The sequence below is a fragment of the Sceloporus occidentalis genome, unplaced genomic scaffold (assembly GCF_023333645.1).
Source record: "Sceloporus occidentalis isolate IW3139 unplaced genomic scaffold, rSceOcc1.0.p SCAF_1, whole genome shotgun sequence".
Taxonomy (NCBI): domain Eukaryota; kingdom Metazoa; phylum Chordata; class Lepidosauria; order Squamata; family Phrynosomatidae; genus Sceloporus; species Sceloporus occidentalis.
In genome coordinates, this window is record NW_028316981.1 from 168,306,233 (window position 1) to 168,591,193 (window position 284,961).

The window sequence follows — 284,961 nt, forward strand, 5'->3', positions numbered from 1 at the left end:
TGGTTTTCTGTTCAGGGTGGGATGATAGTGATCTGGAAGTGGAGGAACTCTCTGTAGTTCCATTGTCATGAACTGACCACTACCTAGTAGAGTTTAGACTCACTGGGACTCAGAGCCTCTGCAGGGATGGCGGGCCGATAAAGATGGTCCACCCCGGCGTCTTATGGATCTGGATGGATTCCTGATGACTCTTGGAGAGTTTCCTTCTGCCTTGGCAGCTGATCCTGTCGAAGCTCTGGCTGATCTCTGGAATATGGAAATGGCCAGGGCAGTGGAAACGATTGCTCCTAAGCATCCCCTCCCACGAAGTGGAGCCAGACGTGCCCCCTGGATTACCAGGGAGCTGGTGGTGATAAAACGAGTGGGACGGAGACTAGAATGATGATGGCAGAAGACTCAGAGTGAATCCGACCAAACACAGGCTAGAGCTCACTGGAAAGCCTATGCCGTGGCAGTGGTGGCAGCAAAGAAACTACACTTCTCTGCCACCATTGTGTCTGCACAGTGTCGTCCAGCAGAGCTGTTTCAAGTTGATAGGGGCCTTTTTGTCTGCAAAGTGTCTTGTGAATTCTTCACAGTGAGCGGTCGAGTGGTCTTTGTTTCCTTCTTGTGGGCCACTGAATTTCACCCCACTCCCAGCATCTCTTAAAGCATGTTAAAGGGAAGTAGATGAATGTTACAGCCCGTTTCTGCCAAAAGGCAGGCGTTTGAGGAGCAGCAGTGTCACCCTCTGTTAGGGTGTCACCTGACATGGTTCGCACCCCCTCTAGTGATGCCACTGGTGATAGGACTTCTATGCCCTGAACCTCAGTAAGAAAAATACTACTGTTTATAAAAATCTATTATATTAGACAACATATCTCTTGCTAAGTATTGCATAAATGTGCCCCCCACCCCAAGGGCTAAAACAAAAATTGGGAGCACTTTCCAGGTACTGTTAGATGCTACAAAATTCTGTGTGTAAATTTTGTCAGCACTTGTCCCTGACTTCTCAGAAGTAATTCCCATTGAATTCAGTTGATGTCAATGGGATTTATTTCCACCTAATTGTACAAGTAATAAAGGTGGGACTCATGCTGGTGGTGTATAGGACTGAAGCTTAACTACTTCTTTTCTTTAAGGTCCCCTTGATTTATTGGCCTTCCAATGTATTGACGCCACTTTACTTAATACTGTATCAGTATTACAGCCTCTGGCTGAGCAGGGAAGAAGAGGGAAGGAAGGGGGAAAACAGCCAGGGAAAGAAGAGATAATGGGACGGACAGATTTATAGGGAAATGAGAAAGGTAAAATAATATACTGTAAAATAATACATTTTAAAATCAAGATACAGTTGAAACCGGGAACTTGGAATGATAACTGATCAAATTAAGAAAAAATATGGAAAAGTTTACAATATATGATCACAGAAGGAAGAATAATATTTGCTTAGATATGGAAGGACATGGATGCCCCAACACTTGGAGATTGGCTGACAAAGACAATTGTATTTGCTGAAATGGACAAACTGACAATACTGATTAAAGAGAAATCTTTGAATAATTTTAAGAAAGACTGAGAACTGTTTATCACATACTTGCAGTCTCATTGGGGATATGAATCAGCCTTCGGTTTTGTAAAATAAACAGTGTTCGTATGTCAGAGAGGCATAAATATAGTTTCATATATAAGGAAGTAAAATAATAGTGGTATATATTAGTTGCGGGGAGGGGGATAAACCTAGAACAATAACAAAACAAACCTAGCTAAACTACTAAACAAAAGCAAGCATACATTACTGTCCCCCCCCCCCCCCCAGCTTTATACTTCTTTTAGATATATGCATAAAATTTGTTTCTGGTTGTGATTAGACTTAATAAAAGTTATTTTTAAAAAAATAATAAAGTGGACCTTTGCTATCCTCTGGGATTTGGTTCCAAAATCCATGGATGCTCAAGTACCATTATATACTGTATAATGACATAGTAAAATGGAGTCCCTTATATAAAATGACAAAATCATGGTTTACTTTTTGAATGCTCTTTTTAGAAATATTTTCAAGCCGTGGATGGGTGAATCAGTGGATGAAAAATCTGTGGGTATAGAGGGCTAACTGTACTTAATCTGTGAAATCTATGAAAGATCATGCCATAGAATCACAGAGTTGGAAGAGACCACAGGGGCCATCCAGTCCAACCCTCTGCCATGCAGGAAATCCAAATCAAAGCATCCCCAATAGATGGCCATCTAGCCTCTGTTTGAAGACCTCGAAGGAAGGAGACTCCACTACACTCCAAGGGAGTGTGTTCCACTATCGAACAGCTCTTACTGTCAGGAAGTTCCTCCTAATGTTGAGGTGGAATCTCTTTTCCTGTAGCTTGCATCCATTGCTCTGGGTCCTGTTCTCTGGAGCAGCAGAAAACAAGTTAGCTCCCTCCTCAATATGACATCCCTTCAAATATTTAAACAGGGCCATCATATCACCTCTCAACCTTCTTTTCTCCAAGCTAAACATCCCCAGCTCCCTAAGTCATTCATCATAGGGCATGATTTCAAGACCCTTCACCATTTTAGTCGCTCTCCTTATGGTGCCCAGAACTGGATACAATATTCCAGGTGGGGACTGACCAGAGCAGAATAGAGTGGCACTATTACTTCCCTTGATCTAGACACTATACTTCTATTGATGCTGCCATCCAAGTCATTGATAAAGATGTTGAATAACACTGGCCCCAGGATAGAGCCCTGTGGGACCCCACTGGTCATCACTTCTCTTCAGGATGAAAAGGAGCCATTGTTGAGCACCCTTTGGGTTCAGCCAGTCAACCATTACAAATCTATGTAACAGTTACCTTGTCTAACCCACATTTTACAAGCTTGTTTGCAAGAATGTCATGGGAAACCTTGTCAAAGGCCTTACTAAAATCAAAACATACTGCCACAAAATATACCTTCCTCCTATCTTTTATAAGTGGCAAGGTTTGAGGATTGGTCTAGGAGTCTGAAAACCAGATTTCAAATCCCCACTTGGCCATGGAAGACCACTGGGTGACCTTCAGCAAGTCGCACTCTCTCAGCCTCAGAAGAAGGCAGTGGCAAACCCACTATGAACAAACCTCACCAAGGAACCCCCCCCCCCCCCCGTGATAGGGTTGCCTTAGGGTTACCAAATGTCAGAAATGACTTGAAGGCACACAACAACAACCGGAAGAGGGCCCTGGCTGGTTTGCAAACCAGCTAAAGGGATCTCCCTCAACTGCCATTGCCAGGAATCCATAGGAATACAGCCATGGCATTTAAAGTGGCATCATAGCACTATAAATTTGTAGTGTGAAAGGGCAGAGAGAGAAGAGAAGAGATTGGTGTACAACAAGACAGCAAAGGTCCAAGAGATAGGGAAACTGCAAAACATTTTTTAAAAAACAACAACAGACAAACCATACCCTGGTTCTAAAGTCCCTGTGTGGGTGTTTTAATCAAAAAGTCCTATAAACACTTTCTCTAAAAAGGTTATGGGGGAGATACATCCCCTGCAAATCTGAAATAATCCAGTTTTACTTTAACTTCAATGCTACGGAATTTGTGAGACATTTAATTTTCTCTGTCAGAAAGCTCTGGTGCCAGAAAAGACTACAGTTCCCAGAATTCCATAGCATTGAGCCATGGCAGTTAAAGTGATGTGAAACTGGATTATTTCCGCAGTGCGGATGCAGCCCAGATCGCTTTCTCTCACTCTCATTTCTCTCTCTCTTTAGCTGTACAGCCAAAGGAGGGGGGGGGAGATCTGGGCTGTATCCACATTGCAGAAATAATCTGGTTTGACACCACATTAACTGCCATGGTTCAGTGCTGTGGGATTGTGGGATTTGCAGTTGTGGCACCAGAGTGCTCTGACAAAGAAGGTTAAATAGCTCACAAAACTACAACCCCCAGAATTCCATAGCACTGAGCCATGGCAGTTAAAGTAGTGTCAAACCTGATTATTTCTGCAGTGTGGATGCAGCCCAAATCTCTCTCTCTCTCAAGTAGAGTGAAGCCTCCAGAGGTACATCTATTCCAGCAGCCACCGCCTTCAAAGCTCTCACACAGAGCACTCGGCCTCTCTCTTCAGTGGACCACACACCGACAATGTACAGTAGCCCCGCACAGCTGGAAGCACATCTGTTCTCCCTTTGCCTTATGCAAACACACATGGCCACGTGCAGCCGCCGCCTTTGCAGCAGCCTTGAGCTGCAAAGAAATCAGTGCCTTCTGTCCTTTAAGGGCCTACTCTAACAACCACCCTTCATTCCCTTAAGGCAGGATATCCTACTATAGCTAAAGCATCCGTGGCACATGCCTTTCCCAAGTCTTCTCTGCCACAGGCCATCTCTCAAGGAAATTTCAAGTCATTTCTGACTTATGGTGAACCTATCATAGGATTTTCTTGGCATGGATTGTTCAGAGGTGGTTTGACATTGCCTTCCTCTAAGGCTGAGAGAATGTGACTTGCCCAAGGTTACCCAGCAGGTATCCCCACTGCAAAAATGATGCAGTGTTTGACACCAATTTAAGTGCTGTAGCTTAGTGGTTCTTAAATGCGGGGGGGGGGGGGGGGGTCTGATCCCAAACTTTTTAATGTGTAAAATTTACACATGGGTTGAGTTAAATATTTATTACTTAAATATTCATCTTTAGATGTTCACATTTTATGAATGTACCTAATACAGCTCTTCTAATTTGAACGATGTTATTTCCTTTAAAAATTTTGAACTATGAATATGTGAATGAAAAAATGCACACTAAATAAACAAAATATTTTTATTCATATGCTATATCAAGTGGGGGAGCATGACATCTGCATGTAAATGTAAAGGCATCCCAAGGGTTAAAATCTGAGCATGGCTGCTGTAGCTCCATCCTATCAAACCTTGGGACAGCCTCAGTTTGGTTATCTTGGCTTCTAGGGAGAGCATACACTTGGTCAGTTCAAGGACCCATTTGCTTGACTTTTTGGCTGTCTACAATATTCTGATCACTCTTATCTAGCATCACATCTAAAATGAGTAGATTTGCTTCTTATTTGAATTTCTTCACTGTCCGAGTCTCACATCCACACATGATGATGGGAAACACAGTGGCTTGGATGATCCTAACTTTAGTGCTCAGTTGTATATCTTTGCATTTTAGGATCTTGTCTAATTCTTTCATAGCAGCCCTTTCCACTTCTAGTCTTCTTATTTTACTTTTGTGTATTTTATATATTTTATTTTTATATTTGGCCGATGACCATCAATGAATGAATGAATGAATGAATGAAACTGTTTATCAATGTCTGATGTTTCTCTAAAATCACCCCTCACACACTTTACCTCTTCTCATCTAAGCTTTGTTACAGAATGCCAGCCATCCCAGCATCTTTATAAAATAAGATAAAGGCTGCTATACCATACTCCACTTTTTGGCCAAGGCTGCAATACCATACTCCCTCTTCTGGCCATACTGAATGATGGAAAGTGGTTCCCCACCAAGCAGTCCTTTAACCCTCTTCACTCATTTGCTATTAGATCAATGGGGCTTTAAATAGTAAGGGTTTCCCTCCATGCCTCTACCCTTTGCATGGTCTCTAGAACTTTTGCCATTCACTCAGGGTGCATCTACACTGTAGAAATAATGTAGTTTGGCACCACTTTAAGTGCTGTAGTCCTATCCTTCGGAATCCTGGGATTTGTTGTCTTACTAGGTCTTTAGCCTTCTCTGCCAAAAGAATGCTCTTGCTTCACAAAACTATACATCCCAGAGTTCTGTAGCATGGATCCATGGCAGTTAAAGTGGCCCCAAACCGCATTATTTGTACAGTTTGGATGTAGCCATGTGACCAGAAAAGCTTCCAGGTGTGTTCACAAGCACATTTGAGACTCCTCTTTCAAGATGGTGAGTGCAAGTTCTACTGAGTTGACAATATATTTAATGTTTGAAATTGCTCTGTGTAAACTTTTTTAAAATTGTTTTTAGGATTGTTTTTAGACTGTTTTTAAAGATTATTCTAACGTGTTTTAACACATTTCATCTTTGCACTCCTTTAATTGCTTTTATTTGTTCATCACCTCAGGAAACCTTATGAACTGGGAGGAGATATAGAAATATTTTAAATAAATATAAATAAAAAGTGTGGCATATAATTTCTCCTAATAAATAAACCAACCAAGGGTCAACTGACATTAAGAGGAAATTTTCTCTTAACGTTATCCTCAGTGTAGCTCCTGGATTTTACCATTGTTTCCCCTCTATGTGCCGGCCTCTTTAAATAAAAAACCCAAAATCTATTGACCTCTTTTTAGTCCCATCAGTCATCTGCCTTCTGTGACCATTTTAATGGAGTTTAAAAAAAACAATAGTGCCTCGGTAGTAGAAGTATTTCTTATATTTATTCTTCCTTGTTTAAAAAGCCTTTGCAACAGTATGCAAATTTTTCACCTGTTGCTACTGATGCTTTTCTACCTAAAAAAAATTAAATAAATAAAGGCTATTTTCAGGCTTTACACTGCCTGCTATAAATATGGTAAATAATAAACAAACATTTTATTCGGGACACACATAATCCAGTTTGGCTGGCCTTTTCTCATAAAATGTGGTTTTCAGGCCACAGCCCGGAGATCCTATCCATACTTTTGTTCCAATACATCAGAAAGGCACAGGGAAAAAAATAATAAAAAATGTACATCAGAAAGGCACAAGGTTACATTTCTGGAAGAAATGCATTCAGAATCCAGCTCCATAAAAGGTTCAGTCAAGATTAGTACAATGTCTACAGAGAAGTATTGTGTGTATTTGCTTAGGAAGACAGTGGTTTCATCCCTTTTAGAAACACATCCGTTAAATCTGCTCCTGCCTACATGCACCACTGGAATGGACTCTCACCTTTCCATTTCTCACTAATGTATAATTAGAATCTGGGACTCATTGTCACCACAGGATGTGGTGATGGCCATTTCGATCGGAAACAAGAGTACTACACAAGACTGACCTTTGGTTGATCTTGCAGGGTAGTTGTTACTGTCTCTTTTATGGTGATTCCAAACAACCGTTCCCTATGTTCTAGGTTAGCTTTCTCCAACCTGATGACTTTCCCAAATGTTTCAAACAACACCTCCCCATAATCTCCAACCATTGGCCATGTTTTTCTAGGGGGTCATTACCACTGGGGGAATAACCCGCTTTCTGATCCAGCTCCACTCTGCTATGTGAAGTGATTCCAAAAGGTCCCTCGTTCTCACTACAAAAAGGGACTTTTTGCGGAATCTTTTTTCCCCCAGAACGCTTCTTGTCCCTATTAGTTGGAGCTAGGGAAGGTGGAGCAGCCCTACAACCGATCGCCCCCCCCCCGAACCCCTTCAGAAGGCTGGAGCTGGGTCCTTTACCTCCAGCGACCACAGAGGATCGGAAGCGGTTTCAAGTGACAACAAAGGTCATATACCCTGCATCATAATTTGGTGCAAATTGTAGTGGGAACAACCCCTAGGACTGATGGGAGTTTAGGTCAAAAACATCTGAGGAAGGCCTCAATATTTGTGGCAAGCGCCAGAGAGACCAAGTTTGGAACACCTCCAAGTGACGAACATCAATTTCCTATTCTTGGAATGCACTGGGTGACACCACAGAGTGGTGGGGCAATACACCCAGTGAGCCTGGCACGGCTGCTGGGTAAACAAGAAAGGGTATTGCCTCCCTTTCTGGCTTGCCCAGCAGCCACACCAGACCCTCTGGAGGCCACCACACCAGCTGCTGGGGGGCAGTGCCTTCTGTTCAGAGTCTAGCATGGCAAGAGTCCTCTTGTGCCACACACACCCTCCACCTTAACACTGCACTCTTGAGCTCTCTAGAAACTGTCTCATGATCACTAAGGAGTATGCCTCTGCTGTACTAAGGACAAAATTTATGGAGAACCTGAGAAGGAAATACATAAAAAAGAGGAAAGCTAATTTTTGCTATTTGTGAGATAGGGTAATGGGGGAAGATGCTTAGCCCTTCTTTTTCACACTTGCTGTATTATTTTTGCAGGATGAATTCTCTTGCGCCCTTGGGGAACTATCATACACAACCCAGGGGTCCTGCTCCACCATTTGAGAACCACTGCAATAACCTGTATGGTAATCTGGCAGTATGGGAGAAAGAGTGTCTTGAAATAGCAGTTTTGATTTTTCTTGTAAGCTTTGAGTGGAAATCCTGCTGCCAAGCTTGCCTGATGTTTGGGCTACCACTGCTACCTAAGACAGTATTAACAAGATGGACCCATAAGTGGCTATTTGGGGAGGCGGAAAGGGGGAACAAAACTGCAGGTGTGTGTGTGTAAGTGTTGTCCCTCTGTTACCCTTCAAAACCACTGTATAGAAGAATACAGAGGAACTCAGCACATGAGTTTGTTCTACGTTCTGTCCCTCCATGAACCTTGGAAACATGAAAATAAGATTGAAAAGTAACCTCTAACATTCCCTGTTGCAGTCTTGAAAAACCAATTTGGTATGTTGCTGGTTGAGCTATGCATTGCTTTTCTGTTACTTTTCTGGAGAGGAAAAATAAACCTTTTCAGACTAATATGAGAATAGCATAAGACTTTGAAAATTTCTGATAAATGCCTCTAAGAATGCCTTTTAAAAATAACATTTTGAAGTATGGTAACTAGAAACTGTTATTCATTGTTATTCATTGTGCCAATGAAGTAACACCATTCTTCCTCACTGTGTTATTTTTTCAAATGTGGCTCCATCCCAACCCTTTAAAAAGTACAGGTAAGTCCAGTTACAGGTAAGAACACTCAGTGTATCACTGTTTTAGTGGCCAACATGAAAAGACAAGAAAAACCTGAAGCACAGTGGACGAGACAAAGGATAATAAAGCAGACTAGACTGGAGGAAGAAGAGCAAACCTCTTGTAACAGTTACCCAGAGGTCACATTCAAAATTGCTCACACAAACCCTACTGGCCTTAAGTGTTACTCCTAATTAGACTCACAGAATCAATAAAAGTGTTGTGGATTATTTTCATTGACTCAATAGGTCTACTCTAGGTGGGATTAAAAACAGGGGTTAGGCTATTATGCTTAATAGAGACATTGTAAACCAGTGATCCATAGATCTTCCAAACCAAAGGGCTATGGGTGGTCTTTAGTGTATATATGGCCCCATACAGACTGGCCAAAATAAAGCTGCTTCGGGTCACTTTGGAGGTATGCTGTTTAAATGATGCATGCATCCTAAAAGTCCAGAAGCTGTGCCAAAACTGCCCTCCAGTCCTTAGGACTGAATCGTGGCTTTGGCATGGCTTCCGGACTCTTAGGATGCACGCATCATTTAAACAGCATATTTCCAAAGTGACCCGAAGCAGCTTTATTTTGGCCAGTCTGCATGGGGCCTATGTGTTGTGAACTAGACTTATTTTTCCCTTAGATTCACTACCTTTTAGATTGAAAACTGTATTTTCTTATAGCTTTCATCAGATTCTCAAAGAGATTTGTGGACCACCCTCCACACACAAACAAAAGAAGAAGCAGAATAAAAACTACACCATACACTTTTCCTTTCTGAACCATGTCCAAATACATTTGCTCAACTTGTACTGTTCATTTTTTTTATGCACACAATTGTGCTTTATGGTCAATGGAAAAAAACAAACCAAAGTAGGCATTAATTTCGATGTAAGAATAAAAATGAAATCTCGGCCTAATATGAAACAAGAAGCAGGGGAAAATGGGGAGGGGTAATAAAAGCAAGATCCAGGAAAATGCCAAATTGTTGAGACGGAGAAATTTTTACATCCCTGCTGCAATGACAGAAACAGTGACTAGCTTCCAAAAATACCCTGTTGTCACCCAGCCTCAGTGCACCACTCTTCTGTATCTTGTCTGCCAAAATCCTCCCTTTCTACCACATCTGCCCACACAGTCACTAGCTGGCCATGGCCTAGTCTCTGCATGCCAGGCCTCCAAAAACATTTGCCAGGTCACACATTTCCTGCTTCCGGTGCATCTGCCAGCTTATCAGAAATTGGAAATTTCCTTTTAAAAAATAGTTTGTCCCCAGTTCTCCTTATGTGTTTGAACAGTAAGTCACTGTTGTACATTTCGGTGTTGAAAAAGTAGATTGTTGTGTTCCTTTTTGCACTACTCATTATTTTTCCATGGTATAAAAACAGTAACTTCCTGTTAAGGATCTGTAAGAATGGGCTTTAAATATAACATTTGCAAATAACTAGGAAATGTTATTCATTGCACCAATTAAGTAGCTCTATTCTTATTCATTACATTGATTTTCAAATGTGCCCTTGCTACACACACACACAAAAAAAAGAAAAACAAAAAGAAAAGAGAAAAAAGGTAGAACAAAACTAGTGACAAGTGGTTACATTACTTGTATCTCATCACTTTCCTGTTCTGCAATTCATAATCCTTGTTATTTTATGCTCTTTTCAATGCCTATCACCCAGAGTTTGGAAAAAAAAATTTTTTTTCCAGGTTTTCTTCACAATTTCCTGGTCCCCCAGGGCAAGGAGGAGGAATCTCAGCGTGAGAGCATGGTCTTGAAATGTTTTATCTCACTCACTGTTTTTGGCTGAGCTACAATCCCCATATGTTAACAACAAAGCAGGGGAAAGTGAGGGTTCTTCCATGTTCAACACAGAACTTGCAAATTTTAATTTTCAAACAGATGAATGTTTTCTCTTGGTTATTGTTTGAATGACATGCCGTGAGGCTCTGTGGTTGATGCTTAATGTATCCTGCTTGAGGATATCACCATGGACCACTCCCATGACACCACCAGATGACATTAGCAGGCCTAAAGTTTTGGCCCCTAAATCCATTCCCTCCAGCATTTTATGGATGAAATCCATTAAACGTGTGACCAAGGAGCATCAGTATGTTTACAATGTCAAAATTTATGAATGACGAACAGCACTCAAGTTAGGAGAGGCTGCAACAGTTTGCTTTTGCCTGAGCCTGTTGGGAAGAACAAGATTCAACCCCCTTCTTTCCCCTCCCTCCTATTGAGTCTATTGAGTCAAACTACTTTTGAACATTAAACTCAATTTGCCACAACTGAAGTGAGATGATGACAAAGGGGGAAAGTGGGAGGAGGAGAGAGACAGAGGGACATTTTAAAAGCAGCTGAAGGGGGGGGGGGGGGGCAGAGGATCATTTAGGACTGTCTCTTCCAAATCAGAACAGTTGGAGGCTATGGAAATCTCAGGTCTGCACCTAAGACAGTAACTTATTTCAGGAGCTTCAAGCAGATTGTGTGGCACACACAGCTCTGTACTCCAAAACAGAGGAAGAGATGGGGAGTTCAGGAGGAATATCCAGGAGGCTGCCAATGCTGGTTCCCCCAACAATCCGCTGCCAGATGCAGTTGCCTCACTCTGCTTAACAGCAGGGTCAACCCTCAGGAGATTGGTCCAAAGTACTTGTGACCCATTAGATGAGAATATAAATTATGGACGTAAGAAGTTGATGAGGCGTGGCAGGCGCTGCTGCCACCAGGCATTTAGTAAGTGGGGTGCTGTGTGTCCAGAGATGCCACTGTGATTTGCCCTTCCCCTCCCCATCCTTGGCTGGGGTTTCAAAGGCCTCCTCCAAAGTCAAGCTTGTGGTGGTGGGTGGCTCCATAGGGGCTGAGCCATGCCAAACGTAGCTTGCCGCAGGCCAGCTCTTCACAGCGCCTTGGGTTCCAGCCAGCCCTTTGATCTCTGGGAGTTTCAGTTTGGGGCTTTTTTGGTTTCTGGAAGATTAAAAAAAAAGAGAGAGAGAGGCCTTCAGTTCATCAGCATCTCTTTCTGCCAGTACAAACACAGAAGGGGGAGAGGAAGGGGGATGGAGTGGGGTGGAAGCAAAGGCAACACTGGCTAGGCAGCAGGGAGACACATGCAAATGGTTACACGGTCCTTGTGAGGAGATTCCTAGTAACAGGATTCTCCAAGGAAATGCATGGCTGCCAAGGATGATATCCTTGTGTCCAGTTCTTTTCTTCTTTCTCCACTAGGTCATCATGGCATCCTGATGTTATATATTGACATAACCTTCTCTGTAGAAGCAAGTGATGTCAGCCAACAAAATGTCGGGGATGATGATGATGATGATGATGATGATGATGATGATGATGATGATGCAGTGAGCCCTTGGTATCTGCTGGGGTTTGTTTTCAGGACCCCCTGTGGATATCAAAATACATAGATGCTCAAGTCCTATTAAATGTCAACTGAATAGTAAAACGGTGTCCCTTATATAAAATAACAAAAATAAATTTTGCTTTTTGGAATTTATATTTTTCGGAACATTTTCAATCTGTGGATGCTTGTATCTGTGGATAAAAAATCCATAGATATGGAGGGCTGACTGTAATAATATTGTTTATTTATGACACCCTTTCCACCAAAAGGTGGAACATCAGACATATATAATCAAAGATGGATGATAAAATACGACACTATAAAATGCTGATAAATTAAAATAATATACTAATATACTAAGATCAAACTCCTTATCAGTCACTACCCATTCTGGCCACTTTAGGCAACTCAATCTAGTGAATCAAAGAGGAAGGTGATAGCATTTATGAAAGCAGGTAAGCTCCTCCTCCAGCCAGAGATGCAAAGGAAGACTGTTGCACAAATGAGGAGCCAGATTCTGAAAGGTTCACAGCCTAGATAGAGCCGTATGCACCAATAACCTTTGCCTGTAGATCTCAAATTTCTAGATGGTACTTACCATGCTAGCTGAGGTGCCATCATAATGACAATCGGTGATCCTACATGTTTTAAGGAGAGTGAAGAGCATGTGTTTGTGCGTACACATGTGTGCACATATGTGTTTGGTCCCCAGTGAGCTCTTTTGAGCATATCTGTTAGAGGAAAGTGATACATAAATAAGAAACCACAGAGTCATGTGAAGCCCTTGAGTTTTACAGATTTATTGTACTGAAGTTTCATGGATCTTCTGGACAGGAAAAAAATGTTATCCAGAATTACAGGCATATATAAAGTGCAAAGGTTGGGGCTGAGCTTATAGACAGTGAGGTCAAAGAAATTACATGTAAAAGGGGCTGACAGTAAGGATGGAAAAAATATTCAAGATTATCCATTCCATTTCCAAGTTGAAAAACAGGAAGAATAGAATAGGAAAGAACGCTGCACAGTTTTCTCCTAGTATTCAATGCCCCCAAGTGGTGCACAGGAATTAGTCTGCTGAGAAAAACATGTGGGGGTTTTTTGTACAAAAACATGCACAGAAAAGGGGTTTGCTACACAGAAAAACACTGTTTCCTGTGTAAGAAACCCACTTTTCTGCATAGAACATGGGGACTTTTTTTGTACATATCCCCCTCATGGAATAATAATTCCTGTGCAACACTTTGGATAGTCAAATATGAGGAGAATATTGTGGTGGAATATTCATTTTTACTGACCCCAGAGTGAAAATTATTCATCCTTACACATCAGGATTAAATAATTGAGAATCTACACCCCTGGCAGTGACAATAATATTATTAACATTGGGCATCCACCAAATTGTTGTTGATTATGAAAAAAAATGTGACCTAAATTCAACTGCAAGCCTCTAACTAGATTAGACTCACCAAATCAACATACTCTAGACCAGTGTAAACATAGTAAATTCCCATTGATTCCATAGGTTTATTTCAGCTGGGACTAGCAATTGGGTTTTGGCTTCTAGACTCCAAACCAATTAACATGTGTAATGTGAGAAGAATTTATTATCCCAGTCAATCTTTTGTTGACAGAAAGGATTTTTCTAATTAATTATAATTTAGTAGCCTAAATACCATTGGGGCACCAAATCCCATCTGATCTTGGAAGCTAAGTAGAATCACCCCTATTAGTACTTGGATGGGACACCACCAATGAATACCAGGTGCTGTGGGCTATATTTCAGAGGAAGGAACTGGCAAAGCCACCTCTGAGTACTCCTTGCCTAAGAAAAATTAATGTAAAATTAATGGGATTGCCATAAATCAACAGGCGAAAAGAAGGCACACATGTATGCACACACACATATGCGTGTGCATGCGCAAACACACATAGTACTGTTCTGACTTTTTGTTAAATAGTCAAGATCTCAATGCTATTTATCACTTCCAGAGTGCAGTTTTAACAAGAGCATGGCAGTGTTCCCTATATGTACTCCAACTCCCAGAATCCCCCACCAGCAATACTCTATTACAGTGATTCCCAAAGTATGGTCCTCCAGCTGTTTTGGATTTCAGCTCCCAGAATCCCAGACCATTGGCTAAAATGGCTGAGGATTAGTTTGGGAATTACTGCTGTATTATTAGCTGTAGACCAAAAAACCAACCAAACAAGCAAACAAAAACCCAACTGTTTCCATGGTCTAGTTTTAAACCTGTTTCTGGGATGTGAATTAACCAAGGTCGCCTGGTGGGTTTTATGGCTAAACTGGGAATCAAACCCTGGTTTCCAGGGTCGTAGTGCAATATTCAAACCACTATGCCATGCTGGTTCTCTTAAGATATTTATGGTAGGTCCCCTAAAAATAAGGATAGTATAGTGGTTTGAATGTTGGACTTAAGGACACTCAGCCATTGAAACCTATTGGGTAACCTTGGGCAAGTCACACTCTCTCAGCCTCAAAGGCAAGGGAAATCTCCCTCTGTACAAATTCTGCCAAGAAAACTCTATGATAGGGCCACCTTAGGGTCAGTCAGAAATGGCTTGAAGGCACACAACAACAAACAACCAAAGAATTTAGAGCATGCCTTCGGCATTGCTCATTTCAGAATAACAGTGCATGATATAGCATGTAGAGAGATCTTGTAGCACCTTTGAGACTCACTGAAAGAAAGAAATTGACAGCATGAGCTTCCATAGCTGCCAACTTCTTTCTTTCAGTGAGTCTCAAAGGTGCTACAAGATCTCTCTACATACTGATTCTACCAACTAACACAACTATATCTTTGGAGTTTATCACACTGGGGCTAATTTCAGCATTAAAGAGAGATTAAAGCATCCCACAAATAAAGCAAAAATGGCGAGTAATTGCACGAATGATTATAAAGTCATATCAGAAATGCACTGTCACTGAAATCCCGAAAGTAAAAAGATGTGCGTTAGTGGTTCTTTGTGACCACTTTAATGGCGGGTTTTGTGGGATGACATGTGTTATCTGGGCTATTCATAGGATAAACTCCTGATCTCCTTTGTGTGCAAAGTAATGAAAAGCAGTAAATAGCAAAAACTGCAATGTTTTAAGAATCTATGTGTAATTTGTCTGCCAGTCCTTTCTCACTTGTGTGCCCCTTATGTTTTGGATGGCAAGTCTATTCTTTAGAACTTTTCACACACATCCCTTAGTCAAAGGTGCCAGCCCATAAATTATTCTTTTGGGTCTGCTAATAATTAATGAATTTGCAGCTGGTCAGCATAGGTTAAGTTAAAAGGCCAAGTGTGCAAATGTCTTGGATCTACAACCATGAGCTTTTGTTTTTCTCACACCCCTCTTCCTCTATAGTTCACCCTTCAGTTTTCATTTAACAAAAGAGACAGACAGTAGAATGGAGGAGGAGGAGGAAGAGGGAAGCTCAAGGCTGCTTGCCCAATTTGTGTGGATGATGGTTTCGTGATGACTTTCTGGGAGGTCTTCCCTTAATCGGACCATTTGGTGTGTTTGATGAGGTAGGCTCTGCCACTAACCACACTTGCCTGAATGGCTGTTGTGGGTGGCAGTACACTTGCAGGAGGGGGGAGTTTCCCCCCCAAAGTCCAAGGCAGCTGCCTGTGAAGTGGTTCACCTTGTTGAATGCTTTTTGGTTCATTCCTCGGCTTTTTGTGGTAGCTAGCTGGGGAAAGGGGAGGAGGTTGTCTTGCCATCCATCTCAGAAGGATGTATGTGTGTGTTCAGGCTACAGCATCACATGGCTTAATTCATATCTATTTATTAGGAAAGCAAGCTTTAATCAGTCGTTTGAATCAAAGGCAGCTTTCTTTGATTACCCATTGGGGGCCAATTTTCATCAAAGGGGCTGAGAGTTAGGGACCGAGTCATACTGGTTTTTCTGAGGCTATTTTTAAAATGATTATTCTGGGGCATGGCCAACATGATAACGAAATGATCAAAATTGATTCTGCTATTAGGCAGAATGTAGTGGTTGCCTCGGGCAGCAGATTTGGGGCACCATAAAAGAATGGTAAAGCATTAGTTATTTTCATTATTGTACTTTCTAATTATTGTATTTTTGCTGGCAGGAATAGGGAGAAGTGCTTGTGGAATTTTCTACCTTTTCTAGCCTATGTACCAAAATAACATGGATGGTTTGCTGCTCTGCTTCAGGTAGCAAAATACTTTGGTCTCAGAAACTAGTCATAAACATGGCCTTTAAAAAACCCTCTAGTAGCATGGCCCCAAGCTGGCAGCAAGCTGTTGTGAAGCCTCCTGGCCATTTACACGATGGCAGCTTTTCAGTGCTCCAACGGTGTGGCATTTAGATGCCCCACGCTGCAGGAGTGTTGAAAAGCTTTGGCGGCAGCAGAAAGGGTACTTTTTCTGGCGCAAAAAGGAGGGTCATTTTGCTGCTTCTTTTTGTGCCAGAAAAAAGCTGGATCAGGGCCATAGCATGTGGTTGTCATGTCCCCAATCCTGGGCAAAGTCCATCATTTTCCACTTTGAACCTTGCAGAAATAATCTTGTACTGCAGAAATAATCCAGTTTGACACTGCTTTCTGTCATGGGCCCCATTCCCACTGGCCCAGATAATGTGGGTGGAACTGGGTAGATCCGGATGCCCCTCCCCCGAATCTCTCCGTGAGCGAGTGCCCACTACCTTATGAGGGGCATTTTAACCCGAATGCCTTATTGGGTTTAACTTGAAGGCGCCTGCTGTCAATCAAGTGATCATCATAGGTGACGTTTGCAGGGGCATCCGAAGTGTGTTCCCCCCTCCTTTTTTTTAAAGAGCCATGCACAAAATGCCCCAAATTGCTCACATTTTGTCAAATAAACCTCTTTTGTGTGTGTGTGTGTGTTGTGGGCATTTGGGTCAGTGCAGGTTATGATCTGCCCTTGGCCCCATTTTCAACCCCAAAATGCAAGTTAATGCATCCTGTATCCCCTACTTCTTGCCACCCCAGAATGCCTCTTACACATGTAATAATAATAATAATAATAATAAATTCCTCACCTCGGAAATGCCAGAAAAGGATGCGATTGCCTTGCATGCTATCTCTGAATTCCTTGCAAAAGCATGTATCGTTTTGCCAATTGCCGAATTGACAAGAGCAACAAATGTAACATTCGAATTATAGCATTGATTAGCAAAGAAAAAAAAGTCTATTTGCAACATTTCCCCTTTGCTGGAAGCCAGCAAACAGAAGGGAAAGTGAACACGCAGCCAGCCATGTTCTATGCATCTATATATCTGCCTCAAGAAAAAAAAACATGCACATATTTTGTCAAAAATAATTTTAAAAAATAAAAAAGGGGGGAGGTGCCTGATGGGAGCTCCGTTCGTGGCCTGCCTTTGACCTGACCTGAACTGACCCCTGTCCTCCTGCTAGAGGAGCTTTGCCATTGCCTTCCACTGAGGCTGAGAGAGAGTGACCTGTCAGTTCCAACTGACCCATGGAATCAATTGGGAATGAAAGGGAAATGCAGCGAAGGCATTCTGACTGTAGCATCCAATAATAATAATAATAATAATAATAATAATAATAATAATAATAATAATGGCTCTTAAGTTCCAGGAGCAAGAGGAAAGCAAGCACCCAAAAAATCATGCGCATAAATTGTCAAAAGAGGCTGCTGCTGCTGCATCCATTTCCCTACATCCCCCAGATTTGCCCCCACAGCCCTATTTCCCTGGGCAATCCTCCTCCTCCTCCTCCTTCTTCTTCCTTCCAACCCGCACCACCCTCTGCCCTGGCTCCTTCATCCTTCTCCTCCTGCTCCATTATAGGATGCCCTCCATGGCTCCCTTGTTCCCAGGGCTCCCTCCTCCTCCTCCTCCTCCTCGGATGAGGGAAGGAAATGCTCTGACCTCTGCCCGTCCTCCGACCCTAATCCCTCCCTGAATTTGCCCCAATCATGATTGAGGGCAAGTTCATATTTCGCAGAACCTGGGTCTTTTGAGAAAAGACGGATTTTAGCCCTTTTCTGGATACCCCGGGGTAAGGGGCATTTCCTTGTGCAAGCCCCGACATGGATTGTGACAGAATCTGGCCCAATATGAACTTCACGTGCAAATTTCGAATCCAGAACCGGGTTAAAATGTAGTCTGAATGGCCCCATGGTTTCATCGTATGGAATCCTGGCTTTTATAGTATATTGTAGCATCAGAGCTCTCTGACAGAGAAGACTAAATGCATCACAAAACTACAAATCTCAGAATTCCATAGCAATGAGTCATGATAGTTAAAGGTGTGTCAAATTGGATTATTTCTGTTTTGCGGATGCGGCCCTAGTTGGATGTTATAGATCTTAGTGATGTTCTAAGGGAGAATGCTAGAAATTAACCATGACATTACTGTAATACAGTGCGCCCACTCCATACGGGGGTGCACCATACATGGCTAACTGTTTACGCGGAAGCTGCGCAGCAATGCAATGAATGGTGTGCGCCCATGGAGCATGCACCCCACCCTGCTGCAAGCACGAGCCCCATTATATTGAATGGGGCTCAAGCATAGGCAGAATTTGCCTTAAGCAGCAGGGTCCGGAACAAATCCCCCACGTAAGGCAAGGCTCCACTGTACATCTATCTCCTCCTCTCCTTTCCATAATATGTCACAGAAATTACGTGAGACACTCCACATGACTGGCTGCTGCTGGTAGAGGAAAAGGAAATGTTGAGTGTTATGACAGCCGGAAACAAGGACAGTTGGCCCAAAGACATTTTGCTACTTAGGGCAAAAGACAGGATCGTTCCCCTTCCTCTCCATGCATAAGAACAAAAGGCACTGGTTGAGCAAGCAAAATCCCACACAAGCAAAATCATGCTCAAAATTCTGCAGCATAGATCCAACCATACATGGAGGGAGAAATCCCAGAAGAAAAAGAGGCACTAGGGACCACATTGCAAACATACAATGGCTAATGAAACACACCAAGGAATTCCAAAAGAAAATCAGCATGTGTTTTATAGACTGTAGCAAAGCCTTTGATTGCAAAGATCACGAAAGACTATGGAACGCCCTTAAAGGCAGGGGAGTGCCAACACATCTGATAGTCCTAATGAGGAATCTTTACTCAGGACAGGAGGCCACTGTCAGGACAGACATGGAGAAACAGAATGGTTTGGCAAAGGGATCAAACAATGCTGCATCTTCTTACCCTATCTTTTCAACTTGTATGCAGAACATTTTATACGAGGAGTAGGCTTAGACACAAAAGGAGGAGTGAAAATAGGAGAAAGGAACATCAAGAATCTAAGGCGTGGTACAGACCGCCCAAAAAGGGCGGCCTGCTGGTGCCTGTTTTTCTGCCAGAGGGAAGCCGCAGCAGGTTCTTTTTATGCCATGGTAGTGGCGTAACCAGTGTGCCACTGGCACACTTGTTATGTAGGTGCGGCATGGAGCCATGCAGATGCCATGCGGTGCTTATGTAACAATGGCAGTGTCCATGTATATAGGGCACTGGCATTGTTATGCCCTTGTCACATGCTAGGGTTGAGGGGCATGTGGGTACGCTGCCCCGAGGCAACCTTAGCAAGTAACGAGGGCGTCACGAAAGGCCCATCTGTTCCGGGCCTTAGATATGCAGATGACACCATACTATTAGTAGAAAACATGGGAGACCTAGAGCAACAACTGACAAAGTTCAAGGAAGAAAGTGCAATGGCAGGATTACTGCTGAACATAAAGAAAACAAAAATAATGACCAAAGAGGATCTTCACAAGTTCAGTCTAGACAATGAGGAAATAGAAATAATAAAAGACTTCCTATACCTGGGATCAAACATAGATCAGAATGTGGACTGCAGTCAAGAAATCAGAAGAAGACTAAGAATGGAGAGGGCAGCTATGAAAGACCTAGAAAAGGTCCTAAAGAGCATAGATATACAACTAAGCATGAAAGTCAGAATCGTACAAGTAATTGCATTTCTCATTATCATGTATTGATAGGAGCACTGGACAATTAAGAAAATGGACAAAAGAAAATAAATTCATTTGAGATATGGTGCTGAGAAGAGTGCTAAGGACACCATGGATAGCAAAAAGAACAAATAGGTGGGTCCTAGAGCAAAGAAAGCCTGAAACTTCCCTGGAGACAAAGTTGACTAAACTGAGACTGTCATACTTTGGCCACATCATGACAAGACACGACTTATTAGAAAAGACACTAATGTTGGGAAAAGTGGAAGGAATTAGGAAGAGAGGAAGGCCACATGTTAGATGGATGGACTCAATTAAGGAGGTCATGGGTATGATTCTGCAGAAACTGGGAAGAGTAGTGGAAGACAGGGGGTCTTGGAGATGTCTCATCCACAGGGTTGCCATGAGTTGAGATCGGTTCAAGGATGGCTAACACAATAAACAGACTGAGTATCCCTTATCCAGAATGCCAAAATCTGAAATATTAAAAAAAAACACAACCCAACATTTTTATGGATGGCTGAGATAGTGACACCTTTGCTTTCTGATGGTTCTGCGTACACAAACTTTGTTTCATGCACAAAATTAGTAGAACTATTTTATAAAATTACTTTCAGGCTTTCTTTATAAGATGTATATAAAACATACATGACATAGATAAATTTTCTATTCCCATCTCCATCATATCTCATTATTCAAATATGTTGTTATTGTTGTTGTTGTTATGTTTCTTCAATCATTTCTAACTTGTGGCGACCCTAAAGCAAACCTGTCATGGCCGTGTCAACCTGGACAAGTTTCTTCAGTTTTTCCATTGCCATCCTTGGAAGCTGAGAGAGTATGGCTTGCTAAGTTCACCTCAGTTGGTTTATATGCCTTAGCTGGGATTTGAACTCTAGTCTCCAGAGTCATCGTCCAACTCTCAAACTACTTTATCACTGTGCTCTCTTTATGCAAATATGGGTGTTCCAAAATAAATTTTAAAAAATCCAAAATCTCAAACATTTCTGGTCCCAACCATTTCAGATAAGGGAGATTCAACCTGTAGTTGGATATTACCTTAATACTGGCAATGGGACATTATCTCCCACTGCCGGAGAGATGTCAAACTAGCTCTGGGGTCCAAGTAAGTTCAGATGGCACCCACACATTTGTCCTGCAAAGGAAGAAGATGCCCAGGGGACTCAGGAGAAGGAAGTGGCTGCCACAACCACCTGAGGGAATTGCCTCACTCTGTTGAATAACAGGGCCTTTCTTGGATATATCTATCTATGTCTTTACTACTGTACTGGGTGATACAATTTGCAAGGAACTAGATAAGCAGCTCATAGTTTAGGCAAAAGTCATGTGTTTCCTTTGGGTATAAACTGGTGTTATATCTGTCCAGTGGAGGGACTGGAAACAGTATTTTCCCCCCAAGTGCTGGTGTTGGGGGAGAACAACCTCCAGAGTGCCCTAGCCAGCACCACTGTGAACTTCTGGGGTTACAATAACCAAAACACACCTTTGTGGGTAACAGTCTCTGGACTGTATCATCTAACTTGTTGTACATTCAAGTCATTTCCAATTTACGGTGAACCTAAGGCACACTATCATGGGGTTTTCTTGGCAACTTTCCTCCGAGGGGGCTTGCCATTGCCACCCTCTGAGGCTGAGAGAGTGTGACTTGCCCAAGGTCACCTAGAAAAGCATAAAACCTCAAATATTGTTTTTGAAAATCCTTTTTCCTATCCATGATCAACAAGGCACATGCTGTGTGTTCTCTTTTACCCCTTCCCTACTCCACCCTGTGTGCCTGCTCAGTTTTTGCCTATGTTTGTATCCATACACCAGAGAACTCGGTGCCAGGCCTGTGGTGCTTCTGATGTCTTGGAGGCAAAGGCACCGTCCAAATCACCAGTTCCTATCGGGTCCTTCTCTCTCTCTCTCTCTCTCTCTGTATGGGTCAGGAATGCAGGCTTTGCGGGCTCCTCCCCTCGGCCACAGCGTTTATTTAATATCCTGAAAAAATTTAAAATAACTTCTGCGGCGACTAGGAAAAACAAAGATAAATATAATAAAAGTGAGACAAAAATATAACCTCAGAGCAGAACTGGAAGCTTTCCTAACCAACAACTGGGAGCTAGGAAGGGCATAAATATAAAAGGAACACACACACATACATGGATGGACATGTGGAGGGCCAAATGTGGTCTTCCGTGACTACACACCAAACCTGTGGATCCTGACACAAACATCAACGCACAAGAATTCTTCTTTGTAGACTCCCCTGGCCTGATACACCTTGGTGACCACTACAGCGTGGCCAAGATAGTGTAAATGGATTGTTGCAATCCTGGCTTGGTCATGGAAACCCACTGGGAGACCTTGGGCAAGTCACACTCTCTCAGACTCAGAGGATGGCAAGGGCAAACCCCCCTCTGAATGAACTTGCTAAGAAAATCTCATTATAGGTTGGCCTTAGGGTCACCATAGTTGGAAACAACTTGAAAGCACACGACAACAGCTTTTGATATTTCTTGATTGTCTAGAATGGTGTTTCACAAACTGTGTGAATTTTGATCCACCCGACGTTTTGGACTTTGACTTCATGAAGACCCTGCCAATCTAGCCAATGCTCAGGAATTCTGGGAACTGAAGTCCAAAACGTTGGGTGGATCAAAATTTGAAAACCACTGGTTTATAGTTTTGTCGGCAGTCAAACTCCATCTGTGCCTATTTGCTAGAGGAGCCAACAGAGGATATTAATTTGGGCTGCATCTGCACTGTAGAAATAATCCAGTTTGTAAAGTGGTGTCAAACTGGATTATTTCTGCAATGTGGACGCAGCTACAGAAGGGGCAAGCTCTAGTCATGAGTGGCAAGGGCTGGGGGCAATCTGCATCATATCCTGCTTTTCAGCTTCTGAAGGTCAAAGATTAGCCAGAGAAATTTTTGTTTGGAGCCAGCGAAAAAACCACTTAATTAATTTTTAAAAAATATATTCCTTTATTCTTCATTTGTAATATTTGTATTTATGTATATGTTGTGAATGGAAATGTATGGATGGATGGATTTGTATTGATTTATTTTAACAATAAAGTTTAAATTTTTTTTAAAAAGACCATTTAATTAATTTTAATACATAAATTGAAACTGCAAGTTGAAGAGGCAGTGGCTTCACACATGGTTAGGTTTGTTTTAAATTGATTTAAATTTTAAAAGTCCTCTATTGGAATATGCATATGCATGTGTATGCATAATATTATAATAATAATAATAATAATAATAATAATAGGTAATTTATTTATAGCCCACCCAATCACAAGGAACCCAGGCGGGTTGCAACAATAAAAATACATAGAAAATACAATAAAGTTAAAAAATTTATTTATTTATTTATTTAGGTATTTATACCCTGCCCTTCAGCCCTAATGGCTCTCAGGGCAGCTTACAATTATTATTTTTAATCAGACAGTTCCCTGCCCTCAGGCTTACAATCTAAAAGACACGAAACAAAAGGAGAAGGGAATGATGGAGGGAAAGGGGATGAGGGCCAGTGGTTCTTCTCTCCCTCTGAGGCCTGGACCAAGGCAGATGGATTGGAGGGAGGGCTCTTCCTTCCCAACCCCCTCCCACCCCAATACTAAAATTACAGTTAAATAATCAGAATTTAAAAGCAATACAATACAATAGTGTTAAAATTAAGGGCTTTCATTGGTGGACGGAGCAATGTAATGTGGGAGATCTCCTCTGGCAGGTCATTCATGGCTTCAGAGCAGAGGATATATGCATATATATTAAGATAAATATATATGTATATAGATAGATACAGATTATACATAAGATAATATTAATGCTATCTGTCTATCTTTGTGTGTGTGTGTGTGTGTGTGTGTGTATATATATATATATATATATGTAATAGGTTGGCCTCAAGGATCTATCTATCTTTCTAGATAGATAGATAGATTATAGGTTGGCCTCAAGGATGCCATAGATTGGAAATGATTTTGAGGCACATGTATACATAATATAAAGTATTATTATTATTATTACAGTATTATTATTATTATTATTATGCATATACATGTTATGTATATCATGTATGCATCGGTATATACACACACATATACATACATATACTTAATATTATGTATATACACCCCTACACATACATAATATACATATGCATAATATAATAATAATACAATCTATGTATATATATATATATATATATATTAAGATAAATATTAAGATATTAAATATATTAAGATACATATTATGTATAAATGATATATGTACACATGATACTATACATATGATATATATTAAGATAAATAGTAATACACAATATATACATGCATATATATATATATATATATATACACATAATATCTACACATACATGATAGGTATATGCATGATATAATAACACCGTACACAGACACAACATGGCCCTGTTTATCCAGAGGAGGGTTGACCCCATGGCCCTTCTCTGAGGCTGAGAGAGAGAGAGTGTGTGTGTGACTTTTGCCCGAGGCTCATGGCGGAGCCGGGAATCGAACCCATGCCTCCAGAGCCGCAGTCCCGCGCTGAGACCACTAGGCCACTCGCTCATGGCCCAGGAAACGCCTCAAAGGACGAGTGACATGGAACTCACTGAGCAGACATTCTGACCGTGACGTCTCAGCTGCTGCTCTCTTAAGCGGAACCCTCCGCATTATTCCCGTCAGACACCAGGAGGCGCTCGCTCGCTCTCCGTAGAGCGCCTTCGCGTTCCTGCCGATGGGGAACTGAGTCTGCGCGCTTATAGGGTGGTTCAATTAGGGCCTTCGCTTTTCGTGCTGTTATGAGCCTTCTCGGCGCCCGTGGTCTCAATGTGCGAACGGTGCCCGGGAAAAGCCAAACTTGGCAGAAGACGAATTGCGAGTCCCTGAACAAACAAGGGCCGGGGTTCCTGACTGGGGTGAGTGAGGCTGGCTTCCCTTCCTCTTCCAGCTTTGAGAGCCATTTAGCCTCTTATGTCAGAGAGAGCGCTCTGGTGACCCACAATAAAACTACAACTAAATGTCTCACAAAACTACATTTCCCAGGATTCCCTAGCACTGAGCCAGGGCAGCTAAAGCAGTCGCAAAATGGATCATTTCTGTAATGTGTGTTTAGGACCTAAGTAGGATTAAGGGAGGAAGAGGAGGAGGAGGAGGAGGAGGAGGGAAGCAGGAGAAGAGACTGGGAATGAAAGGAGGGTCAGGAAATAGAAGGGAAGAGCAACAGGAGGGAAGCAATGAATTCTTGTCTCAATGAAACACAGTCCACCAATATACATATTATGTGTGTGTGTGTGTGTATATATACCTATATGAGTGTGTAATATATATATATATATATAATACCTATATACATATATGTGTGTGTGTATGATATATATATATATATATATATATATATATATATATTACCTATATGTGCATACATAGTATTGAAGGTATAGCTGATCAATTAAGACGAAGACTCATTATTATTATTATTATTATTATTTATATAGCGCTGTAGATTTACATAGCGCTGTACAAACAATCAGTAAAATAGATAAAAAATAAACCTTTGTAAAATGTAAAATGTAGTGGATTTTTTATATGACCATAATTATTTTTTAAAAAATATGTCAACCAATATGTCATCAAGGCAGGGTACAAAGTTGTTAATAATAATAATAATAATAATAATGGGATTTTAGAGTTGGGAGACCCTCAAGGGGTCAGTCAGACTAATGTCTTCCAGTGCAAAAAATCTACAGTGAAAACATATTGGACAGATAATTTTTTTAAAACCCTCCAGTAAAGGCACCCCTTTTTCTGAAGTGGGCCATGAGAAAAGACCACTCAGGCCAAGGGTTCATCTAGTGAAGGAACTGTTAACTGTGATTTCCAGATGTCTTTTGACTGCAAATCCCATGATGTTTCAATATTTGCTGCATTGACTGGGGCTGATGGGAGATGTGTGAAAAAAAGAATGTCTGAAGGACTATAGGTTCCCCATCTGTGATCTAGTCCGTCTTTCTTTTTTCCTGCTGTCGTCAGGTGCCTCTGGGAAAGCCACAAAGTGGGGTGAGATTGGAGTAGCCCTTTCCTGCTGTCATCCACCCATAACAACTACCGTAATAGTAGCACACTGCCTCTGAATGCGAAGCCAGCCCAAAGATAAATAGTACTCTGGGTAAGGAATATCTCTTCCCCAGCCCCCAGCAATCCCCAATTGGTTTATACTATAGAATCTAAGTAACATCAGCAAAGGAAATAAATATTTTCTAAATGCTTCAAATTAATGACATACAGGTGAGACTTGAACAAATAATATACAGTACTTGAAAGCTAATTGAGAGCATTTCAGCTTTAAAGTGTGTTTTGTTGAATTCAAGCTCTTTCTTTGTTTCTCTTCTGCCTCTCTCTGGATGGCCAGGAGGATGTGTTCCCTAGCACTCTTTCCACCCCCACCACCTCCGGGAGACATCACCCTTTATGAATTTAATAATGCCTTGGTTTCCAGACGCAGCTGTGAGAAGCTTCCACTTACTTTCCAGGGACAGGTAAGCTATAGTTTTGGGCCATAGGAGAAAGGTAGCAATACTCTGTTCTTGTTGGCTTTGGGCAACCTTGAAAGAGTCCTTCCAGCTTTTACTTGGTGACAGACATACTTGAGGAGGGGGTTTGGTGCTGGATGAATGGTATGCCTGTCCCCACCCTACCCCAACACACCTGGTGTAACAGGAGAAGCAGCCACTGGTTTATCTCTGCTGGATCACCATGTTTTCTTTCTGTTGGGCTGAATTAAATATTTCCAGTAGGGCTTAAAGAGATCAGAAAGCTCCAAAAATCAGCTCTAAAATTCTATGTATGGTCTGGGAGCTTTTTTCTTCTTTGACTTTCTTTAGTAAATGTTCAAAGTATTTGTTGCTTTCTGCTAGTAGTATGATGCTAGTTCCCTAGTTTAGACTATTGATGTTTCTTCCTCCAGTCTTCACTCCTTCTTTCCTTGAGTCTAAGCCTACTATGCGTTTGATATTTTCTGCATATAGGTTGAACAAATAGGGTGATAAGATGCAAGCTTGTCTGACCCCTTTTGCCAATTGGGAACCATTCTGTTTCTCTATTTTTCATTCTAAGGATAGTCTTTTGCCTTGTGTACAGGTTATGCATCAGGACAATCGAATGCAATATACACCCATTACTTTAAGAATAGGGTCTGGTTATTGTTTCTCTAATTCTGTTCTAGAGTTTGTTCTTACTAATGAGTAATCTTCCTGAGCTGGGCAGCTGTGAACAAGTGTGGGCCTACTCAAGATGTGTGAGAGGGAAGTGTTACTGTGTATTATGGATTCCTGTGTTACAGTGATTTTAGCCGAGAACAGTTCTACATTGTTTCTCTTCTGGGTGTTTCCATTCATAAATGATTCCTTGCTGCAACACTGTTTGTGTTGATATACTTTAAAAAACTCTTTTGGGTGGGTACTGTAGTTTAAGGGGAAAATGCTGGCCTTCTACATCAAGTAGCTTGAGAACCCCGGGGTGTACACAGTGAGTGTTGCTTTGGTTCTCTATCTCACAGTTCTTTTGGTGTATTAAATTATGGCTATGCACTGATTCTTGATTGTCTGGTTGACTTTACAGATAGAGGACCTACCAACCCTGACCATTCCCAAAGAAACACTAAAGGCTCACAGCCGAATGGAACATAGCACCAAGCCTGCCTTTATTCATCATCGTGAGTCACTCTGGAAGAGGTGCATTAATGCCTGGTAAGTATCGGCCAGTCTAGATGAGACAGTCTAGAAAAAGGGGTGCACGGAGAGTCTGTTGTAAATAACATACGGTACAAACAGGTGGAGGGTGCAAAATCTTCCTTGTACTCTTACTCGCATCCCAACAGAAGACAATCCCCTATTCCCAAGTCCTTGTCTCTCAGCCAAGTATATAGTACTGGAGCTTGGGCAATATTTGCATTGCAGAATTAATGCAGTTTGACACTGTTTTAACTGCCATGGCAGAATGCAATGGAGTTCTAGGGTTTTAATTTTGTGAGATATTTAGCCTTTTTGTCAGAGAGCTCTGGTGCCACAACAAACTACAAATCCCAGGATTCCATAGCAATGAGCTATGGCAGTTAAAGCTGTGTCAAACTGCATGATTTCTGCAGTGCAGATAGAACCTTGGTTGATGAGAAAATCTCTCTGGGACAAAAAAAAGTGACAGACAATAGAGGGAGGTAAATTGCATTTAGTTTACCTTTGAAAAGGTAAAAGTAGTCCCTTAACATGAATGTCTAGTTGTAACCAAGTGTAGGGGGCAGTGCTCATCTCTGTTACTAAGCCAAGAGCCAGCATTGTTTGAGGACTACTCTGGTGGTCATGTGGCCAGCATGGCTGCACCGAACACTCTTACCTTCGCACCAAAATTGTACCTATCTATCTACTTTCATTTGCATGTTTTTTAACTGCTAAGTTGGCAGAAGCTGGGATTAGTGATAGGAGCTCACCCCATCATGCAGCATTCAGTCCTTGAACTGCCAACCTTCTGAGCTTCTGATCATCAGAATTAGTGTCTTAACCACTACGTCCCTAAGTCCACCTTTACATAATGTTAAACAAAGTCAATCGTGTAGCTAGGCAAATAGATAGGTTGTATCTGCCCCAACCGCTTGACTTATATCAACTATGTGACTTCAGCCACACTATGGTTTCTGAGCCTGTTGCTTACATGTTCTCAGTTCTGTCTTCATAGTGGCTAAAGAGCTTACTGATTTATAAAAGAAAGTAAAGAGAAAAACTAGTGTATGACCACATTCTAGAATCTGCATGAATATCCCAGGATTTGTGCTTGCATGACAAAAATAATGAATTCTTGCTCTTACTGAACTGTTTCTGGTCCTCCCTTTGTCTGTGAGGGATTTCACAAAGTGTTCTGTCTCTAGGCGTGACATCGGAGTGGCTGGAGTACTTGAAGAGCTTGCCAGTGCAGAGGAAGAAAGTGACTTGGACCAAGGGACAAATGGGCGGTCGTGGGTGGACTCTGCAAAGGAGCTAGGTAGCTTTCCAAATAGTAATGAATCCATCTTTCTTTTACTTGTGACTGCATAGATGCCTCCTGTTTCTGTATAGGCCCTTCTTCACGCTTAATCCAGAGCACTAGACTGAAATACATTGCAGCAGCTTTATTGTACCCAGTCCCAAGACCTTGCACTCATCAGACCAGGAGTAAAAAGGCATTTCCTTCCAGATGTTTATGACCTGTGGGTCTCTTCAGCCCTAGCCAGCACAGTCAATTGTGAAAAATTATAGGAGCTTCAGTCTATAAAAATTTGAACAGCCACATGGCTGCCAACATCTGCCTTACACCCATGGTCAAATTTCCTCCATTGCCTGGCCCTGGCAGATAGAGGTTGAAAGCAGAATATATAAATCTTTTTTGCCCTTAGACTTGGAATGCCCTACTGGAAGAGATATGATTTAAATCATGTCTTTTTAAGAATGTACTCATATGAGTGTAATTTAATGGGTTTGTCTTATACCTGTTGGTTTTATGTGTTTTCTTTTTAATTTTTTTTTTTTTTTTTTGTATTTTAACATGTTGTACTCCTCCTTGAGTACAACATGTTCCAAGTGCTTGAATATTCCATGAAGTGACAAACCACATTGCTACTTTTTTGTGTGACGAGAAGTTTATAAAATGAGCTTGAACAAAGAATGGGATAAGCTTGCATTCTATTAAAGCTGACTTTATGACCGTTTTTAGATGAAAGATGTTGTTAAGTTCATACAAATGAAACTACTCTCAGATAATTAACCTAGAGTTGTGGCCTTCATTTATAGATCTTTTTTCTCTCTTTTCTTCCCTGAAGAACACTCAATTTTGAAACGCTACTTTTTTGGACTACAAATCCTAGAATCTTCCCCATGTGCTCATTGCTAAGAGTTATGGTTGAGTAGTGTTTCCAAGCTCAGAGAAAAACTTCACATTCTGAATTTAGTAGTCAGTGGGAATAAGAATGATTATTCTAGTACAGAGCTGGATGCTTTATTGAAAGTGATCTGCAATTTCACATTTGCTGTTGATTGAACTAGTTGGAGAGAAATATAATTATAACAAAACAGGTCAATGGATCTTAGAACATAACCTTTTTCATTAAGTGGCAAATTTGTGCAGAGTTACAGAAAGTAAACAATTCAAAATATAAGACCTGGAGAAATAGTTGGGAATAGAAAGGAAGCCATAAAGAGGACAGCTGTGTTCCTGCAGTACATGGGATTTGGGAGTCAGTTTCAGAGGGTGAAACTGGATATTGATGGGGCTGTGGCTAAAAACTGCATCTTTGTAAGATAGGTGTGGGAATCCTGTGGCCCTCCAGTTGTTATATTGTAGCTCATCACAGCTAGGCAGCATTGCCAATGTTGGAACTTTAATTCCAGCAACACTTTGAGGCCTACATGATTCCCAATCCCTGTTGTAGTGAGTTTTTCATTTTCCTCTCTAGAGTGTACACTTGTTTCCTAGCGTCATGTTTTTGTGAGTTTTCCTGTCAGATAATGATGTTAATCAGAGCTGGGGCAATATGCATTGTAATTACACTAGGTCACAAGGTAAGTGTGTGACAGAGGCGGAGGAGGCAGAGATGACACTTGAATGCCTTTTTCAGTCACAGGCCTGTGTCCTTGCATAATGTTTAGTCCTGTTTCAGAATAAAAGTGTTCTTTAGCTATTTCTTTTGTAGTTGCTGGTGCTTTCACATTTGTATCTCCTCTGTTACCTTGCAGTTCTTCGCTGGATGAAAGCTGGATCCCATTGTACACTAACATTCTGTTGCTGGGTTTCCTCCCTCCATGGCTCATTCTTTCCTCATTTATCGGTGAGACCCGTGCAACCCAGGCTTGAGCTGAATGGGTGGTAAGAGGGTAATATTCTAAACTACAAGTGGGACTAGGGTGCCAGATACTGCAACTAAGAAGCAATGCCCTCTCCCTCTTTTAAAGGAAGGAATCTTTTCTTCTCTATTCTGTATACTGAACCGATCATCAGTTCCCTCAGCTTGTGTTATAGGACTTTTTTAAGCTGTAGTTTTAGAAAGTGGACTAGATCATGAATGGTTGCCATTGGACTACTGAATCATTCTTTATCTGCTCTTTCCTCCAAAGCTGCAGAAGGAAGACATGATAGCAAAATTCTCACAGGCTGTGGATTGGTAAGTCCTATGTGTTGTGTATATTTGTGTCTTGGACAATGCGTAATCTTTTGTTCAGTTGCCTATTGTTGTAGGATCCAGAGAAGAGTTTCATCAGCAAATTTTGAAAGCTGTTAGTGGTCAGCCCCAAATTAATTGTTTCTGGGAGAAGCAACTTGAGGAGCCTTCTCTTTCCCAACTCTGAGAATGAAACTGGGCAGTAGAATCAGACTGCTGCTACACTGCAGAATTAATGCAATTTGACCCCACTTTCACTGTCATGGCTCTATCTTATAGAATCCTGAGATTTGTAGTTTGTAGTGATACTAGAACTCTCTGACTTAGAAGGCTAAATAGCTCACAGAACTGCAAATACCAGAATTCCGTAGTATTGAGCCATGACAGTTAAAACGATGTCAGACTGCATTAATTCATCATTGTAGGTGCAGCCAAACAACAAACCTCTGTCTCCAGTAGCTGAGAGCTAAGATGTGGATGGTGATGGTCAAAGGGGTCTTTGAGGGGCCATTCACATTACCTTTTACACCGGTTTTGAAATCGACTCTTGCACGTGAAGTTCATATTGGGTCTGATTCTGTCACAATCCATGTCGAGGCTTGCACAAGGAAATGCCCCTTACCCTGGGGTATCCAGAATCGGGCTAAAATCCGTCTTTTCTCAAAAGACCCGGGTTCCGCGAAATATGAACTTGCCCTCGATCGTGATTGGGGCAAATTCAGGGAGGGATTAGGGTCGGAGGACGGGCAGAGGTCAGAGCATTTCCTCCCCTCATCTGAGGGGAGGGGGAGGAAGGGAAGGAGGAGGAAAGAGCCGAAGGACTGGAGGCTGAGGAGGCAAAAGGGGAAATCAGGGTGTCTTTTGGGCTGCAAAGGGCTGTAAGAGGGAGGAGGGAGTGGAGAAAGTGATGGAGGAGGAGGAGGAGAAGGAGGAGGAAGGCGCCGTGGGAAGAAGGGAGCCATGGAGGGCATCCTATAATGGAGCAGGAGGAGGAGGATGAAGGAGCCAGGGCAGCTCAGAGAGAGGTGAGGGTTGGAAAGAAGGAGGAGGAGGAGGAGGATTGCCCAGGGAAATAGGGCTGTGGGGGCAAATCTGGGGGATGTAGGGAAATGGATGCAGCAGCAGCAGCCTCTTTTGACAATGTATGCGCATGATTTTTTGGGTGCTTGCTTTCCTCTTGCTCCTGGAACTTAAGAGCCATTATTATTATTATTATTATTATTATTATTATTATTATTATTTGTGTTATATGCGGATGCTACAGTCAGAATGCCTGCACTGCATTTCCCTTTCATTCCCAATTGATTCCATGGGTCAGTTGGAACTGACAGGTCACTCTCTCTCAGCCTCAGTGGAAGGCAATGGCAAAGCTCCTCTAGCAGGAGGAAAAGGGTCAGGTCAGGTCAAAGGCAGGGCACGAACGGAGCTTCCATCAGGCACTTCCCCCCCTTGTTTACTTTCCCTTCTATTTCCTGGCTTCCAGCAAAAGGGAAATGTTGCAATTGGGCTAGACTTTTTTTCCTTTGCGAATCAATCCTACAATTCAAATGTTACATTTGTTGCTCTTGTCAATTAGGCAATTGGCAAAACGATACATGCTTTTGCTACTCTTCAGGGGTAGCCCTGAATTGCTTTTAAAAGCCAAAAAGAATGCATGACAATCGCATCCTTTTCTGGCATTTCCGAGGTGAGAAAATTATTATTATTATTATTATTATTATTATTACATGTGTAAGAGGCATTCTGGGGTGGCAAGGAGTGGGGGATACAGGATGCATTATCTTGCATTTTGGGGTTGAAAATGGGGCCAAGGGCAGATCATAACCTGCACTGACCCAAATGCCCCCACACACACACACACACGAGATTTTAAATTTTGACAAAATGTGTGTACTTTGGGGCATTTTGTGCATGGCTCTTTTAAAAAAAGGAGGGGGGAACACACTTCGGATGCCCCTGCAAACGTCACCTATGATGATCACTTGATTGACAGCAGGCGCCTTCAAGTTAAACCCAATAAGGCATTCGGGTTAAAATGCCCCTCAATTGTAGTGGGCACTTGCTAACGGAGAGATTTGGGGGAGGGGCATCCGGATCTACCCAGTTCCACCCACGTTAACTGGGCCAGTGGGAATGGGGCCTGAGTTGTTCATACTGCCCCTGACATACAAATGCAAGTTTCTGTCTCCCCTTTGGTCTTAGCACTAAGGTGTAGTCATTGACACCTTGTTCCAGAGTAAGCCTGTCCTGAGCTAAGGAACCTCAATCATTGGGAACAAAATTGGCCCTCCTGGGGGCTCAGTTTGGCTCTTTGGTTGTTTTCCAAATGGCCACATTCTCTTCCCTTTGGCCCCATTGTTGGAGGAGGTTCCAGCTTTTGTGCAGGTTTTATCTCAATCTGATAGGTTGAATGATTCTTCTAAGGTTTTGTTAGTGGCAGGAAGAACTTTAAGATGGCATATTCTAGTGTTTCTCATCCCCCCATGCCAGAATGCTGTTCCTGAGACCTTGTCTGAAATTGAATTTGACTTTCCAACTGAAAGAGCTTCCTCACCCTTGTTCTGTAGGAATCTCTATCAATACACATTAGTCTCTTGCCACCCAGAGGGAGAAGGGAGTTACTCAGGATTAGTTGATCCTTTTATTCAGTATTAATTGATCTTGGCACCTGTTAGTTTGTATTTCTAATAACTGATGGTAGCTAGAATTTTCATTTGGTCAAAGGATTTATTACAATATTAGTGAGGGAAGAATCTCCTTTTTATCCATGGTTAGCCACTACTGGTGAATATAAGATTATCATTATGTTTTGAAGATTCACCAGCTTGCATTTAGATTTGTCTCAGATGAGCTCCTACATTATCCAGATAAGCGTCTACTTTTTAACTCTCGTTTGGTTCTTCTGTAATGGAACATGCCAATGATCCTTTGTCTTGGCTATCTAGGGGAGGCTGCTCAATCCGAGCCTTTGCCTGGCATCCTCACACTAGCAAGTTTGCAGTGGCCCTGCTGGATGACTCCATCCGTGTTTACAATACAAACAGGTATGGTTTACCAGTGCAGAACTAAGATGAAGTACCTTTGTTCAAATAGGCTGAGCTCATTGTTTCAACAAGCAACTTTTAATAAGGCACACTGGTTGTGGGATGGGCAAGCAAGTTGATATCCTCCAGATGTTTTGAGCTACACCTTTCTTGAGCCATCATGGGCAATGAGTCACAGATTATGAATGTTGTAGTCTAAAATATTTGGAGGGCATTGGGTTGTCTACCCTTACGCTAGACCTTTTGGAAACTCTCTAGCAGTGTGCCATAGCTGCATAACCATAGCCTAGGGGGTTGCAAAGTTTTTATCACCATAAGCCAAGAAAAATAATTGGCTTGCCTCTGAAAAGATAAATTAGAATGCGGAGCACAACTCAGACATAGAATCAAGTAAAGCAATGTGGAAATTGTTTAGAAAGACAAATAGATGTGCTTGTGGGAGAGGCAGGCATGATATAAAGCTTTCAGAAAGATGTACTGTCTTCTGTAACAGAGATGGGCTGGTGCAATCTACCTATCCCCTTTTTATTTTATTTATTTATTACCTTTCTTTCAGCTTGACATTCTGCTTTATACTGAGAGTTCCTATGGCCCATTGATATATTTTAAAATGTACAATATGAGATTGGTTGCTTCAGTTCTCCAGCCAGTTGTGCACATCCTGGCTTTGTTCAGTGGTTCCAACTACTCCCTCTTTATTAAGAACATGAGAAGGTGACTAGAGTGAAACCAGGACCTGCACAGACTCAAGTTATTTGCAAGCAACCTGCAACTGCTAAAGATTCTACCAGAAATAAAGCCACTGTATAGAATCCTGCATAAGCAAAAGGAATTGTTGTATTTTCCTTGGCACCATTACTTAGCTTTTAAGTAGTTATCGTTGTTTTATTAAATGGAATAGAGAAAGAGTGGAGATCAGGTCCCTACACTGAACCAGTGTGATGCTGTGGCTATGGTATTAGGCTTGGCTGGAGGAAATCCAGCTTCAGAAGCACTGATAATAAAGGTGGCTGTGAGCCAGTCAAAGGCCTGGTACATAAGTGGCCAGTTCTTGCTCTGATACACCTTTCTGTGCTCTGTGGGGAGCTTTCTGTGCTGTTTTTTCCTGTGGTGACTTCTGTCCCTGCTCCTTTTCTCCAGCGCCACAGTGCCAATCCTGAAACATCGCTTGCAAAGGAATGTGGCATCGATGGCGTGGAAGCCATTGTGTGCATCCATCCTTGCTGTGGCATGCCACAGTTGTGTGCTGGTTTGGCATCTTGATCCCACTTCCCTTTCTACCAGGTAACTAGCCATTGGATGTGAACCTGCTTGCTCATTGGCCAACAGGGACAGTTGCTATTCAGTATCAGAGGTTGTGTTTTATGAAAAATTTTAGCAGATTTCAGATGTATGATATGGGGAAGAATTGTTCCCCCTTCCCATCCCCTGAAGTTCTCCCTCACCCTATTACTGCATGATCACATGCTGGCTCTTCTGCTTAGTAACAAAGATGAGCACCACTCCCTATAGTCAGACTCATCAAAAGGGAAACCTTTACCTTTGGAAACAAAATGTTTTTACCTGCTTGTAGAAAGATAGTAAAGATGTGGCCAGTCTAGCCTCTCTAGGAAGGGAGTTCTAGAGCCTGAGGACAACCACCAAGAAGGCCCTCTTTTGTGTTCCCACCAAGTGTATTTGTGAGGATGGTGGGACAGAGAGAAGGGCCTCCCCAGAAGATTTCAAAACACAGGTAGCTGCATTTGTTGAAAGATGGCATTCTCAAGGTGCCTTGGGCATCATGTGGCATCTAGAATGTACAGAATATACCCAGCCCTGTCATCAATTCATGTGCACTTAACATTTCTCCTGTTTCTGGAGCAATGATGCTGTCTCTTGTCCCTTCAGGCCTTCTTCTGGCTGTGCTCAGGTGCTTAGCCACCCTGGTCATAGCCCCATCACTAGTTTGGCTTGGGCACCCAGTGGAGGATTGCTCCTTTCAGCTTCACCTGTTGATACTGCCATGCTTGTGAGTATATAATGTGTGGATGGGAATTGCTTGGCCCTTCTGGGGTCTGCAATTCCCATTTGCCTTTAACTAGTGATGTGGGATGATGGGAATTGCAGTCCAGTGATCTTTAGAGGGCAACATGTCCCCTATCATAGAATAGGAACAGACCTCAAGGGCAGCCAGTCTAACCCCCTGCCATACAGAAACACACAGTCAAAGCATTCCTGACAGATGGCTTTCCAACTTTTTAAAACCTCCAGAGAAGGAAACTCCTCCACACTATCCCTGGTATAATTGCTGCTTTTGTGATGCAGGCGGCTGGAGGGATAGCATAAAAACAGCGATAGGCAGAGCTCCTAGGAATGTTGCCCTCAAAAGCAGAGATGAGAACGTGGGGCTGCCTCCTGAGAAAATGAGAACACATTTTCCAAACATCCCTTACATGTGTTTCTTCCCAGTTGGATGTATAACATTGTTCAGCTATGCTAAAAATGGCGGCCATGTGGCTCTTTACTCATTCTTAGCAAAGCTTGAAAAAGTTACCCTTTGAGAAATGACAGGAGCGAAACAGATGGACCGGAGAAAGTGGCTTGAAGCTGTCTTTTCTGAAGCCACATTGAAACCCTACCATCTGCACCAACAGCTCCGAAGGCGGCATGTTATGACCACTCGGCATGGTTTCAAGCTGTGCCTCTGTGTACTTTTTTCTTTTTAATGTCCCCACCACCATCCTTGTGCACCTTCCCAGGAGTGCAGCACCAGTGACTACCATTCGATTGCATGTCTCTCCCTGTGCATCAAAGCAGAGGTATGCCCATGCAGATGCCAGCAAGATACAATCATACCTCCCTTCATCCCCACCTTCACCTATGCCTCTTCTTTGACTGTCTGTTTTGTGTATGCTGTATTCATCTCCATGAGAGGTTCCATGGTTTCTCTTTTCAGCATTGCCACCCCCACTTGTGTTTGGCAACTCTTTTCTTTTTGAATGCACTCCTGCAATGGGGCAGCTACATGCACAATTAGGGTTAGGGTTTGGAAAGAGCGCCCCTTTAGAGCCACACTGATGTTGGTGCATTTATACACACGTGCAAAGCTGTGTACGTTCCAGGAAGAAGCAGAAAAAAGCAGCTTCTTTTTAAAGTGGCTTTTCTCCCCATAAGACAGCTAGAGCAGTGATGGCGAACCTATGGCATGTGTGCCAGAGGTGGCACTCAGAGCCCTGATTGTGGGCACACATGCTGTCGCCCTAGCACAGAGTTTGCCAGAGTTTCTTACTAGAAAGCCAGAGGGATGTGGCACTTTGCAATAAATAAGTGGGGTCTGGGTTGCAGTATGGGCACTCAGTCTGTAAAAGGTTCACCATCACTGAGCTAGAGGGTGCTTTCTGTCCAGCTTCAAAGTGAAAGTCATCTAAACGCCCTGCCTTGAAGCTGGCCTGAAACCGGATTATTTTGCCTGTCTGTTTCGCCCCACAGTTCCCAGAATACTTCACCCACCATGGTCACAGCCATACTGGTTGAGGAATTTGGGGAATTGTAATGCAAAGAAATAACTTTCTGAAGCTCTGATTATGTGCTGCCTGTTGGGGAAGGATTCTGGAAAGGCACAGTGCTTGCCTTCCTAAACAACCCTCTCCTTTCACTTTATTTATGGTAGGTTTGGGATGTATCCACAGAAAACTGTATCCAGTTGCAGTGGTTTGGAGGAGGTGGGGTCACTTACCTGGCTTGGTCCCCTGATGGCAGCAAAGTTCTAGCAGCAACACCGTCAGCTGTCTTCAGGTGAGCAAGTGGGCCTCAAAGCCAGTTTGGATTCAGTCCTTTCAGACATCTGTTGTGCTGTTTTATGATGGCAGGTTCACAATTCATGGCTGCAAGTCTCCCTCTTTGCATTTCCTTAAGGCAAATTGCTCCCCAAGGTTTTTTTCTTCCTTTTCCCAGCTTATGCATTTCTTTCCAGGGTGTGGGAGGTTCAAATGTGGACTTTCGAGAAGTGGCCAACCATCAAAGGCCCCTGTCAGGTATGTGTGGGAACAGCATGGGGAAAGGTTTTGGGAAGTGGGCAGGGTGACGGTGTTGAAAATGGCAAGTACAGCTGGAGTGCCTGTCCTCCTCGTTATATTTTTAGTGTTTTCTTTTTAAAACTTTAGTCCTTTTATAGCTCACCATATTAGAAGCACACAGGGTGGGTTACATTAAGGAAATCATTTTCATGCTTGGAAGAATCTCTAAAATTGGTCAGTGTTTGCACTAGAAAAATGGAGCCACTGAGGCTAGGATAGTGTGTGGTTTCCTGAAGCCTTTCCAGTGAGATTGTGGCTTTGCTTTTCTCTTTTTCCAAACATAGAGACCTATGAGGATGGCTCCATCTTTGATTCTGTGGACTTTTTTCCAAGCCCCACATTGAGTAACCTGACACATAAACCTTGCTTTATATGAATTCTCTGACCCTTCAGTTTGTTCTAGTTTGTCAGCCTGTGATTGTTTCTCTCTTGGCCAAACTTGTACTAGTTAGGTCCTATTTGCCAAATTATGTGCAGCTTGCTTTGAAAGTCATGTTCCATGTTGATCACAGGATTCTAGACTCTTGACTTTGCCTAAGTTAAAACTATGTTTGTGTGTATGTCTCCTTCTCTAGACTGGCTGCTGGAGTCCAGATGGCAGCCGCTTGCTCTTCACAGTACAAGGAGAATCAGTGATATATTCCTTGTCTTTTTTGGAATACAGTGGTGAGTATATGAGGCACAACTAGTAAGACTATGGCAAGGCTGGTAATGCAGAATATGGGTTTGGACACATAACTCTTTGCCTGATTTTTTATTTTTAGTAAAATAGCATTCTGCCTGTTCATTCTCTAGGGGATACTCTTGAAAGTCTGAGGGTAATATTTGATAAGCTCAGCATTTATATAGGTGGGTGGTATAGTGCTCAACAATTTTTCTGCTCGTCTGCGGATTGGCTTTAGAGTCCTAATCCATAACACCATTGCATATACAGTATTTAAATCTTTTAAATCGCTTACTCCACCTCTAGAAGCTGAAGACATTACAGAAAACAAATGTATGGAAATGGCACAGACTTTTGAATCTCATGGCATCCATATTGAATTGTCAAGCACAATTTCACACCCTTAGTTGTTAGTGATAGGGAATAAGGAGGAAAACAGGATAAAGCAAAAATCATTTAGGAAAATACTCAGAAACCATACGCTATGTCTGAAAGCAGTTGGAACTGTAAGAATTTCCCTGTCAATGTATAAGGTTGGAGAGAAGCTTCTTGTCACATCTGTTTGGATAGTGGCAAGTGAATGTGTTTTGACACATTCATCATGTCTCATCAAAAGGGCTCTTGTATCCCTGGACCTGACGGTATTCTCACAGACTGAGATCTGCTTAGGGGACTGAACTTGGGTACATTCTGCTCCCTTGCAGTCTTTAGCTCTGTGACATTTCTTGTTCGCCATATTTGTACCTATTCCTTTTGATAGGGAACTCACATCAGCGCATATGGTCTTCGTTTTCTTTGTGAATTTCTTTCTGAATTAATTGGGTGCCCTATAAAAATTTCACTTTTTCCAGGATGGCAAAGTGGTGGCAAGGGAAGACACACAAAACCCACCAACTCCAAGCAGCCTATTTCTCCAAAGCCTCACTACTTTTGCAGCTGCTACACCTGTAGCCTTTTTCCTCCTGCTGCTACCACCTATGCCAGCATAGTTATAGCAGCATAGTGCACTAGTGGGACTCTGGCCCCAGTGAGATGATGTATGAGGCTAAGAACAATGGGTTTTTTAAGGGCTGCTAAGTAAATGTTGTTGCTGATGAGGACTGGACACAAGCACTCTGCTTTCCACCAAGTTTGCTGGCTGCTGTAATACTCTAGTTGGCTAGTATTTACCACAGTTATGTCTCACTTTAATTCGTGTGTGTTTTTTTTACCCTTAATCTGCTGTACAGAATGGATTCTCATCCTGTTTGGATCAATACTTTTCTTTAGTTAAAAGCTCCCTAGCCTTACTCTCTGCTGCTGAGGGGCCAGAGTGTAGCTATGTCCTAAAACACATACTTTCCATGTGGAAGTTCAATCCCTGGTCTGTCCCAATTACTTTTTTAAAAAATATTTTTTTATTTCTTATAAAAATGTATAAACTCTTTTTTTGGGGGGGAGGGGGGGCTTACCCACTAGAGAAAAAGTGGATATCAGGTGATGGATTCCCCTCAAGAGCCACTACCAGTCAGAGGAGACGAGGTTGGGCTATAAGAAGAGTCTGTCATATATGATGCAACATCTTGCATATCCCCGCCCCCATCTATTACTTTATTTCCCTGGTGGCAGAATTCAGAGACATGGCCATGTTAGCCTAAATCTGTATGGAAAGGGGTATTGAAGCACCTTTGAGACTAACTGAAAGAAAGAAAGATATTGGTTGTATAAGTTTTCATAGACTTCATCTATTTCCTCTGATGTTTCCTCTTTCCAACATTGTATATTTCAGGTGAACAGCAAGGACAGGTTGGTGGGTCAAAAACAGCATCCATTGTGGCAGACCTGTCAGAGACCACCTTTGAGACTCTCTATGGGGAAGAGAGGTGAGAGAAAGGGGTCCACAGGGAAAGCTGTGGCATGTACTGTGAGTGCTGCACTGCAGCAGAACTGAATGTTAATGGGGCAAGATTTCAGCCTGAAAACCTAGATAGAATGATTGGTGGAATCACATGAAAAGAATTTCGGAATGCAAGGGAGTATTCATGGGCAGTATTTTGAATTGGCTTCAAACTCCTTTCCCTTCGCCATTGCATGTAGAAGTAACAATCCTGATGGTTTCTTGATTTTACTCCTCAAATGTTATTAGAAGTCCTTACCATCAAATTATTACTTTCAAATGTTCCTATGTTTGCTTACTTTGCCAAACTCTAATTCTGCGAGTCACATGAAGAGACAAAAATGTACAGTATATACTGTGGTACTGACTCCTTGCTCCTACTTTTACCTGGAAATCCATGTTCAGTTGCCACCTTTCTTGTTAAGTTTTGCCAGGCATTGTCCATTGTGCTTGTAGACAAACTCTTGGATCACAGCCACCTTTGCTGCTACAGCCATTGAGCTCAGATCTGGTTAATGAAATAGCAAAGAAAAATACTAGCAAATGACAGGCAAGACACACATTTCTATCACAGCCAAAGAGATAAAGTTACACCAATGTAATACACTTAAAACTATTGGGAAAGAGCAGACACTTCTCAAAATGTACTGTTATATAAAAATGATAAAGAGTGCCAAAAGCAGTTAGGTATTTTAGCCTTGCATTCTCCAACCTGGATCCTTCTGAATATTTTGGACTGCAGCTCATCATTCTTGACCATTGGCCATGCTGTTGGGGCTTAGGGAAGTTGTAGTTGAGTACATCCAGAGAACATCTCATTGAGGTCTGTCTGTGTAGCCTTATGGATCAGAAACTTACTTCCAAAAAACATGCCTCATTCTCGAAACACAGGATTCATGAGATATTACATTTTGGCCCATATCCAAAAATATGTTCATGTTGTATACCTGCAGGTTGTTTCAGATTTATGTAGAAATAAGGCAAACCTATTTTCTTGGCAAGATTTGTTCAGAGGGGATTGCCTTTGCCTTTCTCTGAGTCTGAGAGAGTGTGATGTCCAATTGACCCAGTAGTTTTCCAAGGCCAAGCTGGGATTTGAACCTTGGTCTCCAGAGTCCTAGTCCAACACTCAAACTGCTACACCATGCTGCCTCTCAGGCCAAAAATATGTAGAGCTCTGGAAATATAAATGAGCCTTTCCCCACCTTTGTTTATCAGTATTTTTGTAATGCTGCCATGCAACTGTGATTCCCTAGCAGGTGATAGTTCACCACACTGTTCAAATCCACCACCCTTCTCTTCCCATAATGCCTAAAGTCTGAACATGGATCTCTTACCTTGAATATTTCTTTCTTTTTTCCTTCTCTATATTCCTCACATTTTAGGATTGGAGGGGAAGTACACTCGATGGTTTGGGACCCAAGTGGTGAGAGGCTAGCAGTTATCATTAGAGGTAAAGTCCTGCTTCTTCAAAACTTGGAAAGGCAGGATGGGAGCATGGTTATGATTTTTTATCTTCCTGATTATAGGCCACTGCAACATATGGAGAAAACCCCATTCTTGTTAGTTTTTTTGTCCACATAGAAGGTGTGTATCTGTTTTCCTGAGTATATTTGTTGCTATCCTAACCTATTCAAAGAAGTGAGAAAAAACGCAAAATCTTAATATTGGTACCAAACATATAGGGATATTATAAATTAATAAAATACCCAGTGTGTTTTGGTGAAAGCCACTTTGAGGAGCACAGCTATCAAGTTTGTTTGTTTTTCTGAGAAAACATTTTTTGTTCTTAATAAGAAGGTTCATTCATGTTTTCTTGATGCTGACTGTGAATTTGCACTGCTGCAGAGCAGTGTGATTTTGAACAGTTATATAGCAAAGAGGTCAGAGGTCAAGCAAATAATTTTCCTTCTGTTCCCTCTCTGTTTTCCCACTCCCACCATTTTTAAGGAGATCTTATTCTTTTAGAACCCACACATTGAATATATATATCTCGAATACTTAACATGTGCCACAGAAGTGCAAGTATGTGTATTTTTTAAAATGCACGTAAGCAGCAGCTAGGAAAAGTTCAAACCTAACACTTATGTATGTGGGAGATATGACAGAATATCTTTGGAAAGGTTGCATTTTAGACTGCAAGTTCCAAAGTCCCCCAGTGACATGCGCTCCAAATACTAAGTTTTCCAGGCATTGCAAAATCCCACATTGTTCTTGTGTGTAAGTGTACCTTGCTCCAGAAAAGTGAGATGAGACTGAACCCTCTGTTTTACCCTGTTCTGTTCAAGAGATGGCAAGCGCACCATCTGTAAGCTTAAGAGCATGAAAGGGCTTGCACTTAGGGGGCTTAAAATAACTCTTCTCTAATCTGCATTTTAAAGCATCTTATGATTCTCTCTAAAGCTGATGCTTCAGAGGGAGGGCAGGGGTTCCAAGCTATATCTTCACTGAGTATATTTAAAAGGCAGTTCCAAATCAGACAGGCCTTTTCTAAACCTTTAGCAGATCATGGGAACAGTGGCTGATGAGGAGGGGTTCTGTTACAGTTTTCAGGTTGAAATGCATTCAGTTCCTGGTTCATGACTTTATTTCTGATTATACTACTATTATGGTTCCATCTCATTCCTCCAAACATACAGTACATGCTCCAACTCAGAGATTCACAGTATAATTCTGTGCATGTTTACTTGGAAGCTATTCCCCCTGTGTTCATTGCAGATTTCACCCAAATAAGTATGCATACCACTGTGCCATAAAAGGCCATCTAGTTCATGCTGATAGCATATAAGGCAAGGCAGGTGATACAGCTTTATGCTTTCTTCCAGGTCTTGTCTGTGATGTGCCATAACCAAAGAGCAAAGTTTTTGCATATTGCCTTGTCATATCCTAAAAGCTTAGAATAAACTATACAGTGCACCCGTGCAATGCACGGACACATTTTACGCGGCTTCCAGCTTACATGGAAGCCACACAGGGAGAACAACAATGACGCGCATGCCCATGGTGCGTGTACACCGCACCGCCACATGCACACGCCCCATTATTTCCTATGGGCTTGAGTATAGGCAGATTTTCCTTTACATGGGAGGATCCGGAACAGATCCATCGTGTAAGGAGAGGGCCCACTGCACTATAAAAATGAGAATTTGCCACCACAATAAACATATCAGTAATCTCCTCAGAACTGAGAGCAACAATAATCATATGAGCCATTGATGGATCTACTAAATCTTCAGTCTCAAAATAAAATTGTTTCTTTCACTTCCCCCAATTGGAGTATCTGTGCAGACAATAGAGCAAAAGCTCTGATATCCTTAAAAAGTCCACTGTTTGGAACTACATTGGTACTTCCCTCCCGAATTTACTGAAAACATGCTGTTTCTTTCAAGGCTGTTTGGTTTTTGGTTTTGTTTTTTTGATGAAAGAATTTATTCTTTCTAATAAGATGTAAATAAAATGCTGTCTGTTTCTATCACAAATTGAACAAGTTTGATTCTGGCCACTTGAGGGCCAGGAGATCATCCAGAAGCCCCATGGACTGCACAGGCATAAAACTATTGAAGTACGGGAGCCCTGCGTTCCACAAGAGAATTTGTGGATTGCCCCAGGCTTTCAAGGCACATTTTAAAGCCTGTCATTATGGCTTTAAAAGCTACAAGTTTAGAATAGCAGGATTTGCCAGACTTTATTGTTGATGGTTTCATTCATTTCTTTAATGTCCTGTGTTTCTCCCACAAATAGGATTAATGTGATTTTCTCCATTTCCTAACCTTCAGTTTACTTTTTTTGGCAGGGAATTGTGATTCTCCCAGCAACAGGACCATCATTGCAGTATTTCGCACCCGCAACAGTCCTGTGTTTGAACTCTTACCCTGGTTTGTATTGTTTTATTTTTGTTGAATGGTTGCTCTTAGATTGGAAATAGACCCTACAAGTTTCACATTCTCCTGGCTCTTGCCCTGTGAGTGTCAATGTTTTGGGAATGTAATTTATGGCAGGTCAGACCATTTTGTCTGCTCAGTATTGGCTGACATCCTATTATTATTATTATTATTATTATTATTATTTGTTTGTTTGTTTCTATAGCGCTGTAAATGAAATAATCCTGTTGGGGGCATACACATACATAAGTTTCATTTATACATTCATCTGTCATTATGGGAGCCTTGTGGGAGTTGGTATTCCCTTCCTCCACCCACAGCATTAGAAGACCCCCCCCCTCACCCATATTTACTGAGCAGCCCCTGAAGTGCCCCCCCCAGACCATTCCCTGCTTCCTAGGAGAGCTTGCAGGATCACAGGATGCAAAATAATGACATATGCACTGAGATTTGCCAGGCTCCTCTGGAGATCTCAGCATTTATGTCATCATTTCACATCTGGGCTATGGGAACATAGTCAGGCATCTCTGTGAACCTGCCTGCTCCCCACAAACCAAGCCATGTCATGGGAAAAAGAGATTTCAAAGGCTGTTCAGTAAGTTGGGGGGAGGTGGCTCAGCCTAGAGTAAGTCTGTGAGAGCCAGCATGGTGGAGTGGTCTGAGTGTTCTGACTAGGAAATTGGGACACCATGGGTCAGATCCCTGCTTGGCCATGGAAGCCCATTGGGTGACCTTGGGCAAACCACACACTCTCCGCCTCAGAGGAGGGCAAAAGTAAAACCCTTCTGAACAAATCTTGCCATGAAAACCCCATTATAGGATCGGCTTAGGGTCGCTGTAAGTCAGAAACAACTTGGCACACAACAATAACTACACTGTAGAAATAATGTAGTTTGACATCACTTTAAGTGTTGCAGCTCCATCCTATGATAGTTTTAAAAGGTATTTAGCCATTGTAGATTGATCTTAGGGTCACCATAAGCCAGAAATGACTTGAAGAAGGTACACAACAATAAACAACAAAAAGTAGGTTCATATACAGACCAATTATACTACGCTGAGTCATAGAGGATTGCAACCATAGCCTACTTGGGACTGGTAGTAGCTGTTTGGGTTCTTGGGAACCTGAAGCGCATTTTCCATCATTCAATACCTGGTCCATTTTTTCACATTGGGGATATCAAGGACCAAGCCTAAGGCTTTCTGTTCACAGAGTAGATGCATAGTTGTAATCTACTCTGTGTAGACAGTGTTGTGTTTGCCTGAGAGAAACTCATGATTAAATTCAGAGCTTGGAAATTTTACTTTTGGGGACTTCAGCATAGCCTAGCCATTCTGCTGGCAGGTTCTGAACGTTGTAGTTCACTAATTTTTCTAAGTTTGTACCTAGCCTTGAAATGAACAGGGACTTGCAGATTCCTGTTTTGGATACAACAGATGCATCTCACAGAAATAACACTAGTTGTTTGCAGGAATAGAATGCACATCCACATTTTGTACCTTTGCATCATGGCAGGTTCCAGTTGGTTTTGTGCACAATGGTACATCTTGGTCAGTTGTGATGTGTGTGTTGCCTCTGTGGAGGAATATGTGAGAGTGTAATAAAACTCTTGGTATGGGGGTTGACAGTAGAGATCTGTTCCCAGTGTTGCATAGCCTACAGCTGGAGGGTTTTGTGAGGATAAGTAACATAAGAATTTCAGAAAATTTTCTGCTCTGAAAATGTGGTGGATGTAGTTAAGGTGTACTGCATTGAAAAAGAAAAACAGCAAAACTTAAAAAAAATTGCAATTAGCTACATTTGTGCATGTCAAGCAAACTTGGAGAATGTTTGCTGCTTTGCATTATTTGGAAGAGGACACTGCAAGGCACTAAAGCTTTGAACACTGATAATCTGGTTGATCATCCCACTCATCTTTGAGTGTGGAGATATGGGGCAGGCACTGCCCATTTGCTATTAAGCTTATCTGAAGCCATGAAGCTTAGAAGCATGCTTTCAAAAAAATTGAAAGCAGATTTTCCTCTCACGAGGCTTCTGAATTTTCCATCTAGTACTGTATAGTTCCATAGAGGAGTGTATGCCTTGCATAAAGATGGTCCAGATCAATTTGAAGCCTTTCCAGTTTAAGGTATCTTGGATATTAGGAATGGGAAGAGAGACCTTGGAGATCTCCTAGACAGAGGAGGCAATAGATGGGATTCCCCTGCCCTGCTGGAAACTTTTTGCCTTTATAAGTGCTGGTTGAAAGTACAGTTGGCTGTCCTCATCTGTGGGGGTTAGGGGCACAGGATCCCCGTGAAAGTGGAAGAACCACAAATATCCATAGCAGCCCCCTTCCTCAGTGGGATTCTCTTGAGGGTGGCGAGAAGACATGAGGGGTGCTGCTGCAGTCCTGGATAGTTTGCTTACTGTTCTTGCCTCTTTCTTTGCTGCCTCTTTCTCTGTGCCCACTAACCTTCACTGCCTCTTCCTATGTCCCCTTCCATTCTTACCTCTCTGCTTGTCTCTTTCTCTGCCTGCCTTGCCTGTCCATCCTCCCTCCCTCTTTCTTCCACAGGCCAGGGTCCATGTGGGGAAATGGACCACTTTCTTTTTCTCTCTTTCTAGTTCACTTTCATCCCTTCTGCCTCCTGGACAAACGTGGAAATAATTCACGAATGTTAAAGCCATGAATGAAGAAGGCAAACTGTACTTTCCTTCTCCCTTCCATCCCTGCAAGGAAGGCAGAGGAGGAGCAAAATTGATTCCTGGCAGGAGCATCATATGGAAATATTCCTGATGGCACTTTGGCCAAGAACTCAATGGTGTCAGGAAGTCTGTGATCTCTTGTTGTCATCTGGCCCATGGAGGGCTGCAGGGCATAGGGAAATGAGTCCTCATCCACCTGAAACTGGTTCCCCACTCTTGAATTAGGACCAATGGTCTGATTCAACGTAAAGACACTTTACATGAACCAGATTCCACGGTTATAAACACAACCCTGCTTATCAAGTGGTTCAATATTAGTTTACAAAATACTTTAAAAATATTTCCCTATTGCCTTGAGCAGAAGAGAAAGTGATTATACCAGCTCCACCTCAGGTATTGTTTCCTCCATGTTTTGAGCATGTGTCTGGGGCACATGTGACATTTGAGATGTGTGTCTAATGGAACTAAAACATCTCTCCCAAAACTGTCCTCCCTTTTTCTTTTTTTGCCATTTCTCCCTTGAAAGAACCAGCAACAGGACAATTCTGGCAGCAGAGGGCACCACTGTTATCTAAGGAGGACCATCAAGGGAAGGTCGTCCCATCTGTATACACATAGGGTGCATGACACTGTCACGTAGACCTGGAACCATAGGATGGCATCATAAAATGATTTGATTTAAAATCTTTCCCTAGTTGATTAGCCATTATTTATGTGTGTGTGCGCGCGCATGCACAGTGATGTATCTTAGAAGTTAGATCGCTCTTTCCCAGCCATTTGACATCCAGGCTGTGCTAAGATACTGTGATATGAGCATGCACCATACAAGAAAAAGGAAAATGAACTACTTTTTTTTTACTGTTCTGTTTATTTGATTAAACATGTACAGTTTCTTTACTTTAATCGGGTAACAAACTTAGTTTATGTTCTTCATATATTTATAGCCGGCCTTTTGAGGTAGCAGTGTCTAAAAATGTTCTACAGAAAGCATATGCTGTAAAAGAATACCAGAATCAATACTTGTCATCATGAAAACAGTAGGAATAAATTAATCTTGTTAGGCCTTGGGACATTAGCCAGTTGTGTTCTGCAGCCACTTGTGAAAGCCAAGATGGAAGTTCTAAAGACACAGCAGAAGTGATGATCCTCATCTCTCACCCCAAAACAAAATTAGAGACAATCGAAAGAAATGTGATAATTCTGTCATTGTGGTTAGAGATGAAGAGGGCAATTAGGGTGCATAAGCTTCTGAATTTTTAGCAGTCTTTGGCTAGAATTCTTCCCAAGAATCATAATTTGGAATTTTATTTATTTATTTATTTATTTAGGCTGTAACTCAGGTGGGTGATTGATTAAGCTAGAAGCATGTTTTTATTTTAAGACTAGTTATCTGAAATTGCTGTATATGGGTGTTGCTGTTTAGATTCTAAGCTTGCCCCATTCCAAATGTAACCATAAATGTAGACCTTTTATTGTAATCTTAAAATGGAGAAATCAAGAGCAAAAAAGAGACAGAAAAGGCCACATCTTACAATATTTTGAAAGTCAAATAGGAGTGTGTGTGTGTGTGTGTGTGTGTGTGTGTAAATCGATCTATTTCCACAGAGAAAGATACTCTGTAAAATATGAGGGTTCTGTTTGGTGCTGTCTGTTACTGAGTCAGGAAGTACCATAACTAAGGCCTCCCTTGCTAAGGAATAAAGAGAGAGATTGACAGTCACTGCCATTGTGCTAGTTCATATGCCAGAGAGGGAGGGCTGGACTATTTCTCCCTGCAATTGTCTGTATGTTCTACTGCTTGCTCACTGGGATCCATTATCTGCCAGCTTTCTGATGGCTTTGAGACTAGGGTTGAAATTGTGCAGCCTTCCCAGGGTTGATGATCTACAATCCCCATGATATTTCAGCATTGATTGTGGTGGGTAGGGCTGTGGGATGTTGAAGTTCAACAGTGTCTGGAGAGCCACACTGTTTCTATCCTGGCTTTGACATCTTCATGCAGCAATAGCATTGGTATGGTACAGTTAGGGTACACTGTGTTTTACAAAGTAACCTACCAGTAAAATATTTCTTAAGTTTCTCCCCAGCACCTTAGAGTTGACAAAGGATAATCTGACAATGTGGAGTCGAAGGCCTTCATGGCTGGCATCCATAGTTTTTTGTGGGGTTTTCAGGCTATGTGGCCATGTTCTAGAAGAGCTTCTTCCTGACGTTGTTCAGAGAATGAAGATGCCAGCCACAGATGCTGGCGAAACATCAGGAAAAAACTCTTCTAGAACATCGCCACATAGCCCGAAAACCTCACAAAAAATGATAATCTGACAATTTAAAAAGGCTAAGATGACCAGGCAGAGGAAGGGAAATGGTGGGTGGCAATAGGGAAGAACATGACAGAATGCAGGTGCATGTATTTAAGCTTTGTTGGATGAGGGGTTTACACTCAGGGGGTGGGAAATCCAAAGGCTTTGTGCCTTTTGAAAGAAGATGGCATCCCCTGGCTATTCTGGAAGATAACTTGAGGCATATAGACATATGGGTGGAATGGGTTTAAAACAGCTTCTTCTGTGTCTGTTACAATGGGACCATTAGCACCATTATGGAAATCTGACTTGTAATAACAGCATGTCTCTTTCTGTCTACCTTTCTCCAGTGGCTTCTTGCAGGGTGAAGATGGGGCACAGCCTCAGCTAGTTGCTTTCCACCCTTGTTTTAAGAAAGGAGCTCTACTGACTGTGGTGAGTTCAGACTCCCAGCTGGTGTAGCTTGTAGTAATGTTGGTTACTGCTTATTGCTATCTTAACTTATTGCTCCCTTGGCTAAACATTGCTTAAATATAATGTACTAGATGGAGTTGTTTGTATTCTTGGGAGTAGGAACAAAATTCAGCAACTCAACAATCTGAATTTGATTTCTTAAAATCAAGTTCTTAGTCCTTAAACCACTGTTTCCCAGACTTGTTGGTAGCTGAGACATATATTTTTCTCTTAAACTGAAAGAGAAAGCTTATTTCACTGTCATGGCTGGAAAGTTTTTTATTTTAAAAGCATAAATCCACTGCCCCTTCAATGAAAGGCAATTGCTGTGTTTCTACATGAATCACTGAATGGAGTTTACAGCATTATTAGAAGTAGAAGGAACCTATAAAGAGATGCAACAAGTTGTGACTACTTTGGGAATGTGTGATTCTGTTGTGTCCCCTCACTGAGAGTGCTAGAATGAGCCAACTGCTCTGAGTGCAAGGACAGATTAGAATGCACTTCTTGAGATAGTTGGTGAAAAGGTGGCTGTCCCAGAGCAGAACACCCCAAAAGGACAGCTTCCTCTGTGGATGATGGGAGTCTCTTTGCACTTCATTTTATGTGACACACCAAGTGTGCTCTCTCATGGCATGCTGGCTTGTCTGGCATACAATCTGAGAATTAACGCTGTAGGGCACATTTTGAGAGACAGGTGTCACTTGATACTTGAGAAGCCAGACTAGGAGGACTGAGTTCCTTGTAACAATCAAAAGCAGATTAAATGACACAAAGTAGCAATTGTGTACCAAATTTTGGTAGAATCCATCTCTATTAGCAGAAATTTCCCAGAACAGAATGTCTTGGTGCAGGGTTTACACCATTACTATATTAGATGTTGAGCATTTAGTGCAGAATATCCTTTGTGGTGTTCAGTCCTATTGTAGGATCCCTTCCTGTGACTGTCTGAGAGCATGACAGAATCAGTCTGCAGATGAAGGCTTGAACTGGCCAGGGCAGGATGTGCTAGTTGTAACTCATGGTACCTTCAATCTCTCTCTCCTCTATCCACAGTGTTGGTCAACTGGAAAGATCAGCCATATTCCCTTCTTCTTTGTGACTGCCCAGTTTCCATCTTTTACATCTGGACAAAGCCCCATCGTGCCCTTGGGCAGTAGAAACAGCACCCGGGAGCAGCCGTTGTTTTCAGAGCTCTGAAGGTCCAGCTTGCTGTTAAAATATCTCTGTCTTATTGTCCTACTTGTCAGCCCTTGTTGCTCAAGAACACAGAAGATATTTGAAGACTGGTGATTTAAAGGGATGAAGCTTCCTTCAGCCGGGTGTAACTACAAGTTGATTACCTGGTGTTGCCTACTGCTACCTATCCATAGTTAGTCTCTGGCACCTCTGGCATCGGCTTGTCTGAGAGGAACAACTATTTGAAGAAGAAAATAACACCCAAATAACTACTCCTGCTTGTTGCTTCTCTCTGTGGCATGTTTCCTACAGGGTGGCTTTATCATTTAGGACAGAACCACTTTCATTGCTCTTACATAATTACGGTTTGGATATACAATTTGTTTAGACGTTATTCTCAAGTAAATTTCTATTGCCGACTCCTGTGGTTCTTTCATATGTTGCTTTGCTTCTCTGTAGACACACAAATTTCACTCCTGAGAAGGATGGACCCTCTCCACCCACAGTGTTGGTCCACTAGTATATTTGTGCTGATGTGAAAGAGAGGGAAGGGGGGGGGGGCTGAGAGGCTGAAAGGGCAGAACCCATGCAGAAGGTACCAGGTTCGCCACCATCTCCAAGACTAGGAGAAATTCCTCTCCAAAATATGAACAGTCAGTCACTGTAAGTAAAATGCATTGAAGTAAAATGCAAACATTGTTAAAATACAGATGCCTGTAGGAGCACAGTGACTGGAAGAGGAAGAGATGGAGACATTGAAATCTCAACTCTTTCCTTTTCTGTTGGGTTGTGGGAGAAAACTGTCAGGAAAATTCCAGAAGTAAGGGACAAGGCAATTTTAGATTTGTGGATGTGTCCAGGATCCACAACCTGAGTCGTCTCTCTTTCTGGATCCATATTGTAGCGTCATAATTGGTATGTCCTATATGTTTAATGGTGGGGGTGGCAAAGCAGGTTTTTACTTTCTAGAATAAAGGGAACCTGTGGATTGTGTTTATTTACAGACATCGATAAACTGGAATTTATAAGCATTACAAGATATTTATAAATATTTTAAAGTGGTAACAAAAGTTACAATACTAAATAATATATAAAAGCAATAAACACTATCTACATCACTGGTCCCCAAACTGTGCTCTTTAAAGAATCTTGGACTCCAGCTCCCAGAATCCCAGACTATTGGCCAACATGGCTGAGGCTTCTGAGAGCTGAAGTCCAAAATCTCTCAAAGGACGGAGTTTGGGGACCACTGATCTACATGATAAGACTTAAAATACGTAGTAGGCTGAATCAGACTGAGGGCACTTGCACAAACAGGCATGCCTTCAATGTGTGGCCCAGAACAAGAATTGTTGGAGTATATATAATGGCAGAGAGTATTCTGCTTAGTGGTGCCACCACACAAAATGCTGTGCTTTGAACAACTGCAGAGTAGACTTCACAAGTGTGCGGCATCACCAGCAGGACTTATCTCTGGATGACTTCAGGGACCAAATGTTTTAGAAAGAAGCAGACAAACTCTCAGGTAAGTCTCTCAAGCTCTTTAAGGATTCATAAACATTTGGCCAAGCGGCAAAAATAATCAGTCTGTGAAGTACTTTGCAAAGTTCTTAGGTGTTCCTGGCAGTCCGACAAGCATCTGCACCAAAGGGCAGCCATACACCTGAGTACATTATAATAAACCAAATCCAAGGTGAACAATGTCTTGGGCTGTTGTGGCCAGGCTAACTCAAAGAACTGCTGCAGCTATTGTTTTATTTACTTTATATCTGTCTTTTCACCAATATGGGATCCAAGGGGGCTCAAAATAGTTGATGCTGGTAAAAGGCACTTGAGAGCCCTGGGCCTCCAGTGACAATGATGAATCCAGGACTAATATATTAGTCTAAACGATTACTATTAACCATAATGCCTGCTGTTGTGCCATGTCAGCGCTCAAGAACCTTCTCCCCATAGAGCAGGAGTTATTTGCAACTGGGCAGAAGAATCCATTCTTATCAGACTGAGTTTCTTTAAGAGTGACTTTTTGACTGGCTTGGGATACTTTGCACCCAAGGCTGGGTGGGTAAGTTAGTAAGCCCCATTCCACTGCCTCACCTCAGGCAGCAAAATAACTTGGGCCTGCCCTGCACTACCTGCTAAATTCCAAATGTAGTCCCAGCCCCAACACCCACATATGATAGTTTATTCTTATATTTGTATAGAAATGATCTGTAAATGAATCTGATCATAGACAACAAGAAGAGCCGGTGTAGTTTAATGGTTTGAACATTGGACTATGACTAGGGAAGAGGGTTCATATCGCGGTTTGGCCATGAAACCCATTTGGTGACTTTGGGCAAGTGACACTCTCTCAGTCTCAGAGGATGGCATTGCCAAACATCCCCTGAACAAATCTTGCCAAGAAACCCCCATGATAAGTTTGCTTTATGGTTGGCATAAGTCAGAAATGACACAACAATAAACGACAATATATTGCAATGGAAGATTTTCTGTCAGGGATAAGGATCACACCATGGTGCTCCATGGCCCTGGGCAGCACAACCAATGGTGAAGAATGCTGGGAGCAGAAGTCCTACCTGGACCTCTGGAGAGCCACATTGCTCCCGTCCCTGTCCCATGTAGTCAATGTCATTCCTTTCCCATTGGGCTACAGTGCATTTAGCTGTCTTCTGCCGGATTTTGGTGCCAAACTGTGATGTCATTTTTAAAAAATGTATTTGGAGGGGCAGGAGGGGTGAAAAATGGTTTGGAGGGTCCTCTTTCCTATCCCTGTGCTACAGTCTTAATAAGAGACTTTGCTAAAGGCTTGTGTAGCACTCCTTATACCTCCTGTTGCCCTATACATTTTTAGACTATAATTATAAAAGATGTCCTCTCTGGTGCAGCCATGATGCTTACAGAGTGAGAGAGGTTTAAGTTTAAAGGCAGCAGATAGCCTCTGCCTTGCTGACGAGACACAAAGCCCTTGAGTTCTAATATTACCAAGATCCTGTCAAATGACTTGAAAGGCTTGGCCCATACAAGTGGCTTGAAAAGCAGCGCTTGGGAATAAGCAGAAATGATGAAATCTGAGGCTCTAAATTGAACAGTCTTTGGTCAAAAACTGATAAAAGCATATTTGGAAGGAAAGGGCAAATTCCATTATTGGGTTTAATATATTTTATTTTAAGATATTTGCTTTCTGTCTCTCCAAAGACACATGAAGGACCTAATTACATTTTAGAGCCAATTTCTATAAAAAAGCAGCATCTAAAATATCCAGTGCTGAAAATAATTTCTCCTTTCAACATAGCATCTTGCATTGCTTTCAGAGCAAGAGCTGGTTCACATCTTTAAGGTTGCCAGTGTTTTGTTTTACCTGACCCTGCTGCAGTCCCTTCAGCAGGGATATGAACTGTAGACATTTACAAGAGATAATGTGATGCCCAGCAAACAGGTCACCTTGTTTTTATTGGCAATTGTGTCTGCACCTGCTAACAAATTTGTTCCATTATAAGTTTTCATGGACTACTAGAGAGTAAGCTCTATGAAATGCATCTATAACATAATGAAATAGCTTAAATGAGCCAACCTATGAGTGCAGCAGAGACTACCAATAAAGTGCATATATAGATAAATGTACGCTTTGTCACATTCAAATTCATTTACTTTACAGACTGGCCTCCTCATGGTTTCTGTGTTACTGTTCTCGGTACAGGTTGGATCTCCCTTGTCTGAAATGCTTGGCATGAGAATAGTTTGGGATTTTGGATTGTTTCCAGTTTTGGAATATTAATATTAAATACATAATTGAATTACTGTATATAGTAAAAAATGACTCAAAAAAGCTGAGTGGATTTATCTATGGGTCAATGTAAGTACTGTACTTTAACCCTTATAGAACCATCCCCTGGTGAAAAGCAGGAGTATAATCTGTTCTGGAAGCAATGACTCTGCTCTATTCTCTCATCCAGCCATCCTTTAGGGTGAGCACAAACAGTTACAACTGCTAAACTTTTGTAAGCTTTTTGGCATCATTTTCTTTTCCTTCATCCTTTACATCCTTAGGCTCTAAGTTTTATGCTTGACCTATCCATGGTTCATTTCAAAATCCATAATTTTTGCCCCCAAACTTGCCTTCAACTTATACATGAGGTCCACTTATAGTCAAGTATATATGGTTTATTTCATATACAGTCGGCCCTTATACATGGATTTTTTATACACGGATTCAAGCATACACAGTTTGAAAATGTTCCCAAAAAGTATAAATTTACCTTGATTTTCCATTTTTTATAAGGGACACCATTTTGCTATGTCATTATATTTAATGGGACTTGAGCATACACGGATTTTGTTATACACGGGGGATCTTGGAACCAAACCCCAGCGTATAACAAGGGTCCACTGTATATCTTACACACATAGAAAATAATTTTGTGTATGAAACAAAGTTTGTGTACATTGAACCATCAGAAAGCAAAGCTATCACTCTCTCAGCCACCCATGTGGACCATTTTGGATTTTGGAGTATTTTGGAATTCCAAATGAGGGATACTCAACTTGTATTAGTTTGTATGCCAACCCCAGAAAGGCCCTGGGACATTAGACTGCAAATTAATTTGGTTTAGCTATTTTGAAGGATGGGCAACTTAGGCGGGTTACACACCGCCATTTAGTACGTAATGAATACGTACTAGGGTTAGGAAGGGGCGGTGCTTCCGCACCCCCCTAACCCTAGTACGTATTCTGTACGTACAATATGGCGGCGGCTGTTCCACACGGCTACCGCAATATTTACGTATCGGATGCTGTGCGTCCGCACGTATCGCGGCGTCTATGACATCGCGAGTCCGCCCCTGGTGCCTCACAACGTCATAGAGGCGCCGCTTAAAGAAGCTCCATTTTGGAGCTTCTTTTTTGGTCTGTGCGGGAGCCGCGCGGTGTGGCTGCTGTGGCTCCCGCACGGAGCAAACGGCGGCGGCGGTCTGTAACCCACCTCAATGCCTCTGAAAAGTTCAAAAGGAAGATGTAGTCATCCCCCCAGCTACTTCTTCCAAATAGCATGGATATTGTGACTGACAGCAGTTGATACAGATCTCATCCGTGCAATACATTTCCAAGCACAATTACCTTTTGCATGTGTTTTAGGTCCAAGCTCAGCCATATTTTGGATTACTTGTTCTGATCAAAGAGATCAGACTGGGCATCTATGCCTTTCTCAACAAGGTGCCCTCCAGCAATGTTGGACTGCACCTTCCCTCACCTCAGACAAGGGTCACAATGGGAGTTGTAGTCCAACAAAATGTGAAGGGGTATAGATTGCCCAATTTTGGTCTAGTATACAATTGAAACAACATGTAAATGAGAGAAACCTGTTTGGAAATACATTTTGTATACAGATAACAGGAATCAAAAGAAGCAGTATTAGTTAGGTCTTGAAATTTTGGCCTTTTCATGCTAGACAGTTTTAATGCTATGATTTCCTATGTAATCCTGAGATCTGCAGTTTGACAAGGCACTAGATCTCTCCGGCTGAGAATCCTAAAGGTCCCACCCTTATCTGTGGATGCCAGGATTCCATAGGAATGTACCCATGGTAATTGAAGTGGCTTTGTAGCACTTTAACTGTATGAAAAGGCATTAGGTTTTTCTACTATAATACAAAGGGAGCCAGTGTGGTGTAGTGGTTTGAGTGTTGGATCTATGACTCTGGATACCAGGGTTCAATTCCCGGTTTGGTTGTAAAACCCACTGGTTTTAGGCAAGTCACACACTCTCAGCCTCAGGAGAAGGCAATGACAAACCTCCTCTGAACAAATTGTGCCAAGAAAACTCCATGATAGGTTGCCATAAGTCGGGAACAACTTGAAGGTGCACAATAACACCAACCACAATGCAGGGATGAGGTCCTATCCAGTGGTGGGCAGCACAAGAGCCAAAGTGGTTGGTGACACCCTATTTTTTCTCTGTCATCCTCTTTTCTTTTTTCTCTTTCTGCTGTCTCCACTTCATTCTCCATTTCTCTTTTACCTCCTCTCTGCCTAGTAGACTGCTGGTCTTGCCAAAGGTCTGAACTGAGGGTTTGCTGGCTTGCAGAGGGCATTGCTCAGCCCTGATGTAATATGCAGCTGCAAGGGAGAGGAAGGAGGCAGTCAAAGGAAAGTGGCTGTAGCTGTGCAGATGGGGCAGGAGCATCCCTATAGAAAAAGAAAGGATTAGGAGAGAGGGATTTATGATTGTTTTCACTGTTAATCCCCTAGCATTAAGCTGTAATATCTCTGCCTAAATCCCTGGCAAATGGGAAGAGATAAACCGGACAACTCCTAGTAAAAGGGGGTCCAATTCAGTGGAGAAAACCTATGCAGCCTGTAATTATGAGAAAAACATGATGATGATGATGATGATGATGATGATGATGATGATGATGATGATGATGATGATTGGGATATGTGTATGTATGCGTGTACCTACAAGAAAGGAAAATTAGTTTTTAAACAATTAAGTGTTTCGAGCTTCATGAGGGTTGGCTTGTGTAGACTCATTATTTTTTCAGTTGCTTGGTGGGCAGGTATGCAGGAGCTGGTGTGACTTTTTAAAGAGGGCCCATTCATACTACACAATTATAGCACTACGATTCCAGTTTAACTCCCATAGTTCCATCCTATGGACTCCTGGGATTGCCACTGGAAGGGGGGTATTGTGGATCATCAGCCAAAGAGCTCCTCTGCAACCCATCCCCTTGGGTTCCACGGGACTCAGTCACAGGAGCTAAAGTGCAATCATTGCAGTATAATTCTGTAGTGTGAAGGGGCCCAGAGAGTGGTTAGAATCCTATTGGTTGGTCCCAATTAGAGTAAACCCAAAGATACACAGATTAATGCAAAGATTGGTGCTTTGTATTTTTAGTGTACTTGATTACCCATAGTGACTATTTTATTTTATTCTGCATTGTGTGTGCATGTGTGTGTTTATTGTATTTTAGTACAGTATTTTAATCTTTTATATTATTGGAATAGTTTTATATGGAATAGTTTTATTCCAATATAGTTAATATGCTTTATACTGTAACTGTTTGTAAAGCACCATGTACATGGATGGCACTATAAAATGATGATGATAATGATGACAGCAATAATCCCATGAAACCAATTGTTGAATAGTGAACCAATCTCATTAATTCAATGGGTCTTCTCTAGTCAGGAGTAACAATAGGGCTGAGGCCAAAGTCACCTCACCAAAGGATATAGAGCGAACTACAACAGGTAGTGTTTTTTGGGGGCGGGGTTGGCCTCTCATGCCACAACTAAAGGAGCATGGCACACTTTCCATGGGGAAAGAAGAAAGGATGGTTACCCTAAATGTCACCCCTGTCTCTTTATTTGAAGTGTGAAAGAGTGGCTGTGGAAGGGCTGTAGCCCTTGTGGGTTGAGTGGGAGGCAAAAGAAAGACCCCAACTGCACTGCAGAAATAATGCAGTTTGACTCCTCTTTAACTGCCATGGCTCAATGCTATGGAATTCTGGGATTTGTAGTTTTGTGAGATATTTTAGTCTTCCATGCTTGAGACCTCTGGTGCCACAAGAAACTACAGGTCCCAGCTTTCCATAGCAATGCGTTATGGCAGTTGAAGTTGTGTTAACTGCATTAATTCTGCAGCGTGGATGCAGCCAAAGCCTCTACCAAGTGGGAAATTTTGAGAGCAACAAGGAGGATATGTGGCTTATAGGTTTAAAATGGGTGGATTTATCCCCACAGCAAGTCCAAGCAATAGCAGGGGTGATGGTTGTCATCTCCAAGGTCACCGCCACATTTTAGAAAATGGAGCCTGGAGTGGGCATCATAGATTAAGTTGTTGGACTGCAACTACTAGAGTGTGTTTGCCAACTTGTAATTTTAAGATGCCTTCTTTCTGGTTCCCACACTACATTCCAATACTCATTCACCTAGTTATCTACTCACCTTGGTTTTAGGCAACATCCTTCCTCCTGCTTTTGTTCCCCAAAGGTCATTGTTATAACTGAACTTGTAACCTCATCTCCATGCCCACAAAGTTTGGCATTCTTACACACAGCCTGCTTATATAGGTCTGTCCCTGGATCCTTCATTCCACCTCATGCATCTGAGGAAATCTATGAGAGCTCATGCTATTAACTGCTTTCTTTTCGTTAGTCTCAAAGGTGCTACCATCCCTTTGCACTCTGATTCCCCAGACTAACACAGATATGTCTTTGATTTCCACTGTAATATGAGTTTTATATCTAAACCGAGCCTCTCAATAAAGGTACAGAAAAAAATAAAATAATAAAATAAAATAAATAAAATAATTTTTTAAAAAACTGATCTGAAGAGGAGATATGGTGCCTACAGCTGAGTATTCATTAATCTGGCGCCCTGCAAATGTGTTGGATTTTGATTCCCAGCATCTACAGCCAGCAATGTTGCTAGCTACCTTCGAGTTAACTTTAACCTATGGTGACCCTATGGATGAGAGACCTCCAAGTCCCCCTATCCTCAACAGCCCTGCTCAGGCCTGGCAGACTCAGGCCATAGTTTTCCTGATTGAATCTATCCATCCCTTATGTTATTTTCTTCTTTTCCTACTGCCTTCTATCTTCCCAAGCATTATCATATTTTTTAGAGAGTCATGTCTTCTCATGATATGGCCAAAGTACTCAGTTTAGTCATCTTGGCTTCTAGGAAAAATTCAGGCAGGATTTGCTCAAATACCTATTTATTGATCTTTTTAGCAGTCCACTGTATCCGTAAGAACTCTCCTCCAGCACCTTTGAAATGAGTTGATTTTCTTCCTATCAGTTTTTTTTTTACTGTCCAGCTTTCACAGCCGTATATAGAGATGGGCAATACAATGGCATGGACCATGCTAGCACAGCCAATAGTTTTTCTACCTAGAGGGTTGTTCTGCCACAGGGAGGTGGTGCCGGGTTAAACCATGTTTTTTGCTGTGATGGCTGGTGGATTCAATTAATCTGTCCTGAAGATTAGTCTAAACTTTAAAGCAGTGGTCTAAGACCTATGCCAAGAATAGATTCAACACAGGATAGTTCCTTTAAAGTTCAATCTGAAACCCTAAGTAGGTTCATCATTGGAATTGGAGTGAATACAGCGGTAGGTGGTTCTGGGATGGGCTCTGGGAACTGTTCTGCTTTGGGAGTCGAGCAGCTCCTCACAGAATTTCTTCTAAATCTCTAGTTTCCATAGGGCAAAACTGTAACAGTTAAAGACATTTTAAAAAATAAAAGCTTCCAAAACAATTTATATTGGGCACATAACTCCCACCTGAAAAGTGTGCATTTGTTGTGCAGCTCCATCTTGTACAAGTCCAGCCCTCAGAGAATGGTGCTGAGCGTGTCATCTTCTTCCGCTTCCTCTTCCTCTGGGCTCGGCTGCTTGCTGGGCAGCGGCAGGGATTTCAGATACTCCAAGTGGCGCCGAGACTCAGCTTGGTTGCGCCGGACATAGTAGACAACGTAAGAGATGACCACAGTGAACCAACAAAACATGGTGAGCAGCATGGCTAGGTCAGTGTTCCTCTGTTGACTGAGGCAGAAGTTGATGCCTGAGCTGAGCAGGTGGGCCAGGGTCTTGCCTGCGTACTCCTGCCAGGTGGCTGTGACACACACAATGTCCTCCACTGTTTCGGGGTCCAAGGGGAGGGCCCCCATCAGTTCCTGCATGGAGCAGTCACAGTGCCATGGGTTGTCATAGAGCTCCAGCCGAACCCATGCCAACATGATGAAAGGAGTCACCTCCATTCTTTGTAGTTGATTGCCCGACAGGTCTAACAGCCTTAGTCCCCCACCCAGGCCCCGGAAGGCCCCTGGAGCAATGCTCTGAATGAGGTTGTCTGCAAGGTGGAGTTCACGGAGCTGTTTCAGGCCATGGAAGGCCCCATTTGGTACATGAGTGATCCAGTTGGAGTCAAGGTAAAGGACACGGGTGTCGCGAGGAATGTCAAATGGGATGATCACCAGATCCCGCCTGTTGCACCACACCACACCGCTCTCAGTTGGGCAGTCACAGCTCTGGGGGCACAGAAGGCTGCCCTGAAAGCCGAGCATCAGGAACAAGAGTGTGGGCAAAGCTGGCATCTCTGCATAGCTCTTCTCTTCCTGTTGGGAAGGCCAGAAGAGAGGTTGAGAGCCTGGTTCACTGACCCTGAACTAGGAGCAAAAAGCAAGTATAAGATGTGTAGGTAGATGAATGACAGAAAAGTTATTTGACAGGGATGGGAGACTCTTTGCCCTCCAAGTGTTTTGCACTCCAGCTTCCATTATGCTTAACTAGTGGCCTATGTTGGATTAGGGTTCTGAAGTCTAATCAAGTCCATAATATTGGGAGAGTCAAAGGTTTCCCATTCCAATTCTACCACCCAGGGTGGATCTTTATGGGGTTTGTTTCAGTAATGGGTTTGTTTCAGTACTACAGTCAGTCTTCCTTATGTACAGATCTTTATCCATGGATTCAGCCATCCACAACTTGAAAATATATTTTTTTAAAATCCGAAAAGCAAAACTTGATTTTGCTATTTTGTATAAGGGACACCATTTTACTATGCTATTGTATTTAATGAGACTTGAGCATACATAGAATCAAACTCCAGCAGATACCAAAACTCCACTCTATTTCCAGACTGGATTTTTAAAATAAAATTATATATCTGTGTCTAACATATGTCACAATACTGTATCTCATCCTGACGTACATACTATTTTTAGCTTGTGAAACTGAGAAATGGTACATCACAAAATAATACTCGAGTCATTACTGTAACTGTCACTTCTGCAACTGTCTTATGCCACCTTCTCCCCTAATCCTTTCCCTTATCTTACCTACTTTGCTGAAAATCAAGATGTAGCTTTTATAAACATTTTTCTACTCCCCCCTCTCTATAAACGTGTGTTTCCTGCTTTATGTCATGATCAGAGACTGCAAAACCACTGCATATACTCATGTGTTTACAATGGTAGTATAAATCATGTGGCCCTCCAGATGTTGCAGAACTGCAACTCCAAGGGTGACCAGCATGGGAACTGCAGTGTTTCAGAATCTGAAAGGCCATATTCCACCCCACCCTGCCCTGCTCAAGTTTACATATTTTAATTGACAGTGTTGTCCTATACATTTCTATTCAGAAGTGCCACTTACTTCAATTGACGTTTTTTCTGGGGTAAGGGAAAGATAATTGCAAAAGGAGTATCTTACAATTTTTTCTTTATCTTATTTATATCTACCATTCTATATTTTTAAAACATATTATCTCCTGCTATCTTAACCTTGTCCACATTGCAAGGTTTGTGTGGTTTGTTCATACTCTTCAGATTTAGCAGTGTCTGAAAAGAATGGGCATGTATTTTGGCTTTGGAAGCATTTGTATTGTTTTAAATAATCACCACAATACCAGGGCCACCATCTCAAACCACACCCCATTAAATGGGGGCTGGGGAGAAAGCCTTATAAGAAGTATCATACATAAAGCTTACAAAGCAGATGAATGATAATGAAGAAGATTATGTGCCTCAGAAGTCTGCAGTGTACAATAATTATATTGCAATTTGAGGTCCTTGCCCACATGCTTATAGTCACATTACGAAACAAGATGTTTATGCATGCAAGGTCTAAGATTACCTGTTTATTGTATTTAAAATGTTGTCTCCTCCTTCTCACAAAAAGAAACCCACAAGTGTACTCTAAGACATTCCCTGGGGCACTGAAAAATGTAGTTACAAACCTTTAGGAGGAGAACAAGTGCTGGTATCCATCTTATTCCCTTAACTCTGTCTACTAACCTTCATGGCCCATGGCCCTGCTCTGACGACTTTAACAGCAGCTTAATCTTCATGGAAACTTCTCTTCATTGCCATTAAAGTGTCACTTGCTGCTTTTTTATAGATCAAGTTGCTATTAAAGACCCCACAAAATGTCTAGGCCATTCGCCACACCCAGCTATCCATCACCCTGGTCAGTTAGCACAGCAATGTTCCCAAACCTTTACCAGCTGAGACATGATTTTAGTTTCAGAATTAAAACTGGAGGCACACATCAATCTCATGCCCTGAAACTTTACTCCGAGTGTGTAGGTGTAACTAGAAATAAGTGTCCACCACCCGTGTTTCTCCATGAGTCACTGGCTGCATCTACACTGTAGACATAATGCATTTTGACACCACTTTAAGTACAAATCTTGAGATTTACACTTTTACAAGGTCTTTAGCCTTTTCTGCCATAGAGCACTGGTGCCTCACAAAACTACAAATCCCAGGATTCTGTAGAATGGAGTTGTGGCATTTAAAGTAGTGTCAAACTGCATTATTTCTACAGTGTAGATATCCCCACTGTTTTAAGTGCAGAGAGCAGGCAATTCTGCTGCATCTCTGCATGGCTGCAATTGCAAATTTAACAGGTGGTATAGAATATAGTCATACAGAATATATGACTCATGAGAAAAAAAATAATGCTTGGTAACGTGGGAATGCAAAGAAAAGAGGAAAACTGCTTCATGGGGGATAGATGGGACATTGCTAACAGAGTGTGTTGAAGGCCTCTCATTCATATGGTCACCATAAGTCAAAGTGACAATTAACAACAACAAAAGGGAAAGGGAAAGGATAACAGGGCTGGGGTCCATGTTACCATCATCTGCTGGAATAGCTCTTCTACACAACTTGTTAGAGGTACAGATAGCCCTGTTCTCATTTACATATGGCTATTCTAAATTGTGGTTAGGCTGACAGTCACTGATAGATTTCTAGGTAATCTGACTCCCAGTCATATAACAGAAGCAGCAACACAGTGCATAGCCTAAAATAATCCGGTTTGACGGTTGTGGCACCAGAAGCTCCCAGAATTCCATACCATTGAGCCAGGACAGTTAAAGTTGTGTCAAACCGGATTGTTCCCACACTGTGGATGCAGCCAGGGTGACTAGAAGTGGATTGCTGTGTGAAAGAACTGTAAGTCACTCTGGTTGGTTCTGGTATTCAAAACAAAGTATTTGGCTCAGAACCCTTTACTTGTAAGGCATCTGGATCTAGTTGGTGGATTCTGGGACAGTTAAAAACAGAAGGTAGATTTTACAAACCTAGTCAAGCTGAATTTATGCTCAGTAAAAACTCTCTGCAGTTTTGTACCCAGTTTTACTTGATTATGTCCTTCAAGAAAGGGGTTCCCCAGGAATACTGCCAAAATTTCAGAGCATAATATTAGTTTGCACTTAGTTTGAAAATGCTTATCCAGAAAATTTCTTTGAAATTCCAGTTAAAGTTACTGAGTTTTCAGATGGCCTCTGTACTTCTTCCTGTAAGAGGTGCAACAATCAGAAGAAGATCAGATTCTCCACCCCAAATGGTGTTAAAATGGGAAAGATGCCCATCACTCTAGCGTGAAAGGCATGAGAACCCATCTAAGTCTCTGTCTGTCCCATCCTATCCATCACATCCCTCCCCTTTCCCCCGATATTTTGAGAACCACAAGCTTGTGTACTCCAAATGGGATTTTCCGCTGGATGAGGGGATGAGGACTGTGTGACCCTCCAGATATTGCTGGATGGCACCTTCCATCATCCCTCTCCATAGATGATGCCTGCTAGGACCAATGAGAATTGAAATGAAACAACACCTGAAAGACCACACACCTCAACCATCCACTCAATTGCTGTGCTATCTAATATCTTTCTGAGAACAGGCTGAGGAAAGTTTTGTCTGCTCAATGTCTCCATCAGGCAGCAGTTCAAGGGAGCAGAATTCATCAAACAAACAAAAATGAAAGCTATCCACCCTTAGCAGTCAATTGTCACCAACCCAAGACTCCCTTGTCCTCCAAACACACCTGTGTGAACAGCGCTCTCCTGGGTCTGTTTTCTGGGCTGAAGGGGGCCAGGCAGCTCAAGGGACCATCTCAGTAGCAGGTGATGCCTCTGTCCAGCTTTCTTTGGAGGATGCCAGACCCACTTTGTATCTTGTCATCAAGTCTCTTGGTTTGCTACTCATCAGGAAAAGAGCAGGAGGCATACACAAAGCTGGTTGGCAGGCTGGCAGGCTGGCAGGTTATTAGGAGGGTGGAAGAGACTGCCCCACTTGGCAGCCTGAGGAGTGGCAGAGGAAAGGGGAATGAGAGAGAAAGACACAGAGGCTGCTGCAGAATGAATGCAGTTTGACATCACTTTAACTGCCATGGCTCCATCATATGGAATCCTGAGATCTGTACGTATTTTGCTGTGACACCAGAGCTATCTTAACAGCGAAGGCTAAATAACTCGCAAGACTCAAATCTCAGATTCCCATCACATTGATCATGGCAGTTAAAGCAGTGTCGAACTATATTCCCTCTGCAATGTAGATGAGGCCAGAGACAGAGTCAGACAGGACATCAGTGTGTATTTATTTGTGTGCACCATGGATTGTGAGCCTTTGAAAGGGATGTTAAGCAAAAACAATGCCACAAACGCCCTTAGAAAGCTGCAATCCAGAGATATTCCAGATTGCTGAGAGTTGACTGAGAGATGTTTTCTCTTCTGAATCAGGCCACCCAGTCTAGTGCTGCCAGCTTAGTTAAGAGCTTGTTGTTAATGTATGTGACAGTCAGCATGATTTTCTTTTCTGCAATATGGTGGCAGCCTGGATTAGCCTGGATTCCGTCCACTGCACTGTTTCTCACTGGTCAAATACTTTTATTCCTTCTCTGTTGTATAATTCTCTTTCCATATTTATTGTTGTTTACAGTGCTATAGTGGTAGTTGGAATGATTTGGGGCACCCTGCTCTGGAATTACCCCCCCCCCCCATAAATGAGCACTCAGAGCAAAAGAACCTCTATGTATTCCATTATTCAGATGAAAAGGATAATCAGGACTATTCTACATTAAACAAAAGGAGCTACATTAATTTATCCAGCCTTTCATTCATCTTCCCCTTTCCTCCTCCTGAAATTCAGAGGGCTTACAATTAAAGCAACTTATGATGAAATTAAATTTATTTAAAACATGTACAGATCTTTTTAAAAAGATTGTTGTTCAAAGGTACAAAGATCTACTTTCAGAATATAATTTATCTATTGCATTAAAAATGATTTAACAGGCAGAAGTGGAATTATGCATACAACAAAATTGTGTGTTGCAGATGCATGTTCCACAACGAGATTCAGTCACTGATGTGTTGTGCAATGTTGCTATTGTGCCTAGGAGTTGTGCAGTGCTGCCATAGCTTCTCTCTCCATGTTGGTACTTGCGGTCTGCTAGGAGGATGTTGGATTGCATCCAAAATCTACCAGCAGTGGAGGTTGCTACCTCCATTTGCGTAAAGCCCTCCTGTTTTGGAAAACACATTGGCTCAAGAACACAGCATTTGCCTCAAGCAGAGCTTGGCTGGGATCCTCTTGGTGATGTGCTTGCGTACAACATGGGGTTATAGACACACCTTTTAAAGTTCGTTGTGCAAAGAGATACCGAATACACATGCACAGGCCTGCTTCAATGGGCTATACATGAGGGAGAATAAAGAGAAGCTATTTACTGTAGGGCATGGGACATCCATGCAGCACAGGGGTAGGCAACCGTTTTGAGCCGGGGGCCGGGTTGCTGTCCCTCAGACAACTGGGGGGCCGACACCAAAAAATAAATAATTAAATACTTTTTAAAAATTTAAATAAATAAATAAACTGGGACAAATGTAGGACAACATTTTCAAATGGTGGACATTTTTTTTAAAAAAGTGGAGGACACGCAAAAAAATTGCTGTTTTTTTAAAAAAATGTTAATATAAATGCATGTTTCTGAGGCGTCTATAGACAATTGCTCCCCTTGCCCCTGCGCACAAGAGGCCAAAGGCCTCGGCGGCAGGGCCGGGCTGGGGCCGGTCCCAAGGCCTCACCGGGCCGCATCCGGCCCGCGGGCCGCAGGTTGCCTACCCCTGATGCAGCATCTAGCTGTATCTAGGAGAAAAACAGTTACTGCTCTCCTGACACTCTGTTGGAAATGCAGAAAGAGCTACATTGTAGTTTTCTTATTCTTTCCTTCCCTTTGCAGTGATGTGTATACACACACAGTGGTATGCCTTTGGCAAGATTCAGTTTTCGTTTGTTGTACCTGTAAAGCACCATGTAAATTGATGGCACTGTATAGATGGATGATGATGTCCCCCATACTTTCCCTTAGCATCTAAATGGCCATGGGACTGTGATCTGCCACTAGGAAGTTGCTTTCTCCATGAGAGAGAAGCAGCAGCCTCTGCCATGCCACCCACGACACCAGAGCAAGCAAAATGTGATGCTTTACCTGCATGATGTAGGATCTCAGCCTATACCTGTCTTACCTGCTTCCTAGAAATTTTAACCTGGCTCTGTAACACATGTGTTTGGGTAACTCTAATATGTATCACATGGGGGCTGCTCTCAAAATGGTCCTTTGCAGAGAACTGTACAATTTGTGCTGTAGAAAGCACATGGCAGTTTTAAAAAGTATTACACTGGTTGCCAGTATGCTCCCAAGGTGAAGTCAGATGCTGGTGACAAACCCTAAATGGCTGGGACCTTGACATTGGTAACAGTGGCCCTCCCTATATATGCCTTCCTAAAGACTGGGGTCTTCTGTGTCCCACCAACGGGAGCAACACAGTAGCACAACAGACATGGGAGAGGGCCTTTTCTGCTGTGGCACGCTGCTTTTGGAGTGCCTTTCCTTTGGAGGCCTGGTTCATGCCTATAGCTTCTTTCTGTCCCCAAGTTAGAGCATAGCATTTTATTAGCCTTTGGGGGTCTAATGATGTTGCCCCAATTTGTACAGCTATATAGTTTAAAATTGCTTTGTCAAATTGTTTAATACACATTTAGGCTGTTACGAATCTTTGGCCAAATGGACAGCGAGACAGACAGACAGTATTTGGTGGGTTGGTGTGTATGTGCCTTCAAGTCAGCTGTCAATTTATGGCAACCCTATTAATTTCATAGGGTTTTCTTAGGCAAGGAATACTCAGAGGTGGTTTTACCAGTTCCTTCCTATGAAACATAGCCTACAGCACCTGGAATTCTTTGGCAATCTCCCATCCAAGTACTAACCATGCATGACTCTGCTTAGCTTCCAAGATCAGAATCAAAATGAATTAATAATTCTTTAAAGTTTATGTCTTTTGCACTAGGCTTCAGGTGGTGGATCTCTAAGAAAACAAAATAGATCTTATATGTCTGATAACTGCCTGTCCCTGGTTTAAAGCATGGAAAGTGGCAGTTGCCCCTTCCAAAGCTCGTAAATCCAGTACACGATGGCAGTCAGTAACACCAGTAAATTTTAGGATGGATTTAGTCCCAGTGCTAAAGATAAAAAAACTATTGATGTGTCTAATATCTCACCAGGAGATGGAGGTAAGAACTCTCTAAATGGTTCAAGAATTAGTAGCATTAGGTGTAAAAGCCAGCCTTCTTTTCTTTTTTAAAGCACATTTCTACATCATAAGGCTATAAACATATGGTAGGTTTAAAATAACAAAGGCTGTGTTTGCTGAAATTTGAAGCCAGAGGGGAGGAAAAAATATTGACAGTGCTTCTGTGCCCTGCATAGACCCTTCTCCTCCCGGCTAGCAAAAACATAAAACAGAGAATGATAAAAATGACAGAACTATGCAAAACAAAAGGAATGGTGCCATCTTTGTGTAGTTTCACTTCATCTATGCTTACTTAGACATCCACCACTTTGTTTCTGAGCCACATGCCATCCGATACACCCTGTTCGTAAGCCCTTTAATCTGGGATTTGTTGCTCTTGCCAAGCTTGTTCCCAAAGAATTCCTCGGAGTTCAGAAAAGTTACCTCTTTGGACTATAGTTCCAGAGCCTCCTCACCAGCATGGCCAGTGGTCTTGTTGGTTGGTGATTCTGGGAGATGTATTTACAATGAACTTTTTCATACTTTGGAACTATTTCACTCTGTAATGGTTATGGCATGGCTTTCGAGGATTTGCCACTAACCCTTTGAGTGCAGTTATACTTGTTGCTCTGTTAGACAAATCACACGCAAACATTGCTTTGCTTTTTTTAAAAGAAAAACAACCTCAAATTTATAGCAATCTGACAAAACAAACGACTGCTAGAAGTCCGAATGGGTGATGCCCAGCTCCTCAGTTAGTGTCAGTCTTCTGAGCCAGGGTCTTTCGTGCCATTTCCAATGCACCTTCCTTCGTGTGGTTCCCTCCAATGAAGCCACTGGAGTGCACAAAGACACAGCCGGGGATCCCGCTGACCTCAGAGAGCTCCTCATCTCGCAAACCCTGCCACTCCTCCAAAAGTGACAATCTGTGGAGAAGTTAAAGAAGTCAGTCTGGAGAAACCAGGGGAGCTTATCTTAGTCTCACATCTGACTTATGATGTTGTGTGCCTTCAAGTCATTTCTGACTTACGGTGACCCTAAGGTGGACCTATCACGGGGTTTTCTTGGCAGGATTTGTTCAGAAGGAGTTTGCCATTGCCTTCCCCTGAGGCTGAGAGAGTGTGACTTGCCCATGGCCACCTAGTGGATTTCCACTGTATTCTCCAAAAATAGAGCCAATGCTCAAACTTCTATACCACACTGGCTCTACATCTGATTGGCCTCCTCTGTTTTATAAATCTGATGCAGCTTATCCTTGTTCACAAGGTTGTCTTCCCCATCACCTGCCGTGATGTGTTTTTATCCTGTTTCTTTTTAATTATGTTTTAAATGTATTTTAAATACTTTCTGTTGTGTGCCTTCAAGTTGTTTCCAACTTATGGCAACCTTAAGGTGAACTATCACAGAGTTTTCATGGCAAAATTTGTTCAGAGGGAGTTTGCCTTTGCTTTCTTCTAAGGATGAGAATGTGACTCACCCAAGATCATCCAGTGGATTTCCATACCTGAGTGGGGATTTGAACACTGGTCTCCAGAGTCATAGTCCAACATTACACCACACTGGCCCTCCAAACTGTTTTTAACTATCTAATTTTAATAGTACAATGGACACTTGGTATCCACTGGGGTTTGGTTCCAGGCCCCTTCATGAATACCAAAATCCGTGGATGCATAGTAATACAAAGGCATAGTAAAACGGTGTCCCTTATATAAAATGGCAAAATCAAGGTTTGCTTTTTGGAATTTACACATTTTAAAAATATTTTCAAGCCGTGGACGCATGACTCCATGGACAGAATATCTGTGGATAAGGAGGGCTGACTGTATTGGTGTTTAATTGTCTTTTAACTTTTGTAATGTACATTTTAGCAAATTTCTATTTTCAGTTTTGTAAGTTGCCTTGGGTCACTTGGTGGGATATAAAATGAATAAATGAATGAGGCTACAGCCTGTTCCCAATGACTGAATCAGTAAGCCTCCCTTGTATTTGCTGAGAAAAACGGAGTTGTTGTATGGCAGCAAATTGTTTTTGCCCATCTGTGACTGTACAGCTTCTGGTGTTTGCATTTTTAATCATTGTTCACAGTATGAATTCTTTCATTTTTTGTTCGTTTGTTTTAAAATTAAGGGTTTATATTCTGCCCTTCAGCCCTTAAAGAGCAATCGGGGCAGTTTACAAGGACTTCAGACATCAGAATAGAGTAGAGCAGCTGTATTCCAAGTAGAGCTGCTGGACTGCCTGGCCAAGTGGTGTCTATGCTGAATATCAGTGGGTTTCAGAGAAGGGTGTTTTCTATTCTTACCCAGAGATGGCAGGGACTGAATCTGCAGATTTCTGCACAAAAAACTATTGCTTGCCCACTGAGCTGTAGCCCTTGCCCAATATACCTCATTGTTGTAGTTGTTCTATGCCTTCAACTCCTTTTTGATTTATGGTGATCCTAAGGTGAATCTATCACAGAGTTTTCTGGGGCTGAGTGTGTGTGACTCACCCAAGGTCACCCAGGGGTTTCCATGGCTGAACAGGGATTGAAACACTAATCTCCAGAGTCCTAGTCCAGCACTCAAAGCGATACACCACACTAGCTCACTATACCCCATAAAGATATAAAATAATAAACAGGGTTCAAATATATTGAAACCCAGCTTGATTTCTCAGAAGCTATTGCAAGTCTGTAGCAGCAAAAGCTAATATAGGTCAGAATTCTGTTAGGGACATGCACATGTATAACTGTTCCTTATGCATGGACATATCTTTTTTCAAGTGCTATGGGTTATTCCCTCCCTCTAGCCCCCCACAGTGCCTAAACGTGCACTAGCAACTTATTGCAAAGCCATTCACACCACCTTTCTGTGCTTCATGGAGAGAAGGATGGATCGGAAAAGTAGCTGGCTAAATCTCCATAGCCTGGAACACAATGATGGCATCAGTGTTGAGATCAATTGGGGGGGGGGGGGGCGCTCTAGAGGTCTCAGTGCTGCTGTGATCATTTTGTATCTGCCTATGGGGATGTAGCCAGACACTCCCCAATTCTGCTCACTGTGAGGCATGGAATGGTCATGTGGGGCAACTTCAGGAGCTTTATAGTAAGTCAGGGCTCATAATAGCATAGGTCCACAGGTGGATATTTATACTATGTTGAGGGGATGTTGGATTGAGACCAAAACATTCTTTGACACTGCAAAGGATAACATTTACTGTGGCATAGGCTTTTGTAGGCCATGGTGCCCCCCGTGTAAGGCAGCTCCTTCTTCCCTGGATGCTCAAGGGCAGCCAGAAGCAGTAACACCAACAGGATCCCAACTGCTGTGGGTGTGCTTAGTAACATCTTCCATCCCTCTTCCCTTGCCCAGCTCCCTTCAACATCTCTGCATCTCAGATAGTAATTCAACAAAATAGAAAGAAGACTTATACCCATGGTATATACACCTTTAAGATGTCATCACAATCACTTCTGATCTTAAAGAAGTACAAGCTGAAGATATGGAGCATTGCGAGAGCCCTGGTGTTTCAAAACTGTTCTCACCACCACCCTGAGATATAGTGCAAGGGCACTTGGAAGCCCCTACTTACCGGTTCTGGAAGGTACGCAAGCCAGCAGGAACACACTGTACTCGCCACTGTCCACCCAGATCAGTGTACAAGATAAATTTGAGAGGCTTCTTCACATCCATCTCTTGCTCTAGGGTGAAAAGATGCTCCTTCCATGGGCAACCACCCTGGGCCAGCACCAGAATCTCACCGCTGGGGTCAATCTGCCAATGGAAAAGACAGACTTCATTCAAGGTCACACTATATTAATGGCTCACTTTCCAGGGTTTTTTTTTTATGAGCAGAATATAGATCTTGATTCACATATGACTTCAGGGCAAACTATGTCATCTATCCATCTATGTTCTATTAAGTTCAGTGGCACTATCAGCTGCTAGAGGTGTTTGCCTCTTTCTCTTTGCTTCCAGTGTTCAAAATTATATTGGAAGGAGACATGGAAATGTTTACCTCTCTGCTAATGGTTCTAGAACTGGAGAGAATGAAAAGTGGACCTCTACTAGAGTGGCCAGAGAATGCATATACACTGGTGCCTCGGGATACGAAATGATCGGGTTACGAAATTTCTGGGATACGAAAAAGTTGGATTGGCAAAAACTGTTTCGGGTTACGAAATATTTTTCGGGTTACGAAATTCATTTCGGCGTGAAATTCAAATGCTGCAAAGTGCAGCTATAGGCTTTCCAGTGCTAACGGATTATTTTTCGGGTTACGAAATTTTCGGGTTACGAAAGGAATGGCGGAACGAATTAATTTCGTAACCCGAGGCACCAGTGTAACTTCCGTGCTGCTCTGTGTGCCATTTTGTGTGACACAATAGACCACCACAACATCCTCTTGGAATGCCTGAGAAAGCTAGGAATTGGAGGCACTGCTTTGCAGTGGTTCCATTCCTTCCTCTCAGGTAGATTCCAGAGGGTGATGCTTAGGGACAGCTGCCCTTCAAAAACAGAGCTTAACTGCGGCATCCCTCAGGGTGTCATCCTGTCCCCAATGTTATTCAACATCTATATGAAGCCGCTGGGAGAAATCATCCGTAGACATGGAGCGGGGTGTTATCAGTATGCTGATGACACCCAAATATACTTCTCCATGTCTCGGTCATCAGCAATGACGACAGATGGCATTTCTCCCCTCAATCAATGTCTTGCAGCAGTAATGGACTGGATGAGGGAAACAAGCTCAAGCTGAATCCAGACAAAACAGAAGTACTTACGGTAGGGCCCCCCCAAACCAGGTATCGGGCTGCAACCTCCAGTCCTAGAGGGGTTCATGTTCCCCTCAAAGGACTGTGTTCGCAGCTTAGGAGTGCTTCGTGACTCATCGCTTCAGATGAGAAATCAGGTGAATGCAACGGTCAAGAGTGCCTGTTATCAGCTCCGGCTGATACGTCAGCTGCGCCCTTTCCTGGAAAGGGGTGACCTTGAAACGGTAGTACATGCACTGGTAACCTCAAGACTTGATTTTTGCAATGTGCTCTACATGGGGCTACCCTTGTGCCTAGTCTGGAAAACGGCAGCCAGATTGATTACAGGAACAACTAGGAGTGACTATATTACACCTATATTGAAATCACTCCACTGGTTGCCTATTCGTTTCCGGGCACAGCACAAGGTGTTGGTCATTACCTTTAAAGCCCTCCATGGCTTGGGCCCAACCTACTTAAGGGATCACCTCCTTCCGTATAATCCGCCCCGCACCCTCAGATCCTCTGGGAGGAATTTGTTGCAATCCACAAAGACCAGATTGACGGCGACCTCCTAAATGATGTTTTCCGCAATTGCTCCCACTTTATGAAATGGCCTGCCAGACGAGATCCGTCAAATTACCAACCTTGAGAGCTTCAAGAAAGCTGTCAAGACGGATCTCTTCCGGCAGGCCTTCCCGGAATAGATCCCAGCCATGGAACGCTCCCCCCACAGTCATATACAAGCGAAGAATATGCCCACTGTTATTTTATTATTGTAGTATTGTTTTTAGATTTTTATCGTCTGTAATTTTAATGGATGAAATTGTTTAATCTTTTTTTAAGGGGGGGGGAATTGTATATATTGTATTTTTTAAAAAGGTTGTACGCCGCTTTCATTGTGGAAACAAAAAGCAGGATATAAATTAAAGTTTTATTTTATTATTATTATTATTATTATTTTATTTTGCTCCTTAGCATCTTTGCTATGGATACACAGCAAAACAGCATACACATCATAAATTACAATAGAAATTTATACCATTATGTATGTGAGAGATGCTTCTGCATAAAAAGACAGTGCTGACTGACAACAGGGTTTCTGAAGTGTATTAAAAGATGTGTTGGTGAACCTGATGGCATCTGTACCAGACAATTATTGTACTTTGATACCACTTGGCTCCATCCTATGGAATCTTCAGATTTGTAATTTTATGAGGGATTTCGAATTTTCTGCCACGCTAATATTCTCTGTACTGTTTCAATCCTAGCATATGTGCTGTCGAAGCAAACAATTTATCAAAGCCTATTATTTAATAATAATAGGGGTGCAAACTGTCTGGAAAACCTGACGATCTCAAAATGCCACATAATCAAAGCCTGGATTGTCATTATCTCTTTAACTGCACTGGATGGTTGCTTCCAAGGAATTCCTTACAAAACTCTTCTTTGTTCATGTGGGGATGGATCAATAGAGTCCTTATCTTGTGCTTTTCTTTTGTAGTTTTTATAGAGACAAGAAAATAAGACATATAAGTTCTCTTGTATAAATTCCCTGGAAGGTCTTCTAATTGGCACTAGATTTATTTATGAGCAGATGCTAATACATGTGTGAAAGAAATGGCTGCAATGTTTCTTCTCTCTGCTGCCCAGTTTTATAAAAATATGATTCAGATCCAAAATAAAATTTTGTGTTTTTTCTCCTCTTTTTAATTACACATTTCTTATGTTTTAAGATTTTAAGTGACTGCTTTTAAGTAAAAGCTTAAGTAAATATTTTAAGTAACAGCAACTTTCTCTGTCTGTTTTCTATTGTATAGTTTTTGTATTCTGTATTATATAATCGACATCTCATGTTTTGATGGTCCGTGATTGTATAATAAATACAATATTGTACAAAAATGCCTGCCAGAGAGCTCTTGTGCCTCACCAAACTACAAAGTAGAATCAAAGCACTATAACTGTGCAATGTGGATACATGCCAGTGCTTTCATGGCCTCCAGATTTGTTGGACTAGAATTCCCCCTCCCCGCCAAAGCTAGAACTAATGCAAGTTGCAGTCCAACAACATCAACCACTCATACCTTTGACCTTGCCTAGTCTTATGGAGTCATGTGGGAAAAGTGCTAGAGGAAGTCATGTGTACCTCAAAGCGTTGCTGGATGGCCTCCTCTACGAGGGTGCGAGCAGGAAGCCATGCACGGTAATAGTAATCCAGACGGTCCAAGAACTCTTTGCCCACCAGCTCCATGGCCTTCTGGAAACCTACCTGGGGAAGACAGTACAGAACTGGAGAATGGCCCATACAATGTGCATGAATTATAGTAAGAGGTGTCTTGAAGTTTCAAGTTCAAGATGCTCTTGTTGGCAATGAATGGATGTAAAAAAGCCATGGGAAGGTCAGGGCTGAAGATCCAGTATGAGCTGCTTGCTGCTTTCAGACATCATAGCACTTGACCAATGCCAGATTCATTCTGACAGAACACTTGAGGCCCAATGCTCACAACTGTTTCATAGAGTTTAACAGAGGCCATTATAAACTGCTCCACAGAATCAACCCTCAAGGTCCAACCCAGCAGATAGTCTGTGGATCTTAAGGATACAACACTGTTGCCACACAGCCAGCCTACATCAGATCTTTGCTTAGTAAATTCAATTAAAACAGGCTTACTATTTTCATGCCAGAGTCAAGAGTTGGAATCCTGTTGGTGGCTTATGCTGATGGAACCAGTATAGCCTCACATTATGGCAAAAACACTCTGTTCTAACTAGACAATGACTACCTGTTAGCTGATGAAACAGCCTGACTTCATCAGCTAACAGGGAATTTTTGAGAGTAGCATTAGCAAACAGCACCCTCAGATGTCAGTAGGAACCTCAGAAAGATAATAGCTAAGCCCTGAGGCTCCCTTCAGAAATGATAGTAGTGTGCTTCTGAGCAACACTGCATCCAGGGCATTATGGGAAACTAGAAAATGGTACCTTATTGATGCTAACTGGAGAACTATTGTTTGCTGTTGATGCAGCCTCCAACCAGATGAGCTCACTTTAGACCACAGAGGGTCTTCTTGAACCTAGAGCTGGCCCTAACTAGGGAGGAAAAATGGTTTTGTTACTGGCTGGATTCTCCTCCTTAAAAACAAGCATATGATAACATGAAGAAAGATAGATACCAACACGCCTCACTTGCTTTGAGGCCTAGATCCTTGAAGCAAGTTTGCTCTCACATGATGCTACCCATCCACTGAAGTCACTTTCAAAGGTTCTGCTCTAGATCCCCCCACCATCTGAGGTGAGTACTGACTGGAGAGAAGACCTTCTCTATCAAGATCCCAGATGTGAGACACTCTCCTGAAGGAGAATTCTTGGCGTCTTTATTGCTATGTCTCTTGGCACCAAGCAAGACTGGTTTTTCTCCCAGGCCTTAAAAGTTTAATTGTTTTAAATGCCACTTCTATTACTTTCATTTTAAAAATTGCCACTTGACTTATTTTTTTATGTCATCTTCTCCTTCTTGTTATGTAAGGAGCTGTGGAAACAAGGACGAGGGGCGTCACAGACATTTTAAAACACAGAAATAAAAGCTGCTTCCAACCTTTTGGATTCCTACCTCTGTGTCCTGATCCTTGTCATTCCAACGGGGGTTCAGGTACCCGACTCTGGCACTCACATTAGTGGTCATGGCATAGCGGGGCTCTCCTTCCCACTGGGAGATGCCATTGTCTATTGCATCAATCTCCTCCACAAAGTTCTCATATAGCTAAGAGGAAAGAGAAAGTGTCACTTCAGTGAGAGGTCCCAGAGAATTTGCTTTTGGGACACAAGGTCAGGTGGAGCCTGCCCTTTCATCTTTGCTTCTATTCTGCAGAGTGGGGCAAAGAAGCCCCATTCATATAAAATTTGAAAATGCTCACCAAAGATCAGCTCAAAATATTTGCTTGCTTGATGTGAAACATTCCCAAGTCAAGGTGCAGATGAGTCAAAGCTAGTCAAAGTTATTTTTGCACCTGAGGCAGAAAATTCTATGCCCTGCCCTGACAATAAATACATTAAAGTAGTAACAAATGAAACCACTAATAATTTTCTGCCCTGTGACACGCCAAGTTACCTGCTTCACTTTATTTAATTATAAATTTGGCCCTGAGTCAAAGGTTAGAGACTGAAAGCAATGGGGTGCCATAGATGAGTCCATTCCTTTCTCACATGAGTGGCCTTTCTGATCCTCCCTCCCTGCCCTCCTCTCCAATGCTAATACACAAAGGCACTATGAAAGAACCACAGCAAGCCTCTAACTCCCTATACTATACAAACCAACACAGGTGAATGACTCTATTTATACACTAAATATACCAAATCAGAAATAAACTAGGGTCCAAAACACACTGCAGAAACAATCTAGTTTGAGATTGCTTTAACTGCCCTGGTTCAGTGCTATGGAATCCTGGAATTTGTAGTTTTGTGAGACATTTAGCCTTTTCTGTCAGAGAACTCTGGTGCCACAATAAACTACAATTCCCAGGACCCCCTAGCACTGAGCCAGGGCAGTTAAAGAGGTTTCAAACTGGATTATTTCTGCAATGTGTTTTGGATCTAGATGAACTATTCCCACAATAGGTGATCCTATATATAACAAACTGTTTCTACAATTACAGTGGGCCCTTCTTATCTGTGGACTTGCCATCCGCAGATCCCAGCATCCGCGGGTCCCAGCTGCCGCCACAGCCTTCCTTCTCTTCCTCCTTACAGTTCTTCTTGCAATCGCTGCAGCTGCTGCCTTCCTCCTCCTCTTCCTCCTCCTCCTAGCAGTTCTCCTGGTCGTCATCGTCCTCCTCCTCGCAATTCGTGCTACTGCCCGAGAAGCTTCTGTAGATTGGGGCAGCTGCCCACAGGGCTGTGAACAGCCATGTTGCTGTTGGCAGAAGCTGTTTTTCATGGTCGGCAACAGCAATTACAAGGAGGAGGAGGAGGAGGAGGAGGAGGAGGAGGAGGAGGAGGAGGACGATGACTAGGAGGACTGCTAGGAGGAGGAGGAAGGAAGCAGCAGCAGCAGTGATTGCAAGGAGGGGAAGGACGAAGAAGACTGCTAGGAGGAGGAGGAGGGAGGTGGTGGCATCAGCGGCAACCTCCTGGGTCACCCTCCTGGCAGAGGACTCCCTGGAAGGGAGGGAGGGAGGAAGAAGGATGGATGGATGGCAGCCCTGCCCACTGCCCTCAATGTTGCTGCCACCGCCTCCCTTGGCAACCCCCTCTTCTGCCTGCTGCCAGTCTCTTCTGCTGAGGCTGGCCTCCTTGGAGGAGGTCACCAAGGTGGTGGCAGCGGCCAGGAGAGGGACCCAGCAGGTTGCCACTGCTGCCACCGCCACCACCAGAGAGCGAGGAGGAGTAGGGAAGTGGCTTCCAGGGAGCACTGTCGCCTGGAGGGAAGCAGAGAGGTCGGAGCTCCCCCTCTCCACACTTGCCACTGCCCTCCTGTCAGTGCACTGGGAGGCCTGCATTGACCTCTCCACAGCCCACCACCCCCTCTTTGTCCCTAATGGCAGCACAGCCTCATGCACATGCCACCATTGGGCACAACAGACTTAAGCATCTGTGGATTTTGGTATCTGCGCGCAGGGGGCGGGCAGACCAATTCCCGCAGATATTGTGGGTCAACTGTATATGCATCACATTAAAAATATTAAATAAACATGACATGAATAAATTCATGACAAAAACTCAAAACCGGCATAAAAAGGACAATTTAATTGCTAATAACAAACTGCAGCTTTAATTCATAAACAATTAATTCATAAAATCAAATTACCCTACATTAATTAATCCACAGACAAATTCATGGATGGTCTCAAAACTCTGTAAAGAGAACAGTAAAAATACCAACAATAATTTCAGTCATCAAAAATAGTTTGTATAAATGAAACCTTGTTCACAGGCACTTCTCTCTGAGGCCCATACCTTGTCATAGAGCACATGCACGACAGGATCTTCATCCTTGAGGCCCAACTGGTTGGCCAGAATCTGGGAGCCAAAATGGCAGTACACCAGCCCTGCACTGCTCAGCTTGGTCTGCCATGGTTTATCAGGTTTCAGGCTGTGCATTGACTCTCCAAATGACCTGTGAGGAGCAAGGGGAGATCAGGGGAGACCAGTCAAATACATGTAAGCCAGGCTTGTCCCACCAGGGGTGTTTCTAGGGAAGAATGGGGGATATAGACCACACCAGACGACACCCTAACGGGCGGATGACACTGCTGCTCCCTAAACATCTGCTTTTTGGCAGAAACGGCTATGGCATTCACCTGCATCCTTTAAAATGCTGGAGCTCAGATGAAGAGATGATATGAATGGGGTGAGGCTTAGTGGGAGGAGAAAGGAGAGGCCCCAGGTTTTTAAATTTCTTTAAAAAATTATTTTTTTTAAAAAAAATGACTTTTTTATTCTTTAAATTTTTATTTAAAAACATCACATTCTACCAAATTTTCATTTTAACCACATTAAACTATGTACATGCAAATATATTTGGGTTGTGCATATGACATAATAATTTAAAGATATAATTTTAATTTTGCTAGTTGTCTACATCCCAAATGTTGCCATTATATTCAACTGTACGCCCCAATAAGAAGCACACAAACAGAATATGTGGATACCAGGACCTTCCAACATTACCTCTGGTGATGGTCATAGCGATGCCTCTGAGGGTCATACTCTCCTCCAACATCCACCACCACATCACATCCTGACAACAGTTGTGGGTCCCGTGTCCTGATAATCTCTGCATCCTGGGGAAACAGCAGGGTGACAACACATACAAACTATGAAACAAAACAAGCCTTGGTGCCGTGTTGGCCATCTATCTTGTGGTCTCTGATCATATTGCTCTTTCTCCCACTAATCAGATATCAGCTTTGCACTAATGCTCTTTCATGCAAGTTTTGGAGTTACAAAGTATGCTTCTTTAGGCAGCTTGAGTCTGTATGACAAACCCTTCTGTGTAATCTGAAAGTTTACACCTGTTGTTCCATGGATGGTAGACATGAAGGCTTCTGGATCACAGATTATCAATGATTGCAAAATTGTTTTTTTCCATAATAGGTATGGGACAACCTAATAAGGACATTATGTTTGAGATCTTGGATCCCACTAAAAGGTAAAGGTAGTCCCTTGACAATATTGTCTACCCATAACCAACTGTAGGGGGTGGTGCTCATCTCCATTACTAAGCCAAAGAGCCAGCGTGCATGACTGCACCGAATGCTGTTAGATCACACTGGTGCAGCATATAGTTCCACCAGTCGTAAGTCTACTCCACCCCAAGTTCTACAATTTCTGCAGCCAGGTTGCCAGCTCTATCTCCTATACATGTTTAGTGGGCAGGAAAGGATTGGGGATTTGGGGTGTGTGTGTCCTGTCAGTGTGCAGCTATGTTCTAAAGACCCCAAGAGGTCCAAGGAAATTGCCTGCTCCATCGTTTAACTGGCTACAGGAATACATCTAGATGCTGCCTGAATGCATTCCCCCCTCCCCCCTCCAGCCATTAAACAGCCATGGGAGGAACCCAGACATTCCAGCAAGGTTGAGGGGGTTACCGTGGTCAGCAGAAGTCGATTCCAAAGTTTGCATGGACCATAAAAATGCATACACCTACACATGTCAGTAACAGAATATCAGCTATGTAAGTCCATGAGAGTAGTGTAGTGGTTTCAGTATTGGACTATGATTGTGGAGAACAGGATTCTAATCCCTGCTCAGCCATAAAAACCCACTGGGAGACCTTGGGCAAGTCACACTCTCTCAGCCTCAGAGGATGGCTATGGCAAACCTCCTCTGAAGAAACTTACCAAGAAAATCCCATGAAAGATTTGGCTTGGGGTCACCATAGCTCAGAAATGACTTGAAGGCACATAAGAATGAACAACTATATGTCTACGTGTTTGTGTGCATACAGACAAGCACAGATAGTACTGGCCACAGAAATCAGAAATGTATAAGAAACTGGACTTTTAAAAGATCATCTCTGCACAAGCATCTAGTTCTTAGGAAGGTGACAGTAGTTTAATGGATAGGGGACACGCATGGTGAAATCACTGAAACCAGAGGGTTGAAGTAGGGGAGAGGATAAGATTTATTATGAGCACGAGTTTTGCATAGCCTTCCCCTCATTTCCCACCCTCTTGCAAGAAAGGACACAACAACTGTATTTGTAGGTTTTCATATAACATACACGTATTAGCTTTTCTTACTGCAGAATCCTGATTTCTTTTTCAACAGAAAAACACACAGGATGTTGGAAACGGAAAGACATAAACCATGAGCAACAGGAATGAAGGCCGTGCTTGTTTTGTGTTCAGTATAAGGCCCATTGCAAATTTCTATTGACAGAGTCAAACGCAACACTGAAACCAATGAAGGCAGTAAAGAACTGGTGTCTGGTTGTTGAATATTTTGAAACCAAATGGGACAGGATGAGACGATTATTTATAACTGAGCTTCCTTTACTGGATCCAGACTGCTCCTCGTTGTTGTTGTTGTGTGCCTTCAAGTCATTCCTGACTTATGGAGACCCTAAAGCAACCCTGTCATGGGGTTTTCTTGGCAAACTTTGTTCAGAGGAGGTTGCCAAATTAAGGGGAAACGCAGTTCAAAGAGGGGGAAGCATTTAGTACCCTGGAGGCCATAGTTTTACTCTGGCTCAATGAAATCTTAATGTGTTGAGTCTCCAATCCAGGTGAGGGTTATTGTGAAGTTTTTGTGCCTCAGAGGCTGCTTGCTGCCGCCACACTGCAGGATTGACGCAGTTTGACACCACTTTTAACTGCCATGGCATCATGCTATGGGATTCTGGGGGTTTGTAGTTTGTTGTGGCACCAGGGCTCTCTGACAGAGAAGGGTAAAGCGCTCAGAAAACTACAGATCCCAGAATTCCAAAGCACTGGGCCATAGCAGTTAAAGCAGTGTGGTTGCAGCAGCCTCTCCCTGTGTAGAATGAAAGACTGTGTAGACTGTGTGAGTGCCTACAACTCCCATCAGCCCTTGCCAGCTATTTCCCTTTTGCCTACAACTCCCATCAGCCCTTGCCAGCTATTTCCCTTTTGCCTACAACTCCCATCAGCCCTTGCCAGCACAGCCAGCGGCAAGGGATCATGGGAGATGCAGTCCGAGGATCGCCTTCCTGCAGAATGGCTCTTGGAGACGGGCCTACCTGGTAGGAGGGCAGGAGCCGGAGGAGGAAGCAGGCCAGGGCCTCGTCGCAGTGGAAGGTGCCCCCGTGGGTGCCGATGCGGGCCGGGCGGGGGCGCTTCGGGCCGGGCATGAGGCGCAAACTCCGGCGAGGAAGCACGGACAACACTCGGAGCATGCGCAGAGGAGCGAGAGAGGCCGAAGAGAGGCTAGCGCTCGGAGCATGCTCAGAAGAGCGAGGGAGACCGAAGCGTGGCCTCTCTCTGCAGCCCATTTTTACCATATTCCTGGGACTAAACGCGCACACAGAATTGCAATGCAGCTCCATTGGGGTGGCTGTATTTATGTTGTTGTTATTGTTATTATGTGCCTTCAAGTCGTTTCTGACTGATGGCGACCCTAAGGTGGACCTGTCATGGGGTTTTCTTGGCATGTTCGCCTTTGCCTTCCTCTGAGGCTGAGAGAGTGTGGCTTATTGCCCAAGGTCACCCAATGGGTTTCCATGGCTGAGACAGGATTTGAACCCTGGTCTAGTCCAGAGGGCAATGCTCAAACCACTGCCACCACAGTGGCTCTCATGCTTGTTTAGGGGTTTTGATATATGGATGAAGAGCTGTTGTGATTTGGGCGTTAGGCTATAATAACTCTGGAGGCCAAGGTGCAAAACACACTGTAGAAATAATCCAGTCTGAAACCGCTTCATCCACCCTGGCTCAGTGCTGTGGAATCCTGGCATTTGTAGTTTATTGTGGCCCCAGAGCGCTCTGGCAGGGACCATGATGAGCCATAATATTGACCGTGGGCAATAAGTCACACTCTCTCAGCCTCCTCAGGGGAAGGCAACGGGAAACCTCCTCTGAACAAACCTTGCCAAGAAAACCCCGCTGTAGCCAAGGGTCCGTTAGGGGAATTTTATTATGTTGTTATTAGTCCCAAATATTGCAAGAGGGGGCTGACTACAAGAGCCCACCAAGATCGCCCTCCCGATATTTATACGGAGTAGACCAGGGGATCCCAATAAATAAAGCTGAGACGGATTGCAATAACTAGATGTCTAATTTATTGAAATAGGGGAAAAACACATGCGTTGCGCATACACTCACACAAACACTCAGGACTCAGGAAAATCAGGGTTGGAAAATAGGAACAGATTTCAGGCGTTACTAAGGGTGATGCTTACCAGAATGTAGATTCCCTCCGGGGAGCGAATGGAGTGGTGGTGGACAGTGAGACAGTCTGCTCCGCAACCTGGGTTTGAGCAGAGATGCCGGCTACCAGAACAGAGGTCTGACTGACGTGGAGTAAGTAGACCTTGCAAATGGCGCGCTGAGCAGCCAAAGTTGGGACCTTTTAAGGGCGAAATCTCGCCTGAGGGCAGAGAGTTTTGGTGATTGGAACAAAGGAGTTTAATTGCTTTCTTTCACCTGGATGTCTGGATCTGATAATATCAATGACTTAAGTTGTTCGGACAACAGACTTGAGGAGGGGGTGATAGCTTCAGGAAAGGCAAACATTTTACTCCTTCTGACTCAAGATAATCCCTTCATGCGACTTCCCAGACCTTCTAAGATGTAAATGGGGCTTCTCCCCTCAGGGGAGGTGCACCTGTCCTCTCGCTTTGCCAGTAATGGAGGACAGGCTTGGAGTCTGGCCAGGGGTCATCCAAGGGTTATCATTGATTCCAAAATTTATATGAAGCAGCATGGGTAACACCGCGACAGGTTCGCCTTTGGCTTGTCATAAGCCGGGAACGACATGAAGGCACACAAATGGCTTTTGCGTCTGCACAAATTTCCCAGCAGGGTCCCCGTGAAGAGCATCCACAGAGTTTCAGGAGTGAGTGGATACTGAGCAGCCACCAAGCACAAAATCAGAGCCAAGCCTAAGCTCTAATAGAGCTCTCACTCCTGTCTGTTTTGGGTGGAGCAAACACGGGTACAAAGGTCTTTCGTGCAAAAAGCTGTTTGCTTTCTTGATGGTTATTGCTGCTGGATTGGAGAGAGATCATACACTGGGAAATGTCTGCTAAATGTTCCATAAAACTCTATAGAGTGAGCAGGTTTGACATTCCCTGTGATGCGGGTGAGGTAAGAAGGGTGGGTTGAATTCATCAGGCCCATTTTTCTAAAGGACTGGTTATATTCGTTTTACTCAATGTCAAGTTTCTCTCTCTCCTGACATTATTAATAGACTTTCTCACAAGCAATTTCCTTTTTACATTGATAGTTTTGGAAGCTGCAGTTTGGATAATGGTCACCATCTCCACCGGCCACCATTCAGTGCCAGAACCATCTCCAGGTCTACCTCAGTTAACAAAGTGGATGTGTTCCTGGGTATTCTTCCTTTAACAGAACCATTGGTACCAGAAGCAGAAATAACGTGTGTGTGTGTGTGTATAAATAAAATTAATATGGAAGGATTAGGGATAGATTCCTGCACCATCAAAAAAAGAAGGTCAATTCAATAGATTAGACATTTGGTTGTCTTTAAAATTGAGTCTAGATGATGAGGGAATTGAAATAGACTCCCTATATCTTGGATCAATCATTGATCAGAACAGAGATTGCAGTCAAGAAATCAGAAGGAGGGGAAGGCAGCTATGAAAGAACTGGACAAGATCATAAAGTTCAAAGCTAGAACACTAAAGCGAGGATAGTCCAAGCCATTGTATTCCCCATCAACATGTACAGAAGAAAGCAGATAGGAAGAAAATCAACTCATTTGAGATGTGGTGCTGGAGAAGAGCACTGAGGATACATGGATGGCCAAAAAGACAAACAAATGGGTCCTAGAACAGATCAAGCCTGAGCTTTCCCTGCAAGCCAAGATGACTAAACTGAGGCTGTTGTACTTTGGCCATATCGTGAAAAGAAAATACAATAATGCTTAGAAAGGTGGAAAGTAGGAAGAGAGGAAGAGGGTTGAGGACAGGGGGCCCTGGAGACATCTCATTCACAAGGTCACCATGAGCCAAAGCCAACTCATAGGCAATTAAGAACAACATTTGACAACCTTTACTCACATAACAAGCAAACCACCTATATTATCATAAGAAGATTCAGTAAAATATGGGTGAAAGGCAGAAATCAAACCCTGGGATATTGTGATTTGTAGCAAATGTAAAACCTTATTTTGTGTCAGCCCATGCTTTCCATGTTTACAATCTGTGTCTGATACTGGACACTCTTTCCTATCTATAATTGTCCCTCAGGTTACACAAACCATGACTCCATTTCTAAAGCAGAGATGGTGAAGTCCTGAATGTTGTTAGGTTATGAGCCTCATCGCTCATCATCACAGCCAGTTTTGACGGCCAGATGTGTTCTACTAAGAGTCTGAATATTGATTCTTCTGGTATGTGGGCTGCACCATGAAGGGGAACCTCAGAAATCAACAATCCCCCCCCCCACTTTTCCCCCCCAACATTAAGATAGTGGCAATCAAAAATGATTTGTGATTATTGTATAGATTGTGGCAGAGTAAGGCCATAAACCAGACCTTTGGAAAAGTGGCTGAAGGTGGCTTTATGGAGATTTGCAGTGTAGGACATTTGTAATAAGGTATGTAAAAATAAACTTCCAAAATATTAAAAGAAGCAGAAAATCAACTATACAGACTGACAAATATTAAGACATTTAGGACTGGAGCATGGCTTCTGGTCTCTTAAGATGCGTGTGTCATTTAAACAGCATACCTCCAAAGTGACCCTAAGCAGCTTTATTTTGGCCTCTCTGTATGGGCTCTTACTTGGAAACAAGTTCCTCTGAACTCAATGAGGCTGGCATACCTCTCAGCCAAATGTACAGGATTGCACTGTAAATAAATTACACATGTGATTTATTTTCCACAAAGCAATACATTTTTATTAATAAGGTAACAGCATATTACACTTACAACAGGATTCAATCATTCCTTATCATGTCAATAAAGCTCTGGATTTATTTTTCTTTATATTAGATCTTCTTTTTACCCATTAGAAAAAAGCCCAAAGATGTACAGAGGAACAAACAGATAGCAATCACCTCTAATTCTTCATCAACAGAACTACTATAATTAAATATAGATTTGTCTCTTTAAATCATTCCACTGATCTTTTTTTTAATAAAGTGCATCGCATGACCATTTAAATTACACAAGGCAACAAACGAGAGATGATTTGTGTTTCACATTTGGAAAGAAGCTACTCCTCTTGCACTTTATATGTTTGGCTTTCACATGCAGAGTTGGGAGGGGGAGGATTCCAGCATCTCTCAAAATGAGCAGCTTTGATTCAAATGTCATTGTTCTTAAAATGTCTAAAATCCAATTTACATTTTACAACAGAACATTGTCAACCTATATTAAATAGCTATTTACACATTCAATTAAGCCACAGAATCTGGGGCGAATTGTTCAGCATTGGCATTGTTAATGCATTTAATATATGGGCAAGGTTTAAAAACCCTCACCACAATTCTTTGGAAAAATATAATGGCCTGTTTTATTCTCTTAATGGCTACAGGGATTTATTTAGAGGGTACTTCCAGATGGAGGGCTTGGACAAATCTGACAGGCAGTTTGGAAAAGTTATTCTTTTGAACTATATCTCTTTTGGCCAATGACCATGGGACATACTAGGAGTTGCCCATAGCGGTAATTTATCCAAGTTCTGCCCATAGGGAACTTTGAGAGACAGGCAGGATGCTTCCAGATGGAGGGCTCCTAATGCTAGCAGTCAAAAAGCATTGGGAAGCTACTGGATCTCCTGTACAAAGCTGTGAATCAAATCAGATGTCAACTAGAAGCACCCCTAGAGTCAGTTCCAACCTCTTGGCTGACGGCAGATGACCAAAAGATAAAATAAAATTACACACACACACCAGCAAAGGAAGCAAAGGAAAAAAACACAAATGAACTGATGAAAGACATTCATTAAACTAAAGGGGTGTTTTCATACTGCCTTTAACAAACTAGACACAACTCACCAATAAGTTTGAGTTGCTGGCTAGAATCATTATTTTAAAGTATGCAGTGGTTGGAAGCATGGTTGGTTCCACTCCCTTATGAAAGAATACTCTGCATGATGGATTTAGATATCAGGCCCCAATGATGGCTCCCCATCCCATTAGATTTAGGGATTAATTCTTGGGATGGGACACACACAGGATCTAAACCTCACATTCACATCTGTGTCACAGGGAGAGATACAAGTCAGTGACAGAGCACATGCTTTGCATGAAGAAGGTCCCAGGTTCAATCCCTAGAGCTATGAATGGATCTTGCCTGAATCGCTGGATAGCTGCTGCCAACCAGTGCTGACAGTATTGGGGTAGAGGAACCAATTGTTCTGAAAAAGTGCTACAAGAACTCTTTGCAGACTGATATCTTCCTATGATAGGCCCTTAAAAAATTCATATAACCTCCTCTCCCTCCCTCTTGTATATGCACTTCCAGATTTTTCTTCAGTAGCTGAAGTTGCATCGCTTCGAGAAGTAGGCTTATCTTACAAGCATGTGTCAAGAGCCATGTGGCAAATGGATGCTTTCCTTTCTTCGCTGCTAGGATGCAAATGTTTGCCCTTTAATTGTGTTCTGTCCAAGAAAAGGGAGACAGTTGTACTTTGGGGGAAGAGAGAGGCACCTGCATGCATTGCTCCCAGACATGTATACCACAGAGACTTACTCCATGTGGGTGGGCTGCAGAAGGTACAAAAGGAAGTTAATTTGGATCTCTTCAAGCCTAGTAATTTAGACCAATTTTAGACTAAAATTATCTACTCATAATTTGGGGGAGAAAAATCACTGCATTGGAGCAAGCCCAAGGCACTTTTACACAAGAATTACCTCTTCCTATATTACCCTACTGACACCTAGCGAACAAAAGGAAGATTTTACTCTAAGGAGAAAGCTCCCACTTCCACCTTGATCAGTTCATATATGCAAATACTTACTGACACAATCCCACAGAACTGCTAAATATAGTCAACAGAGGCTTTGTGTATCCTTAGAATTATCCCATAAGACAGTTTAGGTGCTCACCTGTAGCTGTACATGATGTGCAAACTGCAGCTGTCACAATCATTTTAGAGAGAGAGTGTGTGTGTGTGTGTGTGTGTGAGAGAGAGAGAGAGAGAGAGAGATCGAGATCCTGCTGGTGAATGTACAGCATGTAGTTGAAATGAATGGCACACATTTTATGAGCAGGCTACCATCTATCTGAAGTGATATCGGCAGCAGAAATAATGCAGTTTGACACCACTTTGTTATGGAATTCTGGGATTTGTAGTTTTGTGAGATATTTAGCCTTCTCTGTCAGAAAGCTCTGGTGCCACAACAAACTACAAATCCCAGGACTCCATTGCATGGAGCTATGGCAGTTAAAGCGGTGTCAAACTGCATTACTTCTGCAGTGTGGATGCAGCCATGAAGAGAAAGTCTAATTACAGCTGACAATTTATCTTTCTCATTTTGCATGCTTAAAAACTCTTTGTCATTCAAATGGCTCTCAACTCTTACAAGAATCAAATATTGGCCCAATGAAACCTATCTGTATTATTCAAGATTCTTTTGGACCAATATATGAGCAACTGCCTATTCCAAACTGCTTTAAAACTGATGATGAATTCCTTCCCTTCCCATCTTGTGACAGCTTGTGCTTAAGTTTTCCAGAGATCATCAAACTCACAGTAAACATCTTATGAGTGACAAAAATAAATTAGTTTCAGCCTCCCTGAGTATGACTAAGGACTGACTCAAACACTGCGGCCCTGAGCATGAACAGATCTGAAGATTACTTCTGCATGTTAGTTCTTTGGACAGTGACCTGTAGATGCCACTTTACACATGGCTTGGACTGCTGACAAATGGGTCTCTACATCACACTAAAGCAGGAGTGGGAAACTTGTGGTCCTCCAGACGCTGACCTGCAACTCCCAGAATCCCATACCATTCATTATGCTGGTTGGGCTTGATAGGAATTGAAGTCCAGAAACATCTGGAGGACCACAAGCTGATAAGTTCTGCTATGAAAGGACACCATTATCTTGAACAATTCAAACCCTTTAAATGGATTACAAACCAGCCCCATACCATACCACTGGGTTAACTGGAATCACCTCTTGATAACTGGTAGTGTTTGAAACTGATTGAGGATAAATGTTACAAAGAGGGCATGTTCTGAGTGCATTTTCTTCTTTTGAAACCAATGCTGAAATCCTGGCAAGAGCTGGTTATTTAAGATTCTCCCAGAAGATCTTCACTGAGATGTACATGGTTAGTTCAATTATCCTCCTTCTATCTATTTAGTGCCAGCATGTGTTACGCACTGTGCACACTGGACAAATCACAATTCTTTTTTTTAAGCCAGAAAGATGGTATAGGCTACTTAATCCAGTAAACAGCTCTCTCCAATTCATTATCTGGCTAATAAATACCTTTAGTACTGAACAGCCTTGACAACTGCAGGATGGGTGGGTAGGTGGGAATGAGTACACATATTGCACAGAAAAGAACAATTATCTTTTTCTGCACATTACTGTCATGCTGGACTGAAAGCTCTCCACATGGTATTATGACATGACCCAGTAGTCCCATCAGCCCCAAACCCTCAATTCCATCTCTTCTAACTGGAAGCTCTTATCCAGTCATTATTTTTCTTAACCCACAGTACAGAAGTTTTAGTCGCTGGCTTGAAGGCTCAACACTGAAGAAAGCGACAAGCAGTGTCATTTTGGCAAAGCAGCAAGTGAGAAAGCGATTCAGTTTTGATTGATTGACAGGAGAGAAGGGATTAGCTTGCAGACTGCTGCTCAGCAGCAATGCAAAGGATGAGACTGTAGATGTACAAATGATGCAGTCCCTCTGGTAGTGTGGGCGGAGGGGAAAATGTTAAAACTCTCACTGACAGAATATACAAATCTTCACTTGGGTCAAAGCTCTCAGTTTGCCACCGGTGGGAAGCTGAGTTGACTCCATCCTTTACTTCGGCGTGTTTCATTCCCAAGACCATGTCACGAGATTTCATTGCCAAAGACTTCAAGAACCAGTGGAGTGAGCTGCATGCTGTGTTCAGGCAGGAAGGAGAGGCAGCGATATTGTTTGGAATGCTCCTCATTCAGGCTCCTCAGGTCTGCAAGTTTCTGGATCATCTTGGGGTAGAGCAGGCGATTTCCAGGAGGGGGGTGTCGGCAGAGAATGTATGTCTGCAGGATTTCTGAAAGATTGTCCTGGATGGACTCCACCAGAGCAGTGTCCAGAACACCAGGGCGATCTAGAAAACACAACACAAGAAACGCATGTAGTGACAAGAGTGAGCACAAAGGGGGAAATAAGGGGGGGGGGTCTATGCACACTGTAGTTGTTTGTTTTGTTTTCACTATCTATGCACTCATACAATCCCTCTTCTCTTACAGCACCACAAATTTAGTGCTTTTAAAAAAACAATTCTGGGAGAAAATGCTGAGCTTGCAAAACAACATTCACACATTCCCTGTGTGGATTTTAGGTTAGGAGCCACAAACTGTGACATGAGGCAGGATTGTCAAATACCAAGAACTGAGGATCACAAAATATGAAGCAGGAGAAGAAAGCAGCAATGTGACTTAAGGCAAGTGGGTACCATGCCGTGGATAGAGTAACTGATCTTTTTATTTTAAAAATTTCTGATCATATCGGAGGTGCAGGGTTAGGGCAACTCCCTGGGAGAAAGGTACTGCAAGACCTTTTGACAAGACAAATTGTGGGAAGGTTTAAAAATGTTGAGGTACAAAAGGTTTTACACCTGCCCCCCCCCCCCCACATTTGTGGGTTTGACTTTTGCAGATTTGATTATTTGTGGATTTGATTAATATGTTCTCTCTAGGAATCGGTAGGTTCGGCAATTTTTTGAAGCACAAGCTTTAATCCTCCCTCCCTCCTATTTTTCTTTTTCGGTATTTCTGTATTGCATCCTAACCCGCAAGGGCTCCTAATGCAATAAACAAATGAAAACAATTAGAACAGTATAAATAAATATAGTTTTAAAAATTATAATACTCTTTAAAAAAAAACAGTCCTGAAATGCAATTTTAAAAACAGAGCTGGCTGCAGCTTGGGCTGTGCCCTTGTGTAATTATGAGGGATGAAGCTCATGAGACCTTTTACTGTATTTAAACCCTTGTTTGCCTCTTATGGCTTGCAAAAAGTAGGAGTGAGTGCCTTCCTTGTACAGTTTATAGAGGGAATGGAGAGAGCCCACTGCCACCACCTTCTCTAGCTCTTTGCATTATCCTCCCGGCAAGGAAAGGTTCCTGGGTGCTGCTGCTCATCCACCATGATCTACTTCTCTCCTGATCCCTAACAACAATCACCTACAGATAAACAAGGGATATGTGATGCTGCTGGTGCACCTCCACATGGATTCTGCCAAGATAGCTTTCTTGTGTCTGCTTCATGGAAAAGAGCCACTCTCTGAATGAGGTTTGGCTTCAGCCTGCTTCTCCTCATAATTGTGTGTACAAGGGAAGAAATTAGAAGGAAAGTGGAAGTAGTTAACTCCAATGTAACTGTATGGTAGGTTCCTGTGATCAGTAACCAAATGATCTGGAGTCTGAATAAGCATATCAACAATGTAAAAAAAACCACAGAGTCCTTTGAGACCAGAATAGCTACACAATACCTGTTTTACTGGCAGCACTATCTGGATGCACACTAAGACCTCATGTTCTCTGTTTCTTGCTAGTGTGAAAGCAACAGCTTTGCCCTGCATTGCTGAAGGAATTGTGGGGAAATGAAATCTTTTACAGATTTTGTCAAATGGGAAATGGCTTTTGGTTTTCTTATATTTTTGTAATTGTGATAACTGAATGTGTGCAGCTATGGAGAAAGAGATGCTTTCAAGAGTTTTACACCCAACAGTGAAAAGAGAGTTCTGTGTTATTTCCAGTATAGAACCTGTCCCTATGTTGGAAAAGTATTATGCACAAAATGGCTTGTAGATGCCCTCAGCCACTGAAGGGCAGCCAACTAAAATGCAGCCCAAGAGACCAATGTTTCTCTTACCTGGAGAAAGGATGCAGATGGCCATCAAGAGCACATGCTCCTCTTCATGCAGGTTCAGTTTCTTCAGGCCAATCTGAAACTTCACAAGGGGCTCAAGTAAGTCTAGACTATGACCAGCTGAAACAGAAACAAAGCAACCTTTTAAAGAAGCAATGTATTTTTGCAAGCTAGTCTGAAACAGAGCAAGAAGCAAAATTAAGCTAAACGAGAAATCAATGGATCCATCAACTACACAACAACATTAATTCTCCCAAAAGATCTTTAGAATCTATGAGTGCACTATTTCTGTCCATATATATATATATATATATATATATAAAGTTATAATACTATTTTTTTAAAAACTCTCTAAAAAGAATCTTAAAATGCAGTTTTACAAACACAGCAATTTTAATCATTAAAGGTCCCTTTGAATATTACTGTTTAGGTGCCTTCTAAAATCTCAAAAGATTCCCTTTCGTAAGGAGTTCCACAGTTCGGTTGTTACAGAGAAATCCCTTTTACGTGAACATACTAACCTAACTTCACAAAGTGTTGGGACATGCAACAGGACTTCCACTGAGGACCTCAAATTTCAGGCAGGCTCATATGTGAGGAGGTGATCTTTCAGATATTCTGACCATAAGCTGTTTAGGGCTTTGTAAGTTAAAATCAGAAATCTGAATTTTGCTCAGAAGCACAATGGAAGCCATTGCAGTGTTAGAGGCCAGCGTTATCTGGGTCTCTAAAATGCACAACCCATCACAGTAGTCTAATGTAAACAGAATACACAAAGAAACAGATACAAAGTAAAAACAGTTAAATCCTATTAAAAGTGAAAGGGACTTTGGCACATTAGGTTTTTTAAAGGATCAATTTATTATTATTGATTTTTCAGATTCTCGTCTTCTCCATATTGGTTTGTAATGACTTTTTGTTTCCTGTGGTTGGAAAGCAGAGATGGTGAAATTATTGTCTGAGCAGAGGTCCGGCTTCCAATTTAGCACATCTCAGAAAAGACCATCTTTATGAACTATGTATAGCCTCTTATGACATTCACACCTGAAAGCACCATACCTTGTGTGACATCGCTAATCTTGTATTTGAAGTCATTGCTGCCACAGGTCCAGGACATATCCTCCAGTGAAAACGACTGATTTGAACGGAGCATAATTACTTCAATGGCACTGGATTTCAACAGAGCAATCTGGTCTTCTGCTGTTAGGTCTCTACATTGGGGAAGGGGGAAATTGTTTCTGAATCCTCAGATCATCCATCATTACAATATTTCACATGGCAAAGCTTACAACTCATGACTATTTGATTCCCCTCAGCTTAACACTAACACTATCAAGGAGCTCCCTTGGTGAATAATTTTATATTTCACTGTTCACACATGCCTCTACATTCATATATTTAGCTATCACATACTGGCCTTATGTACTTAACTCTCTGTAGGGCAGTCTCCAATAAGCTCACTGCAATAGCAATGAATTGATATATATGCACACACTTGTTTCTATAATGCATTGACCACACACAGAATTTTTAGGGACAATTCAAGTACAACACTTTCAGAGTAGGTAAGTCTACACATTATAGTGTGAGTTACTGAGTGCTCAGTGATCTATGTACAGTCAACAAGCTTCAGCTTTGAATCCTATTATCATCTCAAGACCCTTCTCCTTCAAATTAGAATCCCAAAGAGTGAGTGCCATTGGGTAGATATGGACAGCTTAAGTTCAAACTCTTTCTGAAAACTCTATGTGTACACATGGGGATGCTTTGATTGTGATTTCCTGCATGGCAGGGGGTTGGACTGGATGGCCCTTGTGCTCTCTTCCAACTCTATGATTCTATGATTCTACACACACACACACACACACACACACACACACCCAAATGAGAGTTGGGCAAAACCTTATTCAAATTAGCCCTGCAGCTGAATTATATGACATTCCATTAATGCTCAATTTTTGATGGGATTTGTTAAATACACCATGCCAATGGATGAACTGGGCAACTGGCACAGATAGTAAATACATTACTGTTTTGGCTTACAGTCTGATTGTAGGATTTGTTCCAGATTACCTTGGGCAATGCAAGAGGCTATTTCTCCTCATTTTGTAAAATCTGAATAATTGTGACCTACTGCACAGGACTCCTGTCAGGATAAATACAATGCAGCCATATAATTTCTTAGGCTAAATGTTTCTATTTAAAATAATTAGTGATGATTAGACTGCTTGTCCTGGGTGGATCTTCAGTGGATAGCATGAGGCAGCAGACTGTATATACTTGAACAGAATGGTTTTCAAAGGGTGGGGAATGTATTTGGAAAGTGTATAAGGTGCTTGGAAAGGAGTGTCACCTTCCAGGGAATTTTGTATCAGACTGGATCACAGACACCAGAGACTTGTGCAGGTAGGTCACCTTTACCTTCTGGAGCAAGACATAACTTGAGGATATCCTTCAGTCTGCAGTTATAGCAATTATGGTGTTATATTCCATTTTAGTGACTGAGCATGGTGTAGTGGTTAGAGCATTGGACTATGATTGGAGACCAGGGTCTGATTCCTGTCTTGGCCATGTAAACCCACTGGGAGACCTTGGGCAAGTCACACTCTCTCAGCCTCAGGGTATGGCAATAGCCAACCCTCTCTGAAGAAACTTGCCAAGAAAAGCCCATGATAGGATTACCATAGGGTCAACATAAGTTAGAACTGACTTGAATGTACACCACCACAACAATTCTACTTTAATGGCCATGGCAACATCCTACAGAACAGTGGTCCCCAAATTGTGCCCTTTAAGAGATTTTGGACTTCAGCTCCCAGAAGCTTTAGCCATATTGGCCAATAGTCTGGGATTCTGGGAGATGGAGTCCAAAATCCCTTAAAGAGAACAGTTTGAGGACCACTGCTATAGAATCTTGAGATCTTCAGTTCAGGGAGGAGTATTTAGATTTCTCCTGAGAGCTCTAGTACTGAAAACCAAATTAAAACCCCAGGATTCCACAGGATGCAGCCATGACAGTTAAAGTGAAATCGTTACACTATATTTGTGAAGCATGAAAAAGGCCCCAGCTGTAAGTCAAAAGGCAACAAGGGCACATACAACCTAGCATGAAGTCTTCTTGGGAGGTAAGTAGTCTGATATAATTCTGGTTTAAATAAACAGCAACAATAAACACACACAGTTACTGAAACCAAATCCATTCTTACTTGAACCCTGGAATCATTTTTGCAAATCCAATCACTTTCTGGATGCTGTAGCTAACAAGGTCAGCCAGGTGAGGCAGCATGGAAAGGTGTGAGAAGTCAATGGACATGGATGCACTTTCATCACTGTCATCGCTTAGTTCCAGATTAGAGAACATCTTAGGTTCTACAAGGGAGGGAGAGGAAAACACACAATTTAGACTTACTTAAGTGTTTAGAGCGTAACTTGCTTACGTTCTGTAAATATTAGTTAAAACCGAAATGGAAAAAAAGCCTGTTCAAAAGGGACATAAAATGTTTTTTTCTGAAAGAGGCTTAATGTTCGCTACAGACTGCAATATGGCTTCTTAAATCTTTCTGGCCATTAATATTAATTAGTCTAGCATTTACATATTTAAAATTATTTTATGTTCTGTTGTAGCTTGGCCCCATGGTTGAAGACTGATTTATATTGGTCCTCTGTCATCACAGACTACTACAAGGAAGTGCACAGGTCTGTGGAAACACAAGACTGCTAAGTGATAGTAGTTCTGCTATTTCTTCTTCATTACAAGGTCCAGAAAAATCAGATCAACCAGGAGCCATCAAGATAAAGCAATCCAGGAAGAGACAATGAGCTAGGAGTGGCTCAGCAAATCTGATGAAAACCATATTTATTGAAGAGAGCAAGAGGCTATAAAGCCCTATATGGCTAAGCCCACATTATTTGAAGAATTGTATCTCCCCATAGAAACCTGCCAGAACAATAAAATATTCAGTGGAAAGCTTTTTCTTGATCCTGCAACCATCACAGGCTCACTTGGTGAGGACATGAGAGAGAGCATTCTCAGTGGCTACTCCCACCTTCTGGAACTCCATTCTGCGGCAGCCTAGGCTGGTCCTCCCCACTTTCTTTTTGTTGGCAAGCTAAAATGTTTTCATTCAACCAGGCTTTCAATATATAATCATGTCAGGGTGGCTTTAATATGGGGTGTGCATTTTGTTTGTTTGTTTGTTATGTTTTTACCTTTTGCACATTTTAATGCATTTTTATCCCGTTTTTACTTAGATGATTTTAAATGTTTTAAAATTTTTACTGTAAAGTTTTTGAAATGTTTTTGTCTGTGAGCTGCCTTAGGTCCCTTTCTGGGAAAAAAGCAGCAATGCAATTGAAATAAGTAAATAAATAAACAAATAAACAAACAAACAAATAAAATGCTAAAACTGCCAGCTTTGAAACACCAATTTGGCTACTGTTCATATTCCCATAGAGTTTCAAAAAACGCAAACCAAACCAAAAAACCCCAAACAAGCTGCAGACATAAATGTTATTTGGCACCCTATATGTCACCTGGGGAGGAGCTGAAGGTATCTAAGGAGTCTTCTGAAGAGGAGAAACCTTGTGTCATAATAGAGGAAGATCTACTTGTAATTCTTCTACCTCTGACTGGAGGCTGAAACAAAAAGGACAGAAAGGGCATTTCAACTATCTGGTTTATTTTCCCCAGGACATCTGTATTTCCTGCTCCCAAGTTTTGCTTATTGCAAAGGAGTGTGCATTCATGGGAACATCTTGCTGAGAAGCAAAGAATGGTCTGAGATAGATCAAGAACACCTGTAGCTTTTGCCTATCAGTGGAAATTGAGTCAGATTATTACAAAGTACTTTTGCAAATCTGTTTTCTCTTCTATTGCTTTACTTCTATTAGCTTTTGCCTAGTTTGTCTGCCCTGTAGGCTACTTCCTGGAACAATAAAATGCTCTCCCCAAAAGATTTCTTACATACTAATACTCTGTATAGAAATAACCAAATTAGAGCAGAGTATTCAAAATACTTCTGGCCCCAAGCATTTCAGATATCTGAAGTAGATATCTAGAAGGTACTAGAATTATTCTGAATATCTGTATTTGGATATATGTACAAAATTAGATATCTTGGAGATGGGACCAAATCTAAACACAACAGTCATTTATGTTTCAAATACACCTTACACACATAGCCTGAAGGTAATTTTATACTATATTTTAAATTTTGTGCATGAAATAAAGTTTGTGTACACTGAATCATCAGAAAGCAATCTCACTATTTCAGCCATCCATGAAAAAGAGTTTTGGTTTATGGAATACTTCAGATTTTGGAATTCCATAAAGAGAGACTCAAGGTATAGTAAAATACCAAAGAATCATTTAGGAAAAGACACAGAAAGTACATTATGAGCCAGAGCCACATAGGAAAAAAAGTATTTTAAGTTGTGAGGGCAATTTGCATATATTTATTTACTTATATTATTGACACATTTACTTAATTGGCACATTTGTGTTATTCTCTGCATGAGGCTAGGAGCTACATGGTGTTTTGAAGACTCTTATCCCACAGAGGAGATACTGGTGTGGCTCAGAATATGTGATCTGGCAGAGAGGAAGAGAGGCGTGGAGGAAGAGTATATAAAAAAAGGAGGATGAGGTTGAGTGTTTCAATTCTATGTTATCAGGCATGCAAAGTTCCTTTCCTTCCACTTCTGCTCTCCATACATCAAGGCCTTCTCCCTCATTCTGGTGTGCATCACTCAACCCCAAAGCTGAGCTCCACTTCCTCAACTGTTTCCCTTGTTGCTACAAGACAGGAAACACTTGTGGTTGCCTCAGCCACAAGTACTTTCTCCCCCTTACTACTCCTCTTTCCCCAGAACTGAGGAAGAACTGAGTGTCCCTGAGGAAGGTGCATCTAGCAGGTGGACACATGCAATGATCTAGAAGGCTGTCCATCTATTATGTACATCGTCCAGTGGAATCCATGACTTCAGAGTTGCACTTTCAAAAGCAAGACAGAAGTTCTGTTGTCATGAGGCGTTAATTCTAGGTGTTTTTTTTTTAAAAGATACTTTGATACTTTGTTTCATTATGTGAATTCTAGACAAACTGCTATTAAGTTGTATTAATCCAATACACATGATGACATTGACTTGGTCTTCAGGAATTTCCTTACTGCTTAGTGAAATATAATAGTGGGCCTCTGGTATCTGCCTGGCTTTGGTTCCAGGGCTACCCATGGATACCAAAATCTGTGGATGCTTATTTTACAGTGTCATCGTAAAATGGTGTCCCTTATATAATATGGCAAAATCAAAGTTTGCTTTTTAGAATTTATATAGTTTTAAAAATATTTTAAAGCTGTTGATGGTTGAGTCTGTGGGTAAAAAATCCATGGATGTGGAGGATTAACTAGCTGAATTTCAATTCCAAAGGAAATTGGATTGGTTTCTCTCTAAGGAAATATTAAAATAGTTATTTTTACAGCAGACACATCGTAAGTCCAATGGCTTCACCTTGCAGCCTGCAAACTTCCTTTTTCTTCAAGTGAGGAGGAGAGTGACAATTGTGCCAGAACTGTTGCTTCAAAAAAAAAGCCACAGCATCAAAAAATAATAACTGCTTCAGTTCACTCAATTTACCAGCAGATGTCCCCCTACTCACAGTAGTATTGAGGTAGGAAGGAAAGCCGCTTACCCGGAACTGGCTGAAATCAGAGTAAGTGGGATCATAGGTTTTGCGGTGGGCTTCAAGAAGTGTATCAATGACTCGCTGTTGCTCCTCCAACAACTTGGGCTTTAAGCTCTCCTTAAGAGCTTCCTCCTCCTTTCTCTTCATTATCATCTCTCTTTTCCTCTGAACCTCTTCATCTGTTAGAATAACTGTTGATAAATGGAAAGATAGTAAAACAATTACAGTTAAGTTCAAACTGTTGGAATTAGCTAAAGGGTAAGACAACAGACAAAACACACAAGTACCAAAGGTTGTGAATTACATGACTACCATGGTAATTTTAATGGAAGACGAGAGAGCATGAACTGAATGAACAAAACAGCCCAATGTGTGAATTGCAAAATTAGGTGATGTTCACAGCTCACATCTGGCATTCATATAAATGCCATGTGATAAACACTGAAATAGATGTTTGCATGTCTTGATAGAGACATGAAGCCATTTTTTCCCTTTTAACTATAGACATCCCAATTAGGTCTAATGTAAATGACTGCAGCTCACTGATAATACCAAAACAGAAAGCCAATAGTATTTGTTTCTAGAACAACCTTGTATATCCCAGTGAAGCAGTCTTTTTCAGAATAACTGGAAGAATAGTGCAGTTTAATCATCTTCACCACCACTATCATCACCTAGAATGGCTGTGAATTTGCTATTGTCGCTAGTTTTGGGGCACCAGGCCTCTGACACACAACCTGCTTCTAAAGACAACACAGTACCTGAATGCCTTGTGGAAAATTCAAAAATGGCAGTCTGCAAATATCTCAGAGTCTGACAAATAAACAACTATACAATCGACTCTCACAGGCAAGCAATGTCATGGGACTGTGCCAGCAGAAGTATTCCCACAATGTTGCACAAAGAGGAGCTGCTACACAGATGTCTACACAGATGTATTGCATTATGAAGCTGCCAGGCATACTTTTGGCCAGTACAGAAAAACGCTGTGACCAGAACACTAAAACAAAATTGACATCAAACATAATGTATGACTAATATGGGTGAAGACCAAGCCAGAAAAATATGTGCAGAGACTGAGAAATGTTACTTTTTGAACTACATCTCCCAGAATCTCCCAGCCAGGAAAACCACTGCCCTCTGCAAGGTGTAGTCAAAAATAGAATGTTTCCTATTCTCCAAAAATATACATTAGTGCCTGAAATATGGACATGGTACACATACACAGTTTTTTGGCTTATGATGGATACAAGGCAGGGAAGCAACCATATCTGTTCTTTGGAGGAAGACTTCAAGGATGGCAAAATCTGGACCAAAACGCACAGTGACCACATCACATATTATTTACAGAAGGCTTTGCCTGTTGTTTCACAATATAACAAAGATTCTTAACCAACTCTGCTTTAAACGTACATGGGGTTCCAAGGAATTTCCTCAGGACATAGTGGTAATATGACCAGCAGGCATGTTAATCCATGATGCTATTGGGTAGTTACTTAATCTTACCAGACTGTCAGGGAAATCCCCCATGTCTGGAGTAGCACATGAACAAGTAAAAATGGAAGATAGGAAGCAAAAGGAGGAAGAATATCCTCAGATGTGCTAGAAACAGAAATTATACCTCAACATTTCTGTGATCAGTAGGAACCTTCTTGTGGAATAAGAATTCAAAATTCTAAATATACAGGCACCACGATTGTGCAAAAATGAACTATTTAGTTGGTTTCAGAGATTAGAAATGGTTATTTTGTACTACAGCTGTCAGAATCCCTGGGATAATGTATTCATTGGTCATGTTGGCTAGCGGATTTGTAGCATTCTAGTCTAAAACTAGCAATGTTTCCTAAGTCTGGTATGTTCTTAGAATCTGAACGACTGCACAGAAAATAAGCTCCTTCTACTCCAAGACACATTTGGCTGCATTCATTTCTCATTCTTGGTACTTCTGAGGAGTAACACTCAGATATTACTAAATGAAATACCCCAAATATGTGCAAAAGGATAGGCAATATTTATATCCAAGGAAAGTTGAAGACAAAAATGACAGCGTGGCAGGCATCCACATTGCAAATAATACTGGACTTGGAACCTTGGTAACTGGAATTCATATCTCAACTCCACCATTAGTAGCTTTGAGCAATCACTTTCTGTGCTGGGAAATGGGAAAAAAATGACCTATAACACAGATGTGAAGAATAATGAGATAAAGATTATAAAGCACCCTGCATGCTAAAAAATTTCAACAGGGTCACTGACGGTCACTCAGAAAACTTATGTGTAGGAGTAAATATAGGCAAATGGAGTTCTGCAGCCAGCCTCTTCCTATGCTAACTGCAAAACTCTTGGCATTTTATTTGAGGGGGCAAGTTGGTGAGAAAGACTATCAGGCTGGAATCCACACTGCTCCTGTGGCTAGCAAGAAAAGGCAGATTGCAACCCATAAACTGCTATAATGATGATTGTTTGGATTATCGGGCTGTTTCTAAGAAAGTTGTTGTAGAAATGACAGTGTCCTGGCTGGCCTGATTTTTTTTGTAAAGAACTGGGGATTTACCTCATGAGAATCAGTAACCAGGGGATCTCATGGTGGCTATTATTTCCTTTAGTATCACGAAATACCAGTTGCCTGAGGACATAAATGTGGGGGTGTTGTTATGCTCATGTCTTTGTAAGGGGTTACTAATTGACATTGGCTTGGCCGCTATGGGAACAGAATCCAGGACTAGTTATACCTCTGGTCTCATCCAGCTGGACTCTTGTCACATTCTTATGCCAGGAAGAGAGGCTTCTCATTCATTTTAAAAGACCTGCCAATACATTTGAAACTAAGATGTGGTTCCTGTTTTAACAACTGGGACCAAGCTTTTGAAATCAGGAAAGCGGAGATGAGTAGGATGGTGAGGGGAAGACCATTTTAAGCATTTAGGTTCAGCTGGCAGATGCCATTACAGGCCTCCTTTCTCCAAAATTAGCATATGCCTAGAAGGCATGTCATGGGAATATTGCTAAATCCCATTTTAAAATAGCTAAGGCTATTAGGAGTAGGAAAGAACAATACTTCATTTGACATAAAACTTATTTCTTCAACCCCATTCTTATACAATCTTGCCTGAGTTCTCCCCCCTGGATTTATTACACCCTGAAAAAAAGCCCAGTGAGACCAGCATACCTCATGAGCTGCTCCAAGCAGTATAATTCAAGAGAAAGGGCAGTATGTGAAAGGGCAAAAGTCTCATCTCCTTGTTTTAGAAAGCCTGGTTACATCTAAATTTATTTCACACAGAAGACTAAATGAGCAACTCATGTGCTGGTCAGCAGGCTGTTTACCAACGAGATAGAATTTCTGTTTCTCTGAATCAGAGATATTACTTATGGGAAACTTGCATAATATTGTCGTGTGCACACAGCAGTGTGTCTATACTAAATGAAACAGAAGCTGAGAAATCGGTGCCACACCCTATGTGCCTGTACATCCATAAAACGTTCAGTGTTCACAGACTCTCTCCCCCCATTAAATCCAAACATTAAACTTAAGCACTTAACTGCACATCTAGTAAAAAGTCTAGATCTGTCACACATTCAAACCATCTCCCTGACTTTAAAAAACAAAACAAAAACAGGTAAATGGCACAGAAGTGTCCAAAAGATAAGTAAATCTGTTCAGCATTTATAAAAACCTATGAGAAACTCATTGGTTAGATGATAACTTGTTTATCTTATTCATAAATCTAGATTTTGCAGCAACATACATCTAACTCTCTTCCAGTGCCAGCTTCTCCTCCGACCACACACAAATTCTACCTAATCTCTATTTTTCCTATCCCAGTTTATTTCCAAATTGAATCTAGAAACACTCCTGGACCTCACAGATATTTGCATTTCATTCTTCCTACCCCATTTTAATTTTGAAGGTAAAGAGTTTATCAGGGTTGCCTCCCAAGCAGAGCTTCATTTTTTAAAAAAAAGATTGCAGTTTTATGCATTCTGTTGTTCAAAAAAGTAACGTTTTTGAACTCTGATCCTAATGCAGCACCGGGGGAGCCATTTTTGATGCGCACCAGCCTTAAAATACCCATTTTTCCAACCTAAAATTCAACTTCACACTAAAATTCAAAGTTTAAAGGTCGGCTTAAGTTCAAAACTAGGGGATTTAAAAAGGCCCAGTGCAAGAAAAAAGCCCCAATGCAGATGAGGTTGTGTGTGTAGATGCTAAATTGACAGGGCTATTGTGGATGTGATTGCCTAATGCTGTAAAAAGAAAACATTTTCATAAATGCTTGAAATGTTAAGAAAAAACATATGTCTTTTAAGTCCTTGTTGATGTGTCACTTCTAATAGGTCTGTGTAAAATTATCCTTGGGAATTCTCTAATGATAGTTACTAACGATAAATATTTATTGAATAAACTATGGTTTTAGATTTATTATTCTCCGTTCTAGGCTTTGTAGGGTTTTGGAGCAGCAATGTAAGGGGAAGAAATCTTTAAGATCAGGGTGGCTAGGTCTGGAGGCCGCTTTTATGCCCAATAATTCTTTGGAGTCCAGCTGGGCTACTGAAAAATAAAACCAAGAACCCCCGACGTGGCTGGAAGGCCACTTCTCATTCTCAGAATAGGGTACTGTTTGATGTTAAACTGTATTGTACAGTGAGCCCTTGAATCTTTCCAAAAGGTACACTGTTGCACTGGGAGGCTTCCAGGAGCAGTAATGCATCCTCTTTTTCTTTGTCCAGATTTTGGGAGGGTTTAGAATTTTTTTTCACAGGGGGCCACAAACAGGCCAGGGCTACACTTTATCAACCACTGTTCACAAAACTTCACTATGCTGATCCCATTCAGTTTCAGCCATCTTCCCCCCACCCCACCCCCATTTCAAAGTGTTATGATACACTTTTTAGAGATGGGAAACTGAGACTGAGAAAAGGTGATTCATCCAAGGCCACCCAGTAGGTGTTAATCTGAAATTATAACCATAAAAGATATATTACTTTATATTCCATTCTAGTTTATAATGCCATTACTGAGATCTCAAGATATAAAAACTCTGATTAAGTTTGAGTTAAGTTCAAAGAGAGCAAGAAATCTATTTTTGGCACTGGAGGAAGTAGATGGAGGAGGGATGACAGTAAAATTGAAAGGTGTGTAGAATCCTTGCTTGCTCTACATGGTAACATACACAGAAAAGAAGCTGTATAGATAAAAGGCCTAAGATCTGAAAGAGAAAAAAGGCAAATGATGATGATGATGATGATGATGATGATGATGATGACAGAAGTTCCTCCACCTACTTGCAGTAATTTGTCTTAACCCCAATTCAATTTAACTACAACTTTATATATGACAAATCCTTCATGGGTTAAGTAGCTGCCCTGATACCTTGACTTGCCATTTCCTAAAAAGTCAAAAATGTCCAGGCAGCAGTAGTTCTGATCTCCAGTGCAGTCAATGTGGTTTATGTGTACATTAAGTTACCACTCAAAAAAAATCAACTAGATATTTATGGTTTTTATTTCTTTCTTTTTTTTAAAAAATGATGACATTTATTAACCTTTACAGTTCCCTTCTAAGTAAGGCAAAATGGAGAGCTCAGGGCAAGTTCTTAATCTGATGTGCAGATATTTGTAAATATACTTGATGTAAAAGGATGTGGTCACTCAGTAGTTAAGTCGCTGGAATACTGTGTCCTGTTCTGGGCACCACAATTTAAAAAGGATACTGAGACACTGGAGCGTGTTCAAAGGAGGGCGATTAAAATGGTGAAGGGTCTGGAAACCATGCCCTATGAGGAGTGCCTTAGGGAGCTGGGGATGTTTAGCCTGGAGAAGAAAAGGTTAAGAGGTGATATGATAGCCCTCTTTAAATACCTGAAGGGATGTCATATTGAGAAGGGAGCTAACTTGTTTTCTTCTGCTCCAGAGACTAGGGCTCAGAACAATGCATGCAAGCTCCAGGAAAAGAGATTCCACCTCAACATTAGGAGGAACTTCCTGACAGTAAGGGCAGTTCAACAGTGGAACACACTCCCTCAAAGAGTAGTGGAATCTCCCTCCTTGGAGGTCTTTAAACAGAGGCTGGATGACCATCTGTCGGACATGCTTTGATTGAGAGTTCCTGCATGGCAGGGGGTTGGACTGGATGGCCTTTGCAGTCTCTTTCAACTCTATGATTCTATGATTCTATGACTCTGATGATTGCAAGATTGGCAGATTGGCAATTTGAGGCCCAAGCACCGCATGACAGAGTGAGCTTCCATCACTAGTCCCAACTTCTGTCAACCTAGTAGTTCGAAAGCATGTAAAAGTGCAAGTAGATAAGAAGGTATCCTTTTGATGAAAAGGTAACAACATTCTGTGAAGTCATGCTGGCCACATGAACACAGAGTTGTCTTTGAAAACACTGGCTCTTCTTCGGCTTAGTAACAGAGATGAGCATTGACCTCTACAGGTGTACACAACTTGACAACTTTGTCAAAGGAGAAATCTTTAAATTTTATCTTTATAAATATTTGCTAGCACTTCTGAGGTGCTGATACATATCATGTCCATATCTATACAGGGAGAGTGAGAGCCCTTCCAGACATCGATGGACTACTGTTCCTATCATTCCTCACTACTGGCCATGCTGGCAGTGACTGACGGAAAATGGATTCCAATGCCATCTGCATGGCTTCCCAACTCCACCATACAGTTTGCCTGTTCAAGCATTTTCAGGGTACTTCCAAAGAAGTAAAATCAATCAATCAATCAATCAATCAATCAATCAATCAATCAATCTAGTAACTGAGCTGGAAGGCATGAAAGATCATGAAAACCTGGGTGTGAGAATAGTTTGAGCTCAAAACTTATTAACATCTTAGAGGGGCTCCTCAATAGATAATGAAGTCCTTGCTCAGTATAGCCCACAAATATTTGGAGAAAAACTGACTCTTGGGTTGGGCTGTTGGTGTTGTTGTGTACTTTCAAGTCATTTCCAACTTATGGTGACCCTAAGGCAAACCTATCATGGGGTTTTCTTGGCATGATATGTTCAGAGGAGGTTTGGCATTGCCTTCCCCTGAGGCTGAGAGCATGTGACTCGAGCTGGGAACTGAGCACATTCATGCTACAAACTGGTCTGCCACCCCCACATCTACTCTGAGAACTGTAGCTTTTAACAGTTCTGGTAGAGAACCCTGACTTCTTCAAACATGCAGTTCCTAGAATTTAGCTGGATAAAGCCAAGCAGTTAAATCTATTTACATTTCTCATCTAGTTGACTGTCTGCTAGTCCTAAAGAACAACGCCCAAAATGTACCCCAAGAATTAGCATGGGAAATTTTAGTTGCCACTTTTAAATGCATTTTTAACAAAAGTCGCTTGACATACAAGAGTGCAATCCTGTACAGGCTTACAGCTGGGCTTGCTCGCTCTCTAGTAACAATGTTAATGATTACAGCTGTAATGCTTACCCTGCATGAATGGAATGTTTCCCTCATCATTGCAAACCTTACAGCACTAGCAGAAGTGTGGAAGCCCCCAGAATATAAAAAGAAAAAGCTAAAACACTGTTTTTTCTTCCATCTTTTCTTTGCTAACAGATACAAACATTTGTTTTGAAAGAGCCTATTAATACTGCTAGGAATCAGCAGCCTGCTGGAAAAAGAAATAACTGTACAATCAACAATAATTTGTCAAGATGCTGGCAACCTTTAATAAACAGGGCACTGGTCGATCACAAGGGAACATTTTATCATATGACTTGGGATTTATTTATTTGCAGACTCTGGGCAGAAAAGGAACATTTTCTGGTTAAGGTGGGGTTTGGAATGAGAGGCCTGGCAAGGAAAAAAAAAAAAAACCAGACAGTCAGTCATTTGTCACTAGGAAACACATGGGTGATGCCAAGCAAGTAACTGTGCTAGGCAGCCTGCAGCTACCTAAGCTGGGGGTTAGTTTGCTGCCAGTGTTTTTCCAATACAAAAGTTGCACAACTCTGTGCACTCCTGAAAATAATCTAAAGATCAAGGTGGTATCCAACTGTGTGTTTCCAGGCTATGAGGTGGCTAGATTACCAACATTCATTTGGGGATGTAATTAGTTTTGAGTTATATAACTGTGTAAGCATTATTTTGTTTTAAAAGGCTTAGCCTCAAAATTAACCTGCATAAAGCACTTGTATAATAAGCCTCTGGCTCTCCCTTCAATATGGTGAAGCAAGGAACACGAGAAGCCTCTTTATTTAACCTTAAAAAATAATAGAAGGGCTGGCAGTTAACATATCTAATTCAGAGTCTTTTCAAATGGCTTGACTTCTGAGATTATTGACTGAAAGGCCTAAAATCCAACTATTAGTTTCAACTAAAGCAGAGCCATTAAATCAATGAGAACTTACATCAACAGGTATGTAAATTTCATTGATTCAATGTATGTCTCTTGTTGGGAGAGGTAATTGGATTTAAGACCAACATTTTGAACATTCAATAAAGGACACACAGCCAAATCACGTCAAATTGTGCAAAGAAAATGGGTCTCCGCATCCAAGGATTCATGCTCTTGGCAAGGATCTTGATGCACAGCGCTACTGCAGCATCAACTGTTTAATGTGACTGTTGTTTTGGAAGGAATAATTTTCATTTTGTTTGCTTACTGGAGGACAAGATAGAAAAACAACCCCCCCCCCCTGAATATGCATGGAAGCAAGAAAAAAAATGAGGAAAAGGCACAGGGAGACAAAGGAAATCTTTATGGATTCATCCAATTGGTGTGCGTGTGTATGCTCTCAAAAAATTATTTAAAAATGAAAGCACTGGTTTTAAATTGTACTCAGCTGGCAAGCTTGCAAGCTTTTTCCTGGAAGATGGTTATGGGGATGGAACAGCACAGGTTACCATGACTGCACACACACCCATAATGAGGTACTTAGACAGCTTTGTTAACAGAGAAACTAGCAATGACTGAGAGATGGTTTTGTTTTCTAAGAGGCTATTAGAAAGTTCTTTGCCATTGCTCTTACCAGGGAAGAGGAGCTCTGTTTAAATGCTTAAAAGGAAGAGGGGAGTTCTATTTACAACACCTGTCATGATGGATTAACTTTAACTGGTTTTTATCTACACCAGACTGAACAGCCAAAGAGATTCAGTATTTTCTTCACCTTGAGCTGACATTTTGACAAATTCACACTTGTTAGCCCTTACCCCAATGAAGTAAGAATCCCATCACTAAGACAATCCCTGAATATCATGCATCAAGTGTGCTGCACGATCAAATCAGCCAATCCACTAAAAATCCCAGTCAAATTTTTCACAAACAAATATTTATTCTCATTTATTTGCTAATGGCCTTGTCCTGTCCTGTCGGCTAATATACTAAAACATCCAAGCAATTTTTCCTTAACCCAACTCAACCCAGTGTTCCAAGCACTGTGATCCACACCTCTGAAATTATTCCTTCTAGAAGTCTGAACAGTTTGGAGAACATCCAAAGCATCTGTTCCCAAACACAGGGATTAAAAATGGCACATTTAAAGAAAGTGAATTTTTTTTACAAACAACTCCCTCCCCCGCTAACAGCTTCTAATTTCCTCATGTGACACACACACACACACAATGTTGAAAGAGTCACAAAGAACATGCATTGCTTTTGTTGTTTCCAAAGAAAGAGTTGTGATTTCCGCAGAAAAGGAAGCCAAGGCACATTTTAAAACTTTTAATAGAGATAATATTTGGGCAGTGCTGGTCAGCCTGTTGCAACAGCTTGCGTGCTAAGACTGAACCTAGGAAATGAATCACAACAGTTTCCCATGCAAGTGGTTGAGAAAGATTAAGGTTGTGCAAAATATATTCAGATCAATGGAGATACCAATGTGACTAGAATGATGCCCATGGGATTCTTAGGGCCTAGTCCTTCTAAAGCCACTACTAGTCTGTACTGCACCTCTACCCTGCAGCCAGCTCAAGGGCAGCCATTAAGCTCTGCCAAGTCTATGTCTGATATATAATATGTACAGTTGTCATCCAAGATGGCATAAACAGTTATTAAAATGAAGAAGAATCACTGCAACATTGGAGTGTTGTCATGACCAGAACTGCTTGTACTACACTCAAGTGATGTAAAAGGATACAATGGAGTTTTGAAGAAGTGTTCCAAAATAGTATATTTCCTACTGGGAGCTATTTTTTTGGTCAGAGAATCTCAGTCTCCCTTGCAATGGCAATGGCTGATTCTTTTCGGAGGGAGTTCAGTTGCACATATTTTTTTAACCACTGGTTAAAGATGAATCAGTTTTATGGAGACATATGCTCCCTGGGAGAACATTCTAAACAGAAGTAAAAGTTCAGTTTGTGAACATTCCAGACATTTCTCTCTCTCACACACGCACAAAGATTTAACGTATACATTGGAGCAGTGAAAGGTGGGAGAAACCAACACACAATTTACCATAAGTGTGGTCTTCCAAGTTTTTGTATCATACCCAAATAAGGTGTATTTATGACTAAAGATTCTGAACAATGTTTCCCCTCCACCTTCATTATCTGAGATGTTATGATCACTTCCGAGCCACATTTAGATTAGTCATTTTGCTTGCTAGAAATCTCACAAAACCAAACCTCTGTGGTTTACTGGATTAGTTAATTGTAGCAGATGTGGCTAAAATGCATGAATGCAACAGCAACTGAAGTCCAATGTATAACTGTGTTAATATATTGTGTGTTTGGGAAAGTGAGAAGCAGAGTCACATCCCTGCACTATAGAGATACAAAGAACATTGTAGAGTGTTTCCCGTAATGTCAGAGAAACTCTCCCCTTTCCACAGTGTCCCTGCTGGTTCAGGTTGTGTGGCTGAATTGCAAGTAAGGTATACATACTCCAGATGCTAAACCATGTACACATACAGCAGTTTATATATCACATAGAATACACTCTCTGTCACAGTCCAGTTGTAGGTGGTAAAACTCAGTAAAGTTAAAGGAACTCCTTGCAAGTTTATGTATTTCAACAGCACTTACTATTGCGTGCCTTTAAGTTATTTCCAATTTATATCATGGGGTTTTCTTGGCTGTTCAGAGGGAGTTTGCCACTGCCTTCCTTTGAGGCTGAGAGAATGTGACTTGCCCAAGGTCACTCGGGGGATTTTCATGGCTGAGTGGGAATTCAAAACCTGGTCTCCAAAGCTATAGTCCAACACTCAAACCACCATTTTGACTCTCTATTTAAATAGTACAATGGCCATAGTCAAAGACACTCTTCCAAAGGGTCTGCTGCACAGGTGCATATTTGAATTAAAACCCTGTATGATGCACATACAGTATTTTGCTATCTCCATTAGCACAGGAAATGGATTTGGGGACACCCACAACAATAGCACCAATCTGAAAATGTTTGCTTTCATCCTAGTTCTTCACTAGGATCAATCTGACAAGGAAACAAACGCTTCCACTTGATTCTAATGCTTCCATCTGTGAATCAAAATCTTATATTGTGATGTCCCACATAGCCTGAAAGTAATTTTATACAAAGTTTTAAAAATAATTTTCTGTATTAAACAAAGTTTGTGCACACTGAACCATCAGAAAGCAAAGGTATCCCAGCCATCCATGTGGACAATTTTGGATACTGGAATGTTTTTGAATTCTGGATAGGGAGACTCAACCTGTATCTTTCTGGGACAAATCAATTGTTAGGCCTACCAACAGGTCATAATTTAGTTGTGGCTGACAAGCCCTACTGATTTCAGTTGGCCTATACCATGTATAGCAAATGTTTTAATCCAAGCAACAGATTAGTAAGTGTATGAGGTTTTAAGTATTAAAATGGTTACCTTTGTCATTATCTAGGGCATATAGAAGCATGTGAGCTGATAATAGGAACTGTAATGATTACTGAATCATTAAAGTTAAAATGCATTTTCCAGAAATAATGACTCTTAGGATTTTGTTCATGATGCAAGATTCTAGGTTGGAGGCCATAGTCTACATTTCACAACTGCTCAGGCTTCATCTGAAGACAGGACAAAAATATAATCAGCTCACATGTTTCTATATGCTTTAGATAATGAAGAAAGTAATAACAATTTTAATACTTAAGACTTCATACACTATTCCATTATTGGTATATTTTCTACAGGGCACAGTGGACCACTTCACACAACTCCAAAGCACAGAATACAGCTGCCTCTGAATATTTTCTTCCACATCTGACTCAATATTCACCAGAATCATAGGGGAAATGAAAGAAGCAAAAGGGTTTCAATGCTTAAGTATCCTTGCTTGAAGTGAGCACTGGTGGTGACAAGTTATGTTGTTGTTTTCTGTTGTTAACTGCTCTCAAATCAACCCCAACTCATGGCGACCCTGTAGATGAGCTATTTCCAAGGCCACCTATTATTCACTGCTCTGCCCAGGTCTTGCAGATTCAGGCCCTTGACCTCCTTTATTGAGTCTGTCCATTTGGCATGCAGTCTGCCTCTCTTTCTATTATCTTCCACCTTTTCTAGTGTCTTTTCTAGTGAGTCATACCTTCTCATTAATTGCCAAAATACAACAGACTCAGTTTCATCATCTTGGCTTCCAGGGAGAGTTTTGGCTTGATCTGTTCAAAGACCAATTTGTTTGTCTTCTTGGCTATCCATGGTATTGTCAGTACTTTTCTCCAGCACCACATCTCATATGACTTGATTTGCTTTTTATCTGCTTTCTTTACTGTCCAGCCCTCAGATCCATACTTGGTGACGGGTAATACAATGGCTTGGATGGCATGTGTTTTTCTCTCTAGCTCCTAATTAACCAAAAGGTGGGAAAATAACCATGTAGCTTTGCGTATCTGAACAAACCAATCTTTCAGGGGCTCATGAAAGACAAGAGTGGCTTTGGTCTCAGTAGATCCATATTTTGCTGAACTGGACAATATTATAAACATCTGAATAATCTTTCTCAGATCTTGGATGCTGCTATCGGGCCATTTACAATGCTGTTACAGGACTGCATGTACTCTGGACTCATTGGTTGTTTTTTTTCCACATTCAATATACAAATAGGAATGAAAATGGCACCTTAAATAACCTAGTCCTAATCTAACCCCAAGCACATAGCTTCTTCATAAGGCATCTGAGTCCAAAGGAATAATCTGCAATTCCTTGGATCCATTCCTAAGTGTAACTTGATTTGCTAACTTCGTATCACTCCATGGGGATAGCTGTCTCAAGGCCAAACTGCACAAGGAATCCTGCAGATATTGTGAAATGCAGGGAGCATCAGCTGGGGAAGGGAAGAGGACTGATGATGCCTCAGAAATCTTCCTCGTTAGGAAGATTAGCTGCAGATGAGAGGTCTTCCTCAGGATTGCAGCACAGAAAGAAAGGGTTACATTCACCCTCAACATCTGGCATAATCCTGAAAAGTACAGTAATAGCCTCATCTCTCACTGATGTAATCCCCATTTTTAAAAAAACCTCATATCAAATGCAAAGATACAGCTTGGTCCTTGGCCTTCAGAGTTATAATGTAAAGCAGGGGTAGGCAACCTGCGGCCCGCGGGCCGGATGCAGCCCGGCGAGGCCTTGGGACCGGCCCCAGCCCGGTCCTGCCGCCGATTGCCGCCGGGGCCTTTGGCCTCTCGCACGCAGGGGCAAGGGGGGCAATTGTCTATAGACGCCTCAGAAACATGCATTTATATTAACATTTTTTAAAAAATTAGCAAATTTTTTTGCGTGTCCTCCACTTTTTTTAAAAAAGTATCCACCATTTGAAAATGTTGTCCTACATTTGTCCCGGTTTATTTATTTATTTAAATTTTTTAAAAAATATTAAATTATTTAGTTTTTGGCTTCGGCCCCCCAGTTGTCTGAGGGACAGCAACCCGGCCCCCGGCTCAAAACGGTTGCCTACCCCTGATGTAAAGCATCTGCTAAGCTGCTAAGAGGGTGCTTCTAGGTGACACCAACAGCTGAAAAATAATGCCACTCTCTCAAAAGCGGAGCAAGTTGGCACCAACTGTAGAACCTGGCCAGGAACAGGATACAAGCTTTCATCCACTGCACAATGGAATAGAAGGGCAGAGGGCATTTTCACACCCTAAGGCACTTGGATCCTTTCCAAGTGCCTTCACACAGTATCTCTTTTTCTCTTCCTTCATGCCAAAACTAAAATGGCCTACTGAGAATGCATACTGTAACCTAAAGCATTTGCAACAGTTTGTTTTTCAGTGCATGACTTTGGGGGAAAATTGCCTCAGGCCTGCTTTGGGGCTAAGGCATGTGGAAAAGGCAGAGGAGTGGTTGGTTGGGATGTGGTGAGCCTTGTATGTGACCCATTCCCCACAAGTGAGGACTTTGGCTTGCCTTGCCTTCTAAGGCATCTGGCCCTTTGCCTCTGGGCAGTTTCCAACAATGTAACAACCCTCCTCCCTATCTGAAGATGGCAATCTGTGTCTGGCCCATCCACGCAGGACCAGACAGAAATATTCTAACTAACTGGCCAAGGAGAGGATTTCACTTCTCACCAACAGTGCCACAATGGCTTCCAGCAGTTGGTCAAATTCAATTTGGCATGAACTCATGGCACATCAGGATTGATTTTGTTCTGTTTTGAGAAAAAGCCACGCAATTACTGGAAGTGTCAAGCCATGCTTCCTGAAAGCCAGTTTCTCATAGCCATTAAAAAAAATCATATCCTGACCCATACACTGCTGTATAATTACATTTCCCCCTAAATTTAGCAGTGTATTATTTAATAGTCTCCAGACTACTCCATTTAAACCAGGCTAGAAAACTACAGGATTATTATTCAAGGGTCTACTGGAGCTAGCTTTCTTTTTTAAAAAACCTGATTCTTCCAAATTAAAATAAAGCTTAAGAAGGCTTTAGAGGTTACTTCTACTGGTCTTTCTACTGGTGACACTTTCAACACCAATAGCAATTTTGACCCAGTAGCAATAGCTAGCTACTAAGTTATGTGCAATTCAATGGTTGCATGTGGGTTTACTGGCACGCACAAACCTCTATGTGGGTTGGCTTTTAACATGGAGAGTTGGGGTTTTTTTGGGGGGGGGTTCAGCTAAAGATCACACAACATTGCATTGTCACTATGAGGCACTGACAGAGAGCAGTTAAAAATAATTGCAGGCATGTTGGGAGTAGTGCAAATACTGGCCAGTGTCCTGGATGACACTGGAAAGCACCACAGACTCTCTCAAATGGCCTCCAGACAGCTCTTACCTGCCTGCCTTCTCCCTCTCCCCCTGCATGCCCCCAGCTTGTTGTCCGTCTGCAGCTTCTGTGCATTTATCATGTAACTAGAAGACAAAAGATAAGGAACCGAACATCTGGAGATTGGGAGATACAGAATTTCACAGAATAAACACATCTAAGTGAAAACAGGCACAGTGTGGCCCGATCTCATGTGTCATATTTTTTTAATTCAAAAATCAGAGAGGCAGACATTTAAGCAAAGTTCAGAATAGACATCTAATTCAGTTAAGTGGAAACAAAGACAAACAGCTGGATCGAGAGTTTACACTCTGTAATTTCATTCATGAAAGGAGACTTCCATTCCTGAAGGGGTCCTTCTGAGGGACTTTTATTCAAAGTATGAGATTTGGATCCACCCCAATACTATTTTTTGTGTTCTTAGGAGATTATCAAATGGAGGGGAAACTGGGAGTAAAAGACATGCTCCAGCATAATCGCGCAATTGCACTGAAGATTTTCAGATGACATCACGCTCATCCAGGACTTATCCTGTGAAGATCCAGGAATGCTCCAGCAACAAACCATTTACGGGGAAGTCCTACGAACGGTTTGTTGCTGGAGAATTCCTGGATTGTCACAGGATAAATCCTGGATGAGCGCAATGTGTCTGAAAATCTTCAGTGTGATTGTGCAATTATGCCGGGAGTATGCCTTTTCTCCCAGTTTTTTGTTGTTGTCTATAATCACCTTATACTCAATTTATCTACTTCCTGTTTTCATTGACACAGGAGCCAAAAATTAAGAGGGGTTCCAAAGCATGTATTTGTTGCAAAATCTAGTTATATATGTCTCTAGCTACAGATTCTGTCATATGTTGCAGAGTCACATATGGCACTCCTATTAAAGTTGTTTGCTCATGAAAAACGTTATTTTACCTACCACTTTCTAGGGTTCTTCCTATCCATTAACAGATTTGAATACCACCACCATGAGGTCTGTTTAGTCAAGCACTGTTCAGTGTCTGGTTAGGGGCAACACTTGCCAAAACAATAATGTTACAAATTGTATAATTAAAGTTCCTAGACATATAGATACAGAGACTCAACCATCCCTATGGGAAACTCCCACATGACGTCCCTAGCAATTACTATTACTAACCGTGTTTGCCTTTGGTAACATTTCAAGAGATATACTGTGATGCCAGATTAAACAATTATTTTCAAAATCAAATGCACGGAAGTCCATGTCTTTTTCCCGGTCTTCATTCACTGGCACCAGACTAAAGTACTGTAAAGTTCAAAATGACCTAGAGTGTCAGCAGAAGTGTATATTTTTACCAGAAACAGTAAACTACCTCCATGTTCAATTGCTGGCTAGCAAAAAGTGTGCATATATGCTGTTATCTTACAAATGACCAATTTTGGCTAGTTTAAATCAGATGTGTTCAACTGGAACCGAAAAAGTCACGGGAACCTGGTTTCTGCTCAGGTTAGCATCTTTAACATCCCCACATAACATTCAACGGTGACTATTTACACATGCTACCTTCAGCAGTGGTGTAGTATCCATCTATGCAGGTGTGAGTGACAGGTGCAGGCATCATTAACACAACATTTCTTGCTGTTAAAATAATAGAACCATGATCTAAAAACCCCATGCCCAACTGGAAATTCTTTTGCAGACACAGAGCTGTTTTTGTTTGTTTTGCCAACACTCTCTTGCAAATTAATCACTTCATGACATTTTGAAGGCCTCAACCTATGGCCCTTCAACCTTCAGGAGTGACTTTGGGTAAAGGCAATGCAGCGTTCACAACCCTTTAAAATCCACCCAAATAGATGGGATATTAAAGTAAAATTAAAAAGGAAAGCATTGGAAACTTAGGGGAATTGTAGCATAGTATCTTGATACCCATCTATAGGGGCTCCTATTTATTGCTGAACAGAACAAAGAATATTGTTGAACAGCACCAGAACATAATGCGACAGAGAAAGCCAAAGGCTCAAAATAGTTCAAAAATAGAGGGAGATATTTAATTGTTGGACTATGACTCTGGATAGCAGGGTTGGAACCTCCACTTGGCCAAGAAAATTCACAGGGTGACCTTAGACAAGTCAAAAGTCCCCCAGCCTCATAGGTTGGCAATGGCAAACCCTTTCTGCAGAAACCTGCCAAAAATACCCTGTGATAGGTTTGCCTTAGAGTTGCCATAAATCAGAAATGACGAAGGCACACCACAACAACACAGTCAACAGAGCAGATATAGACTTCTGGTCAAGCAGTCAGGCTTCCCCCTCCACCCATTCTTGAGGTCACTGGGGCAGCCACCTCAATCCTTTTGAGCAGAATTGGGGAGCGGAATCCATTACACCAGCACTATCTCTTTTCCTGGTGGTCAGACACAGTTGAATACAATCCATGTAGCACATTTTTAAAACAGGAGCGGAGAAAATGTGGTTCTTAGGCCCCATGTCTCCAGCCTCTGAATCGCCCCTGGTAACCCCAAAGCCCCGTAAACCGATTTTAAAAATTCTGCCAATTTTCAGGTGGTTTCCCACCACTGAATCAGCCAAAATGATGCAAAAGCAGTCATTTTTTAATTTTCCATCCTTGATCTTATTTCTAATGGCTTTCTTCATTGTCCAGCTCTCACATCCCTAAATGGGGAATGCAATGACTTGGATAATTCCACACAATCAGTATTGAACAATGCTTCTTGAAATTAAGTCTGGACAAAACCAACTCCCAGGTCTCCTTGCTTCACCTGCTTAATTCCATAGCTCATCAAATATCAACGTTTCAGAAATGCACTGTATATCATTTTTTTAAAAAGCAATTAACAAACTCTGTGAAATGTTAATTACCTGACAGAGAATGCAGAAATCAAAATGAAAGTATCATTTGCTCATAACATCCAAGGCAGGTGTGTTCTAGATCTCTGTTTCTGATTTGTGTTATTGAAATCTCTTGCTGACCCTCATCCCACTCCATATGCAAACTGCATGATGAGCCTAGGTTCTGCCCCATCATGAAACATGGCACCAAAACCTTGGCAATACAGAGATAGGCCACTGTGCTGCCCCTCTGCCAACAATGCACATTACTTCCTTCTTTGTAATCAGAGGGTGGGAAGGAATCCTAAGAGCTGTGTGGTTCAAAACCCTGCTGATGCAAGAATCTACATGAAAGCACCCCTGAGAGGTAACTATCTAACCTCTGTTTACAATGACACTTCCTAGTGCTTGGCCATTTAGCATTTGTCATCACCTAATTTTAACCCAAGTGAGAACCCTGAAAGACTTCCTAAAGTCTATTCATCCCTCTTACCTCCTGTTGCTGACTCAGAATTGGCACAGACTTCCTCTCTTTTGTTCAGCTTTTATTTATTCCTTAAATTTGTATCCTGCCTTTCTGCCAAAAACAACAGTCAGGATTGGATAAGGATTTGGGGGGGGGGGGGGGATCAATACAATCACACTCTTACATTGTTTTAGCTTTACACACACACACAATCAAACTCTATTACTGCTGATATTTATTGTTATTAGGAGCCTTCCAATCAGCTTTGACTCATGGCGACCCTGTGAATGTCTCTCTATTCTCAACCTCTCTGCTTAGGTGGTATTGGCTTGGGTCTGTGTCCTTTCTGATTGAGTACATCCATCTGGCATACAGTCTTCCTCTCTTTCTACTGCCTTCTACCTTCCATAGCATCACTGTCTTTTCTAGTGAGTCATGCTTTCTCATGATGTGACTAAAGTACGACAGCCCCAATTTAGTCATCTTGGCTTCCAAGGAGTGTTCAGGCTTGATCTGTTCTAGGACCCATTTGTTTGTCTTTTTGGCTGTCCAAAATTGATATTTTGATATTATATTGATATAGATATAGATCTCCACCATTTTAATTTACATTCCTGCCCCCCCCAAAAAAAAAAAACAGGGACTCAAAGTGGCTTTATTCTTTTCTACCCCACCTCCTACTACACAAAATAAATGAACCTGTGTAGAGAAATCTGGTGGTCCAAAAGAAGTATGGCCATGTAATGAGACAAACTTTAAGTATCAGACCCTAAGAAACCAACTTTCAGAGATACCATGAAGTCAAGCCTTTGTGTATTTCATACTGCAAGAGCAGCTGATTCAAGTACTCAAATTGCTATGAAAATGAATTTAAAGAAATTATAACTCCAACCTCACAGATTATTTCAATAGGATGGTTTGAGAATTATTGGCCTTGAACCAAACCAATTCTTCATGATTAAGAGAAAAATGGTTCTTCAAAGAAAAGTGGTTACAAACTGGCTACAACTAGGCATCTCTGGATGAACTGAACTTTCAGTATAAAAGAATTGTAGTGGCAATAGTTCTGGGAAGAAGGGAGGATTTCTCCCTTGTCTTTATAGCACTATATCTTTCTTATGTACACAAAAACATACACCTGTCTCTAAGGAAATTCAATGAAATAAAATAATAAATAAAACAAAATCTGTGCTAAAGGAGGGAAGAAAATCTGGGAGCCCTAACTCCAACTGCAACCAAATCTCTTCAGACTTCATATTATGTTGTTGTAACTGTTGTCAAGATTGACTAACTTACGGCAGCTCAGTGAATGTGCGACTTCCAAGTCTCCCTCATATGAACAACCCTGGCCAGGTCTTGCAAACTCAGGGCTGTAGCCTCATTCACACTGGTGGCATTGCTCTGGAACGAACTGGTCAAATTCGGGGGGCTCCCTCCCGAATCTCTCCGGAAGCAAGTGCTGACTACCAATCCGGGGCATTTTAACACGAATGCCCTCTTGGAGAATTCGGGTTTAAGGTGAAGGTGCCTGGCTGTCAATCAAAGTTAGTTCCGCGATGGTCATAGGTGACGTTTCCAGCACTGACAGGGGCATCAGAAGTGTGCTTTCCACCCCTCCTTTTTTTTTAAAGGATCAGGCACCACTTGTCAAATTTAAAAACCTCTGGGGTGTGTGTGTGTGTGTTGTGGGCATTTGGGTCAGTGTTGTAGATTATTATCTGCCCTTGGCCCCATTTTCAACCCCAAAATGAAAGCTAGTGCCATCTCTGTAGCCTGTATCCCACTCCCTTGGCACCCCAGAATGTCTCATACACAGGTAACAACAACAACAACAACAACAAAATTAATTCCTCACTTCCTCACCTCGGAATGCCAGAAAAGGATGCATTTTTTAATTTATTTTTTTGCTTTCCCTAGGCTACCCCTGAATTCCTTCTAGACAGTAGCAAAAGCTGTATCAATTTGCCAAGTTGCAACATTACATTCGAATTGTAACATTCATTCGCATTGCAGCAGTCATTCCAAAGGAAAGAATATGCACATAGACAGCCAAAAATAATTAAAAAAAATAAAATCCAAAGGAAAAAGGTCTCTGCTGGATAGCAGAGGCTTCCCTTGCTGTAGCGCCCTGACCTGCCCTGAACTGACCCTTGCTCCTGCTCACGATCTATCTATATATCTATATATCTATCTCTCTCTCTCTCTCTCTCTCTGTATATATATATATATATATATATTAGCAACAAACATGCACATTTTTTGCCAAAAATAATTTTTAAAAAATCCAAAGGAAAAAGGTCTCTGCCGCATAGCAGAGGCTTCCCTTGCTGTAGTGCCCTGACCTGCCCTGAATTGACCCCGTCAGTCACCTCCTTTTTGCTTCCTGTCACCCTTTGCATCCAGATCCCCCTTTTTCCTTCAGCTCTTTCCTCCTCCCCCCCCCTCCGATGAGGGGAGGGAATGCTCTGACCTCTGCCCGCCCTCTGACCTTAATCCCTCCCTGAATCTGCCCCGATCATGATCAAGGGCAAGTTCATATTTCGCGGAACCCGGGTCTTTTCAGAAAAGACGGAGTTTAGCCCGATTCCCGATAACCCACAGTAAGGGGCATTTCCTTGTGCAAGCCTCGACATGGATTGTGACAGAATCGGGCTCAATATGAACTTCACGTGGAAGAATCGATTTCAAAACCGGTTTAAAAGGTAGTGTGAATGGCCCCTCAGATTGAGTCTATCCACCTGTTCAACAGTCATAATACCATAATACCTACTAGAGTGCAGCATGATGTGAACAGGTCCTTTGCCTTTGCTTTGGCGGGGTACAGACGGGCAGGGGAAGACGTCTTGGAGGTGTATTCTGCTGAATACGGAGCCTCCAGACCACCCGCCCCGGGGGCGTGGCTCAGGTGGATGGGGCTTCCACATGGGGGGCAGTGAAGACGCCTCACCTGGGGCCGTTTCTGACCCGCAGTTTCCATACCGCCGCCTCGGAGGACGCTGCAAAGAGAGAGGCAGCTTCTGCACGGGTGGCCAAAAACGGGGCTTGTTTTTTTTCTTTTGCCGGCTGGCGGATGCGCAGCTGCGAAGCTCAGCACCGGCGGCAGAAAGCCTATGTGCACATTTAAAGCGCCCAGGCCCCTTTAAACTTTTTCCCTCGCCCTGCCCAAGAACAATGGTGGTCTCCTGCCAGCTGGTGATCAGCTGGTGTTGGCATCCTTGTCCGCTTGCACTTTGCCAGTGTCACCAGCATCATGGATGCCTCCTCTCCTTTGGTCCCCACGCTCTTGCTGAATCTGCAATGCACAGCCACAGCTGTCGCCGCTGCCACCGCTGTCCCCCTGCCATCCCCCACCACCTCCCTTGTACATATGTAAATATTTACAGTTTTAGGGGTTTTTTATTGTTAGGTGAAAATGGCACAGGAATGTGTGTAGGGGTTCACTTTAAATTCCAAACTTTCCCCAATTCTAGCAGCGCATGCGTACATGTTGCTCTAGGGTTAGGGTTAGGGTTACGAGCATTAAAATAGAGTGCAGCTGTGCTGCAGCTTCCACATCTGCATGGCATCTGACGCTCTAATTAGAGCCTCGGTGCAAACTGCGCATGTTCCAGGACCCCGACTCATTATGCGATGCAGCAGACACAGAGCTTTTAAATGGGCAACTTAAATTAGCGGTGTAACAATTCTGGCGTACCGGTGCAGCAGCTTATAGACGGAGCTGCGCAGCTGCGCAGTATATAGAAAAGAAGCGGGGAAAAGCAGCACCTTTTTAATGCCGCTTCTTCCTGCTTGGGGCGTGCGGGCGGCGTGTTCATGGCGGCATTCAGGTAAGGGCCGTCTGAAGGCTATACCTTCATGATGTCATGAACACACCCCTTTTTGCCCGTCTGTAACCCACCATTGTCTCTTCCCCTCACCAATTTATTTATTAATTAAATGATTTCTGCTGTATCCTTTAAAACAGGATTTCAAGGCAGCATCCAATATAAACCATTTAAAACACTTCCAGATTTAAACAGAATAACATGTAAAACAACTGAGAACTAGTCCTCTTCTAAAATCCAGTTTGAAAGTAGTAAGGGAAACTGGAGCACATGAGGGAAGACAGGGAGGAGAGAAGGATTTGTCTGAATCTATTCACCTTAATTTCATGGTTATTAAGACACATTGGGGTATCAGGATACACAAGGCCTTAACTCAGAATGGTTCAGCTCAGTATCATACTGAACAATGGTTAAGGAAACCCAATATAGTGGTTTGCTTGTTGTCTGTACTGACAATCATAGTTTGCGACTGGCCAGTGAATCAAGAGAACCCGTTTCCAAACTTTGGCTTGGAATGATGTCTGCACTGTTGATCATAGAGATAGCTACTGCCCTGTTTCACTGGGCCTTGAGACTAGAGTGTGGAGCTTGGAAGGTTAGGGCAGTTCAGGTGCTGCTCTAAACAGTATCTTGGAGAGTCAACAAAAATTGGAACAAAACAAATTGTCATTTGAAATGATGTCTGAATTAAGCCACTGTGGCTTAACCATCTGTCAATGAGAAAATCTGGCTGCAGGAGTCTAGCACTGACTAGCAGATGGCATTCTTAGTTTCACGTACCTTGCTTTTGCTTCTGTTCCCCTGGTTTATTTCATCATATATTGTAGCCACATGGTCCAGTAAATGCAGGTTGCAGAATGAATGAATTAGTCACAGGTATGTGTTCTAGGTATGAAAACCAGCATGGTGTAGTGGTTTGACTACAGCTCTGGAGAGCAGGGTTTGAATCCCTACCCAGCCATAGAAACCCACTGGGTGACCCTGGGTAAGTTGCACTCTCTCAGTCTCAGAGGAAGGCAAAAGCAAACCCCCTCTGAACAAATCTTGCCAAGAAAACCCCGTGATATGTTCGCCTTAGCGTCTCCATAGGTCAAAAATGACTTGAAGGCACATAACGAAACAACAATGTGTTGCAGACATCAGATCAGTATATGGGGACAAAGAAGCAGTTGGTGATCCTGTTTTTGAAAAAGTAGAGGCTGGATGTAACTCTGGTATCTCCCCTATGTTTACCAAAAACACAACCTTCTGGATGGGCCACAGCTTGCAACTGTAGGTACTAATTTTCTGTATGGCCTAATAAACATAAAAAGCCCACAGGAATCCCATTTGGCAGAAATAGAGTCCCGGACCCAGTAGGTTGTATGGACTGCAACAGTTGTTTCCAGGTATATATAAAAAAGCTGGTGCTGCAGAAGCACCTTATAGTGAGCATGACTCTTTTAGTAATTTGGCCTATGGCTGTTTGAAGCACATTTTGTTCCCATTCATTTAACCAGCTTGGAAAACCTATTTTTAGCTACAATCAGTTAAGATTTCCTTTATCAAGTAACTATTTCACTAAAAGGATCATTTACAAGTTTTACTGCTATGCTATAGCAGCAAACTGAAAATAACTCTCTCCAATTCTGCTATCAGGGTTTAATGCCAGCCCTGCCAAATTCAAAGAGGGTACACTTCTGCTGAAGCTGCAGAAATCAAAGTTCTCTTCAAGCCCTGTCAAGATATTCCAAAGAGGCACAAAGGCATCCACTCCATGTAAATGCTACGTGTCTAATGATTACAAGAAGATAACCAAGAAGTGTGCAGGGTGGCCATTATTATAGGAGAACCGTCTCCTGTTGTTTTGGATATGCCTGGGCAAAAGTCTGATGTATTTTTAAAGCAGGTAGCTGTAACCCTGTGAAAACATTTTTAAACACTACTGGAATAGCGTAGTTTGAAGATCTGTATCTGTACTGCAAATACTAAGGCAGTGAAACAATTCCTGTTTGTACAATAATTACTGAACAGAACTGAAACTTTTAAACATGTTTCCAGCCCACGTCAAAAGATTTAGGAAATTGGCTGCTTCATAATAGCCTTATAGGAAATACCAAATGCAAATGACGCTTAACCTTTCTAGCACAGATATAAAAATGCACAGCAGTGACATGGGAAAAACTCATACTGAAACACTTTCTACTAGAGATAAGTATGCATTTTGTGCAGTTGACATTTTGCAACTTAGAGGGGAAAGGGTACTTTACTCTGCTATACAGGGTACCATCTTACCTTTTCTATCCTTTACTGATTCCACAACCAATTTGTTTGTGTGTGTGTGTGGGGGGGGGGGGGGGGCTGACAAGTGAAATTTGATTACTTCCCCTAATTTACCTGCTTAATCAATGCATATCAGGCTACGGTTAACATTTCAGGGAGTAGGACTAACACGAAAGAATTGAGAATTAATCCACTAGATAGATTATTTGAAACCACAGAGGATTTAACAGCTATGTATGATGTTTTCCCCATCTAGTGGGATTTCTAAAAAAAAAAAAAACCCAAATTAACTTTCAAGATTATCTGTCCAATAGGAGAAAGTCATGTGGTTTGGGGCCTCAGGTTTGGGGCCTCAGTGGCATCTCAATCTACATTTGAATCTGTTGTTTTCCCACCCAAATCACTGCTGTGATTTGCCAATGCATTGCCAAAGCAAACTGCAGTGCTCACAAGCAGTTCTCAAGAAAAAGAGAGGAACTTTTGAGGAGTTTTTAAAATACCTCCCCCCCTTGCATCAGACACAGAAGAAAATAGAGTGGCTGCTACAGCCTATTTGACGACAGCTGCTGTCTTTGCCCCATAGATGCGGGTGTATCCCGATTTCCTCAGCCAACACAAATGATTTTCCCAGTTACCCCTGCTCTTCCCACACAGCCTGGCTCAGAAGACCCACAGATGGTCAGGAAGTCACCGGCTCTATCCAGCAGTGGTGATGATGGCATTTTTATCCTTGTCTTTCACATACAGGCATACAGATACGTTGTCTACTTCTGAAGCAGGAGGGAACTTCTGCTGAGTTGTAGTGTACTGCCTTGCTGTATAGACTTGCCTGCCATCACTGTATATACCAATGATTCCCATACTTTGGGCCTCCATATGTTTTGGACTTCAGCTCCCAGAATTCCTAACCACTGGCAAGGTTGGCTGGCATTTTTGGGAGTTGAAGTCCAAAACACATGGAGGACCAAATATCCTTTGTGATTTGACCTCCCTACTAGAAATCATGACCCTATCTACAGATATTCAGACACATTTTTCTATCTGTAGGCACAATTTTTAAACACAAAAAAATCACACTCTCCTGCCCCTTGAAAAAACCCTACTTCTAAATTGAAACAAAGCAAAAGTGTAGCCCTTGAGCACTTCAGCAACATGGAAAATGGTACCAGTCTCTTCACAGCTTTGTATCCCACAACTAAGATTCTCTTTTTAGATCAAAATTACAGTACAAGTGTTCCCCTAATTTGACTAGTTATTATCTCCTGAAGTTCCAGTGACACTGCAAGGTAATAAGACACTGACTGCAGATAAATTTAATCCCATACTGAATCTATTGCTTACTTTTGGTGGTAGAGGTAAAGAAAGAAGAGAGAAGGCACAATATGTTAGCATTTCAGTAAACACACGGTCGGCCATGAGACATAAGCTTGAATCCTATCCACAATGCTATCCAGAGTAAACCCACTGAACCAACTGCTGAATGGCAGGTCAACATCTATCTTATTGATTAAATATGTTCCATCTAACTGAGGCTCAGAACAGCATTCTGAGGTTTATATAAAGTTTACCTAAAATAGATTTATATAAACCTATTGTCAAAGGTTTGTATAAACACTATGGATTCCCCATCCCACCCCCAGCCCCCCCCAAAAATGTCTTGGATCAGCCTTGGCTATTTCAGTTCATAATGGAAGACACCTGAAAAGCAAGTCTGCAATGGCATGGTGAGAATGGTTACAACTATGTTGGAAGATTATTCATACAAACAGCTTGCAGGAAGGGAATCTGCAGTGGCTCATATGAATGTTTCCACTTGCTTATTTATCTAATTGTACATAGGTTCTTTTTTTTTTTTAATTATATTTCAACACCATCCTTCAATCAAGTCCCCAAAATGTGCTTAAAGAAGCGCTCTGAAATAATACATTAACTACAATGGGATTCATAGCCTATGTCTCATTTAAGATTCCATGTTTCCAAGAACCATTAAAAAATGAAATAGCACACACTACTGCTATAAACTCGCTGTCTTTCCTAAGTTGAAAAGAGGGAAAAGGTACAGACCCAAAATAGTTAGGCTTCCTCAGAAATGGACTGATTCCAAGAAAGCAACAATGCGAGTCATAAAGAAAGGAACTTAGTGCTTCTACTGTCACATCAAGTAACAGCTGAAAACACCTTTTTTAAAAAAAGTAATTGCTAGTAAAACAAAGATTACCTTATTTCTGGAAAGGAAACAAGAAAACAATCCAACATTAATCTGGCCGATATGAACACAAGATAGGCAAGATTACATGGACATCTTCCAATCCTCACTTTCACACTCAGTTAATTGATAAATTCATAGATTCTGGAGTTAATTTTCAAAGCAAATCTTGGCATTATGGTTTCAGAACTACTGCTGAGCATAAAGATTTGGTTGCTTGTAAAGATGAAAGCATAAATTTATCATTGTAAGAAATATAAAAAGAGCATATATCAAGCCAAGAATATTTCCAGATCTAAGACAAGACAGCAAAAGAAAACATATATGACTGTCTATACTGATAATTCTTGTCATATCCTTTACTATACTAATACTATCTGTCAAGACTCTAGCCCACACCAGGACCCACAATTTGGACTTGAGAAGCAACAGGCAGGGATCTGACCTGGACCGTCCCTCCTTGTCATTGCCTACTTGCTTGCCCTCTCTTTCTCTGTAAAGAAGTGCCTGCTCCTCAGACTAGCTGGTATATCTTTATACAGAATTAGCAGTATGAGTCCAGCCTTTTTTTAAAAAAAGAGCAGGGAGCTGACAAGGAAGAGAACAAAAAAGAAGGAAGCACCACTCTCCAAGATAGCATCTGCATGTGTACAATGAGGGACAGTTATGAAGATGGTGGCAGCATTTTGCATTCTTTTTCCTTTCAAGGCAGAAGGAAAGGTTGGACCAACACTGGCAAACAACTAGCCACTATCCAAAACTCTAAGCTGTCTATTAATTTACAGCTCCATCTAGGCAAGGTACAGTGATCTCACCTCTTACCCCTTGTCTTAAATCCTCTTAGATGTATTAACTAAAGTTATGGGGTACTTTATGCCTCTGATTTACAAGCAAACTCTGAGTAGACATGTGCTTGACCATTGGTGTTAAGAGGATTTTAGATCCCTAAATGAAATGAGTCTTTTGTATATTGGCAAAATAGAACAAAGCCAAAACAGAAAGGGCTGGGGAAAAGGAACCAGCCATTCAAAAATACACACACCCAACAAAGAAGCTGGAATTTTCAGAATGGTTTTAAAGAAACTGAAGCTATTGGTGCATGTGTCCTGGGGCTGCCTCACCCTACACAAGTACAGCACTATGAATCCACTTTAATTTCCATGGCAACATCCTATGGAATTCTGGGACTGGCAGTGTAGAGATGGGCCTTTAGGATCCTCAGCTACGGAGCCCCTCTAGTGCCTCTGATCAATGTACAAATCCCAGAATTCTACAGGATGGAACCATGGCAGTCAAAGAGGTATCAAACTGCTGTAATTGTGTAGTGTGAAAGGGCCCTTTGCTTCTGTGCATAACTTTTAATGCAAGGCAAGGTGCTACACGGTTACTCACACTCTTTCATCATGCCTATGTCAACACAGCGCTTCAGCCGACAAGCCTGGCAATGCCGTCGGTTGTCTTTGGTGATTTTACAGTCGCCATTGAATGGGCACGTGAACATTGCTTTCCTTTTCATGCTCCTCCTGAAAAGAAAGGGACAAATTTTATCTCTTTGGTTTGTTCACTGTTAAAAGACATAAATCAAAAGACATAATCCAATCTTTTGTATCAAAATATTTCTGGAAGACAGTCTGGTAAATATGCATACAAAATCAGCTGTACTCAAATCAAACAACATGCATGTACTTACCAGACAAAGTATAAATAATCCAAATGTAGCTACTGTTCTGTTTCTAGGAAATATGGTTATTTTAAAAACCGACTCTGTTATTATACTTCGAAGACACTAACAATTTGTATGTCTCTGTGGTTCTCTTTCTAAAAATCACTTAATATTTTATGGACTGCTAGAGAAAAACATAGTGTTGTTGGACAGTTTGTACTATAAACAGGAAAACATTAACCACAGTTGAAATGGCTCAAATAGCCTTGCCTAAACCTGAAAAACTATCCAAAAACTGGACAGAAGAGACAAAAAAAGTAAAATTCAAAGGTAAGCAACCAAAAAACAAAGACGTAGCATATGGAAATCCATGAACGTTTCTAACTACTTCATCAATCTCCCCAAAATAGCTCATAACAGCAAGATAGCATAAAGTTGTGGTATCTGAAATATGAAAATATTTAATCTCATGGGACTTCCAGGGCAATAACTTCCATCCAATGTAAAAAACAGGCTGAAAATGTGGTAGACTATTTGTGGACTAATTACCCTGGAAGATAAATAAACTAATTACAAGGGTATCTTCATCACATTGTCATGGCCCCATCCTACAGAATTCTGGAATTTGTGCTTCCACTGAGGTCCTCCGAATTCTCCTCTAAAGAGATCTTTTGCTCTCCTGAATTAGAGTACTAGGGCTCTCCAACACAAATTCTAAGTATATAATCAAACTACAGACCTAGGACTCTGAAGGATGAAGCCATGACAGTTAAAGAGGTATCAATTTACCATAACTATATAGTGTAGATATGCTCAAAGTAAGAACTAACAGGAGTATAAAGGTGTATAGATATTTTGTAGCACCTTTGAGACTAACTGGGGGGGGGGGAGAAGTTTGTAGCATGAACTTTTGTAGACTTTACTTCTTCAGATGCTTATGGTGGAGTGAAAGCCAAGTACAGACAGGAGTGCAGGAGTTTAAATGAAGAAAACTCTACACATTAATTCTACAGACTAACACGCTTATATCTTTACATTCTAGGAGTATAAAGGGGTGTGTGTGCAGAGGTATATTTAGATTTCAAGTGTAGCATGAATGAAATATAGAACTATGTTAATGATGATAATAGTGACCATACCCAACTATACTGTTTTTGAGGGATGCCACTACAATGAAACAACAGGTTCATACAAGCTCTAAATACTGTAGTTTCCTATGCGTTGAAATCTTTTCTTTCTATTTGGGAGAGTAGATAACAGAAGTCAAGTGTGCCTGGCTTGGCGTGGACAAAGGCTTGCTCATTCCCAGCCAAAGACTGAAATGTCCATGCAGAAGTGCTAAGCAAGGGACTTGATCAGATATAGTCAACTGCACCCTTTGTACAAAAGGTAGGGACTTTGACAGCAGCCTATCTGCCCCCACCATCAGCCATCTGATAATCAGCATGACCACACTGGTCTCAGCTGTCAGGATAATTCTGGATAGATTTCTATTGCTGCATCTCATTGGGGGCAAAAAGGGAACAGAATCACTTGCATTTGTCAACTGCCTCCAGAAAGATGAGCCAATGTGATATATTTATTTTTATTTTATTTGTATAGTGATTTGAGTGCTGGTCTACCACTCTGGACATCAGGGTTTGATTCCCCAGTCAGCCATGGAAATCCACTAGGGGATCTTGGGCAAGTCAAACACACTCAGCCCCAGAAAACCCCAGTGATAAGGTCTAGAGTCACCATATGTCAGAAATGAGTTGAAGGCACACAACTCCAGAAAGACTCCTGCTACTCATATCCACAAAGTATCATTTCTAATAAACAAAAAGGAACAGTGATCTATTGAAAAAAACTATTTTAAATGTTATCACTGTTCCTCAATCCTTATGTGCAGGAAACTGCAGCAGATTAGATGACTAAACCAAAAGATTAGGAAATACACAGCCATTCTACCAGCACAGCATTCATGCCTGTCTGCCAACTTACTATCTATGCAGAGAATATATGTACAACATGTACATATATTCTAAATGTAGAAGACACTGTAATTCTCACTTATTCTCCAAACATAATTATGCAGACCCATTGCTGCCCTAAGATAGTTTATTAGCAAATAAAATCCCCTGAAGTCAAATGGTGCCTTCAGTTATAAAAAGACACACCTTGCATTTATCTTCATCAGTGAAGCTAATACCTTGGACAGTACCTCAATGGTCTTATCCAGGGGTAGGCAACCTTTTTGAGCTGGGGACCGGGTTGCTGTCCCTCAGTCAACTGGGGGGCCGAAGCCAAAAAATAAATAATTAATTTTTTTTAAAAAAATTAAATATATAAATAAACCAGGACAAATGTAGGACACAATTTTCAAATGGAGGACACCTTTTTTTAAAAAATGGAGGACACGTGAAAAAATTTGCTGATTTTTTAAAAAAATGTTAATATAAATGCATGTTTCTGAGGCTTCTATAGACAATTGCCCCCCAAAGGCCCCAGCGGCAATCAGCGGCAGGACCAGGCTGGGGCCAAGGCCTCACCGGGCCGCATCCGGCCCGCGGGCCGTAGGTTGCCTACCCCTGGTCTTAACCAATCAAAAAATTGAGATAAGAGACAGTAGCACTGGTCTAGAAATGAGGAACTTCTCCTCAGCCCAAATAGAGTAGTACAATACTGTGTAACCCTGAAGGAGGAATACTTTTCTTCACTGTTACATGAAAACACTATGCCGTCATCCTGCTTAGTTCTTTTTTGTCCCATGTGTAGTCTTATGCACTTGTACCCCCAAGGCCTGCTGACCAGCCATTTGGGGAACACATTTCTTTGACTGTTTAGAAGTCTAGTTGCTCAAAAGGGGAACATGCTTGAGAATGGGATTATATGCTAGTTTAGTACAACACTCTGCTGGTGGCTAGTGTGAAACTTACTCCAATTTGTTTTATGCTTTTAGTACACAGCCAAAACAGAATCCAAAAATACTCTACAAAACAATCCTCCCTGTTTTATTGACTATGCCATATGATGACAACAAAATTACATGTTGATGAGGAGAGTAGGCTTCCTAGCCATTGCAAGACAACAGAGACAACTGTTTGTTTCCATCCCTCCCAAGTACATTTTTATCTGCCTACATATTTACTATCCCAGATTCATATGAATTTACAGCGCTTTATAAATAAAGGTTAATAATAATAATAATATGAAATTTTATCCCACACACTGACTAAAACCTGAGAAAATCCAGGAATTTTTCCTTACATAGAATAACTGGGAGCAAACATCCTGTAGGATTGTTGTTGCTGTTGGAAATGATTTGTCATTGCTACACTTCCCTTTGAGGGAAGAAAAACCCCAAACCACCAGAAGTCATTACTCATTTCCACGAGTGTGCATCACAGAAATTAGTTACAATATCACATTTTTGAATAAGCTGAATTTTCTGGGCTGTTTTAAATGATAAACCCACATGAAGGACATTACATTTCATCTGTCAAGTTGAGAGCTTATTATGGCCTACACAATTAAGGTTGCAATCTTACACACACTTGCCTGAAACTACTGAACATTTACTGTACTTCTGAGTAAATATGCATCAGCCGGCTTTTCCTATTTATATGCCACTGTGAAACAGGGAATAATATAATTGCTCAACGTGTTTTCAGAAACATGGTTTGCATCATATACAACAAGTCACTGGGCCTTTCCACTGATTAGGAAGAGAACTAAGCCCCAGGATTCTACTTCCTTCTTCTCCAAACTTGTGTTCCATTATGTATTCCAAAGACATGCATCTGTGCTCCAGTTCCTTCTTCAAAACCATACATTAGAAAGCAGAGTTTTCAACTCACTTGACAATACATGCTAAATTCTGGAGATCTCCCGAGTGACATCTCACTGTAATGAAATACAGTTGACCCTCCATATACACGGATTCTGCACCCATGGCTTCAACCAACCATGGCTTGAAAATATTCACATACAAAAATTCCAAAAAGTAAACCCTGATTTTTGTCATTTGATATAAGGGATGCCATTTTACTACAAGATACTTTTGTATACTGATATTCCAGACTAACATGGCTTAAACTGTATACAACTGTACAGTAGTCATACACCAGTAGCCCATGGCCCCTGCTTATTTGCAAAATTCATGGACTGTTGCTCAACCTTAGTAGAGCGCCCAATGTCCCGATTGCCTGGACTGGAAACTGACTACTAAGTCCACAAGCATGAGGACTAGGACCTATTCATGAAACGAAACCAGCACTAGTATGAAACACATAAATAATGGTAAGTGGGACTTGGATACACATTTGCTATCCTGCCCCCACCAAAAGTGTTAACTTCTTTTTCAGAAATGTAAGTCATTTCCAACCAACCAAACTGTTGCTTGTGCTAACCTCCCTTGAGCACTCTTATCAAATATCATTTAAGCCTTTGCAGACTTAAGCCATCATTATCCACCCAGTAACAAACACACCTTACACATTCTCTACTTTGCAAATCAGGAATGTCATCATTATTTAACATTCAACTCTATTTTCTTGGAACTTAATACTATGGTAAGAAATTTTTTTAGATACCTTTCACTGCCAAATGGGAAATGAATCCATATCTGTTTGAAGAGAGGGCCTTGCAAAAGAGGCATTCAGGAAATTGTGGAGTCTACTGACGTAAAGTAGGACAAAATAAATAAATGAATAAATAAGAAAAAGAGGGAGGGGAGGAGGGTTGTTGGATTTTAGCACTATAGCTGCCATGTTAATCTGGAAAAAAAAACATGTAATCCAGCCTCTGAGTCACATAGGGAACAGCTTCCATGAAGCCTACAGCTAACTTCTTTTCCAATAAGGGGCATGAATACTTTTAGCAGCCTTAGGAAATAAGGCTGTTTTAACTAAGAAGGATAAACTATTCTTGTTGATTCTTAAAGGATGAAAGTCAGATATCCTTCATTAACAGAAAAGAAAATTGATGTCCCACAGATTTTACCTGGCCTTTATATCTTGTGTTCAGCATAATGCTGATGCCCCTCACGGCTAGAGAGAAGACAATGGCATTGTTTGACTTGAAGGAAATGTAGTGTTGAACCCCATTACAACTATATGGGAAGAGCACCAGCCTTCCCTCCCAAGCCCTGAACAGGGAAGAATATAGAGGGTCATCTCTATCATGTATATTTATGCCAGTGTCTGTTTTGGATGGCAGGTATAGAAACATTCCAAGAAATTTAAGGCTCTGCATTTTTGGTGCAGGAGAGGTAGAGGATATTTCACACTATTTACTCTATTCCTAGTTATATCAAAACCCCAGGAAGACATTCTTGGCACAGATTTTGGCTTCCTTAGAGGGTGAGAGCTCTTATGTACGTGAAAAAATGCTGACTACTGTCAGACTGTGACCCATATGTCACACATAAAACAGCCTTATTTGCGAAGGCTGATAAAAGTATTCATGCCTCTTATCTCAATAATATTGTTATTGAGTATGCTGGGGAATTCATTGATTCAGTTTTTTGTATGGATGTAGCTGTATGTTTTGTTTTACTCTGTTTTTAAGTGGATTTGTAATGGCTTTTAGTCAAATACAACAAATGACTGACAGGCAAGCCTTAGAGACACTAGGGCCTAGTGTCTCTAAAAATCTCACTGGTTTTGCAAGGTGTCTTCAAAATCAACACCATGTGCAGAAGGGAAGAGTGCCATGCTTTCTATAGAAGAAGGGCAGCAATCAACTCCCCTGCAAAAACAAGAAAGTTTATAGTGGTGCTTAAGGATTAACATGTTTATCTGGCATAAGCTTTCATGGACTGTAGCCCACTTTGATGCACCTGATGAAATGGGCTACAGTCCACAAAGTATGTCAACTAAAACTTAACTAATCTTTAAAGGTGGCCATAGACTCCTGTTTTCCTGGGAAAGAAAAACATGCCTGCTCCCTGGAAATTTCTCCATTCTTACACTCTTACCAAACTAAAAGTTGTCAAGCTCTTACATGAGCAACAGTTTGCCCAATAATACATTGGCGTATCAGCAATTGTCCAAGGTGTCAAGGGACAACGGAGTGTGGAAGAGAACCTAGCCTAACCTATTTGACAGTAAAGAGATTCAAAGAGGAGAGCCCTAAGAACAGGAATAAGCAAAGTGTGATACAAGGGCTCCTATGCTCCTGAAAAGGATTGTTGGGAAAATATTAATTAATTAAAAAACATTAGGAATGCCTCCCATGTCCCCTAGGGATGTGGGGGCAATTTAACCATGTCCCCTCAAGGCTGTTTTAGAGCCCAGGGTTGTGTTTTTTCCCAACCAGGAAGTATGTTGACTTTTGTACGGAAAACAGGCCTCCACAGGCCCCAATACAGCCTTGGGGAAGCAAAATACACAGCAAAATCCCTATAGACTTTGGTGGCATTTTAATAAACTTTTTTTAAACAGTTGAAGTGTACTGTACCCTTTCAACGTATGATGGGAGGAGAGGGGGGGTGAGAATGAACTCCAGGACAACTTCTTACTAAGGTTGCTAGAGTAAAAACTGGACAGGGCTCCTCTACCTTTAATGACTGCATAGAAGAGAGAATTTCATTAGGGGTTGCTTGTTAGCTGGTTGCACAACATGCAAAGCTGAAATGTTTTCTACATAATCATTAAAGGTTTAAGAGAGCCCCCTCCAGTTTGCAGTCCCGTAACCCTACCTAAAAGACTGTTGGTTTCCTCTATGTTTGTGAAGTAGTAGGGAACATTGTTGTTTCAAGATTAAAAAGCACAAACCTTAGCAGGAATTACTCATTGCTCCTTAACAAGACACGTATATATTTTTTTCAAACACCTTCACGGGAAGGATGAAGGGCAGAGAGATCAGTAAAGTCTTTGAATCATGTTCAGGAGAGGAAAATGTCCAGAGGGGTAAAGCAATTATGAGACAGGCATCTCATTTCCAACAACCTTGTTTGGTCTCAAGATGTCATTAGCATTGCTTTCAAACAAATAGCCTCCTGCAGGTTTCTTCCAGGACACACCTTACTCAACTGATATTTTTCACCCACTTTTCAAGGTCAAATAATGCCGCTGGGTTTTCTGGGTTTGACCTTGTCCATCATTCATACTTCTGACATTCCTTCAGCTACTAGAATGTCAAGCACAGCAATTTGTATTTACCATTAGCAGATGTTTTCAGGGCAAAAAAAACTTGGCCTGGAGTCATAAAAACTTCTACTTCCTTCGCAACTTATTGTGCCATATTTACAGGGCAGAACTAGGTGTTCCAAGAGAAAGAGCAGCAACTGCCACCCCACGTCTCTCCTCCTCCTGGTGATGTCAGCTGTAATACAGTACATCTCATGGCATTATTATACTCTGAATTTCCTACCTGTTTCCTGTATCACTGGCTGACATGTCAAATCACGTGTTATTTTACACTAGATGTTAAACAGAAAAATAATTATTATTATATTTATTTATATTCTGCTCTTTCCCCAAATCTGGGACCTAAAGTGGCTCAAAATATTAAAAGAACAGTACAGTTAAAAACATACAAAAGTAATACAGTAAAATATAATTAAATTATTACAACATTAAAATATTAAAAAGGGGAGAAAGGATGCTCCCAGAGACCAACAACATACTGTTTCTGTTGAAAAGCATTCTGCGTGCCCTACATGGTGTTCAGTCGTGCATTTATTTTTATTTATTTAGAATCATAGAGTTGGAAGAGACCTCCATTATCTATTTTCAGATTTTTTTCATCTTCCTTCACCACATGCATCATGTCTACACTAGTGGGGTTATCTTGTTGGCAGGGATTGTGTTTATTGCTTCTACGGTGCTCATTTGCCATAGGCACTAAGTATCAAATGAAGTATTATTTGCATCACAGATTAGGATCAACCCATTCTTACAAACCTTGCTTTTCACAGTTTACGTGGCAATAGAGCAGAGCTTCCCTGGTATTCCCTGGTACAGACAGCAAAGAATCTCTGAAAGATTACACTGGGCACACTAGAAAACTGGAGATGGGGATGGGAAAGCCCATTCCATAGTTGTGGAAGACAAAATCATTTAAAGCAATGGGGTAGCAATGACAATTGAAAGTGGTTGCAACTGCCAACACTCACAACTTAAGAAACAGGGATTTACCTTTCAGTTTTGTTTATGGTAAGTTGCTGTTGTTACTGTAAAAGATGGAATAGGCGTATTTCAAATAAATAAAGCAGATGGAGAATAAGGAACAAATGAACACATTGGTATTTAGAGATGACTGGGAAAAGAGTTTGTTCCCTCAACTTGTTTTATCTCATCTCCTCAATAATAAAATGAAGCCAAGACAGAGTCTATAATATGTTTTGCGGCAAACTTCTTAAAAAATGAAACAGGCAGGATACAATTGCAGAATAGAATAGAGAGATCTTACTTTAACTATACAATTTTAAAAACGATTATAAAGTAGCTGAAATAGCTAGAGTGGTACACCTGCTCTTTCTGAACCATATCTCCCTCAGTGTCTGTATTGGTAATTGGAACATTTAATTGAAGTTATCTCTACACTAGGAGATGAAATGCGGTTGACTCAGCCAGAGGATGGTGAAATGTTGTGTATAAAGAACTTTATACACAACAAAATCAACACAGAGTTTGCAACACAAATATAGTTTTTTTGGTGGGTTTTTCGGGCTATGTGGCTGTGTTCTGGAAGAGTGTATCCCTAATGTTTTGCTTCCAGAACTCTTCCAGAACACAGCCACACAGCCCCAAAAAAACCCTCAGAAAAATATGGCTGCTGGCCGTAAAAGCCTTCGACTTCACATTTTCCACACAAAGTTTGAAAATACTAATGCAGTCATCCAAAGAAAATAAAGACAAATAGGGTATGAACTAGACAACAGTACAGCATGCTCAGGTTCTGAGTATGTCCTGGGGTTGATTTATGTTTTAAAATAATACTCCCAAAGCCTTTTCACACTTGTATTCTGTTAGCATTAGCAACTACAAATCTATACAAGATCATAGCTCCTCTGTGATTGGGAAAAAACAAATCACAAGTTGCCATTTTATATTTCACAGATGAGTCTCTAATCTTATGAGAGTCTGAAGTTCCACACTTGATCATGTTAAGTGGATCAATCTCCTCAAGGTGCTGCTGGATGGAACACATTCTCAGCTTCAAACATGTTAGAACTGCCTACAAGGTATCTTCTTTGCAATATTAATCTGATTTAGCAAAGAAAATAATAAGGGAGATGCATACCCATGAATAAGATAACTGGTGCTGTGGACACAATTAATTGCACAACTGGACAATTAAAGATAGTAACTGGAAACTATTTGCATTTTAATCATGTCCTAGACACGTAAGAGTTGGCTTTTTAAAAATATAATAATAACTTTATTACAGCCATTTGGCCAGCACAATTACAAAATTCCAATTTAAAACATAACATTTTTATACCATAGGTTCATGTACAGGCAGATTGGAGAGTATAAACAAATGATAGTTTATAAAAAGTAAGGATAAAAAGTAAGGATAGGCTTTTTAAAAATAATATTCATTGAACTGTCTATCTGCCCAATTCCCAATTCCTAATCAGATACCCAAAGCTATGAACTAACCAATCTACCTGCTGCTATTCAGTGCTCAACCTCTAGTTGCCATCCTTCTTTGTGGAAGCCCATATGCATAGCATACTGACGGGCCACAACATATAAACAAACATCACATTTTAAAAAGAGACCATATATGTCCAAGATTCAGAAGGACATATGTCCAGTGGAGTCAGCAGCTATCACAGACCATGGGACTGTGTCAAAGTGGAAGAGGAGGACAGAGAAAGAAGAATTATACACTGATCTCCATGGCTTGGGGATTCTGAAAGTGACTAATATCTGAAAGGGTGCTAAATCATTAAATATGTGGATGAGTTACATATCCATGGGGTTTGCTGGATGTTCTAAAAGAGGCAACAAAGCTGGCTTCTGCCTCTTTAACACAGAGTCAGATGTTGGCGGGGTGAGGAGGGTATGGCTCTCCACTCACCTACATCTGAAGTTTTCTGAGTTAAAATGCTTAGGTGTAGAATCCTTGAAAATGGGCTAGGTTGGAGGCTAATGTACAGGCTGCAGCTTGTGAAGGGAAAGGGGGAATCAGGAGAGAGGCATCTTTCCCTTTCTTTATTTTCAAAGGGTGAGTAATTAAGAAACTTTCAATTATACTGGTGAAACTTCATTTCAATAAGAAACTGGTGGAATGATGCTGGGATAGCTGAACAATAAACAGGAAAAAAACCCACAGGTAAACAGTTCAAATGCACTCTTAGGTAAAACATCATAAAACTAAGGAAGCAAGCACTGTAAGTTTCTGAAAGTTGCTACACAATAAATTTCTGAAAAAGGTTTACAGCTAATGTTCACAGCTAACCTGTGAACAATTTTTTTCCCTATCTACTGTGGGACACCACCAGAGAAGGGGGGCAAGGAACCATTTCACCAGCAAGGAAAAGGGTTCAGCTATACTCAAACTCTTAAATACCCAGACAATCTTTGGGTTAGAATTTTACAAGCACAGAAAAGGCAAGGCAGGAACATGGGGGAAGAGAATGGGGGAACTTGGGGGGAAATTAGCAGGCAACAGCTGAATTTAGAAATATGGGATAATCAATTGCCTTAGCTTTACATGCACAAGCCATATTCTCATGTGCTCCGTTCTTTTCCTCCTCTGGTACAGCTATGTGGACCATTTCAATAAAGCAGAGTTTAGGGTTATATCCAAATGTAAACTATGGCTAATCCTAATTATGATAAGATGAAATAAGGCAGAAAAAAAAGGAATATCCATTCCTCTTGACACCTAGTTTAACCTTTAGAATAACAGATCTGTGTGTGCCATTTTCCATGGGGGGGGGGGGCATAAGAACAATATGCTTTCAAGACTAATTCAGAAAAACAATAGGAAACTGGAGATCTGGGAAACACCTCCAAACAAAAAGATCCTCCTTGACTAGATCTTTGAGCTTGGGAATTTTCAGAATAATTCTGAAAGAATCATCCCAATTTTTTAAAAGTACTGCAAGTGAGGTAAGGGCTTTGCAAACTTCCCTCTTTACTTTCTTATGTGTCTATCAGGGAATATACACTTGAAAAATGAGTTACCATATATACACAACTATAGGTCAAAAATATTTGCCCCAAAATGGTCTCCAAAATCCTGAGTAGACTTATGCACAGGGCAATAGGTCCTTTGGCCAAGTCTCTCCCCAGCCGGGCTACCTCCGCAAGGGGCAGTCCAGTTGGGGAGAGCCTGGGAAGGGCGAGTGATCACCCTGGAGTCTCTCCCCAACTGGGCTGCCTCCACAGGGGAAAGCCCAGCTGGGGGCAGGCTGGGAAGGGCAAGCAATCGCCCTGGAGTCTCTCCCCAACTCGGCTGCCTCCGCGGGGGAAAGCCCAGCTGGGGGCAGGCTGGGAAGGGCGAGCAATTGTCCTGGTGTCTCTCCCCAACTGGGCTGCCTCCGCGGGGGAAAGCCCAGCTGGGGGCAGGCTGGGAAGGGCGAGCAATCATCCTGGTGTCTCTCCCCAACTGGGCTGCCTCCACAGGGGAAAGCCCAGCTGGGGGCAGGCTGGGAAGGGCAAGCAATCGCCCTGGAGTCTCTCCCCAACTCGGCTGCCTCCGCGGGGGAAAGCCCAGCTGGGGGCAGGCTGGGAAGGGCGAGCAATTGTCCTGGTGTTTCTCTCCAACTAGGCTGCCTCCGTGGGGGAAAGCCCAGCTGGGGACAGGCTGGGAAGGGCGAGCAATCACCCTGGAGTCTCTCCCCAGCTTGGCTGCCCCCTAAAATCTGACCCTCAACATATCCATGGGTCATATAAAAATCCACATTTTCAGCCCCAAAAATTGACCTTGACTTACACACGAGGTCGACTTATAGACAAGTATATATGGGTCATTTAAACAACAGGAGTTGAAGAAAATGTTGCTTTTCTGGTTAACCAAGTTGTGCTGTAGGCCAAATGGAAACCTGGTTGCATGGCTTATGGAATGCAAAATATTGCAACCAGCAGTTTAACAAAGTAGTTATCTCTGTTACAGAGATACTGAAAGAAAAGTATCATGTTTAAAAGGAAAAGGTCCACTGGAACATCAACTTTAGCATTTACTCTAATCTTATGCTTGTGTTATTCCTACTTCCCCATTACAGCATCAGACACAAGTGAGTTTTCTCTTAATTAGTCACACATCATCTCATAATTATACCTGCCATTAGTCATCCACTTTTAACCACAAGTTCCCAGGAAAACCTCCTGCATCATCATTACAGAACTGTATTTTATGATAAGTAAGCACCTCATTTATGAAATATGCTAAACTATTCTTAACTCTTGGAACCTGATGGCCTACTGCAGACATAGCACACACCTTTTTAACCAGTATTAAGAGATTGGGATCTAGCTGTGCTCAGTACCCTCAAATCCTCCCCTGAATCCACAAGAGTTGGGAAATCCAGGCTGTATATGGGTTGCAGCAGTATTGTAAAGAGGAAGAACTAAAAGTACGAAAGTTTGGAATGTAATCACTAATAGTGTAGAAGCCAGCTATGGGCTTAACCAACAGATGTGTCCAGTTGGTACTCTAGATAAAAGAACAGGGATTATTCTCAAACAGCAAGCTAACACACTCAGACCCTTAATCAGAACAGTCCCACTAATAATAATAATAATAGTTTTTATTTGTATATTTCCAGCCTCTCTCTGCGGATTGAGGCGAGAGTACAACAGTAAATTTAAAATTACAATTCAGTTAAAATACATTCATATAACATAAAATCCAAAAAAAGGAAAAAGAAACTTCCTTAATGATAATCTTTTGGTGGTAAGCTGCTAGCCTCACAAAAGACTTGGTTTTCAGGGCACAAGTAAAAACTCTGATAATATACTGATAAATTAAAAGTCACATACCTAAAAAATCCTTTGCAGCCTTCACAGGTCATAGCATTAAAATGAAAGCCAGTAGCTTTGTCTCCACAAACACCACAGATACGGGGAATGTTTCTATCAAAGTCATTGGCTGGATCAGGAAAGGGTGGGCAAGGTGCCATGGACTCCATTTCTAAGATAGAAGTAAACAGGTTACAGTCGGCCCTTCTTATACACGGATTTTTTATACACGGATTCAAGCATACACGGTTTGAAAATGTCCCAAAAAAGTATAAATTTACCTTGATTTTTCATTTTTTATAAGAGACACCATTTTGCTATGTCATTATATTTAATGGGACTTGAGCATACACGGATTTTGTTATACACGGGGGATCTGGGAACCAAACCCCAGCGTATAACAAGGGTCCACTGTATTAACATTATCTCAGCGGTTTTCTCTGAAAAAGTAACACTCTAACAGATCTAAATAGCACAGTCTGTAAAAGCCCCAGCCCACTTGGTTACCAACCTTCTTTAAACACTTGCTGAATGAGTTAAAATCCCTTATTCAAGACAAATATATTTCTGATTTACAGTAAATTATAAATCATCCTCTAGGACAGATTTTCCTTTATTTTTTCATCTCCACAGAGGTGAGTAATCTACAGGAAGCAAAGACTGCAGCTAAAACAGGATATTTCTATCTTAGCCTTCAACCCCTTCCAAAAAAATGTTTGGATGGGGACACAACTGGATCACATTGTGTCATTTATATCAAATGAGGGACATAAGAGAAGAAAGTGTAATTCAAAGAGACAGGATGAAAAATATTTTCCTCCTAAACTATCCCATCTGATCAGGGTAAAGATAGTGTGAATTTCAATTCAGGACAGATTTGGTACTGAATGAACTAATCTGCCCTCATCTATCCCTAACAAAAGTACTAGTGTGAATGGGGATAATGTCTCCTAGTCTTCAAGGTCTTCAAGTAGTCTTTTACTACTTTTAAAGTAATAAACACCAAGTGATTTGTATCAGTAGCTTCACATTTACTGAATAGAATGGACGACAGAAGTCAGGCATATTTCAATTGAGTTTGGCAAAGTTTGTGTCCATATTTCACTTTTAAATTGCCATATGTAGGAAGAAGTGAAAGTGAAAGCTAAACGTTAAAGGAAAGGAACCTGGAATATATTTGGGAAGTCAGGTCTGTGTAGGGTTGCCATATCCCGCCGGGGGGCAGGACAATCCCGGTTTGGGCGGTGCCATCCCGGTCCCGGTCCGGTTTGGCGCCCAAACCGGGACGGCCCCGCCCACCGTGGCCACCTCAGCCCCCATGGCGGCTCCAAGGCCTTGCTGAGGCCTGGGAAGGCTCTCCGCGGTTGGAGCTCCAGCCGCGGAGACGCTCCCTCCCGGGCCCCAGCGAGTCCTTGGAGGCGGCTCTGCGGTCGGAGCTCCAACCGCGGGGTCCTCCAAGGCCTCCGCAAGGCCAGGGAGGAGGAGGAGGCCGCTTCCCCTCACGGCGATTGCCGCGATGAGGGGCGGCCCCCGCCTCCTTCCCGGCCTGGGAGCCGGCCGAGGCTTCCTCCCAGACCGGGAGGAGGAGGAGGCCGCTTCCCCTCGCGGCGATCGCCGCGATGAGGGGCGGCCCCTGCCTCCTTCCCGGCCTGGGAGCCGGCCGAGGCTTCCTCCCAGACCGGGAGGAGGACGAGGCTGCTTGGCACCGCGGCAATTGCCGCGATTCCAAGCCGCCCCGCGCCCCTTCCTGGCCTGGGAGGAGGAGGAGGAGGACAAGTTTTAGAAATGTAGGACTTTTTAAAAATTTCCTAGCCAGGAAATAATAATAAAAAGTCCTACATTTTCAAACCTTGTCCTACATTTGTCCCGGTTTGGAGGTCCTCAATTATGGCAACCCTAGGTCTGTGGGCCTCCTTTGGCCCTGCTGCTACATATTAATAAGTTTCCAAGTTGTGCTGTAACAAGGAGGCACAATGGGTGGCTGAATTCATGTATATACCGGCAAAGTTGAAACTAAAACACTACATGGTAGTAGTATCTGTAGTTCTATTTGTTTTAACGCAGGTCTGTCCCAGCTCCATCTAAAGCATGGGAGGAGGTGTTCTGATTTTAAACACTGAATTCTACCATCTCTATATTTTTGAAGCCTCTTTCCTCGTGCTCATAAAGCTCTTTTCTCCCAGTTGGCTTCTATTCAAATGCTGGAGCTCAGTGGAGGAGAAAGGTACTTGAAGCACAGGCCATGAGGAGATGACACTTTAGATTTAGTCATTAGCATATATCTTTCATTCCCTGCTTTATACACATGGTTTTACACAAAGGGGTATGCTGCTGTCACATGTAGTATGAGCCAAGGAAAGAAAAGATTAGTTTCAAACAGGATTCCAGATCCATGCCTTCACATTTTTCTTGCAATTCCTGTCCCATTACATTCAGAATATCGCTATCACTACTAGTCTGACTAAAACTAATGTTTCCAATTGCGCCACAAAACAATTCCTTCTTCCACTTAAATGGAGATTGAAAATTATCCTTGATTATGGACTTAACCTTGCTCCTTCATAACTAACACTGCCTTTCTGCCCCAATAGGAAATGCACTGATGAGTTGTTGTGTCAATGCCATGTCTACATTTGTACCAATAAGGGATAAGTTAAACCCTTTGAATGTCATGACAAGCTTCCATTAAAAATTCAAGCACAGTATCTGAAACACCTTGCAATCAAGCAATAACATTGTCTTTCCTGCTTCATGGATGAAAAGTCACCTAGAAAGAAACTGTTGCTCAGTTACTGTGTTTTCAGCCAAGAGGAGGACTTTCCAGAACATAATATTTATCACATTTTGCTTTCATTACTGACCACTTGCAAACAAGTGCTCTATTAAGCTTTAGCAAATGAATCTTCAGTTAAACAAGACCGTCATACAGTACTTTATTAGATGGGTAAAGGTGATCTGAAAAAAATGTGAAACTATTAAATCCTCCCTCCTCCTTTTGAGTAAGTGGAACATGAGATCTTAAAGCCTTATAAAGGGAGCAGCTTTTTGACCAAGCTATATTCTCCCTAGTCCTTTGTTAATACCTCAGCCCTTTTATATACTCAGGCTTCATTGAGCCTTTCTTCAAATTTGCAGCTAATACATAAGTAGTCAACAAAATTGTTTAAAGCAATATAAACAAAGAATGAGGGATGGAGAGTATCTTGCTGGTGTAGAATCTAGACAAAGGCTGGTATCCTGTTAATTGGTCCGAACTAGAGTAGACACATTCAGTGAATTGATGAATGGTGTGTCAACAGTGGGTCAATGGAGCTATTCTAGTCAGGACTAACAATAGGATTTTGTAGAGTAATTTAAGTTTCCTAAGGCTTCAGCCTCTGGTAAGGAAATAAAAATATTTAAATATCAAAAATATCAAAGCTAAGTCTATAAGGAAAGGAAAGAGAATGCAGAAATCTTCCAACAGATTTAGGCTATAGATACATCTGTTCCCTACTTCCCTAAATACCCGAAAGGCACCAGTTCCCATCTGATCTTGGAAGCTAAGCAGGGTCAGCCCTGGTTAGTACTTGGATAGGAGACTACCAATGAATACCAAGTGCTGTAGGCTATATTTCAGAGGAAGCAACTGGCAAAACCACCTCTGAAGATTCCTTGCTTAAGAAAATCCTATGAAATTCATGAGGTCACCATAAATCGACAGGAGACTTGAAAGCACACCCACATACAGGTAACTTGATTAACATTATAAACAATTAGTTTCTTCAGATATGTACCACTCCAATGCACACATTTCTTGTCCCAAATATACATTAATCCATTTTAAATTGTTGACAAAGCCTGGGAATTATTAAGCTTAAAAGCAACTCATTACTCATTAATTTTTATGAATTGTGTGTCGCCTGTCACATATTAATACTGAACAACAGAAGACATTATTAATAAGTTGCTCTCAGCATTATTATTTTTTACTAAAACATCAAGTGTTCAAATGTTTTGATATGAACACTATAACATTACATTTTTTCAGCATAATGAATAATGTGTATTTGCTTGTGTACTATAAGTAGATAGTGTTTACTTACAAAAAGAAGGAAGCACAACAAAAACTAACTGTCTTACTATTAACATGTTTATAGTTTTGTGGGTTTTTCAGGCTATGTGGCCATGTTCTAGAAGTATTTATTCCTGATGTTTCGCCAGCATCTGATGCCAGCCACAGATGTCAGGAATAAACTCTTCTAGAATATGGCCACATAGCCCGAAAACCCCACAAAAAATATGGATGCTGGCCATGAAAGCCTTCGACTTCATATTAACATGTTACTTTTAGCCTCTGATTTCTAGTAAAAGAGAGAACTAGATTTTGGTGTCCTACCAAGTCTGAACTTTTTGCTGGTCATTATGTGTGTGTGTATTTGAGATGAGACTAAAATCTCTGCATTAAAAACCAACATTGCATCAAGTATTCAGAGCGACAGCCTGTTCTAGACATGGTATAATATCTAGAGGGGGACCCACATCTCAAAAGACATGAGTCTTAGAGAAACATAAAGAGAAAATAAAAAAAAATAAAGTATGCATTTTAAATTATGAATACAGTGCACCCTTGCCTTACACAGGGGATCCATTCCGGACTCCACCATGTAAGGCAAGTTCCGCGTGTGCTTGAGCCCCATTGAAACTAATTTTTGCATGCGGCACAGCACCATTTCCTCTTTGTCGTGTATGATGTGGGCGCACTGTACTAGGGATTGATTGTTTTAATATTTAAGAGGGGATATGATAACCCTGTTTAGGTTTTTGAAGGGGTGTCAAACTGAAGATGGAATAAGTTTATTTTCTGCTGCTCCAGAGAATAGGGCCCAGAACACTGAATGCAAGCTACAGGAAAAGAGATTCCATCTCAATATTAGGAAGAACTTCCTGATAGTAAAAGCTGTTCGACAGTGGAATACACTTCCTTGGAGTGTAGTGGAGTCTCCTTCTTTGGAGGTTTTTAACCATGGGCTGGATGGCCATTTGTTGGGGGTGTTTTGATGGTGCGTTCTTGCATGGCAGGGGTTTGGACTGGATGGCCCTTGAGGTATCTTTCAACTCTATGATTCTATGAATATACTGTATATACTCAACTATAAGTCGACCTCATGTATAAGTCGAGATCAGGTTTTGGGGCCAAAATTATGGATTTATTTTATATGTTCTTTTATACTGATGTTATGTGTTTTAACTGATGCTATGTGGTTTTCATTCATGTATGTTGTATTTTAATCTGTTGCTGTTCCCCACCTTAATCCATGGGGAGATGTGGGTAAGAAAATATTATTATAGTTGTTGTTTTATATAAATAGTAAACAGTAAACAGCCCTTTCATTTTGGAATGGAGCTGACATCCAAACTCCACAACTGTTGTTTCTATTCTGCACCTCCATCCCATTTCTTTAGTTCTTTCCCAACTAGCATCAACACACACTCCAAGAATGTGCTAATAATAGGAAAATATATGTAAAGCTAATGTTCAGTTTTCAGTGTGTTTTCATAGCTCAGCCTCTCAGTCACATAAGAACTTGAGAAACCTGAAAGCTTGCACCTTCTTATTTTTAATTTAAAAATTGGCCCCATCTGAAATACCATAATGTTTACTCTGAGCCCAACATCATTTACCGACACCAGCACAAGAGAAAATGCATGAAAAAGGTGAACTACACAGAGAAGCCTCAAGTCGCTTCTTCCTTCTGGCTTTTTTGAGTGCCCTCCTAGACCATGTAGCTTCAGTATTCCATTTTTCCCTGTTGGGGGAAGGAGCACCATAATGCACTGCAGTAAATTTTTGTGAAAAAAAGAGATACATTACCAGTATCCAAGTCATTTGGTATGCTCGGCTGATATAATTCCCACGAGTTCTGAAACAGCGACATGGAGCTACCTGTAATCTAAAAAATAAAAATAAAAAAATTAACGTGCAGCAGTTGTCAGGTGAGTTTGATAATCTCCAAATCTGTTTTCAACTTGGGATTTACACTAGCTTTTAACTCCAGTCCATTGACGTAAGCAACATACATTAAAAAGGTGTGGCATTCTGCAAAATAAGACACCACACCCAAAAGGGATTCACAAAACACATGGTGTCAGCTCTGCAGAAGACAAGGCTAAGCATTACAAAGGAAAGCTAGATAACCTATGAGAATTCTCAAGAATCCATTGCACTCAAGATCCACATGATTGGCCCCTGATAGCAAAAGAAGTGTGTAATGCCCATGGCTGCATTAGCCAGGTCATTCATTTTCAGGTATAAACAGTAATGAGGTGGTCTCCTCTAGGTTTACTTACAGAAGTAAAAGCCATTACATTGTCAACAAATTTATCTATATCCAGTACTTTAAAAAGTTGTCATCTAGGTACCTGAACAATTGTTCAAGTTTATGAATTTGTATTTTTTTTATTGGTTATACTTTTGCTGACATCCATAGATAGGACAGAACAATTGGCAGTCTTTGGCATATATTGAGAGGTCAGTGTTTTCCAAAAGCATTATACTGAATCCAAATCAACATATACCAATAACAAAGGAATAAATATATCTAAATGATATAATAATGATAATAATACTAATAATAATAATAAATTTTATTTTTATCCCGCTTTTCCACGATGGTCAAAGCGGCATACAGATTAACATTTCAACATAAAAATACATACATATCGATAAAAACAATGTAAAAAATATCACATTAAAAGCTATTACACAGCCAGCTTGGTTGAACTGATCCAAAAACATTGCGAAAATCGTTACACAATAGGGGAGAGGGCATAATATCACATCTCATGGGGGGAAAGCTTGGTGAAAGAAAAAGGTCTTAAGGTTCTTTCTGAAAAGATCCAGGGAGGTGGTGGAACGGAGCTCGTCAGGAAGGTTGTTCCACATTTTTGGGGCCAAGATGGAAAAGGCCCTTTGCGAGGTCACCGCATATTGCGCAGTTGGGACCTTCAGCAGATTCTTCCCGGCTGACCTGAGTGTGCGGGGCGGATTATATGGGGAGAGGCGGTCCTCCAAGTACCCTGGGCCCAACCCATTTAGGGCTTTATAAACAAATACTACAAGGGTTTTCTTCTTTGCAATGTTGCAGTTCCAGATCAATCGACACATATCATGGTGGGATATTTAGGGCAAATTAGGATTATGGATTTCTCTACCACGAAACACAGTGACACCCATGTGGACAGCTTTAAAAGATTTGACAAATCCATGGAAGAAAAGGAAATCAGCATCCAGTAGTCATCATGATGTCTATATGTTTCCTCCAAAAGCAGAGGCAGTGCGAGGGCACATATGCCAGAAAGTACTACTACACTCATTTTCCAGTTGTGGATTTCCCAGAGATATTTGATCGGCTTCCATTGCCAATCAATGCTGAATTAGATAAGCTTTGAATCTGATAAAACAGGGCTTTTCTTATGTTCCTAAGCTCTTCTCTCTTTGTACATATTCTTCAAATGACACATTACAATGCAGATTGCCCCCAACATTTAGAATTATTTGGGGTATGAATTTTATGCAGAGCCCCATTACTCCCAGAAAACTACAGTGCCCTCACCTTTTGGAATGAAGACTTTCTCTTGGTTACTGAGTAATTTGTAAATATAGGGTGTTAACAGTCAGGTCTCACAAAGACCAGTGGCTCGATAAACACCATCAAATATATTTAAATTATCTCCTAAAGCAGCACTTGTGAGAGTTGGTACTTATTAACAGTGAGTCAGAGCTGGTTCACTGGGTAAAAGAAACCTAAAGCTACTGATAATAGACCTCAAAATCTAGATCTGCTATTCCAGGGCTGAGACACTATGCATTAACTGGGTCAGGTAATAGTCTGCCACAGACATTTTTTGCCATTCACATAAATCACATGAACCAATCAAATAAGAACCTTCTAAATCAGTGATTCGAAAAATTTGATCTTCTACTCCCAGCCAACAATCAGGAATTCTGGGAGCTCAAGTCCAAAACATTTGGGAACCATTTCTAGATAGCAGTAGATCTTTCTTAACAATTTGAGATACCGGTACTTTTTTTTAGGAGACTTTGGACATAACCTGAATATTTAAACAATTTCAGGATTTGACAGGAAAGCCCATCCTTGGTAATATCTGGGCAGCGTATATATTAGAAATAAGCTTGAGATGATACTGGAAGACACACTTTGTAAGTGTGGATGTTCTTCTTGTGAACAGTGATTGCACTGGCTTTCTGAAGACTAGTAACTCCCAAGAGACTGCTACAAGCCTGTGGAAGATAGTCTCTTCTTCCCATAAGGACACCTTCTACCAAAATATTAATAGAGAATGTCTGTTTTGGCATCTGCTGGATACTTTAATTTCCTTGTAAATGTTCATTCTGAAAACAGACATTTTCCCTGACAATTTTGCTTCTCTATTCTATGCACAACAGATAGCTCAAAAGATGCTGGGAAGGTTCTCTGATCAAGGTCAAAGTTAATTGTATTTTATAAGGATTGCAAATGATCTAATTAAGTCCCTGTTGCTTTTTTTTCTTGAGGTAACTGAAATCACTCCTGCTGTTAACCATGCAAAATTAAAAAATGATTTCTGAATTTGTTCTTTTATTATTGTTGTCTGTCTATCTTTCTATTGCCATCGTTGTACATGGTGCTTTACAAGAAAAAGAGCAATAAAAAAAGTTCCCTGCCCTAAGGCTAATGGCACACAAGAAAAAGGAAATGCAATGGGAGAGGGGGTTAAGTCCAGTAGGTACTGTCTCTTCTCTTCTCCCTCTGAGGCCAGGGCAGTGGTGGTTGGGATGGAGGGAGGGCTTTTCATCTGTTTCTGGGCCTGGGCATAGTGGAGCCGTGCCTGTCTCTACTTCCTCCAAGACCAGGGCAATGGCATTTGAGATTGAGGGAGGGACTTTGTTCTACATCTGGTTTACACAGAATACAACCCTTGCTTCAAAAGAGACAACAGAGAGAGAGAGATATAGCTGTGTACATAGCCTGTGCAACAGAGTCTCCTTGTGAGGCTGTCTCCCATGCAAAGGTTAACAAAATAGAAGTACTACAAGACTTGAAGGGACAGTGAAGACAGAGCAAATAGCTGCTAGGGACAACTGGCAAAGAGGTAACTGCAAGCCAACATAGCAAAAAAGAGAAACCTTCAGTCCCATAAACAGGCTTCACAAGTCTTCACCTTTCTGCTTTTGATGTTTCTGCCTTCCAAAACTTCCATGCAAAAAACCAACAACAACCTGGCTTTAGAATTCAGTAAAATTTGTATTTAAATGTATTTTGTTATTTTGTGCTTTCAAGTCAACCCCAATTTGTGGCAACCTTATCATGGCAGGATTTGTCCTGCCATAATAATTTGTCCACTGCCTTCCTCTGAGAGAATGTGACTTGTCCAAAGTCAGCCAGTAGGTTTCCATGGCTAAACAGGGATTTGAACCTCGGTTTCTCAGAGTCCTAGCCCAATGCTCAAACCATTGCACCACACTGACTCCCAACACATGTATTTTAATTTAAGTACTCTGTCTTAGTTATACAAACCCAATTAAGATATCCCAGTAAGTTGAGTATGACACATACATAAACACAGGGGACTAAAAAGGCATATGGATTTTCCCAGCACACAATTATGACTATGACGTTGAGCAATGACTAATGCAACTTTCAGATCAAGTCCCCAAGACTGAAGTAGGTACTTTGGCTTTATCAGACTTAATTGTCCCCTTGGGAAATGGGCCACAGTATGATGCTGTAATAGTCACCATTCATTTTTCACTTGCTGGCTAAATAAATACATGCTTGAGGTAGCAATTCTATGAAGATTATGACATAATAGGCAGGAACCAGATTTTCCCCCTCCAAGACAGGTTAGTTCATTTGTTTTTTTTAAATGGAATGGGCATTTATTGTTTCAAATGCTTCATTTAAAATGGGATTTGTAAAACTATGATATGCCAAGACATTCTTTCAAAATATACTGGACACAACCAGCAGACCATCATTTCTGAATCGTCAAAGGAAAATGTTAGGGTTGTTGCCCATTTATTTCTTTATTAGGTGTCACCTTAATTTTTCTATCCATTGACTAGAGAAGTTATTTTCTACCACAAGAAGTTCACCTTTCCTTTACTAGGTTTACTTTGCAGCATCAAGTACAATTGCTATATAGCACCATGATCCCACTTTAACTGCCATGGAAACATTCTATGGAATCCTGGGACCTGATGTGTGCATTCAAGTAATTTCTGATTCATGGTGACCCTCAGGTGAACCATTATTGGCAAAATTTATTCAGAGGAGCTTGGCCATTGCCATCCTCTGAGGCTAAAAATGTGTGACTTGTCCAAAGTCACCCAGTTGGTTTAACTCCTCTGATGCGTTGGACCAATCTGCAAACCCCAGGATTTCGTAAGAAGCAACTATGGATGCTAAAGTGTAACTCTAGAGCTGTAACTGTGAAGGGTTAAAGGGCCCCTAGAATAATTAAATCAGGATATTTCAGTATCGATTAAATCTATCAGATTTAGCATATCAGATATACCTTTGTGTATGGAAATCCCAACATTTGGTCCTTTCCTAATACCAACAACACATCTTTAGAGTAATTTAGAGTCAAAGGCAAATAATTATCCAATGTATTTCTACTGAAGAGAAAGTACACAACTGTCAGTTTTACTAGTGAAAAGGGGAGTGAGAAGAAAGAAGATCAGGGAGGCTATGGGCTAAATCTAGTTCTAGTTCTACTTAAAGCAGACCACCTGAAATAAACAGGGCTTCTTATTTACAACTATCTTAAAGATAGCCACCCATTATCTTCTTTGTATCCCAGCAGACATTGCTAGATGTAATCTGATACCTGCACATGTACCACTCTACATTTTCCATTTTAGGATGCAAATCTTACAACTAAACCAGACAGACACAGTTTTGGACTTTCATACTTCTCCTCCACCCAGAGTGACCAAATGTCCTAACTGCAAATGAGGAAAAAGGCATTGCAAAATGGAGGAGATTCAAGAAAAATGTAAGACATTACAAACTAAAAGGCAAAACCTCTTAAAATTAATGTAAATCCATGCTTCTTAGGCACGCTCAAAATGGAGGGCATTTTGGAATTCCTCCTAGACAGAAGGTTGAAATATAGGATGTGTCCTGGAAAAAAATGACCCATGGTCACCATGCCCCACCCCATCTCCCACCACATTTTTTAAAAATGAAACTATCTAGCTTGAGGGAGAATTTTGGAGTATGTAAAAGCTTCCAAAGATATTGTTTATCTAGGGATTTTGTTTTGTACCTATGGATGAACATGGCTATTTTCATGTTTGTGTTGAGGCCCAATAATTTCAGAAGGTCTACACTAAGTAGGACTAAAAATGGATTTAGCCTTATATTCTGGAACACTTACTGCCTTGTGATATTATGCAAGCTGCCTCTGCAAGATATGTATCTCAGGCCCTATAGCTTTTTAAAAAATTCCTCTTCTTACAATTGCCAGTTTGTTCATTCATACTCTCACCAATGCAATGAGGATACCAGGAGAACTAAAGACGTGAAAATAATACATTAAAGTAAAAACTATAGGGCATAAGACTGTACTGAGTAAACAGGAAAACATATTTCATTCTTCTAAATGTGGTGACAATACAATCAAAATGTACAACTATAGTAACCAATAAAAATGAACATAGAAAACTACAATTTGAGGCATTTCTTTTAGACTTCACAACAGGGGAGCAACATGTCAAGCCAGGCCAAAGGCTGCCATATCAATAAAATAAAATAAATTATACTTTACTGAAACATTATGAAGTAAAGGAACAACTGGGCCTCTCAAGAGATACTGCCCTTCATGCCAACCACACAATCCTTGAAAAGCTAAGGGAAACTTAGATCAAGTTCCCCAGTGATGACTACACATTTTGCATTGTCAGGTTCCTTTGGGTGAATGTTGTACTTCAGCAACCTAGTGTCAATCTGTTTACGGCATTAACCAGCACTCTGACTTTGAACTGGGCCCAAAAACAAATAGGCAGCCAGTAGAAATTATCAGACCAGTATATTCTGAAAAACAAATTGACACAGGAGATAACGTATTATGGGATTTGGAGCCACAAGATGTAGTGATGGTCATCAACTTGCATGATTTTAAAAGGGGATTTGTCTTATTGTCCACTGATTCATCTATCAGTGGTTACTAGTTATGATAGCTATATATACTGTATTACCTCCAGTACCAGAGGTAACACCTATTGTTGGGGAATGTGAACAGGACATGTCCTAGTTTGCTCATGTTCTAGTTTTGGAGTTTCTGTAGGTTTCTGTTTCAGAATAGAATGACAAACTAAATAAATCTGGTCTGGTTCACAAAAGCTCTGTTTACAACAACAGCATTTTGCTCCAGCTGAGGTTTCCAGACACTTTGCTAAGGCAGCCCTATAGGAACTAAGATTTTGCAAATTACTAAACCAGAATTCTGGAGAATTTTGGATTATTGTCCCTGAGCAGCACTCTGGCCTTACAATGAAAACCTTTTAGAGATACTCAAGACCTTTCTTACATGGATCTCTTAAGTGGTGTCAAAGAAAAGGGAAATGTCTTGCCATCAACTGTGAAATCTCATAATAAAAATCTCAGATACTCAATAATCCCAGTATATCAGTCTCCTGACACCATTCCTTTGATACTTTTGACTTACTTTGGGTAAGGCTCCTGATCAAAGTATATTCAAGACCTTACAATGCTTGCAAGCAATCATGGGCATATGTAACTAATAAGTGACCAAATTTCCATATTATACATGCATGGAACATTGCTACTAAAATTTCCAAGTGGGAAATGTAAAATCCATAGCAGATCCTAGTGACAATTCTTGCCATAAATATCTTCCAGCTGTTGCTCTGAAAGGATACCACATTTGGATAAGACTCCTGATCAAGACTTTGTAGGGCAGATATATTTTTCAGTAAGCAGGTTATACGCAGAAAAGAACTATGAAGAAAAATGCAAAGCTTCCCTAGTTCTGCTTGCAGAAAACTAAACATTACTATCCACCAGGAATTCAACTGTTTCTACAATCCACTGTTTACTACTGCAATCCATTCCATGATTTTGGGTGGTTATTGCAACCATGATGTAAATACAGAAAAAAATCTCCATGGCAAATTGTGAGAAGTACTGATAAATAATCCTGAACTGTAGCAATGTTTTGGTTGCTGAAAGACAGAGAGGAAACATTATTTGTCACTCCCCTGTACTGCATGTATAGTAAAACATGTTAAAATTATATTATTATTTTTTAAATTATATTACATTTTTAAAGTCACTTTTTAAAATAAGCAAAGACCACATTGTACAGATTTGACCATCTACATAGGAGCCTCAAACAGGACGGAGCCAGCCTGAAATGTCTTGGGAGAGAACTCCACAACTGAGGTGCCATTACAGAGAAAGCCCTGTCTCATGTACTCACCAAGGTAAAACACACAGTGGGGACTCTGCTGACAATTTGAAAATTTAGGCAGGTCTATATAGGAAACTCATTATTACTGATCTTCTAGACCTTGCCAGATTTGCACAAGATTTTTAAAAACCATTCAGACAGTATTATTCAGGGTCAAATTTTAAATTATGAATAATTCCTGACAAACATCTTGGGGCCTATGATCCCATCTCTTCAAATCTAGGCAAACAACAGGCAATCGAGATCCAGATTGCAGCACCAATTGTAAAAGCAAAGATAACGGAGTGGTGATTTTTAATGGAATAACAACATCATGGTGAAATCCACCTCACACAAGAATCTATGGCTGCAATTAATAAAATGGAAAGAGATGAGGATCCAGTCATGGATCTCACCCCATCTGATCCTCAATAGCAAGGAGAATGATTAAATCTAGAACCCTATACTCACTATCTAGCAGTGCTTGCTTTGCATAGAAGAGACAACACAGCCACACAAGAATGCAGAAAAAGCCGTTTAGTTTTAAAGCAACATTCCAGCAGTAACCATAAAACAAGAAAATGTGTTGGTCTGCTAAGGGCAAGCATCAACATACTGAGGAAGATTTAGCTGCAACAGGTGTACAGTTTCATACAACACAGTTTTGTTTTGTGGTTTTCAGCAGTTTCACAATTTATTGTTTTTCTAACCTATCTATTTTGAACTTTTTTTAAAAAAAAAAAGTCATCCACTCTGGACTTTATTGTATTCCTGTTTTTTGCTACTTCTATGTCCTTTCTTCTCTCTATCTCTAAAACTAACTAGGTAATTTGGCCTATGCAGCTCCAAAAAAACAAAGTACTTTCAGCAAGTCTGATTTTCTGTACAGTTCTGCAACTTGTTTGAGAATACCGAGCAGCGACTCTCAATCATGTCTTTCTTGACACATGCCTCAATTCAAGCACCACTGTCAGTATAATGTTTTCATCAATTTCTTCTAACTGGAATATCAAGCTGACATATTAAGGAGGAAAACTAAAAACTGAAGGCTTGTTGAGGAGTGATCACTTTCCTGCTGCTCTCCTCTTTGACATAAGGCAATGTACTCTGAGGTGGGAGGGACAGTGAAAGAAACTGTAAGAAACTGCAAGAGGTAAGCGAATGAGGTAGCGTTAATATCATGAAGAGGAATGTTTCTTCAAGTTGAGCTTTAAAACATGACAGCTTTAAAAACTTAAGAACACAAAGATTTAAAACAAACTTGGGAACACTACTTTCCTGGACTACAACACTCCAAATCCTTTTGGTGACATGTTATGGAAGATGCAGTCCATAGATTACTGTACCAAAATCTGGATCTAAAAATGCCCAAAAGTGGGGGGCAGGGAGACAGAAGACAAGGGAATATACTCATCACCATCCAAGTGCCTCTGAGAATCACACAAATGTCTTCCTATGCAGTTTATATTAGCTATCGTGTGGATTCTTTCGACTAGGAAACATTTGTTTTCTCAATGCTATATTGCAGGCTGATCTCCGGGAAAAATGCAGAGATGCCCTGTGAGAAGTGGCCTTTCATGGCTTAAAAAAAGCAACGTAATGTTACATGTCCCTGTTTTTAACGGCTTCACTTCTAATAATTTGTTGATGTATACCAATGTCCAGAATAGATCTTCAATGGGAAACAAATAATTCAAGCGATCACCAGCACCCAGTGTTCATAATTCCTCTGATAGGAGCCCAGAGGGGGTACTCTTTTCTTCTCAATTTGAAAATAGGTTTCATAGGAGAATCTGGTTGATAAGGAGTATGAGTAAAACTCTAATTCCTGTTTGTTTCCTACATGTATGTTGCTGGACACCAATTAAGAGTATTTTTTTTTCTTCAAAACAAAAACTTTCAAATATGTAGTGTGAATATGATGTAAAAGCATCTTGTCTTGGCCAGTCTCAGGCATATACTCTACACCTTTAGAATAAAATTCACTTTACTTTTTTTCCCTAATATGCACTGGATTTGTTGGATATCACAGTAAGTATACTTGCTAAAGATTATGTTTATTTTATTTGCTTTGTTTGTTCAGCAAGACTTTATTTGTTTGGCCATATGTCTGCAAACACGTCTCCTCTTAGGAATACTACTTTCCTTAAGGCAGAGATGGTTCTTCTACTGTTCTAATTTGGAATAGATTATTTCCGGATATCCATCATAGTCACATTACAGGCTTCTGTGAATCCAGTGTGAAGTCAGCATGTGAGGTGTCAAATTTAACACTGAAGGAGGGAACTATTTATTCACCCCTTTAAATCTATCTTCTTAAGGAGTTCCCAATTACAAGTTCCTAACAGTGCAATTCTAGAGGCATGTCTACTCAGAAGTAAACCCTGCTGAATTTAATATGAGTCCCAAGTAAGTGTATATAGTAAAGATGAGCAACTTGTGGCCCTCCATATATTGGGTGTCAGCACCCATCAGTCCTAACCAGCCGTAAGCAGCAGAGTCAATCATGAGGGATGACAGGAACTGCAGTGGAGTACAATCTGGATAGCTACAAAGACCCCACTACCTAGATCAGTAGTTCCCAATGTTTGGTCCTCCAGATGTTTTGAAATTCAGCTCCCATAAATCTTGACTGTTGGCCAAGTTGACTGAGGCTTCTGAAATCTGAAGTCCAAAACAAATGGAAGACCAAAGGTTGGGAACCCAGAGTATAACATTGCAACCTGAACAGTACTTTCATACTGGCATCCGTACTCAGTATGGGTTCCATTACATCTGTCTTATATATTCACAGTCTGAAATACTATGCTTTGCATTACAGAGTTATGAGGATGATGGGTGCAGACACATGCTGCTGAGAACAGCTTCTGCTTTCAGTCCTAACAGGTTAAAAAATATAAATGTTCTGATCAACTTCACGAGAAAGATCGTAAAGCTGTTATCTCAAAAACACATGCAGAAATTTCAACAGCTTACATACCTGACCCCAGTGTTTAAAAAATAAATATGTAGTAACTCACAACATTTGTAGTTGGGTAGGCTTAGAAATATTTTCTTGCTATACAAGCTCCTCTGTATATTAAATTGTGTTATGAAATCTGTTAAAGAACTAAAGAAATCCCACATAATTGTATGTGTATGCTGTGAATTTTAAGTAAGAAGATTCAAGAAAGTTATTTATAAGAAACAACAGCTGAGGTCCTACATTGTATTATAACTTTAAAAAAATACAGCTATGCTGCAGAAATGCAACAAAAAACTCTTAGTGAATTATGAAGATATGAAACTGGACAATAGTAATTGTGCTCCAATGCACATCGGGCACTTCTGCTGTGCTCTGGCACTTCCTATCCATCGCGGAGTGCTCTGATGGTACCTACTGTGTACTGGGTCATTGCACATCAGTCACTCCTTGGCTACAATTGCACAACAGATGCCTAAATACTGCAATGCCATAGTAGCCTCTCAGTGAATATTGCAAAACCACTCAGTTCTCCTTTCTGCACATGTAAGGCAATTTATGAAGACATATGTCCCAAACAGAAATGCCAGCCAATATCCTTCTGATAGTCTAGCAGCACGTAGAGCTCATTCATTTTTTCTTTAATAAATGTACATACTCTCTGCCCTGATAATTTGAAGCAACTTAAAACCAAACCATCATAAAAGAAATAAATTTATTGCACTGAGGGCCCTTATAATGTTGGCTTGTGTTTTGCTAAACACCATATGGTTTTTTATTTTGCAACTACCTCATAGGAATCATTCATAAGACTTCCAAATAATGCTCACTTGTTCTGCTTTTTAAAAAAAACAAAGTAATCAGTCACCACTATTTCTTGTGACATCAAATCCATGGGTTAAATGAAAAACAGGAATGTATGGAAGTGTAGCTTTTTGTTCCTCTTATTAACTCACCAGAAAAAAAAACATGGTGCATTACACTGCATGTAAGCAATCCCAATGCATTACCTCATTATCTCTGTACTTCCTATCACAACCCTATAAAGTAGACTAGTAGTGCTGTTGTTAACTGTCCTTGAGTCAGCCTCAAATCATGGTGACACTCTAAGATACCTCCAAGCCACCCTGCCCTTAACTTCCCTGCTTAGTTCATCCAGGTTCATGACCATGGCCTTCTTGATTGAGTCTATCCATATGGGATGTGGTCTTCTTGTCTTTCTACTTACCCTCCACCTTTCCTAGCATTATTGTCTTTTCTGGTGAGTCATATCTTCTCGTGATGTGGCTGAAATATGACAACCTCAATTTAGTCATCTTGGCTTACAGAGAGACTTGAAGGTTGATCTGCTCTCAGACCCACTTGTTTGTCTTTCTAGTCATCCATGGTATACTTAGCCTCATCTCCAGCACCACATTTCAAATAAGTTTTTTTTTCCTATCAGCTTTCTTCCAGCTCTCACATCTGTACATGGTGATGGCAAATAAGATTGATTTGGATGAGCCTAGCTTTGATATTCAGCTTGATATCTTTGCACTTTAACATATCATCTAGTTCTTTCATAGCTGTCTTTTCCAATCCTAGTCTACTTCGGATTTCTTCACTGCAATCCCCATTCTAATCATTGATCCAAGGTATGGGAAATCTTTAACTATTTGTTGTCATTAAGACTGAATTCCTGTAGCTCCTCCATGGTGATTAGTGTTGTTTTCTTAATGTTCAACAGCAAGCCTGCCTTGGCATTTTCCTCTCTTTCTTGACTGCTTCAAGTCTTTGATGTTTTCTCCTAGCAGTATGGTGTCATCTGTATATCTGTTGATATTCCTTCCTCCAATCTTCAATTCTCCATCCTCCGTATCTAGATCTGCACTGTGTATGGTATTGCTGCATACAAGTTGAATGGATAGGGTGATAGAATGCAGCCTTGTCTGACCCGCTTTCTGTTTGGAGTACATCAGGACAAAAAAGTGAAATGGTACACCCGTTTCTTTAATATCACTCCATAGTTTTTTGTGATCTATGCAGTCAAAGGCTGCACAGTGTTTGTCAGCTCATATTATAGGTGGCACTAAGGAAGCAAGGGGAAATGGCTTGTCAAAGGCTGCCTTGGCAGGTTCATGGCTGAAGTAATATCTGGTAATTGGAGACTTCCTAAAATCACAGCATTCTAAACAATGCAATATAAGCTGTCATCTGGAACAGCAGTACTCAAAATGGTGATCCATTTGCTAGTGCTGGACCCTGACAAGTTTCCACATAAGAAACAGTTGTAGTCAATGGGTTCAAACAGAGTACTTGTCCTTGACACGAGGGGAGAGACAGAATGTTGGTCTCCCACATCAGATAACCTGAGACACATTGCTTTAGATCCCTAGTGAGTCATAGATTAAGGGAAGGTGTGTGGAATCTCCCTCTGCTACTGTGGTCTGTGTAACTATCTTCCCACCTACCCTTGCACAGCTGTCTACTTGTGGCCTCTTGTTTACTGCCTAGCTAGAACTACAGAGGACAGTATAACAGGTCTTTTCACCTGGCATTTGACCAACAAATCAAAAATATTATAGGGTGATATCTGTACCAGTTCACTCCACCATGAAAGATCATGCTATTTGTTTCACTTGGCTTTAGGGCCTAGAACAACTGATGGACTCTGCCACCTTGCTGTTTACTTCAACACTCTTGAAGCACTCTTTGATGCTAGAATGATTATATAAGGGTATGACTTGCATTGTGACAAAGGTCAGGTAGATAACTAGTACCTTGTGTTGAACCTCTGAGAAACATGAATGTGTTTGCTCAAGGCAAGAACTTCTGAAGTCTTTCTCTACACATGTGCATGTGCTCATCCCTTTTCTAATTAAATTGTGATTTCTCAGTTGCTTTTACTAGTCGGGGATGCTTTGACTGAGAGTTCCTGCATGGCAGGGGGTTGGACTGGATTGCCTTTGCGGTCTCTTCCAACTCTATGATTCTATTAGTGATTTTTGGGTCACAACTGATGACAAGTTCCAAGTGGCAAGCGTATTCACATCCCCCCCCCGAAATGTGACAGCAATATTCCCTAGGTCAGGAGTCGGCAACCCCCGGCCCGCGGGCCACATGTGGCCCGCCAAGGCCAGGGGACCGGCCCGTGGCCGGTGCTGCCGCCGCGGCGGCAATCGGCGGCAGCACCAGGCCCTTGGGGGGCGCCAGCCTCCTCCCTCTCGCGCGAGAAGCCAAAGGCGCCGCTCGCTCGCACGAGCGGGTGGAGCCTTTGGGGGGGGCCGCTGGCGTCTTCCTTCTTGCGCGAGCCACTGCTCGCGCGAGAGGCCAAAGGCGCCGGTCTCTTGCGCGAGCGGGTGGAGCCTTTGGGGGGGGCCGCTGGCCTCTTCCTTCTTGCGCAAGCCGCTGCTCGCGCGAGAGGCCAAAGGCGCCGGTCTCTCGCGCGAGCGGGCAGGACCTTTGGGGGGGCCGCTGGCCTCTTCCCTCTTGCACGAGCCACTGCTTGCGCGCGAGGCCAAAGGTCTCGCGCGCGAGCGGGCAGGACCTTTGGGGGGGCGCCGGCCTCCTCCCTCTCGCGCGAGAAGCCAAAGGCGCCGCTCGCTCGCACGAGCGGGTGGAGCCTTTGGGGGGGGCCGCTGGCGTCTTCCTTCTTGCGCGAGCCACTGCTCGCGCGAGAGGCCAAGGGCGCCGGTCTCTTGCGCGAGCGGGTGGAGCCTTTGGGGGGGGCCGCTGGCCTCTTCCTTCTTGCGCGAGCCGCTGCTCGCGCGAGAGGCCAAAGGCGCCGGTCTCTCGCGCGAGCGGGCAGGACCTTTGGGGGGGCCGCTGGCCTCTTCCCTCTTGCACGAGCCACTGCTTGCGCGCGAGGCCAAAGGTCTCGCGCGCGAGCGGGCAGGACCTTTGGGGGGGCGCCGGCCTCCTCCCTGTCGCGCGAGAGGCCAAAGGTCTCTCACACGAGCGGGTGGGGCCTTTGGGGAGCCGCTGGCCTCCTCCTTCCTGGACCTCTGCCTCCAGCAGGTGAGGGAAGTGAGGATAGGAAGGAAGGAAGGAGAGAGAGTGGAAGGGAGAGAAAGAAAGGGAGAAAGATAGGGAAAGAAGAAGAGATGGAAGGAAGGAGAGTGGAAAGGGGGGAAGGAAAGAAAGAGGTGTGGAGGGGGAGAAGGGAGAATGAGAATGGAAGGGTGGGAGGAAAAGGAAGAGAGAGACGGATGGAAGGAAAGAAAAGAAGGAAGAGAGGTGGAGGGAGGGAGAGAAAGGGAAAGGAGAGAATGAGAAAGGGAGGGGGAAGGAAAAGGAAGAGAGAGATGGGTGGAAAGAAGGAAAGAGATGAAAAGAAGGAGTGGAAGGGAAAGAAAGAAAGAAAGAAAGAAAGAAAGAAAGAAAGAGCTGTGTGGAGGTAGAGATGAAGAGAAGAGAACCAGGAAGAAAGAAGAAAGGAAGGGGGAAATGAAGGCGAGAAGGATTGAAAGATGTGTGGAGGGAGAGATGGGGAAGGGAGGGAGGAAGACAGACATGAGGGAAAGGGGGATGTGAAGGGAGACATAGGGCAGGAAGGAAGGAGAAAGAGAAGGGGAGATGGGAAGGAAGAAGGGATGGACCTCTGCCTCCAGCAGGAAGGGAAAGAAGGAAGGAAGGAAAGAGGTGTGGAGAGAGAGATGGGGGGAAGGGAAGGGAGCTAGGAAGACAGGAGGGAAGGAAGAAGGAAAGAGGAAGAGAAAGGGAGAGGGAAATAAAGGAAGAGGTGGAATGGAGGGAAGGAAGAAAGGGGAAATAAAGGAAGAAAGATGAATGGAAGGAAAGAAAGAAAGAGTAAAAGGGAGAGTGAGAGGGGGGAAGAAAGGAAATGGAGAAAGAAAGGCATGGAAGGGTAGTAAGAAGGTGAAAGGGAAATAGAAAGGGAAGAATAAGGAAAAGGGAGGAAGAGAGAGACGGATGGAAGGAAAAAGAGTGGGAGTGAGGGAAGGAAGTGGGAGAATGAGAAAAGAAGATGGAAGAAGGAAAAGGGAGGAAGAAAAGAGAATGAATGTGAGATGGGGGGTGGCAGGTCTGGCAAAGAGGGCCAGGCCTCTAGTGCTGGTGCCCGCCGTTGGCTTTTTTGCGGGCCCCTGACAGGGCCTGGGGCTCGTCAGGGGCCCGGAAAGAGGGCGAGGCCTCCAGCACTGGCCCCGCCCCTGGAGGGTGGAAGCTCCACCCCCAGTGTGTGGCACCGCCCCCGGAGGGTGGAAGCTCCACCCCCAGTGTGTGGCACCGCCCCCGGAGGGTGGAAGCTCCACCACCCCCCGGCTTCGCCCCCCCAGTTGTCTGAGGGACAGAAACCCGGCCCCCGGCTCAAAAAGGTTGCCTACCCCTGCTCTAGGTGACCAAAATCATAGGGATAACTGTCTGGAGTTAGGAGGATGCCATGTGTCACAAGGCAAATACTGATGATGTGGAACAGTCAACATCATGGGACAAGGGTTGGTAAATGTATAAAATGATCAGGAATATGGCTCTAATTACCAGGTTGTAGGTTCAATAAATTGGAACGTGTCTGTTATCCATGATAGAGTACAAGGGACATCCCATTTGGGACCGTGTACATGGTAAATCTAACAAATGCCTCATCTTCTCTACTACTGAAGTGGCTTCCTCTTATAAGCAGAAAGAGCGTTGTAATGGTGTAGGGAGAGGGGAGGCAACAGCACAGAGGTGGTCAGGACCAAGGGGACTGGACATGCCATTACATACCTTGGACTTTCTTCTCTTTAAGGTCCACCCAGCTGGGCAGTGAGAACCACTTAAGACTTGGATCTTCACAAGGTAGAGACAAGATGTGTTTTACCCAAGCACAAATGGAATTAGGAGCCAGCATGGTGTAGTGCAGGGGTAGGCAACCTGCGGCCCGCGGGCCGGATGCGGCCCGGTGAGGCCTTGGGACCGGCCCCAGCCCGGTCCTGCCGCCAGGGCCTTTGGCGTCTCGCGCGAGGGGCATGGTGGGGCAATTGTCTATAGAAGCCTCAGAAACATGCATTTATCTTAACATTTTTTTAAAAAATCAGCAAATTTTTTCACGTGACCTCCATTTTTTATTTAAAAAGTGCCCTCCATTTGAAAATTTTGTCCTACATTTGTCCCGGTTTATTTATTTATTTAATTTTTTAAAAAATTATTTAATTATTTATTTTTTGGCTTCGGCCCCCCAGTTGTCTGAGGGACAGCAATCCGGCCCCCGGCTCAAAAGGGTTGCCTACCCCTGGTGTAGTGGTTTGAGCACTGAACTGTGACTCTGGAGACTAGGGTTCAAATCCATACCCAGCCATGTAAACCCACTGGGTGACCTTGGGCAAGTCACAATCTCTCAGCCACGGAGAATCGCAATGGCAAACCCCCTTTAAAGAAACTTGCCAAGAAAACCCCATGATAGATTTGCCTTAGGGTTGCCATAAGTCGTAAATAACTTGAAGGCACACAGCAGCAGTTACAACAACAAAAATAGATGGAATGGCTGGAGCAGCAGAAAGCTCAAGAGATAGGACTGAAGCTAACTATATCAAGAGGTGAAGTGGAAACCACCGGCAGCAAAAGCTATTCTTATAGCAATTAATTCCCATGGTGGTTATTGATTCAAACATTGGCTTTTAGGAAAATGAGGTAAACAGTTACTTTCATGGGAAAGGGGCTGTAAGAATCAACTCCAGGGAAAGTGATGGAGAGAAGTAAGTACAGTATGTGGAGACATATTTCAACCATATACCACTTATAGAGCATGGAACCAACTAGTTACTTGTTATCACAGGTTTGAAAAGTTGCTTTGATTACAACCCTTCTCTCATGCAGGATGATAGAAGTTTTAGTTCAAAAAAGGAATTTTCCCAAGTTCAGCTTATAATTAATTCCTTTCCGCAAGAACTAAGCTATAACATCATTGCAAAATGTGTGTAACCTACCATAATACATTTTGTGATTTAAGCATAACTTTTAATTATTTATAGTTAGAGGTATAGCCTCAAAAACTGACTAAGACTATCACATCATTCAAGTGCAGACTCATGATTCCGCTTTGTGCATTGGTCTAGGTCAGGGGTAGGCAACCTTTTTGAGCCGGGGGCCAGGTTGCTGTCCCTCAGACAACTGGGGGGCCGAAGCCGGGGGTGGAGCTTCCACCCTCCGGGGGGGCGGAGCCGCATGCCAGGGGTGGGGCATCCACCCTCCAGGGGCGGAGCCACATAACAGGGGTGGAGCGTCCACCCCCGGGGCGGAGCCGCATGCTGGGGGTGGGGCTTCCACCCTCCAGGGCAGAGCCACATAACAGGGGTGGAGCTTCCACCCTCCAGGGGCGGAGCTTCCACAGAAGCATCATCATAATCATCACTACCACCACCTCCACTGCTATCATTGTTACAGCAGACCTTTCAGCAATAAATGCACCAAAAATACACAGAAATGCACTTTGGAAAGTCACACTCCTCCTCTTTCTCATTGAGAGGGGATTTTGCACATAGAACACCAAGGGCAAGTGAAAATAATAATAATAATAATAATAATAATAATAATAATAAGTGACAAGCATGGAAACTACTAAAATACAATTCAAAATAAAAGGCAGGAAACATGCACTCTTTCAACCCAGAAAAGCCACAAGGTACTACTGAGAGGGCATTTTGCAAAGAACACCAGGGCAATTAAATAATAATATTAATATTAAAGTTACAAGCATGGAGATTACTAAAATGCAATTCAAAATAAAAGGCAGCAAGCAAAGAAAAGCCAGAAAGTACTACTGGGAGGGCATTTTGCAAAGAACACCCACCTAACCCCCTCCCCCAATGAACCAACCTGTGGCTGCAGCTGCTGCTCTGGCTCCGTTTCTCCCTGGCTTTGCCCTCCTTCTGCTGCCTCCTCCTCCTCCTTTCCCTGCTCTTAGGGAGGAGGAGGGCGGAGGGCGAGGTGGAGCCTGCTGCAGGCCCACTGCAGCCCCTGGAGCCCTGTTGGAGTGCTCTAGGGGCTGCAACGGGCCTGCTACATGGGCGCCGCCGGCGAAATCTCGTGTGACCTTTGCCATCCTGAGGTCTCGCGAGATTTTGGCCGCCATTTTGAAAAACAAAATGGCGCCCGGAGCGGCAAAAAAATGGGGGAAATCGGCGGCAATCGGCGGCAGGAGTGCTCGGGGGCCGCTTGGAAGGCCTTGGCGGGCCGGATCCGGCCCGCGGGCCGCAGGTTGCCTACCCCTGGTCTAGGTGTTGAGGAGATAATATGGCGAACTGGAGGAGAGCATGTTTTCTACTATAGGCTTGTAGTATTTAGTATACCATGTTTTAAAAAGCAACTCTTAACTATTCTGGTTAATTCCGAGAATGAAGAAAGAAAAATTCCTTCTCAGTTTCGACCTATAATGGTTACTAATTATGTGTTGGTGGTGGCTCAGAACAACAAATATTACTAATGTTTAAACTAATGTTCCAAACTATGCCACTTGGTGAAGACCCTCAATAAACACAATGAACAGGAAATGCAGTAATTCTTTTGCAAACTCTGGTTCCCATCCCATACCCCCACATTAATATTCTGGTCAATTAACATGTAGAACATCTTTCCATAGTATATGCTTAGTGTCTATGTCTTCTGTGACCCATACACAAATGAATGAATATTCACATCCCACCTTCACATGAGGCAACAGTCAGTTGGCTAGGACCCAGTCCTGAGTTTTTTAAATGTTAACTCTACTTACCAAGTTTTCCCTTGCTTGTAATACATACTAGTGGAAAGCTATTTATGTAATGCAATGAAGACACATGTCTGCCAGGGTGCAGATCAGTAGCAGCAGTGCAGTTCATGATGAATTTGCCAACTGTGCCAAGTAAAGAGAGCTGCACATTTATGGGGAATACTATGTCCTGCTAAACATATGGGCACAGTTATACACGTACGGCTTTCCATTCTGCCCCATGTTTCAAGATATGGATGGTACAGTCTATTTTTAACTTACTAACTTAGATGACGATGATGCAAATGCGCACAAGCTGATAGATATGCATTACTAATCCAAGAAACATGCTGGGAGCTACATTTCTGTTTCAGGTTAGTAGCAGATAATCAGGTTGCAAATACAGAAATATAAATCTAGATTGATGAGAAAATGAACCTCTTCCATTGAGAAAAGCTGCCATTTCCTCAAACAAAAAGAGAGAGAAAAAGGAGCTGGATGAAACCATCAGTATTTTCTCGCATTTGCTGCAATAGTTAGTTGACTAGATTGTTACTTTGACAAGCAACCTGAATCATTTATGTTATCACTGTGCATATTAAAATGACATTTGTGTATCAAGACAAAAAAGGAACACTTGACAATGCCATATTTTGAACTCCTTTCACACTACTCAATTATAGCAGTTCTAACCACTTTAACTGCTATGGCTACATACTACTTAATTCAGGGATTTACAGTTTGGAGAGGAAATAAAGCTCTCTGAGAACTCTAAATTCCACTCCTGCCAATCCCAGGTTTTCACAGGATGCATCTGGGTAGATAAAGTGGAACAATAGCAACATATTTTTGTATGAAAGAGAATTTAGTTAAACTTGATTTTTAACTAAACCCAACAATCTGCAGAACAGCTGCTCCTGTTCTTCATACCATCCCATTTGTCTCATTACTGTGCTTCAACTCAACCACCCTGCATGTTCCTTCTTTCCTTCCCTCCTCCTATGGCCTGTTCCAGGCCTCTTACATATACCCAATACTATATGTGCCGCTTTTAAAACAGAAAATAAAATGCATCTTGCTTGGGTTTGTATCACAAAGCTTTGATGAAACTGTATCTCACTGGAGTCTAAAATAGTACCTGCTTGATTCATCCAGTAGAGAGTAGGATCAATACCCAGGGCATAGCCATATAAAAGATGCAGTAACATAGCCTGGGCTGGATACTGAAAGGATACATTCTCCTAGAAAGTCACTAGTAGTGAAGTTTTAAAGCACAGGTGGAAAATGCTACTTCCATTCATTAATGGACTATAAATCACAGCATTCCTAGCTAGGACTGATGGAAGTTGTGATTCAAAAACAGCTGGAGAGCCTTTTGCCCAGCTTTGTTTTAAAGTTAAAGACCAGGCACCAGAGGTACCAATTCTATAGCACTTGTGTAACAGAGCCAAAATAAAGCCAAAATAAAGCTGCTTCGGGTCACTTTGGAGGTATGCTGTTTAAATGATGCATGCGCCCTGAGGCCAGATGCCGCACCAAAGCCATGTTCCAGTCCTAAGGACTGGAGCGCAGCTTTGGCACAACTTCTGGCCTCTTAAGATGTGTGTGTCATTTGAACAACATACATCCAAAGTGACTCAAAGCAATTTTATTTTGGCTTGTCTGTACGGGCCCATAGTTCCCAAAGGGAGACCCATTCTTCCTTGCATTCTTTATGTAGATGTCATTATGGATTTCTCTCTTGAAATCTAAAGGAATAATTCTAGTTCCCAAAGAGCTGAAGGAGATTTTTTTAAAAAACAGGATTTGCCCATCTATTTTCAAAATAAAAACCTGTGCACCATTAATTTGTATTTTCCAGCTCATTATGCTGACATTAAACAAGACTGACTCTAGCCATTAAAGCAAGTGACCTGTGTAAATGTTTCAGAGGCTCAATTTTAAAAAAAACAACCCCACACAAATAAAGAGATCCAATTTCAGGTGCACAAAAATAGAAAGAAGCATATTTGATTTCCATTTCTAATCTGAAACTATTACTTCAGCAAATTGTTCCTATTCTTCTTTGGAAAAGCTCATTTTCTTCTTTGGAAAAGCATGATGTTCATACTAATATTGCTATGCAGTTAACTGCATGACCACATCCCTCCTTTGTGGCAGGCAGGCAAACCCACTGTGTTAACACCCAATTTAAAGCCCTCCACACAGTCAAGTTTTCTCCACCTCACCAGTTCCTTACAAAATCAGTAAAGAGACATTAATAACAACAACAGCTGGGTCTGTTAAGCTTTCTCTATGCTCCAGAAAGCACCACTCACAGTCCCTTTAAACAAAATTTCGCTTCTGCTCTGACTACAATTGGTGCCTAGACTTGTGGTATTTAAAGCTTCCTCCAGTATTTCTTGGAGCTCAGACTAATGAATTACTCTGGATTATGATTAAATTTTAAATACTGGTTTTTACACAGCATGTCAAACAAGAGGCTCGTGCACCTACAATGAGTGAAAGAAGGATGCTTAATTCCATGTACACTAAGACATACAAAACAGTTGTAATGTTTAATACAGTACTAACTAATGTCAACTATGTATTTCAATTTTTTCTGATTAAACAAAATATTTGAAAAATTGCAACACAGCAGAGACAGAACGTAAGAGACACTGGGGGAGAAGGAAGTCAGTGAATATCCTGAAGGCAATGCCAAGAATTTTATCAGCTCTTCAGATGTACTAAAGGCTCACCGCTTCTGGGACAGAGTTTCTGCAACTTTACTCCAGTGCACTCCACAGCGCAGCAAGAGCTCATTAGCTCCAAGCTCCAGCTTGAGGTTTAGGATATGGAGCCCAGTCTCACTGGGCTTGCCTTCTTCTTTGTGAAACAAAATTCCATGAACACAGGACCATGGAAGCAATTCTTGAGGCTGTATCCATATGAAAAGACTTTGCACAAATTACTCATTTGCATTTGGGTGGGAACTGCACTACCCCCCTCCAACACTGCTTCACTCCCAACATTCTGCACCTTTAGCTATGGCTACTGGAAATTACAGTTTAGTAACATCTGGAGGCCAGAACAACACTCAGCCATGATCTAGGTAACCATGGTCTACAGTATGTACAAATAATTCTTTTAAGCAGAGAGAAAGGAGAGAGGAGTCAAAGATATTTTGTCAGCACAAAGCAATGTACAAACTAGCAGCAAAAGGTGGTTTCTTTAGACAAATGTGTTTCCATGTGTTTGGACCCACTAGAAATCTCTCCAGAAGCCATCCATGCTAATAATGTGTTAATGTATTTCAGGGTAGTGTGAGCTAAAGCATGTTTAAAGCTACCACATTTTCTCTCATTGCATTCCTCTCAGTGGACAGCATGAAGGGGAGACGAAAATCTGAACATGTCAGAACACCAGTAGATCTGCAGACAGACTTTTCATTGAGGATTTCTTTTCTTTGCATACTCAGTCACAATACAGGTTGTGATTATCTGACTTACTGAATAGAATATTCAAAGACTTTACTGCCATGCTAGGGTGGAGGTCCATGGTAGAAGGAGAACTAATTTGGTCATCAACAAATAAGTGGTTCTTGGAATTTATTTTAGCCAAATGAGTAATTTCTATTTATGGACAATTCTGTTACACATTGGACTGACCAAAGTTGGGTACAGGGGTGGGGAATGCCATACCAACACAGTCCCACACTAGTTAAATATTGACATTACTGTTAAAGTAGTTGCATTCTCTTATTGTTCACTTTGCTAGATTTGTATTTGCAGGGATACATTTAAAATTGATCAACGGAGTTTATTGCACTGGCCCTAAAATAGGCCCAGCACGTTCTAAAACGTGCAGGTGTGTGGGTGCGCATGGAACGGGATGGGTCTAAGAACCCCATTTTACTGCACGCTGGAATGCCACCTTTGCCGCCGGGTGTTCCAATTGCATCCCCATTCCGTTCCAGGGGGCACCATTTCTCAGAACGCTTTAGAACAGTTTTAGAATGCACTGGGCCTGTTTTAGGGCCAGTGCAATAAACTTCAACATCTTTGAACTTCACCAATCTCACCTACACAACACTGCTTTTCTGGGAATTTTCAGGCAAAAGGTTTCTAACACAACTGTATGGGAAATCCACAACAGGTCAATTTGATAATATTGAACTGGATTATGACTCAAAACCAGGGTTCAATTCCCACTCAGCCATGAAACCCATTGGGTGAGCTTGGGCAAGTCACATGCTCTCAGCATCAGGAGAAGACAAGGGCAAACATCCTCTGAACAAATCTTGCCAGGAAAACTCATGTTAGGTTTGCTTTAGGGTCACCATAAGTTGGAAATGACTTGAAGGCACACCACACACACATCTTATAGATGAACAGCAAACAAAATAGTAATGTGGAGTGCAAGAGGTCTTCTAGGAATCATGATACTGTACACGATACAGTAGAACAAGCAGAATCAAAACTGCCTGGCTTTTCCAGGTACTTAGGATTTAGGATACAGTTAGTTTCGGAGAACTGAAGGCAGTTCAAAGGGACTATTGCTCATGGCTGTACAGTATATCAATCAGCTTCGTTTCTGTTTGTAACAAGACCTCCAATCAATTATAAAGCAGACTTGAGGTCCAAATTTGAGGCAAAAAGGACTGTGGCAAGCGAAGGGAAACTGAACTGAAATCTCATAGAAACGTTTATTTAGCTTCTTCCTTCAAGACCTCTTTCCTTCAACCCATGCACCCCATTTCCTCTTCAAATCAGTGTGCTGTATTCCCCTGCTTTTCAGATATTATTTAAACTTAGCTTACTCTAGCAGGACTGCTTCTATCTCATGTAACCTGACCCCGATAAACAGGTTCCTATATCTTTTCAAAACCTGCAATCCTGTTTGACTAGTGATTGCAGTGGAACAAAAGGCACACTCAAATTATCTTCAATTGTTGCAAAGGTTATCATCCATCTCCAGCCTTAGCTGAAAAGCTATGACTAGGAAAATCAGCTACATAGGAAGACAAATGAAGTAAATCTTATGTGAATGAACTGTGGGACATATAGACAGGTCTCCACTGCGCAATTACTAGGAATTCCCTGGGAACTTGAGCCACTAGAAGGAGCTTGCCAAGAACCTCTATATAACAGCTATCCAGGTGGGAGAAGGAGAAGTCTATTTTGGTCTCCTACTGTTATCATGTCTCCCTTCTTTCTAGACATGCCCCTTCTACTTTCTCTTATCAGTTTCAGTCTCTTAAAAAGAGATTTTTGGGAGGTAGGATGGGGATTTACATTGAAAATCCTATATTCCGATTTATTAATAACCTTTTCAGTTCCCTACCTTCATTTTCACCTTGGCAACTTCTGTTTCTACTCTTACTGTGCCTGGATCAGCCTACTTACTTCTATCTGTCACAACCATGCCAAGATCTCTTTCAAAACCACCTCCCAAAGATACCTTGCAAATTCTTTCCAAAATCAGACGAACCCTTAGCTTCTGAACTGCCTCAAGCCAATGATCCCTCTTAAGAAATTGCTGAATATTTTGTCAACAGATGTCTCTTTTTCCTTCATATACCAAAAGACATACATATATGCATCTGCCACATACAGCAATGTACATTTTTATACGTTAACATGGTATCTGTGTGATAATGTCATATGCAAGGTGACCCTTAGTTTGTAGAGGGGAGGGTGTTAGGTTTTATATGAAGCCAGGTGCTTAACCAGCATGATGTGCAGCAGTATTAATCCTAACATCTCTATTTTACTGATGACAGCTTTTAACTATAGCTATTATAATTTGGTAACCTGCCTTGAATCCCAGAACTTGGCAAAATATGGGATGGCAGTGGTATCTAATACATCCAAAGTGTAGGCTTTATATAAAAATATGTGTATTTGTGTGTGTGCCTTCAAGTTGCCTGTAGACTTTTGCGACACCCTGAATTTCTTATGGTTTTCTTAGGCAAGGAATACTGATGTGGTTTTGCCAGTTCCTTCCTCTGAAATATAGCCTACAGTACCTAGACATGTTCCATCTAAGCACTAACCAAGGCTGACCATGCTTAGCATCCAAGATCAAATGGGATCTGGTGCCTCTAGGGTATTTAGGTTACTAACCACAAAACAGGACTCTTAGGTCTATTGAGACAATTCCTCCCCCCCCCCCCCAAAAAAAAAAAAAAAAAAAAAGGAAGGAAAAGGCAGAAGAAAAGCAAATTAAGTATTTCGGAACATTTTATAACTGTAGGTTAGACAGAAACAGCAACCAACAGGCTTAGTATTGCTTTAAACCAAATCCTGAGCTCTACTCTTGCACAACAGCACACTCTGCTGTAGTTATGCCTGCCAACCCACATTCAGTCCCAGCAAACAGATGAGCCTTTATTACAGCTCAGAAAAACCAGAGCTTTGGTATTCCAGCAGACATTTATAAATGTTTTCCACTCTTGACAACAACCCTAGCTCTCATATCTATAAGGCTTAGTTATTTCAACTCATTTTTGTTAGTGTATGAAGGCATGATACAGGAATATTACCAGGATAGACATAAGGGAATTTGGATCAGTTGTTATAAAACTTTATATGATTTAAAAGACAGGCTTTTAAACAACTCCTTCTGTACTCAAAACAGAACTAGTTTTATCACTCACATTTCATCAACAGCTTTACATGTATAATATGCACATCACTCAAAATGTCCTAAAATCAGCTGTCTCATTACGTTATTGGATATAACATCAGTTTAACAATGACACAGTGAAAATCCTTCATAATGCAAATGGATTCTTTATTCTGATTTGTAAATCCCAATCGAAAACATGCATTAGATTTTTTTTCCAGAACATTATCACAGCGCTTTCACATATGTCCCTAAGCCTCAAAAGAAAAGGGAGGAAAGGAGACAAAATAAACTCACTAAAGTCACAGAATAATACAGATCAAGTTATGTACAAATTTATAGGAGTATTTCCTGCCAGAATCTGCAGAGTTCACACACAATTAATTCCTGTCCTCTTCCACGGCAAGGGATCCACATCTATTAGGGATTTCCTAGAAAAGGGCCAGCTCACTTTGGCATGATACCTTTCCTTCTCCCTCTAACTTAATTGCCATAAATTTGATCTGGCATAGCATACATGTAATATTTTCTCTCTTTCTAGAGTGAGTTAGATTTTAGAGTTAGTTACAAAACTAATTGTAATTTGAAATGTTTAGAGTTGTGAATTGCTTTTCATGTATATACTCTCCTCCTATTTAACTACCCATTTCAAATAAGGTACTTTGTCCTAGGAAGCAGACAAAAACAAATGAGAAAAGTCGATACCAAGCCAACAACAGTGTTAACCACTGTACTAAATCATAGTTGTTGGAATACATTAACATACAAAGTATTTGCAAGAGATTTAAAGTCTTATAAATCCCTTTCCTGAAAACTAGTTTCTGCATCATACCAATAATGGCAAACTTTAAAAGGGAAGTAATTTTAAATGTCAAACAGATTAATTTGCAACTATTTTGAAAGAGAAATAATACTATGTTAAAAAGCTACAAAAATTATAACTGACACCTACATTATAAGACAACACAGAGTTAATTGTTAGAACTACTTAAATATGTGTGAGCAAGTTAGGAACAGTCTTTTTTAAAACAAAAACAAACACAAACAAACCATGTCTACCTTTTTTAAAGCTTTAGAAGGATTACTACTTTTTGCTCAAGTCCAAAAAATGTGAACACACGGTGGCTACAAAAAGGAAAGTCATCTGAGTTTTTGCTAAACTTTTAAGTACTTAGACTTGCAGCCAAGAAGCTAATCTGAAGCTAGCATCAGTGTAGAAAACTGGACAGAAAACTTACCCCTCAGTTCTTGTTTGCCCACAACACCTCTAGCTGCAGAAGATCCAAGCTCCCAAGGTCTGTGCCTTCAGTGAGTGACTGGTGGAGCCAACTAGTGAACTGACAATTTAGACTCTTTGGTAGGGCTCCAATCATGTGACTCTCAGGCTCAGGCAGAACACACCAGATCCCAGTTGCTAACTCCTTTTCTAGCAGTGCCAATAACCCCGAGGAAGTTAATCTGGATCTGTTATACTCAAAGACACCTTTGGAGCAAGAGTTTTACTCTTCTAACTCAATAATGAGCATTATCAGAGTGTCACCACTCCTGATCATGAAGAAATACACCCACAACACCTGTACATTTTGCAAGCTGACAATTTGCAGTACCTAAGCAGAAGTAACTGCGTTCTGGAAAAGTACATGCACATACATACTCCTAAAATATAAGGTAAGAACAGTTATTATTTCAGTCTTGATGTAGAAAACCCTTCACTCGTGATTTACCATCAGACAGATTGATGGATTCTTTTGCCACTCTCTCTTCAAGGCGTATGCAAACAGTCTCAACTACATTTACTCAAAAATAAAGTCCCACCATGTTCAGTGGGGCTCAGTTCTGGGTAAATGTGCATTGTATGGCAACTCAGACATACCTCTAGCAGTGTAAGGGCTAGAACCCACAAACCCCCACTGTGCCCTGTGCCCAATTCAGCCAAGATGTAACTTTAAACCACGTATTTAGTTTGCATCAGCTGTCAACATACAGCGACAGAGATTATTTAACATACAGAGAATCCTAACAAAAAGCATTAGTCACTCACTGAAAACTGCAAGCCACGCTACAACCAGTTTAAACAAGTTATTTTGCAATGCAACGTTCCTTCCTTTTTCTGTTCAATCACTTGCCAACCAAAGAGGTTACTTTACATATTCCTATTCCTATTGTGCATTTTGAATTTCTTTGTCATGATCTGAGATAGATGCAATTAAGCAATTGCTCAGGAGAAGATGCTAGACTGCACAGCTGAAGGTGAAAGGCAAAATTATCTGGAGAGCTTTAAGACAGCAGAGACTTATTTCTCAGAGGGATCTCTCTGACTATGTAAGAGAGTTGGCAACATTCGGCTCCTCGTGTGTCCATGATGCAATAAAAACCAAGCTATCACTTACTCAAAAGTATTGCTGCCTTCGTCCCGGTACATACCACCCCAAAAGGATGGGCTGGAGGCAGCTGGTTTTCCTGCGGAGGGATGCCGCAGCAGCCAAACTGCGTGGCATCCCTCCGCCCCAAACAGAACCCAGAAAAACCGGATTCTTCTTGGGAGGCTGCGCACACGTCACAAGTGCGCCATTGGTGTGCTTGTGACGTAAGCAATGCGCAGTGATGTCTATAAGCTGCACGTCGCTGATATCACGATGGCATCTCCCATATGAACGGGAGTTCGCCATTATGCCACTGCCATGATGTCCTAGGGTTAGGGACGGTGCAGTTGGTGCGCAGTCCCTAACCCTAGAATCGCTGCCTGGACGCTGCTTCTTGGCGGTATGTACCAGGCCTTCATTAACTATTTGACAATCCTTTTCTGTGACTGACTGACAGTATCTGACTGACCAATATAAGCAGCAATTCAAACCTTGGATAAATACAACTATTGATTTTAAAAAGTCTGAATATCTAGAAGGAAGCACCTATAAACAAGAAATCTGTAAGATTCAAGTAAGAAACACAATTCAAGCAAAACAACCTGCCTGAACAAGCCTTTTTCCTGCAACTATCTACAGGATCCATATTTGGCTCCTCTTAGCTCACTTTTTCACTTCAGTTTTTTAAAAGTAGTCTGAAAGGGAAGCTGAAGGTGTGATTTTGGTTTTGTTTTATTTTTTTAAAAGCTCCCGCCAAAGGAAGATCTCAAAAATCAGAATTTGCTTTCTCTATCCCCATGGTTCTGATAAACACGGTCTGAAGAAAAAAATGCTTGCACATGCCCCTTTAAAAATAAATGAAATGAAACAGTTGTCACTTTTGGAAATAAGAAACTGTGTACAATATGTGCTCTACTTTGGTCTGGAAGGTTTGCTCATATTTGTTAAGAGGATGAGGACTGATGGATTGTTAAACATTTTGGGAGTCATAGTGCTACAAGATTATGAGCTTTTAGGACTGACAGCCTGGAAAAATAAACATGGGGAAAAAAGAAACTAAGACTGAGATAAAACAATTTGTCCAAGGGTACGCTACAAGCCAATAGCTGAAATTGGTTTAGGTTCAAGGCTTACTCAGCAATTGCATCCTACAGCCAGTGAGAGTGTATACTGCAGTAAATATTGTTTTCAAAGGAAGACAAATTATGTTCTATAAAAATAAATCTTATCTGTTATGAGCAATTGAAGTCTAATAAATTACAGTCCAAACTACCATTCTGCTATTTTTAGCCCTTAGTAGATATAAAAAGTTTCTGCGCTTTAAAGTCCCAGGTCAAATGTATGCCAGGAAGACTGCAGCATTAACCTGTGGAGAGGCACATGTAGAAACATGCCAGTAAAATGTTTAAAATCTGAGGTCTAAATCTAATTATTAGTCTCAACTAGAGTAGACCTGTTGAATTAGGGCTTCCAACTTTCTCTGTCCCCAGTACAGAACAATTCTCTCCATTGCCCAGAGAGCTCAAGAGTGGCTGGTATACATGAGGTAGGCCTATACAAAGCCTGCCTCAGATCTCATGAGAGGAGGGCCTTTTGCAAGTGTTTCAGGTTCCCATGTGATCCGAGATCTTGTAAGGAATATGGAAATCTTGTAAAAGGCCCTCCTCTCATCACCTGTAGAGCTGACATTACAAAGAGCAGATGCCGTCTGTGCTCACAACAGATGAACCCTGTCTAAAAGAGAGGTTTTATTTTAGTTAGGATTAACAATTGGATTTAGGCCTGAAGATTCCATACCCAGTATATGTTGATGGTGCCATGTTTTGTAGCAAGTATAGACACACACATTAGTGAAGTAACTCAAGATTCATTGAGGCATGTGGTATTCAGCCTGGACAAGACTAAAACTCCACATTGTGGAAGTATGTACTCACTATTATACTTTTGGAATATGTACTCACTATTATACCTTTGGTCACTAGACAACTCTAAAAGTGGCACACAGTAGTTTTCACCAACCAAGACTGCATCTACAGTGCATCTACACTGTAGCATGAAGAAATGCTGTCAGAGATTTCTGGGTATGTCTATACTGTATAAATATTGCACTCTAACACCACTTCAGCTGCATGGCTCCATCCTACAGAATTCTGGGATTTGTAGTTCGGTGAGGCACCTGCACACTTTGGTAGAGAAAGTTAAAGACCTTGTAAAACTACAAATCCCAGGATTCTATAGGCTGGTGCTATAGCTCCTAAAGTGGTGTCAAACTGCATTATTCCTACAGTGTAGATGCACCCTTAGATACCTGACAGCAGTTATTCATGCTCTGCTAACTAATAATAGAAAAGAAGAGACTGCTATAAAGTATTGTATGTGTGACTGCCTTTGAGGATCAACTGGAAGTTGGGTTAAGACTGATGAACAGGAATATCTCTCACCAGTGCTTAAGCGCTTTACTTGCTATCAATCTTCTTCTGATCATAATTCAAAATGTTGGTGGCAACCTTTATAGTTCTATTCTGATTGGAATCCATGAACCTGAGGGATGGTATCCTTCCACATGAACTTGCAAATACTAAAGTTTTCAGTAAATATAAATCTTGAGAGCAAGCTAATCCCATATCCTTTGAGTCAAACAGATAGCACTTGAAGCTGATACTTAAATTCTGTAGGTAAGTTGTCCTAGAGACCATTGCTGGAAAAATTAGAGTACAAATCTTTTAAATAAATAATTCTTTTGTACAAGAGGGTAAAAAAGCAAACAAATTATTCCAAGAAAAACCAGCAATTTTTTTCCAAAACACCAATTTTCTTCTATCATTCACAAGCCAAAGAACACAGATCTTGCTTCATCAGTACTAAAAGGTCACAGCCAAATTACACAAATAGACGTTTGTATCTCTTTACTCAGTTCAGGAAACTTTAAATGGACATAGGACCTTTACAGTTTCTTTACAGCAGGGATGGGAATAATCCAGCCCTTCAGATATTACTGGACTCTAACGCCCAGTGTTCTTCCCAGTATTTGACTCCAAGTACTGGATTCCAACTCCTATTATTCTTTGCTGTCTATGGCTGATGGAAGTTGCAGTCCAACAATTGGAGAATCACATGCTTTACACTACCTGCTTTACAGAACTGTATAAAAAAGCCCAGGGCAGGGCACAAACTAATATCACTATGCTAAATAAAAAAGGCATTCTCATAAAGCTCAAAAGCATTTTAGAAAACACAATTACAGTTTTAAGTACGGTATGCCTAAATAATAATTTAAAGGAGAATTAAACATTTCTTACCAATGTTCTATTGAAGGAAAAAAGCAGAGACTCTGGTCAGTTCCCAATGAAAGCAAGTGTTATCCAAGGTAAGCAAACTCTAGAATGAAGAGACATTTATTCCATCACAATTCTGGTAGTACATTTGCTATTAGTTGGAACAAAGAGCAAGTAACATTAGCAACAGATAAGAAGGTGAAAGAGACTGTTCTTTAAAACAATCCCATTATTGAATAGTTTTCTTCTGTCTTTTAGAAGTGTAAAGTTATGCAACTTGCTTACATAACCTTATGCACCTCAACATAAAAGGGTATGGTGCTTCTTGCTGTTCTGAGCCTTCAAGTTTATTTCCGACTATGGCTACCCTATTGTTCTTGGCAAGATTTGTTCAGAAGGAGTTTGTCTTCACTGCCTTCAGAGGCTGAGAGAGTATGATTTGCCCAAGGCCACCAGGGAGTTTCCATGGCTGAGTGGAGATTCAAACCCTATTCTTCAAAGTCCTAGTCCAATGTTCATACCACTACACCACGCTGGCTCTCACAGTATGATGCTTTGATCATATGGAGTACTATGTTTTGTTTATCTGACCAGCCATTATTCTTTTTCTAAAGAAATATCCTCTTATTTTCTTGAGTATTCATTTGAACACACTGATTCTCACTCGGAGCAGTAAACTAAAACTTGCATGTCATTTGTCAGAAAGATGGCAGTGCCTGTTTACTCTGACACTGCTATAGAGATTTCCTTATTGGGAAAGGGTACTTCAACACACTGAGACAACCCAATAGGTAAGCGATCAACTACCATGAGACTGTTCACATTTTGTGACTTTTTCCCCAAAGGACAGCTTGACAGAAAACTGTAATTTATGCAATATATACTAATTTTTTTCCCGTGATAAAGTTGGGTTTTACATGAAAAACTGTGGTTTTGCACAAACAAAATGTTTGCAAAAAAAAAAGTCTCAAAATGGGAAAAATCATAAAGAAATGTGCCCATATCTTCTCACTTTGCTCTTGAAGGTGAAAAGGCAATAAATAACTCCCTATGCTCTTGTTGGGAAAGGGAGGCAATGACATCAGTCTCCCTTAACAGGGACACAGGCTGTGTCTCCACTACAGGATTAATGCCATTTGAAACTGCTTTTACTGCCATGGCTCAATGCTGGGCTTTTTAGTTCTGTGAGATATTTAGCTTCCCCTGTTAGAGAGCTCTGGTGCCACAACAAACTACAAATCCCAGATTTCCATGGGATGGAGCTATGACACTTAAAACAGTGTCAAACTACATTAATTCTGCCACGTGGAAGCAGCCACAGTCAATTAAAAGGGGTGATTCTGATGACACCAATGAGGAGGCTTCCTGTACATTATTATTAAATAACACTTAAAATTACATGCCATTACTGAAGAGTATGCATGCAAAATCTTTGAGTTAAGAACAACAGATTTGTTCAATTCAAGGAAATATATAGTGTCTTATGAGTTTAAGCACTTTCTACATTTGGAGTTAGTGTATGTTTTGTGACTCGGAATACTGGGAGCAGCTGTATACCAGGTCAGACTTTTCTTCTTCTGACTAGCTGAGGTTCACGAAAGTCCCCACTCCCTATTACTTGATCCCTCCTAAACTCAAAATGATAGGGACTGAACTTGGGACCTTCTGCAAGGAAGCAGGAAAAAATTGCTTATTACTTCCCACTATAGTCGCTTCTCAAGCTGAGCTCACATGTGACAAGTTTCAGTAACTAGTCTTTCAGTATGCTACTAATTTTACAGTGTTATTTAAGCAAACAATCACAGTCACGAACTCTGTAGTCATGTAAGTCAGTAAGTTTACAGTCTCTCAAAAATTATACCTCAGAGGTCACCTCTCTCCCCACCCCTAGACAAACAAAACAAGTCTGGAAAGGTTAATCTCACTGGCTTCTTGGATATTTTCCTCTTTAGATCTTACCACCGAGTCTCAGTCATTTCAGTCAAACATCTTGCATTTTACCCAAAATGCAAGTTAATCTTTCTGGTCTTCCTCAATGGCTTAAAGCTTATGTTATCTTGAATACAGAAGACAGTAACTTAAATCAGGTATGGCCAATCTCAGCTTTAATATAAGCATGGGACTCTCAGAGCAGAGGGTCCAAAAGTGTCTTTTGCCACAGACTGATCTGCTAACCAAATGCCACTACACTGTTGTGATCTAGAAATTAGGACTGCCCTGTCAAAGAGCTCACTCACTAGGGAGATTATCAGATGGGGGTCAAAAGCCAGGAATAAAAGGCATACTCCCAGCATAATCGTATGACCGTGCTGAAGATTTTCACACAACATCGCTCTCATCCAGGACTTATCCCATGAAGATCTAGCAATGCTCCAGAAAGAAACCATTTCCAGGACTTCCCCATGCATGGTTTGTTGCTGGAGCATTCCTGGATCTTCATGGGTTAGGTACTGGATAAGCGCAATGTGTCTGAAAATCTTCAGCACAATCGTGCAATTATGCCAGGAGTATGCCTTTTACTCCTGGCTTTCCTCCTGCCCTGCCCCATCTGATAATCTCCTTAGGCTGCATCCACAATGCAGAAATAATCTAGTTTAATTGCCATGGCTCAATGCTATGGAATTGTAGTTTGTTAAGGCACCAGAGCTATCTGACCAAGAATGCTAAATATCTTACAAAACTACAAATCCCGAAATCCCATAGCATTGAGCCATGGCAGATAAAGTGGTGTCAAACTGGATTATTTCTGCACTGAGGCTGCAGCCTTAAACATACCACTACATGCAGGGTGGGAACGGATGAGCTCTCCACATGTTGTTCGATGGCAACTGTCAGCTTCCCTCACCATTAGCTTGGGCTCCTGGAAGTTGTAGCTCTTGGAGGGCTGTACAACTCCAGTCCCCAAATTTCTAGTAATGGAGAGAGAAAGAGACACTTTTCGGCTTGCTATGCTGACATCTATTCGCCTGCCTCTTCTCTTTTGATGCCTAAACTGGACTTCAAAATGATCCATTGAAGTTTTAAATGATTGCAGAGCTAAAAATTTAGGGAGGAAAGGAAAATTTTATGGGGAGGTAAATTCTTAATGGAGGGCAACACCATCATTTTGCCCCTCTCCCTTAGCTTACACCCCTGTTCCTACCCCAGCAACAGACACAGGAAAGTGTGTATTTACATTGTCTTTAAAAATTACAGCATTAATATATGAATATCCCCATTTCTTACATTTTAAAAACATCTGTCACTTACTACTGAAACTGAGTGCGAAAATTTTTACCGGCTTTGGATTTAAATTGTACATCTTGGACATCTCAGCGGCTTTCGATACCATAGACCATGGTATCCTTCTGGAGCGCCTGGCAGAGGTGGGAATCGGGGGCACTGCGCTCCAGTGGTTCCATTCCTACCTCTCTGGGAGGTTCCAGATGGTGCAGCTGGGAGACGTGTGCTCCGACAAGAGGGCCCTTATATCTGGGGTCCCTCAAGGAGCCATTCTGTCTCCCATGCTTTTCAACATTTACATGAAACCGCTGGGAGAGATCATCCGGAGACATGGGGCGCGGGGTTATCAGTACGCTGATGACACCCAAATAATCTTCTCTATGTCTCCGACTGATGCAGTGACCGGGGATGGCATCTCTCCTCTCGTGGCATGCCTGGAGTCAGTAATGGGCTGGATGAGGGAAAACTGACTCAGTCTGAATCCAGAGAAAACGGAGGTGCTCGTGATAGGTTCTCCTGGCCCAGGGATGGCGGTGGTTCCGCCTGTCCTGAACGGGATCACGCTTCCCGTAAAGGACTCGGTATGCAGTCTGGGGGTGCTCCTTGACTCGTCGCTCCACCTTACATCTCAGGTGGATGCGACGGTCAGGAGCACTTGTTATCAGCTTCGGCTGATCCGCCAGCTGCGTCCCTACCTGGGCCGGGGGGACCTTGAAACGGTGGTACATGCTCTGGTAACCTCTCGATTGGATTTCTGCAACGCGCTCTACATGGGGCAACCCTTGTACCATACCCGGAAGCTACAATTGGTACAGAATATGGCAGCCAGACTGGTTACTGGTACATCCAGAGCCAGTCATATAACACCTGTACTTAAAGATCTGCACTGGCTGCCCATTCGCTTCCGGGCGCAATACAAGGTGTTGGTTATAACCTATAAAGCCCTACATGGCTTGGGCCCAGGATACCTTGAGGACCGCCTCTCCCCATACAATCCGCCCCGCACACTCAGAACATCTTGGCAGCAGCTACTGAGGGTACCTGGGGCAAGATTAGCCTCCACAGCAAGGAGGACATTCACCATCTCGGCCCCGACCCTCTGGAACACGCTGCCCATAGAGCTCCGCTCGGCTACCTCCCTAGCCCAGTTCAGGAAGGATTTGAAAACCTTCCTGTTTAAGCGAGCATTCCCCAATACAAGTTCTAGTTAGTCCCCCCCCCCCCCCCGATGGCCAATGATGTGCTGGCTAGTAGGTAATTTTAATGTATATTTTAATGTGTTTTTATTGCCTTTGTATATTGTGTTTGATATTGTGTTGTACACCGCCCTGATTGGAAGAAGGGCGGTATATAAATAAAGCATTTATTATTATTATTATTTATTATTATTATTAAATTTGCTAGGGCTGTTTGGGTGAGATTCCAATTCAGAAGCTACCTGTTGGCCAATCTTGGTTTTAAAAGACTGTTTTAGTACCCAGACTGGCAATGAGTTACTAGCAGTAGTCTTTCTGCTGTTTTTAGGGTCAAGTCACTTAAAGGACCAGTTTTTCTAAACATCACAGAATAAGTCAGCAAACTCAAAAGATCAAGCTCAGGCTCAGCAACATAGCCAGTAACGATGAAGCATAGCAATCTGAGGCTCAAAATGGATGGGTGTATTCAGCCATTACCGTAAACTAGCACTTAAAGAAAATTGTCTGATCGTGAACAAGGGAGTTTGTCCCACTACACGGTTTTGTTGTTGGTTTGTTTCACTGGCTTGTCATGAGAGAGACAAAGTAGAATGCTGTGCCTGGATGTGAAATAAGCAACTCATCAACTGAAAGTTTATGATTTTTCTTAGCTGCTTCTAGAGGGAGCCATCAAAAAGTACTATGCTCCAGCACAGTGCTCCTACATTATAAACCAGGGTCCCTCTACCATAATGCTTATTTTATCATGATAAGTAAACTCAGCCAGCATGACAGCAATTACTACTCCCATCTACTAAGCTTTCCAAGAAACATCCATGTGTGCTTGTTTAGTGCAATCATCTCAAAATGGAATACAAAGACATTTAATTCATAAGCTAAGGCCAGGCCATTTCCCATTTCTAGTCATGGTGCAAAACTACCTCAGATTAGAATTATGCATCAATGTGGTTTTTAAACACACAGCAGTCTTTGCCCTGTGTTATCTCATTGGACTTTTGTTCTCCCTTATCTTGCTATTTATATTCCTTATTATCCAGATGAACAGTTCCCCTCTCCATTCTTAAAAGTACAGACAGTGCCCAGGCCTACTGATAATGGCCTGCTGATTGATATTACAATGTGGACCTGAAATGGAAAAATATTGATTATCAAAATGTTTTTCACCCAATAAAGCAGATTACAAAGAGAAGTACCTGGATTCCACAGTTTCTGTGCTACCGATTTGAACGTGGAAAGCTGTGCTTTGCCGCGGCAGACCACTGGTCCATTTAACCTAGTTTGGTCTTTCCTGAAGTTGCTGGTTTGGGGCTATTTTAACACACTGTATTCCAAAAAATTCACTGGCACAGGTTCTACCCATATGATTTACAACTGTACTCTGATGTAAACATAGGGTGCATATGAGATGAGCAAAAGAAGGATGTGGTAATATTAAATACCACTGAAATCACACCCACAGGAGAACAGCTCCACCATTACACACACCAAACACTGCAATCACACAAAATATGAAAACAAAGGGCACTGTCCACAGCTGAACAAGCTCCGATAGAGAATAGACCAGCAAACTGAAGTGTGTGCTGCATATTGAGCAGGAAATGGGTTTGCTTAATTTACCACACATCTAGCTAACCATGGTACACAAATAGAAACATGTAGAATAAGAATAGTGAGTCAATAGTATACTAAAAAGAATTGTACAGTAGCAAAGCACTGTCACATTACAGATGTCAATCATCTTGCAAAAGACTGTGGACACTGGTGCAAACTGGATTTGCAGATAGCGTTTCAAAGACTTTCTTCGCTTTCTTAATTTACTGGCTATGTAGTAAATTTCAACTATGTAAGAAAATACTGGGGGACACGATGGCTTAGTGGGTAAGATGATGACTCTGAGGTTTGCAAGGTTGTCAGATTAGTAGTTCAAGACCCAAGCGCTGCATGACAGAGTGAACTCCCTTCACTAATCCCAGCTTCTGCCAATCTAGCAGTTCAAAAGCATGTAAAAGTGCAAGTAGATAAATAGATACCGCTTTGGTGGGAAGGTAACAGCATTCCATGCAGTCATGTTGACGACACACCAACAGTCACCTCTGACAACGCTAGCGCCCTCAGTTTAGTAATGGAGATGAGCACTGCCCCCTACAGTCAGACACAACTACACAATCTTGTCAAAGCAGAAGCCTTTGCCTTTTAAGAAAATGTTATTTTTCTCTGGTAAGCAACTCATAGGATGACCACTGAGCAGGTTCCAATCCCATCCCTTGAGGTTGACTTCCAGAAAAGTCCTGTTGGTACCCTTACTACATAGTCTCTGATGAAACAGTCTGAGGACCAACTGGCCCTTCAGTGGTTGATTTTCACCAAACTGAAATACAAGAGCTGCCTTGTATGAACAATAATGCAGATTCCTACTACTAAACGTTCCATAATAACATCTTGCAGTTTGTAAGAATTCTGTCACTTTACAGAAGGCTGGGGGGCAAAACAAAAGATTGCATTATAATACAACAGTGACTATGGTTTTTTAAAAAAGATAAAGGAACTAAGTGGTTCTGGGATTTGTAACTTTTCCAAGATCTGGACTACCAACATTTTTTTTTTCAGTCCTTATTTACTGTATTTCAACTTCCTAACAGCCAGACTGACATGGAGCTATAAACAGTGTCAAAAATTTTTAGGTGCCTGTATCGTAACATTTTAATTGCTGGAACACTCAGACTCTTGACAATCCCATCTCTTTTGTGGGCAACAATTTCCAAGAATTTTAGAGCAGCTGCATAGTAAAACTGAATTTAGAAAAAGAAGGATCTTTCAGGAGGAAAGATAGATTATTAATTTCTTCTATTAATTCTTTCTTTTTACTGCTGATCCTGCAAAGGAAGATGAGTCATTAGTCAACAAACTGTGGGAGGAAAGCACACCACAAAACAAGGCAACTGGTGGAACAATATCCAAACATGAATTTCTACAGAACTAGAGTACCCCCTCAGGACCTCTTAAAATGGCACAGCATACAAAGATGACAATGGGAAGACTTATGAATGGATGAGGGAAAAATATATATATACTCTATCCTTGAATTAGCCCTATGTCGACTCTTGCCTACTCACAAAATCTTCCAGAAAGTTTCCACCCATTTCTCCATCTGGTGCCAAGCAAACCACAGAGACTCCACACCCTTTCTACGCACATCCTAGACACCAGTATGAAAGGACATACAGTCACTGACTTCTCTGCCCAGAGGGAAAACGGTGAATGCCTAATACCCATCCACCCTATCTGATACCAATAGACTTCTGCTATTCCATTCCCCCTTCCCTTTTAAAAGAGGACAATAAACATATCCTGCATGGTACAGGATCTACAACCAAATATCATTAAAACACCCACACCCACTACACTTTATCTTAGCTATATAAAAAACAAGACAAAGAAGATTTATGCATATTTTAAAGCTGGCATGGCACAGAATTAGAAATTAAGAAGGCTGCCTTTTGAATCTCTGCTTTCTAATCCTACTGTTATAGCTTCAGTACAGTACTAGGAGACTAGCCTACCTCTTGGGGATGTCAAAAAGTCTTACACGAAGATTGTATCTGTTAAGTGATTTGAATACACTAACCAAATGCAAAACATTTTGTTTTCTGTTATGATTTTAAGAAAGCATCCAACCCCTAACTGGAGAAGTCTTTATATTTAGACAACACCTCCTTTTATATTCTCAATACATTTCATCTACATTAACCTTCAGTCTTTAGAACAATGCTGTAAGGCTCACCATCACTGTTAATCCCAATGTTGTAAGTGGGGACAGTAGTGACGACACTGTATACAGACTGAAGTTCCTTGAAACAGGAGATGTGGCTTTTTCAGGTGCAATACAAGCCCTGCTCTCCATATCATACATACGTACATGAAGCACCTGACACAGCTCTGTTCCACACTTCAGTTTTCCAAGGCTTTTCATGTTAAAAGTTAAAATGAAACAAACTTTTTAAAACTCCATCAAAACAGAGGAGACAGCTTTGTGGTTCACTCAATTTATTACCTGACCAGGTCTGTGCCTAGGCCAGACCTGAGAGTACATCTATCCAATCAATGTAGTGCAAAACCCCAGGAGGTTTTCTCTGAACTCAGTCCAGGGAGAAGCCTGGAGAAGAGGCTAATCTGTTAAACATAGTGCCACTATGAGCTCACCGCTATAGCTATGCATGTCTATAAACAATGTTAGAGGCAAGACCAGGCTTAAGACCATCCAGTTAATTCACAACTGAACCAAGATCTAGAACAACATCTTCCAAGACAGTGCTCAAGTTGCTATATGTGTAAAATAAAGCCCACAAATATGCGGCCAACTACAGTACATAACTATTGTTCTTCAACAGTAATTATTTAAAATGCATATAAAAGGCCACTTTGACTACTGCTTACTAAAGTACAGTACAGTACAGTATATGCTATTGTTACAAGTAAAAAGTAAATAATGGTATCCATCCTCAAGAAAACTCTAGGAAGAAAATATAAACAGAAGGGGAACTGAAACTATAAAAGGCCATCCAAAAAGTTATTAGCAGAGCAATGATTTGGCTCTTGCTAGACTAAGCCAGTTTTCAGAACTTTTATTATTTAGACAACCACAGTGTGAGAAGTATAGCAAGCATATGAAAATGTGTTTTGTACATACTGTTACGAACAATAAATGAAGTACTGTATAAGAGAAAAAAGAGACCTAACAAAAGTTCTTAGGTGGATCTCTACAGCAAACTCCAAATCCCTATTCCATGTTTTACTGTAGAATGCCAGTGGTAGGGAAAGGCACATTTAAAGGGATATAAAAGTGGTTGGGAGGGGAAGATTTCAATCCTCCCACACCACCATAAACCAAACTCGGGCCAGAAATTAGCTTACTTTGAGAAGAAACTATCCGGGTGGAGCAGCTATGGGAAAGAATATCTGAAGCCTCTGCAGAGTTACCTGACAAAGAGATATATAAGAAACATTTGGAGTTGATTTAGGATAGAAGAAAAATCCTAAAACCCATAATAAGGCCACTGCAAGAGGTTCCACCGATATATTTCTTTGTAGCTTGCCACAGACAAACTCATACCAACACGGTCCATAGACATATGATTCATCCTATCATAGTACAGAGAAGACTAAACCTATGATCAAACTAGAATAAAAGATAGAAACAATGTAAATAAGGCAAAAGGTAATAAATAGGCAGAAAGAATAAACAAAGAGGCTTAAAAATATGAACAAGGTTTTATTTGCATAATATATTATTTTAATATAGCTAGCAACCCTAGTATTTAATTGGAAGCAGGACTTGCTAAGGCTCAACTGTGAAACAATGCATAAGACAGATATTTTGGGACATGCTGGACTTGCAGGACCTGGGTTCAAATGTTAACTTGGACTGGAAAGCTCACAAAGTGACCCAGTACCAAATCAGTTTAATTTAATCTAACTTTTTAATACAAATTAAGGGCATAATTTCAACCATATATGCCACCCTGGGCTCTCTGGAGGGAAAACAGGATAAAAATGTGAGGAGGAGGAGGAGGAGGAGGAGGAGGTGATAAAGTCACCCATCAATAAAATCTTTAATTTAGAAGACATTTGTGTTTGTTTCACTGTGCTATTTGGCAGGTTTAAGCTTTGACACCTCATGTCAGAAGTTAAGCAGCAACCAAATCCACAAATTAGATTTATAAGTCTGTAACTACTAACAGGGGATCAGATAACATGAACAGTATGTGCCACAGAGACGTTACAGCTGTCAGTAATGCTGGCAGAGAGCCAGGCCAGGTATAGGGTTCAAGTACAGTTATGTGATGGAGCAAAAGCAGTTAGGCAATGGGACACTACACGCAAGATGGTATTTAAAGTGAGGGGTCTGTACATTTCCATTCACTTCACACATAAATCTTCCATCTGTGAGAAAATCCATCCCCAACAGTTCCTATAGCCTTAGAAAGAGACTAGCCAGCCAACTACTTTCCAAAGGGTGAGGAAAACAGCAAAGACAGGTTAATGTGTACATAATATGCAAGTAATCTGTGTCTTAATTCAATCCTGGTCCTCCAAGTAATCAGACTACTGTACAGAACAGCTCTAAAAAGTTGTTTATACTCCACAGCACAAGGGAGTTCGCAAGGACAGGATCGTGGCACGTGATCCCAGCCAGATCTGTGGCCTGTCTTCCCTGTTTGGAATGTCAGAGAAACAGTTCCCCTGCAATCTCACAAACAAGACATCAAGGTTTTTCTGTTCAAAGAGACTGTTTAACAGCTGCGATATGCAGGGTGGTAGGTGATAAATTAAGGGTACGCCAGGAAAGAAGTGCAAGGCTGGTGGTTGTTTTTGCATGCCTTCAAGTCCTTTCCGACTAATGGCAACCCTATGGCTCAAGTGGTTTTCCTGGCAAGTTTCTTCAGAGGGAGTTTGACATTGCCCTCCTCTGAGGCAGAGACAGTGTGAATGCCTAAGGTCAGCTAGTGGTTTTACATGGCCAAGCTGGGATTTGAACCGACAGCAAGGCTTAGTAATGGGAAATGTATTCAGAGGGTATTTATTCAAGAACTCCATTACAGGAAAGTTCTGGGGGAAAGTTGTCAATATTTATGCATCACAACCATCACTGCTTCCCAAATTTGAGGCAGTTCTGGCCAAAGGGACGTACGGTGAGTTTCCTCTTCTGTCGATGGCTTCTCTAGCAACAGGAGCATGTTACTGAGCATAAGCAAGTACAGGCGCCATTCTGAATTCCCATAATCCTTAGGCCTAGGCATTTTAATTTTTCACATCCAAAGCCAAGCTGTGAATATACAGACATGTATTTCTGGACACGTGTACCATATATATTTGACTATACGTCGACTTCATGTATAAGCTGAGGGCAGATCTGGGGACAACCCGGTTCTTCCTCATCTGGTACCAGCCCCATGTATCTGACTGTGACTCCCATCATCCCTGTCAGTTCACAGCATGCTAAGCCCTCCCCCAAATGGGGTTGCCAGACTGGAAAGGACTCTTATACCTTCACTGGCTGGGCAGAGGAGGGAATTTCAGTAGATGTTGTGTTACACGACCAGGTAACAAGCAACACATGCATCATCATCATCATCATCATCATCATCATCTCTTTGACAAAAATCATTGAAAGCACAGGAGCCCTTTCCAGTTTTCATTCTGGCAACTCTACCAAAGCAATGTTAACTGAATACAAGTCAAAGGAAGGCTACTGCCTACACAATATCCACCTGAATAGTTGTGATTTGGCCCACAACACAATCTGAGACATGGCCTCATGGCAGTGGCCCCCACTCTTTGGTTGTCCTCCAGAGGATGTGGACTCAAGTCCTCATGATTCCTGGCTGCTGGCCAAGTTGGCTGGGGCTTCTGGGAGCTGCAGTCCAAAGCAAATGGAGGACCAAAGGGTTGTGAAGCACTGTCTTAAAGAGTCACCATTAACAACACAGACGCCGTTACCTTTCTAACCTGCCAGCCCCACCTATAATACATGAAGCCACACAGAAAGACAAACTTTTCTTGAGAGGCTGCCTCCTCCTCCTCCTCCTCCTGGCCCATTCACACGTGCAAGACGCGTGTCAGAGGAGGAGGACGCCCCTGGCCCCGACTCCCCCTCCCCGAGCCCCCATTAGTACCTTCGCTGCTGGCTCTCCTGCGCCACCCTCCTCCCCCCTCCGACCCCGCAACCGCCTATTAACTGGAAACTACCCTCTCCCTAGCCCCGCCTCTAAATCCTCCCCGCCCAATGGGAGGAGGGGGTTCCATCTCGGGCCAATGGCTTCCCGTAGCCCAGGGTTCTAAGCCCGCCCCTTTCCTCCTCCTCCTCCTCCTCCTCCTCCAGCTCAAGAGATGATGAGAGGAGAGGGGGCGGGGAAAAGGGAGGCTGCGTGCTAAGCAGCCCCGCAGCCCTGCGGGTGGCGGCCGGGGCTCCTTTCTTCTTCTTCCCCAGTGGGCGCGAGAGGAGGGCGCTTAACCTCCCCCCCCCGCGCTCGGCACGTGACCCTCCCGCCCCGCCCCCTCTCCTTGGGGGAGGAAGAGGAGGACTGAGTGTTCTCTGCGCTTCCAAGAAGGAGGAGGAGAGAGAGGGAGGGAGGGAGAGGGGTCCGCTATTAGTCCGGGTCGAAATACATTTGAGGACAGTTAACAAAAACAAAACCGTGTGTGTGTGTGTGTGTGTGTATATATATATATGTCTGTGTGTCTATATTTGTATGTGTGTATATATGTGTGTGTGTGTATATATACACACACATATGTATGTGTATATGTGTGTGTATAAATATATACTGTATATACATATGTGTATGCATATATATGTGTGTGTGTATCTTTGTGTATATGCAGTATATGTATGTGTATAATACATTATGTGTGTGTATATGCGTGTATATGGTTTTGTTGTTAACTGACCTCAAGTCAATTTCCACCCATGGCAACCCTGTCGATATAGATACACACACATGCATATACATACACATACGCATACAAATATATGAATACATACATATATTGATACACACAGACATAGACATAAATATATGCACACACACACACACGCACAAATATATAACACATACACATATATATGTGTATTCATAAATACAGACATATATTATTATTAACCTTTATTTACACAGCGCTGTACATACAATCTTTTAATTGGACGGTTCCCTGCCCTCAGGCTTACAATCTAAAAAGACACGACACAAAAGGAGAAGGGAGTGGTGGAGGGGAAGGGGATGAGGTCCAGCAGTTCTTCTCTACCTCCGAGGCCTGGATCAGGGGAGATGGACTGGAGGGAGGGCTTGGCTTCTTAATGGATGGTTAATCTTCTTCCAGGGAAAATACATACTCTCAAGTAGGATAATACATATACAGTACAGTACATAGCAATACAGGAAATGGTTCGATAAACAGGCAACAAAAGAACATCAAATAGCAAGTGACAATTATGCAATGCCTGGGAACACTTCTCTGAACAGGATGGTCTTCAACTCCGTTTTGAAGCTGGTTAAAGAAGTAATGGCTCTTGCTCATAGGAGAAGAATGTTCCAGGAGTGAGGGGCAGCGAGTGAAAAGGGGTGAATCCTAGATGGGGCAGAGGAAATCCTGGGCTGGGACAGCAGACCTTGACTACCAGAACGGAGGGCCCAAATACACACATTGTCATGAGCCTTCCTTTCCAACATAAGGCAGCCCTGAGACAACCCTGTCATGGGTTTTCTTGGCAAGTTTCTTCAGAGGGGGTTTGCCATTGCCGTTGCCATCACCAACCGCTGAGGCTGAGAGAGTGTGACTTGCTCAGGGTCACCCAATAGGTTTCCATGGTCAAGCCAGGATTTGAACCCTAGTCTCCAGAGTCATAGTCACCATTTTGTACGTACTAGGTACGTACTCAGGTTAGGGTATCCAGAAAGGACACCCTTTCCTAACCCTAGTACATACCTAGGACGTACTTTTTGCACATCTGTAACGCGCCTATATTTCAGAGGAAGGTACTGGTAGACCCACCTCAGTATACCTTCCCTATGAGAACTCAGTGAAATTCAGCTATATTTCAGTGGGACATACAGAGAAGTATGAAATGAATACCAAGTGCTGTAAGCTATATTTCAGAGGAAGGAACTGGCAAAACCACCTCTGACTATACTTTCTCTAAGAACCGTAAGTTGATGGGGACTTGAAGGCACACAGGATTGCAGGCTATGGGAATGATTTATAAATTCCAGAGAAACTGGTTTTATCATTATTCCTTTATTCCAGAGAACCCTAGGAATTGTAGTTTTGGATAGGGTATTAGGGGAGTCTTACTAAAAGACTTAGGGAGGATACAGGCTGACACTTTGTGCTGGCTTGTGGATGGAGTCTGCACGCTCAACACCATGACCCCACCTCGGTGCCATTTTGGCACGTACCCATGCGGCAACTGCATGCCACGCCCCAACCCAGTGCAAAAAGAACCCGCAAACAGTGTGCGCCATGATGACTCCTTGGAAAGCAGTGTAATCCATGTAACACTTCTCAGTTAATGACAGTGAGCTAAAATTTGAATGTTGATCTTTTGTTCCCGTAACATAAAATCAAAATATATACAAGTATCTTGCCTTGAGGGGCGGGGTATTAGTTGATGTTCTTAAGTTAAAGCTTCCTTGAGTTCACATTTTTGTGGAAAGGCAGGCTATAAATAAAGTTAATAATATTAATCTTTTGCCTTATGAGTCTGTAATAATGTAGCCAAACAAACAACAAACAAACATGGGGCTCATTCCCACTTACACGTTAAACTAATTTCCGATTTGCCTTCACTCCATGTTGGTAATCGATTCCAAAAGGTCCGTTGTTCCCACTATGAAACCAGCTCTTTTCATTATCATCTTGTAAACACTTCTTTTTGGCATGACTGTCATCCCCACTAGTTTGCGCTCCTTGAAAATGCATGTCAATCATTTGTGCGTCATCAGTGATGTAAGCGGCAGCCCAGGCAGCCCAGCTTGGGAACTTTTTCTAAAAAATCAATTGATAGAAGATGTGAATTAGTGAGGCAAGTACTTGCAAGACAAATGAATCGCATCTTCTATCAATTTTATTTACAAAGACAGCACTGGGGGGGTAGGGGATCGTGGATCTATCAAAAATTGAGGAGGGATGGTAACACCCCTCTGCCATTAGTCCCTCCCCTCCAGAATGATGCGATTCAGATCTGTCATTCCCACTTGTTGAACACACTTCGGAATTGATTCTTTTCAAAAGAACCGCTAGGAAATTAGTGTCTGGAAAAATCGGTATTTTTGCATTTGCCTTGCTTTATCATGACAGGAATCGATCAAAGTAGGATCAGAACCGGTTTCAAATGGGATCAACGGTCATATAAATCGATTGGTGACTCACTTTAAATCATAGTGGGAACGCACCCTCCCGATTTTCCTATTCTCCCAATTTTCCTATTCTCCTTAATTTTTCAGAGGAAATTTTACCCCATAATAAAGATTTGTGCTGAAACCTGCAGCATTGGAGTAGGAGGACTCTGTGTCGCAGTTGTGTGCCTTCAAGTCATTTCTGATTTATGGCAACCTTAAAGCGAATCAGAATGGTTTAGTGGTTTGAGTATTGGATTAGGACCCCAGACATGAGGGTTGTTGCTGTTGTTGTTGTTATCGTTATCCAAGCTTGGCCATGAAACTCACTGGGTGATCTTGGGCAAGTCACTTGCTGTCAGCCTCAGTGGAAGGCAATGGCAAACCTCCTATGAAGAAATCTTGCCAATAAAACCCTGTCATAGGGTCGCTTTAGGGTCGCCATAAGTCAGAAACAACTTGAAAGTACAAAACAACAACAAATATCATGGGTATTTCTTGGCAATATTTGTTCAGAGGGGGTTTGCTTTTGACTTCCTCTTAGGCCGAGAGAATGTGACATGATCAAGGTCACCCACTGGGTTTCCATGGCTTGACAGGGACTCAAACCCTGGTCTCCAGAGTCACAGCCCAATGCTCAAACACACTGATTCTGTCCAAGGGCCCTCCAGATGTCGCTGAATTGCAACTATCAGAGTTCCTAAGCATGTCCTATGCCAGTTGGGGAAGATGGACATTGTAGTCCAACAAGATGTGGCAGGCACCAGTTTGGGGAAGGCGGGTATAGCCTAAGTTAGGGCATAATGTCTGTATGGCCGCTCAAGGTAAATGTAGTGGACAAATCCCTTCTTATCCCACGTAGTTTGATACTTTCCCTTCTCAAGAATGAAAGTGCACGATCTGTACCCTTTGTATGGAGATCAACAGGTTAGTGAGGTAAGCAAGCTGCCCACATGCGTGCCTTTTTGTCAGGAAGGAAACAATGCGTCAGCTTAAAGTGAGCACCAAACTAGGAGAAGAAGCATTTCGTCCAAATAAATGGCAAATTATTGTTTACTTTTGGACAATTCAGACATTGTTAACAGTCTGTGGTGAAAGAAAGAAAGAAAGAAAGAAAGAAAGAAAGAAAGAGTGATGAGTCAGTTCCCAAAACTCTAAAAAAATTTTTTTTAAAAAGGACAGGATCTAAAGGGACATTTGTACTGCTTCTCTTCTTCTCCACATTCACTTTCTGGGGAGAGGGGACTGAAACCATTTCCATTTACACCACCACACCCCCAATCTATAAAAGCTTTTTAGAAGTCTGGCTGGTTAAGCGAATGCATTGCTTTTCCCAGTTTACAGACAAGCTGATGACTCCACTTTGACTGTCATGACTCCATCCTGTGGAATCCTTGCATTTCTAATGTGGTGAGGTATTCTGCCCGGTCTGTCAGAGCATTGCCAAACTATAGATCCCAGGACTCCACAGGATAGAGTCATGACAGTAGTGTCAAATTGATTAATTTCTGCAGTGCAGCTACACCCTGAGAAGCTCTACTACAGTATTACATAGACATCAGGTCCATACAGTATATCCTCTTGCAGGGAGGGAGCACATTTGTCAGGCAGCCTTATAAAAATTCAGCATGTTCTGCTAACTACAAAGAGCCCTCCATAATCACATAATGCCTTCTGTGGTTTTATTCCCTACTCTTCTTTGACTTTGTCTTGAACTTGAAAGAAAAGGAAGTAGCTCCATGAATTTATTAAAAGTCCCATTTCTCATTCACCCCATCAAAAACCTCTCACTTTTCTGTTCTCTGACTTTTTCACACGGGGAAAATTGGAAGGTTAAACTGGTCCCAATGCAGGGTCATCCAGGGCATCAGGGACAATTTTGCAATTGCTTTTCAGATGACGCTGTGCACAAACTAGCCAAAATCCAGACAGAAAGTGAGGTGAATTAGGGAATAAGCATTTTCTTAAAAATATCGTGTTTTCATTTCCAGTTCATTCACAAATTCACTTTCTTCACGTAATTGCAGCAGTGTAAAAACCCAGTCCCCGATTTTCCCTGTTCCCAGATTTCCTTGCTGTGTCAAAGAGAGGGAGACAGCCTTGTTCTTAAAGGGATACACACACACACACCTCTTTCCCTCATGGGGCCAGTCTCTTCCTCCTGCAGCCTCTGAAAGGGAACAGCTGGTGGGAGAAGGCAGAGAGAGAGGACGTTTTGGAATTCCTCCTCTACAGGAGGGAGAAATGGAGGATATGTCCTGGAAAAGGAAGGCATCTGGGAGTTTTAGCCCTTGCTGAAACCAGGCATGTTTATGGACCAGCCCCCTTCCTCTTTCTCTCTTGTGTATGTTTGTGTTTGTATGTGGTTTTAAGGGAGTTTGCAAAGGGAAACTCAGCCTTCCTTCATCTGAAACAGCTTCTGGGGCAAAGATGATCTTCCTCCCCATTTCCCTTCCCTCCCTGGAGCATGTGTGTAGATGCACTTGTGGAAATGACAGTTTGGAGCATGCGCAAAAATGTTATTTCTAAACTAGCAACGGGATCTGTCCTCATCTATCTGAAACCCAAATTTGCTTTCGACCCACTTTCTTGCCTAAGTAATGTGCTTTTAACTCCTTGTTGTGCTTTCTGTGTGATAAGCATTAGCAAATTGGCTTGCTTTTCCAGGATGCCAACACTTTAACCATTTCGGGATGGAAGCACATAGGTCCCCTCCTTCCTTTATAATCCAGTCTCTATCCCCATTTCTTTAACTTATTGAATCAGACATGGATCCCCATGTTAGCTTAAAAATTCAGTTTTAGTGAACAGATGAAGAATGCCTGTGTAATATCCACTGTATCAAACAGGAGGGCTCTCTGGCTGTAAAGGAGACCAGTGCCTTTCCTTATGTCCTTGCGATTTCTTGGTTTAAAATCTTTCAGCTTTAGAATTAACTCATCTGTCATAGTCTAATCATTAAAACAAACAAACAAGCTTCATTTATATACCGTTTCATACTGAACCAGCAGTGTCTAAGCAGTTTACAACTGTAAACTAATTGCCCCCAACAATCTGGGTACTCATTTTAGTGACCTCGGAAGTATGCAAACCTGAGTCAAGCTTGAGCCCTTTTGCTGGTATTGAACTCGCAAACTTGTGGTTTTGAGTGAGTGGCTGCAGTACATGCATTTAACCATTACGCCACCAGGGCTCCTAACAAAAATGACCCAAAGGCTGAGATCTTGCATCAGGTGATGCACACCATCACATACCTGCATCTCTGCAGTTGCATCTCCAAACACTACCGCCCCAAACCCACCTTATAAGCAGGACAGCCCCCCCTCCAACACAACCATCTGTTTTCTTGAACATGCTGCAACAGGTATCTAGAGCCCACCACCCCCTCCCCACAGAAAGTGCTTGCAGATTAAGTCACTGAAGAATATCCAGATAGAGGGAAACAACTGGATGTGTGTCTGCACATCCCCCCCCCACACACACTTTTGGACAACATGTACAGGACTAGAAGGAGTTTGGTTGTTGTGGAATAGAATTCCGACCCCCCACAATTAGCAAAAAAAGTGAATTGCAAGGCATAAATCTGACTTTTCTACAAAGAAAATACAACAGCATTTTCTGCACAGGAATTAATATTATTTTCTGTATAGGGAATTCTGTTCCATGAGCAGAAAATGCTGTTTTCTGTGCAAAACAACCACACATAAATTTTGCACACAGTAAGTCCCAAATAGCAAAGAATCTCATCAGTCCAAGATTCTTCTCATCAGGGTTTCTCAACACTTGAAAAACATGTTTTTAAACCATTTTTACATATTTTTGAGTATTCTTTCCGTCCTTAGTATTTACAGCAACATATATTCTCCCCAAAGCAGTCAAAATGTCTCTAAGTCTTGCCAGTTATGGTGAAAAACTAACAATACCCCCTATGCCCACACCCTCAGGCCTCTGTCTCTTTCCCAGTCTATATTTATCCTGTAAATCTCTCTTTTTCTAATCCCACCCAAACTGGTGGCATGTGTGTACAAAAGTTCATAGCCACCAGCAAGGAAAAATCATCAGCAATTTAAAAAATAATAATCCTCTAGCCATTAGTGTCCATTAAGATTTCCAGTAATCCATCACCACAAGGACTTTACTGCAACCAATTCACGCAGGTACATTTGTCATAATATTCCCTAGTTGCCATGGAGCAAGTCACAGAAGCTTCAATTTCTCTACCTATCTACCTCATAAGGGTGTAAATCCCCAAGTCATTTAAGGAGAAAGGACAACGTGAGGTATGACCTTACCCATATTCATCTTTCCACATCCCACCCATTCATTTCATCACCTGTTTTTACACCTACCATGTCTTTTACATCATAATTGCCCTTGCAAACAGGCTTGTTTTACAGACAAAAGACTGAATTGCTTCATACTCCCTTAACCTTTGGCCCCTTGTGTCTTGTCTACAAGAAGGAAGATCTTCCCTTGACTGCTTTCCAGATGAAATGGTGCATAAAGTCACTAGTCTTAAGAGTTCAGACTGGGATCACAGACTTGGGCCTTGTCTGCAATGGCCAGGATACTCCAGGGGCAGCCCTGAGTACCCTGGACCTGCAGTTGCCCCATTCCCCCCCACTCCCCAGGCTACCTTCACCTCTGTCCTCATGCCCCGTGCCACAGCATCTGTCTGCATGGGCATCTCTCTGGGCCATCTGGCACATCTGCTGCCACCATGAGTCACTTGCTTCTAGGTCAGAACGAGACACCCACTGATGGTCACATTCTGGATGCCTCATTCTGACCTCAGAATGAGCAACCCACTGTGACATCAGACCTGCCAGGTGGCCCAGAAGGATGCCCAGGCAGACAACTGCCATGACATGGAAACAGAGGGCTCCAGATCTTTCTGGAAGATCTGGAGCACCAGATAAGATTTTTCACTCCATTTTAACCTGGTTACACCCTGGGTCTGGTGTGGATGTGCCGGATTGTCTGGACTGCCAACACTAGAACCAGGGTTTGGGCTATGCAATATGCAAACATAATGATGATGATGATGATGCCGCCACCAGAATGGTGGTGGATGGGGGGAGAGAAAATGGGTCTTTTGGCTCATGCAGACATCCTTAGAGGTGAATAAATCCTAAACTCACAATTTCATTGTCTGAAGATAGGACTTTATAGTTCCTTTATTGGTCATTTTTAATCTCCTTCAAAATAAAAGTGACAGCTGCCCATATGGGAAAATGGGGAAATCCCAGATTTTACTGCTGCAGTGGTTAGGCAGCAGCAGGCCTTTAATACCCCATTCCCCCCAACAGTAGGGAGTTATTCATTTTTTTCAAACTCAAGACTCATTTGCTGTGAACAGGTGTATTTTATAATTTTATTTTAATATTTTGAAAACTGGGCTGCAGATACTAGGGTTGCCAATTCAGTACTGCCCTAGGTCCAGAGGCTTCTGGATCAATACCTGAGACCTAGGGATGACCCCTGGGGGGTGTCATTAATCATTACAGCTTGACAGTCAAACACACAAAAACATATTACCCTCTTTGGAAATGGAGTCAGAAATCTTAGCTGAAGGCGCTGAAATGAAGGGAATGTTCCTTTTTAGGGGACAGGATAAGTCCCCCCTGTGTGTGTGTGTGTGTTGTGTGCCTTCAAGTCGTTTCTGACTTATAGAAACCCTAAGGTGAACCTATCATGGGGTTTTCTTGGCAAGATTTGTTCAGAGGTTTCCTATCACCTTCCTCTGAGGCTGAGAGAGTGACTTGCCCAAGGTCATCCAGTGGGTTTCATAGCCAAGCTGGGAATCAAACCCTGGTCTCCAGAGGTGTAGTCAAACACCTAAACCACTACACCATGCTGGCTGTAACTAGGAACTTTTATTCTAATCTATTTGGTTCTTCCAGAAGGTTGATGGAGAGCAGAGGGAGGGTAAGCTCTGGTGCCTTCACAGCAGAGAGGAAAAGAAACATTCCTGCCCGTTTCCCACACTGACGTGTTTAGATGCACAAGGCCAAAAGAGGCGAAACACAAGTCCAATCCATGATCCAGGTTGAGTCTCCAGAGTAAAAAGGGCAATTTGTTCTGAATCAGGCCAGAAACTCTGGATAATCCGCTGAGTGTGCGAACTATGTGTTTGGTGTGAGGATGGGGAGGAGGAATCATAGAACCATAGAAATATCCATCACTTTCATGTTTGCATGGTTCCTCCCAGGGCCAGAACAGAGCAGGGAGTGTGCGGACAGTGCTCCTGGTATCAGCCTGCTGTGGGTGCTGGTTGTTTGGTGGCTTGTCTTCCCTGCAGATCCAGAAGCCCTGAAAGTAAGGGGGAGGGGGGTTCCCATGAGTGTGGAGACAGCTCTGGAGAGCCCCTGCAAGCTGCAGCACCATATCAACTAAGACTTGCAACTTGCAGCAAGCTGCTGCTCTACTAGATGAGCCAGAGATCTTGCCCAGAGCTGAGCCCACCAAAATGGGTTAACTCCCACCCTCAGTTCCCATCTGGGCATGATTCACAATAACTAAAGATTTGGGATCAGGCTTGAAGATCAAGCAACCCTACCCATTGTTATTATGCATACCCAATATTGCAAGTTGGCAGAGCTCTAGCTGCTGAGATAGTTTTTAAAAACTGTTTCTGCTGTTTTTATCCACATTTTTTCACAGTGATGTGGGGTGTGGAAAATGAGAAAAAGAGACAGAAAGAAAGAAGCTGCATCTACATTGCAGAATTAAAGCAGTCTGACACTGCTTTAACTGTCATAGTTCCATCCTATGGAATCCTGAGATTTCTGTACTTTGTTGTGGCACCAGAGCCCTCTGACAAAGAAGCTAAATATCTCACAGAATTTTAAATCCCAAAATTCTATAGCATTGAGCCATGGCAGTTGAAGCAGTTTCAAACTGCATTGATTTCACAGTGTAGATACAGCCAAAGAGAGCACATATGTATCACAATCTCCATATATCAGAAACAAGTTGAGAGACCAACTGAGGACTTATGAGTGGGAGAACTAAGCACACACCAGTGGGATGATGGGCTTCAAGGTGAGTCACATTTGTTGGATGTATTTTATGCAGGATGGTTTGGCTGTCAAACAAAGTTGAATTGTAAACCTCCCCACCACTACTAGGTTGTACTGGTGGTTTTTAAGAAAATTACAAAGATGAACACAGCCCCCTTTCCTCCACACCACCAATTTCCTTTAAAGTATGTTTCTTTACCAGTTTCCAGTTTAATGTAATTTGTTCTAGGTAGAAAGAGTAAATAGGGCTATCATGTAGTAAATTCAAACAAGATAAGCAGTGGAAATAGAGCAAAAACTAAGGGAGTGAAAATACAGCCCTACTCCCTCTATCCTCCCCAATTACAAAAATAAAAAATATATGGGGGTTGTTGTTGTTGTTCCAATCCATATATGAAAACTGCTTGTGGTGACTTGGCTCCCCCCCCCCCCCCGCCAAAATCTGGTCCCACTTTTCAGCTGCTTTAAAAATGTCTAGTTTCTTTCACCTCCTCTCACTTACCCCCTTTGTCCTCATGTTACTTTCATTGCTGTGAACTGAGTTCGAAGTGCCAAAGTATTTTGCACTCATTTAGCTCAGCACTGGAGGAAAGAGTGAAGGGGCAAAATCCTGCCCTTCCCAATAGGCTCAGGTGAAGGCAAACTGCTGCAGTATCTCCTAGTTTGTTTGTTGTTCCTCATTAATAACTTTTGTCATCTTGACCACATTCTGGTCTAATCTGCACTGCAGAAATAATGCAATCTGACATGGCTTTAACTGCCATGAGAAAAGGTTAAATATCTCACCAACTACAAACCTGTAGTTTAGTGAGATATTTAGCCTTCTCTGTCAGAGTGCTCTGGTGTCACCACAAACTACAGATGCCAGGATTTTATAAGATGGAGCCGTGACAATTAAAGTGTTGTCAAACTGTATTATTTCGGCAGTGGAGATGCAGATGCAGCTCCAAATATTGCTCTGTCACCCATGCTGATTTTCATCTATGAAGTGTTGGAGGGCATACAAAGTTAAGTCCATAGATGTAAGAAAACTGACAGGAGGAAAAGCTCCAGGGACTATCTAGTTCCCTGTTGTCTCCTCCCACTTATTTCCTTACACATGCGTTGATGCCCATCTATTTTCAACAATTTTGAGGATGACTAAACAAAGACAGTCGGGTGATTTTGCCTCAGTTCAAGGAACAAAGCAGGAGAATGCCTGATAGAATATTGCAAGGCCAACTATCTATTCATCACAAATACTTTTCCATACAACCGAAGAGAAGATTGTACACCTGGATGTTACAGGATGGTTGACACAAAATCCAAATAGATTACATAACAGCTATCAGAAAGTGGAGAAGTTCCATCTTTGTGGCAAAAATGAGACCAGGTGCAGACTGTGCCACAGACCATGAACTACTAATATCCAAAAAGAATAAAACTCAAGAACACCAAATCCATCACCATGTCAAAATATGATCTGACAAACATCCCAACAGAGTTTAAAGAAAGTGTGAGGAATAGATTTGCGCTAATAAGCCTTGTGGACCAAGAATTAGAAGAATTATAGACAGACGTCAGCGACATACTCATTTATTTCATTTATATGCCACCTTTCTTCTGGGAAGGGACCAAGGGTAGCTCACAGATAAAAATAGTTTAAAACTTTACAATAAAAATTTAAAATAATTAAAATAATCTAGCTAAAACAATATAAAATTGCATAAGCATACAAAAGTTTAACAACATAAATAAAACACACACCCTGTATAAAATCCAAAGTCCAACTGAAAACCAAGTAATGTGTGTATAGATTTCCTATCTCTGTTCCTGGAATCCAGGAGACAAGTCAGAAAAGAGAGACTGCTATTTTAATATTTCACCTAGGCTGCTAAAAATACTTGATGCTGGTCCTTTATTAACTTTATTCGGGTCTGAGCACACATCCGACAGACTTACCACAGGGCTGTTTTGAAACTTGTTAGAAATGCTCATTGCAGGCCCATGTGGTTGGTGACAGCGGCTGAGAATAAAAATCAGAGTGTTCACACATTATCCATAGGGAAGGAGTTCTGGGGTGACTCAAACAACTGTGCAGAAACCTGAACAGTTTCTTTTTTGCATAACCAAACTTCTTGTAAAAGAAGGACAACATTCTTTGATGTTTTAGTGTAATAATTCAAACTGTAAAAGAGTTCTTTAACTATATATATAAAAAAAGAAACCAGAGCAGAAGTCATTTTATAATACAATTGTAAAAATTAAAATAAGCCCAGCCTTCACACACCACAACATCTTTTTTGAAGGAACTTGTAAGTTATTTTTTTTATCAAGAGACATTTCATCATTACGCCAGATGCACATGTTACTGTTGTGACATCTCCGAATGTGCAGCATTTCTTGTTTGCATTTCCCTTTGGTGGCTCCTGAAATAATCGACACTTCATTTCTGCAGGCCAGCCACTCCACTGTGACAGAGATTGCTTGTTGATGGCTGATGTATAGGAAGGAACAAAATGAAACCATTTGGGGCCAGAGACCTAAGCAAGAAAGACCACTATTTATAAAGAAAGAAAACATGACAACAGTTCAGTTTAAGAACGATATTGATAAGTGAGAACATGTCAAAAAAAAAAGAGCAGCCAAGATGATAAAAGGTCTGGAAAACAAGCCTTATGAGAACAACTTAGAAAGCTTGGTATGGTTAGCTTGGAGAAGGTGCCATGAAAGCCATCTTTAAATGTTGTTGTTGCACTCTGTGTTGTTGCTACACAGAGGAAATCATATTGTGCATCTTTCTACTTATATTTGAAGTCATTACTTGAACAATTCACAAACTGCTTTTGTGTATAAGCTACCTTGGTCCCAATTAACTTGTACTGATTTCATCTTCAAGGTATTGCTCTGTTTCATACCACACAGAAACAGATGGCGCTTGGCCTCATACCACCTCTTGAAGAATGCAGCTGAAGCCATTTTAACATGCCTGTGTGACTCAGACCCTAAGGCTGATGTTTTTAGCTTTGGAAGTCTCTAGTTTAGAATCTAGGTATGTTAAACCACCATTTGTCTCCACCAGGTGTTTCAACTGCTCATTTAAAGCCCTAAGTTAATTAGCCTTTATTAAGAGGTCTCCCGCAGACTTTTCATTTTATTCTTCTCCAAAAGCCCCTTAGGGGATGGAGCTGCCATTTCAGATCTTGTTATTACCTGTTAGTCCACCACAGGAACGAAAATTGTCTTTTGGCACTGTGTATGAAGAGGTGAATAATATCTAGCTTTGTAGCTTGGTTCTGAATGGTTATCAGCATGGGGACTAATTGAAGTTTTCAGAACAGTCTTAGGCACAAAGAAGTCTTGAAATAAAAGTCTTAAAAGGTTTGATACATGCAACACATACAAGACATTTTTAACTCTGGCATTTTATGACCATTTAACTGTAACTCACAAGAGTTCATACTAAAAATGAAATTCTTAGTGTTTAAGGTAATTGAAGATACGTTCTGTGTTTACTGGCTATAGCCCAGTATTTTGCAACGGTAATGAAGATGATGTTAAAAAGCAGCCTTGCCTGACCACCTTGACAACTGGAAACCATCCTGTTTCTCCATATTCGGTTCTCACACTAGCCTCTTGCCCTGAATACAGGTTATGCATCAAGACAATCAAATGCTGTGGCACAGCCATTTCTTTAGGAGTGATCCATAGTTTTCCATGATCTGTACAATCAAAGGTTTTTGCTTTAATCTTTACATTACTGGGTGTGCTCCATTATCCAATATATGTTTTCAGTATGATCCCTAGTGTTTCTTCCTTTCCTGAACCCAGCATGGACAGCTGGCATTTCTGACTCCATATAAGGTAAATCTCTATTGTAGAATTTCGAGCAACACTTTGCTTGAATGGGGAAATAATGCAATGGTCCTGTGGTTACTGCAATCCCTGTTGTCTCTTTTCTTGGGGACTGAGATGTATATTAAGCACTTCCAATCTGTGGACCATTGTTTTATTTTCCATATTTGCTGACAGATTTTAGTTAGAAATAGATTAGATTTGGTCCATGCAAAGCAGCTCTATTGGTGTGCCATCTGTTCTTGGTGAGTTATTTCTGTTCTTGGTAGAAGACAGTAGGAAAAGAGGAAGACCACATTGCAGCTGGATAGACTCAATCAAGAAAGCTACAGCCCCGAATCTGTAAGGCCTGAGCACCATAAGTTAAAGCCACATTGATGGCAGTTAAAAAGAAATGAAGATGGGCTCATACCAGTGCCTCTTGTTTCATACATACCTTTCATAAGCTTTATAGTTTGTCCTCCTTTTGCTTTTGTACATTTCTATCTTGGTCTTTTCATGCAATCTGTTATTACTGTAATAATAGGTGAAAGGCATATGGAAAAAGAAAAAAGGGCAAAGCTCTTTGGTGAAAAAGAGTGAAAAAATATTTGTTCAGCCTCATAGCATTTCCTAGATAGTGCCGTTTTATGCTTTCATCTGAGCAGCAAAAGCAAGGCCCCAGAACATCACAAGAGAAGGAAAAGATCTACTGGCATGTAAATTGTGTTCCTGATTTCCACCCCCAAAATCAAGGTCCCAAACTGGTTCACAGGGTGCCAATAAAACACCACCCAATTATATCAGTCAGGGCATATCACATCAGTGAAATACCAAAGCAGCAATAAAACTAAGTTATAATTATCAAATAAATTCAGGATCCTCCACTGGGTTGGATCAAGACTGTCATGCTTAGAGCAGACTCACTGAAATCAATGCGACAAATTAATCATGATAAAGTAAAATAGGACATACTGGCTGGGCAATTCTGGTGGGCTTATGGAGGCCATGCAGAACAGAGACAGTAGGATCATAGCTCACCAAAACAGTGCCTTAATGCTATTACAGAAAAGTGTGATAATGAATATTTTCAAACTGGTACGTTTCCATTTTCTTAGACTAATGCTATTGTGGCAAGCCAGCAGGCTGGTGTGATAAGGTCCTGGGAATTGTAACATCTAACAAACATGTCACAAAAGTAACTGCTCTAAGTTTTGACTGGGTTCCAATGAAGGTGGGGTCAATATACTGTCAGGAGTACATGAGACCACCAGACTGTGGAACAGGTTAATCTACCTGTTGTATGGCTAGCTTGTTTTTATAGGGCAACCTATCCCAATGAGCATATTAATGCTTAATACTATCTGAGCTCTGAATAGTGGCTTGTTCCTTCTGATATGGTTTCTTCAATGATCTGCTGGTCTTTTATTTGCCTCTCTGGTTCATTATAGATAATCCTCTGTATTATTTTATTCACCTTGGAAGCTGCTTCAGTAGAAAAGCTGTGGTGGGGAATTTATATTTTACACTTCAGGTTTTCATTACTTTTTTAAAGTTTGAAACTGTTTCTGCTGGATTTTGCAACATTCATGTCTCATGATGAGCAGTGATGAACAATTAGAATCATAGAGTTGGAAGAGACCACAAGGGCCATCCAGTCCAACCCCCTGCCATGCAGGAACTCTCAATCAAAGCATCCCCAACAGATGGCCATCCAGCCTCTGTTTAAAGACCTCCAGGGAAGGAGACTCCACCACTCTCCGAGGGAGTTTTTTCCACTGTCAGACAGCCCTTACTGTCAGGAAGTTCCTCCTAATGTTGAGCTGGAATCTATTTTCCTGAAGTTTGTATCCATTGTTCTGGGTCCTACTCAGTGGAGCAGCAGAAAACAAGCTAGCTCCCTCCTCAACATGACATCCCTTCAAATATTTAAACAGGGCTATCATATCACCTTAATCTTCTCTAAGGCTGAACATCCTCAGCTCCCTAAGTCGTTCCTCATAGAACTTGGTTTCCAGACCCTTCACCATTTTATTCCCCCTCTTTTGGACACGCTCCAGTTTCTCAATGTCCTTTCTGAATTGTGGTGCACAGAACTGGACATAATATTCCAGGTGGGGCTTGACCAAAGCAGATTAGAGTTCCCTTGATCTAGACACTATACTTCTATTGATGCAGCCTAAAATCGCATTGGCCTTGTTAGCTGCTGCATCGCACTATTGACTCATGTTCAACTTGTGATCTACTTGGACTCCCAGATCTCTTTCACATGTAGTCTCATTCAGCCAGGTCCCCCATCCTATATCTGTGCATTTCATTTTTCTGCCCTAAGTGCAGTACCTTACATTTCTTTTTTTAAAATTTTTTATAGTTTTTATTGCTTAAAATACAAATATATACATTGTTCAACTAAATCGACACAAATTAAAAGGTAGCTTCCCACATCTCAACCCAGAAATATTACATATAAATTCATGTATCTTCAGATCTTGATAACAAATAAACTTCCTGTTGTACAACATTTGTCTATGTGTTTATTACTCTCTATATTAGAGTTTCCTTATAGCCCTAATATTTCTTTTATAACTCCAGTCTAATTATTTGCTTACTCATTTTATAACTCCCTATTTTCTATATGTTGAATAAAGCTGCTTAATGATTTTAGTATATTTACATTGATTTACATGCCTTTCCATCTATCTTCACAAAAATTCTTTAGTGACTCCCATTCCCTTTCTACTTCTTCTTCATCTATTCCCTGTATGATTCTTGTTAATCTGTCCATTTCCATCATATCATATATCTTTAGTAGCCACTCGTCTATTGATGGTGTTTCGTTGTTTTTCCAGTATTGTGCCAATAGTAACCTTCCTGCTGAGACTATAGCCCTTATCAGATGAGTCTGGAACTGGGGGTCTTCAGCACTGGGCGGTTCGAATTCACGTTATTTCGCACAATACCATCATACCAGCATTCGAATGGCCCAATCCGAACTCACGTGAATGCGCGAGATGCCGAACTGAATGCGTACTGGCTCCTCTTTTTGGAGCGTGTTGGCCAGTGCGCTGATAAGGGGATTGGCAATATCCTGGATTGGGGCTCTGTTCGATCTCAGTGCGAATGGCTCTGGTGTGACTACCCAATCCTGAATTCCATCGCAAGACCCCCAGATTCCAATTTTAACTTCCGGTGGGTCTTTCCTCTTGCCGGTTCCAGGGAAGCGGGGGGGGGGGGGGGCGGTTCCAGCGGCCTCCTCCTCCTCCTCCCGGCTTGGGAGCCAGCATAAGCTGCATCCCAAGAAGGGAAGAGGCGCGGGGGGCCGCTGGAATCGTGGTTCCGGCAGCCTCCTCCTCCTCCTCCCGGCTTGGGAGCCAGCATAGGCTGCATCCCAAGAAGGGAAGAGGCGCGGGAGCCGCTGGAACGGCGGCGATCGCCGCGATTCTAGCGGCCCCACGCCTGTTCCCTTCTTGGGATGCAGCTTATGCTGGCTCCCAAGCCGGGAGGAGGAGGAGGAAAAAAGCATCCCCATTTACTTAGATGGCCATCCAGCCTCTTTGACAGCCGCTGGAACTGGTCCTCCCCCCCCCCCCCTCAGAATACATATTCACACACTCACACACACACACGTACAACCGGGCATTGCTAATTTGTTGCAAGGGAAGGTCATGGTAACGTTAAAACCAAGCAGGAATGTAGAGAGGAAACAGAGAGGAATGTAGAGAGGGCACGTTGTATCGCGATTGTTAATGTGCATGAGCTGGCTCTCCAGCTGTTTACCGGGCTGTCATGACGTGACCTCCCCTTTCACCCCGGAAGCGTTTAAGGTCGCAACCCATGCAGGGCACCACTGAGCATGTGCGAGGGGGCTGATACGAATCGGCCAATCCTCATGTTGAGCACCGGTGTGACAAAACATTCTGCACTGAATGCACTTTGCGCAAATGCGTATTGGCCAATTTGAATCATGCCAATTCGGAGGGGCTCCCAGGTATGATGGTATTGTGCGAAATAACGTGAATTCGAACCGCCCAGTGCTGAAGACCCCCAGTTCCAGACTCATCTGATAAGGGCTTTTGTATAAGATTTTGCGCCAGTGTCGTTTCTCTGTTTCCCAAGGGATTCTATTTGTCATGTTCAGCAAATAAATTTCTGGAGTTAAATCAAAATTTGTCCCAAGAATTTTTGTTATACATGCATGAATTTGGCTCCAGTATTTCTTTACCTTGGGGCATTCCCACCATACATGAAACCAGGAACCTTTTGTGTTCGCACATTTCCAGCATTGACCGTTACTTCCTTTATGAATCTATGCAAGCCTTGCTGGTGTCAGGTGCCATCTTAATTCCATTTTTTGGTAGTTTTCTTGTAGATTTTGACACGCGGTGAATTTTTGTGTTTTTTCTCTGGCATACTGCCAGTTTTTCAACTCAATTGTCTTCCCCAGATCCCTGGCCCACTGTATCATGGAGTTTTTTTATTACATTTTGTTCCACCTTTCTTTGTAGTAAAATTTTATAAAATTTAGATGTTAGTTTCTTTTGTTCTTTTCGTAAGACGTTGTCCAAGTCTGTATTTTTGATTTTAAATTTTTCCATTAGTGAGTCATTTTTAAATCTTTCTGTTAGTTGTTGATAAAGGAACCAATGTTTTTGAATATCCATATTTTTAATGTCTTCTAATTTTTTAAACTTATAATTATTCGAACTGAACACAATATTCCAGGTGGGGCCTGACCAAAGCAGAATAGAGTAGCACTATTACTTCTCTTGATCTAAACTTCTATTGATGCAGCCTAGAATCACATTGGCCTTGTTAGCTGCCGCATCACACTGTAGACTCATGTTCAACTTGTGGTCTACTTGGACTCCTAGATCCCTTTCACATGGAGTCTCCTTAAGCCAGGTGTCCCCCATCCTATATCTATGCATTTCGTTTTTCTGCTGTAAGAGCAGTACCTTACATTTCTCCGTGTTGAATTTCATTTTGTGAGCTTTTGCCCAGCTTTCTAATCTATTCAGGTCATTTTGAATTTTGATCCTGTCCTCTGGGGTATTAGCTACTCCTCCTAGTTTGGTGTCATCTGCAAATTTGATAAGTGTGCCCCCAATTTTGTCCTCCAAATCATTGATAAGGATGTTGAATAGCACTGGGCCCAGGACAGACCCCTGTGGGACTCCACTGGTCACTTCTCTCCAGGATGAAAAGGTGCCATTGTTGAGCACCCTTTGGGTTCGGCCATTCAACCAATTACAAATCCATGTAACAGTTGCCTTGTCCAGCCCACATTTTACAAGCTTGTTTGCAAGAATATCCTGGGGAACCTTGTCAAAGGCCTTACTGAAATCAAGATATACTATATCTATGGCATTCTACTGGGATACCAAGGCAGGAATCTTTAAATATTATTTGTACATTTTGTTCTTACTCAAACAATGAGAGTTGGTGATTTAATTGGTGTGGGGAGGATTTTTTAAAAAGCAAACTTCCCTTACCCTGTTCTTTGATCATAGAATTAATTGAATATACACTTAGATGAGGAACATAAACTTTTGAATGAAACTAGCCCTGGAGGAAGAAGCAGGAGTAATTTTCAGACCTTTGCCTTTCATATATCTAACAGGAGGGAAAGTAAGTCAAAGCAGTGGCGTGTACTTTCCCACATCCTGAAATTTGCTCGGAATGGGAACTCCCAAGGTCAATTTGGGGCCATATATAAGCAGTAAACCAGAATGAACTTTAACACCTGCTAATATTCTGATCACTGTTTTCTTCTATGCAGGCAGTGTTGTGTGATGGGATTCCCCATGCTTAGCTCCATGTTGATCTAAATAGATTACTGGTAGAAGTTGCCCCTTCTGAAATTTACCCATAGTTATCAAACGTGCAAAGGCCCTATCTTTTTGCATCAGTCCAGCCAGACTGTGGCCCCAGACATGTGGGGAACAATACTAGATTGTAATGAATCATTATCTGGGGATTTCCCAAGGGTGCATGTCAGATCCTCAGCAGTTGAAGAGTCTAGTGACTGTTTGCTTTTCACAAGGCTGGACATAGTGACTGCTGTCATCACACTTGCGAGGTGACAAGTATCTTACATTTCAGTTTTATACAGTTGGCTCTCCACATCCATGGATTCTGCATCCGTGAATTCAACCATCCACAGCTTGAGAATACCCCCCCCCCATCCAAAAAGCAAAGCTTGTTTTTGCCATTGTATATAAGTAACAGTATTTTACTAGGCCATTGAATATAATGGGACTTGAACATCCATGTATTTTGGTATCCACTGGGGTGGGGTGTCCTGGAACCAAACCAATAGCCAACTGTATAAGTTTACTCAGAGATGAGTCCCACTAAGACAAATTGAGCTTTGTTGTTGTTGTTCTTAACTGCCTTAAAGGCAACCCTGACTCATGGCTACCTAGTGGATGAGACATCTCCAAGACACCCTGTCCCCCTCTGCTCTGCTTAGTTCCTGTAAATTCAGACCCATGTACTTCGTAATTGAGTCTATCCATCTGGTGTTCAATATTCCTCTCTTTCTACTACCCTCTACATTTCCTAGCATTATTGTCTTTTCTAATGAGTTATGCTTTCATGATGTGACCAAAGTATGATAGCCTCAGTTTGATCACTGGCTTTGAAGGAGATTTCAGGCTTGATCTGTTCAAAGACCCATTTGTTTGACCTTGTGGCCATCCACAATATCCTCAGCACTCTTCTCCAGCACAACATCCCAAATGAGTTGATATGCTTCTTCTTGGCTTTCTTCATTGCCCAGCTTTCACATCTGTACATGGAGATAGGCAATATAATGGCCTGAATGATTCTAACTTTTGTGTTCTTATGTTTACCCTTTAAGATCTTATCTAGTTCTTTCATATGGAGATTATTCTCTAATAAATACATTTAGAACAACAGGATACTAGTAGTTTTATGAGCACAAGGACCAAAAGCAGAATTACTTTTGAAGAACTATCTCTCCCCCAATCCCATAGCCAGCTTAGCCAGGTAGCTAGATAATTCTGAGAATTGTAGTTCAAAAACAGCATTTGTGCCAGTAAGTGTGCCTTTCCGTCCAAACCATATACATAAGATAGATTTTTCACACTGATTTTATTTCTTCTGCAGTGTATGTCTTGAGAAAAGCTATCTGAACCACAGAGACACAGATTTTCCGGAGAATATCAGATCTGTTGTCTTGAAACAGAAACTTTTCCAGCTGCAAGAAATGTTGCCACCCTTTCTCAAACAGATCTGATGATTGGGAATGATTTAGAAGCAGAATCTGAGTTTTCCTGACCAGCAAAGTGATTAATAAATCAGGCCTCAGCCTTGTTGTTTCACATGACAAACTGGACTACGTATCTCTTGAGTTGAATTTCTGTGCATTTCCATGAGTTTTCTTAGCATTCAGGATGACTGAAGAAGTAGAATATGTAGTATGAATGTTATATTTGGAAAGTGGGGTGACTCTCTCTAAAGGTTTTATCACACAAGGCTTGAAAAGTGGAATTAGAGCAGGATAGCAGTGTCTGTGGCCATGCTTTGTCACACAATGTCACAGCTGTCTTGTAGAGGCTTTGTCTTCCATCAATTGCTGGAGTGCTCCTTTTCATTTATGGGCCAAACCTGTCAATTCCTCCCAATTGAACTTTTCTACTATTGATGCACATATGATAGGTCCCTCCAAATCAGTCCAATATGCAGTCAGTTGTGTGGCACCAGTAGGAAAGATTCTGTTCCTCTTCCCCTCGCTATTCCCAAGCAAGCTGTTTTTCTTCTCAATTACTTTTCTTTTATTTAATGGACTGCTATGATTACACAATTGTACTAAAAACAAAAATAAATAAATACAGATCAAAACGGATGCTGGGAAACACAAAGGGCAGCGAGATAAGGCTATGGAGGCCAGCATGAGGAAGGCAGAGGCGGGGACAGAAGCAGCATCATGGCAATTTGGAAGAGCTGTGCAATACTGTGTGTCCCTAATCTGGTATGTTTGCATTTCCCAGACTAACACAATTGTGGCACCTTAGAAGCCTGGTGTGATAAAGTCACAGATCAATACAGCAAGCAAATGTTGATAGGATTGGCTTAATTTCATCCTTACTTCGGTTCTGCAGAAGTAATAGTATCTCCAATGTGAAATGCTTCAAGTAATTACTTTATAGATTCAGTTAACTCAGGACTAGATGGGACTTTTGGTGTGTCCATGCACATCTGTGAAGCTGGATTTGTGTAGGTCAGGATTTATGTGAATACTAGAATGAAAGCATGATCTCTGAAGTATGTGAGAAAGCAGGAGACACTATGAAAACTGCAAGTAATACAGTAACTAACTAGCCAGAGGCCTCTTTGCCCTGTAAGCCAATGCCAGAGTAACAAGTTACTTGCAACAAAAGCCTTTTGTCCAATAACCAAGGCATAACTAAGAAACATTTCAATTATACCTTTACAAGGAATCACTATGCTCTTTAAAAAAAGTTTTAATTGTTTTTTAGTTACTTTTACAATTACAGAGGCGTGCCCTTAGCAACTGGTGGAGAAAGAATATGTTGTTGAATTTCCTGCGCTCTAGAAGATATCTCACAAAAACCCACCAGAAAGTTGTTTGTTTGCAAAGATCCCAGCCCTACATTTATTTCCATAATTCTTTTTTCCCTTGTTCTCCCCATGGATCCTGGAAGTTAATGTCGCTGCCTAACCCCTTGCAGCTGTCTTCTTCTACTCTTTTTTCTGGAAATCATATATAAAGAGGAAATTCAGCCAAGTTTCATAGAGCTTTTATTTATTATAATTGAACACTGGCCAATATTTCACAGGGCCAAGAAACATCAGAGTTTGGTAAAGATAGTAAAAGTTAAAAAGGGAAAAGTGCACAAGCACAGTTTGCTTTTGCCTGAGCCTACTGGGAAAGGCAAAGATTCCTCCTGCTCCTCTCCTCTCTCTCTGCTGAGTTCATCGAGTGCAAACTACTTCTGCAGATTGGACTCAGTTTGCGATAACAGAAGTAAGCTGAGGACAAATGGGGAAAGTGGGAGGATGAGAGGGAAACTGGGACATTTTTTAAAAATCTGAAAAGGTGAGATAGCATATGACTAACTGGAATCGTTTCCTCCAAGGATAGTTGAAGGGTATGTAATTATAACCAAGCTTTACTCAGTATTTTCATATATTATCTCTTCTGCATTACAAGGCCATTTGGCCCCACTCTTTACAATTTTCCATTTTGTATTTGTGGGGACAGAGGGAGAAACTGGCAGGCAAGTATCAAATGAGGATGATACTTCATTTATCTGAGGATGTGGCCTCTAGTCCACTACAAAAGCGTGTGTCATAATAAATGTATTAGTCTTAAGATCCAATAAACCTCTGTTGCTTTTGCTACAATGCAACAGTTGAGTTTATCACTAATAGGCCAATAATGTAGTTTCTACTCTGACCCAAACACTGCACAACTGTGGGCGCAGGTAATGTGCAGTAGAAGCCTGCTGTTTAAAAGTGTAGGTATAAACACATCTAAGCAAAATACAGTCGGCCCTTCTTATACAAGGATTCAAGCATCCACAGTTTGAAAATGTTCAAAAAAAGTATACATTTCTAATATCAAACCTTGATTTTCCATTTTTTGTAAGGGACACCATTTTGCTATGCCATTATATTTAATGGGACTTGAGCATTCACAGATTCTGTTATCCACGGGGAATCTTGGAACCAAACCCCAGCGTATAACAAGGGTCCACTGTAGTAAACATTAAGGCCCAGTGTTTTTAATGATTGTGTGATGATCTTAATTAACATTAGCAAAGTAATGTTATTTGGAGGAATACTAGAAATAGTTTTCTGTGGTTTGGGAAAAAAAGCATGGTGTGCACCATAAATTGACCCTTTTTGGTCTTCACAATCCATCTTTGTGGGCATTTGTCATCTTTCAGAGTTTAGATCAGGGATGGGCAACTTTTAGTTGCCTAGCAATACCATGTGTCTGCATCGCCCATCAGCCCAGTAAGTACAGCCTACAAGGTGGATTATGAAAACGTCAGTCTAACCAGATGACCATATCTGTTCTGAATTCTTGGTGGCAGGCCACTTATTCACCAGATTTGATGGCTAAACATACTGTCTGAATTTAAAGAAATCTCTCTCCCTGCAGGCCTACTCAGTTTATTTTAAACTATACACTTTAAATTGGTATATTTTAAATTGTATGTTGGATGATTTTAAAATGTGCCGTGTGTTTATGAGTTTTAAATTAGGTGTTTAAATGGTTTTGTGTGAGCCTTGGGGAGAGGCAGGTAAGAGGAAATAATAATAATAATAATAATAATAATAATAATAATAATAGACTGAAGGACCTCTATATGGTTTCAGGACAACAGGTTATCTACCCCAGCCTTAGAGTATGACAGTTTAAACAAGGAAACGGGTTTAGTGCTGTTTTTAAAAATTATAACATCCGCAAATCTACAGCATCTTAATGGCCTCATATTGAAGGATATTGTCAGTTTTCCAGATCTTCTGCATTCATTTTTCCCCTCTCTGCCCCACCTTTTCAAGTTTAATAGATTATAACCACCATCTGACAATGTGGTAACCAAGAACAAATACAATAAAAAACAAAAACTGAGCAACTTAAGATCTAACACAAAAGCAAGATTGCCTCAGTAATGCATATCGGCTCAATAATGCACAATCAATAAGTCTTAAATATACTGTATGTGTATTGAATTAGTGATGATTAAAAAACTAAAGATAATTGATCCAGATTATTTATTTATTTATTCTATTCTATTCTATTCTATTCTATTCTATTCTATTCTCCAGGGGTTTGAATGTTTTTCCAACTTGGGGTATATTGTGTCTCCCCCCCCCCCCAAAGGTGGTGAGTTTTTCTGACCTCTTTTGACAGTGAACTCTTGACAGTGAACTCAAAGGAAGAGGTAAACATTAAAATAAAGTTAGAAGATGCACCAAAGAGGTAGCAAAAACAACAGATTATTCTTGCCCCTCAGCATCCACAGTAGGTTCAACAACTCCAATCTGCCAGAGGGAAAGCATTTTGCTAACTGTTCCTAAATTGGTTTAATGGGCACAGTCAGATCAGGAAATCGTTATGAAATTGAGATCTGTTTAGAATTGCTATAAGAGAGCTAAACTTTGCAGTCAGCTGGGGTTAAGAAGAACATTTGTGAAGCATAGACTCACAGGGGAGTCTTTCTGAAACATTTCAGGGCCCTGATGGGACAGGCAGACCAGTCTTGCTGGCTCTAGTTGGTGAAGGAGTGAGGGGTGCATTCCCTACTACTGTAAGTGAAGTCCATTTAATGGACAGCAACCCAGATATCCTGGTTCTCCCTTCAGATATCCTAAAGATGCAAAAGAATATGCTATTACTGTACCTCCTCCCAGCCTATTACTCTGGTCCTTTTGATCCACTCTCTTGCCTTGCCTAAAACCTCAAATAGGTATCTTTTATTGCAACACCAGGTGAAAACAGAGGTTGGGGAAGAGGAAGGTGGGTGATGGAACAGGGCCATTTTTGTTGTTGTGTGCCTTCAACTTGTTTCTGACTTATGAGAACCCTATCATGGGATTTTCTTGACAAGATTTGTTCAGAGGGGATTTGCCATTGCCTTGCTCTGATGCTGAGAGAGTATGAGTTGCTCAAAGTCACCAGTGGATTTCCATGGTTAAGTGGAGATTCAAAGGCAGGTCTCCCAAAGTCCTAGTCTAACACTCAAAATATTAAACCTTGCTGGTTGTCTGAATTGGGCTAGCCATGGATTATGGGCTGTCTGGAAGAGGCACTACTATCCACCTAAACAAGTCAAACTGACCTAGTATCCAAAGCTGGCCAATGTATTGCCTGTGCTGACATAGAAGGAAAGGTCTTTTCCTTTGCTTGTAGTGCTTTGGGGCTCTGTTTTTACTGCTCAGGCGCTTCTGCAGAAGGCAGAAACATCAACAGAAACAAAAGCCACAAGTGGGTCAAGCTATAGACTGTTGAAACAATGGAATTGAAAAGGTCAAAATCAAAAAAGTACTATAAACAATCTTAATTTATATCTGCTTAAAAGGTAACAAATCAATGTATGTAACAAAAGTATTCAAAACCAATACATACAAAAGATAAAAAATTGGACCATAGTAATAATGGCAAACAGAATAACATAAACTAGCAAATACATCAAATAATATAAACTGCACTGACGCAAGTAACACAAAATATAATGCAACAGAAAAGAGACAAAGGCGTGGTTGCTGGATGCAGCAAAGAAGGAGCGTGAAAATCGCGCTCCTTCTTGCAGCCCGGAAGAGACGCCACGAGGCGCTAGTCATGCACTCACGGTGCCACTTCCGCCGTGCGACGTGCAGACGCAGAGCATCCATTACGTCAAAATGGTGGCGGCCGTGTGGAATGGCCACCGCCATTTGTTACGGACTCAGTCCGTGCTAGGGTTAGGGGCGTCTGGAAGAGACATCCCTTTCTAACCCTAGCACAGACTGAGTCCGTCCTAGGGTTCCCGTATGTAACGGGCCCAAGAGAAAAGAGAAAATGAGAAAGGGAAAGACAGAATCACAAACTAAAGCTAGCCTTATAAAGGCTCAACAGAAAGCTCTGTCATGATGTGAGGTTATTCCTTCAAGGATTCAAATGCTTCATGTTAGGAAGGATCGAATTAGGGGAATTTAATTAGCTCAAATATTATGAGAGGCGTGTCCTAATAACGCACGCAGCGGGGCCGTGTCCCTATGTGTATACCAGAGGTCATCTAGTCCAACCCCAAGTGACAGAGACTCAAATTGCCAATGAGTTGCAATAAAAATATAAAACGTTTATTAAAGCCACACAACAAAGGGGATCACACACGCACACATACATTCAATGCTAAAGCAAGGGAGGGGTGAGTTCGGGAGTAAAGGAGAAAGGATAGAGGCACCGTTGGGATATTTACCTTAGTCTTCTCCAAAGCGACGGATGCGAGGGATGGTGGATGGTGAGACACAGCCGCGGGAACGGGGAAAGCAAGCAGCAGCCGCGGTGGCTATGAGCTGAGTTCCACCGGGCAAAGCTAACATGAGGCTCAAGAGACAGTGAGCTGTGGCTTAGCTCGAGTGATTTCAGCAGAGCCCAAGGCTCAAGGATCGCAAGCTTGGAGCAGGCTGCTCGACAAGCAAGGTATCAGGTTTGGAACCCAAACCTCACAAGCTCAATGAGGGCTGGAATCGGGGTCCTTTTATATCCCTGAACATATCCTCAGGCTATGGCAGCCTGGTGAACAAAGGCTTGATGGCTCTCTCTTGTCTAAGCTGAAACTTACACAATGGATACAGAAAGAAGAGGTCTGGCACCTTTCAGGGGAAGACAAATATCTAGATGGCAGAGCTGTTAAGACAATCACATTGAGAAGGAGGCTACCTCTATTGTCCTCTCTTCTTTGGGTAGCTTGAGAAACTTGTAGGGCAACTCCCAGAACTGCTTGCTTAAGGTTTTAATTCTACCTTTTCCTTGACCATGCCTAGCAAGGAGTAGCTGTCTACATGGCCAGCTCACCTTTGAGATAATGGCAGCTTGCGATGGGGTCAGTCAGGGGTCATGATTTTCAATCACTTGGCACCCAAAATTTATATAAAACCAAACTTGGTAACGTTCAGGTGGGGATGGGATGGCGTCTAGGAGAGGCAGATTGGATGGAAGTACTCAGTACAAGGCCTCACTTCACCTCCAGACCTTGTAAAAACTAGCTGCTCACTTAGAGCTTTCCATGGTGCTGGAATCACCTGCCTCTGTGGCCATATGGGTACTGTCTCCAGGTGGGTCAGAACAAGAAGAAAAAGGAGGAGGAAATAAGCTGTGGACTTATACCATGTGAAATCTTTATGACCATGCACAAACTAATATATTGAAGGTCAAGGGCCTATGCTGTTCAGTATAATTAGTTGCTGTTTACACTGGGATGCTGGAAGAAACTAAACAATACAAGCGTTGCCTTTATTAGTGGTGATGGTGATTCTGAGGCTTTCCCTCTCTATTTGTATCTGGCTATTGATTGATTGAGAGTGGTTTGAGCATTGGACTATGACTTGGGAGACCACGGTTCAAATCCTCACTTAACCATGGAAACCTACTGGATGACCTTGGGGGCAAGTCACACTTTCTCAGCGTCAGAGGAAGGCAAAAGCAATCCCCCTTTGAACAAGCCTTGCCAAAAAAAACCTTAGGGTCACCATAAGTTGGAACCAACTTGAAGGCACACAACAACAATAACAACAATTAAGTGTTCCTATCAGATGATTATGTTTTATGTTGACCTCTTATATTATGTGTTTCTAGTACTTTAATGACTTTGATCTGCCATGATGTTTTCTTTTAAGGCTGTACAACCCACACACACACCCCACAAGGCCTTTTGTGGGCTCCCCATATGTGCCCTCCCCATGCAAGTGACAAATTTTCAATCACTTGCTGATTTCCCCCCAATTTTAAACAGATCTGTTTTACACACATCTCTGGAAGAGGGAATGGGGAATTTTCTCTTCTTCATCCTCTTGCTCAGTGAATCTCATAAACATTAACCTCTCCAGGGTGGGGAAGGGGATGTCAAGAAGGCTTTGTCTTCCTTCCCAGCAATGACAGAGGATTATGACGAATCTTGGAGATTGCAGCCCAACCATATTTAGAGGGTCACACATCCCTCAGTGCAAAATCACTAGTCACTGGGTCAATATTCTATTTCCTTCAACTTCCTTCAAGGTGCTGGATGGGTATGGTGATGGATTCTGCAACCAGGAATGTCCAGAGTAAGGCATGCCAAGACCAGTACATGACACTTTGTTAAGGAGGAAAGACCACCAGGCTAAGCAGCTGCTAGGTAATCCAGGGAAGACCAATCCAGAAACTGCCACTTAGAGGTGCTGCCAATCACAAGATGGCCCTGCACACATCCATACTTCCTCCAGTGATTTAAAGTGGCTTTGGATGGACTCCTGACTATAACTCTGATAAACCTCAGGTGTGCTTTATCCAGGCACAGTGGTAAATTTTGAAGCCCAGGCACTCACCTTGACAGTCTCTAGACCTTAGGAAGAATCCCAAAATGCAGGTAGCTGTGTTGATAAAAAAGCAACAACACAGTTTTCTTTTCTACCAGGAACAGGTTTCTGGTAAAGCTACCCCCAAATATTTGGTGTTACAACAGAGATGGCATATAGCAGTCCCTTAATACTGGGAAATTCATTTCACTTCTAGCTACTATGGGGATTGCAGTTAAACCCAGAGGGAACAGGGGATACTTGCCAGAATATTCTGGGCTGCCCCTGAAGTATTCTGGCCCCAAATTCTAACCCTTCCCTGCTCTCTTTTGCTGTGGGCTTTTTGCTCTTGAAGCAAACAATGGGTGGCTGCCTTCCCATGCAGCCCCGTTTTGTTGCCCAGCACCACTGCTGAGGTCATAACAAGGAACCCAGCTATGCTAGTGATGCTGGGTGCCTCATTCTGACCTTAGAATAATTCACCTCTGCAGTGGCTGTGCCAGTCAGCTCATGGAGGCCACAGGTGAAGGCAGTCACTGCTGTTACTGCAAACCCACAGGTGAGCTTTTTAAATGCAAGTTAGGATAAGGAAGCCTTGAATCAGGTGCAGGTGTCATGAAGACAGTCTGAACCCAATTTGGGGTTTTGGTCCTCTGTCATATAAACAGGATGGAATGAGCCTGGGGAGGATTTGGAATAATTCACCCATGTAAACAAGCCCAGAATATCTGCTCATTAAATAAATAAATAATCCCAGGTCTTCCGCCCTACAAGCTCTGGATCCACTATACCACTCTCTGGGTATAAATTAAGTGAGCCCTACTCACTCCAGGAACCCAGATTCTAGATTCCCTTCATCTCTCTTTTCTCTGAACAGCAGAGAAGCCTAACACAGACTTATGTTTGGAACTCATTCGTATTCTTGTGTTACCAATACACAGAAGAACTATGTACAAAAATGTAAAAGATTGAATGGCACTTGGGAAAAAGAAACATGAAAAAGAACCCCAAATTCTGGAAATAAAGTAGAACCCACTCAAAACAATTGGAAAGAACAAATCACCAGGAATAGATGACATGCCAATAGAACAGCTACTACTCACAGAGAGAGAATCAAGCTTAATTTTAACTAAAATTTGCCAACAAATACAGAAAACAAAGCAGTGGCTCATAGATTAGAAGTGATTAATACACACACACACATACACAAAAGAGAAAGCAAAGGCAAAAGGAATTACAAAACCATCACACTAATTTCCCATGCAAACAAAGCCATGCTCAAAATTGTACAGCAAAGACCATAAATGGAGTGAGAAATCTCAAAGGTCCAAACTGGATTCAGGAAAGGAAGATGCACTAGGGACCACACTGCAAACAATCATTGGATAATGGAGCACACCAGGGAATTCCAGAAGAAAAACTGCATCTGCTTTATTGATTACAGTAACACTTTTGACTGCATAGATCATGAAAAGCTATGGTTTGCACTATTCAGTGGGACTGCCCCAACATCCAACTGTCCTGATGTGGAACCTGTACTCAGGACAAGAAGCTGCTGTTAGAGCAGAACACAGAGAAAGAGAATAGTTCCCACTTGGTAAAGGGATCAGGCAAGTCTGCATACTCAAGAACAGATTAGGTTTGAGCTCTCCCTAGTAGCCAGAATTACTCAATTGAGGTTGTCGTACTTGGCCACATCATGAGAAGGAAGACTCATTAGAATAGGCAATGATGCTAGGAAAGGTGGCAGGCAGTAGAAAGAGAGGGAGATCACATGCCAAATGTTTAGACTCGATCAGGGAGGACATGGTCCTGGGCCTGCAGGACCTGAGCAGAGAGGCTGAGGACAGGGAGTCTTGGAAAGATCTCATCCACAGGGTCACCATGAGTCAAAGTCGACTTGAGAGCAGTTAACAATAAACTTTTATGGAACCTAAATTCAGTCGTCAAGGTTCAACAGTTCCTACAACTGATAGCTATGGTTCACAGACCTGGTTCCCCTGACAGAATATTTTATCTAGATTTAGGTAAAGAAAAGAAAAATACTCTTCTGAACTTTTAACTCCCAGAATTCTCAGCCTGGCTGAGAGTTCTGGTCCAAATAAAGTATTCCAAGCTCTAGTTTTATCAAAAGAAAACAGGAAATTTCACTAGGCAAATTAGATCTGAAATGGTTAGACTGGGGTCAATTTTACTTTGGAGACATCTGATTCAAGATTAGGAGAATATTTTGGGGACACATTTCAAGGTGAAAACATTTTAGTGATCCCCTAAATAATGCTTGGGTAAAGTTAATTTTAGAACTATAATTCCTCCAGCTTTTGAGGTATTTTGTGAATTCAAATCCAAAAAGTAACTTTTCCAAGTTCTACTACAGACTACCATGCCATGAAAAGAGAAGTGGAACATGTCATAAAACTGGATTCTGACTATTCCCACTGATAAAATCTGAAGCAATCTTAACGCATCTATCTTGTTCATACCAGCAGGTATTTCAGCTTCTCTCCTGATATCAGATGTGTTCATTGCCACTTAAGATTTATGATCTGGAATTAATTTTCCTTCCAAAATGCCCATGGGAGACTGGAGATGTGACATGTAACAGCACTGATCTCTAAATTATTTAGATAATTGATTGTTGACAGATGTGCATTTTCTTCTGGCATAGACCAAGAGAATGCACTAGAAGATAAGATTCCTGGGAACTTCTGTAGTACAGTCCTCTGATGTAAGCAGCCAGTTCCAGAGAACTGCAGAGTTCTCCTATAATTTCCTCAAGGGAGAAATAAATCAGCTGTGAAAGGCAGGTATGACTGTGTGATACCAGTGCTTCACCAGTTATACTGGCTTCCAGTCTCTCTCTGGGGCCAATGCAATATGTTAGTGTTATTAACCTTTAAAGGTAATTTGTTATATTTTAAAGAGGGGATGTAAAAAAATAATTAAAATTAATTAAGAACTGGCACATTATTATAATCATAGAATCATAGAGTTGGAAGAGACCACAAGGGCCATCCAGTCCAACCCCTGCCATGCAGGAAATCCAAATCCAAGCATCCTCGACAGATGGCTATCCAGCCTCTGTTTAAAGACCTCCAATGAGGGAGACTCCACTACACTCCGAGGGAGTTTGTTCCACTGTCGAACAGCCCTTACTGCCAGGATGTTCCTCCTAATGTTGAGGTGGAATCTCTTTTCCTGTAGCTTGCATCCATTATTCCTAGTTCTAGTCTCTGGAGCAGCAGAAAACAAGCTTGCTCCCTCCTCAATATGACATCCCTTCAAATATTTAAAGAGGGCTATCATTAATAAGCTATTTTTAACGTACTGAGAATTAGCTCATGTTACTTTAGAATTAAAAGTAAAAATAACCCTAATGCTAACAGTGAGATTTTTAAAAAACAAACAAACTGGAAAGCTCAGTTCATGCCCAAGAAAAGTTAGATACATCCATTTATTCCTTTATTTATATCCTACCTTTCTGCCAGAGTGGGACTCAAGGACGTTTACAAAAAAGCAGAAAATAAAACAGTACAGCACAATAAAAAGGAGAGCCAGTGTGTTGTAGTGCTTTGAGTGTTGGAGTGTTGGACTATGACTGGAGACCAAGGTCTGAATCCCCACTTGGCCATGGAAACTCTGCTGGTTGACCTTGAGCAAGTCACACCCTCTGATCCTCAAAGGAAGGCAATGACAAATTCCCTCTGAACAAATCTTGCCACAAAAACCCCATGATAGAGTTGTCATAAACTGGAAACAACTTGAAGGCACACAATTACGTATGACCATGAAAAGACCTTTTCTTGTTAAAAATCTGTTCCCAAATGTTTGCTGGAAAAGAGAGGTCTTAATCTGTCACCCAAAGGACAAAACAGAAAGAGTCATCTTAACTATATGGGTGGCAACCTGTGCAAGAGCCTTCATTGCATTGTATTGTATTGTTTTAATTTTTGTCATATGCCCAGAAAACTGAGCAGATTAAAAACATGACATACTAATTAACAACCAGCCAACCCAGACAGCTATGACATACTCTCCAAATGTCCCAATTTAGCAGGAATAGACCTACCTAACCCTCAGCCTTCCCACTTTTTCAGCTGCTTTGAAAAATGTCCCCATTTCTCTCTCTTCCTCCTGCATTCCCCCTTTATTCTCATTTTACTTCAATTCTGCAAACTGAGTTCAAAGTCCAAAAGTAGTTTGTACTCAGTTAATTCAGCAAGTCAATGAGGAGGAGGAGGGTGCAGAATCGTGCCCTTTCCAGTGGACTCTGACTAAAGCAAACCATCACAGCCTTGCCTAGCTTGATTGTTATTCCTCATTAATAATTTTGACATCCTGATCATACTCTGATATTGCTTGTCCACACCCACCAATTTTCAGCTGTGAAATTTTGGAGGTAATAGTATGAGCAGAAGGACCCAAATACCGTTTTTTCCTATTGAAATCCAGGGCCTCTTCACGAGATCGTTTTTCTTTAAAAACTAAACTAAACTACGCAACTGTGTGCAATATCTGTTTTGACACTTGACCCTCTTCCCCCTTTCACATTCAGGGACAAGTTGAGAAAATTGCATACTGCATTTCACTACCCCAAATGTGAGTTCTTCATTCAAACCTGTATCACTTGCATACCTAAATTCATCTGGGTAATTATTTTTAAAATCTGGGTAATTCATCTAGGGTTTGCAAATGATGAAGAGGGGAAAGACACTGTAAGAGAGGCCCATATTTAATTGGAATTTTTTCTCAGCAATTCTTCTGCATTTTGAGATTTCACCAAATACTTTCAAGCATATAAACTATTCAAAACCATGAGGGGTAAGAAGCATTTTTAAAAGAAATGAACGAAAGCAAGCCAGCTGAGATTCTCTGGAGAAATAATTCTCTGCCTTAAATCACATTCTACATCACGGAAGGGTTGTTTCTGTGCTCGTGCTGAGTTGCATCATAGATTCTCAGATATGACTAAAGGGAAGCCAGAGGAAGGAAAAGCATGAAGCAGCTAAGCAGTGGAGGGCAGACCACAGCTGTGGGGGTGAGCCAAGTAATAAAAACCCTTTCTCCCTTCCCATGTGCTCCGACTGTGGGCTGCTGTGCTAACGTCATAAACGATTTCCCAAAATCTGCTCTCACTTCCTCCGTGTCTACTCTTCTGATGTTTCCTGATCTTTACTAGAGAACTATCCAGTGCAGTATAGCAGTGAGAACAAGGATGTGATTTTTGGACTACAACTCCCACAATCCTCCGCCATTGGACATTCTGTTTGGGGCTTTGGGGAGCTGAAGTTCAAACTAGTTAAAGGGCGCAATGTTTCCCCACTCTGACTTGGGCTACTGCCACACTGCAAAATTAATGCAGTTTGACACCACTTTAACTGCCATGGTTCCATTCTACAAAATCCTGGGATTTGCAGTTTGTTGTGGTACCAGAGCTCTCTGACAGAGGAGGCTAAATATCTCACAAAACTAGAAATCCCATAATTCTATAGTATTATTAAATAATATAGCATTACATTATTAAACACCAGAACCAACACCAACAACCAACATCCTTGGGCAACTGTTAGGATCTTGCTAGCACCCAGCATTGCTGCAATAGATTGTATTGGGAACTTTGTTTTGGCAGACTGACACTGGCTTGTGCAAGTTTTTTACACTGGGTATCAACTCTTACAATATAACTTATTTTAAGAATGATGCAGACAACTTTTTAAATGCAAAGGGATCTTGTAGCGCCTTTGATACTAACTGAGCAAAAGAAGTTGTAGCATCAGCTTTTGTGCACTTGATCTACTTGCTCAAATGTTTACTTCGGCATCTGCATCTGAGGAAGTAGATGAAGGTCCAAAACACACTGCAGAAATAATCCAGTTTAAGACCGTTTTAACTGCCCTGGCTCAGTGCTTTGGAATTCTGGGAACTGTAGTTTTGTGAGACATTTAGCCTTCTCTGCCAGAGAGCTTTGGTGGCACAATAAACTACAGTTCTGAAAATTCCCTAGCACTGAGCTAGGGCAGCTAAAGCAGTCTTGAACTGGATTATGTCTTCAGTGTGTTTTGGACCAAAGTCTACAACAGCTAATGCTACAGCTTGTTCAACTCAGGCGGGTTACAGACTGCCCATTTGGGGCGGCCTGTAGGCACTCCTTTCCCTGCTGGATCGGGGCCTCAGCTGCCAGAGCGGCAGCCTTCAAGGCCCCGATCCGCCGCTTTGCAGGCCGTGGGGAAGCGACAAAAGGCCGCTTCCCCATGGCCTGGAAAGGGGTGTCCTTGGGGCTTCAAGCCCCAAGGACACCTGGTGACGGTGGGGAGGAGGAGAAAGGGGCTGCTTGGCCCCTTGCTCCTCTGCGTTGCTGGGAGAAGCCATGTAAAGGCTGCGCCTAGCAACGCAAACCCCAGAAGGAGCTCCGTTTCGGAGCTCCTTCTTGCACTGCAGAAAGGGTGCTCTAGGCACCCTCGCGCAGCGCAAAGACGTCACGTCCGTGCCGCCTCATTTGGAGGCGGCGCGGTCATGATGTCGTAATGGCGGCGGCTGTGTGGAACGGCCACCACCATTTTGTATGGACTGGGTCTGTATTAGGGTTAGGGGCGTCAGGAAGTGACGCCCCTTTCTAACCCTAATACGGACCCAGTCCGTATTTTCAGGCCCGTCTGCAACGGGCCTCAGTTAGGATTTTATCACACAAGGCTATAAAAGCATAATTTTAACAGAATAAAAGAGTCTTTGAGCAGTACCTATCACATGATGTCATGCCTGTCCTGCTGCTGGCTTGCATTCAATAGTGTAGTGCACCTTTTCATTGATAGGCAAAAGCAGTCAATAGACTCTCAGTTGCACTGCTACTCCATGACTGCCTTATCATAGGTCCCTTCTGCTGCAGTTCCGGTTCTCAGGCAGTCTGCTCCTCAACCCTTCTCTGCAACTGCAGCAGCCAACACTTTCCTGAGGCTGTTGCTGTGTGCACAGCCTCAAAGCAGCCCTGTGTTTTGTGGAAGGGGTGGAATAGTGATTTCAGCTGCCAACACTTTCTTGAAGCTGGCTGCTGTATGCATATTCACACAGCAACCAGCTTTGGGAGGCAGTTGGCAGCCATGATTGCTTATCCCCACTCCTTCCTCCCATTTGGCAGTGTGGAAAACAGATCTCACACCTTTGGATCACCAAAGCACTATTGTGGAGAAAAGTGTGATATGAAATAATGCCAAACTGGTATACCTCCATTCTTAAACTAGCACAATTGTGGCGAGACAGCAGATTGGTGTGATAAAGTCATTAGTCTCAAAGGAACTACAAGATCCCTTTGCATATTGATATTTCTGACTAACACAGCTAAACTTTTTATATGGCTGTCCTTCAATGGAAACATAGCCAGATGCTCTCTGCTCCCTGCTGCTCCCACCGGCCAATAAATAATATTTTTGAGGACATCAGCAGCTGTGGTTTTTTTTTTGGGGGGGGGGAGGGTCTGATGGAGGAGCTAACAAATAGTTCATTCTGGTGAGATTTGACATTCATAGAATCATATAGTTGGAAGAGACCCCAAGGGCCATCCAGTCCAACCCCCTTCTGCCATGCAGAAACTCACAATCAAAGCACCCCCAAGACATGGCCATCCGGCCTCTGTTTAAAAGCCTCCAAAGAACGAGGCTCCACCACTCTCTGTGTGTTCAGCACTGGAACACTGTTGAACAACTCTTACTGTCAGAATGTTATTTCTATGTTGAGCTGGAATCCCTTTTTCTGTAGTTTGAATCAATTGCTTTATGTTCTATTCTCTGGAGCTGCAGAAAACGTCTTCAATATGACATCCCTTCAAATATTTAAACAGGTCTATCATATCACCTCTTACCCTTCTCTTCTCCAGGCTAAACATACCCAGCTCCCTAACCTATAAGGCATGGTTTCTAGCTTGTAACCTACAAGGCATGCTCCAGCTTGTTAATGTCCTTTTTGAACTGTGGTGCCCACAACTGGGCACAGTATTCCAGGTAAGACTTGACTAACACAGAATCTAGTGGTACTATTCCTTCCCTTGATCTAGACACTGTACTTCTATTGAATCTTCCTCTCCCATATTTTGTTAATATTAGAGGCAAAGAAAACTTGACTCTGCTCCTTTGATTGCTGGATTGGGGCCGCAGCAACCACATGCTATGGTCCAGTGTTTTTCCAGCTTAAAAAGAAGTAGCAAACTGCTATTCCTTTTTGCACCAGAAAAAAAGCTGCCTTTTCGGCACTCCTGAGACGTGTGGCATCTAAATGCCATGCCACCAGAGCACCAATAAGCTGCCCCCTGTGTGGGCAGCAGGGCGGCCATGGCCCCATTCTGCCAGAAAGCCGGCATATTGTAAACCCTTAGGTGTTTATCACACAGAAGTTATTGCAGCTCATATCCAGGGTGACTCTTGGTTCAGCCATGTGAATTCACGTTATAACGTGAATGTTTTATCACACCTGGGGATCATTCAGACTGGCATAAAAAATCTGGAAGGAACTGGGCTGATTCGAATGCCCCTACCCCAAATCTCTTCGTTTGCAAGTGCCCACTACAAAAAGAGGGGCATTTTAAATCGAATGTATTCTGTGCCTGCTGTGAAGGTGGCTGCTGTCAATCAAGCGATCGTCATGGTGACGTTTTTGCAGGGGCATTGAGGTGTCCTCCCCCCTCCTTTTTTTAAAGAGCCATGCACAAAATGCCCCAAGTGTCAATTTTTTAAAAACCTCTTTTTTGTGTGTTGTGTGTATGTGTGGGCATTTGGGTCAGATCTGCCCCTGTCCCCATTTTCAATCCCATGCAAGCTAATGCATCCCCCACTCCTTGCCCCCCAGAATGCCTCTTACACATGAAATAATGATGATGATGATGATGATGATGATGATGATGATGATGATGATGATAAATTCCTCACCTCAGAAATGCCAGTAAAGGATGCAATTGCCATGCATTCCTTTTTTTTTTTTTTGCTTTTAAAAGCAATTCAGGGCTGCCTTTGATTCAGTAGCAAAAGCATGTGTCATTATTTAATTGACAAGAGCAAAAAATGTAACATTCTGATTGTAAAAGTCAAGCCCTTTGCAACATTTGTAACATTCCCCTTTGCTTGAAGCTAGCAGAGAAACCCCTTGCACAAGCTGCTAGCCTTGCTCTATCTGCCTCAAGGGAAAAAATCATGTGCACATTTGGTCAACAATAATTTAAAAAAATATGAAAAGGGGGGGGGGGTGCCTCCGTTCATGCCCTGCCTTTGACCTGACCTGACCTGACCCTTTTCCTCCTTTTAGAGGAGCTTTGCCATTGCCTTCCACTGAGGCTGAGAGAGTGTGACCTGTTCAGTTCCAACTAAAGTAGACCCATGGAATCAATTGGGAATAAAATGGAAATGCAGCGCAGGCATTCCTGTAGCATCCTCATATAACACAAATAATAATAAGAAGAAGAATCCAGGAGCAAGAGGAAAGTAGAACAAGCAAGCACCCAAAAAATAATGCGCATAAGTTGTCAAAAGAGGCTGATTTCCCTACATGCCCCAGCTTGGACCCACAGCCCTACTTCCCTGGGCAATCCTCATTCCTTCCGACCCTCACCTCCCTTTCAGCTTTCTCCACCCCCCCACCTCCCTCTGACAATGAAAGTAGAAGAAGAAGCCTGATTTCCCTACATGCCCCAGCGCAGCCCCACAACCCAATTCCCCCTGGAAATCCTCCTCCTCCTCCTCCTCCCTTCAGACCCTCTCCTTCCTCGGGGATGCCCACTGACCCTTTCCCCCAGCTCCTTCATCCTCTTCCTCCTCCTGCTCCGTTTTAGGATCCCCTCCATGGCTCCCTTCCTCCCACAGCCCCTTTCTCCTCCTCCTCCTCTTCCTCCTCCTCCTTCATCACTTTTTCCACCCCCCCACCTCTTTCCGACAGCCTTCTGCAGCCCAAAAGTCACCCTTGATTTCCCCCTTTCTCCTGTCACCCTTTGCATCCAGCAATTCCCTTTTTTTCGGCTCTTTCCTCCTCCTCCTCCCCCCTCCCTTCTGATGATGGGAGGGAATGCTCTGACCTCTGCCTGCCCCCTGCCCCTAATCCCTCCCTAATTTGCCCCGATCATGATTGAGGGCAAGTTCAAATTTGGCGCAACCCGAGTCTTTTGAGAAAAGACGGATTTTAGCTCAAATCTGGATACCCCAGGGTAAGAGGCATTTCCTTGTGCAAGCCCCGACATGGATTGTGACAGAATTGGGCCCAATATGAACTTCACGTGGAAGAATCAATTTCAAACCCGTTTTTTCCTGTAGTCTGAATGGCCCCCTGATTGCCCTTCTGTTGCCCTTTCGAATTGAGTGGGAATCAAATCCAAGGCAAGTCACGTGATGCGGATTCATGCAAAGTGAAGTGAGTGCAAATTGTATTACCATGCGGATTCAACAATTCGAATTGGCAACCTTGCGCATGCTCAGTGGGGGTCTGAACACATCGTAACCTTGTACATTTCTGGGGTGAAAAGGGGCGCAAGTTCTTGTTCCCTGTTTCATGTAACTGCGCGAATATTTGTCTCGTGAATATTTCTGTCTTCTTCATTCCCCTTTTTTATTTTCCCTTCCATTTCAGCAATTTCAACACAAACATAGATAGCTAGACAGACAGATAGACAGACAGACACTACTGAAAGGTCTACTTCAATGGCAGCTCTCTCTACCACTTAAGCCTCTGAAATTTGACTGGGATAATAAAGCTTTTTATGTAGGTGGGTTACTGCTATTGTATGATGTTTTGTTAATGACCCTGCAGTTGTATAGTCACCAACATTAAGGAGCATTTTTGAGAAGCACAACAGTTTGGGAGAAACACTATATAGAAGTGACTCTGCCCACTCTAGATGTTCTGGGGTGAAAGAGGGCAGCAAGATATATGTTTGTACTGCAAAAGAACTCACTTCTCTTTTGACACAGTACAAATTTGCCTGATGCTAGGGAAGTAGACAGACATAACATTGCAGTAGAATTCAGAGGCAAAGCCATGTTAGGACTTTATCACATGTGAGAAATCGGGGGATTCAAAAGGCATTATCCAGGGAAAGTTGCACGATCACAGCTAAGATTATCATATGACGTCATGATTAGAGTGGACTTATCCCAGAAATAACCAGTAACCAATCATTCATGGGAAATGATTTGGTGTTGGTTATTCCCTGGATAAACCCTCTCTAATTGAGATGTGTGTGATAATCTTAGCAGCAATCGCACAGCTTTCCCTGGATAAAAGAATTTGGGGACTAGAGTCCACTTCCTCAGATGTATGAAGTATTCTTCTAAATTTGCCAATATGCATATGCATGGCTGGAAAGGGAGAATGGAGGAATCAGAAGGGAATGAACAGCAGCAACAACATGAAGCCATGGCAGAAGCAAAATAATTAATCATCAAGAAGACAGTATAGGTAATAAAGAATGCCAGTATGGCGGAGTGGTTACAGTGCTAGGAGATGCAAGTTTAAGTCTTCTGCTCAGCTATGAAATGTACTAGGTGACTTTGAATCTCCTTTCACCCTGGTCTATCTGGCAGGATTGTTGTGTGAATAAAGGGAGGAGAGGAGCTTGGTATAATCCACCTTGATCTCACTAGAGAAAAAGATGGATATAAATATAATAAATAAATAATGCAGAAGCAAAGTGTTATCTGCTTATAACACTTTGCTTCCCTTGTATTCAGAAATTAGTTAAAATTGTTACATTTACTTGTTGTTGCTGCTGTCAAGTTGACTTTGACCTATGGAAATCCTACTAATGGAAAACCTCCCAGATCCTATCATCAGTGGTCCTGCTCAGGTCTTACGAATTCAGGACTATGTTTTTTTTTGTGGGCTTTTTTGGGCTATGTGGCCATGTTCTAGAAGAGTTTCTTCCTGACGTTTCGCCAGCATCTGTGGCTGGTATCTTCAAAGAATGCTTGATTGGAAAGGGGTTGGGTATATATATACACTGTGTGACCTGGGAAGGCGCATACACACACACACACACACACACACACACACATACACACAACTCCTTTCCAGGCAAGCATTCTCTGAAGATGCCAGCCACAGATGCTGGTGAAACGTCAGGAATAAACTCTAGAACATGGCCACATAGCCCAAAAAACCGACAAAAAAATATGGATGCCAGCCATGAAAGCCTTCGACTTCACATCAGGACTATGGCTTTCTTGATTGAATCAATGAACCTGACTCTTTTACTACTGCCTTGCAGTTTATCTAGCATGATTGTCTTTTCCAATGAGTCATGGTGTCTCATGATGTGTCCAAAGTACAACAGCCTCAGTTTAGTAAACTTTGCTTCTAGTGAGAGTTCAGGGTTTCTTTGCTCACAGATCCCATTCATTTGTAGCAAACCATGATATCTATTAGCTCAGAGGTAGGCAACCTGCGGCCCGCGGGCCGGATGCGGCCCGGCGAGGCCTTGGGACCGGCCCCAGCCTGGTCCTGCCGCCGATTGCCGCCGTGGCCTTTGGCGTCTCACGCGAGGGGCATGGTGGAGCAATTGTCTATAGAAGCCTCAGAAACATGCATTTATCTTAACATTTTTAAAAAAATCAGCAATTTTTTTTGCGTGTCCTCCATTTTTTATTTAAAAAGTGCCCTCCATTTGAAAATTTTGTCCTATATTTGTCCCGGTTTATTTATTTATTTAATTTTTAAAAAAATATTTAATTATTTATTTTTTGGCTTCGGCCCCCCAGTTGTCTGAGGGACAGCAACCCGGCCCCCGGCTCAAAAGGGTTGCCTATCCCTGTATTAGCTAAATAGGAAAAATATCCAGAGGTAGCTGTGTTGGTCATATAGCAAAGTACAATGACATCCAAAATCCACAAAACAGTGATACATTCATTGGCCCAACCAAAATGCATTAACATATATGTTGCAATTTTCCAAGCTCCACTGGCTTTTCATCAGGCAAAGGTGTTAAAATAATAAGGGAGAAAAAAACCTGACAATATTAGTCACAGGCTTTTGTCAAGATGTTGGTAATATTGTTTTGAGTATGGAGGGGTATCTATGCAGGTACTCCTTAGCTTTATCTTGTCTTTTCTAATAAGTCATCTCATCTCATTATATGTCTAAAGTACAATAGCCTTAGTTTGGTCATTTTGGCTTCTAAACAAAATTTGGGCTTGATTTGTGCTAAGACCATTCTGGTAGTCCACAATATCTGCAGAACTCTCCTTGAGCACATTTCCAATGAATTGGTTCTCTTCCTGTCAGCTTTCTTCACTGTCCAGCTTTCACAACCATACATAGAGATGGGAAGTATGATGGCATGGACAATCTTTGCTCTGGTATTTAGTGATCTGGCTTTCTTATCCAGTTCCTTCCAAGATACTTCTCAAAGCCCTAGTCCCCTTCTGATATCTTGACCATAGTCTCTATTTTGAGTCAAAGTACAGAATTTTAAAAATTATTTTGATGCGTCCATCACTCACTTGAAAGTGATGTAAATCATCTGTAGTCATTAATTTTGTTTTCTTAATGTTCAGTTGTAACCCTGCATGGCATTTTCTTCCTTAACCTCAATTGTTATTCCAAGTAATTGTTATTTTCTCCTAGTAGCACTGTGTTGATGTTCATTCTTCCTACTTTTACTCCTCCTTCTTTCTGGTCTAATCACCCTTTCTGCCAAATATGTTCTACATATAAATTAAAACAATATGGTAATAAAATGTAGCCTTGCCTGACCCACTTGCCAGCTGGAAATTATTTTTCCATGTTCAGCCCTGACAGTGGACTCTTGTTCTGAGTACAAGTTAAATACATCAGGACAATCAGATGTTGTGGCACACCCATTCCTTTAAGAGCGATCCATGTTTTCTATTATCTACAAAGTCAAAGGCTTTGCTATAATCTATAAAGCACAGGCTGATTTCCTTCTGAAATTCTTTGGACTGATTCATTATCCAACATATGTTTACAATATGATCCCGAGTGCTCTTCCTCTTCTGAAATCAGTTTGAACATCTGGCACATCTTGCTCCAGATATGGTAAAAGTCTTTGGTGTATGATTTTGAGCATAACTTTGCTTTTATGAGAGAGGAATCCAAGGGTTTTATGATTACTGTAATCCTCAGTAGTCTCTTTCTTTGTTTTATTGATTGTCAGATTTTAGTTACAATTTGAATGAATGATATCTTTTTAGCTTGAAATAGTACCATTTATATGTCATGATCCATTTCTCCCAAGGGCTCTGAGAGCTGATTTTGCTTTGCTTTCTGAAACTGTGGTTTAATTGACAAATCATTCTTCCTTCAAAGAATCTGTCATCCTTTCATCTCATTTATATAACTTTTCAGTATATTACTTCCATCCTCTTTTTATTATTTTGTTGATCCTAATATATGTTCCCCTATGGGCATACACAACCCCCCTCTTTTAGTTTAAATTTCCCTTTGATTTTTCAGATCTTGTGGAAAAGGTCTTTTGTTATGGTCTTTTGTTGTCCTCTTCTATTTTTGGCATTGATTATTATATTTCTCTTTATTCCTATATACAAGCTGCTGAACAGCTGCATTCAGGATTCTGACTCTACTTCTGTCACCTTTTATATTTGCTTCTCATCTGCTTGTGTGAAGAGTTTCATCTGTCATGCAGTGAGGTTTCTCTTTCTTTTTGGCTGCAGATAGTGTCGCTTTGCATTCTTCCCCGGTTTTGCTGCAGAAATGTTCTGGCTCACAGTCAGTTAGGATTAAGAGTGCAAATCCATTCTTTACATAGTGCTTAAATTCATAGTGTTCTTCAGGTTACACTGTGGCATGATGACTGATTTAATATATTCCTTTAGCTTTAATTTTTGATAACAGCAGTTTGTGGTCTGTGCCACAATCTGAGCATGTATTGATGAGTGTAGAGTGTGGCAAGACAGGCTTTGAATTTTATAACAATTTTAAAGGTTTTATCTGTGAGCTGTCTTGGGTCCCTCTGGGGAGAAAAGTGGGATACATGCGTATTAATGGAAGAGTGATAGTGGAATGCAAGATGCTATCACCAGATTTGTCAAGAGAAAAAGCATAAATCATTCAATTGATCTTAATCACACAGATTTTAATTTGCCCCATACACAAACCAAGTCTAGTCTTACTGCGAGAGAGAAAGAAGTGGCCATCTCATATAGCAGATTTGAGGACACCATTAACAGACAACACATTAGCACCTGTACAACACAGAATTGAATTGTACTGAAAAATTGATATAGGGCATCTCAGTGGTGAAACACCATAACCTGTATTAACCATATATTATGAAGAGGGAGGGGGAGAAATTAATGTGCGCATGTGGATGGGGTCCACTTTATGCAGCAATACAATGTTGATTACAGTCGGACCTCCATATCCACAGGGGATCTGTTCCGGACAAACACATAGATACCAAAATCAGCATATGCTCAGGTCTTGTTTTTCTTAATGGAGGTGCAGTGCATGCTGCCATTAAGAAAAATGGGGGCTTGCCATGGTTAAATCTGAGGATAGCAAGTGCACTAATACAGAGTGTGGGCTGTATAATACACCCTTGGTATTCTTTTATCCCAGGGGGATACTTTTGAATTTCTACCTTAAGACAACACAATGTTTGGGTTGTCTTGATAACTGTCAATAAGTTGCCATAAGCTGGAAGCAACTTGAAAGCACACAGCAGCAAAGAGTTACAGAGGCTGCATCTGCACTGCAAAATTAGTGCTATTTGACATCACATTCACTGTCATGACTCCATCCTCTAGAATCCTGGGATTTGTAGTTTGTTGTGCTCTCTGACAGAGAAGGCTAAATAGCTCACAAAAATACAAACCCCAGAATTCTACAGCATTGAGCCATGGCAGTTAAAGTGGTGTCAAACGGCATTGTTTCTGCAGTTCAGATGCAGCCAAGATTATCCACTCATATGCCTTCCTTGTTTTTCCACTACTTCTTCTGGCTTTCCCCCCTCCTTTCTGTGGAGAATGCATTAAGGAGGGAAAACAAGACACAATAGCACACAATGCCTTCTAATTGCTAATGTGAGAAGCCCTGTCTGGAAATACCCAGTATCTTCCAGTTGCATACCTCTTGTGTTTTTCCACCACTTCCTCTGGTTTTGTTTTGGTCTTCTTTTTTCTATTTCTTTTTTGTTCCACAAAAAACCCAAAACCAAACAAACAACCAAACAAAACGACTTAAGCAATTGAAGGCAGAATAGTTGCACAATGTCTTTTGATTGACAAGGCTTGAAGGTGTCCGTTTGGAAGCACTCGACATTGATGTTAAAGTCTTACATTCCATAGTGTTCTGTAGATTATCCATGTTTACTCAGACTTGATCTGTACTGAGTTTTTTATATTAAAATACAATTGCATTGTTAGCCTATCCAATATTGACATGCTAAACACTACAAAAATATTTCAAGTTTGTCATCCTTTAAATTAAAAATTTCAGGTTCCTAGGTTTAACCCATATTATTGCTTTCTTGCTCACAGTAGATGGGAGATTAGAGAGGATTTGCTCCTTATTATTGCCTGTTGTTTCCCACTAGAGGTGGGGATATAAATTATTGGTAATAGTTTCAAAATATTGACTGAACTACAGTCTTATATTTATATTTATTTTCATTTTCGTTTTATTTTCATTTTTCATTTACTTTATTTTATATTTTATTTTTTTCAATATTTATTTATTTTATTTTTAACTTATATTTTCACTTTATTTTTTCTTTATTTTCTTTATTTATATTTGTATTTTTGATTAATTTTTGATATTTCATTTTTATATTTTTTATTTTCATTTCCATTTTTATTTTATGTTTTAATTACTTTATTTTTATTTGTATTATTTTTATTTTCATTTGACTTTATTTTATTTTTCATTTCATTTTATTTTAAATAGAAATAAATAGAAATATAAATGTAAATATAGAAATAAAAAGAAAATGAAAATAAAATGAAAATAATATAAAGTAAATTGGAAAAAAGTAATAAATAAACATAAAAATAAAAAACATAAAATACAATATTAAATTAAATTAAAAATAATAAAAATAAAAATAAAATAAAATTTAAAAATGAAGCCAGTAATTTAGCATTCCTCTCTAGGAATAAAAGTTGAAGAAATAAAAGTTGAAGCTGCCATGGAGCCATGGTGGGGTGGAAAAAGCTGCCTTTTCCCTGGCTGAAAAAGGAGCGGATATTTGCTGGTCCTTTTTCAGCTGGCTTCAAGGTGGATTGGGGCCATGGTGTCTGTTCGCCACAGTCCCAATCTGTCTTTGGAAGGGGTGGCTTCAAGGTGCCCTTTCGCCTGGCTGTTTCGCTCCCGAGTTCTTATAAAAGGGCTTTGCTAGATATTCCTTTGCTATGTCTGAGCACTGTGCAGAACCTGCTTTAACTGGTGCTAGGCTGAATTTTTGCAATACTACATATATGGTAGCTGACCGGAGCCTTGGTGAGTATGGCACATACATATTTGTCCAACAGACAAAATACGCCCCCACTAAAAATATTTTTTTAAAAAAAATCCTAGTTGGGATTTGGATTGTATTTACTTGAAATCTAAGATTCCTATTTGCATTGAACACCTAATGCAAATAATACTATGTAAACAGTATTGTCCCCTGTAATTATAAAGTTTTGGTTTGTATATTGGTGTACTGGGGTGCCTGTGGGGTTTGGATGTTGGCCAGACTATTTGGATAGGCAAGTGGGGGCTTATCTTTTGTTGGTTCTAGTGGCAGCCATTGGTCCTGGGGCCATTTTGGTTTGGAACACATGATGACAGACTTGGAATGTGCTCTGCCATCCAGAATATTGCACAAGAAAGAATCCTTTGAACAAGAAACATTTGATCAAGGAATACTGGATAAACATGCCTTGATCACGCCCAGACTAATCACTCTCATTTTTGTTGGTGTCAGAAGGAGTGAATCACCCTTATTTTGTTGACAGTTCATTTGTTACATTTAGATCTCACCATTCCATTAAAAAAAAATCCCACAGCAGCTGATACAAAAATAAAATCCACAATTAAAATAAAAATGGGAATCCAGTTGTTGCCAGACATACCCATTTTCAAAAAATATGCAGTATAAAAGAAATAGTTTGGACAGAGTCACATTCAGTCAAACTACTGAGGGATGTGTGTGCTCCATGTTAGTTTCTTGCTGCAAAGCCAAGAAGGTGTTGCAGCACATTAAAGTGTAACATGTGTTATTTGGCTGCAGACACATCTGACAAACTGTGCTGCAGCCCACAAAAACACTATGCTAAATAAAACCTGTTAGTCTTTAATATGCAACAAAACTCCTGGTTGTTTTTAATGAAACACTGTGTTAAGTGTGAACTGACAACCTCCAGCAGTTCTTAGTAATTCAGGGCCAAGGTTTAGGAGATTCACATCTTTTAAACTGGGATTACAGGTGGAAAAAAGCAGTTTTGGTGATACTTTTCCCACCACAACTCCTCCAACCCATAGCTGCTGTGTCTCCCAACCATGATTAGCTGCCTGATATTGTCAAGAAAACATTTTAGGGAGAGGCCAAGTGATGAAGAAGCCATGGTTCCTTACTCTGGGAATCTCTCTGATGGAAAGGCTCTTTCAGCAGTTGCTTCCTGAGCTGGTTCAAGCAAAGGACCTGAACTTCTCCATGTTCCCATACCTCAGTATGGATCTCATGACAGGAGTGTAGCAATATGGTCTGAACATTCAAAAGAATCACCTATGCAGAAACAAAAAGCTTATTCAGAATTTTGCATGTTCCTGTTCTATAGGTTCTCTTTACTAGGTACCAAGTCTAGAAAAAATCATTTACTGTATTTTCCGGTGTATAAGACGACTGGGCATATAAGACGACCCCCAATTTTTCCAGTTAAAATATAGAGTTTGGGATATGCTCACTGTATAAGACTACCCCTCTTCCAATGCACACCAAATAAAAAAAAGATTTGATTTCAATATGGTAATTGTAATTCAAATGTCATTCAGGTACTTAGCAGGAAACCTTGTTGTATACAAAGCCTGCTTGGACTGGTCAGCTCTCCCTGCCTACCCAGCCCTCCCTGTCTCCAAGACTATCAGAGCGGTAGCTGCTTTCATATGATCGCTGCATACAGCGGGGATGTGTCCGCGGATGTTTTTGAGCTCCCCCCACTATATGTGGCGACCGCAGATTCTCCAGTCTGGCTCGGAAATTTCAGCACCTGCCCTATAAGATGACACCCGGCGTATAAGACGACCCCCGACTTTTGAGAACATTTTCCTGAGTTAAAAAGTAGTCTTATACACCAGAAAATACAGTACTTTAAGAATGATTCACAAAATTTGGCGTATGGTAAAACTGACATTTCTGAGGACATTTTGGCACAGCAGAATAGTAATCTTAAATACTTTAGTGTTTCCTGAGACTGTGATTCACCAATTTATGTTTCAGCCCACCAGAGGCGATAAACTGTAATCTTGTATCAGAGTATTCAAAGGCTCAATTAGTTCACCATACCAATAACTCTTAAGAGCTCAGTATCTGTTTCAGTAGTTAAATAATGATTCACCCTCCTCCTTCCCATATCAGTGGGAATGTCACTGCATCCCATACATTCAGTTACCCTGTAGAGTCCTATGGATTATTTATTCTTCAATGTATTCCTTTAATTTTTTAATTGCCAAGTGGGCTTTGAATAACTGGAATCTCCCTTTAGTCACACCGGAGCCGGCCTTACATTACATTAGACAGAGAGAGGCAGCTATCTAATGCACCAGATTTTAGGATTTTTGCCGTAGGCGGCTAACAAAAGCTGCTGCCACACTGCAGAAATTAATGTAGTTTAACACCACTTTAATTATCATGGCAGCATCCTATAGAATCCTGAGATTTGTAGTTTGCTCTGGCACCAGAGATCTCTGACAGAGAAGGCTAACTACCTCACAAAGCTACAAATCCAGGAAGTCCATAGCATCAAGTCATGGCAGTTAAAGCAATGTCAAACTGCATTAGTTTTGTCTTGTAGATGCAGTCCGTGTGTTAATTGTTCCATCTGTCAGAATTACTTTTTTTTATTGCTAATGATGGGGAAAGATATTTGAGGGGAAATAATTTGGTTGGGTTTGGGTACTGTGCACCTTAACTGGAGTGAAGTATTCTTTGCTGCCTTGCTTCAGGCAGCAAAAGAAGTTTTTTTTTTCCCTGAGACTTTTTCCACCATGAAATTGCAGGAAATCCTGTATATTTGACATCTGAGTTTCTCAAAAGTTTCAGCGTGAGAAGGAGCAACGAAAACATGATTGCTATTTATAAACAGTGATTACATTCTTTCCATTTGGTACTGGACTTCTTGCCTCTCTCCCCGCCTTTGCTTATTCACCTTTTCATTGATTCCTTGCATGCCCTTGTTGTATTATGTCTAGCAAATGTCTTCGGCCAAGCCTGGGTAAAAGGAAACTCAAGGTGGCATATACGATGTTAAGTAATATGCAATAAAATCCTAAAAACAAAGTCATAAAAACAGAGAATGACAGAAACCATTGCAAAAACCTTTAAAGCCCAGCCAAGCTATAGAACAACAATAAAATCATCTATAAAGCTTGTTGAAATTACTGGGCAAATTAAATAAAAATAAATCTTTGCCTAGCTTTCAGGAATTGGTGCTCTCCTGTAGGATGTTCCATATTTGGGACACTACAAATGTGACTCAAATTTTAAGATCTAGAAGGTAAGATCAATGTTAATGAAAACACAAGTGTCTTCCCCTAATTTTCACCCCCAATCAGTTATGTGTCATTACCTCACAAGTCACATTTTCACCATGGTTCTGTTAGTTAATTAAAATGGAAACATACTAGTTTCACAGTAGCCGCTACTGCACATCTCTGCAATAGTGCAACTGGAGTTGCTTCTGCCATCATGCTCCCTTCCGTACTTCCCCTTAATCCTACCTCCACCCAACATGTCCTTTAGGTTTTTAAATTTTTATTTTTTCTTTTTAACACAATTCTGGAGTTCTCCTAATGCGACTTTAAGTAATTGGCAATCTCGCATTTGTCTCAGTAGTGCCATTTGCAAAGACTAATGGGACAGCAGTGTAATTGGAGTAAGACCCAGTATGGCATAATAGTTTGAGTGTTGGACTGTGACTCTGGTGATCAGGGCTCAGTTCCCCACTCATCCTTGAAACCCACTGTTTGACCTTAGGCAAGTCTCATGCCTTCAGCCTCAAGGGAAAGCAATGGCAAACTACCTTGGAATAAATCTTTCCAGGCAAACCCCATGATAAGGTCACCTTAGACTGAGTCACCATAAGTCAGAAACTACTTGAAGGCTCACAACAACGATAGTGTGAGTGGGAGCTTATTGATAAGATTCCCCCTTCAATGAAAAGGGATGCCCTAACCATACTTTGAAGTGACAGGTTGGAGGTGATGTGCGATAAGGAGCACCAAAGGGGCTATTTCCCTATTGTAATTGTGGTTTAAAAGACATATGTAATAATCTCCCAAATCTTTAAACACATGCACTCACACCCTGCACCCTTTTAAACATATTCATTAAAGCAGTTTTGGCTGACCAGGAAGACCTCCTTTTTGTCTGGATCAAGCTTCCACCGCCATTCCTGGTCTAATTCATCAGTGATGTCATTGGCCACTTTTAACTGAGCATTTAGGAAGCAGAAGTCCAAAACATTTTGAAGGTTAAAGATTCCTCATCTCTTGTCTAACTCCTGGGCAGTGGAATATTTTTCATCATTGTCCCCAAAGAGCTTTTTGAAAGAATCTTATCTAAATATTCATTCCCACACTTTGGTTGGCACTCTGTTAGTGACATACACATGTGTGATCTCATGACGGATATGGGGCAAATTGTCATTGTGCAAAAGACATATTCAGTTGACAGTGGCAGAAGCAGAGTTGTGCATACAGCAATGCCACAGATTATGGTTGCCTGTTGTGTAACATCACCAAGTCATTAACATGTGCTGTGTAGAGTTGCTATTCTGGATGGGGACTGTGTAATGCCTGCATAGAGTATCTTCACATAGAAATATTTATTCTGCACTGAGGGGGATGTTGGACTGCAGCCATTGTTCATTAACTTGGACGTCAGTTGTCTAGCATGATGATAATGATGATGATAAAGAAGATGAAATACTGGGAGGGGGAGAACAACAGAGTGATTTCCACTCACAAATACAACTTTAAATAATCGGATTGGACAAACACTTGTAATTCCTGTGCATGGTCTGAGTTACACTTCAACTCTCTGCTTTCATGGTCTGAAAATCGTCAAAGAAATTATGGAGTTAAGATGAAGAAAAAGAAGAGAAGGAGGAGGAAGAAAAAGTAGAATCCTGAACTCAAATGAACTTATGAAAGGGACTGACAATTTACCAAAGTCGTATTTTGAAACCAGTACACGAGAAAATTACAGTAAATCTCTATACAATAAACATGTTGATTAGAACCAAGCGTGGGAGGGTAAACCCACTGAATAAAACTGCTGGGATGAAAATTACTGACGATTAAGAGATGCATCAGTTCAGGAATTGCTGTGTGCCTGTGTTTGTGTGTCTTACTGAAACAAGACATGACATCTGATCTTTGTCAAAAGACAATGAAGCAACAGTGAAATGTGAACAGCAAAATTCAACGGAAAAGAGTGAAACCACACCTGTTGGGAATATAGAAGACTCTTTCAAATAAATCCATAAAAAGTTACTACACTACAATATATTTTAACTAGGCCACCTGCCTACAGAAACCTGCATTAGTCATTTGTAGTACAATGCTGGCCTGAAAGGGCATGGGAAAGAAGTGACTTTTTCCAATGCACAAAAGTTCCCTGGACTAATTAACATTTATGACAGTCCTCCTGGACAGCACCATAGGCAAGTCTGGTGTCAATGGTCAACACTGCCAGGTATCTACTGAGGTCTTAGCACACCCTCCAACTGTCCAAAATTGGCTGGGACAGTCCAGATTAATTCTCAGTCATCCCAACTTTTCATTATTTTATAGTAATTAATTCATTGTTTAGGAAAAACATTACTGCAGTGAAATGTCTGCAGCTTTGCTTCTAATATCTGTGTATTATGAACTATTCCAGGGAAGAAAGGTAGGATATAACTTCAATAAATAAATAAATAAATAAATAAATAAATAAATACCCCCCAAAAAAGTGTTGGTGGATTTTGTTTGCAACCATCGAATTGTTTTGTGCAGAAATACATGGTTTTTTTCATGTAAACATTGGTTTCCTGCATGTAAGTACTGAGTAATTCTCCTGAATGCTTTGTAAGGTATGAATACCAGGAGTATACTTCGCAGAAAACATTGTTCTCTCCTGCAGCAGGAAGAAAACTACAGAATTATTTGTTCTTGTATACAAAGATGATACCGCTTAAAAATTACTTTCCAAGAAAAATACAAATCTTCCCCCCTGACTCACACACATGGAGGGCCCAAGTGACTCTCCTGGATCGCTCTCATTTGTTATTCATGCGATTTGTATGCCAGCTTGTTCCCAAGACTGGGGCATAAGGTGGTTTTCTGCAAGATTAATTTTAAAAGATACAGCCAATTTCAAAACTTACAATATTAAAACACAGTTAAACAAATAATTAATAATTAATAACAACAAACAATTAAAAATACATGCAGGAAAATGTGCAGCATCTTCCTATACAAAGTCCCTTCCGTCAGCATTTAGTCAATTGCCAAGACATCACCAAAATAAAAAGGTCTTGTTGTCTGTCTCAGTATAATAAAACTAAATACAAGATCTGAAGTCACCGTGTCACAGGCATACCCCACAAGATTTCATAGTTAGAACGTGTCATGGTCTGTGAAAAATGGGGCATGTATGGTCAAGCAATATCAAGTGTGGTCAAGATGGCAAAAGTTAGTAATGTGGAAGTACAAGGAAGCTAGGGGAGGCTGTAGCAGTTTGCTTTTGCCTGAGCCTACTGGGAAGGGCTAGGTTCTGCAGCCTCCTCTCCTCTCACCCCTGCTGAGTTATGCAAACTACTTTTGCACTCAGAACTCAGTTTGCAGCAATTGAAATAAGCCAAGAATGAAGCGGGAAAGTGGGAGGAGGAGTGGGAATCTGGGGCATTTTATAAACAGCTGAAACAGTGGAATGGCAGACAATTAACTAGGTCTGACTTCTAAATCAAGACAGTTGCGGGGGGTATGGTGATTTATTTTACTGGCTACCAACTGGGGTACAGAGAAATGCAGAAAGTAGCATTACAACATGCCTTTTCATTTACTAGATATTGCCGGGAAAGGGAGAGTAGATGCAACATTGATGTCTCAGTCAGCTGCAAAACAAGCCCCATAATTTCTAATTTCAGACTGAGGGTTCATTCTAATTGTCAAATGCCGACATAAAAGAACCAGAGGCCTGTAAGAGAGTATTGGATGAGACAGATCTTCAGTCTCATCCAGTAAGGCATTTTTAATGTGTTCCTGCATATATTTGCAATAGTGGATGTTGTTCTGGTTTCACCTACCATTGTCTATGTTGTTTGGGCATTTTTGTAGACAGCACATATGACTTACGTATGTACCTACCTTCACTAAAGACAAAGATAGCAATACATTATGAATAGCTACTTTTAGTCTGAATTCCCTAACTGGATGTACCATATATATTCGACTATAGACTGATTTAATTTATAAGTCAATGGTAGGTTTTGAGACCAAAATTATGGATTTTGATAGACCAATGGTTAAGTCAAGGGTAACATTTAGGGGCATGTATCAAAGGCTCTAAAGGATGAAACAAAGGAAAACAATGCTGAAAGAATTTACAAAATTCCAGGAGGCATAACTGTTTATGTTCACCATAAAGAATTGATGGAAAAGAGAAAGTAGGGGAAGGTCAGTACTTGCAAGATATATTACACTAGCTTTTCATCAGGGGATGGTTCCTTTTTAAATAAGAGATAAAGTATGGTACTTACATTGACTTGTGGATAAATTGACTCAGTTTTTGGGGTCAATTTCTTTGATTAAAATTTCTAGACTTATGCATGAGTATATACAGTAGTCAGCAAATTTGCAGTGTAATTTCAGGAACCCAAGTAAAATTCACAGAGCTAACTCAGTGCTTGGACTGGAAGTAATCAGCAAAAATAATGAATTACTTTTAACTAACTCTCTCTAACAATGAATACAATATCATACCCTCCTACATTTCACGGATGAAAACGGAAACATGTGTGGCTCAGCTACATCACAGCGTGGTCAGCTAATAAGTCAGCTAATGAGCAAGAATACACAAAACTACTGTTTTGAGTAGTGCAACCATGGATTTACATACTAAGGAAAAGACAGCCCTCTCCTCTCTTCTCCTTCCTGTTTATTTTAACTGATGTGGCATGGTGGTTTGAGTGTTGGATTATGACTCTGGAGGCCAAGGTTCAATTCCCAGCTCATCTATGAAACCCACTGGTGACTTTGGACAACTCACATGCTCTCAGCCTCAGGGGAAGGCAATGGCAAACGTCCTCTGAATAATTCTTGCCAAGAAAGTCCCATGATAGGTTCGCCTTAAGGTTGTTGCCCTAAGACAGAAAAGACTTGAAGGCACAACACACACACACACACACACACGCACACACACACACACACACGCATCTACCTTTTGTCTGTTGAACTCAGTTTGTAGCAATTGAAGTAAGCTGAAAACAAAATGGGAAGGAGCAGAGAAAAACTGGGACATTATAAAAGCAGCTTAGAAAGTGGGAAAGTAGAGGATTAACTGGCAGAGTCCCTTACAAGTTGGGATGGTTGGAGGGTATGTTATACATCTCACCATGCTGGGGATAACTGTGACCAGGTAAACCAGATACCTGCTCAATCCCTGCCAACACCTTTTCAAAGAAAAGGTAGCACTCTGTAAAGTACAACACAGAGCCCATCTTTGGTTCAGTGTGATGTTCATTTGATATTTTGGTATTTCAAGATGGTCAATCCTGCATGCCATGAAATGTCAACTGTCCCTTATTGCTTTTATGAAAACCTGGCAACTCTATCTGAGGAAGAATTCAATTTGATGCATGTTGCACATACATTTGTTGTTGCTGCTGCTGTGTTCCTTTAAGACTTTTCTGAGATATGGTGACACCAAAGCTCTTGGCAAGTTAAGAGTCACCCAGTGGGTTTTCATGGCCAAGCTGGGATTCGAACCCTGGTCTCCAGAGTCATAGTCCAACACTGAAGCCACCACAACACACTGCCTCTGATCCCTTTCTTGCGCAGCTATCATCTCTTCTTTCCCCTGAAATTGATGATCCCTGTTTGTCTTTACTAGCCCTATCTAAAATGACCAATAAACACAATGTGTACAGGGCTAAGGCAAATGTCTGAGAAGGATCTGCTAAAAATGAATTTATTCCTTACTTTAATACAATTATAGTAAGTTGGCATGATGTAGTTGTTTGAGTGTTGGACTACAACTTTGGAGACCAAGGTTCGATTCCTAGCTTGACTATGAAATCCACTGAGTGACCTTGGGCAAGTGACACTCTCTCAGCCTCAGGAGATGGCAATGGCAACCCCCCTCCGAAGAAACTGCCAAGAAAACCCCATAATAGGATCATCTTAGGGTCACCATAAATCAGAAACAACTTGAAGGTAAACAACACAATATAATATACTATTGCCATTATAGCCAGAAGACTAAACTACTAGACCTACAATTATAGCTAGAAGACAAACGCTGTTAAGCAGGATCCTAAAGAGCAATAGCTTAGTTTGTAGAAGGAATCAGCTCTAGCGTGATCTATTTCAAATCTCAGTCTCCATATCTGAACAAAAGACATATATGAACATGCACAGAGTGACTCTTAGTGATCAGAAAGGACAAGGCTACTGTACTCTTTTAGCAAAGTGAACAACATCTACCACCATCTTTTTCAACTCAGGTAGCCTTTCCAGAATCATGTTCTGTAGATTATTACTGGTATTAATGTGTTTGTGAGCATGCATCTATACAGAGAGAGAACAAGAGAGAGAGAACCCCTAACCTGTGTTCTAGGAACTAATAGGTTTCCAGGAAAAAAAAACTCATCAGAGGCATTTGAGCCAGCAAAGCAGTACAATACTAATAATACTAAGCTGGAATGAATAAACTCTCAAATGAAAGGTTACCCACCCATCCTCCATCCTGTTAATTGCCTTTCCCCATCTAAAAATGTTGTGTGGGTGGCCTGCTTCCTATAGAGTAAGGTCTTATCATTACAGTGATGCACAGAAATTTAGTGGTTACCAAACAAATAAGCAAACTAGCCCACAACCTGGTGATGCCAGGGCTTAAGTTGGTTGGGAAGCATTTTCCCCTAATACACCATTCAGTTCCAGACGTTTTGGGGGTGACGTGAGGGAAAAGGTACTTTATACATAAACAGAGGCATTGTTACTACCCTCCCTGGAAAATATGTGCAATTTTTGTGTCCCTATTTTGTAGTTGTTATGTGCCTTTGTTTCCCACTTATGGCGACCCTATCAAGTTTCTTCAGAGGGGTTTGCCACTGCCTTCTTATGAGACTGAGAGGGTGTGACTTGCCCTAGGTCACCCTGCCAAGCCAAGATTCAAACTCTAGTCTCCACCACTTGTTGAACACTCAAACCACCACACCACTCTGGCCTGTCCATATTTTACCAGCATTTTGTTGACTTGAGTTTCTAGTATATTGTCATTTTTCTGGGCTTCAGTTTTCCCTAACACTCTTCAGGATGTTGTACAAACTGGCAAATGAATATAGAAGTCATTTTGCCTCTAGTGCACATGAACATAGAGGCACATTTAAAAACACTACTGATACAATCCAGACACACTTACCTGGGAGTAGTTCCTACTGAAATTGGTGGGATTTACATCTGAGTAGTTTTGCTATTTCACAGATTACAGCTGCTATATTTCCAGCTGTTTGGTTACATATGGCGCAACAATTATATGTTCCATCTGGTTTTTTTCAGGGGGAGGATTATTTATTTTTGCTTTTCACAAAGAACACACAATTAACTTAGCAAAGAACAGGTTCATGCCTAGTAAATGAAGATCTCGTACAGCAGGGTAGAGTAGAGCAGGGAAATCGGTAGCCTTTCAGATATCGCAGTACTATAACTCCCATTGTCCTTGACCACTGGCCATGCCACCTGGGGCTGATAGGAGCTAGAGCTCAGCAACCTTTTGGAGGGCTACAACTTTCCCCTTTGCTGGTGTAGAGCCTTCAGAAAGATGTTGGTGAAAGGGCAGCTTGTGCAGTGGTCACTGACCAAAAAATTTAGAGATGTCACATGCGGATTCCTACTTTTGTCTGTGTAAAACCCTCCTTTGCTATTCTACATTTTTCTAGAACGTGTGTGGATTCAGATCATATTGCGAGTGGATGGGACTTTACATAAAGAAATCATGGCCCTGTGTCAATTGACTGGGCAAATTTAACTCAATCAAACAATTGGTATTAGTTTAACACAAAAATTGGTCTGTTTTGTACCCCATTCTATATGAGATTCCTATGTAGAAGATCCCTGTGAAACTACATAACAGAAAGATTATAGCACATCCTTACCATAATTTAAGACAGATGCTAAAATGGGAAGTCTCTAAGGAAACATAAATTGCAATGTCTCACAGATTCCACATGCCTCCAGAACTGTGTTTCATCATCAACATATGAGTGAGTGACTACAGCTTTTTATGAACATTGGACTTGAACACTGCAATATGCACTATAGGGAGCAGCCCTTGAAGTGTGTCTAAATCCTACAGCCTTCTGATGCCAGTTGCTTTACTCTGTGAAACAGAGCCCAACTTATGTCTTTCCCACCAGGCAGTGGCATCACTAAGGGTGTGCGGACCACACCAGGTGACACCCTAAGAGGGGGTGACACCACTGTTCCTCAAACATCTGGCTTTGGGCAGAAATGGGCTGTGGCATTCCCCTGTGCCCCATTAAAATGCATAAGAGATGGTGTGAGTGGAATGAGGCTGTGTAAGCAGAAAGGAGAGGTGGAAATTCCAACTGGCACTGTTGTGCTGTCTTATACTATTGCACATAGCAACCAGTAGCACAACTGGTTATTCACTAGTTGTTTACACAACTGTATTGGACCATACCACCCTTGCCATAATTCTAAAATGTGCAACTACTAGCAAGGGTATACGTGGACAGAGATCAATGCTATGGAATTCTGGGAACTGTATTTTGTTGTGGCACCACAACAAAATACAATTCTCAGAATTCCATAGCCTTGAGCTATGACCATTTAAGTGTTGTCCAACTGGATTATTTCTGCAGTGTGTATGCAAGAAGGAAGTTTTCTCTGTGGTTCCATGTTGCATGGCTATATTTTCATTCCCTTAATAGCCCAGGGGAAGGAGGAACAAACTAGGGGATAGCTGCGGCATGAGATGAAGGGTTGATCTAACCTTTCCAGCACAATCCATATAGGAATAGCCTCACCTCATCCCCAAACACATACACCTGCAATTCTCAGTGGAAGGAAGGGACATCAATGGGAGCTTTCCTTGCAACACAAAAATCTTGTGAGAGCAGAAGCTTGGAGCTCCCCTCCCTAGTTTACACCATGGTCCTTATATGGCTTCCCCTCCTCCAATGGGTTCTTGATAAAAGAAAATTGAGCCAAGCAGTGCCAAACTACATGACAAATATTGCATCTACTTTGGCTGAGAGTCATAACAAACACATAATGGATATTTGATGATGTGCATGCGATCTGCATTGAGTAATGAACAAACAGCCATCTGTCAGCAAATGGATTGTATTTGGTTGGCTTTCTTGTACTGTGACACCTGTTGTTAACTTAGCCATCATTGCAGCATATTCATGCAATCTGTGCTCCTGCTCCTTTGCTAACCTTTTCAAGATTCCCCCGCCCATATATGTCAGCAGAGCCATCAATAACATCTTCTGAATGTCTTTCAAATAATGCATGTTTATTCTAAGTGGGACTCAGTAGTAAATCTGGCAGCCAGTGTAGCTGTTTTAAAGTTAGCCTCTCATCTACATTGAGAACTTTCTCCAAACAGTGGGAGCCAGCGTGGTGTAGTGGCTTGGGCATTGGATAACTATGCTGAAGACCTGAGTTCGAATCCACACTCAGCCATGGTAAACCACTAGGTGTTCTTATGCAAGTAACAATCTCTGAGCCTCAGCTGCTTCAGAAGCTAAACTGGAACATAAGACCAGCTCTGGATGACTGCATCCCAGACACAAAGCACAACTTACTTGGTTTTAAATAAGGAGGAAAGCAATTATTCTACTTAGAGGGTATAAGAGACAAAAGAAGAAAGTGGTGCACAGGAAAGAAGGAAAAAAGAAAAATGGATGAACATAACTTTTAAAAACTAAACAGAAGAATCAAGTAGTAGCACTGTGCCTGAGGCAGGCTCCACATGCCCCCCTATGACCAGAGAGACTGTAATCATCAGAGTTAAGAGTGACAAGCCAGGATAGAAAAGTATGGTTTCAAATCCTCACTCATCCATCAAGTTCAATGGGGGGCTTTGATCTACTTATCTCTCAATGAGTCTCTCTCTCTCTGTTTTCCACCTCTATGTCTGGTCTATCTGATGTAGCCATTGTAATAATAAAAGAGCAGGTGCAGAAAACCAAGGCCATTGCCTTGAGCTGATTTGTTTTTATGGTGTGGGGAAGAGGTGGGTTATACATGAGAACCAGTGTGATGTCATGGTATGAGTGTTGGGCTAGGACTCTGGGAGATCAGGGTTTGAATGTTACTCAGCCATGGAAATCCACTTTGGACAAGTCACACTGTCTCAGCCTGAGGGAGGCAAAGGCAAACCCTCATTTGAACAAAACTTACCAAGAAAACCCCGTGATTAGCCATAAGTTGGAAATAACTCAAAGGCATACAACAACAACAACCATATCAAATCTTCTTTTACTCATTTGTTTTCCTGCAAACTTTGCAACCTTTCCTCACAGAGGTGAAGCTACATGGGGTTGGGGGTGGGGGGATGAGACCACTGCCATTCCCAAATAAGAATCCCCCTCTCCAATTTTTTTTCAATCCCCATATTTCTAGCACTGGACTAACTTAAAACTTCAGTGGAGCGTTTAGAAATACAATTTGTGGCTGTCCAAAGAAAAGGGGCAGACCAAGTTACCAAGGGACTGAGAACACAGCAAACGTAAGAATTCAAGGTGTCAATGTTGTTCAGTGTCTCGCTGTCTTCAATGCTAGAAATTTGCAGACTGAAGGAAATTTTCATTTTGGGGGACAGTATTCTTACTGAGAGGAGGCAAAGCCCTCATTTTCCTCCTCCACGCATAATTACATCCCTCTTTCCCTTGCCTTCTAAGTATTTGGGTTGCTGTGTATAGCACCTCCCAAGGTCTACAATGAAGTTTTATAGGTGTATTGACTGGGACTGCATAGGAAGGGATTAAACATTTACATGATTGAGACAGTGTGACATAGGGACTTGAGGCACTGGACTAGGACCCTGGTAGACCAAGGTTCGAATCTCTGCCTGGCCCATGGAAACCCACTGGGTGACCTTGGGAAAGTCACACTTTCTCAGCCTCAGAGGAAAACAAAGGTAAATATCCTCTGAACAAATCCTACCAAGATAACACTGTGATAGGGTCATCTAAAGATTGCCGTAGGTCGGAAATTACTTGAAGGCTCACAACACACAAGCTTCCTTGGGTCCTGTGTTGGGCAAAAAGTGAGATATACATTACATAAATTAAAATATATAAATAAAATAAACATAATCTTCTTGTCAAGACAAGAGGTACACAATTTTTAGTGACTCCTTTTCTCAATAGGGCCATCGCACACAACTTCCCAAGTCCTCTGGAGCAGATTTGTGAGGAGAATTAAGGGTTGGGGAATAACCAAAACCCATCTTCTCCTTTCCTTTAGTGGAACTCTCTCTGCAGGATCAAAGACTCTTTCATCAGTAGAGGGACACCAATTGGACACAACTCATCACAGGGCGAGGGGGTTTGGCTGAACCATTGGACTCTTGCCAAGAGATCTTCCCACTAGGTCCTTCATGTGTTCAGCATTTATGAAAATACATTCAGAGCACCTTTGATGGGTCAGTGGTGTTTGCATTTGATTTCATAGGAAAAGGGGTTTTCTTTGCAAGTGAATTGCCAGTGACATTTTTAGCAGGTGCATTGTGCAAATCAGCAGTGATGGTGGATAAACTATGGAAATGTATGTGTAAGGAACAAGGCACCTTTTTGCCTGGGGCACCCTTTTGCCTGGGGATCAGGTGCTTCAGGCATTTTGCGTTTACATAGCAAGCAGTCTGAGAAACTGAATATTCTTTGGTCACCACAAGGTTTCGGCACACAATTTATTTTGCCAACCTGGTTAGTGGGTTCGTACTAGTTTTTCTTCCTGTCTCACAAAAAGAGTCTGTTCCTGCTTTGATTCTGGAAGACACAAAGTTCAGAAGAGTGATTATGTTCAATTTCTGAGGGAGGATGCATACATCTTCACAAAAGAAGAAGTAGGTTGATGTATTGGAACAATCATGTAAAAGTGCAATGCAACATTTTCTTTACTTAACGTTATTTAGTGCTGTCTCTGTCTTAAGAAAATGCTACCTATCCAGTACCCCCATCCCATAAATTACTCTGTACAGGTGGGCTACAGCGGCTCACAAAAGGGCATACAATGGGCAAAAGAAGCAAGAGAGTGTCAAGACAGACAGATCAACCACCAAATGACATGCACAGCCAACCTAGTAGTAAGCAATGTCTGATCAAAGTTAGCAGTCAGTATCCATGTGCATGTCCTAGGCATATCAACACTTTAACATCATTTTTAAAAATAACGTTCAGTATTTCTCATACAGTCCCTTCCCCCTCCACCAAATTCAGCTTGAGCAACTCAATATCTGCTCCATCTAGGTGACTGTGACTTGCAAATTACACCTTGGTTTACATTCTAATGACTAATCAGATAGCAAAGACTGCTAAATGCAAGAAGGTGAGGGAAATCATAAGTAATGACAATCAAGTCCTTTGGCACATGGAGGAGGATCTCTGCAAAGCCTGAGATAAACATACAGGGGCCCTTGGTATCTGCTGGGGTTTGGCTCCAGGATCTCCCATGGATACCAAAATCCATGGATGCTCCATCATAATCCTTGCTCAGCCATGGAAACCCACTGGGTTACCTTGAGCAAATCACAGTCTCTCAGTCTCGGAGGATGGCATTGACAAGACTTCTCTGAAGAAATTTGCCAAGAAACCCCAAGATGGGTTCACCTTAGGGTCGCCATAAGTCAGAAATGGCTTGAAGGGACACAACACACATCTTCATCAGGGACAAAGCCATCCTGGGAAGTCAGAAAAGAGAAGGAGCTCTCTTCCCTTTATACAACTGAGCAGCACATGATCCATCACAATATAAGTGTAAAGCAGGGGTGGGTAACCTGTGACCATAAAACTCTTGCCCTCATTTCAATGGGCTTCTGCAAGAGCAATCTTCTCCTTCCACCAGAGCTTGCTAGATGGGGAGGAAGAGGTCGGAGCAAGATAAGAACTGACTTTGCCTCCTTTTGGCTATGGACCTGTCCACTGCTGGTTTCAGCCCTGTTCAACTGCTGGCATGTGGCCCTTGACAGTTTACCCCGCCTCCCGAAGGAATGTGGCCTTCAACATAACATGGGGTCTAGTGAGAACAAATCTCATCTTCAGTTTATCACTCTTGACGTTTGGTAGAGAAGCCTAAATAATAGGTGAGGTCAGGGATGCACCAAGGACGGCAAACATGAAAGGTTGCCTCTGACTGCAATACTGATGTCCCTGCTATTTTGATCCCAGTTATTTACATTTCATTCCTGGAAAGGGCACAAAGAAACGCTTTGAAAACTTGCACTGAGCCTAGTGCCTGAGAAGGAGCCAGGGTGGTGGCAGCAATGATGATTGACATCAGAGGAGAACTCCTGGTTCTTTTCTTTTCCTTTTTTTAAACCTTGTGGACAAAAAACAAGGACAGAGACACTGTTGTTATCCAACTAGCCCGTGGAGAAGTAAAAACAATAAAAAATACCAGTTTCCAAATTGCATATACCACAAAGAATGTACATTTCTGCCAGGAACTATATTGTTCCTCCCTCACTGCAAGTAATTAAAATCTAAAAACTGCTGCACTTGTTCGCAGCTCAGAGCCAGTATTGTTTTTCAGCAGAAGGTCTCCTGTGTACCTTTTGATGAACAGGTAAGTCAGGGCTGTTTGTATATCACAATCCTCTATAAAGCAGCCTGCAGTTGTGTATCAGAGATAGGGCTTGAAGGGACTTCAGTTTTCTTTAGCTGGAACAAAGATGTCACCTGTTGTGCCCACTATCACTCGTGTTTTCATTTTAGACTCAAACCCTCTCAATAATGGGGTGGGGTGATAGATTTTCTCATCATGAACAGCATATTACTTTGAGCCATCCTAGCTGTAATGCTAAATCTGTGGGGGCTGTTTAGTGTGGAATGTGCAGATAAGACCCATTAGCTTTACAAAATACCAACTTCTGGGGGCTGAACAGAAATAGATCTCTCTCACTGATATAGATCAGCACAACTGTCTGTAGTTTTTTATTTATTTATTTATTTATTTCATTTTTATTCCACCTTTCTCTCAGAAAGAGACCCAAGGCTATGATGATCTACTGAAAATAATAATAATCAAGAAGCTGTGAAGGCATTAGAAGTAGCTAAATGCTGAAAATCAGGTGATGTCGCCATTGGTAACTGGTGGATTAGAATTTGGAGTGTGTGGTTGATGAAGAAACTATCTGATATGATGAGATTTTGCAAAGGTCAGAAAAGAACTGACACCTTTCAAGAAGACTGGATTATCTTTATTGACTACATAAATGAACATTCCCATCAACTTCAGCCTCCTACTTTGCAAAAAGGTTTCTGGACAGACACTCTTCAGCTGGACAAGACAGACTCTGGCTTTTGCTGAGAACAAACTCCATGATTCTACTGCAGAATAATTGTTTATCAGATACATATCCTTGCCCCATGTTATCAATTGTTGTTGTTTTTATGACTATGTGACATTTTGGTTGATCTAAGTAACAGTATTACCATATTATGGCTTTTGGATCCATTTAGATAGGAAGCAAAAGTATTTTAGGACTTTCCTTGGATACATGGCTATGGAAATTGACACAATGGGTGCCCACATGCCAACTTGCACCCCTTGCTGCTGAAAAGGTCAATTCCCATGTTATCTTATGTTTAACACACCGTATCTCTATAATCTCAGTTTTGTCCTGGAAGGCCTGCTATACACGTGCATAGTATCCACCAGGGTAGGAAAGTTGTTATTCACACATGCTAGCCTCTCACCCAAATTTCTAGAAACAACACTGGATGGTGTACAAAGACTCTGGAACCTACAAAGAGCTCTCTGATGACTAAGGGCCTGAACAGACAGGCCAAAATAGAGCTGTTTCTGGTCACTTTGGAGGTATGCTATTTAAATGACACACGCAACTTAAGAGGCCAGAAGCTGCGCTCCAGTCTTTAGGACTGGAGTGTGGCTTTGGCACAGCTTCTGGCCTCTTAGGACACATACATCATTTAAACAGCATACCTCTAAAGTGACCCAAAGCAGCTTTATTTTGGCCTGTCTGTTTGGGCCCTGAGTTACTATTCTGATCAAGTTACCCCAAGCCAGTTATGAATTGATCAGATCAGATGCCTTAAATTTCCCCTTTAAAGCTGCCCAAATTAGTAGCCATGACTATATCTTGTAACAGTTAACCTGTTGTTGCTGTGTGCCTTCAAATTATCTTTCACTAATAGACCATAAGGTGAACCTATCATGTTTTTTTTAAAACAATTTGTTCAGAGGAGGTTTGGACCTTTCCATCCTTTGAGGATGAGAGAGTGTAACTTGCCCAAGGTCACTCAGTGGGTTTCCATGGCTCAGCAGAGATTTGAACCTTGCTCTCCCAGAGTCTCTGTGTGGTCAAGATAGAAAACGTTATAAATAAGGTTGCCAGTTTGGGATTATCCGAAGCCCTGAAGTGTCTGGACCTCAGGATGTGACCTCTGGTGATATCACCAAGCATCATGCATTAAGTACCAATCACAGCTTGTCATTCAATCAACCCTCCCTCCCAATTTCATGTGTTTTAGAAGAAAATCTTAACCAAAGGGGTGGCTCCCAGATCAAGGTGAAAGGAGGGGATTATTCTCTGTCACCTACATAGCGAGTAGCTTACTTGCTTCTAGCCTAAAATGTTTGCTTAATGTTCGCACCCCCATGCAAAAGTAGTATCACATTTGACGATGAAGAAGTCTAATTTCTAATTTTTTGAACCCCATACACTACTACGAGGTGAACAAAGTGAACTTTTTTTAAAAAAAATACAAGCTTTTAACTCAGTGCATAAAGGGCAAATCTAAAGTGAGCAATTAGATTCTAATTTATTCAGAAAAAGAATGTAAAGAGTAAAATCAATCCCAATTGTGAACATAAACTTCAGTGAATGCTCCTGCTTCTCATTTATGATTTTGTCAAAATGTGAAACTTTCTTGTAAACTGTGATCTGCATGTCTGTGGATCGCTGAGTGGTGGCTCATGACTCAAGGACAAAGCCACTCTTTGTTGTACCCCCAGAAATTCCATCCAGATTGGGAACCCCTATTTTAGCCAGAAAGTGGATGAAGAACATGGAGATGTGTGAGCCCTGGTGCCACAAGGCCTGTGAGGAGAAAGGAGGAAGCTAACCAATTAAATACATAGATCCCTAAGAGTCTTTCCAAGTTGTAGCAACACGTCAGTTCAGCATTGGGAAACTGCAGCAAACTGCTGCTCTTCTAGATGAACTGGAGGAGATTTGGTTGCATATGTTTCCTCTTGCCTGAAATTAAGTTCCCTAAAACTGGACAATTTGCATCTTTGTAGCCTATCTGGAGCTGACCTACAAAACTGGAGACTCATGGCCAGTCCCTGAGATCTGGCACCCTTCATTATAAATGAGGATGGACACATAAACTAGGAGAGATTGCAGTGGTTGGCTTTTGCCTGAGCCTCCTGGGGAGGGCAAGATTCTGTTCCTGCATTTCATCTCTCCCCTGTAGAATTAATGAAGCACAAATCACTTTTGCACTTTGAACTCAGTTTGCAGCCATTGTCATAGAAATGAAAGATGAAGGGAGAAAGTGGGAGAAAAAGAGGAAACTGGGACATTTTAAAAGTAGCTGAAAAGGTGAGATGATAAATAGAGGATAAATGGGGAATGTCCCAGTCAAATTGGGACAGCTGGAGGGTATGAGTATGTGACACACTGGCTGCAGAATTTGGCCTTGAAAAGGGCTGGAGGATCTCTAATGCAGGGGTGCCACTATGGTGTGGGGATGCAGACCACAGCAGGTTACATTTCGGTGTGTGGGGGGGTGTGTCACCAGTTGCACAGGTGGGAAGGAGATGTCTTCCAGGTCTGGCGACTCTGCTGGCTGAGCATTAAAGAGAATCGCCTCCCTTTCCTGCTTGGCCAGTAGCTCTGCCAGATTTGGAAAGGTTGCAGGCTGGTGGCAGCAATCCACTCCACTGAGTTGCCTCCTTGGTATGGTGGCTCTGCTGGACAAGTGGCAAAAAGAGTTGCCTCCCCATTCCTGCTTGCCCGGCAGCCCCACCAGACCCAGAAAAGGCTACTGAAGAAAGGAAGGGAGGGTATTAAAAATGATCCTCACTGGATGTCAGATATACACTACCAGTCTCTCATGATAGTGCTCTAGTGGCAGCCACTACTGCCATCTCCTTTTTCTCTTTTAAAAACAGCTGCTTTTTACCAAAGAGACCAAGCAGTAGGAGAAAGAAAATGGTGCAGTGCTCCTAACATTGGGAGAGGAGGACCTTGGAAAGCATCTTATACAGAGGCCCCCAAAACTGACACTACTGTTGTTCTTTAAAATCTAATATTTAATTTAAAAACACGCATATGCAGGTTTCATGTTTTTGTGGTTACTGTTGCTGTGTGCATTCGAGTCATTTCCAACGTAAGGCGACCCTATCATGGGTTTTTCTTGGAAAGGTTTGTTCAGAGGTGGTTTGCCATTGCCTTCCCCTGAGGCTGAGACAGTGTGACTTGCCCAAGGTCACCCAGCTGGTTCCATGGCCAAAGTGGGAACTGAACCCTAGTCTCCAGAGTTGTACTCCACTCAAACCACTATGCCATAAACATACATTTGAAAAGATGTAGCTAAGAAATTTGCAGAGGGTACTACAGACTGCCAGTTAAGATTGTCAGAGGTGGGGCTGTAATAATCTACCCAGCTCCCTGCCACAGCCCATGAACACGGAAGTAGCCTAAAACACATTGCAAAATGTATCATGTAAAACCTCCACACACCTGTGTTTAATTTCTCCTATCTATACAGATCAAAGAAATCCACCCTTTATGCAGAATCTGAGTACTCATGTGTATACTGCAGCCAGACGAGACAGTGCTGTGAAGAGTAGCTCATATAAATCTGGATCATACAGGAAGAGAAGAGGTGATTGATTTCATTTGTTGTAAGGCTCAAGGAATAAGGACTTCTGAATCTGGAGATAAAAGAGTCCAGCACCAATCTCTTCCACAGGTGCATCTACACTGTAGGAGCATTGCAGTTTGACACCACTTTAACTGCCATGGCTCCATCCTACAGAATCCTGGGACTTGTAGTTTTTGTGAGGCACCAGCACCCTTTGGCAGAGAAGGCTAAAGACCTTGTAAAACTCCAAATCCTGAAATTCCATAAAATGGAGCTACAGCACTTAAAGTGGTGTCTACATTTTTCTACAATACAGATGCACCCTAAGTGCCAAATGGGAATTCTAGAGACGTTTTGTATTCAGTAAATTAAAAATCCATTGTACAAACAGACTTCGGTTAGCAAAGCCTCTCATAAAGAATCTTTTTTTACAAACCAAGGCGCGTTACAGGCGGGCCCATGAGGCGCCATCATCGCACCGTCATTACGTGCGAGGGGCGGCGCTTCCTGACACGCCTTGCCCTTCGTGTGTAATGACTACGTCAAAATGGCAGTGGCCATTCCACACGGCCGCCGCCATTTTGACATAGCAGACGCTCTGCGTCCGCATGTCGCGCAGCAGAAGTGACGCTGCAAGTGCATGACTAGTGCCTCGCGGCGTCTCTTCCAGGGCCGAGGAAGGAGCGCGATTTTCGCGCTCCTTCTTTGCTGCGTCCGGGAACCGCACGGTTTGGATGCTGCAGTTCCCGGACACAGCAACCAGCAGCGGCGCGAGACTGCCCCTTCTGGGCCGTCTGTAACGTGCCCAAGTCTCTATTTTTGCCCTCCCTTTCCTCATCCTCTGACCATCTGGAAGAACTGAATGTGTGTGTGTGTGTGTGTGTGTTTCTTTTATCACCACCAGCATTGGAAGGATGGTGAATATCATTGGTAAGACAGTGGAGTATTGGTTTCAGTGTTGGACTACGATTATGGAGACCAGGGTTCGATTACCAGCTCGGCCATAAAACTCACTGGGCAACCTTGGGCAAGTCACATGCTCTCAGCCACAGGGGAAGGCAATGGCAAACCTTCTTTGAACACATTTTGCCAAGAAAACCCCACAATAGGTTTGCCTTAGGGTCCCCATAAGTTGAAGGCACACAACAACAACAACATTGAGCTACACATATGTGGGGTTTAAATATGTTAAGCAGGCCTGTGACTGGAAAATACAAAGGAAAGATGCCTACACTGACAACTTTGGAGGCAAGCTGCCTCCAGTACACACAAAGCATACTATATGTTGGAATATATAAATCCCAGAACCACCCACCCAGCATGCTGAGAGCTGCAGTCCAAATTTAAGTTTTTCAAGGTATGTGTATACTTAATGTGGGAAAGGGCCCAGAGGGGTGTGGAAGAAAGAGAGAGATGCTGGCCAAAGAGCAGAATGAAATGCTTGTCGTGGTTTATACAAGATTCAGCTCGATAAATAAGTTGTGTGATTTGGAAATGGTCCAGTCAATTGGGAAACGTAAGGTATGCAGAAAAATATACACATATGTTGGCTAACCATGGCAGATAAAGACACCAGAAGATTATAATTTAAGTAGATAGAAGGTAGTTTATTCTGAGAACACTGAAGACAAGCTTTCCACAGAAACAGAAAACACACTGGGCTTTCTAGGAAATGGCTTTGGTCTCCCCAGTGTCATGATGACTTTGTGCTACAAGAATCTAAAAAGAGGCCTACTTGAACAGAGTCTGGAAACAAATACTTTTTGGGGACTTCACCTCCCAGAATCCCACAGCCTCCAATTGTTCCAAGTCCAAGTCTAGTTTATCATCATGCTTTGGAAAGCTTATTCAGAGAGCAATCTGTGTTTCAATCCTGCAAAGATGTCTTTTCCGTTAACTCATTTCTTAAAAGATGGCAACAGAATTTGTCCCTGGCATCCTCCTTAATACAGAGAAGGGAATAGAGTCCTCAGCCGTACACTGTTTTGTCCAAACACAGGCTGGGCACTCCAAGAGGCACAGAATCCAGTCTCCTGCCCATGGACTAAATAGCTTTCAGAAGACATGTTAAACTTGCAAGCTTCCGGCTATGAGGTTTTCGGGTCTAATTCAACAAAGGTTGTTACCTTTATGGAGAACTTGGAAAAGTTATTCCTTTGGACTACAATTCCCAGAATTTCCCCAGGCAGTACAGCCAGTAGTTGTGCTGGTTGGGAATTGTGGGAGGTGTAGTCGAAAAGGCTAACTTTACCAGGCTCTGCCTTGGGATTCCAACGTAGTCTGAGTCCAACATAATGCATGACAATCTTCCCTAAGGTTTGTAATTCCCAGACTTTGGTCCTCCAGATGTTTTGAACTTCAGCTCCCCCCAGTATTCTTGACTGCTGGTTGAAGTTTCTGGGAGATGAAGTCCAAAATACCTGAAGCGCTAAAGCCTGGGAATCACTGTCTAAGCTGGTAGTACCTTCCAAGTGTGATGGATGGCAACACTCAGTATGCCGATGGCATAGTGTAGTCCAACCCATCTGGAGAGTAGCAAGATGGGGGAATCTCTGCCCTGGAGCACCCAGTCTCCCCCTATCTTCTCCCGCCTGGCCAGGTCTAAGTGGAAAGACCCAGGAGGTCTATGTGGCCATGTTCTAGAAGAGTTTCTTCCTGACATTTTGCCAGCATCTGTGATTGGCATCTTCAGAGAATGCTTGCCTGGAAAAAGTGTGTGTGTGTGTGTGTGTGTGTGTGTGTGTGTGTGTGTGTGTTTTACTGTGTGAGCCTGGGAATGCAGGAGTGATTTGCACGTGTATTGTTCTGCCATCAGCAACAGAACAATACACATGCAAATCACTCCTGCATTCCCAGGCTCACACAGTGTATATATATATATATACCCGTTTTTTTCCAGGCAAGCATTCTCTGAAGATGTCAGCCACAGATGCTGGCGAAATGTCAGGAAGAAACTCGACTAGAACAGGGCCACATAGCCCAAAAAACCCACAAAAAACCATGGATGCCGGCCATGAAAGCCTTCGACTTCACCAGGAGGTCTGCCAACCAAATCCTTTCATTCTACACTTTCTGAGTGATCATTAAACCATGTTTGTTTTCTGTAACCAGTTAACATCAGGATATATATCTGCTTTTAGTGGTCTAGTGGTTTTGATGTCTTTCTTAGGTTTATTTTTATTACCGTTTTGTCGTCTTCCTCTTTTTGTCTGCTGGCTTGAATGCACAATAGAAAGGTGACTCCAGTACAGTCTCTGTGTGTGCCTCACCCCCCCCCCAAAAAAAGGGGGGGCCATAAAACCAGGGGAAATCAAAATTGCCTTTACTTATTTGTGTGTATAGATATAAATATGGAAAGAATTGTTTTAATTTTAACAGAAACACATTAATGATCCAACATGGTGTAGTGGTTTTAGCACTGGATAATGACTCTAGAGAGTAGGGTTCAAAACCTCACTCAGCCATGAAAACCTACTGGGTGACCATGGGAAAGTCACACATTCTCAGCCTCAGAGGATGGCAATGGCAAACCCCCTCTGATGACACCTGCCAAGAAAACCCTCTGATAAGGTTCACCTTGGGGTTGCCATAAGTTGGAAATGACCTGAAGGCACACAACACACACATACAAGTGTATAACGATACCAGATCCCACTTGGTCTTGGAAGATACGTACTTGGATGGGAGACTGCCAACAAATAGCAGGTGCTTTAGGCTCTCTTTCAGAGGAAGGAACTGGCAAAACCATCTCTCGGTATTTCTTGCCTAAGAAAACCCTATAAAATTCACGGGAATGCCATAAATCGACAAGTGACTTGAAGGCACACATGCATGTTGTATATTAGGTCTATATATATATGTAGAGGTTGGGAAAACATTGTTTACAAGTAACATGGATACTTATTACCAGTTGCTTGGATTGCTGCCACATTGCAGAAATAAAGCAGTTTGACACCACTTTAACTTCCGTGGCTCAATGCTATGGACCTCTAGGATTTGTAGTTTTGTGTGATACAGTTGGCCCTTCTTATACACGGATTTTTTATACACGGATTCCAGCATACACGGTTTGAAAATGTTCCAAAAAAGTATAAATTTACCTTGATTTTCCATTTTTTATAAGGGAAACCATTTTGCTATGTCATTATATTTAATGGAACTTGAGCATACACGGATTTTGTTATACACGGGGGATCTTGGAACCAAACCCCAGCGTATAACAAGGGTCCACTGTATTTAGCCTTCTGTGTCAGAGCACTCTTGTGCCCCACCAAACTACAAATCTCTTAATTCCATAACACTGAGCCATGGAAATTAAAGAAGTATCAAACTGCTTTATATCTGCAGTGTGGCAGCAACCTTGGTGGTAATAATTCTAAAGGCAGTTTGACAAGAACAATCAAAATTTTATGTCCTTTTCTTATCAATCTTAAACTTTTTTTAAAGGTAACAAAACAGTAAGGAGTGTCATAAAGAGTCACTAGATGGCTTTTATGAGATAATGGTCATGGAAAAAACACCTTTTAGGGGTTTTGTAACAAGTTACACAATGAATTGGGTTTTTTTTATAAAGATGATGGTGATTGATGATGTAACTTCTCCAGATCTCTGTTTACCTGATTAAACATTGATTCAACGCCATTTCTGAACCTTTTAAAGCCATTTTCAAAACTTGAAGCACTGCTTGGGAATGTGTATGACTTTATGATTGCTACATGGACCAGTAAATCTGCATCCCACACAACTGTCTAGGGAAAAAGGAGGAGGTAGTTTTATAACTGTAGCAAAGAGCCAGCCATCAGGTGGTCATTAGAAGAATAGGTTGATTTTGAGCTTGGGTGTATCAACACTGCAGAATTAAAGCCGTTTGACAGCACTTTAACTGCCATGACTCTATGATACAGAATCCGGCAATTTGTGGTTTGGTGATGCAGCAGAGCTCTTGGCATACCAGGCTGAATACCTCACCAAACTACATACCACAAGATTCTGTAGGATAGGTGGCAGCAAAAGTGGTGTCAGACTGCTTTAATTCTGCAGTGTGGCTACACACCTTGATTCCTTTGTTGAAGGCTGCAATTTTGTAGGAGAAAAGGTGAGTGAGTATTTATAACAGGCTCACCAGTCTAAAATTATGTACACCTGTACACTCCCTGAAGTTGAAAGCCTCAGTGCACTTAGTTGGAAATAAATCCCTCTGAACAAAATGAAATTCAATTTCATGTAAATATGCACAGGATCCAGCTGCCTATGCAAACTTAGGTGGAATTTAGCAACCAAACCAATCCAAATTTGATGCAACTTGCATCTCAGAGAAATATAGTGAATCAGTCAATCTGCTGATTATATCAAATGGACATATGCCTCTGAGTCAGACTGCCTCCACCTAGATCCCTCCAGATATTTTAGACTATAATTCCTATCAGCCAACATTGCATGGGCAATGACCAAGAATGATAGGAGCTGTGGATCAACATATGTGGAAGGAAACAAGTTGCTCTGTTCAAATAGAGATGCTCATGTTGTTCATAGAATCACAGAGTTGGAAGAGACTCATGGATCATCCAGTTCAACCCCATTCTGCCATGCAGGAAGACACAATCAAAGTACAGATGGCCATCCAACCTCTATTTAAATATCAAAGAAGGAGACTCCACCACTCTCCAAGGCAGCGTATTCCACTGTCGAAAAGCTCTTACTGACAAGAAGCTCTTGCTAATGTTGAGGTGGAATCTCTTTTACTGTAGTTTGAATCCACTGCTCCATGTCCTAGTCTCTGAAGCAGCCGAAAACAGGCTTGCTCCCTCCTCAATATGACATTCCTTCAAATATTTAAACATCATGATCATGTTCCCTCTTAACCGTTTTTTTTTTTCATCAGGTGAAACATACACAGCTCCCTAAGTCTCATAGGGCATGGTTTCCAGACCTTTCACCATTTTGGTTTTCCTACTCTGGACACACATCAATCTGTTAACATCCTTCTTGAATTGTGGTGCCCAGAACTGGACACCGTATAACAGGTGAGGTATGACCAAAGCAGAATAGAGTGGCACTATTACTTCCCTCGATCCAGACACTACACTCCCACTGATGCAGTCTAAAATTGCATTGGCTTTTTTACCTGCTGTATCACACTGCTGACTCATGTTCAGCTACTATGACTCCAAGATCTACTTTGCATGTACAACATGTTTCACTGTTGTTCTGAATTTAGTGACAGATGAAAACTTAATGCCTATCTCCCCTTCACACCCATATGCTGAGGAAAGCTGCATGTCTGCCACGAAAGAATTTGTCAGCCCAGTAATGGAGGAAGTTTGAGAACAGTGCATACCAAAATGATAATGTAGTTGCCTGAATATGTGACAAACTCGGTGCAAATTCTCCCAACTCATATGCACAACACAATACGTCCAGTACCACTGTATCACGATTAAACTTGAGTTGAATGAATAGAATATCTTATTAGTCCCCAATCCAACTGTGTACAACCCACCCATTTCCCATAATTCATGGGAAGGGAACAGGAACCTATTCTTTAAAGCAGGGGTCGGCAACCCCCGGCCCGCAGGCCAGATCCGGCCCGGTGAGGCCTTTGGACCGGACCCAGCCTGGTCCTGCCACCGATTGCCGCCGGCATGGGGCAATCAGCGGCAGGACCTCTCACGCGGGGCCTTTGGCCTCTTGTGCGAGTGGCCTTTGGCCCCACGCCCGCGGCCATGGGAGGGAAGGAAGGGAGCAGGGGTCCTCCTCCTCCTTCCTTCCCTTCCCGTGGCTGCCAGACAGCTGCGGGGAGGGAAGGAAGGGGGCGGGGGTCCTCCTCCTCCTTCTCTCCCTTCCCGCGGCTGCCAGAAAGCCGTGGGGAGGAAAGGAAGGGGGCGGGGGTCCTCCTCCTCCTTCCCTCCCTTCCCGCAGCTGCCAGACAGCCGCAGGGAGGGAAGGAAGGGGGCGGGGGTCTTCCTCTTCCTTCTCTCCCTTCTCGCGGCTGCCAGACAGCCGCGGGGAGGGAAGGAAGGGGGCGGGGGCCTTCCTCCAACAGAGCTCCCACTCCAACAGGGCTCCCCCCTGCAACAGGGCTCCTCCCTCCAACAGGGCTTTGGCGGCCGCAGCAGGCCTCTAGGAGGCCCGTTGCGGTTGCCGGGGCCCTCCAATAGGGCTCCGGTGCCCGCCCTTCCCTTCAGCCGAAGGGAAGAGCCGAAGGGAAGGGCCTGGGACAGGTGCCCAAGCCCTTCCCTTCAGGCTCCCTCCTCTTCGGCCGAAAGGGCCCCTTGGAGCCCTTTTGGCCAAAGGGAAGAGCCGAAGGGAAGGGCCTGGGACAGGTGCCCAAGCCCTTCCCTTTGGCCTCCCTCCCCTTTGGCCGAAAGGGCTCCTTGGAGCCCGTTTGGCCGAAGGAAGAGACCGGGGAGGAGAGAGCGGACACATGCTTCCTCCTCCCCGCGGGGCTTCGGCAGCCCTGAGGTGTCCTTCGGAAGACATCTCAGGCCTGGCGAAGCCCCGAGGAAAGGAGCAGGGGCCGCTGGCCTCCTCCTCCTCCTCCTCCTCCTCCCCTCGGGGCTTCGGCAGACCTGAGGTGTCCTTCGGAGGACACCTCAGGCCTGGCAAAGCCCCGAGGAAAGGAGCAGGGGCCGCGCGCCTGTTGCTCCTGCCCCTCACGGGCCCTTACTGGTCCCCAGCTGTCTCTGAGAGGCAGCTGGGGGCCAAGGAAAGGCAGGAGGAGCAGGCGCGCGCCTGTCACCCCCCTCTCCCAATCCCCCCCCCCCCACTTCTAGCTGTCTCTCAGACAGCTGAAGGTCAGGAAAGGGAGCAGAGAAAGCCCTGCCCCCTGGAGGGTGGAAGCTCCGCCCCTGACATGCAGCCCCGCCCTCAGAGGGTGGAAGCTTCCCCCCCCGGCTTCGGCCCCCCAGTTGTCTGAGGGACAGCAACCCGGCTCCCGGCTCAAAAAGGTTGCCTACCCCTGCTTTAAAGTATTGCTTGAAACAGTGGGTTGAACCACCTTGATCCATTAAGAGAGGTGGGTATATATTACAACAATGTACTACTGTATATGCCTTTATCCTACATACTTTACTTATGCTGTTTGGTATTAGGCTTTGTAGTTTTTAGAGGAGAAAATTTGGGAGACACATTTAGAGGAGAAAGTTAAGGAGACAGATTGTGAGAGAAAGTCAGGGAAAAGGATGGTGATGGGAAAGAGGGAGCAAGATGTGCGTAAATTAAAAGCAGACCCCCATTGCAATTTTGTGTTAAAGAGAAAGGAAAATAAGGGGATTATTAGTGATGTCTTACACCATGATCTTAGGAAACAATAAAGATGCAAAGCCAAGATTCTCAAGAACTAAGGGGGTGGGAATCTTGATGATGCTTCTATAGGAACCTGCCAAGAACTTCAAAAGTCTGGAACATTAGCCAAACAGAACAGAAAACATTACATTATGGGCTTTCATGTATGCGTGTGTTGGGGGCAGGGGTGTGTTAAGGCCAAGAGATGGTATCAGTAGAGAAGTGAGAGTGAGGTCAAGATGGTAAACATTATTAATCAAGAATAAGAGACAACCTCAGACAGGCTGCAGCAGTTTGCTTTTGTCTGAGCCTACTAGGAAGGGCTCCTCTCCTTTCTCTCCTGGTCAGTTAATTGCGGGCAAAGTATTTTTGCACTTTGAATTCACTTTGCAGCAACTGCAAAAAGCTGTGTATAAAGGAGGGAAAGTTGGGGCAGGAGATAAAAACTGGGACATTTTAAAAGTAGCTGAAAACATAGGATAAGAGAGGATTAATTGGAAATGTCTTTGCCAAATCAGGACAGGCGGAAGATATGGGATCAGGCCTATTAGCTACAGCTCTACACATTTTATGTGCTGTAGATCCACCCTATGAAATATTGGGATTTGTAGTTTTACAAAGTCTTTAGCCTTCTCTGCCAATGCATGGTGGCTTCACAACATACCACAAATTCCAGGATTCTGTAAAACAGAGACATAGCAGTTAAAGTGGTGTCAAACTGCATTCTTGCTACAGTGTAGATACACTGTAATGGAAGAAGGGTGAAGGGAAGAGCAAGTGAAGTCAGAACTGAGAATATCAATCTATTGGAAGCAATAAGGAAGCAACAGAATTGGCAAGGTTGCTGGGTGGGGAGGGGTGGGGATACTAGGTAGACTGAATAATTGCCCAAGTAAAAAATACCTTCTTATGTTTAATTTTAAATTATTCCCTTCAACAAAATGTAGTTTACCAACTTGCTGGGAGAGGTGGGGAACATGCAGCCCTCTGGATATTGGACTGTAACTCCCATGATCCCTCAGCATTACCTGTGCTAGTCAAGACTGATGAGAGTTGCAGTCCAACATCTGTACAGTTACACAAATTCCATCTCTGGTGTACGCAATACTGAGCTAAATGGACTGGGACAATACTGAGTTAGAAACTACAAAGTCCTTTTCTGACTTGGTATAAGACACTTCCCTATCAAGTCTGGCTATCTTGTGATTCCTCTACTATGGACCTAACTATATTATATCCTTAAATGGGTTCAACATGAACGTATTGCCTTTCTCCAATGAAATATGGGCATGGTAATTCTGTGAGCTAAGGGACCTTAGCAATGCCCTCAATAAACTCTAATTTCTAGGATTACTTTTTCGGAGACCTGCCAAAATAGTTCAACTTTTCTACAACCAATATAATCAAACTGTTCCGTATAAAGTTGCTAGATTAAAAATGGCAGCAGGCTCCAAACCTGAAATGGTTTTTAGAACAGATAATTTCAGCCAGTGTTCCTTTTCACACAACCAGGTAACAAGCAACACCTGCTGAAAATCCCTCTTGTATACAGCCATTACAGATACAGAAAACTCTGCAGTTTTCACTTTGGCAACCCGATTTTAGCTTGTCAAACTGTTGCTGCTGTGTCCCTTCAAGTCGTTTCCGACCGATGGTGATCCTATCATAGGGTTTCCTTGGCAAATTTCTTCAGAGAGGGTTTGCCATTACATCATCTGAGGAATAGAGTGACTTGCTCCAGGTCATCCAGTGTTTACATGGCCTAGCTGGGATCTGAACCCTGGTCTTTTTGGACATCCCTATTCTGTTATTTCAGACAAACCCAGCAAAAGCTCTTCTTGGAGACAGCACATGCAGATACTAAATCTTAGAGCCATTAGCTACAGTGGAGAAGGGACAGGCTTTTAGGAGGAGATAAGAAAACAGCTATCTGGTTTGGCCTTTCAGGAAGAAGAAAGCTTAATGAGGCTGAAAGTTTCCATCAATGATTTTCCACCACAGCATACATCTCTCTCTCTCTCTCTTTGTATAAAGAGAAAAAAGTGTGTGTGTTCTCTGTCTGTGAGAGATTTATACCAGTATTTTTGTGCAATAAAATCTATGTTTTATCATTTTGGCAACACCATGCAGGGCATAACAGAGAAGGGAGGGTTGATGGTGCTGCAGGAATACAGTTTGCTGCTAGGAATTCAGGTTTGCCGTTGCCAAAGACACTCCCCTTCACATCTCTCTCTTCACGTAGGCTTTCCTCTCAGATGTGAAGAAATTGTGAAAAGTCCAGAAAATGATTCCAGGAAACGTTTGCAATGTTTTGGGACATGTGACACGTTTGAGCTCTTAAAAAAGAAAAACCCTCATTTTCTTCATTCTAATCCATTGCTGCTACTGCTTCCATCAAAAGACATGGGCATGACGAAGAGGTCATGATCAATAAATCCTTTCATTGTGATTGAATATGTCAATAAAGAGAGTTATGTAAATGAAGCCCAAGTCACCAACAATACTTTCATGACAACACAGCCCCAAAATAAGTCATATGCAGATCTGGTAGCTTGGGTTTCCCATTGAAAATAATGCTGGTAAATGCAAACACAAAGCAGGAAAACAAGCCAAAGTAGTATGACCTTCCAGAAGCCCTTAGGTCTACCCTAAGTATAGATGGAGATGGGCCACCCTTGCCAGGCAGTTGACATAAGGTTAAACATAAACCAGGAGAATGGTGGAATCTCTATATCACAGGAGGATCCTTTTTACCCATAAATTCAGCCCTTGAGACCCCTCCAAAAACCACTCCATCCTCCAGCTCACCAATTTCTTTTTTAAATTGCAGAGCAATTTTTAGGCAATGTTTTGTTCTCAGACTGGCCAAAACTACCTTACAATGCTGAAGATGCTAGTCCAAATGAAGTTAGTGTTTATCAAATGCAGCCAAGCCATTCACATGTTGAAGATGACATGAAGTTCTCCATCATGTCTCTTGGTGGAACAGGAGTAGAATCAACACCCAGGTCTTGAAGAAACCAGAGGGGTCACTGGCATGCAGCCTCCTACAGGGGTAGAGAGTGTGGGCTTACCTGGACTAGTCCAACTAGGCAAATGTTTGATGCCAGGCCTGCTAGAAAACGAATTACACATAAAAACCAAACCAAAGCATGGCTTAATGCTAGTGAATTCAGGGATATGTAGTTTTGTGAAATATTTAGCCTTCTCTGACAGAGAGCTCAGGTGCCACAACAAACTATAAATCACAGGATTCCATAGGATAGAGTGATGACAGTTAAAATGGTATAAAAAAAATACGGTACATGAATTCTGTAGCCCAGATGGCCACTATAGTGGAATCCAAGGCTTCCAGGGCAAGGGATGAGAAGCAGATTTCACAAGGTATATTCTCCTTGTTGTCTAAGCTGTATATGACTAGAGGGTAAACACAAATGTTGGTGAAGGTCTTCTACTTTCTTACATTTACATTCTAGGCAACTGGAATAAGGACTCCCAGGACCACAGATAGTTGAAAGAACTCCTAAGCTCTCTTCCTTTTCCAAGGCAATCTGAATGATAGTCTACCTTTCCTTCCTCTTCCAGTTCTTCTTCCATAAGGGTTTTGGGCAGTTATTATTTGTTGAGGAATTCCCTTCCTTCAGATGTGTTTTAGTCCACATGGTACACCTGAGTGTGAAAAGTACCATTAGAGAGATTAATCATTGGGTGGCTCCTGCAGCTTGACCGCATTTTATTTGGGTACTCTTGCTGTCCCATTTCAGCAGTTCTGATAAGCAGAGGCAGTCATAGCATGAGAAAGGGATGGGCATCCAGCTTGCTGTTTCTGGATACTATTTACCTTGTGAATCTAATCACACCCATTGAAGTTACTAGAATTGCCAGGTGACAAGAAAAACAATAACCTGGATAGCTTCTTGTGGTTTAACAAGTAGTTAATCTATACACCACAAGACATAAAGAATCACTTTGCGGGGAGGGGCTTCTGTGTGGATGTGGCTTCAAGTCACCTGTTGACTTATGGCAACCCTATCCATTTCATAGGGTTTTCTTAGGAAAGGAATACTCAGAAGTGCTTCACTTCCAAGATCAGATGGGATCTGGTACCTTTAAAGTATTTTTACATAAGTAAAAGCAGGACTGAAAAAATGGCAGAGTGAGGACACAGCCTAACCTTCTAAAGGTAATGATAACAGATTTAAATCAGTTTGTTGTACAGTATTCTTATTCATTTCAATGGAGAAAGGGGCCTGGGTAGGAAAAGCGTCTTCATGTTTCCTATGTTGGTGAGGCAACATTTGTATTTCTCAGTTCATGCAATAAAATACAAGAATTGTGCAAAACGAAGTAAGAACAGGTTTACATTTACACCATTGTTTTTGAAACACCCAGAATATTTTTCAGGAGATGGCCATATGTTCCACAGCTATATCGCTGTCAAGTTCTAACACTAATATTTTTCTCCCCAAACCCTGCTGCAAAACAGCAAACTATTCTCAATCAATATCAAAAACAAAGGCATTCTTGCATTTTACTGCCAACAGTAAATCTAAACTTCCCCATTTTCTCCACAAGGACTTTCTAGCTGTTAAAAATTGTATTACAGCAACATGGTCCATTTAGCGTAGCATCCTGCTTTCCACAGCAACAACAGCCAACCAGATAGTCACAAGGGCAACATCAAACTAGCCAGCCTGGGGTTATTTGTACCGCTAAAACTGAGATTGTACCCACGTTACACAAATATGGTATTTTGATAAAATTTTAACTGCCATGGATGTGTCTTATGGAATCCTGGGATTTATAGTTTGGTGATAAGTTATTTAGAATTCTCTGTTGGAAGACGCTTGTGTTGCAGTTCAGGGGAATGTACATTAGATAAGCAGAAAAAAAGTCAGCACCCACCTCAATTGCAGTATCCCAAATAACAGAGCAATCAAATAATTCTAATAAAACTCTTTGTATAGTTACAAAATGGCATATTTCCACCAAAACAGCTGTAGCCAATGGACACAAATATGGTCCCTGGCATATTGGGGGTGAGAAGGAGGAACCATGTTGATTGTACACATCAGATAGTTTAAGAAGCATCAATGAACATGAATAAAACAAAAATAATGACCACAGATGATATACATAGGCCTGTTACAGACAGCCAAAATACAGCTGCTTCGAGTCACAGTGGAGGTATGGTGATTCAATGATGCATGCATCCTAAGAGTCCAGAAGTCACACCAAAGCCACGCTCCAGCCCTAAGGACTGGAACGTGGCTTTGGTGTGGCTCCTGGAGTCTTAGGACGCATGCATCATTGAAACACCATACCTCCACTGTGACTCGAAGCAGCTTTATTTTGGCTGTCTGTAACAGGCCACAGTTTATAATGGATGATGAAGGCACTGAACTAATCAAGACTTTCTACACCTTACCGCAGACATAAATCAAAATGGAAACTGTTGCCAAGATATCAGAAGACTAGGAATTGTTAGAGCAGCTATGAAGAAACAAGGGAACATTATCATTATTGTGAAGTCAAAGACTTTCATGGCCGGCATCCATAGTTTTTTGTGGGTTTTTCGGGCTATGTGACCATGTTCTATAAGAGAACATAGAACATGGCCACAAAGCCCCAAAAAACCATAAAAACTATTATTATTATTATTATTATTATTATTATTATTATTATTATTCTTTATTTATATAGCACTGTAGATTTACACAGTGCTGTACATACAGACAATAAAATTGATAAAAATGAAACTTGCCAATGGTGTACATTCTGCAAAATACATATAAAACAATAGATAGTAATACTAGATAGAATTAGATAAAATAAGGAGGCAACAGATTTACATTAATGTGTAAAGCTATATTGTTGAATACCAAAGTCAGGATAATCTTTACCATCATATTTCCAGTTTCTATCTACAGTTGTGAAAACTGGACAGTGGAGAATGCTGACATGAAGAGAATCAACTCATTTGAAATGTGGTTCGGTTTCACAGAACATTTGTTTAGCTCTATATTCACAACTTCTGATTCTTCTAACTTTTGATAGTCTCAACAGTTTTAAATCTGTTTAGTACAGCTCTCGATCATAAATCTTCCCTTATATTTTCATTTAATTTAATTTCCCATTTCTTTTTGCAAAAATCTACAACAGAAATTTAGAAGTAGATTAAGTAGAAATGTAAGTGGAATCTTTTTATAATTTTCCACACACGGTTAATTTTCAGATGTGTATACTACATTTTATATGTTGTGGAAAATGTAAACCTCTCAATTTAAATCTGTGTAGAATAGTTTTATTAACAATAATAACAAAAAAAGAAATGTGGTTCGGATGGAATTACTGTATAGATATCATGAACTGCCAAATGGCCACTGAATGGGTCCTACATCAGATCAAGCCTGAATTCTGTCTAGAAGCCGCAATGATCAAACTGGGGCTATTGTACCTAAGCCATATATGAAATGGCATAACTCACTGGAAAAGTAACTAATGCTTAGTAAAGTAGGAACAGAGGAAGACTGCGTTACAGGAGGAGAGACTCAATTAAGGAAGCTCCATGAAGCAAACTTGGGACTTCAAAGAAGTTCTGAGTTTGCAAGTTCTGAGCGGGATTGTTGACGATAGGGTGTCCTAAAGGTCTCTCCTTCATAGAGTTACCATAAGCTGAAGTCAACTTTACAGCATTTCACAACCTACATACATGTGTTTTCTTTTAAAGTAATCTAACTAGTGTAGGCTTGCCATATCCCGCCTGGGGGCGGGACTTTCCTGGATTGGGGCGGGTCCACACGGTCCCACCCTGGTTTTCCCCCACCCCTGGGATTGCCCCCACCCCTGGGCTGAGGGGAGGATTCCCTCCCCGCTTGGGCTCTGCCCCCGCCGCTGTCGCGGCGAGGCCGGGGTCCAGGCCGTGAGGGAAAGCCTCCCTGAGGGGAGGATTCCCGCCCCGCTTGGGCTCCGCCCCCGCCACCATCGCGGCGAGGACGGGGGCCCAGGCCAGGAGGGAAAGTTCCCTCGCCGCTTGGGCTCCGCCCCTGCCACCGTCGCGGCGAGGACGGGGGCCCAGGCCAGGAGGGAAAGTTCCCTCGCCGCTTGGGCTCCGCCCCTGCCACCGTCGCGTCGAGGACGGGGGCCCAGGCCGCGAGGGAAAGCCTCCCCTCAGTGAGGCTCCTATTCAAATGTAGGACACACAAAAAATGTGTCCTACATTTGAAAATTTTGTCCTACATTTTCCCTAGTTTGGAGGTCCTGACGAATGGCAACCCTAAGCTAGTGGATATCACCACATTCTCAGCCAGCAAATTCATACCAACTTTGGGCAAGCTGGAATCTCTCAGCCACCCATCTGTGTTGTATGAATACTAACTCTGGCCTACGTTTTAAAGTTGACGCTAGGATTACTAAGGTAATATTATCAATAATATTGCTTCTGAGAAACACTAGAAGACACATTACACTGTGAAAAAAATGTCCTTGTCAGTGTCTGTCATCCTCTCTGCCTCACTTTCATGACACATGTGGTTACAATTTTGGCTATAAAATGGAATGTTTATATTTGGTGGAATGTTCTCTTTATTCTGGTTGTGGAAAATGCAATGGTAATTTTGGGATAGCCACCACTCCACAAACAATGCAAATGAACATCCATAGGCGGCTTTGTGGGAACAGGGTGTTCTCAGTGGTGGTGTCCTGGTGATTTCTGTCCTCTGGCAGGAAAGCAAATTCCCCAGGAGGGTTTGGCTCAGGTTCTCTGCGATAGACTGCATGAAGAATAAAATGACTTACTGTATACTTTCTCCATTTGGCTCTGCTGATTATGACAAAGGGTAAGACACCTCCTGTGCCACGCTGCCCTAATTATAGTAGCTAGATACTACTTTAATTGGCATGGCTCTATGCTAAGGAATCCTAAAATTTGTGATTTGGTATTCTCTTTCAGAGTGTTAGTCTACTTTCCCTGAACTACATTCTCCAGGGTACTCTAAGTGCCTGTTTACATCGCAGAATTAAACTGATTTAGTCCTCAGTCCTTTCGCTTTTGAAGGTTCCTCGGTGCTTTCTAAATACTTCAAGCTACAAATCCCACAGTTCCATAGGATGGAACCACGGCTGTTAAAATGGTATCAAATTGCTATAATGGTGCATTGTGGATGTATCTCCAATTAATTTTGATTATTTAGAGCAATAGTTCTCTACCTTTGCCTTCCAGACCACTGGTCATACCAGCTGGGGTTTATGAGAGTTGAGATCCAAACCATCTGGAGTCCAAGGCTTGTTGGTGGAAAGAACAGACAGGGAGCCAACGGAGCCTCCCATGGGTAGGGTTGCCATAATTCTGGACCTCCAAACTGGGACAAATGTAGGACAAAAGTAGGACAAAATTTTCAAATGTAGGACACATTTTTTTTTAAAAAAAAATGGAGGACACGCAAAAAAATTGATGCTTTTTTTAAAAATGTTAATATAAATGCATGTTTCTTAGGCATGATCAAAATGGAGGACATTTTGGCATTGTTCCTAGACAGATGGCAGAAATGGACTTCCCTTTCTGGCTAACCTCCCCCCCCCCCCCCATTTCAAACAGCATATTTGGACATAGAAGAGGAGGAAGAGTGGAAAAGGCAGAGGAGGAGGAATAGGAGAAGAAGAAGAGGAGGAGGAAGAAGGGGAGGAAGAGGAGGAGGAGAAGAAGAGATGGAGAAGAAGAGGAGGAGGAAGAAGAGGAGGAAAAGGAGGAAGAAGGAAGAGGAAGAAGGGGAGGAAGAGGAGGAGAAGAAGAGATGGAGAAGAAGAGGAGGAGGAAGAAGATGAAGAAGAGGAGGAAAAGGAGGAAGAAGGATGAGGAAGAAGGGGAGGAAGAAGAGGAGGAGGAGGAGGAGGAGAGGAGGAAGAAGAAGAGGAGGAAAAAGATGAAGAAGACGGGGAGGAAGAGGAGGAGAAAGAAGAAGAAGAGGAGGAGGAAGAAGGGGAGGAAGAAAAGAAGGCAGAAGAAGAGGAGGAGGAGAAAGAGGAAAGGCTCTTTCCCCTGCCTGGCTGCCTCTGTCGCCAACGGAGGAAGCCAGGCAAGGGAATGGGGCCTCGCTGAAGCCAAGCCCCAAACCCCTGCCTGGCTGCCTCCGTCGCCGTTTTGCCCCCACCCCCGGGATTCCCCCCCCCCCCAGAGACGGAGGCAGCCAGGCAGAGGTTTGGGGCTTGGCTTCAGCCGTCCTCCAAGCCCCAGCCAAGCCTGCAGGACTCGCTGAGGGGGGAGTCCCGGGGGCGGGGCCAAACTGGGGCGGGACTGTGTGGACACGCCCCAAATCGGGAAAGTCCCGCCCCGAGGCAGGATATGGGAACCCTACCCATGGGAGGGCATTAACCCTGGCACAGAGAGTGAAGGATGCGATTGCAATCCTCAGAAACTTATTTCTCCAGCCTATGATCCAAGAGCACTGCACCTTCTTTCTTCCTGTTTATTTTTATTGTTACTGTTCTGAATCTTTCCCAGAGAGCCTACACTAGTAGCCAGGTACATTGACCTGCAATGGTGCACAGTCTCAGTGTGGGCACGTGCAGGGATTCTGCTTTCTCTGCTCCACAATCCAGCAGAAGAAAAGAACTGGTCTTAATCTGGAGCCACAAGAAGAATCTGGCTGGATCAGACTTAAGGGCCTATCTGGTCTACCATCTTGTTCTCCACAATCTTCCCAGGAAGCCCACAGAAAGCAAATGAGCTCAATATTACCCTACTACTCATGCTTCTCAGCAACTGGTACTGCAAAGCACACTGTTTCTGGTATTGGAGATATATCGCCATCAGACTCTGTGCCACTCATCCTCCTCGAATCTGAGTAGTCCCTTTTAAAAGCCATCCAAGTGGGTGGCCACCACTACATCCTGTGGTAGAAAATTTTGTAATTTTAAGTATGCAGTGCTTTTCCTCGCCACAGCAAGGTTTACATCCCATCCTGTCTACAATATCCTGAGGCTTCTTGTCTAGAAATATAATACACTGCAATGTCTATTGTGTGACTCTTGAGTGAAGTCTCTAGTTTCAGCCTTCCCTGTTATGGGAAGCCCTGGTGAAGTGACTGTTTCCCTTCAACTGCTGGGGACATAGCAATAAATTATGACGAGCCAATCTCAAATAACAAACTTTGCACCACAATCTCACTGTGGTCTAACTTAGAAAGAGCAATATGTACTCAGAGGTGCAGCTGCAGAGACAATATTATTGCGGTTTAGAAGATGAGTTAACACTACCTTCTTCTAGAAACAACATAAGCTATTTCCCCAAGTTTACATGGCCAGATCTTTTGGTAAGCAGTACAATCAACCTTCCGTATCCACAGATTCTGCATCCATAGATTCAGTGATCCATGGCTTGAAAATATTCCCCTCCCCCACAAAAACCCCAAAAGCAAACTTTTATGTGTGTGTGTGTGTGTGTGTGTGTGCATAATATTTTTATAATATTTTTTCAGCATTGACTATGCTGGCTAGAGCTGATGGGAGTTATTGTACAGCCACATTTCAGTTGAACAATTTGTCATCCCAACATTGCTGGAATGTAGCTGGCATCTGAAGATGCCAGCCACAGATGCTGGCGAAATGTCAGGAAGAAACTCTTCTAGAACATGGCCACATAGCCCAAAAAACCCACAAAAAGCTATTGCCGGGTTGGTTTTAATGTGTTAGAGGAAGGGTCAGGGCCATAGCCCATACTCCTGCTGTTACATGCTTAACTCACTCCACGATTCAGTTTATTGTGGTTAAAGGGTGGGCTTCTCCCCATTATTTTACAATTGGCTCTCTGCATCCACAGATTCAACCGTCCATGGCTTGAAAATATTAAGGTGGAAAAAACCATAGAAGCAAACCTTGATTTTTGCATTTTATATAAGGGACACCATTTTACTATCCCATTGTATATAATGCAATGTGAGCATCTCTGGATTTTGGTATCCATAGGGAGTCTGGAGCCAAACTAAGGGCCCACTGCATACTCACACAAGAGATGCTGGTCCTCAAGCAATATGACACTGATGTATAAGAACTTATGTGTTTCCCAATGGTCGTGCAGTGGTTAAATGCCTGTACTGCAGCCACTCAGTCACAAACCACAAGGTTGTGAGTTCAATCCCAACCAGGGGCTCTAGGGTTGACTCAGCCTAGCATCCTTCCAAGGTTTCTAAAATGAGTATCCAGCTTGTTGGGGGGGATTAGCTTACCATTGTAAACCACTTAAGAGACTGCTTAATGTGGTGTGAAGTGGTATATAAGTGAAGCTTATTGCTATGGATATACTATTTTATTTTAAACCCAGAACTTGAAACTTTTACTTTTTGGGACTACAACCATCAGAATCCCCCAGTCACTTGGTCAGTAGGGAATTCTGAGCTGTAGATTTTTTTTAAAAAATGATGTTTCCAAACCCTACTTAAATTTTAAATAAGGTATGGCAGTGCTTCTTAAGCCATCTGATGTGGGAGTCCACCAACCCCACCAGTGTGCCAGGGACCAGCACATATGTGTTCCCACTAAAACTGTTTCTTTCTTTCCCGGTAACTCTCTGTGCACCACCACTTTGGGTAGCACTGATCTCCAGCATATTATGATTGTCATATTATTAGGCCTTTTTCATAACCTTAGGTGTCTCCTCACAAACTCAGTATAACTAGTATAACTATAAATATATAACTATAAGTTTAGTCAGACCAAACGGTTTGTTAAAGTGGATGTGTACTGGTATCCTGTCATTAGGTTCATGGCTGAGTATGTTGTGGCAATGATGATGCATTAAACATATTTTAGTATGTATTTTCAATAAAAGAATTTTCTATGCACCTGTTCTGTTAGGATACATGTAAAGAAGAATCATGTTTAATTCATATAAATTGATCACTTAATCACCACATGTTCTATCCAATCCGCATGGAAAGCTAGCTAGACAAGCAATATTTTTTAGCAACAGCAGTATTATTGAGGCAACTTTTGATCTATCCCTGAAAAGGAGTAAAGGGACTATTAGTGGGGTGGGGTGGAATGCATTTCGCAAACTCAAAGCTGAAATCAAGAACTGACAGAATTGCCAAACCCCATACAGTTTTCCTCAATTTGGCACCTTCCACATGGGCTGGATATGCTGCTGCTGTTGTATGCCTTCAAGTCTTTCCCAATTTATAGCAACCCTATCATGGAGTTTTCTTGGCAAGATTTGTTCAGAGAAGGTTTGCCTTTGCCTTCCTCTGAGGCTGAGAGAGGGAGACTTGCACAAAGTCACAAATGGGATTCCATTGCCAAGCTGGGATTCTAACCCTGGTCTCTAGACTAGAGTCATAGTCCAACCCTTATTTACAGCTTTTATAATCTTCACCTAGCACAGGCATGCTGGCCAACAAGGATGGGAATTGTAGTCTGGTATAAATCTTGCCTCGAAAACCCCATGATAGGGTTGCCTTTGGGTCACCATAAGTTGGAAATGACTTGAAGGCATACCTCCTGGGGTGGGGAGGGATGGGGTGGGGTGGAGCAGGGATTCTGTGTTGGAGACATCTACTGTAAGACAATGGCACCACTAGGGTTGGTATCATCCAGTGCATTAACCCATGGTGTCATCCGTCCCCCACTGTCCTTCTCCCATACTACACCCATACTGAATCCTTAGTAATGTTTTTTGTACTAATTTACTCATAAATCGTGATTCCCATACATATATATGAACCTAATGATAGTAGCTGTGACGTAAACAACTAGCAAAAATAAAATTATCTTTAAATTATAATATCATATGCACAGAATGAATGTGTTTACATATACATAGTTTCATGTAATTAAAGTGAAAATTTGTTAAAATGTGATGTTTTTAAAAGAAATCATTATAAAATGTAAAAATTATTTTTTAAAAATCGATTATTTTTAAAAACCTGGGACGTCTTTTTTCTCCTCCCACTGACCCTCACCCTACTCACACCATCTAGTCAGCATTTTGAAGAGATACAGGCAAATGCCACAGCCTGCTTCTGCCAAAATGTTTGAGGAACAGTGGTGTTACCCCCATTAGGGTGTCACCCAGTGTGTTCTGCGCCCTCTGCACCCCCTAGTGATCCCACTGCTATAAGACTTCCCTGCCAACTTGAGTCTGTTACTACTTCTGCTGCTCCTAGTTGCCTGCTCTGATAGGCAGGGTCCTCCCCTACCCTCTCTCATCCGGGTGGCAGTGAGGACCAGACTCATAGAGGCTATATATATGAGTCCAGTGGTGCAGTGGTTAAATGCCTGTACTGCAGCCACTCACTCACAAACCATAAGGTTGCGAGTTCAATACCAGCCAAGGGCTCAGGGTTAACTCAGCCTTGCATGCTTCCAAGGTTGCTAAAATGAGTGCCCAGCTTGTTGGGGGCAATTAGCTTACACATTGTAAACTGCTTAGGGAGTGCTTAAGTGCACTGATAAGCGGTATAGAAATGTACTTGCTATTGCTATTGTTATCTCCATATCATGCACTGCTTGAACCATTGAGCTTATGGGGAGGGGAGGAACCTACCATGTGAGTGTTTGTCTTTAAATATATATAATATAATATCTGTTTCCTTTTCTTAGCTACCCAACAGTACACGGTTTGGCAACCGGCCCTCTCTGTTTCTAGATCAAATGTTTTCCCCTGGCAGTTGCCACTGTAATTTTCTATCTTTAACTTTGGATTTGAAGCAGTGGTTGTTGGGTTGTTTACCCAACAACAGCTCTAGATTCCTGGAGGGGGGAGGTTGAAATTAAGAACAGAATGAACTGGCCAAACCAATGTAGGCAAGCGTACATCACAAAGCAGCAGCCAGTCCTTCAGAGGGGAGGAGGATTCCTCTAGTATCGGGCACAGAGTAAATAACAACCTTCCACTTGGAATGAAATTCCCACAGCTGCTTCTAGGCCACTCTTAAAGTTAATAGACGAACCCGTTCACCTCCAGAGAGTCTTCATCAAGTTGAAACAAGAATTGCTCATTGCAATCACATGCACACCCATCTGTGTACCTCAAAACAGAAATCAAATCACACTGTGGGTGCCACAGTATTCTTTTAAATTAATTAGCATATTTAGATGATTTATACCCTGCTCTTCAGCCAATGTAACACAATAAGATCCATATTTTGCAATAGTTCCTTTTGGACTGCAGCCCTTAGGCTGCATTTATACTGCAGAAATAATGTCGTTTTAACTGCTTAACTACTATGGTTCCTCCCAATGGAATCGTGGAATTTGTAGGGGGGTTTTTTGGCACCAGAGTGCTCTGGAAGAGAAGATTAAACATCTTCTTAAATTACAAATCCCAAGGTTTCAGAAGATGGAGCCAGACAGTTAAAGTGGTGTCTAATTGCATTACTTCTGCAGTGTGGCAGAGCCTCAGAATCTCCCAGTAACAATGACCATCATCCATGTTGTCTGGAGAATTATTGGAGTTGCAGTCCAAAAAAGCCATTTTTCTAAGTTCTTCCAGATCTCTTGTGTCTAAAATGGCTTTACTATTGCCCTGAAGATAGACCGACAGATATGGAATAGGCATAGACAAATGAATTTCCTCTTATTAAATGGTGAAGTCCATTGGTCACAGGCAGATGCTCAAGCTCCAACAAACTGTGTTTGACCACTGATTACAGAGAAAATCATATTATTGATATTATTTTATTTCCAACATTATTTAATGTGTATGGAAGATCATGCCAAACCATAAACTCAATCTCTTTCATGCATGGAAAGGACCTGCCCCTGTTGAAATCTGACTGTCATAATGAAGGTGCTATAGGCATGTTTCAGAGGAAGAAAGTGGGAAAACCTCCTCTGAGTATTCCTTGCCCAAGAAAACCGTGTTAAATTAATGGGGTAGCCATAAATTGACTTGAAGGCACATTACTGTTGTTGTTGGTAGTCACGTGTATCTTCAAAGTTGTTTCCAACTTACGTCAACAGTAAGGCAAATCTATCCCCAGTTTTCTTGGCAAGATTTGTTCAGTGGGAGTTTGCCATTCCTTTCTCTGCGGCTGAGCAAAGGAAGGCACATACACACAAACAAAGCAAAGGTCATTGAGCCAGCTTTGCAATAATCATGTTAGATATGGCAAGAAGTATCTGCACCAATTAAACAAATATATAATAATAAAATAAACTTTGGTGCCTTTTTGGCACTTTATACAGCAACAGGATGTTTGTTTTAGTACTGCTCTCCTTTCTGTCTCTTAAACAGGAAAGTCAAAGCACACTTCTTTCCTTTTCCCCTCCTAACAGTGACAAGGCTAACAGGAAAGAATTCTGCTGGAAGAAAAGCTGGTTGCTCTTCTGTTTCTGATACATTATGGCCCCTCTGCTGGTACTTGACTCTTAGAAGATGCCTGGCCACACCACCATGGTCTGCTACCTGAGCTGAACTTACCACCAGGCCCTACATGGCAACTGCCTCAGGCAGCAGACTTTGGATGTTATGAAAGGTCAGTGGAAGGGATGGCCACTCTCCCTTTGGGAGAAGGTTGTCATTTAATTAATTACACATATTTTTCTACTTTTCTTAGAACCCATGTGTAGTGGTTTCAATGCTGGAAGAGGATTCTGGGGGACAAGGGCTGGAATCCTTTCTCAGCCATGGAAACCCACTGGGTGATCCTGGGCGAGTTGTGCTCTCTCAATTTTAGGACAAAGGCAATGATGATAGGAAAAGCAGTAGAAAAACAGGAAGACCATATGGCAGATGGTTACACTCAATCAAAGAAGACATGGGACTGAGCCTGCAGGACCTGAGCAGAGACGCTGAGGACAGGGGTCTTGAAGAAGTATCATCCACAGGGCCATCATGAGTCCAAATCAACTAGAAGGCAATTAACAACAACCACAAACCAAGAAGTGGAGGGGGGGGGGATTGTATTGTTTGGGATAAGATAAAATGGAACATATGAGAGGATATCATGCTAAAATAATACAGATGGACATGAGATGATATCATTTGATGGAAGATATGTGTAAATGATGAGAACAAATATGGTTGCATTCAAATGTGAGAAATATTTAGATATGTTGATTGGTAAGATATACATATTAGTAAAAAATACTGTGAAAAACAAACATACAGCTAGACTTTGGAGAACTGGGAGCAGCATTTGCTGTCCCACCTCAGGCAACACCATGTCTTAGGATGGGTCTGAAGTTATGTTGTAACACACATTCCTGTCAAGCGAGTTCATTTAGAAGAAAACGCGAAAAGCAGAAATGTCTACTGACATCTGGTGCCATCTAGTGAAAATTCGTGGAAACTGGAACAAACATGGTGACTACAAAAGTGGCACTCACTCACAAGCCCATAGAGGTGTCTTCTTCTCCTATGGCCAGCCTTCTGATCCCACCTGAGTGAGTGTAATAGACCAGAGCAGGGCAACAGGACGGCAACAGAGGGCTGTCATTTTTGCTATTCCTCAGATCCCTGTCACTGTGGCAGCAGACACCTTTGTTGCTTGTTAACTGCCCTTGAGTCGAACCCGACTCATGACGGCCCTGAGGATGAAATATCTCCAAGCCCTCCCTGTCCTCCACTGCTCTATTTAGGTCTTGTAAAGTCATACTTGTGACTTCCTTTAACTGAGTTGATCCATCTGGCATGCAGTCTTCCTCTCTTTTTATTTCCCTCTGCCTTTCCTAGTATTATTGTCTTTTCCAATTATTCATGCCTTCTCATGATGTGACTGAAGACAAAGTCCTGATGAAGAATCCAATGGAGTGTTTTGTGCATCCTGGTTGGTCCCACAAAGGTATCACTGTTTCGTGGCTTTTGGATGTTATTGTACTTTGCAACATGGCCAACATAGCTACCCCTTAATATGTTTCCTGGATGTGAAGACACCACATTTTAGTCACCACAGGGGAATCCTAAAGGAGTCAATAGACTGGGAGTTTACTATTTGAGCTTTCTACTTCCAACAAAGGTAAAACATTTTTTGAAACTGGGACTACATTTGGCATGTTTTAGGAAAACAGCACCTAGAATTTTCCAGATGCAAAAGCATCTTGAGAAGTTCAGTGTTCTCTGGCTAACAAAGGGGGTTGTGACCTCACAAGGAATAGAGACATCTTGGATCTCAAAAGTACTCTTTTTTTGTATTGCTAACAGAATTCACATTTTATCTCCTGGACTTTGGGATGCTTTGTTCCCAGTGCCACATGACCAGAAGGAGACGCGACCTGCCTACATAGATATCCCTCCACATTATCTCAACACTGAACAACACCAACAAAAGCATCTCGACAAAATACAGGTGTGTGACTACATCATCCTCATCTTCAAAAACATGGTCCCCATTTTCAAAAAGGGGAAAAAAGAGAACTCAAAAATTATCATCCAGTTGGCCTGACATCAATATCCAGAAAGATTCTAGAGCAGATCATTAAACAGGCAGTTTGTGGTTACTTAGAAAGCAATGCTGTCACCACTAAGAGTCAACATGGGTTTCTAAAAAACAAGTAATGCCTGACTAATGTGATCTCCCCTTTTTTATAGAGTTATAGGCTTGATAGATGAGGGAAAAGCTGTGGACATAGCATATTGTTTCAGTAAGGCATTGGACATTCTTGCAAAGCAAGAAAAATGCAGGAAGGATAGACAATGCAACTGTTTGGTGGGTTTCTAACTGGCTGACTGACCGATTCTAAAGGATACTCAAGAATAGCTCCTTTTCATCCAGGAGAGAAGTGACCAGTGGGGTCCCACAGGGCTCTGTCCTGGGACCAGTACTATTCAACATCTTTATCAATGACTTAAATGATAGAATTGGGGGCATACTTATCAAAGTTTCAGATGACACCAAATTAGGAGGAGTAGCTAATATTCCAGAGGACAGGATCAAGATTCAAAATGACCTGAATAGATTAGAAAGCTGGGCCAAAGCTAACAAAATGAATTTCAACACGGAGAAATGTAAGGTACTGCTCTTAGAGCAGAAAAACGAAATGCATAGATATAGGATGGGTGACACCTGGCTTAAGGAGACTCCATGTGAAAGGGATCTAGGAGTCCAAGTAGACCACAAGTTGAACATGAGTCAACAGTGTGATGCGGCAGCTAACAAGGCCAATGTGATTCTAGGCTGCATCAATAGAAGTTTAGATCAAGAGAAGTAATAGTGCTACTCTATTCTGCTTTGGTCAGGCCCCACCTGGAATGCTGTGTCCAGTTCTGGGCACCACAATTCAAAAAGGATGTTGAGAAATTGGAGCGTGTCCAAAGGGTGAGTGACCAAAATGGTGATTGGTCTGGAAATCATAAATACCTATGAGGAGAGACTTAGGGATCTAAATATTTTTAGCCTGAAGAAGAGATGGTTAAGGGGAGATATGACAACCCTGTTTAAATATTTGCAGGGATGTCATATTGATGAGGGAGCAAGCTTGTTTTCTGCTGCTCCAGAGAACAGGACCCAGAGCAAAGGATGCAAGCTCCAGGAAAAGAGATTCCATTAGGAACATTAGGAGGAACTTCCTGACAGTAAGGGCTGTCTGACAGTGGAACACACTTCTTTGGAGATTTTGGTGGAGTCTCCTTCCTTAGAGGTCTTTAAACAGAGGCTGATGGCCATCTGTCGGGAATGCTTTTACTGTATTGTGAATTTGTGCATGGCAGAATGGGGTTGGACTGCATGGCCCTTGCGCTCTCTTACAACTCTATGATGATCATTTTTTTTTGTCCCGTATAATTTTTAAACATTTTGCCTGATGAAGAAACCAGTGGAGCTTCAAAAGCTTGCATCAGGTATTTTATGTATTTTGAATTGGCCCTATAAAGGTATCCCTGTTTTGTGGATTTGGGGTGTTATTGTCCTTTGTTGTCCCTGGATACACAGTTATATGTTTTGTGTGTGTGTGTGTGTGTGTGTGTGTTATATTTATATATGTATTTAACAATTTTATTTTTTAGAGAATTTTGGACTTCCTCTCCCAGAAGCCTCAGCC

At 41.8% G+C, this 284,961-nt stretch overlaps 4 protein-coding genes across 9 annotated transcripts; 1 reads left to right on the plus strand and 3 right to left on the minus strand.

The window, feature by feature from the left end:
* The first annotated feature begins 24,872 nt into the window (after positions 1-24,872).
* Positions 24,873-51,839, plus strand: LOC149322688 (aladin-like). 4 transcript variants are annotated; one of them, XM_089481594.1, is made up of 18 exons: positions 24,873-25,015; positions 26,130-26,265; positions 26,509-26,635; positions 27,717-27,844; positions 29,017-29,129; positions 30,857-30,948; positions 31,235-31,281; positions 34,224-34,322; positions 35,463-35,606; positions 36,210-36,330; positions 37,972-38,096; positions 38,275-38,335; positions 38,953-39,043; positions 40,810-40,903; positions 42,303-42,370; positions 44,711-44,792; positions 50,138-50,222; positions 51,297-51,839. In XM_089481594.1, exons 3-18 carry the CDS (start codon positions 26,513-26,515, stop codon positions 51,438-51,440), a joined length of 1,617 nt encoding a protein of 538 aa, XP_089337720.1. In that variant the 5' UTR covers positions 24,873-25,015; positions 26,130-26,265; positions 26,509-26,512; the 3' UTR covers positions 51,441-51,839. The 4 variants fall into 4 exon arrangements, with proteins under 4 accessions (XP_089337720.1, XP_089337711.1, XP_089337728.1 ...); XM_089481602.1 differs by lacking the exon at positions 24,873-25,015 and adding an exon at positions 25,188-25,202; XM_089481585.1 differs by lacking the exon at positions 26,130-26,265.
* Positions 51,840-54,646: 2,807 nt separating this feature from the next.
* Positions 54,647-65,449, minus strand: LOC149322689 (leucine-rich repeat-containing protein 3-like). 2 transcript variants are annotated; one of them, XM_089481635.1, is made up of 3 exons: positions 65,249-65,449; positions 60,701-61,533; positions 54,647-57,601 (listed from the first exon to the last, which is right to left on the minus strand). In XM_089481635.1, the coding sequence occupies exon 2, from the start codon at positions 61,510-61,512 to the stop codon at positions 60,751-60,753; it is 762 nt and encodes a 253-aa protein (XP_089337761.1). In that variant the 5' UTR covers positions 61,513-61,533; positions 65,249-65,449; the 3' UTR covers positions 54,647-57,601; positions 60,701-60,750. The 2 variants fall into 2 exon arrangements, with proteins under 2 accessions (XP_089337761.1, XP_089337753.1); XM_089481627.1 differs by having other exon boundaries at positions 60,701-61,584.
* A 1,885-nt stretch (positions 65,450-67,334) lies between these two features.
* Positions 67,335-82,879, minus strand: LOC149322690 (MYG1 exonuclease-like). Its single transcript, XM_089481614.1, has 7 exons — positions 82,706-82,879; positions 80,173-80,285; positions 79,459-79,618; positions 77,117-77,266; positions 75,653-75,775; positions 72,345-72,526; positions 67,335-69,697 (listed from the first exon to the last, which is right to left on the minus strand). Exons 1-7 carry the CDS (start codon positions 82,859-82,861, stop codon positions 69,523-69,525), a joined length of 1,059 nt encoding a protein of 352 aa, XP_089337740.1. The 5' UTR covers positions 82,862-82,879; the 3' UTR covers positions 67,335-69,522.
* A 3,720-nt stretch (positions 82,880-86,599) lies between these two features.
* LOC149322691 (vitamin D3 receptor-like) lies at positions 86,600-190,155 on the minus strand. 2 transcript variants are annotated; one of them, XM_089481646.1, is made up of 11 exons: positions 190,125-190,155; positions 178,058-178,136; positions 146,553-146,631; positions 140,720-140,870; positions 127,523-127,653; positions 99,385-99,569; positions 97,230-97,332; positions 95,903-96,065; positions 93,756-93,907; positions 92,700-92,816; positions 86,600-90,930 (listed from the first exon to the last, which is right to left on the minus strand). In XM_089481646.1, the coding sequence occupies exons 3-11, from the start codon at positions 146,614-146,616 to the stop codon at positions 90,671-90,673; spliced, it is 1,326 nt and encodes a 441-aa protein (XP_089337772.1). In that variant the 5' UTR covers positions 146,617-146,631; positions 178,058-178,136; positions 190,125-190,155; the 3' UTR covers positions 86,600-90,670. The 2 variants fall into 2 exon arrangements, with proteins under 2 accessions (XP_089337772.1, XP_089337779.1); XM_089481653.1 differs by lacking the exon at positions 190,125-190,155 and adding an exon at positions 187,363-187,402.
* Positions 190,156-284,961: the final 94,806 nt, after the last annotated feature.

Bases quoted from the DNA above. Each gene is read 5' to 3' on its own strand.
- LOC149322688 (XM_089481577.1), top strand. The intron at 27,845-29,016 runs GTAAGTATCGGC...TTCTGTCTCTAG, and splicing joins AAGAGGTGCATTAATGCCTG to GCGTGACATCGGAGTGGCTG. The intron at 38,097-38,274 runs GTGAGCAAGTGG...ATTTCTTTCCAG, and splicing joins ACACCGTCAGCTGTCTTCAG to GGTGTGGGAGGTTCAAATGT.
- LOC149322689 (XM_089481635.1), bottom strand. From the start codon at position 61,512: ATGCCAGCTTTGCCCACACTCTTGTTCCTGATGCTCGGCTTTCAGGGC.
- LOC149322690 (XM_089481614.1), bottom strand. From the start codon at position 82,861: ATGCTCCGAGTGTTGTCCGTGCTTCCTCGCCGGAGTTTGCGCCTCATG. The intron at 80,286-82,705 runs GTAGGCCCGTCT...CTGTTTCCCCAG, and splicing joins GGCTCCTGCCCTCCTACCAG to GATGCAGAGATTATCAGGAC. The intron at 69,698-72,344 runs GTAAGTAGGGGC...ACTTCTCCACAG, and splicing joins TTGCGTACCTTCCAGAACCG to ATTGTCACTTTTGGAGGAGT.
- LOC149322691 (XM_089481646.1), bottom strand. From the start codon at position 146,616: ATGTCGCTGTTTCAGAACTCGTGGGAATTATATCAGCCGAGCATACCA. The intron at 127,654-140,719 runs GTATGTGACTTT...CTTTCTTTTCAG, and splicing joins GGCTGCAAAGGATTTTTTAG to GAGGAGCATGAAAAGGAAAG. The intron at 93,908-95,902 runs GTAAGAATGGAT...TCCCCAATGTAG, and splicing joins AAAATGATTCCAGGGTTCAA to AGACCTAACAGCAGAAGACC.